The sequence below is a fragment of the Mustelus asterias genome, chromosome 2 (assembly GCF_964213995.1).
Source record: "Mustelus asterias chromosome 2, sMusAst1.hap1.1, whole genome shotgun sequence".
NCBI classification, from domain to species: Eukaryota; Metazoa; Chordata; class Chondrichthyes; order Carcharhiniformes; family Triakidae; genus Mustelus; species Mustelus asterias.
Genome location: NC_135802.1, coordinates 144798005 through 145057715, shown reverse-complemented (window position 1 = coordinate 145057715; position 259711 = coordinate 144798005). Strand labels below are relative to the sequence as shown.

Sequence of the window (259711 nt, the reverse complement as noted above, 5' to 3'; positions counted from 1 at the left end):
AACACCTTTTATAATTTTCAACCTTGAAAGTAAAAGCAGTGCTCCAACCTTTTCCATATAAACAAAGAGATTGAATGGCTATTCTTCAATCTGAGGGTATTTTAATGTTTGCTGAACTGGAATTTGATTAGCAGTGGCCTGGTTTTCTCTGGAGTGGTTCGAATGTGGTGTAGTGGAGATGATAGATGCACTTAAGAGGAATCTTGGCAAACGCCAAACTAAATCTGGTTCCATGGTCTTGAAGCCCTATGTAAGAAGTGACTGACTTGTGTCAAAAATCATTGGAAGCTTGTGAGGTCCCACATGAAAAACATCTTATTTTAATATTCAAAGGAGAATGGTAAAGTTTGCAATCTAGTTTGTACCGAATACTGTTCATTAAGTGGTTTGTTTACCTGTGCAATGTTTAATAAATTCACTGTGGGTTTATTATGTTTACCTCGGTTTGATAGAAGCCCACCTACTTGGAGGCAAACTATCTACAGAGGCATTTGAAACAGCATGTGATATATTCCAGTAAACTGAGATATGAATAGGGAACGGTTCTTTATTTGACCCCTGAATTTGTTACCTCCAGACTTGATAATTCCAGTGTTTCCTACTTTGCACCCTCCATAAGATTGAGCTATTATTTAATACTCTGCAGGCTGTATCTTAACTAGCACTGCCCCATTCACCCATCACCTGTACACTCGCTCAACTATATTAGTTCTGACCTGGCCATGACTCAGTTTTAAAATTCTGACCATTGCTTTTGGATTAGTTCATGGTTTCGCCTCAGCTCATCTCTGTCACCTCCTTTATCTCTGAAACCCTTGGATTTCTGCAATTCTCCAATTTTGACCATTGTTGCACCCTTGGTGACCATGCTTTCAGCTGCCTAGCCCCTAAGCTCTGGAATTCCTCCCTAAATCTCTCCTTCCTTGACCTGAGGTCACGTACCAACTGACTCGAGAACAGTTTCTTCCCTGCTGTCATCAGACTTTTGAATGGACCTACCTTATATTAAGTTGATCTTTCTCTACATCCTAGAATCATAAAATCACAGAATCCCTACAGTACAGAAGGAGGCCATTCAGCCCATCAAGTCTGTACCGACCACATCCCACCTAGCCCTCTTCCCGTAACCACACATATTTACCCTGCTAATCCGCCTGACACTAAGATCAGTTTAGCATGGCCACTCAACTTAACCCGCACACCTTTGGACTTGTGGGAGGAAACCGGAGCATCCGGAGGAAACCCACGCAGACGCGGGGAGAATGTGCAAACTTCACACGGACAGTGACCCGAAACCGGAGTTGAATCTGGGTCCCTGGCGCTGTGAGGCAGCAGTGTTACCACTGTGCGACCGTGCTGCCAAATTTTCTGAACAAAATCTATCAAAATTGCATTTGAATGAATCAACACAACTACTTCCATTATTTTGCTGGGATGCCTGATCCATAGATTGAACAGTCGTCCACTGAAATTTGGGAGTATGATTTGTGGTTCTCATTGAAATATCACTATTATTGCAAAGTACAAATGACAAAGCTATGTTTCAAATTCTATAATAATCGGGTTAGGTTGAATCAGGCATTGTGCACTCGTGGCCCTTCTTGAGGAACTGGCAGAGTGTGACCCTTATAATACCAATAAATGTCTTGCAATAAAATGTAATTTGTTTTACTGAGTCAGTCACCTGTTCAGATTGCCTATTGGGGCCTGCTTGCAGTTTATTTTTGAGTGCTACTCTAACAAGAACATGACTAATTTAATCATTTGAATCTTAGTTTTGTTCTGAGGAAACTTATTCTATTGAGATATGAATACGGAGGCATTGTGTATAGTTTTTGGTTGTCATTCAGCTGGCCCCACTTGGCATTGGAGACCACTGGGAGTTAAATGCCTGATAACAGTGCTGTTCATTGATTAATTACTTCACAGCTGGGAGCTTTGCAAATAACTGTGAATGCAATCATTTATCAATGGACATCATTGTCCTTGTCACAGGATTGTTCTCAGTTGAACACTCTTCACTCACAGCAACAAATATGACTCAATTCTCACTGAAATCTTTGAACTAAGGCTGATTTTCTGTTGGTAAATGTGAAGTTGCCATAGTCCCAGATGACCATAGGCTGCTCTCCCCTTTTGAGGGGGAGAGCTGACTGGTGGTGATTTAACCTGAGGATCACCACACTTCAGGTGGAAGGCAAGGTTGAGAAGGCAGTGCCTTCATGAATAACCTCAGCTGGAACAGGAATCGAACCCATGCTGTTGGTGTCGCTCCGCATCACCAACCAGCTGTCCAGCCAACTGAGCTAAACCGACAGCCATAAACATTAGTGGATTGTCGTCAGGAGTTCGGGAAGCACTTCAGTTACCTGTTTCTGTGTTGTAGGTTTTCTCTCTGTCTGCTGTTCTAACCTCTCTCCCTTTCCATTCTCTTCTATTTCTGTGCTCTTTAATTGTCAGCCTGTAGCATTGTCAGTTGGTAGCATTCTTATCTCTGAATCAGTATTTAATGCCCATTCCAGAGACCTGAGCTCATCATCCACACTGACAAGTCAATGCAGTGCTGAGGGAATGCTGCTGCACTTTAAGAGAGACCGTCTTTTGGATGTGATGTTAAACTGGGATCCCGTTTGTTATCTCCAGGTGGATTTTTTAAAAAAGAGTCCTTTGGCCCTATTTTGAAGTAGAGGAGCTCTCCCCAGTGTTCAGGCCGATATTTATTGCTCAACCAACATCACAAAAAAAACAGTCTATCCAGTCAATATGTCCTCATTCTTTGTGGAATTTTGTTATGGTGTGTATTCAACATTACAACAGTTAAAAGAGGCCAGAGGCTGGAAATTCTGTGGAGAGTAATTCACCTCTTGACTCTCCAAAGCATGTGCACCATCTACAAGGCATAAGTCAGGAGTGCAATGGAATACACTCTACTTGCTTGGATGAGTGCAACTCCAAAAAAAGGACTTGAGGAACTCAACACCATCCAGGACAAAGCAGCCCACTTAATTGGCGCTGCATCCACCACCTTAAATATTCACTTCCTCCACCACTGGCATACAGTACCAGCAGCGTGTACCATATACACTGCACTGACAGCACCTTCCAAATCATCTAGAGGGACAAGGGTAGCAGATACATGGGAACACTATTGCCTGCAAGTTTCCGTCCAAGTTCATCACCATCCTGATTTGGAACTATATTGCCAATCCTTCACTGCCACTGGGTCAAAATCCTGGAACTCCCTCCCTAACAATAGTGTAGGTGAGAAGGATAATTGTAGGTCTGCCAACGCCACATGGACTGCGGCGGTTAAAAAAGATAGCTCACCACCACTTTCTCCAGGTCAGTTAGGGATGGAGAATAAATGCTGACCTAGCCAGCGATGCCCACATCCCATGAATGAGTATTTAAAAACAATACTTAATTGGACCATACTTGGATCATGAATAGTTCTATAAAAATGCAAGTCCTTTCTTTTCATTCCTTTAATTTTGTATCCCTCCTTCCATCTTTCTCTGAATGATGTGTGGCAGTGAATTCTGTACTCTGACTGCCCAAATGAAACCGATAACCCAAATTGACATGAATTTTGATAGTTGTGAGTTTCTTCCTAAAGTTAATGATCTTCCTAAAGTTAAGAGATGGATAAGCTCCAATGTGTTAATAAGTGGGACAGTTGCTCTCATCCACCGTAGTTATAATTTTAGAGAGAGATGTCTGGATGAATTATAGTGAATTCACCATTTATATTTGTCTTCACTTATTACAGGCAGCCACATATATCAGCAAATTACAACTTACCAGCACCATAGTCAGTAACAAAGGTGCCACACGTAATACATTATATGTCAACTAAGCCTTTGAGCAGTTCAATAAGTTCTTGCCTCATTAAGTTCTTACTGATTTAATGGGTTCTGCTGCTTTTGGGTAAAGTCAGGTTCTTCTGTACTTTCAAAAATAGCTGTTTGCACTTAGTTACTTTACTGATGAGATTCTGGATGCAACTGCTAACGAGTAGGTGAGGCAGTTACAAGGAAAAGATGACCTGATTGTAACAATTGCCTTCCTATTTTTCCGCATATAGTGGAGAAGTAGTGTTAACACCAATGTTTCCACTATAAATGGAGGAGGGGGCTGTACTCCTGATGTAAATTGAAGTAGGGATTCACTCTGCCCTGCTCTTGTCTTGCGTTAGTGTTCATTGTTTACTGCGGACTGAAACTTGTACCCCTCTTTTTTAAGTATTAAAATAGTTTACTGCTGCTGTTTTGTTTTGTGTGTGACCAGATCTGTTGTTTGTCTTACAGGAAGCCCGGCAGAAGTTTCGAACTGTTTTAGTCGAAGCTACTGTTAAACTCGATGAAGCCGGTAAGAAGGTGGGAAAAGCTGTAGATGATTCCAAGCCTTATTGGGAAGCCAGGCGAGTTACACGACTGGTAAGGAGATGAACTTTATATTATTCTCCCCGTTCAATAATGATGTTTCTCCAGAGATATGCTTGGATAGTAAGAAGAAACAATAAATTTGCAATGTAAGCATGACTTAGGAGCCATTATGAGACCAAAGTAGGCCATTTGACCCTTCTAGTGCATGCTGACTCTGTAGAGCAGTGCAGTCAGTTCCATTTCCACCCGTCCCCCAATCTCTTTGCTAGTTTGATGTAACATCACACTTCGGAATGTTTGATCCAAAGGTTACTGAAGAAGAACAGTGGAGTTTTCCTTTGTGTTCTGACCAATAGTTACCCTTCAACTAATATCACAAAACCAATTATCCAGTCATTATCATTTTCCTGTTTGTAAGATCTTGCTGTGCGTAGATTCGCTGCCACGGTTCCTACATTACAACAGTGACAGCAACTGAAAAGTTCTTAATTTGCCGGAAGCACTCTGTGCATCCTTAGTTTTTGTATGGAGCTACCCCTGCCTAATTGCATGAGCAGGAGTCCTGAACCATTTGCATTGTTACGAACACTCATCCTTCACCTGACCTCACAAAAAATCAGCACAGTAGGTTTTTGTTGATCTTTCCCAAGTTTCCTGCATCATTCTGTTCAAAATCCACTGGTTCAGACACTTGTGCTGGAATTCTACCACCCCGCCTGCCATGGAATCGGAGCTGGTGAGGGACGGACAACGGAAATGTCCGTTGACCTCGGGCAGGAATTTCCAGTCTCACTTGAGCGAGACTGTAAAATCCTGCCCCTTGATGTTCAGTTGTGCTGGGACCCTACAAATTGCATATGACCCCCAGCTTATTAAAACTTTCACTCATTCCATTGATTGAAAAATGCTTTAGAATGTCCTAACATCAAGAAAAGTGTTTTAAAAATGATTTTTTAATTTCATAGTTAGTCTTGATCCATGTTTTCAATATGCCATGGGAGAGCAGCTAGTATTTTACATGTATAAATATACATGTTTTACTTGGAGAGGGCGGCACAGTGGTTAGCACTGCTGCCTCACAGTGCCAGGGACCGGGTTCGATTCCTGGCTTGGGTCACTGTCTGTGTGGAGTTTGCACATTCTCCCTGTATCTCTGGGTTTCCTCCAGGTGCTCCAGTTTCCTCCCATAGTCCAAAGATGTGCAGGTTAGGTGGATTGGCCATGCTCAATTGCCCTCAGTGTCAGAGGATTAGCAGGGTAAATATGAGGGGTTGCAGGAATAGGGCCTGGGTGGGATTGTGTTGGGTGCAGACCCAATGGACCGAATGGCCGCCTCCTGCACTGTAGGATTCTATGAAATTACCAATCCAATTCCAGGACCTGAACACAAAATCAAGACTGTCACTCCAATGCAATAGTGAGGGAATACTATACTGCCAGAGATGATACCTTTCCCTATTTGAGTGAAGGTAAAGCATCTCAAGGCACCATTTTGAAGAACAGATGAGTTATCCCGGTGTCTTGGTCAATGTTTCTCCCTCAATCGACATCGCAAAATCAGATTGTGTGCCTATTATAATGTTGCTGTTTGTCGGGGTTTGTTGTACACAAATTGGTTGCTGCATTTCCTACATTACAACAATGAGCACGTTTCTCCGCTTCATTGATACTTTGACATGTCTAGTGATCATGAGAAGTTCTATATAAATGTAAGAGCTCGATCTTACCTGCCATTCACACTATGGTCCCGCTGCAGTGAGGTCAGAGAATTTGGCAAATCTCCGTTCACTGCAGTGGGTTGGGAAAATCCGGCTGGCGTGAACGGTAGTAAGATTCTGACCTAAGTCTTTTTGTTAGAACAATAAGTACACAAATATATTCCTAATATGCAAAATTCCAACTTCATTCATAAATAGTTGGAATTGGATGCAAAGGAAGAGCATTGTTTGATAAATTATTCCTCTTTGTTTGATGCAAGAAATATAATATACTTCCCAAAATAAATTGAGCACAGAATCTCATTTCAATTAGTCACCTCGTTGTGGTAGATTTATTTCCTCGTTTGATTAAAATAATGACCTACTTTTTCGCATTGTTTCCTTTTTATAATTGGAAGAATTAAAATGAAGTATCTGGAATGTGGGAGCTCTGACCTGATTTAACATCTCATTCTGTGCCACATTGCGGAAGACTTTGTGACCTCCTTCACTTGAAATCCGGCAGGGCTGTGGTTGAGAGCAATGTTTGATATTCCAACTGCTCTGATACGGAGTACATTATTAATTCGTTCGTCATGAGATTTAAAAAAATATATTATGAAGGCTTGATTATAGAGCAGAAAATGTTTTATAGAATCATACAATCCCTACAGTGCAGGAGGAGGCCATTTGGTCCATCGAGTAAGCACCGATTCTCCGACAGAGCATCCCACCCAGGCCCTATCCCCGTAACCCTACGTGTTTACCCCACTAATCCCCCTAAACTACGAATCTTGAGACACCATTGGGCAATTTAGCATGGCCAAACCACCTAACCCGCACATCTTTGGCGTGTGGGAGAAAACCGGAGCATCCAGAGGAAATCCATGTAGACACGGGGCGAACATGCAAACTCCACACAGACTGACACCCAAGGCCAGAATTGAACCCAGGTCCCTGACACTGTGGGGCAGCACTGCTAACCACTGTGCTACCGGGATTAGTTTTCCAACAAACTCTAATTCTGGGGCGGAATAGATACCATATTTAACATATAAATAACTGATGTCACAAATGATGGTCAGTATTAGTTTCAGTGGCTGGTGATGTGAAAACATGAACTCAAGAAGGGACCAATTTTAATATTTTGATTCTTAAATGAAGATTAGCATCTGTCGGTGGTAATGGAACAGGTTGTCCATCTCTTTGATCATTTATCAATGTACGACCAATACCAGATAGAAAAAGACTCTCTCGTCCAGCAGTCTGTCATACTCGATTGTGATACTTCATACGTCACAATATCTACAAACTGCACAACACCTGAAACGTGATCTCTTGGGAGAGGGGCAAAAATAGATCAAAGACCCGGGCCAATTAGAGGAAATAGATCTGGTAAATACTTCCCCAACCCCTCCTGCCCGCCCCCTCAATTTACACCTTGCACCCACCAGGTGATCAAACTGAGTCTAGGCGATTACACCGGTCCTGAATTCCTTGTAGTGACTACCGTTTGTCAGGGGTGATCTTCTTCCTAACCAGAAACGGGTCCAATTCACACTGGGAAGAATTCAACAAATCAGTATCCAACACCAAATAAGCCATGGCTGTTTCCAGAGACCCACAATTCACTGAGGAAAGGGTCACTTCCTGACATCGAACCTAGATTTGGCAGTACACAGCTTAAAATTGAACCTTCCTAACCTGTTTAATGAGAAGAACTATCCATTTAAACATAATCCCTTTCCTTCATTGTCTTGTAAGCTTGACCAGATCAGCCCTAAGCAACCTGCTCCTAAATCTTTTGGACCACACAGCCCCATTACATTTTATTTGCTTGGCTGCACATGCACACGCAGAGCAACTGAAATGACATGACTTGTATGCTGTTTGCACAGGGACTTTCTTAGTTACTGTTTGGATGTGCAGTTTAGAACATTTCCCCAAAATCTATGCTTCTCTTCAGTGTAAAGTCCCAACGTTGACCTGAGTGTGAGATTACGGAGTGCTGTACAGAAGAGTGGTACTTAGCAAATGTGAAATGAGACATTTGGCCGTTTCTCAGGGGCTGAACAGTCAGCAACATAGGGCGGGATTTTCTGCAGTGTGTTTCACGGCGACAGAGGCAGCCCGTCATTGGCCGGTGGCGGGATCTTCTGTGGAGTTGAGGCAGCAGATCAATCATGATTGTATTGAATGGCAGAGAAGGCTCAAGGGAGCGTATGGTGCATTCCTGCTCTAATTTGTTATCTACCCATTGATATCCTGCCTAAATCCCACCATCTAGTAATTTAAGCCCGTTCCTGTGGGCAGATGACAAAAGGATAGTTGAGGCCTCCCCTGCTCGCACTTCCTCTAAAACGCTTCCCGCCTACTTCCATCAAACCCAATCCTACTTTTGTTCTTGCAGGCGAGCATCACTTTGGTGCTAATGAATCTCTGTTCCATTGCTGCCTGGCCAACTGTCTCTTCTTGCCTGGGCAGCTGAGACCCAGGTGTTAAAAATCTTAAAGTTGCCTGGGCCTCGCTTTGTCAAGGTCTCGGAGGATATATGGGTTTGGCGCCCGTCCTACAGTCCCCTCACCTGCTAGGGCACTGCTCTGTTCAAATTTCCTCTTTTGTTGTCTTTTGACATGGATTTACGAAACTTGCTGAGGGAGATGGTTGGAGGTACTTGTCCTGTGAAGTTATTAGTAACACAAAATTAAAAGTAAATTTAATGGCCATGTTTCCATGTGCCAATCTCTGCTGGCTGAGAGAACCTGGATTGCAGCTGGGTATGAGCTAAATCCTCCGAGACTGGAATTGATTCTAGAGTTAATGGTCTCAGACCGTCAGCTGAGTGTGAATCTAATAGCAAGTCTATGGCTTGTTATTGATGGGGTTGCTTTTTATAAGCAGGCTGGGGTGGATTGGTCAAATTTGATTTCTCCCCAATGTAAGCTAGGTGGACTGGGAGAAAGCGCTCTTGCTCCTCTTGGCCCAGAAGCAGTGCCAAAAGGCCATTTCTCTTTTCCAGGAAGCTGTCCTTCTTCAGTTGCTCAGCAGGCAAGGGCTAAACCTGGAAGACAGGCTACATATGAAGCATGCAGCCTCAATATGGTATTAGTGATCAACCCGTCTCCTACCTGTGGGTTGGTCCCCCACCCAAATTCCCACCTCTGTTAAAACTGGAAGTGGGTGGAGTGGGCCATTGGGCTCCATTTAAAATTTTAGTCCCACCTGATTCCGACCCACCCATTTTTGTTTTTTGTAGTTAAAATTACCCTCTGTGCGCCTACCCTGCCCCTTCAATCAGCAGCCATTGCAGAGTGGTAAAATGTGTGAACCAATGAGTCTCGGTGCTCCAATCTGTTGCATGGGATTAATTCTGAGGGGCGATGGAAGGAAATTCTTGTTGAGGATCATCTTCAGGCAGCATGGACATCTGGCTGGAGAAACAGAATGGGGAGAGGAGGAATGATAAAATGAACTAAACTGAAACTAAAAATAATGATAAAGTAGAAATAATGTTGTTAGGGACCAGATCAGAAAGTCCAAGGGTATGAAGTTAGCCTAGACCCCAACTTTTCTTTTTGATTTTGGTATTAGGTTGAGCATAAAGTGTTTCACTCCAGGTATGATTCAGTTGACCCACTAGGAAGCTATTATCAAAACAAAATTTACTTAAGAACACGATTAGAATATAACAAAAAAAAGCATAACTTTTTACCAATTAAAATACCTAAACACGACAAAGTAGAATCCTTAATAGCTATCAATCTCTATTGTTCCAAATTAGCAGTATCCCCCACAGACATAAATCCCTTCTTCAGAACCAGTTAGCACCAAAAGCAGATATCTTATTTGGAAGCTAGATTTCCAGCTTTTTACCAGCTCTGGACAGTGATCCAAACAAACACCTGTCTTCTGACTCTCATACAGCAGACTCTCATACAGCAGATTCTCAGAGAAAAGGACTTATTTCCTGACAGATTTCAGTCTCCAACTGAGAGGAAAATGAGGCACTGCTGTCTAACAACTCCAACCAGCATCTGAGCTTGAGTTCCCTGTGTAAGCCTAGCTCCACCCAATCAACAAACATGATTTGTTCCATGTCAGTCATCATCATAATCAAGCCCTACTCTGCAAAACCCCAGAGGAACTCTAAGAACAACAGTACAGCATTAGTCTAGATTAAAACAAACATTGTAGCAATTATGCTGCTGCAGTAACAATACAGGATGCCGGTTACAGTGCGAGCAGCACCAGTGTTAGAACAGAAAATCTTGCACAAGATACATGACTCAAATACATTTCTTAAAGGCACAGTATCACCACACTGAGAAGGAAGGTGAATTATTCAGTTGTAAATGATCCAAAAGGAAACAATTTTATCTCCTTGTTGGATGTTTCTCTTTGAACCCTAATGCAAGTTCCATTATATTGTAGATCTGTTGCGTTTGACCTTTCTGATCTGTAGAATTGTTTAGTGTTTTTAAACTGGTGCGTGCAGGTCCTGCAGTACCAGTGAGCTGAAAGAGATTTTCTCTATCTGCTCCATCAAACCCCCTCATGATTTCCAGCACCTTTATTAAATGCATGTGCGTTTATGCAGAGTGAATTTAATATTGCTAGAATATTTGAACCATATGTAGAGCATTGGTGGCTTTAGGGTTGAGAGCCCAGGTTTCAGACAGGAAGTGGTTGCTAGGTTACTGGCCTATTTTGGAATAAGCCACTTCTGTCCTTCTCTTAATTTTTGAGTGTTTCTGTAGGCAATGACTGCTTGATCTACTGGGGAAATTCCTCCTGAAATAACGGTGATTTATTAAAAACGTGTCTGTCTTTGTACCCGTGGGAGTCCCCTACCCTTGGAGTGCCATTCGTGTGTAGTTCATACTGTCATTCTCTCAGAAGCTAACCAGACTTCTCTTTACATCCGCCTATTATTTATGTTACTTTTAAGGGTGGGTTGGGTATGTTTTGTTTTTGAAGTTTAGTTTGTGGGAGCACTTTTTCCCTCAATCCTAATGGGTTTGATCTTGTGGAGATTAAATGGCAGCACCGACCTGCTGAGCCCATTTCTTGTGCTGTACCTTCAGTGCTGCAATAGCTTTTGTACTGATATTGCACATTATCACATCAGCGCACTTCATGCAACATATTACCTTTTGAAGCGCAGAGAGTGCTGTGTGGTGAAATGAGAAGAGATATGAAGTATCGCAGGGCAAAGGCTCAAACAACTAATTCATAATTTGCATTTGCTACTCAGTTGTGTAGGAATGATGTGTCTTGCTGCTTCAGGCTCTTCTGCAGGATTTACTGTTCCCTTGTGAACAGAGTTTGCTCAGCTGACCAACAATGGAGGCGATTTGCCCATTCATTCACAGGAATATGACGTGACCCGGAAGTTTGTTGTGAACTGAATTGACTTTTATCAGTCCAGCCATTCATTCCGACCACTCATAATTCACGCGCACTTGCGGGCAAGTGTTGCTAATCTTTTTATTCAGAAAACAATCCTCTGCTGTGACAGAAGGTAGCAGAGCTTCAGCAGCAACTAAGTTGTTTAACCATTCAGTGTGGTCATTGCAACACTGGCACTTTGTTTAGAACACGAGGGAGGACTCTGGGATCAAGCAAAATATGCTTAGGCCAAGGGAAAAATGGGAGCGAAGGTCAGATGGAGGACTGGTTAGCTAATAGGAAACGGAGTAAACGTAAATGAATGATTTTTCAGTTGGCGAGATATAACCAGTGAAGTGCCACAGGGATCAATGTTGGGGCCTCAATTACTCACAATTTATAACAATGACTCGGTTGAAGGAATCAAATTTACTGATGGTACAAAGGTCGGAAAATAAATTGTGAAAAGAGCATGAGGAATCTACAAAGGATATAGATTCAGGGAGTGGGCGAAAATGTGAAATTTTCCAATTTGGCAGGAAGAATAGAAAAGCAGAATATCAAATGGAGAGAGATTACAGAGCTCTTGAGATACAGAAGGATCTGGGTGTCCTGTGACATGAATCACAAAAGGTTAATATGCAGGTACAGCAAGTAATTAAAGTTTATTTATTGGTGTCACAAGTAGGCTTACATTAACACTGCAAAGACGTTACTGTGAAAATTCCCTAGTCACCACACTCCGGCGTTTGTTCGGGTACACTGAGGGAGAATTTAGCATGGACAATGTACCTAACCAGTCTTTCGGACTGTGGGAGAAACCGGAGCACCCAAAGGAAACCCAAGCAAACAAGGGGAGAATGTGCAGATTCCGCACAGTCACCCAAGCTGGTAATTGAACCAGGGTCCCTGGCGCTGTGAGGCAGCAATGCTAACCACTGTGCCATTGTGCCTCCCCAGGTAGGAAGGTTAGGAAGGTAAATAGACTATTGTTGTTTATCGCAAGGGCAATGAACTATAAAACTAGGGATGTTTTGCTACAGTTGTACAGGGCATTGGTGAGATCACATCTGGAGTACTGTTCTGTTTTTGTCTCCTTATTAAGAAAGGATATAAATGCATTCGAAGTAGATAAGAGAAAGTTCACTTGACCGATACCTGGGATGGAGGGGGCGGGGTTACCTTATGAGGAAAGGTTGGACAGATTTGGCCTGTATCCATTGGAGTTTAGAAGATTGACAGGTGATCTTATTGAAACCTATAAGATCCTGAGTGGATTAACAGGGTGGTTGCTTAATGGATGTTTCCCCTTGTGGGGGAGACTGGAACTCAGGGACACAGCATAAGAAATAAAGTGTCCCTGGGCCCTACTTCCTAGCTCCTCAGTATTGCACTTGGGGAGTTACCCAATGATGCACTAGGGAATCCCTTTTGGAATTTCCCATGTAAGGGTTTATTTGGCAATTGTTTAGAAGTACTAACTTCCCCCTGGAGAATTGTACTGGGCTTGAAACCATCCAAGAAAACAAATTAGTTTGGTCCTACATGTATTCAGCTGATCTATCTCTTCACCTGCCCTGTAACACTGTATTCTGCAGCCTGTCCTTTCCTTCTCCCCTATGTACTTTACCAATGGTATGTTTTGCCTGTATGCGTACAAGAAACAATACTTTTTACTGTATTCCAGTAAGTGACAAGTCAAATTCAATTGCTAACTTTGGATGGTCCTGCCAATTTGTACGCTCATAATTACTCTGAAAGAGTTAGAAGGAAAGAAAGCACTTCCAACTTCAGGGTAGCAATTTTAAAGACCCAAACTGAACATTGTATGGGGTTAACCCACCCCCCCACACCCCCCGCGCGCTCTGGAGCTGCTTCGCTGTTCCTGTCTCACACCAAGCCTGAGTCAGGAAGGCCAGGTAGACGGGGACTTTGGAATTCCAGCAAAGGCAAGTGGCTGTGAAATGGCAATCTGCTGGTGATTGTCACTCCGAGGAAGTTGCATTTTAAGATGGAAATGAAATTTTTTTTTCTCTCGGAGGTTCACGTGTCTTTGTAACTCTCTTCCACAGAGTGCGGTGAAAGCAGGATCTTTGAATATTTTCAAGGCAGGATTTGTGCCTTAATATACTGCCCTAGATAAAAGAAAAACTTACATTTATATAATTGACTTTTGTAACCACACCACGTTCCAGAGTGCAGCCAATTAAGTTCTTCTGAAGTACAGTCACTGTTGAATGCAGGAAACGACACAACTCGGCACGCTCCCACAAACAGCAGTTTTACAGGTTGGCTGAGGAATAAATGTTAGTTAGGAAATTGCCTAACTCTTCCTCAAATGTGGTCTTCCAATTCCACTCGAGGGAAGATAGGGCTTCAGTTTAATATCCGATCAAAAAGACAGTGCAAAAGGAGTGGGCACTGGAGTAGCAGCCTAAATTATGTACTTCAGTCTCAGGTGTTGGACTTGAGCCCCTGACCTTTGGGTCAGATCATTGGTAGCTATTTCCTTGTTTTCATGAGAAACATTACAAAGTTTAAAAGGAATTTAAAAATAAATCCCCACAATGTGGCTAGTGCTTTGTCCAATACCTTGGTGGTCTTTTCCATAAAAATGACAATGGACCATTGTTTAGTCATGGTTCTTGGTGACTCTCTTTATTCTACTCCCACTCCCACACTCTGTTTCATGCCCATCACGTTCTTGCTTCATTCTTTGAATATATGTGTTCTTGGGATATGAGTATTGCTGGGAAGGTAAACATTCATTGCTCCTGGCTAGTTTCTTTGAGAAGGTGGTGTGTCTTCATGAACTGTTGCAATCCTTATGGTGATGGTGCTCCCAGGGTTAGATGGCAAATTCAAGATTTTAACCCAATGACAATGAAGGAAAATGACACATGTCCAAGCCAGGATGATGTGTGACTTGGACTAAAATTTGGAAGTGATGACATTTACTTTTCTTCACTTCTTTGGTAGTAGAATTCATGGGCTTGGGAGGTGCAGTTGAAGTAACCTTTATGAGTTACTGTAGTGCGTCCTATCAATTGTATACACAGTGCACCAATGATAGAAGGAATGGAAATTGAATCCCATCAACTGTCCTGAATCAAACTTTGTCAAAGACTTTTGGTTTCGCATATTCTTATTTCTTCTAATTGTCCTGTTTATTTTCTTTCCCCAAAGGCACAGCTGGAGGCCCAGAAAGCTACTCAGGATTTTCAAAGAGCCACTGAGGTGTTGCGGGCAGCCAAGGAGACTATTGCTCTAGCTGAACAGAGGCTGCTGGAAGATGAGGAACGGCAGTTTGATTCAGCATGGCAAGAGATGCTTAATCACGCAACACAGCGGGTATGTTGAACCCTAATCTGATCCCACAGGTTATATATCCTCTACCACTCTCCTTGGGGCCTTCTGTAGGATGCTTTTCTGAGATTCTGGACTCATACTGAGATTAGGGTGCAAAGAAAAATTTGGTCTTCCTTGGAATGTTCACCTGGTTTTGGCTCCCACATTTCCTTCTGTTGGGAACCTGAACCAAGGGATATTATGAAGCCAACAATTTTTCTATTTTGGCATAAATGTGAGGATCGGATGCTTTGCTCCAGGAGTAGTTCTACTGACAAATTAGGGATCTTTTGTCCTGTATACCTAAACCCACCTTCCATTCCTATAAACCAAAAAATCCAGGGGACCTTTTCATCTATAAACAAAAATCCATTATTTCTTTCCTAAATAAACACCTCATGGCTAAAATGAGTAAATATCCTGCTTTCCCAGCATCTGAGCTGCCTGTTTTCCAGACACAGCGACTGCCTGTAGAACAAAACTGAACTCTAAAACATTCCCCTTAAACTTACGCTAGAACTGTATACAACACTAGTGAGATGGCAGCTTGAGCATGCATACAGTTGTGGTCACTGCCTTATAAGGAGGATGTAGTTGTACTAGGGAGAGTACAGAGGAGATTTACGAGGATGTTACCATGCAGTCATGGAGAATTATAGACATAAGAAAAGGTTGTGGATGGTTGAGGTGTTTACTTTGTAAAAGAAGAGGTTGACCGAAGGCTTAATTGAGGGATATAGAATTGAGCGACCTTGATAAATTGGATAAGAAGGATCTATTTCTATTAGCAGAGAGGTTAATAGCCAGGGGACATGTAGGTTTAAAATAATTGGTGATAGATTAGCGGAAAGTTGAGGAGTAATTGTTTCACCCCAAGGGTTATGAAAGTCTGGAAGTCTCTGCCTGGAATGCTGGTGGTGGCAGCAACTCTCATCATATTTAACAAAACGTTTGGTGTTACACTTGAGATGCAGTAATCTACAGGGCTATGGACAAAGGAGCTGAATAACACTCTCCTTCGGTGCTGTAAATTTCCCTAAAGTGCTTTTTGATAAAGATCCTACTTGCCAACTTCAGTGGCTTTGTGAAATATAGCACTTCCTCAGTTGAGCCTGGAATTATTGCTCTGTTCATTGTAGAAGCAACTTCTGCTGAGACACCATTATGTTAGCATTACAGATGGTAAAATCAGAGCCAGACCACCCGATCACTGGTCTAACCCCAAGACTGCTGCCCAAATTCAATTATTGTAGAATCTTACAGTATGGGCTGAATGGCCTTGTTCTATCATGCCTGTACCTACTCTTTTTACAAAAGGTATCCAATGGGTTCCTCTGCTCCTTCCTTGTAGCCCGGCAAATCTTTTCTTTTCCAGTATTTTCCCAATTCCCTTTTGAAATTACAGTTGAATCTGTCTCCAGCAACCTTTCAGTTATTGCATTCCAGATGGTAGCAATTTGCTGTGTTTTTTTTCAAAAAAATCTTCCCTCTGATTGTCTTGAATCATTGCTCTCTGACTATAATGACTTCTCTGCCTTTGGAAACAATTTCTCCTTATTTATTCTATCAAAACACTTAATAAATTTGAACACGCCTGTTAAATTTCTCCATAGCCTCTTCTGCACTGAGGAGAACAAACTCCTTTTGCTAGGTTCCTTTCACTGCCATATCACTACACTTCCTCATTTAGGACTGCAGTCGAAGCTGGAAACCTCTCATTGGCTGCAGCTGTCAACAGGAAGTTACGTTTTCCTCCCTGCAGACTGATTAATCTGGAATTTGCATTTGCCCAATCTATTACTGTAACTATCTGGAAATCTTTGCACTCTGAGGCAAGGATGAGGAGTCATGCAGTCAGTGCCAGGCACGTGTCAAAGCTGCAGCACCTGCTCCTTCCTAATTGTGAAAATAAGAAATAGTGACGTTCTCAAATTCCTCTGGGCACTGCAGTGTTTTGTTTGTTACTGGGCCTGTGATGACAAAACAGGAAAGTCCCATTTTGTAATTATAATTACTCCAACCACGGTTGTTGTTGGGAGGGATTTCATCCCCTTAGTTTTGTTTCACATTTACAGTTGCTACTTGTAGGCATTAGACTCCAAGGGAGGAGTTTTCCCATCCCGCCCACTGGGAATTGTTGCTGGCGGGACATGGACCTTGCAAAAGGTCAGCTGACCTCTGGCGGGATTTTCTAGTCTTGGGGTGAGCGTGGCTGGAAAATCCTGCCCCTAGAGGCAAGTGATAAACTATTGAAACTCTGAACATTATGGTTCAAAAGTATTATTTATTCTTATTAGTGTGACAAGCAGGCTTACATCAACACTGCAATGAAGTTACTGTGAAAATCCCCTAGTCGCCCCAGTTTGGGTACACTGGGGGAGAATTTAGCATGGGTAGTGCACCTAACCAGCACATCTTTCAGACTGTGGGAGGAAACCCACGCAGACACGGGGAGAACGTGCCGACTCCGCACAGACAATGGCCCAAGCCGCGTACTGAACTCAGGTCCCTGGCGCTGTGAGGCAGCAGTGCTAGCCACCGTGCCGCCTATTTCATTGTTGCGCCTGTACTTTAGATAATTCTGTATCATTTCCTGCCAATGTGGAATGGAAAAACAGACACCAGTTGCATATCATTTAAGTGACTCATTTTGGTTATTTCTCATTATTGCTGTTGAATTCTGATTCAATCTGATGCTTTTGTGAAGTGTTTGAATGGCAATCCACACAGTGAAGAGTGGCAGATGAATTTGTTTCTGCATAAATTCAGCCACATTCTATTGGGGCAGTGATCTCTTCTTGACCTGTGCAATCAAAAATGATATCTGTTATTGTTGGAGCTTCCTAATTGGTCAATTTCCTTATCATATCTGTTAACATTGACCATAATTGTGGATATGTATAACTTGAAAATGTAGGCCAATTAAAAGGCGGAAGTGACTGCTGGTGCTCCATATGTGTTTTCAAAATCCAATCTAACGGGGAGGGGCGGAGGTTGGGTAAAGAGTCAAAGTGGCATCAGGTTGGTCATCTGACAAGACCCCCACCCACTTCTGGATTTAAACTGGGCAGGTTTGCAAGTGACTAGGGAAGCCCCATGGAGTATTGAGGTAAGTAATTACATTTTAAGAGGCAAATAACAATAGATTTAATCCAACATTCTGGCTTTAACAGTCAGTGCACAGGTTTCCCAAGTTTTCCAGGGTGATTGACGTGAGGTAGAACACATTGGGAATTCTTCTTCAAGCGAAACTGGCAGGCTGAGAAGCTTTCAAACATTGAAAGTGAAGAGCTGCAGCCATGGCCAGATGAGTGGTTGGTTCTTGCAGCTCTTCTCCTGAAAGTAGGTTTTCACTGTGAGGGAGGTGATTTCTAAGTTCCTGGAAGTCGTTTCACCTTAACTAACCATGAGCGGCACTGCGCTGCTGTCAGCTTTCACCATGGCCTGGGGAGCACCTCTGACAAGGAACAGAAGGAGCAGCACCAACGGCCTTGCAGCCAACATAACTGTTCCACAGGACAGAGGAGATGGATACAGGTTTCTATATCTGGATATTGAAATTGATGATCAGCCATGATCAAAATGAATGGCGGAGCAGGCTTGAAGGGCTGAATGGCCAACTCCTCCTTCTATTTTCTATGTATCCAGCTGCAAGGAAGCGATACCCCAACGCAGAGGATCTGCTTTTCTGGTGTGTGAATATCTACCTCATGAGGCTCAGGTTTTCAGGGCAAGTAATTGGTGACATTTGCAGCTTCCAGGAGCAAATATCCTTCCCAGAGGTGCAGGGGGTACCATTTGCCAGTGACCTTCTGGTTGGCTATCATTGGAACCATTGCACCCCTCCACATCCCAGTTCTTGCCTGTCCCTACAGTTCTTTGCTCGCTTCTCCTCCAAAGAAAGAAAACAGAGTTACATGAGAAATGCTTGTGTGGAGAGGAGGGAAGAACAACATTTGTGAAGGGCATGTCTGATGGATGTCACAAAGGTAAGGGCGGATGTGAGAGCTGGCTGTTCAGCTGAGGTTTTTAAATGCCCGGAGGGAGTGTTTTGAGTGGCACTGCAATGTATGTTGGTTTGAGGAGTGTGGCGCTTGAGAATACAGGATAGATCAACATGCGACATCCAAAAGTGTTACACCACTTGCCTTTCCCACCCTTCTGAGGTCCTTGAACCTATTGAGAGGTTATTATATCTGAGGTTTGAGGGATCATCCTGCTGCTGAAGCCTTTGGCCATTTCCATTCATACCTGTTTGGTTTGAGAGGCAGACCTTTTTCCCCCTCCTCCCCATCTTTAGGAACCTTCACCTCACCTCCATTCCTCAGATCACACAATAGGACCTCTAGGTAAAAACCTGAGACTCTGGAACATCCTTTCCAAGTCTCCTCTCCATTCCCGTGATTGTTGGTTCCTGAGGGAACCAACTTCGATGTACAATTCAGCCATTCGGACCCCTGTCGGGGTCCCTTGAACTGGAAATCCTTTGACAGATTAAATTTAAACAAACCATAAATGGACCATTAGTAGTCCTGGCTGTGTGTGCATTTTTTGTAAGTTAATTTTTTAAAAGGCCATTACTACGTGTTTATGAGTAGAGCTCACACCTCTGATTCTTTCCCTGCCCCAGGTCATGGAAGCAGAGCAGACCAAGACGAGAAGTGAGCTGTTACACAAAGACACAGCGATGAAGTACAACGCAGCGATGAGCAGGATGAAGCAGTTGGAGAAAAAACTGAAAAGAGCCATTAATAAAAGCAAGTGAGTGATCTCCACCCAAACCCTGCATCCTGCACTCTGCTCCCTTCCTTTCAAACCTACTCCAGGTTATCCTGAGGTTGTAATAGGCACTATATCAATGAAAGTTCGGTCTTTTGTATCTCTTGCCATATTGAGAAGAAACATTAGCAGCACAGCCTGCTAATGTTATCTTTGGTTTCAACCATGCACCATCGCCTTGTGGTATAACTCCTGATAGCCAGTTGGCGAAGGATAAAACTGGAACTAATCTTTGCTCAGTTTAGATTTATTCACACTGTGAGACATTACAGGCTTATCTTTCTTAACTCGAGAACAGCATAGTATCAGTCAGTGTTTCTTTACATTTTCCCAACTAACAACCCAATCAATGCCCTCCACCTGTTTCTCATTATACACAGTTTATTTGCAATTAAACCATATAACTCATTGTAATATGTGCATTTTCTCTCTTGTGCAGACCTTATTTTGAACTCAAAGGAAAATACTACCTGCAGCTAGAGGTAAGCATTTTCTTGACATTCTCTATGCTATCCATTGCTTGTATTACTGTGGACATGGGGAAATATCCAGTATGAATTGTTGACCAACCATAGATGATACAGGTATATTTTGGTTGAGAATGCCTTGCATAAACCCAGTACAGGTAAATGTGTTCACACATGTATATTCAGTAACCAAGCAAGTGGCAATAACAATCAAAAAGCACTTGGACACTGTTTTCCATCCCGGAATTTAAGCAGTAATTGCATCAAAAGATAACATTTCACATGAATCGACCATGTAAATATCAATGCTGAAACCACATGGCCAATGATGATGCCTATTATCATGTTTTTTTACCAATCAGCAATGCAGTTAGCTACATCTGGATTCCCAACTAGCCTTGTGACCAGTAACTAATATGTTGGACAACCCCGGACTAGCCTAACGCTAATGAAAAATCAGTTATTTTGTCACACCGATTGCTAGTTTATTTATCACTGCTGGTTGCCCTGCAAGCAGGCTTGGTAATGATGAGAAAGCAAGTGAGAGTTTCTGTGCTGAGGCTAGTACTGAGTGGTCATGCGCACTTAACAGTGTCCAACCACTGCAATCGGGTGGGTTTTTTTGGCTGTGGGGAGGTTAGGTTTTCCTCTTGAACCCCACTCTGTGCTCCACTAAGAACTCCAGGGTTCTCATTTCAGATCAGCAGCTAACTATTTCTCCTGGAGGTGGACAGTAGGTGAGGATGCAGCCTGGGGGGTGCTGATTCTATCAAAAGGAAGTCGATTGAACTGGATCTGAACAAGCAGTCAAATTGTAGAACGGAGCCAAAGTAAAGGGAATTGATGGAAAGACAAAAATAAGTTGCCCTATTTTAATGCATCTCCCTCATCCATTCCAATGGGTTTGCTGTTGGTGTTTCTGAACACTGACCTGAAGTTACAGATTTAAGTATATCATCCTTACTCCTGCAGTTCCTCATTAAATAAAAATTTAAATCCCAGCCCACAAACTACTAAAGCAATGTTCACATCCGCAGAATGATAAAATACGGAATGGGTTATCTGCACTTGGGATAACTTGATAAATTGATATTGTAGATAAAAGCAAATTACTGCGAATGCTGGAATCTGAAACCAAAAGAGAAAATGCTGGAAAATCTCAGCAGGTCTGGCAGCATCTGCAAGGAGAGAAAAGAGCTGACGTTTCAAGTCCAGATGACCCTTTGTCAAAGCTCAACGCTTCAAGTCCAGATGATGACAAAGGGTCATCTGAGCTCGAAATGTCAGCTCTTTTCTCTCCTTGCAGATGCTGCCAGATCTGCTGAGATTTTCCAGCATTTTTTCTTTTGGAAATTGATATTCTATTTGATTTTAAATTAGCTTGGCTGTTTCGTGTTTTTTGTTTGTTACGGATCCTGCAAGTCTTTTGTTTGTTGTGCATTTTACAGTGTGCTAAATGCTTTGATCCGTACTGGCTGCTGAGTTTGTTATACTGGTTCACCCATCAGTGTATGCAACCCATTGAGGATTGATAGTGGGAAGCATTCCTTCACAGAAAGGATAGAGAGATTCTGGAACTCTCTTCTCCAAAAAGCATGCTGGCAGTCAGTTTGACCTTTTCAAGGCTGAGGTAGATTTTTCTTTGGTAAGGGTATCGAGGGATTATAGAGCAAAGATGTGAAAATGAAGCTGAGATCAGCATCAGCTGTGAGCTGATTGAAAAGCAGGACAGGCTTACTGTGTCCTTTTCCCGATTCTATGTAAAATGGCAGGATCTGCAATTTCTCTATCAAAGGTGGATAGAACAAAAGAAAACTGGGCTACCGCAGTGACATGTTAGAACCCTCAAATTCCTTCATGAACGTAGGGTGATGAGAATGTGGAAACTGCTGCCACGTTGAAACAGATAATATTGGTACATTTAAGGAGAGGATCGGTGCAAATGTGAGGGAGAAAGGAATAGAGGGATAAGGTATCTGGTGGGAAGAGATAATCAGAGCCAGAGAAGGTTCGCAAGGAGTGTAAGCCAAGTTGGGTTGAATGATCTGTTTCTGTGTTGTTTATGTTATGTGGTTTTTAAAAAAAATTAGTCTTTGGAATAAATTTCATTCATTTACCTCCAATACTGTGGTCTAACAGATTGGGAGCTTTTGACAGAAAGTGAACCTAGCCCTGTAACCACTCGACAAATTGGAATTTGATGCTGATACAGCATTTAACAGGTTAGATGGATTTTCCATGGTAAATGTGTGGGGTTACGGGGATACGACAGTGGAGAGGGCCTGGGTAAGATACTCTGTCAGAGAGTCGGTGTGGACTCGATGGGCTAAATGGCCTTCTGCAGTGCAGGGATTCTATGATTAACTAAACCTTTATCAAATTGTACACAAGTTTGGAAAGTGTGGCTGTATTTTAAATTCTCTGCTTTTGATTTGTTAGCAACTGAAGAAAAATGTAGATGAACTACAAGCCAAGCTGTCAGCAGCCAAAGGGCAGTACAAAGCTGCCTTGAAGAACCTAGAGATGATCTCTGATGAGATTCATGAAAGGAGACGCTCTAATATGATGGGACCCAGGGGAAGAGGAGTTGGTGCTGAAGGAAATGAAACTTCCCTGGAAGATCTATCTAGTTTGAAGACTGAACCTGATGAATTGTCCAGTAAGTGTTCCATGTGGATACCATTGTGCCATTATTTATTTGGAAGCGTTTTATTAGTGACTTGTAACGATTGTCCACATGTCTCTTCTGCTTGTGCAACCCCTGCCTTTCAGGCTGCCAATATGGAAATTTCCAACCAATTTTCCAATTTAGTTTCTTGTGATCCTTATCCTTGTCCAGTTGTCCATGTTATTAACAAACTAGGAGCTGCAGCTTCTTCCCTGTTACCATAATAGTCCAACTGGACAAACTAAATGCATATAGTATACACTCAACTTTATTGACCACATTTCTTCCTCCTAACTATTCCAAGAATAGATCGTGCGCTGCATGTACTTTGTGGCTTCTTCAAAGTAGGTAGCATTTCCCCGTACCCTGCCACATCTTGTCGGTTTTGTTTATTATAGAACTACAACGATTTTCCAGTTATTAGCAGAGATTGCAGCAAACCACAGCTGCCACAGATTTGCTAACTGGGCCTGCAGGCATAATCATAATACTGAACACATTCCGAACATACAAATTGGGAGCAGGAGTAATTCATTCAGCCTCTTGAACCTGTTCTGTCATTCAGTGTGATCACGGCTGATATGATTGTGGCCTCGGGGCCACTTTATGAACTGCATTCTTCTTAACTGACTATCAGCAGTGATGCCATTAGTTCACATGTATTAGCAGAACAGGACCAGTTGCAGTGTAATTATTGAACTTGAGGAGGCAAATACAAGGGAAACGAAGGCAGCCTGAAGTGTCTTTCAAGGTTTAGCACCAGCACTCTCACTGCTTTGTGTTTAAGCCCCACTAGGCTTCAGTGCAGCACTAAGTGTCGCAATGTCAGAGTTGAATTGAATCAATTCAATTTAATTCTGAATTGTTATTGTCAAGTGTATTAGGATACAGTGAAAAGTATTGTTTCTTGCGAGCTGTTACGGACAAAACATGCTGTTCATAGAGTACATAGGGGAGAAGGAAAGAATAGGATGCAGAATATAGTGGTGCAGTTACAGATAGAGTGAAGAGAAAGATCAGCTTAATGTGTGATAGGACCATTCAAACATCTGATGGCAGCAGGGAAGAGGCTGTTCTTGACTTGATTGGTATGTGTTTTCAGACTCCTGTATCTTTTTCCCGACGGAAGAAGTTGGAAGAGAGAATGTCCAGGGTGCGTGGGATCCTTGATTATGCAGAGGTTCTGTCTTTTGAATGGGATGATGTACTGAGGCCCCCTTCTGCTCTCCTACCTGGTGGAAAAGATCCTGTGATGCTCTTTAAACATCCTGGGCAACATTTATCCCTCGGCTAACATCACTGAATCAGATTATCAGGTTATTTAACTCGTTGATGTTTGTGGGACTTTGCTGTGCTATATATAATTCGCTATATAGCCGCAGTAAATATAGTTTGAAAGTACTTCTCTGGCTGAAGCTTGTGAAAAGTGCCGTAGAGATTGGAATATTTTACATCCGTGAGAAGACAAATGGGACCTCAGTTTAACATTTTGTCTGAAAGATAGCAGGGGCGATTCTCCCAAAAAAATTCTAAGTGTCGAATTTGCATGAAAATTGCAGTAAATCGCGTTGGTTTTTTCAGCGGGATTTTAAAAGTGAATCTCCCACACTCTGTGCACTGCTGAGTGCAACAGCGTAAATCACTCTTAAAAAGCTGTGGATGGGACCTCTCCCTGCTGGCAGCATAGCGCTGAGCGGGCCACTGCGCATACCCCAATCTGTCTTGGTGGAGATCAGAGCATGTGTAGTGGTCCCTCACTGCTGGCCTCCTGACAGGCTGGCCAGTCCCGATCGCTGGCCTCCCTCCCTCCTCCACCGATCCTGACTGCAGAGTGTCAGCGGGACCCCCCACCTCCACTGATCGCCCCATCAGCACCGCCCTCCCCCCCCCCCCCCCTTGCAGTGGGATGGGAGAATCGCCCCTGCCATCTCTGACAATGCAGCACTCTCAAAATGAGCATTCTTTTTAAACACCGATGCTGAACTTCTGATAACGATTTTCAAAGTTTATCCTAATTGTCATTTTGGAGGTTCGAGTTTTAATTTCAGTGTGAAAAAAGGGAGAAAATTTTAAAGTAAATAGAAAATACTGAGAAAATCATATATTTTAAAGATCTGTTTTTATGTTGGATGTTGCTAAAAAACAAAGCAGAGGATTTACAAAAAAAGGAAAATATAACTGATGCCACATAACTACTTTGAGTTCATGGACAGCACTTTATGGGGTTCACCGACCGATCCAATTAATCCCTCGATCCCTATATTTAGCAGAGGTTTTGAGTACTTGGCTAATCCCGGGCGGCACGGTGGCACAGTGGTTAGCACTGCTGCCTCACGGTGCCGGGGACCCAGGTTCAATTCCGGCCTTGGGTGACTGTGTGGAGTTTGCATGCTCTCCCCGTGTCTGCTTGGTTTCCTCTGGGTGCTCCGGTTTCCTCCCACAGGTGTTAGGTGGATTGGCCATGCTAAATTGACCCTAGTGTCAGGGGGATTAGCACGGTAAATGTGTGGGGTTATGGGAATAGGGCCTGGGTGGGATTGTGGTCGGTGCAAACTTGATGGGCCAAATGGCCTCCTTCTGCACTGTAGAGATTCTATGAATCCCAACTTTCACCTATCGCTGTGGTGAAGGACAATAAAAACAGCTGGGGATATGCATAGGAAAAGAGTGATAAATAAAGCCTTAGTGTGAGACACGGGTCAGTTACCACCCTGATAGCCTTCTGAATATTTAAACACTAAGTGCATTACTGATCTTGATCGTAAAACAAATGCAACAGTTTGTATTTATGTAGAGTCTTTAACATGGAGAATCATTCCATTGAGATTAATCGAGTGGGCACTGTGCCACAGGAGATATTATGAGGAGTGACTAATTGGATACAATAATGTGTTTTTAATCTTAATGTTAAAACAAAGAGGATTACTTGTGACTTCATTCATGTGACTGTAGATAAATGCGGAGTATTGTGACTTGCTTTGAATTAGCTTCTGTAGTACCAGCTTTATCAACACAGCTTCACAGATCATCTTTATCCATGCTTTCACTTCTCATTTGTCTATATAAAATGGCATCCGTCATCATTCCTTGTAAATGCCCATTTAAAGGTCTTATAGAAGGTAATTTGATGTGTAATGTGCTGTATTGTATGAAGCTACTCATAGGGAAACAGTGTATTGAGTAATCTTGAATATCTTGGTAATAAATTCATCTTTGCCTTAAACATAGAGCAATGGCTTGTTAGTGGTTGCACACTCCCCTGTCAATCAGAAGCTGTGCTCTGGACCTGAGTGCCTAATCTATGCTGACAATCCCAATGCGGTACTTAAGGGAGTGCTGCACTGTCAGAGGTGTTATCATTCAGAAGGGACGTTAAATCTAGGCCAGATCTGCTCTTTCGGATGAATGTCAAGAGATCTTGGCACCATCCAAGGAAGATCAGGGCTTCCCAGCATTGCGGACAATATTTATCCCCCAATTTGAAGAAAAATAGACTAGTTGAACAGTGCTGACATAAGCAGAAAAGTTTGTAGATTGCGCAGAAAATATTTTGGGACGTGTTAATCAAAATTAGCAGCAAGACATTTTTATTTTCCACTTCAGAATTTTTCGACTGGCCTCTAAAGACAAGATGGCCAATGTTGATCCACTGGTTCTACCTGTATTCCCTGCAGAATGTAGACCAGAGTGCCATATTCATCACTGAATATTTCAATTGGTCAGCATAAGGGCTAAAGTTTGATCCCAGTACAATGCAATGTCTTATAGGTGAGTGAGAGCGGGGAAATTCACTAAAAGCAAGAGAAGAAAATTATTTCAACACCGTTTTAGATTAAATCATTCAGTTAGAATAGAATGATCATATTTGATTTATATAGTTGAACTCGATTATTAAGTACTTTTTGTCTCCTTTTACTCTTGCTTTGTGAGTTCTGTCTCTTGTATTCATGGTTTGAGGGAAAAAGCCATTAATTTTGCATATTATCAAAAAGATTTTCCTATTAAATATACTGTTATTGTTAATTAGGTGGTCTCTCCCAAAGTAGATCTCTGGTAAATTCTAGTCATTTTAATTGGAAGGTTAGTGCACAATTTATTTGTTGAGAGCGTCTCTCGAATAACTAATAAATGTAATGAAATAAGCTCCTGCGATTTTCTTTCAAAGCCCAATGAGCAGGTTGCAATTGGCAAAGAGAGCAAAAGACCATAAGTAAAAGGAATAGCAGTAGGCTGTTTGGCCCCTCGAGCCTGCTCTGCCATTCGGTAGGATCATGGCTATTCTGATATTCCTCGCGTCCACTTTCTCGCCCTTTTGCCATACCCTTGATTCCTTTACTGATCAAAAATCTAAGATGGCCTTAAATATACACAAGGACTCTGCCCCACAGCTCTCTTAGGGCGGCATGGTCGCACAGTGGTTAGCACTGCTGCCTCAGAGTGCCAGGGACCCGGATTCGATTCCCGGCTTGGATCACTGTCTGTGTGGCGTTTGCACGTTTTCTCTGTATCTGCATGGGTTTTCTCCGGGTGCTCCGGTTTCCTCCCACAGTCCAAAGATGTATGGGTTAGGTTGATTGGCCATGCTAAATTGACCCTAGTTTCAGGGGGATTAGCAGGGTAAATATGTGGGGCTACTGGGATAGGGTGGGATTGTTGCTATTGCAGGCTCGATAGGTTGAATGGCCTCCTTCTGTACTGTAGGGATTCTAGATCCTATTCTATGATCTGTGGCAAGGAGTTCTGAAGACTCACCCTCTGAGAGAAGAAATTCTTCCTCTTCTCAGTCTTAAATTGACGTTCATTTAATCTGAGACTATGCCCTCTAGTTCTAGATTCTCCCATGAGGGCAAACATCCTCTCAGCATTCACCCTGTCAAACTCCTTAAGAATCTTATATGGTTTAATGAGGTCACTTCTCATTTTTCTCAATTCCATTGAGTAGGGTCCCAATCTGTTTTACCTTTCCTCATGAGACAATCCCTCCATACAGGGGATCATCCTAATGAACCTTCTCTGAACTGCCTCCAATGAAATAAATTATTTCCTTTAAATAAAGGGACCAAAAGTGCTTGCAGTATTCCAGATGTGGTCTTACCAGTTCCTTGTACAGTTGCAGCAAGACTTCCCTACTCTTATACTCCAACCCCTTGTTATAAGGGCCAACATTCCATTAGCCTTCCTGATTACCTGCTACATCTTATGCTAGCTTTCTGTGTTTTGTGCACAAGGATTCCAAGTCCTTTTGTGTTGCAACTTTCTGCAGTTTTTCTCCATTTAAATAATACTCTTCTTTTGTTATCCCTTCAAAAGTGAACAACTTCACATTTTCCCACATTGTACCTCCAATTGCCAACTCGTTGCCCTCTTACTTAACCTATCAATATCTCTTTGTAAACTGTTTTTACCCCTCTTGTACCTTGCTTTTCCACCTATTTCGGTGTTATCTGCAAATTTGGCTACAGTTCATTCTCTCTCTTCCTCCACGTCATTAATATATACTGTAAACAGTTGCAGTCCTAGCACTGATCCCTGTGGAACACCAGTGGTTACAGGTTCCCAACCTGAAAAAGAGCCCCTTATCCCCACTCGCTGTTTCTTGTCCATTAGCCAATTCTCTATCCATGCCAATATACTACTTCCAACACCATGGACTCTTATCTTGTGCCTTAATCTTTTGTAAGGTACCTTGTTGAATGCCTTCTGGAAGTCCAAATAGAACACATCTACTGGTCCCCCTCTATCCACTCTGGTTGAGACTTCCTCAAAAAACTAATATATTAATCAGACACTATTTCCCTTTTATGAGGCCGTGCTGCCTCTGCTTGATTCGATTATGATTTTCCAAATGTGCTGCTATTACTTCCTTAATAATTGATTCAACATTTTTCCAACAATAGATGTTAGGCTAATCAACCTATGGTTACCTGCATTTTGCCTCCTTCCCTTTTTGAATAGGGGTATCACATTGCCGGTTTTTCAATCCTCCAGTACTTCTCCAGAATCCAAGGATTTTTGGAAAATTACAGCCAATGCATCCACTATTTCTGTAGTTTTTTTTAGGATCCTGGGATACAAGCCATCAGGGCCTGTGGACTTATCTGACTTTAGCCCCTTGATTTGTTTAATACTATTTCTCCAGTGATGGCGATGGCACCTAAATCCTTCCAATATTCTTTAGTATTAATTGGATGTTTGAAGTATCTTTTGCTGTAAATACTGATGCAGAAATATCTGTTTAACTCCTCTGCCATTTTCTTGTTCCCCATAACTGTCACCCCAGATTCATTTTCTAAGGGGTCTGTGTTCACTTTGACCTCTCTCTTCCTTTTTTATATATTTAAAGAAGATCTTATTGTCAGTTTTTATACTCCTTGCTAGTTTGCCCTTTTAGTGTATTTTCTCTCTCTTCATTATCTTTTTAGTCCTCCTTTACTGGATTCTGAATTTAACCTGATCAGAAGAAATGGCGAGACGGCCTGCTTTAAATAAACAATAAGTTTTGCAGCATTTGAGAACTCGGGGAATGTTTGTCCGATTTCTGCATTTTGTGCAAAATATGTCACGGAAACTTCCTTAAAACTTGAGCCGTTTAGCTGCTTTCAGTCTGAAAATGTCATATATCGCGGCAACATATTTTTTTCATGTAGCCAAATTTATCCTGGATTATGTGAGGAAGATTGGCTCCATGAATCAGGCCTGCTTTATAATATGAGGCTTGGTGCCTCGAGAAAGCTGTTTGCAAATTACCTCACCATCATGTGATGATAACCACTCCCCGTTGAGTGGAATATATCCGAGCTGCGTTTGCTGCCAGCGCATTGCAGGCACAGTTGTGCTGTTTTACTCCATACTGTCATTGCGACCAATTCAATTCCTTGATACTGATGGGCCTAAGATTTTTAGTTGTAATGGGAAATAAGTGAATGTCATGTATTTTTAAATTAAAGAAATAATGGTCATCCATCTCATCATTTTCTGAATGTTAAAGCATCAACGTACCTTCATATGAAACAATTCAACAACACTGACAAATCAATTTGAAAGCCTTCAGACATTGGCGATCCAATCTTCAGATCCAGCATATAATATTGAGTTGGCTGAACTCTGGTTTATCTGGAAGGTTTGCACATAACCAGATGGTAAAAAACCTAATATGACAGATTTTTAAAGGCAGAATCTAAAATTCAGGTTTCTAAAGCTTTGACTAGAATTATAATATTTGGATTCAAATTGTTTAGTTTGAAGACCTCTACAGAAGTTATTTTAAAGACAAGTTTTGCTGGCAGTGTGTCTCCTGCCCATTAGTTTTCTGCTCCTGTGCGGACGGGTATTGGCAGCCACCTTGCGTTGGCAGGAGACAGTGTGATATTTCCTCATGAAGGCATATTAATTGAATTATTTCTGTTCTCAATACTCCACCCCTGCTCTTTCACAGGTCAATGAATCATTGAAAATAAAACTTTTCACTTCTCAAGGATATAGGCTTATACTTTAATCTCTTCAAAGTCATGTGTAGAAGGTGTTGTGAGCTAAAGTCGCCTGAGCTCCAGCTTTTGGAGTTTGAGCAACAGCTGGTGTCACTGCAGTGCGTCTGTGTGGCTTTAAACAATGTGGATGGCATTCAACAAGAGTGTTCAGGCAGAGAGGCAATGACTGATCACCAGACTGATGAGGAAGGCACTGTGTCACCATTGTTAACAGTTGTTAGCACTGCTGCCTCACAGTGCCAGGGACCCGGGTTCAATTCCGGCCTTGGGTCACTGTCTGTGTGGAGTTTGCACATTCTCCCCTTGTCTGCGTGGGGTTCCTCTGGGTGCTCCGGTTTCCTCCCACTATCCAAAGATGTGCAGGTTAGGTGGATTGGCCATGCTAAATTGCCCCTTAGTGTCAGGGAATTAGCAGGGTAAATAGGTGGGGTTACACAGAGTTAGGACTCATCGGGAAGCTTGCTCGTGCTGCTGGGGAGGATCTAAACTAGTTTTACAAAGGGATGAGAACCTTGGGAGAGAAGCAAAACTGGAACTAGAAGGCAAAACAATTAGCAAATGAATGTGGAAAGCAAGGGAAGCAAAGACTAGAAAATAATCAACAGAAGAGTTCAGCAACGCTTAGTGGGGTATATTTCAAAGCATGGAGTTGTTACTGAAACATCTTGAGGAACGGTAGAAATGGCAGCTCAGCATTCTTACTTTTCTGGTGTGATAGACAGGAGAGAAATAAAGAGGGACGCATTGCAATATTAGTTAAAGAGGGATGTTGATGAGAGAGATCATCAAACGTGTCCATATGGGTTGAATTGAAGAACAAAAAATGGGGCAGCCATACTGCTGGGAATATGCTTTGATATCCGCTCCCCCACCCCCCCCCCCCCACCCCCCGCTCTCCCCACCAAATCAGACATGCGGAGATAGAAGAGAAAATATGTATTTAAGATGCTGAGATAAACAGCAGAGCAGTAATATATTTTAACACTCCAACAATTAGCTGGGATAAGATCAGCATAACCCTAAAGAGGATGGCAAAATTTTAAAATGCATTCAAGATGTTTTCTTTTTAGCCAGCACATAGCAAGCCTGGAACCAACAAGACAGCAGGTTACATCAGACATGGTAATGTGTAATGTGACAGGATTAATTCATGTTCTCAGATTAAATGTAGCAGCAACCACAATACTATTGAATTTACATCCAGCTTGAAAGGGAGAAGAGTGGGTCTAAGACTAATATTTTAAACATAAATAAGGGCAACTATATGGGCATGAAAGCTGAGCTTTGGGATAATGGGCTGGGGGTTAGATTAATAGAGAAACAGTGGTGGACATTTAAGGGGATATTTCAGAATAATACTTCTGTTATAAAGAAAAATTCTAAAGGAAGGACCTAACATCTGTGGTTAACTAGAGAAGTTAGAGAAAGTATCAAACTTAAAGAAAAACATATTACTGCACAAAGGTGAGTGGCAGGTCAGATGATTGGTCAGAATATAAAGAATGGCAGGGAATGACTAAAAGGTTATTCAGGAGAAATAAATTAGAGTATGAAAGGAAGATAACTAGAAATGTAAAAACAAAGAGCAAGAGTTTCTACAGGTGTTTAAAAAGGAAAAGAGTAAGTCAAGTGAGTGTTGGTCCTCTGGAGAGTGAGAATGGGGAGTTAATAGTAGATGACAAGGAAATGGTGGATGAAGTGAACAAAAATTTTCCTTCTGTGTTCACAGAAGATGCACAAAAAAATCCAGTAAGAGCTGTAAATCAGGAGGTGGAAGGGAGAGAGGAACTTGTAATTATCAAGGAGGAGCTATTGAGTAAACTGATGGAGATGTGGGCTGACAAGTCTCCTAAGTTCTGATAGACTTCATCCTAGGCACTTAAAAGAGATGGCTAATAGGGTAATAGATGCTAATTTTCCAAAATTCTCTACATTCTGGAAAGGTTCCATCAGATTGGAAAGTAGCAAATATAATCCCTCTATTCAAGAAGGGAGCGAGGCAGAAAACGGGCCAGTTCGGTTGACGTCCGTCATGGGGAAGTACTGGAATCAGTCATTAAGGAAGTTGCAGCTGAGCACTTGGAAAAATTCAAGGTAATCAGGAAGGGTCAGCATGGTTTTGTGAGAGGGAAATCATGCTTAACCAATTTATTAGAGTTCTTTGGAGGCGTAACATGTGCTGTGAATAAAGGGGAACCTACAGTCATACTGCACTTGCATTTCCAAAAGGCATTTAATAAGGTGTCAGCCACATCAATGTTACTGCCGAAAATAAATGTTTATAGTGTTACAGGTAATATATTAGCTTGGATAGGACATTGGCTGACTGGCAGGAAACATAGAGTATGCATAAATGTTTGTCTGATTGGCAGGATGTGATGAATGGAGTTCCTCGGGTCTGTGATGGAGTCTCAACTTTTTTACAATTTACATCAATGACTAAGATCGGGGGAGTGAAGGCATGGTAGCTAAATTTGCGGACGGCACCAAAAGACATAGGAGCAGAATTAGGCCACTTGGCCCTCAAGTCTGCTCTGCCATTCAATCGTGGCTGATATTTTTCTCATCCCAAATCTCCTGCCTTTTCCCCATAACCCCTGATCCCCTAATTAATCAAGAACCTATCTATCTCTGTCTTAAAGACACTCAATGACCTGCTTCCACAGCCTTCTGTGGCAAAGAGTTCCACAGATTCACCACTCTCTGGCTGAAGAAATTCCTCCTCATCTCTGTTTTAATGGATCGTCCCTTTAGCCTGAGGTTGTGCCTTCCGGTTCTAGTTTTTCCTACTAGTGGAAACATCCTCTCCACGTCCACTCTATCCACGCCTCGCAGTATCCTGTAAGTTTCAATAAGATCCCTCCTCATCCTTCTAAACTCCAAGGAGTACCGACCCAGAGACACACAGATAGGTAGGAAAATATAGGTTGAGTGACTGGGCAGAAATCTGGCAGATGGAGTATAATTTGGGAAAATGTGAAGCTGTTTATTTTGGCAGGAAGAATAAAAAAAGCAGAGTATTGCTTAAATGAAGAATGACTGCAGAATTCCACAAGGCAGAGAGATCTATGTCCTTTAGTGCATGAGTCACAAACAAGTTAATTTGTAGATTCAGCACATAGTTGAGAAGACTAATGGAATGCTATCCTTTATTATTAGAGGAACATAAAATAAGGGTGCTATGCCTCAGTTATACAGGGCATTGGTGAGCCCACATCTCAAATACTATGTGCAGTTTTGGTCTCTTTTATTTAAGGAAGGTTGTAAATGCATTGGAGGTTGTTCAGTGGAGCTTCCTGGAATGAGTAAGTTGTCTTGTAGGTTGGGCTTCTAAACTCCACTGGAGTTTAGAAGAGTGAGGGGTGAATTGATTGAAGTGTGTAAGATCCTGAATGGTCTTGACAAAGTGTGGGGCCGAATGGCCTGCTTCCGCTCCTATTTTGTATGTTCGCAAATCCAACGAGGGAGATTTCTGGATTTTGTTTCAGGGAATGAAACTGGGCAGGCGGGGAAAGTAGGGGAAAAGTAATTCGGTTAGATTTAGCATAGTTATTAGAAAGAAAAGTAGACCAGAAATAAAAGTTCTCAGTTGGGGAAAGGTTTATTTTACTAAGTTGAGATGTGATTTGGCAAAAATAGACAGGAACGAACAATTTGCAGGTAATCTAGTATCTGAGCCATGGGAGCTGTCCAAGCAGAAAATATATTCCCAAAAGGATGAAAATTCAAATCCTGAGACCCTAAATGTCTGGCAGCATACGAAGTGGGATAACGCAAAATCAGAATGCTTATATTAGATAGCAAGTGCTAAATACTACAAAAAGCCTGGAGGAGTATAAAAAGTGTAGGGGTAAAATAAAATAGTAAATTAGGAAAGCGAAGACAGGGCATGAAAAATGTTGCTAAGTAAAATGAAGGCAAATCCAAAAATATTTTGTAAATAAGAAGATAACTAAAGAAAGAGCAGAACTTGTTAGAGACCAAAAAGATAACCTCAAGGTGGAGATGGATAACGTTGGCATGTTATTAATGAATACTCCACGATTGTCTTCATAAGAGTTTGACAAGGCAGGCATGCCGAATATCGGATAGAATAAACATAGTGAGAGAGGAAATACTAAGAGGTTTAACATCTTTGAAAGTGGACAAATAGCATTGTCCGATTAAAATCTTCAAGGTTGTTAAGAGATGCAAGGGAGGAAATAGCAAAGGCACTAACCATCATTTTCTAATACCGTCTGGTTACAATACTGCTAATGTTGTACCATTGTTTAAAAAGTGAAAAAGAGATCAGGTTGCTACAGGCCTGTCAGTCTAAGCTCCGATGTGGGCAAATTGCTGGAGAAGATTTTGAGTGTCAGTATAAATGATCAGTTAGTAAGGCACAGATTTGTCAAGGACAATCAGCATGGTTCGTTTGACTAACTTGATTGAATTTTTTTGAGGAGATAGCAAGGTCGATAAGGGCACTATATTTGATGTGATATGCACAGAATATTGTCATGGTTCCACATAGCAAACTGCTCAGCAAAATAAAAGTGCAAGGAAAAGTGGCAAGTTGGATCCAAAATTGGCTCAGTGGCAGGAATTAAAGGATTGTGGTCGAGAAATGATTTTGTGACTAAACTACTGTTTTCAGTGGGGTTCCACGGGGTGGTATTACGTCCCTTGTTTTTTTTTTGCAGTATATATCAATCATTTAGACTATAGATGTAGTGAGTAGAGGTCAGAAGTTTGCAGATGATACAACAAATTGTTGTGTGATTGATAATGAGGAAGAAAGCTGCAGACTAGACAAAGATATCAATAAATTGGTGAAGTGAGCAGAAAAGTGGCAAATGAAATTCAATCCAGAGAAATGAGGGGGAGGCCAGACAAGGCAATGTGCAATAAATGGCAGGAACTGAGAGGTACAGAGAAATCTGGATGTACTTGCCTACGTAATGTCTGAGGGTAGCAGCACTGATAGATACGGCGATTAGGAAGGCTACTTTAGTTTATTAACCGAGGTAGAGACTTTAAAAGGAAGGAGGTTATGCTAAAACAATATTAAACACTAGTAAGGCTGCGGCTAGAGTACTGTGTACAGTTCTGATCATCATATTACAGGAAGTATGTCATCACACTGGAGAAGATATTGGGATATACGAAGGTGTTGCCGGGAGTGAAATTGAGCTATGAAGAAAGCATGGTAAGGTTGGGGTTGATTCCTCTGGAACCTGAGGGATGATTTAATTCAGGTGTATAACATTTTGTGGGGCCCAGACACTGGATTGGAAGTTCTATTTCCTTTAGCAGCGAGGTCAATAACCAGGGGGCACAGTTTTATTGTAATTGGTAGAAGGATTAGTGGGGAGTTGAGGAGAAATCTTTTCACCCAGATGGTGCTGTGCCTCTGGAATTTGCTGCTGGAAGGGCAGCAGGGGCAAAAGCCCTCATTGTATTGAAAGAAAATGGATATGCAGTGACGGCGCAGTAACCTACAGAGCTACCAAGTGTGCTTTAGGCTAGATAGATATTTGTCAGTCATCACAGATTTAATGGATTAAATGAGCTCCCACTGTTGTAAATTTTGATGATTCTGGTTTGTTGCTGCACAACAGCACTATCTCAATGGATTTGCATGTTAAATAGTTCAAATGGCATTTGAGAATACCTAATGAAATCATTAGATTGTTTAGTGGCAACATACTATAATCAGAAGCAGTGACGCAGATATCAAACCCACTGAAGGTTTTTATGCATAATCTCCGATAATGCCAGGTACACAATGTTGTCATTTTAAATTAGAAATGTCTCTTTAATTTTGTTGAATAAATTGTCTAATCTAATGAGGCTGAACGCAACATGATGATGGATTTCTTAATAAATTCCAGCTGATGATTATTCCATAACATCTTTCTTATTTGCAGTGACATCTGAAATATTCGAAGACGATAACTGCAGCAGCCCTGTCTCTGAAGATTCGGAGAGCCAGTCTGAGTTCTGTTTGAGCTCCTGTCCAACCAGTCCGTTTGATCTCCCGACCTCTTTCCCTCCAGGAAACCGGCCCCCCAGCTTGGAACTGTTGAGTCCTGCGTCTGAATGTGCCATGGGCTCTCCCATTCTGGGGCCTCGCAGTGAGTGCAGTGGAGCCTCATCTCCAGAATGTGAGGCTGAGAAAGGTCAGTGACGTTTCAGGTTAACCATGGAAGGAAAGTATTGTAGCAGATGAAATGTAATGAGTCCTTATTTCAATCCAAAATCTCCTTTACTAAATATGATAGGAGGGTGAAAGGGATGATGAGTATAGAGACTCTACAGTAGGTCATTGGTCCTGAGACTCCTGTGGTTATGCTGTGCCAGTGTAATGGTGATGATGTAGAATTTTTTAGTTGGCCATGCCATTTTGTGGATCCAGTCCTAATTTATGGCAGTAGGATCATTTGCATAGCTAGGGTGGGCATGATGTGTGTCTCAATGAAGGACTCAAATACATTCTCTACTTTACATCTTCTACACCCAGTGGAGCAAGCAGGCCTGTTTGAGGATGGTGCCATTCCCCCAATTTAAGGTTCAGACTGCTGTATTCCACCTAGCAGAATGCGTGCCACGTAGGAACAAAACAACATAGGACTTTGGAGCAGGCATAGACTATTTGGCCCTTTAAGTGTGCTCTGCCATTCAATGAGACCACAATTGGATTAGACATGATCTTAATTCCATCTTTCCCCAACCTCTCTCCCCCCCCCCCCCCCCCCCCCAATAATGTTCGACTCCCTTGTCAATCAAAAATGTAACTCAACCTTGAATAAATTCAGTGATCTAGTATGAGTTCTGTGGAGAACTATCAAGGGCTTAAAAGGCAGCATTTCTTAAGAGTAGCCAGGAAATTCCTTTTGAAAAGGAGGGGGATTGATGGAGTGGAGAGATCTACCCCAGTTTTCTTTCCCTCTTTCCCCATTCTAGAATCATCATAGAATTCCTACAGCGAAGGAGGCCATTCACCCCATCGAGCCTGCACCGACTCTGACAGAGTATCTTTACCAGGCCCTTTTCTCCCACCCTATTCCCACACATTTACCATGGCTAATACATCTAACCTGCACATCTTGGGACACTAAGGGACAATTTAGCATGGCCAATCCACCTAACCTGCACATCTTTGGGAGGAAACCAGAGCACCTGAAGGAAACCCACACAGACATGGGGAGAACGTGCAATCTGCACACAGACAAGTCACCCAAGGCCAGAATTGAACCTGGGGTCCCTGGCGCTGTAATTTTGAGCAAGGACGAATGGGACAAAATTCTGACATGGGTTCCACTGAAAGCTCAGGCACTCTCCATGCCCAGGAACTCTTGAGGTCAGTGTATCAATGGAATACGCTGGAAAAAGTAAATTTTAAGAGTAACCACTTCACTGTGATATTCATCATGCTTGGGTGAGGGTGTCAGTAAGCCCATCGTAAAATTCTGCAATGTTTTCTTCTTTCCCAGTGATCTACTGGTTTCTCTCTGTGCTGTGAACGGAAAATGATTTTGTAGGATGTTTGTTCAGTGCTCATCTCAATGAACAGAGTTATCAATTTAATTTTGTTGTTTGGACAGGGGACAGGGCTGAAGGTGTTGAACATGAAAAGGACAAACTGATTACCCAGCAGTCCATTGATGAAGCAACCCTGGAGATCAAAGTAACTCAAATTTCAGACAAGTGCACAGAGCCAAAGGAGAAGAGAATTTCTGAAATAGAATTCTGTGAATTGTCACAATCACCAACCTGTTAAATATTGTGAAGCGACATCCTCAATGTGCCAGGAAACATTGCGTCACCGACTTATTCGCTCGCAGACACTGTCTTGGCCTTTTAATTGCTGTCTAACTGCTGTGCTGAAAGGCTTCCCTAAGGAGTGGCTGGTTTACCTGACTGGGAAAAAGAAACTACAGTAGTTCTGGGTTGAAAATTAATGGGATATCTGCAAAGTCTGTAGTTAGCAGTCTAATTTCAGACTGGAGGCAAAGTAGCAGTAACCAATTTTGTGCTGTTCAACTGGATGTGAAGTAAGATCCTTGTCTGCTTTGTTCCCCAACTGATGACCTGCTTACATGTGGCAGAGATGGAGCTCCGATCAGCAGCAAGTCCTGCTTTGCTCCACTTGTACTTTGTGCTGTATCCATGTGCACTACTCCATCGTGTCCTCTTCAGTGTTGACCCTGCCATATCCCGAGGGTTAGATCTCTTTGTGGCAGGCTTAAGAACCTATGTTTCCTGTTATTCGGAAGGACTTTCAACAACAAAAAAAGACAAAGGAAATTGCCAAGTGTCCTTCACTTCCTGTGCTCAGTGTTATTATTAGTGAAACAACACAGTTTAGTGGCTGGAATAAAGGGGCCAGGCTGGCTGGCACAGTTGGACTCCATCACTTTTCCTTCACGTCCTCTTGACTACACAGAAGGAAACAGATTTGGGGAAATGTGCAGCCAGCCTTTGCTACGGAATGGGATGTTCCCTTATGAGGTGGAAGAATTTTCGCTGTTTTTTTTCTCCCTTTTTATAGACACCTGTTTGTGCCAATCCAAATGCACTACATGAATGGACAGGTTTTGCTGCTGTGCATTTTTCACCTGTGCAGGCCACGAATAGTGCCCTGAACAGGGGGAGTACAGTGGAAACCCAAATCATCAAACCAGTTCCTGTAGCTTAGCACAGGAAATACACAACCTCATTTGCCAAGCCTGTTTCTGACCTGAGTCAGGCAAATAAAATGAACAATGGCAAAGCCTGCATGCCTTATGTTTTAAACATTATCAATCATATGTTGTAGATTTAGACCTTGTTTTCAGTGTTACATTTTGTACATTTTTGTTATTGTAATATTAAGAGTTGTCTATGATGCATTTAACTATTTTATAGATTGTCATTTATGAACTTGGCTTGTATGTCTGTACATTATGAATACATATACAGCTCATCATTGTGATTGTGTTTTTGTATCTTGTACATAATGATATTGAACAACACTGATCAATCTGTCTAAAGGACAATGTCAAGCCCAAACCAATTCTAGTTACAAATGAACATCTTACAGATGCTCATGGTTCAAGTCGATGTTTGTTCTCAGAGGGTCATCAACTTAATGTTAATGTTGTTTTTCTCCCTCAAAGATACTGCCTAAACTCCTGAGAATTTCCAGAAATTGAAGTTGTTTTTTATTCAGTTCATTCTTCAGTCTTTTGCATAAGAGTAGGTAAATAGCAAAATGCTTCAAGATTTCAGGAAGATCTTGATTTAAATATTGCATAGGTTTAATTTGAGAAAACACACTTTTTCTGACTGAAGAACACTGGCGGCAGAGTTCCAAGTAAGCCACCTGAGCCCACTCTGCCATTTAATAAGATCATGGCTGATCTGATTGTAACCTGATCTTGGGAAATACTTATTGATTCCTAATGCCACATTGTCAATGAGTGCTGATAGGAGCAAACAGCAAAGTTTCCATACTTGGGTGGTCTTGAACCAGCAACCCTGACCACACTGACCAATTAAGCCACAGAGACTGACTTGGGAGCAAAATCCAGGTCTTTTTTCTTTGTCAAGATCCCTCGGGGATCAAATCGCCATTTACTCTTCCAAACATCAGTCGATACAAGCCATCTCATCCATTCCTTGTTCCCATCTAGTAAATCTTCAACTGCCAAGTAGCCAATTCAGTATTCCAAATGTGTCCATACCTGTGTAATCAATTCCTCTCCCACACAAACATTGTCAGCAAATTTAGCAACCATACTTTGGATCCCTTCATCCAAATTGTTTATATAAACTGTAAAAAAAAAGTAGAGGTTCCAGTACTGATTCCTGTGGCACACCACTCATTAAATCTCGGCAACCAGCAATAGACCCATTTGTGGCTACCCCATTTCCTGTTAGCTAGCCAATCGTGCATCCATGCCAATATATTGCACCCTACACCATGAATTTTTATTTCCTGCAATAACCTTTGATTAGAGAGCTTACTGTGTGCAAATTGGCTGCAGCATTCCATACATTAATACAGTGATTACTCCTAGTGTTTTGGAATGTCCTGAGGCTGTGAATGGATCATCTTTTTCTTGGGGGAGGAAAATAGGCTCAGACTATGGAGTCAGCACGTCTGCAGTTGAGCTGTAGCGAAAACAGTCCCAATCATTAGAAGACAACATGGACTGAACTGGCCAATTAACTCCTTAACTCTATAACCTTTACACAAAAGCACATGAATGATAGAAACATTGTTTTAAAAATTCATAATCCAAGATGTCACACATACTTGAATAGATGAGGTCCTAAGTTTCCTGTCTTGAAATAAAAGTGGTTTAGTATCTTAATGAAAATTCAGCTTTCCCACAACCAGTGTGTGGATGCATAATTTTAATTCTTATGCATGCGAGATACTAAAAGAAAATGGATAAAAATATATAATCTGTAATAGAAATACATACAGCTGAATTCAGAATTAACAGACCAGTATCCACCCTTAAAAATTTGATTTATGATTACAAATATTGACTGGTCTTTACATTATACATTGCACATGTCCCTAAGTTGCAGAGTTAATCCAGTAAACATCGACAGCTGCTTTTTACAGATTTAAAAATGTTCGAAAAACATTTCCACTCCTGTGTCATCACGCGAAAGGTCGGCAACACAAGTTTGCAACTGAGCACTTGTGAAAATACTCCAATCTAATTCTAGCCTGTATTTAGTTAACTGATTGCAATGCTGAAGGAGAACAGCCACGAATTAAGACTCCCAGCTATAGTCTATATTCAAAATATGCACATTATTTACTTCTGTAAAGATTATACAAGTTCCTTCATTTGTGAACCAAACAAGTTTAGTTCCTTCCTTATAGATGTGACTTTGCTTAATGGGTGAACTGCAGTGGAAGTATACCTTGTCCACCAGTTAGCACCTCAGAGTCTCAAATAAATCCTCTACGATGAATAAATTGGAGCTGGTGCCTGAGAAAATGTCCCCTTTTTAAAAAAAATTGCCTTAACAGGCATGTACGTGATTGAAGATTAAAGATGCTCATTACAGTTCCTCAGTTCACTGTAACGGAGTGATCTTGAGTGGGATGACACTGTGGAAATCTAAGAAGAAAGGGCCTTCCTGAGCAGGGAGGAAGGTTGTGGGGATGATATTGTAAACTCCTGCAGGAACCCGCTCAACTTCCAAATAGCAGAATCCACATCTGCAACAGAAGAAATGCACACATTAACTAACTGCCAAATGTCCATGTATAATTAGGTCAAACACTGACTGTACAGATCAGGAACCAGCACATCAGGAGGTCAGTGAAGATTATGGGAGCATTGAAGAAAGTAGCCAAGAGGAAATGTGATGAGGTGAGTGATGGAGATGGGACAGCCAGAAGGAGGAGGAGGAGGAAGGCGGCTCAAGACCAGATGGAAAGATGTAGCAGCGAGAGACATCAATGCAATGGGATTGGAAGAAGAATGGATAGCCGACGGGGGGAGATGGAGAAGACTGAACAATCAGCATTGTAGTGACCCGAGTAAAATGGGAGAAGCTGGAAGACTATACAAATGGATGATCACTAGAAAAAAAAAGACTTGAATTTATGTAGCACCTTTCATGACCACATGACAGCCCAGTGCACATACTTTTGCAGTGTAGGCACTGTTGTAATATAGAAAACACGAAGGTCAATTCGCATACAAAATCCCACAAATGGCAATGTGATAATGCCCAATTAACCTGTTTTTGGGATGTTGAGGGATAAATATTGACCAGAACACCAGAGACAACTCCCATGCTCTTCATAAAAAAAACACCATACAATCTTTTAAACTGACGAGAGGACTGGGGACGGCATATGCAACTCTGTGGCACACTCTCAGTACTGCAATGGGACTGCCAACCTGGATAATGGGTTCAAATCTCAGTAGTGGAGTTGAAGCCACAACCTGGATGAGAATGCTCCAACTGAGCTGAAGGACAAAATTCAAATGGGAGGGGGAAAAAAAATAAGTGGACGTGTTTCTCATGTCAAAAATCTGCTGCATGTTTTTAAATTGTTCACTTCTACAGGTTTTCTGTTTAAGATCTCAAAGATGACAAAAAACAGACATTTTATACAAGGCTGCAACACAGTCTGTAGTGCTCGTGACATATAGAGACACGTGCCAGAGCAAGTTACTGGACTGTGTATTGAACAAAATGGAGCAAAGTCAAAAAGGAACTTTAATGAAGCGACTGGCTTGTAGACTAACTTCAAAGGCTGATTAAACTGACTAATGCTGGTGTAGACAGGGAGCCAGAGTTCACTGGTGTCAGGAGAGTGGAGTGAGAGAGGCAGGTACAGCCTGTGGTTTTTGGCAAGGGTAGGGCGGAACAAGACCACAGGGAGCTGGCACAAGAGAAAGCAACAGCCACGATAATTTTAAAAAAAATAAAGCACTCTCTTTAAAACACATTTGTAGCTTCAAGGAAGACAGATTCCATCAATGGGATGATACAAATAAAGTAAAAACAATACCTGTAATCTCCACTGGGCTTTTTCTGGAACTCAGTGTCTCCTGCTGTTGAGACCATCACCATTTCAAATCCAACACTATATTGCCTGTCAAGAGAGGAAATGTGAGTAAATAAATCAAGAAAATAATGCATTATGATTATAGTAATTTTAGCTGGTTCCTGATGCAGTGCACCCTTAGTGCATATCCTAACTCACACCAAGTCTGATTCATCCACGCCCTTATGTTTGACTCCTAGTTCACCAACACCTAGATTTAAAAATTCTCATGCTTGTTTCAAGTTGCCTCATCCCGTTCTATCACGATAAACTCCTTTAACCCTACAAAATCCTCCGCAAACTCCTAATTCCTCCAATTATGGCTTTTGTGTATCTATCAGTTCCTTTATCCCATTATTGCCAGCATTGTATTTTGTTTGCTGAGCCCCAAGCTCTGCAATTCTTTCCCTAAACCTCTGACTCTTTGCCCTCTTCTATTAAGATGTACCTTAAAACCTACCTTCGATCATGCTTTTTGTCGTGTCAATACATTCCATGGTTCAATGTCAAATATTCTAATAATGCTCCGGTAAAGCACGGTGGGATATTTTACTATTTTAAAGATGCAATATAAATGCAAGTTGCTGTTATCACACAGTAAGCTCCTCAACTTGCCACTACTACTTGGGATTGGGAGGGAGGGGCTTCCACAAACATGGGTAGAGGGAAATGGCATGGTGGCACAGTGGTTAGCACTGCTTCCTCAGCACCAGGGATCCAGGTTCAATTCCAGCGTTGGGTGACTGTGGACTTTGAACGTTCTCCCCTTGTTTGCGTGGCTTTCCTCCGGGTGCTCCGGTTTCCTCCCACAGTCCAAAGATGTGCAGGTTAGGTGGATTGCTAAATTGCCCCTTTGTATCCCTTAGGGGGATTAGTGGGGTAAATGCATGGGGCTATGGGGATGGGCCTGGGTAAGCCAGTGCAGACTCAATGGGCTGAATGGCCTCCTTTTGCACTGTAATTGTTTGATTTTATGGTGGAATTTGAAAGCAGTTTGGAAAAAAAAAATGTTACTCAATATATGGCATTAGGTCATGGAGGAATATAAGATAGTTAAGGGAATAAAAAAGGTTAAGCCAGGATGAATTCTAGTGTGGGTGCAAGGCATTGGGACAAATTTGGTAAAGTGCAATTTTGAGGCTGATGCTGACAAGAGTCACCACTTTGAATGGATTCCCAGATACAGCAGCAAAATAAATAATTTGACAGACTAGAGCAATGGGAGACCGTAGGGTCTTCCTGGATTCAGTAAGATAGGCCAAATGGCCATCCTCATCGATTTTGATCTTGTCACACAGCTAGAATGCACAAAGTCTTGCACGTGGAGAATAGCTTCTCAACTTCCCAAATTGCAGCTACATAACATGAGACCAATGTACCTGATGGGACATGCTCCTCTCCTAACTTTATTTAGAACATAGAACAGTACAGCACAGAACAGGCCCTTCGGCCCACGATGTTGTGCCGACCTTCATCTGAAACCAAGATCAAGCTATCCCACTCCCTACCATCCTGGTGTGCTCCATGTGCCTATCCAATAACCGCTTAAATGTTCCTAAAGTGTCTGACTCCACTATCACTGCAGGCAGTCCATTCCACACCCCAACCACTCTCTGCGTGAAGAACCTACCTCTGATATCCTTCCTATATCTCCCACCATGAACCCTATAGTTATGCCCCCTTGTAATAGCTCCATCCACCCGAGGAAATAGTCTTTGAACGTTCACTCGATCTATCCCCTTCATCATTTTATAAACCTCTATTAAGTCTTCCCTCAATCTCCTCCGCTCCAGAGAGAACAGCCCCAGCTCCCTCAACCTTTCCTCATAAGACCGACACTCCAAACCAGGCAGCATCCTGGTAAATCTCCTCTGCACTCTTTCCAGCGCTTCCACATCCTTCTTATAGTGAGGTGACCAGAACTGCACGCAATATTCCAAATGCGGTCTCACCAAGGTCCTGTACAGTTGCAGCATAACCCCACGGCTCTTAAACTCCAACCCCCTGTTAATAAAAGCTAACACACTATATGCCTTCTTCACAGCTCTATCCACTTGAGTGGCAACCTTTAGAGATCTGTGGATATGGACCCCAAGATCTCTCTGTTCCTCCACAGTCTTCAGAACCCTACCTTCGACCCTGTAATCCACATTTAAATTTGTCCTACCAAAATGAATCACCTCACATTTATCAGGGTTAAACTCCATTATTTATATTCCATTATTTATTCCTTGAAATTAAAGAGGTATTAGTGTTTTGAAGAGGTTTACAGAGAGCAAGATGACAAACTGAGGATAACAAGCATAGTCACGCCTCCAAGTGTTTTCCATATGCTTAAGTCACAAGATTTAAAAGTGTAGCCAGGAAATATTTGGTGATGAGAATTTGCTAAGCTTTGTTACAGCAAATAATTCTGTCTGAAAAGGTGCATGGATAATGAAAAAAGTTCCAAATTTATTTTTACACAGCCAAATATCACAAAGATTGAACCGTATGAGGGATCTTTTCTCTGGAAAAGAAAACACTGAAGGATAAGACAAGTGATCCTTAAAACTATGAAGAAGTTCGATAAGTTAGAGACAATGGCTTGACGCTTCCAAACAGTGGTGGCGATGAGGAACGATTGCTGCCGCACTCAAAGGTTCCCCCAACTCGACTGCTGTGCATTTCTTCCAGAATCATAGAATCCCTCCAGTGCAAAAGGAGGCCATATGGCCCATTGAGTCTGCACCAACCACAATCCCACTCAGGGGAGAACGTGCAAGCTCCACACAAACTGTGACCCAAGACCGAAATTGAACCCGGGTCCCTGCACTGTGAGGCAGCAGTGCTAACCACTGTGCCACCCCAGTGAATCAGTGATCCTGGCTGTCACAGAAACAAGAAGTGTGGTGCCCCTCAGGGAACTCCGTCAGACCAGAGTCAGGACAATATAGAACATGTCCTCTTTTAACAGCACTAGTTCCTGCATGGCAAGTTTAAAAGTCCAATATTTGAATATTAGTGAATGGATGAGTGAGTGGGCGGAGTGGGTGGGTGAGCAGACAGGCTGTCTGGTCAGATTGAGGGGATATTCGGATGGTTGGGCGCGAGGGAATGCTTGATAAGTATGTCAGGAAGAAAGGGATAGAAGGATATGCTGGTAGAGTAGACAGTCGTGTGGAAGGAGACTTGTATGGATCAGTTGGTCTAAATGGTCCATCTCTAGGCTGTAATTTGTGTAGGATATATTACAATATTTCATATTTTTAACCTTGAAAATAAAAGTAGAGCGTTCTGATCTTTTATAAAGATATCAAAAAGGAACAGCTCCTAATGTGAGCTAAAATAAACAAGGAAATCAAACACCATTATTCCTGAACCCAAGGTAATTTCTATTCTTGACCGACCTGGGCCCACGCAGTTCCACCAGTAATGGCCCGATTTTGTCAACGGTGATCTGATACACAGGATTCTTCTTGTAGCTATCTCTGTAATTTCCACATCCTCCTGCAGTCTGGCCTTTCCACTGACCATTTACCTGGCATGATCACACACACAGAAAAGTTTATGGTACCGCAAGTCATGGAAATACATTTCAGTTTTTGCCACTCTTGTAACAGGTAATGAAAATCAATTCAACAAAACCCTTTCCTCTCTGATAGTCCGCTAGATCAAGGACTCTTCCATTTTAGAATGCAGGACTGAGTGAACAGATAGAAATATCACCTGAAGTTGTTTAACTATCAGCAGTGAACCATGTGCAATGGCAGTCTAGATTACAGCAGTATGGAAATACACAGAGCCTTGCATCAATTGTTGGCATTTACTCTCTAAGCTAACAGTCCTTATCACGTTTACTCACCCTGTTACCATATCCCTTCATTCCATTTTACATCATCCACCTATACAATCTAATCTTGAATGTTGACAATTTTTGCCTCAAACGCCAACCCTGTAAAGTAAACTCCATAGCCTCAGTTTCTCGTGTGAAAAGTTTCTCCCGCTTTCTGATCTAAATCTTGTGTGATCTTTTGTTTTACTGGAAATAGCTTGCTTCCTCTTATTCTTCCGTAATTTTAAATACCTCTATCAGACTACTCAATGTGTTCAAATAAAAAAAAACAGAATGGTGTGCCCAATTAGTGAAAAGTCACAGTCTTGGTGGTTCAAGGTGACTACCATTAATTATAACCAACAGAATTACATTTCTGACGTTTCAGTTGTACTGTAAACACACTTGGGATACGCAGAATTTACGGGATGTCATTCTAAGGATAAAGTCACAAAACATTTCCCCCAGGATCAGACTGTGAATTCTTAATATTACGATTGCCAAGTGCAACTTCCACGGCAGTAAATGCAATCAGGCTAGTGAACTCATCCATAGCACAGAGTCAAGATGGTAATGTGACAATGATGGTTATTTACTAAGAATTATATGCTGCCTTTCATAAACTTAATGAGAGTAGGTGTATTTGATCAAAGCATTACACCCGAAACAGTCATCCGTGTTTGTCTTCTGGATGTCAGTGATCTGCTAAAATTCTATGGGGGGGGTGGTAGGGAGTAGGACCGAGATGAAAAGCTCCTTCGAAGAGCTTGAAGAACTGGCACAGGCACAATGGGCTGAATGGCCTCATTGTGCAGCAAGAAGATTCCGTGCTGTGAAATCCAAGTGTTTTCACAGAATCACAAAAAGATTCTCATTTTAATCACGGACAACATTGTTCTCTATTCCCTTTTCAGAATCTCAAACTGTTTTGACTGACTCAACAGAGGCTATTCAGCAACTTTAAAGGAAAAACTTATCTAATGGAACAAGAACAAATGGAAAACATTCGTCACTGTTTAGGGAGGCACACTGCACCTAGCTGCAGGCAATGAATTCATGGGACCCTTCAGAGGGTTGAAAATTGAGTACCAGGTTGTATTGAGTTAGATTGGTGACTTTGGGTTAGGCTGCCAGATGTGATTTCTCTGCCTCAGGTTTCTTTTAGTTGATTGCAGATTTATTGACACCTATCTCACTCATTCCAGACCACAGTGCATTTAAAAAGACATCAACACTTTACTCCTAGTCCCAACAACCACGTGAAAATATTGACAGGTACACATAAAATTTTAAATTTGATATTTGTGAACCAGAAACACTCACCCTCTTATAGTGTGTGTATGGAAATGGGATCTTTGCAAATGCGTACTTGCACATGGAGTAAACCTGTTAAAAAGAAAAAAAACAAGCCTAATGAATTATCAACATTATTTCTATGTAAATCCTGGTTATTTGGTGCCTGGAGATCAGAGTCGAGAAAAAGAAAGTTACTCCACATCTGAATGAGGTACTCAATATACCAGAGATAACCGTCTAACAAACTATAACTTAAGGAAACAATTCAGCAGCATTTTTTCACTTTTAGTCACTTATTTTTTTTAAATCATATTCTTTCCTCAATTTGATTCTCTTCTCTCCGGAAAGTATGGAATCCTTGTTAGATCCAGTCACTTCCTGGGACCTTACATTATTGACATGCGAGTCCTGACAGTGAGTGGGAATGGGCTATCCAAATTGCTTACCAAGCAACCCTTTCACCCATGCACAGCTTTCCCCTTTCTTTGGACATGCAGGGTTACCTTGTGTCCATTGTCTGCTGTTCCAAACCACAACTTTGACGCTATCAGTGCCTGCATAGCACTGTTAACTCAGTCAAAAGATTGTGGGTTCAAGTATCACTCCACCGACTTCAACATATGATCTTGGCTGACATCTCAATGCATTACTGAGGGAGAGCTGCGCTGCTGGAAGGTGCTGGGCTGTCTTTCGGATGAGACATTAACCAAAGCCCTGTCCGTCTATTCAGGTGGACTTAAAAGTTTTTGTTATTTATGAAAAGTAGGGAGTTTACTCCGATGTCTTAACCAATATCACACAAACAGATTATTTGATCATTATCACATTGCCGTTTTCTAATTGGGTGCTGTGCTTGTTACATCACAACAGTGACTACACGTCAAAGTACCTAATTGGCTGCAAAGCACCTTGGGATGTCGAGGTCATGAATGTTACCACAAATACGCAAGTATTCTTTTCTTGGTTTCCAGCCCCTTATCACCAGCCTTTCCAGTTATGGGCATTTTTTCTCATTATTCCTCTGCCCTACAATATCCATCAGATTGCACTGACCCAGTGAACAGCTCTCATACTTCCATTTTTGACTGAACTCATTCCCTACCGGGTCCTAGGGTCGGTCAGCTATACTGTAGGGGCCAAACAACCAACCTGTTAGGCAGGAAGAAATTGCATTGTTTAGGACTTCAACTTGTCTTTCAGGAACTCTGAAAATAATTTCACACAACAAACTGCTTTGAAGTGCAGCGACTTGGGTGGGAGCCAGTCTGAACATTATGGCTAGAGTATAAAATTTGAATGAAATAATTGTTATTAACTGAAGATTAAAGCTACGAGGAAGCAAAAGTGATGCAATACCCGACATACCCTGAGCGTGTAATGGATGGTGTTCTGCTTCTCATACTGAGACACCACTAAGGTGAACGTGTGCGTCCCTGGTGAGCTCAACTTGATCTTTGTCAGGTAATGAGGACTGTTTATTCGAATTCCATCAATGTATGGTGCAGGGTCACCTACAATTAAACAGAAGATTTGAAAATAAATCTATCAAACTAGGCTAAGAATTCAGCATATGCATTCCAAGAATCGGTCTGAATTTTCCTTGGACAGGCTCGTAAGTGATTATAGTTTTACTCTTCAAATCAGTAACACCATAGACATAATCCAAATTTAGTAAACACCATTCAGAAAATAACAGTTATATCTGCCTGGAGTATGTAGGGCATTGTACTAGGTGGTAATCTAGCTCTAATACAGAAACACTTTAGGGCAGCACGGTGGCACACTGGTTAGCACTGCTGCCTCACAGCGCCAGGGACTGGGTTCAATTCTCGGCTTGGGTCACTGTCTGTGTGGAGTCTGCATGTTCTCCCCGTGTCTGCGTTGATTTCCTCTGGGTGCTCCGGTTTCCTCCCACAGTCCAAAAGACATGCTGGTTAAGTACATTGGCCATGCTGTTGAGTTGTCGAGATAGTGTGGGACTGCGCTGTTCAGGCACAAGGGAAATGTTTCATCTGACGGGTCTATTTAACTGTAGCAAAATTGAAGCCTTTTGGTCAATGGTGAATTACTATTGGATTATATCTTGCTGGTTATGCAGCATATCTATGGTTAGAATAGTTACTGCTGTCTGCTTCTCCCAGCAGCACTGTGACACACATCCCCAGACAGGATTATTCATTGCCCCTCAAGGCAAGGCAAAGAAGATCAAAGTTCAAGGAGGTCGGGATATGCACCTTGTTTTCTGAATCGAGACAGTCTCACTGATCAAAGTCTTTGAAAATGACCATGGCTTGGGGACTGTGTGCGGAGTCTGCATGTTCTCCCCCGTGTCTGCGTGGGCTTCCTTCGGGTGCTCCGGTTTCCTCCCACAGTCCAAAAGACGTGCTGGTTAGTTGCACTGGCCATGCTAAATTCTCCCTCAATGTACCCTAACAGGCGCCAGAGCATGGCGACCAGGGGAATTTCACAGTAACTTTATTGCACTGTTAATGTAAGCCTACTTGTGACACTAATAAAATAAACTTTAACAAATATATATCTTTGGTGCAGTTATCTTGAAGGAGACACAGAACGAAGGACAAATTTAATGTTCAATCAGAAAAGGTGACAAGGAGTCAATCTAGATTAGCTATTTGCTACTTAGATAGTTAGCCCAGAATATTAAAACCTCATTACATTTTTAAAACTCTCAGGGGTGTGACATAGATTTATTACAATGATTAAGATGCGTGCAGATCCAAGATTTTCATACACCAGAACTTCTGGTTCAAACATGCACTTGCTCAGTTAGTATTGGATTTCTGGCACCTGTACAGCACTTGGATTCCTCTAAGCCATTATTAATCATTCCATTGCCTTTCTTTAGCTACAGAATGTTGTGAACAAACTGGCCATAACGCTAAATGCAGTTACTGTGCACCAACATTAGTTTTCTGCAAAATCTTTTGACGTTCACCAGTCCAAAAAACACTGTTGAACAACAGACTATTGTGTGACCGCTCTACATACTGCAAGAAAACATGCCACATAAAGGTCTGAAATCACCAATTTTACCAAAACCTGAACTGACAAGTAGTGAACAATAAGATCCATACAGCAATCAGGAAATAACAGTTAACTGGTACCAGCAACATTTCACGATATCCGATTTATTTGTTAGATAACACGGTAAAGAGACATCATTCTGGAGGTAGGTGGAACTGCCACAAAGCCTGTTTCTGAGGCACTAATTCCATGCCCTTCCCTGGCCATTATCTCAGCCATAAGAATCTGATACCCTAAACAGATCCTGAACCAATGTTCTTTCCATCAAAAATTCTGTTGAGTTCGACCTCCATTGCAGCATGTGTCTCAAGCCTGCTTTTGTTACCCCCAAGACTCGACCAGCCCAATGCTCTCCTGAATGGTTTACCATCTTGTTCCCTCCATGAACCTGAACTCATCCAAAACTCTACTGCAAATATCTGAACTTGTGTCAAGTTCCATTCATTCAGTCTCTGTGCTGCTGATCTGCACTGGGTCTTGAATCATGATGACCTTCATTTCAAAATTGTCGCTTGTCTTCACATCCCTCTACTCTCACTTCTCCATAATTCTGTCACCTCTACAAAGATTGGATACATTTGTATTTTTCTAATTCTGGTCTCTTGTGCATCTGTACTTTCTCTGCACCATTACCAGGGGTTACACCTTCAGCAGCTTTCTAGAATTTTATAGAATCTTAGAGTCCTACAGCGCAGAAAGAGGCCATACAGCCTATCGAGTGTGCAATGACCACAATCCCACCCAGGTCCTATCCCTATAACCCCATGCATTTACCCTAGCTAGTCCTCCTGACACCTAAGGGGCAATTTAGCATGGCCAATCCACCTAACCCACACATCTTTGGAGCGTGGGAGGTAAACGGAGCACCCGGAGGGAAACCCACACAGACATGGGGAGAATATGCAAACTCCACACAGACAGTGACCCAAGCCAGGAACTGAACCCAGGTCCCGAGCACTGCGAGGCAGCAGTGCTAACCACTGTGCCACCGTTCCTTCCTAAACCAGTTTGCCTCTTTACCTTCCTTTAAGATGCTCCTTAAAAAAACTACCTCTTTGACCAAGCAGTTAATCATAGAACATAGAACATAGAACATTACAGCGCAGAACAGGCCCTTCGGCCCACGATGTTGCACCGACCAGTTAAAAAAAAACTGTGACCCTCCAACCTAAACCAATTTCTTTTCGTCCATGAACCTATCTACGGATCTCTTAAACGCCCCCAAACTAGGCGCATTTACTACTGATGCTGGCAGGGCATTCCAATCCCTCACCACCCTCTGGGTAAAGAACCTACCCCTGACATCGGTTCTATAACTACCCCCCCTCAATTTAAAGCCATGCCCCCTCGTGCTGGATTTCTCCATCAGAGGAAAAAGGCTATCACTATCCACCCTATCTAAACCTCTAATCATCTTATATGTTTCAATAAGATCCCCTCTTAGCCGCCGCCTTTCCAGCGAAAACAATCAACTGTCCTAACATCGTCTTTGGCTAGGCGTCAAATTTTGTTTGCTATTGTCCCTGTGAAACATTTTGGGACATTTTACTATGTTGAAGGGTAATATATAAATTCAGGCTTTGTAGCAAAGATTTCAATTCAGGTTACCTGGTCTTTTGTGGAATCTGGCTGTGCATTTGCCTACAATACTGTGATCAACTTTAAATTCATCTCTACTTCCAGCTTTCAATTTAATCGCTAACCCAAAAAAGGCCTATTTAAAAAAAAGTAAAATGTATTCATTGATTTGCCATTAAACTGATGTACCAAAATATCTAATTCACATTTCTATGAACCTGTGGAATAATTTCTTTTTAATCTCAAGTTTTCCAGAGGCTTGTTGATTTTATGATGTCGAGATGCTGGCGTTGGACTGGGTGGGCGCAGTAGAAGTCTCACAACACCAGGTTAAAGTCCAGCAGGTTTATTTGGAATCACGAGCTTTCGGAGTGCTGCTCCTTCATCAGGTGAATGGAGGCGCAGGTTTCACAAACATTTATAGACAAACGCACAATTGCAGGATAATGCTTGGAATGCGAGTCTTGTGTTTGTGAAACCTACCTCTCCACTCACCTGATGAAGGAGCAGCGCTCCGAAAGCTTGTGATTCTATATAAACCTGTTGGACTTTAACCTGATGTTGTGAGACTTCTTACTATAATTCTATACTCTGCAAGTTAAACAAACCCAATTGCAGCTCCACTATTCATTTGCAATCCCACTTACTCAGAAGATGACACTTGGTCTTTGATCCTCTGGGATGACACCATGAGAGATCAACCAACAAGCAAACAAAGATCCCTGGGATCCTTTTCACTCTTATCTACAATCCATCGTTCTGTTCTCCTTGTCCATCATTCACTGGTCTTATCTACTCACTTCTGTACAAACCACATTCCTTTTTCAGTTTACTTTGCTGAACCTGAAAACATTTCTGCTTTGGCTTGAAGTTATTTTGAGATCCCAAGTCTTGGACCTGTTGTATTACTTTCTGGAGTGACTTATCCTCTTTCTACATCTCTTTCAACACCCACCTCCCCCACGCATACACCCTTAAGTTTTATGCACTGGTTTCACTTTTACGCTCCTTCAAAATCTTACAGTTCTGCCACTTCCACGAGGATCATACTTACTTGGATAGTAAACCTTCTTTCCTCCAGTCTGGTAAACTACCAATGTTATAAATTCACGATTGTGGGCAAAATCATCCTGTAATAAGAACATAAACTTAGCAGTTAGGTTAGTGCGCGAGCAAGCTTCATGGAATTCTTGTAAACCTGACAGCGTAGGGGAAAGCATTCAGCCGTACATCCACGCCAGGTCTCAGAGCTATTACCTCTGTTGCACTTCCCTACCCTTTCCCACAGCCTTTGAAGAAATTCAGTTACATGTTCAATTGTGCTTCCACCAGCTTTCTATCCTAATAACCATCCGAATTTAAAAAAAACTGCTCCCTTCATTCTTCTGATGACCTTAAATCTATCCCTTCTAGTTACTGACAATTGGAAACAATTTTTTCTCCCCTCAGTAAGCACATCAAAACCTTTCTGAAAATTCACTACCTCTCATCAGAATTGCTCTGCAGCCTTCCTTGTTATGTTGAAAAGAGCCCCATTTTTTCTGGTCTGCCCTCATAAGCACCCTCATGCTTGACATCATCTTTAAAGATCTTTCCTGTACCCTCACCAATGTATTGACATTCTTCCTAAATTTATGTGAAGGCAGGACCAAGAAAATTTCATACAAACGTCAAAATATTTACAGCACAGAAAGAGGCCATTCGACCCAGTTTAACTGTGCTAGCCGAAAGAGAGCTATCCTGTCTAATTCCAGCACTTGGTCCCTAACCCTGCAGTTTACAACACCTCAAATGCAGATCCATTTTGTTTTTAAGTGTGGTGAAGGTTTCAGCTTTTACTATCCTTTCAGGCAGCGAGTTCCAGATTTCTCAACTTTTTAGTTCTTCTACCAATTATCAAGTCTATACCACCTGGTTGTTGAATTCTTGTATAAGAATTGTTGTATAAAACACTAATTGAACTGCAACCAGAGAACTAGTCACAGCACCACATGAAGGATATGATTGCATTACAGAGGAGATTTATCAAGACGGAGCCAGGATGGAGAATTTTAGCCATGAAGAAAGATTAAATAGGCTAGATTTGTTTTCTTTGGAACGGAAGAGGCTGAGGGGTTTTATGAGGGGTGTGGATAGAGTGGACCTATTTGTTATTAAATGTGCAAGTGTAGCATGGACTGATTTAGCCTCTTTAATTCTCTATGTTGCCAGACAGTCCACACCACAATATTCCAGCTGAAAACAAAGTCTTGCCACATGTAGAAGCACAAATACAGCTCCTACCTATTTTGTGGGACACAGTGATTTAGAAGGTCAGGAAGGATCACAGAATCCTACAGGGCAGAAGAGGCCCTTCGGCCCATCGAGTCTGCACCGACACATGAACGACACCTGCCCACTAATCCCACTTGCCCAGCACTTGGCCCAAAGCCTTGAATGTTATGGCGTGCCAAGTACTTATCCAGGTGCTTTTTAAAGGATGTGAGGCATCCCGCCTCCACTACCCTCCCAGGCAGCACATTCCAGACCATAATCACACTCTGAATAAAAAGGTTTTTCTTTAAATCCCTCCTAAACCTCCCTCCCCTCACTTTTAACTTGTGCTCCCTCGTAACAGACTCCTCAACTAAGGGGAACAGCTGCTCCCTATCCACCCTGTCCATGCCCTTCAATCTTGAACACCTCAATGAGGGCGCCCCTCAGTGTTCTCGCTCCAGAGAAAACAACCCAAGCCTATCCAACTTCTCTTCATAACTTAAATGTTCCATCCCAGGCAGCATCCTAGTGAATCTCCTCTGCACCCTCTCCAGTGCAATCACATCCTTCCTATAATGTGGCGACCAGAACTGCACACAGTACTCCAACTGTGGCCTCACCAAAGTTCTATACAACTCCATCATGACCTCTCTGCTTTTTTAATCTATACCCCAACCGATAAAGGCGAGTGTGCCATATGCCTTTTTCACCACCCTATTAACCTGCCTTTCCACCTTCAGAGATCTAGGGACAAACATGCCATGGCCCCTTCTTTCTTCATAACTTCTCAGTGTCAGACCTTTCATAGTATACTTACTTGTTAAATTCTCCTTCCAAAGTGCATCACCTCACACTTTTCAGGGTTAAATTCCATCTGCCACTCATCCGCCCATTTGACCATCTTGTCTATATCTTCTAGTAACCCAAGACACTCAACCTCACTGTTAACCACCCAGCCAATCTTTGTGTCATTGGCAAACTTACTGATCCTACCTTGGCTGCTTTCTTCTCAAATAGATTACCTCCCCTTGCCTTTTCTGTTCAGTATTTAAATCCATGTCAGTAAAACAGCTTTGCTGCACCAGTCCACAACTTAGGAAATTTTCAAATTACTCTTGGTAATAAGCTGAGAAAACAATTGCATATTATTTATGGGTTGGTAATCCAGGCTGAATACAGAAGAAAGATCCCTTTGCATTAGATTGATGGCCAATTGTGACAAAATGTTTTGCATACCACAGAATGCAATATACATATCTCCTCTCGCCAATCTTCTCTCTGAAAACATTTTGGGAAGGATGCAAATGTCCTTGAGAGAGTGCCAAGGAGAATTACCAGAGTGGTGCCAGGGACGAGGAATTTTAGCTACAAGGTTTGCTTTTTCTTTTTGGAACAAAGGAGACTGAGGGGAGACTCAAAAGAGGTGCAGAAGATTGACAGGTTAGATAAGGTGGTCAAAGAAAAGCTGTTCCCATTAGCTGATGATACAAGGACTAGGGGACGCAAGTTTGGGTAAAAGACGTACTGGGGCAGAGGATGAGGGGAAGAGGTTTTAGCAGAGCGATAATGAACCTGGAACTCGCTGCCAGAAACGGCAGTGGAAGCAGAGACAATGAATGGTTTCAAAAGGAAACTGGATGAACGTTTGAGGAACAAACATGCAGGGTTTAAGGGGATGGGGTGGGGTGATGGTACTAACTGGACTACGCAACAGATGGCTGGCATGGATTCAGTGGGCTGTTTAGCCTCTTTCTTTGTCATTATGACAATGTGCGGTGTAGCACTAATTGCCTTTATCCAGAACAGCTCTTAACAGCTCAAAGCTAGGCAGACGTGAGACATTGTGGGCCATCAGAACTGTGGGCATCAGAATTGTATTCCATCACAATGTGATGTTGTGGCACAGGGTATTCCTCACTCTGCCATTACTATCCAACCAGGGGATCAACCCTAAATCAAAGAGCAGCATTGAAAACCAGGGCAGCACCAGGCACACGCAAACTTGGTGAAGCTACAATACAGGACTGACAGTGAGATAATCAGTGAAAGCAGCATGCTACATGGAACTAAATGAGCCCACAATCAACCGATCAGATCAAAGCTCTGTATTTCTGCCACATCTAGCCATAAATGGTGGTGGAAGGTTAAACAAACAACGGGAGGGACAGCTCTACAAACATCACTTATTCTTAATGATGGGGAAGCCCAGGACATCGGTTTAAAAGACAAGGCTGGAACATTTGTAACCATCTTCAACCAAAAGTAGAATGAATGATCCCTCTCAACCTCCTTCCGAGGTCCCCATCACCACTGGAGCTACTTTTCAGCCAATTTGATTCACTCGACCTGATATAAGCTATGTTGCATGTATTGCACCGAGTCCCAACAATCTGTACTTCCCAACTGCAGTGGTGAGATCCTGTGCTCCAGAACTAGCCATGCCCCCGGTCAAGCTGCTTTAATAAAGCACTACCATCTACTCAAAGTGGAAAATTGCTGAGTCCTCAAAAAAAGTTGAACAAACCCAATCCAGCCAATTATCACCCCATAGGCTGATATCAATCAGCAGCAAACGATGGAAAGTTTGGTCGATAGTGTTATCAAGGTCAGCAATAAGCTGCTTACCAGTACTCAGTCTGGATTCCACCAGAACCAGCTTCAGACCTCAAAGCAGCATTCGTCCAAACATGGGCAAAGCTGAAATTCAAAGGTAAGGAGCAAGTGATTGCGCCTGGCATCAAGGCAGACTTTAACTCAGGGTGGCATCAAGGTGCCAGAGTAAAATCTAAGTCCAGGAGAACCAGGAGGAAAACCTTTTACAGGCTGGCATTATACCGAGCACAGAGGAATTTGATCGCGATTGTCGGAGGTAATCAGCTCATCCCTGGGACATCACTGCATGAGTTCCTCAGGACAACATCCCAGACCCAACCTTTTTCAGTTGCTCCATCAATGACTTTCCCTCAATCATAAGTGGAGATGTCCATTGATGATTGCACAATACCCAGTTCGATTTACAACTTCTCTGACATTGGAGCAGTCTGTGCTCAGCAAGACAACATTCAGGCTTGGGATGAAAAGTGACAAGATAAAAATCCTGCCACAGAGGTTCCAGGCAGTGACCATCTCCACCAAGTGAATCTAACCATCTCCCCATGACATTCAATGGCATTATCATCTCTGAATGTCCCACCATCAATATCCTCGGGGTTGCAGTTTGCTCAGAAACAAAACTGAACCCATCACATAAAAACTGTGGCTGCAAGGGAAGCTCATAGCCGGGCATTCTGTGGCAAATTATTCACCTTCTGTCTCCCCAAAACTTTCCCAATTATCAACTCAGGAGTGGGGTGGAATACTTTTCAGGATACGTGCATCTCTAACACTCGAGGAGCTCAACACTATCTTGATAGGAACCCGTCCACTATCTTAAACATTCACTCCTTCTATCATCCGTGTGTGTATCATCTACAAGATGCACTGCAGCAACTTGCCAAGATTCCTTCAACAGCACCTTCTGAATCCACGATTTCTACTACCTAGAAGGATGAGGCAGCAGGTACATGGGAACATGAACACTTGAAACTTCCTGTCCAAGTGTCACACCACCCTGACTTGGAAATACATCACTGCTCCTTCATCGTTGCTGGGTCAAAATCCTGGAACTCCCTATCCAACAGCACAGTGGGTGTACCTACTGCTTAACTTTCCATCAGACTAGATGCACACCAGTACAGACATAATGGGCTGAATGGCCTCTTTCTGGATTGTCACCAATGATTCTATATAAAGGCTTGCAAATGACATTCTAATGTGACAGTAAACAGAGAGATCAAGACAGAGAGACAATACGTACAGAACACATACTGCTCTTACAGTCAGAGTCACTGCACAAGATTGGATTCCAGAGATTCAAATCAGCATTTGAATTAAGGTGTAAAAGAAGTTAGGATTGTAACTAAGCCAGGCAAGCCAAGCAATTGCCTCAACATCCTCTGCTGCCTGCTTACCTTGTCAGTAATATGCCTCGTCAGTAGAACCCAGACTACAGCACCACCTTGTGGACACTGCACCTCCAGTTTATACTGAGGGTTGTTAGCCAGGCTGTATACATCTTTCACAGGCCCTTGCTTTGCATCCCAAGTACTGTGCAAAAAAAGGAGAGAAGATAATTTTTCCTCAGCTTCTCAATGTAAACAAAGTCTTATATATGTTAAAAACATGCAGTCAAGTATTTGTTCAACTTCTAGTTTTTCCACTTTGCAATACACCTCTTTAGCTGGAGAAAATTCTCGATCCAGGCAGCAAGCAGGTAATCGTGGAGCAGCTCCAATGACTCATTTGGTTCTCTCTTCCCATGAGGGGAACATTCGAAGCGCCATCGTCACACCATGGCTACACTTTGCACCATCCACAAGATGCACACAGCAAGGTGCCAAGGTTTTTTTCAATACTAGCTTGCTAACAACAATGGTTCAAGCCTGTGGCTTACCACACCTTTGCAAGGGCAATTGGGCGTGGACAATAAATAAAGTAAAACATTTATTTATTAGTGTCACAAGTAGGCTTACAGTAACACTGCAATGAAGTTGCTGTGAAAGTTCCCTAGTCACCATACTCCAGCGCCAGTTCAGGTACACTGAGGGAGAAATTTAGCACGGCCAATGCACCTAAACAGCAAGTCTTTTGCACTGTGGGAGGAAACCAGAGCATCCGGAGGAAACCCACACAGACAAACGGAGAACGTGCAGATTCCGCATAGACAGTTACCCAAGGCCGGGAATTGAACTTGGGTCCCTGGCGCTGTGAGGCAGCAGTGCTAACCACTGTGCCACCCTTGTCCTTGCCAGCGATTGGCCATATCCCACAAACGAATAAAGAACAGTTTACCAGACTGTGAAGGTGAAAATAAGCAAATTTTAATGCAATACTGCACTGAACAGGCACCCCCCCTCCCTCCAATGTTATTCCAATCAATATTTCTCTCACTATTTCAGCTATGCCAGATTATTTTTGATTCAAGGCCAAAGAATATGAAAGAAATAGGCAGCAGTTTTAGATCTCTCAGGCCGGTGATAAATAGTACCAACAGCAAAGAATAGATTGTTACCTAATAGACAACATTGATCGCTTGTGACTTTGTCCATCAGCATGCAGGGCATGGCTGGCTGGTTGGGTGAGGAAAGAAAAATGAGGCAGGGGAAGATGCAGCACAGCGTGCTGGCTAAGGGGACCTGGAACCACAATGGCATACTCAAAAGGCAAGAGAGATGTGGGTTGGTGCGGGGGGCAAAATTACTTTTTAAAAATAGGATTTTAAACAAAATTTTTAAAAAACCTTCCTCGGATCTAACTGGCCCAGCACATCATAAAACAACTCTAATCAATCAGCAAGATTTCAGGGTCACGACAATATTAATCAATATCACTCAAATAGGAAAATCTACTCTGAAGGGTCAAAAGCAATTTTCTCATTTGTCAGATTGCCAGAGATGTGCTTTTAAATGTCATATTAAATATAAAACTTAAAACAAATTTATTGGCTGGAATAATTCAATCCAAAAGCTGAAGAATATCTCAGCAAATATACTTCACTATGAAACCAAGAACAGGGAAGAATATTAATTAGATGGAGACAATCCTTGCAAAACAAACAGATTATTAAGGGGAAATTACTTTGTCTGGATAGTGCAGCCACAATGTAAATAGAATAGTGACTGACAAATTACTGAAGATGATCTGATTTCAGTAAGTGAAGGAATTTATATAATGGTTATTATATCTCAAATTTAAAAAAAACACGGCTATGAAGCTGTCACATTGTAGTTTATAGACTCCAAATGTTCACCAATGTCATTTGAGGAAAGCAATCTGCTATTCCCTCCCCTGTCTGGCCTACTTGTGGTTACAATCATATAGCAAAATGGCTGACTCTTAACTGCTTCTGGAGCAAGCCACTTAATTGTATCAAATCATTATACAGATTCATTGCATGGACTATAATGGTTCAAGAAAGCCCACCACCTTCTCAGTGCAACTAGAGACAAACAACAAATGCCAGCCTTGCCAAGGTAATTTGCATTTTAGCAAATTACATTTTAAGCATATCCACTTTTGTGTGGGCAAAACTACCACAACTTGTATATAACAACATCCCACAATCAGTAAGCAAGTGGAATTGGTCAGATTTGATGGAGTTGGGTTGAATGTTGGCCAGGCTGCCAAGAGAACTCTTAGCTCTGCTGTAAAGAAAAACCATAAGATTTTTGATACGCACTTGAATTGGCAGGTGAGGTCTTAGTTTAACACTGCATCCTCTGACAGTGCGGGACTCGGTCTATGAAGGTCGCAAACTGCCCACTGAAATGGAAGAAATTAAGTATTGCACAGCACCATGTTAACCAACCTGTGAATATAGGTTGACTCTTTGAACAGTGCAGGATTCCAACTCAAATAAATTACATCATAATGCCGGCAAAGATCCTCCCAGTTAATCCAGAAAATTCCTGTAATGGGCAAGAATTCACAAAATTAGCTAAGCAACTTTCAGCTTGACACATTAAGTAAAATAACTTTTTACTGCACTGTTGGCAACTTGCAAAGCTTCAAGTCCTTGGACTTTGTAAAGTTACCAGAGTTGATTATCTGCTAAGGTACTAGGGTATAAAGGAAGGTGTGGCAGGAGCAGTGGGAGGAAAAATAAGGCAGGAAATATCGGGCACCTAGAAAAAGCCAATTCTAAATTTCTGCCCACTAGGTTAATGGGCATGTAATCTTTGCATGATTTTCCTCTACACACTCCATCTAGGGAACCTTCAACGTCTCGGTGCTACAAGAGGAAACCTGCACTCGTTAAGATACATGTGAGGGCCCAGAAAAAAGTGACATAATAAAACTGTTGGTTTTACCCTTGTTTCTGGCACTAATACTTGCATGAAAAGGGTCCCCTATCCTAAACCACGGGAGCTTACCATTGTCTATTTTCTGTGCTGTTTTGGGATCAAAGTTCAAATATTTTTGGAGAGCTGGTACCCAGCTTTTCTCATCCTTGTCACTGTACCGTCCTTTCCATCGCAAATGACTCCAGGGATTTTTAAGCTGAAGAAATTTAAGGCCCTAAAGGACAGCAAAACAAAAAATAAATCAAATCCAATAACTCAAGAAGCAATACAGACAAATTCTGAGAATTGTTTAAAATAATTACACCTCCCTAAAAGGATATGCAGAACAATCCAATGATGGCTACGAATGAAACACATGTGTTAAAAGCAAACTTGTGTTTTTAAAAATTATTTTCAAGCTTATACTTTGGTTACCGGGCTTAGCTTCAGATCAGATCAATAATTTAGGAAAGTTAAATTATATTTAAATATAGTTAGCATCTTTCTGCATGGTACAAGGATGAATCAAGTAAATCTACAACATTTGGCTCTTTGCACCTGCTTTGCTTAAAGCTTAAAGGTTTCCTTTTGATGCTGAACATCAGAAATCCAAAATCGGCACAGTGGCCAACACTGCTGCCTCACGGTGGCACAGTGGCCAACACTGCTGCCTCACGGTGGCACAGTGGCCAACACTGCTGCCTCACGGTGGCACAGTGGCCAACACTGCTGCCTCACGGTGGCACAGTGGCCAACACTGCTGCCTCACGGTGGCACAGTGGCCAACACTGCTGCCTCACGGTGGCACAGTGGCCAACACTGCTGCCTCACGGTGGCACAGTGGCCAACACTGCTGCCTCACGGTGGCACAGTGGCCAACACTGCTGCCTCACGGTGGCACAGTGGCCAACACTGCTGCCTCACGGTGGCACAGTGGCCAACACTGCTGCCTCACGGTGGCACAGTGGCCAACACTGCTGCCTCACGGTGGCACAGTGGCCAACACTGCTGCCTCACGGTGGCACAGTGGCCAACACTGCTGCCTCACGGTGGCACAGTGGCCAACACTGCTGCCTCACGGTGGCACAGTGGCCAACACTGCTGCCTCACGGTGGCACAGTGGCTAACACTGCTGCCTCACGGTGGCACAGTGGCCAACACTGCTGCCTCACGGTGGCACAGTGGCCAACACTGCTGCCTCACGGTGGCACAGTGGCCAACACTGCTGCCTCACGGTGGCACAGTGGCCAACACTGCTGCCTCACGGTGGCACAGTGGCTAACACTGCTGCCTCACGGTGGCACAGTGGCCAACACTGCTGCCTCACGGTGGCACAGTGGCCAACACTGCTGCCTCACGGTGGCACAGTGGCTAACACTGCTGCCTCACGGTGGCACAGTGGCCAACACTGCTGCCTCACGGTGGCACAGTGGCCAACACTGCTGCCTCACGGTGGCACAGTGGCCAACACTGCTGCCTCACGGTGGCACAGTGGCCAACACTGCTGCCTCACGGTGGCACAGTGGCTAACACTGCTGCCTCACGGTGGCACAGTGGCCAACACTGCTGCCTCACGGTGGCACAGTGGCCAACACTGCTGCCTCACGGTGGCACAGTGGCCAACACTGCTGCCTCACGGTGGCACAGTGGCCAACACTGCTGCCTCACGGTGGCACAGTGGCCAACACTGCTGCCTCACGGTGGCACAGTGGCTAACACTGCTGCCTCACGGTGGCACAGTGGCTAACACTGCTGCCTCACGGTGGCACAGTGGCTAACACTGCTGCCTCACGGTGGCACAGTGGCTAACACTGCTGCCTCACGGTGGCACAGTGGCTAACACTGCTGCCTCACGGTGGCACAGTGGCTAACACTGCTGCCTCACGGTGGCACAGTGGCTAACACTGCTGCCTCACGGTGGCACAGTGGCTAACACTGCTGCCTCACGGTGGCACAGTGGCTAACACTGCTGCCTCACGGTGGCACAGTGGCTAACACTGCTGCCTCACGGTGGCACAGTGGCTAACACTGCTGCCTCACGGTGGCACAGTGGCTAACACTGCTGCCTCACGGTGGCACAGTGGCTAACACTGCTGCCTCACGGTGGCACAGTGGCTAACACTGCTGCCTCACGGTGGCACAGTGGCTAACACTGCTGCCTCACGGTGGCACAGTGGTTAACACTGCTGCCTCACGGTGTCAGGGACCCCGGTTCGATTCCAGTCATAGAATCATATAATCCTAGAGTGCAGAAGGAGGCCATTCGGTCCATTGAGTCTGCACCGACCACAATCCCACCCAGGCCCTATCCCCACAACCCCATGTATTTACCCTAGCTAGTCCCCCTGGCACTAAGGGGCAATTTAGCACGGCCAATCCACCTAACCATCTTGGGTGACTATTCGTCTGTGTGGAGTTCGCACGTTCTCCCTGCGTCAGTGTGGGTTTCCTCCAGGTGCTCCAGTTTCCTTTGTCCAAAGATGTGCAGGTTAGGTGGGTTAACCATGGTAAATGCACGGGATTATGGGAGGGCCTGGGTGGGATGCTCTTTTGGAAAGTCAGTGCAGACTCATTGGGCCGATGGCCTCTTTCTGCACTGTAGGGATTCTACTGATCTATGAACAGTAGTTTTCCTGACTAAACAGGATTGGAAGTGAAAGGAGAATTGGATCAGGCCATGAAAACACAATTCAGTTTCCATTTTAAAGAACTATCTTTATGTTTAAATTCCACAGAATTGAACACAAACATCTGGGATACCACTCCAGTGCAGCACTGGGGAAAACTGCACTGGTAGTGGTGCTGTCTTTCGGATGAGATATCAAACAGAGGCATAATGTTCCCACGGACAACATTATCCCTCAATCAAACATCAGTCAAGAGAATACCTAGTCATTATCATATTGCTGATTGCGGGGGCGGACCTTGCTGTGCACAAATCAGATGTCACATTTTCTATATTACAATAGTGACTATCATTCAAAAAAATTCTTCATTGGCTATAAATGTAAGTGTTGCTTTTTAGAATATATTTCTTTTAGAAATTCCTATGTGCACAGCTGGGTGGGAGTTTGCCTACCTAAACGCATCATGCTGTAATTATACCCTCCTGCCAGGGGTGGTACTGCAGCACCTTCATGGAGGGCTGGGGGGAGAAGAGGAAAAGAGTGTGATGCTGTATGGCAAGTTTATACCAGCAGTTTCCATTACTATCCAATCATAGGAATCAATAATGAAAAAAGTTACCAACAAACGTTCATAATTACAAGATATTAATTAATAGATATAGACGTGTTAAGATCAGATGCCATTACTAGGTGAAAGCACAATGAAAAGCTGATACCAACCCACCCACCTATTTAGTTATGGGCAATGGAACAAAGACCTAGATACTTCAATAGATCAGGCTGCCTCAGCACTAAAACCCAATACCATCTACTGGAATCACCCTCTTTTGCCATTTACATCACTATCCAAGCAAGGTTCACACCGTCCCAGTCATTACATATCTGACCGGTATTAAACCGCATTGTGTTTACTTCACCACTAAGCTATGAATCTAACACCTTTTCCTCTGTATAACTTTTAAAAATCTCTCATTAACTATGCAATCATTAAACAATAAGAGATTTTAAAAGAATTCTGTTTTTCTTGCATATTAGGGTAAGCGACAACCAGCGTTGTGACTAAGTGTAGTTCTAGCCTTTCATTAATGATAACTTAAAAACGATAATAAATCACCTGAATAATTTGTTAATTTCAACGTAAAGCCAAAAGTTAATGCTATATTCATTGTGGGTATGAAATCTCCAGAGAGATTTAACCTAGGATATTTGATTTAGAAGGTGAACCATATGTGCTGTGTCCTCTGAAATAATTTGGGTGAGGTATAGCTCGAACTCAGATGGCATAGAAATCACTTACCTACATGGATACATTCCTGGTGCTAATTTAGAAGGGAGGAAGAGAGTATTATAGTCTACTGATAATCAATACCCAAATCTGCTTTTAGGACTCCCATTGGGGATATGATTGTACCTGGAAATGGGCTGTCCCATTGTCTGCGACACATGGAAACATTTTGTTACCTTGTATTCCCGGATATCGAGAACTGCATACGCGTGCGTCGGTACGAGCCCCCATCGTTCTCCCTCTTCCTCACTCATTATGCCCGTCGCTGTGGTAATTAGAACATCTCCCTTATGAAACCTATTTGATTTGGACATATACAGAAAAAAGACTTCTCAAAACACTGACTAAAACCCCCTGAAAACTTTTACTGATGCTTCAACACTGGTCTAAGATTACCTTTGATATAGCATTCTGAAAGTGCCCTCATAATCAAACTTCTGATTGTCCGAATGCATCGCAATTCGCTCTGGAATCCAGCCAGTCAAAGCATGAAGATCAATGTTCTGCAAAACACACAATTTTATAGATTAGGTTGTGGGGCCAGAGGTGGAACAGTCAAATACACCGAGGGTCAAATATTTCAAACCTGACACCATTCATTAAGTCACATGTAGTCCCAAATATAATTACGTTTTCATCTGATCTCTTAAATTACATCATCCCTGGATACAAAATAAAGTATTACAGTCACTAAAAACATCAGAACGTTTGCAGCTAGAAATGTATGGCACGTTCTCTTCCTGTGGGGGAGCACTTCAGCAGTCACGGGCATTCAGCCTTGGATCTTCAGGTAAGCGTTCTCCAAGGCGGCCTTCATGACACACGACAGCGCAGAGTCGCTGAGCAGAAACTGATAGCCAAGTTCCGCACACATGAGGACGGCCTAAACCGGGATGTTGGATTTATGTCACATTATCAGTAACCCCCACAGCTTTCCCCCTGATCTTGCAGAATCTTACTAGATGTGGAGACAAAACACATCTCTTTAACTTGTGTTTAATGTTCCCTCCACCCACATTATCTGTACCTTTAAGACCTGGCTGGCTGTAGAGATTTGCATTCTAATTAGTATTCTGTAACTTGATGTTGTGTCTCTGTGCACTGTTGGAGAACAGATTTTCACTCCATCTGACGAAGGGGCAGCGCTCCGAAAGCTTATGGTATTTGCTACCAAATAAACCTGGTGGACTTTAACCTGGTGTTGTGAGACTTCTTACTTCACTTTAAGTGGCAGAGCACTGTTCTAGAAGTATTATTTACACCCTTAAATTAAGCGACATGTGAGTTTAGTCACAGTCTCACCAGCAGGTGAGAAAGATTAGCAAATTTAATTGTTCTAATCTTTGACAAATTGCAACCTTATAAAATAACCGAAAAGTCAAGAGTAAATTAAAATGACTACGTCATGATTTCCTGCCATGCTGTTAGTGCCATTTAATTCAAAAACTGATCTTCATTCTTGGATAAAAATAAATTTCTCTCCCTGTCATAGGTGCCTAGCTACTGGATTCCGACTCTTCTTGTTATACATCTCCTCTCCCTTTCTCTGGCTCTTGCACTCTGTTTGCCATTCCCTTTCCACAATTTCCTCCTCATTAGTTTCCTCTCCAATCTCGGTGTATACTTTCTAGACAATTCCCTACCCAGCCTCTCTCTTTTTGCAGACCTCACACAGATTCTTGTCGTCTTTCTTTGCACACTCCATTCCCACTGACTTTCAGCAAAACGCATCTGTTCCACAGCACGTGTGAAGGAAGTTACTGGCTAGTCTCACGTTCAGCACACCCTCCGCTCCAGTCACAGGGAGCAGTTCAATTTAGAGTCTACATTTAGGTATCGTTGAGTAGAAAGGACTAAGTGCTGCTGGTTAGAGAATCAACGGCTACCTTTTACCACAATCAGGAGGTTTTGTTCCTGACATTACAGCAGTGTCTATGCTTCAAAAGTGCTCTTTAGTTTGTGAAGCACTGATGGACATCCTGAAGCCATGAAAGGTTCCATATCAATGGAGGTTGTTTCTTCCCTTTGAAGCAAACTATCGGCACCCTCGCACCGATTAGTGATTAAAACACAAAGTGTTGTGGTGAGCTGGGAAACAGCTCCAGGCTGAGAAACACATTGCACAAAAAGGTGTTAAATTTACAATAACTTTTTCTCAATTTGCACGTGTGGGCTTTTGAAATTAGTCTATTTTGGAGCATCGCTTCAGCAATGAAGAAATCACTGATTCGCAACAGCGCCAATAGTTATATTGGAGGATAATTAAATCAAGATATAAACCACATGATTAATACTTACAGAGTTAGAGCCTGGAAAATCATATCCTCCCATAACCTTCATGTAGGCCTTTTCAATCAAGGAGACCCAAAGCTCGTTCTTGTTGTTGGAGTATGAACAGAGCAGCTCACCATTGTGGTCTACGGGCAAATAGTCATCAATCACCACCTGTTCGGAGGTAGAATTGGGAAAAATTAAATTTCAGCACAATATTTGTGGTAGACCAATCATTTTAACCATGCCAGGGGAGGTGATGGCCTAGTGGTATTATCGCTAGACTATTCATTCAGAAACTCCGCTAATGTTCTGGGGACCTGGGTTCGAATCCCGCCATGGCAGATGGTGGAATTTGAATTCAATAAAAAAATTCTGTAATAAATATCTACTGATGACCATGAAACCATTGTCGATTGTCAGAAAAAAAACAATCTGGTTCACTAATGTCCTTTAGGGAAGGAAATTTGCTGCCTTTACCTGGTCTGGCCTACATGTGACTTCAGGACCACAGCAATGTGGTTGACTCTCAACTGCCCTTGGGCAATTAGGGATGGGCAATAAATGCTGACCAGCCAGTGATGCCCATGTCCCATGAATATATTTTAAAAATTCAACAGGATGCACACTGGTTGTAAACAGGTGGAAGAAACGCAAGAAGAAATATTTGGCCACAAAGAAAAGGAATACCTCCCAGATCACCTGACCTCAATCGAGAAACAAAAATCAGCGAACTCGCAATCTCCAACCCAAATCAGATTCATTGACGGATAAATCCAGGTAAGGTAAAGTTGCCATAGTCCCAGATGACTCAAAGGGGACAGCTGACTGGTGGTGATTTAACTGGAGGATCACCTCAGGCGAGGGCTCCATGATATCCAGATAAAGATAATATATGAATTACCCTTAATGGGTTATCTACTTAATGCAGAGAAACATTGAAAGTACCACTTTGTTGCTGATTAACACTGTAAATTAGAGAAATCCAATAAGGAATTCAGGAGAAATTTCTGTACCTAAAGTAGTCAGAATGTGGAACCTGTTACCAAATTACAGAATTGAAGTGAACAGCGTTAATACAATTAAGGGAAAGCGAGGGAAAAAAAAGGAATAGGATGGTCTGCTGTTAGACGAAAAGAGGTATAGAGCATAAGCACCATCATGGACAGTTAGGCCGACTGGTCTGTTTCTGTGGTGTAAATTCTTCTGAGGTGCCAAGGGGCCCTGGCTGTCGCCATAGTCTTTTCTCTAGATACATTTCTCAGAACAATATCCAAGGACTTCTTTCCCTGCAATCTTAAGTTTGCAGTGTTGTTGAGTGATGGAAAGGAGAGAACACGTGACAAAATCAAAGAAAACATGGATCGCGTAAAACTAAATTAGGGTAAATTAGGACAAGTAAAACAACATAGTAAGGTAAAAAGGACTGTTCTTATTAACTAGAAATATTTTTCATTGAGAATTCTTTCCACGCTGAACCTTCACTAGTAAATCAATTTTTCTTTTATTCATTCGTGGGACATGGGCGTCACTGGCTGGCCAGCATTTATTGCCCATCCCTAGTTGCCCATGAGGTGGTGGTGGTGAGCTGCCTTCTTGAATCGCTGCAGTCCATGTGCTGTGAGTTGACCCACAATGCCGTTAGGGAGGAAATTCCAGGATTTTGACCCAGTGTCGGCAAAGGAACGGCGATATATTTCCAAGTCAGGATGGTGAGTGGCTTGGAGGGGAACTTGCAGGTGGTGTTGTTCCCATGTATCTGCTGCCCTTGTCCTTCTAGATGGAAGTGGTTGTGGATTTGGAAGGTGCCAAGGGTCTTTAGTGAATTACTGCAGTGCATCTTGTAGATAGTACACACTGCTGCTACTGAGCGTTGGTGGTGGAGGGATTGAATATTTGTAGATGTGGTGCCAATCAAGTGGACTGCTTTGTCCTGGATGGTGTCAAGCTTCTTGAGTATTGATATTTTGCTTTTAAAATCTTTAATACATTTTATGATTACACAACAGTTATAAACTATATCCACAGGTTAATGCATCTATTACTAATATACTACACATCTAACATAAAAAGCCTACTCCCCTCGGTGACTTGGCTTGTTAAGTCATACAGAGAAAGGAAGATATCAGTTTTGATCCCTGGTCTGTGTTGAGCTAGTTGGTTTTTACCTGACATTGGACAGTAGTTAGGTTGTGGGGCTGGGGGTTAGGATTTGGTTAACCAAGCTTGTAATTCCTGATCACTGACCAATGACTCAGTCAAACAGTGCGAGTCTATGTTTACATAAGAGGACTAGACGCAAGGACAATACACTGAGGCATGCAAGTGGAACCAGAGTCAATACCTTCCAAATATGAGAAAGGGAGGAAAACTGAAAAGAAAAAGGGAGCAAAGACAATTGCCCATGTGATTTGGCTTAATGGTCAAGAGTTTGAAGACAGGCTTACCTTTCTGGGAACACCATTGATATGAAGCTTTACCATGTATTTCCCACAGGGATTATATTCTGGCTCACCTCTCCTATTCTGAGGATAAATAATGCTGCAAATCAAAATATAAAGAAAGGTAAACACAGATATCGAATGTAAAATGTCAAGATTACATTTGTTCAGCTCCACTGTTGTCGTCCTTTTTCTTTTTGATAGAATCCCTACAGTGCAGGAGGCAGTCATTTCATTGATCGAATCTTCATCGACTCTCTGACAGAGTATCTTACCCAGGCCTTATCCCCACAACGTGACATGTTTATTCAGCCAGTCCCCCTAACCTACACATCTTAAAGTTTATTTATTAGTATCACAAGTAAACTTACATTAACACTGCAATGAAGTGTTTCACTGCTGTGAAAATCCCCAATTGCCAGACTCTGGCACCTATTCGGGTACACTGAGGGAGAATTTGGCACGGCCAATGCATCTAACCAGCACGTCTTTCAGACTGTGGGAAGAAACTGGAGCACCCGGAGGAAACCTACGCAGACACAGGGAAGAATGTGCAAACTCCACAGAGTCACCCAAGGCCGGAATTGAACCTGGCTCGCTGGCACTGTGAGGCAGCAGTTCCACTAACTGTGCCACACCTTTTTGAATATACCCAATCTCTGCTCAGCACTTCCTGTGAATCCCAAAGCTGAAATCAGAAACTGGGTAAGTGCAGAACAAAAGGTACAAATCAACACAGTAACCCTGAGTGACACCACTGGCTGTTGTATCATGTCACTAATATCCTACAAATCATTACGTTTTCCACCTTGGTCTGTCACACACAGCTGTTGTTGCGTGGACAGCAAGAGATGAAGTTCAAAATATCCCTGCTTTTCTATGTATACAATTACAACATCAGCTTCATCCTATAGCCTCTTGAACATAGTAGAACTCCCGAAGGTGTTTAACAGGAAAATTGGCAGACAAAAAACTGACATTGAGCCACATAAGGAGATACCAGGTAACCATTTACTAGAGATCCGTATGAATTATGCACGATTTTTAAAAAATGCTTTTACCACACCGAGAGACAAAGGTTGGCTACCTTGTGATTAACTTTTTATTGTAACGTCTTTCATATGCGGCACCGATGGCTAGAGAGGCCACAAAAGAGCAGTCCGATACCACTGTCTGAAAATGAGAGTGTTTGAAAGATTAAACAACATCCACATACATACTTTGGATTGGCACATAGCCAGTCAGCTGCTCTCTCATTTAAACCTTTAGATCAAAATAGAAACTTTCCTTATAGCTGCAGGGTGTGCTTTCCCAAACACCTCCTGCAGGGGGCAGCGATTTAATACTGCGGTGTGTGAACTCTGGTATCTACCGTTGCAGAAATGTGATTAAAGCTGCAAAAGACATTTAGACCAGAGGAACTGTCCATTTGTAACACATCATTTACGGAGGCAAGTAGGCAAAACTACATTGGCATTTTTCAAAAACAGTTAGTTTTTCTGGGCGTAGGAACAAGGGTGAGTCATTCTGTCCTTTCTGTCATTCAATTGGATCATGGCTGATCTTGATCCTAAACCCATTTCTCTGCCTCAGTTGCAAATCCCTTAACATATTTTCTTGCCAACGACCTATTAATCATAGATTGAAAATTTCCATTCACCCCCGCCCCAACATTTTGGGAGGAGAGAATTTCCAGCATTGATAGAAACATAAAACTAAATGGAATTGGATGACAAAGGTCCTTTTGAACTAAAATTGACATTTTAAACGAGTAAAAGTGAACAGACAAAGCTGACTTTAAAAGACTGACCTGCTTTATACTAAAACTAGAGACTGTGTAGATCATTGTAGGGTTGTTGCTGAGGTCATCTGGTCGAACCCACCGGGAAAATAATGCTTTCTGCTTTGGTGACAATACCAGTTTGCCAGCTCTGTCCCTGTAAAAACAATAGGAGACTTTGTAAAGCAGCAGGCATCCCTGACCAGCAGCTGGGCTGCGGAGAAGGTCTTATCGTGGGGACAGAGTTTAGGACGGAGCGAAAGACCCATGACTCAGGATGAAGGTTAATGCCCAGCCAAGGCTTTGCAGACACAGAGGCTGGATACTGAGTTTGTGGTTTGATTTACGGAGGAATTCAGATTTTTTAAAAAAGGTTAAACGCAGACGGGCCTGGGACAGGAGCGCAGACAAAGCTGAATGTGAGCTTCCCAAATTGCATCCTAAACTTGTGGTGGCTTGTGCCTGCCCTCATCAAGATACTGAGAGCAATTTGCAGGATTTTGCAAATAATCATTGCCACTGTTTTCCTAATCATAAAATAAATGTTGTTAAATAACTATATACCCATACCCTCAGGTCAACATATTTGACGAGGGTGCTGTGCGGTTTGGAAAATCCTGGTTGCAGATTGCCACTTAAGTGACTGGTTTTATATCTCTTAAAAACAAACATCATTTTGCAGCAGTAACAAAGTCTGGTCTTTAATACCTGGGGGTGGAGACAAAACAAACACTCCCTCATTTTCTATAAATATGAATCTCCCATGACATTACTCGTAAGTCAGATAATAAGCTGTTTTGAAGCACAAGTGCGACAAAAAAAATGTCAGCCTTGGCTCAATGGTAGCATCCTCACCCGAGTTAGGATTGTAGGTTCAAGTCCCACTCCATAGACTTTAGCGCTTACCCTAAATTGACACTTTAGTCCAGTACTGAGGGAATGATGCAATGTCAGAGGGGGCATCTCCCAGATGAGATGTTAAACTCACGATTCAATGTAAACAATTCCATGGCATCATTTGAATACGAGCAGGGCCAGCGTCCTCTCCACCCCCAATCAATAGTTACCCATTAACCAACAGATTATCTGGTTATTATTGTCAGCTCTGTTGTAGGATCTTGCTGTGTGTAAATTGGCTGTTGTATTTCTTACATGACAACAGTGGCTACACTGCAAACATGGCGGTGGGGAGTTCTGTGGTTAAAGCACTATGTAAATGCAAGCATTTCCTTTGCACCATGAATTATTTCTGCTAAGGTAGACTGCATACCGCCCATGGCAGGAATGCAAATTAGATTAAATACTCAGCAGAGCAGCTGTCAAATGCTGTAAAAAGCCAAGGTTCCCTCTATCTTCCATCATAGGAATGGCAAAAGAAAATCAATTATTCCTGAAATGCAATTCTTTTGGCACTCATCTGCCAAACACTTCATTGTCCTGTGAAAAGCTGCTGGAACAGTTACTCATTAATACATTACAAAATTTCAGTTACCTGATCTATTTCTTTAAATAAACTACTTTCCCATTTTATCGTCAAAGGATTGGTGACCTTCCTGACAAGTCAGCGGATTCCAAAACTTCAACACAAACTCTTCATGTCAAAGTTGAAGAGCATGATGATCTTTAACTACAGTCTAATACATTTAATTAGACACACATACACATTGTCACAAAGCCTTGTACTTAGATGGCCAAGTATAAAAGTACTTGGCCATCTTCTCTCTTCCCAATTCCCACTTTGTAATGTTGCAGCAAGAATTCAAAAAAAGGTTAGTTCCCTCATACACACTGATAATGTTGCAAAATTCACAAGCTGTGTTAAGAACTCTTCGATTTCATCATGCAAGTTTTACATTAAAAACAGCTTACGAGAATGGCATGGGAAATGCAAATCGCTCTTTGAGATCCACACTCATGAAAGGCACATATTCAATTCCATTGATCTTGGAGGTTTTCCTGAAAGACAAATCAACTGATTTAAAGGAAAAGGTTTGAATAAGAGAGGTTCAACACTACCTTCTCTCCAAAAGCTACATTAACAAGTACATCCAAGAACGAACTCACTTCCCAAAATTAAAGATCGAAGCAATTGGTAAAATTAATTACACCATTTTACCGCAAGAGTAAGTGGGACTCAATTTAATACATTGTGAATCAAAAAATTCGACTTGTGGGTGTCTGGACCCATTCAACAGGCCCCTCCTGGGCTGAAGATTCTGTCCAACCCCTCACTGACTGATTGAAGACAAACCTGCAAATCAACCCAACCCCTCCTCTCCACCTGACTTGGGGCACCCATCCATCTTGTACCCACCCATCATCCTCCTCTTGTACCTCCCTCTCTTCCCTCATCTAACACCTGGGGAAGAGCTTTTTGCATCTTACTCTCTTCCCCCATCATTAATATAAAAGAAAATACACCCATTCAAGACAGAAAAACTTAAAATAAGACCACATATAGCTAAGATCAAATTGGGCTGGGTGGGTTTCCTAAATTACAATAGCAGCCACCCCTCAAAAGCTCTTCAATGGTTCTTCAGCGTTTTGGGGTGCCCTGAGACTATGAAAGGTGCTACATAAATGCAATCTTCTTCATTCTAATCACCCATCTGTGTGAAGTATTTCCAGATATCAGTGTGCGGCTGATTTTAAGATATTCTCACCGTAGCACCTCAATTTCCTCTGAGGAGTAAAGCTGGCCATGGGTTGAATGTTCACTGCCCTGAACTCTAGATAATTGTGGTTTATCATTCAGCGAAAAGTCCGGTCCCAGGGGCTGGAAGGTTCGCACTGGCTGACTCTGTTTCCCTGTAAAATGCTTCCTTTCTGCAGACATTTTGGATACAGAGTCTTTTAACGCTTCAGCTCTAGGTGAGAAATAAACGTTAAACAAAAAGGAGACAAAAGTTATAAAGCAGCGTTCAACCCATGACCTCTAACTCTGAGAAGATGGTGTTAGTTGGGAGCGAAGGCCACATATGTGCATGGAAACACTATCTCAAAGTTCCCCTTCAAGCCACACGCAACTCAACTTGAACAAATATTGTTGTTCATTTATGATCGTTGAGTTAAAATTCTGGAACTCCTAACCTAACAGCACTGCAACACCATCCTCACCTTGCAGTTGCTGTTAAAGATGGCACCGAGAAGGCAATTTTAGGTGGGTAATAATAGCCAACAGTGCCAATATTCCAAGAATGAATAAGTGTATAAGCAATGGCTCAGTTGATTGCAGTCCTGACTCTGAGTCAGAAGGTTGTGGGTTCAAGTCCCTGGAGCAGAGCACAAAAATCTAGGATGACACTCTGAGGGAGGGCTACACTAGTGGTAGAGGTTCTGTCTTCCCAATGAGACGTTAAACTGCGACCCCATATACCCTTCCAGGTAAAAAATTTCACAGTACTATTTTTAAGGCTGATCTTGGGCTTAAGAGTACAATTTCACACTTCCTCCAAACGTCCCTCGATTCCCTGAGACCTCAAAAATCTGTCCATCCCAGCCTTAAACACATTCAATGATACAGCATCCATAACCCTCTGGGTTATGAGTGATCTCTTGAGTAATCTCTCATCAGTCCTAAATGATTGGCCCTGATTCTGTCCCCATGTTTTAGATGTCCTGACCAGCAGAAACAATCACTCAGCATCTACCCTAACAGGCCCCTTCAGAATCTTGTAGGTTTCAATGAAATTGCCTCCCCTTCTAAACTCCAGGGAATACAGACCCAATTTACTTAGCCTAAGTGAAAAGGCTCAACTGCAATATTCAATCATGGCTTATAAAAGATAAACAGGCCTCACCTCCCAAAACTTCTCCTCACAGAACCCTACATTCCAAATTTGCGTTCTCAGATACTAGTATCATCTTAAAAGTGAATAGAGAAATCAGATTTTCAATAAAGCAGCTAGAAATCGGCAAACTGATTTGCAAAAGTTATTGAAACCAAAAGCAAAATCATACAGCCTTAACAGACTGGAGGAAGATTGTGGCCTAACGGCAATGTTACTGGACTAGTAATCCAGAGGTCCCAAGCTAATGATCCGGGGGTATGGGTTCAAATCCCACCATGACAGCTGGTAAAAGTCAAATTCAGTTCATAAAAACTGGAATTGAAAGCTTGATTTTCAGTGGCGGCAACCATGAAATTATCACCGATTGTTGTAAAAACCCTTAATCACCAAGGGAAGGAAACCTGCCATCCTTACCTGGTCGGGCCCACATGGGACTCCAGACCCACAGCAATGTGGTTGACTCTTAAATGCCGTCAAGGGCAAGTAGCAATGAGCAAATGCTGGCCCAGCTAGCGACATCCACATCCCATCAACAAATAGGAAAAAAAGGTTTCTACAAAAAAGAAACCTTTTTTTCCTGCAGCAAAGCATCTCAATAAGGTGTTTCTCAATTATTTTTAAATTAAGGGCATTGATACTATAGAAGTTCAAGCATCAGGTAATGCCATCTCCTGTAGTCAAAATACACCACCTACAAGAGTATGGTACACAAGGACACTTGTTCACGTCAGTATGAAATGAAAAACTAACTAGCATGGTCCCTTGGGTAAGGAAGAAGGGGGCTACTGGGACACAATAGATCAACGCATCATACTTTCACTTCTGGGTTTACATCTGGATAAAAACAACAACAAACTCAGGCATCGACAAGTAGGTTGCAGCAGTCCAGGTTGAAACCAACTTAAGTAGTCCAAACCCCATTCCTAGCAAAACAAGGGGGGTGGATTTTCCAGCCGTGATAGCCAGCAGGATCTTCCGATCTTGCAGACAGTGAATACCCTACCGCTCCCACGGGTTCCCTGGTAGTGGGGGTGGATTCAATGGGAAATCCCATTGACAGTGGGAGGACCAGAAAATTCCACTGCCACTCAATGGTGGGCCAGCTCTCACCATAGAGAAAGACTCGATGGGAAATTCCTCCCACCCACCACCTTGCCTCAATAGCACTCAATACAGCTATATTTCAGCAACAGGCCACATCTCACTCAGAAGTAAGATAGCAAATGTAACAGAGATGCTCTTTTGAGTGTGGGATTAATAGACACCATCAAGACGTAGGAGGGAATTTTGATCTGCAGATGGTCATGCTGTACATGAGATGGTACTGTACGCAAGGTTCACACAGATACCTGAATGGGAAATGTTCTTTGTCTCAACATGTATAGAAGTTCAGAAGGAGGTCTGCCAGAGAACAAAATAAAATGACTCACCTGTCAAGCGCTTGTCGAGCTAACTGTTTCAATTTGCCCTGCAGTGTTTGGTCTGAGGTTTCATTAGCCTAGGATGAAAAATACAGTATATAGGATTAGTTCTGTATTGCATTTGGTCCTTCACCTTAAATTTGGTCACAGCATACACAACATAATGTATCGAACCTCGTGTTCCAGTTTGTTTTTGATTCTATTGCTTACTCACTGTTTTCAGGCACAATTCGACACCTTCAGTGTACAATTCTACAGCCTCGTCTGCATTGCCCTTCTCATCTTCGTCGAATGCTTGTGTGACCAGGAAGTGAGCACGTTCCAGATCCATCTGCTGTTTTGTCTTCAGAGGGTCTCCTGTGGTGCTCTGCGCTTGAACTTGAAATTTGCAAAGATGTCAACATTTTAGAGTTGTGAGCATTCTTTCCAATTTTATTTTGAATACATAAATGTTCAAACCGCATAACATTACACAAATGGGTGATTAGAAATAAAACGCTAAAACACTTTTTAAGCTTCACTGTGCACAATTCTACTTATTTTGGTTACAGTGCTGTGACACAATGAGGTATAAGAGGGTCATGGGTTATTCATACTCTCAATGTAAATTGCAAACCTGCAGAGTAAAGAGCCTGCACTCGATCCAGGTACTCATTTATTTTTTCCTGAATACCATCCAACTTTGATCCAGCCATACGAGCACATATTAATGCTTGAGCAGCTTCCTACAAAATAAATAATTGTTTTAATATCACAGACAGAGATTAACTCTTTTAGCCGCAAACTGCCAAAAGGATACAAAAGAAGGACTTTCAATTGTACAAGGCTTTCCACAGATGTAGGATGTGCCAAAGTACTATGCAATCAAATACTACACAAAGTTCTACTTTTGAGGTGTAAAGTAGGGAGATGCAGCAGCCAACGTTCACAGAACAAGTTCCCAAAAACAGCAAAGAGATAATGACCAGGAAACCTCTTCTGGGTAACCTCTTCTGCTTCGAATAGCGTCATGGTACCTTTTACATCTGACAACTGAAAGGTAGCACTGAATTTATTTTTACATGTGTTCAATGGATGCGGACATCTGTGACAAAGCCAGCAATTATTACCCATCTCCAATTGTCTTCAATAAAAAGGTGGTGGTGAGCTGCGTTCTTGAATTGCTGGAGTCTGTGTGATGAAGGTACACACAGTAAGAAGTTTAACAACACCAGGTTAAAGTCCAACAGGTTTATTTGGTAGCAAAAGCCACACAAGCTTTCGAAGCTCTAAGCCCCTTCTTCAGGTGAGTGGGAATTCTGTTCACAAACAGAGCTTATAAAGACACAGACTCAATTTACATGAATAATGGTTGGAATGCGAATACTTACAACTAATCAAGTCTTTAAGAAACAAAACAATGGGAGTGGAGAGAGCATCAAGACAGGCTAAAAAGATGTGTATTGTCTCCAGACAAGACAGCCAGTGAAATTCTGCAGGTCCACGCAACTGTGGGAGTTACAAATAGTGTGACATGAACCCAATATCCCGGTTGAGGTACTCCTCAACCTGATGAAGGTACTCCCATAGTTGTGAGGTAGGCATTCTGGTATTTTGACTGAGGGACAAAGGAAATGACGATATATGTCCAACTCAGAATGGTGCGCAACCTGGGAGGGGAAATTGCAGGTGGTGGTGCTCCCATGCCTGCTGCTCCTCACAGGTGGTAAGGTTGTATGCTTGGGAGTTGCAGTTGAATAAGAGTTGGCTTGTTGTTGCAGTGCACCGCACAGATGATACACACTGCAGTCACAGTGGTGGAGGGGTTGAATATTTAAGTTGGTGGATGAGGTGACAAGCAAGTTGGCTGCTTTGTCCTGGATGGTGTTGAGCTTTGCATGTTCTTCCATGAGCATTAGTTTGAAAAAGAGACTGGAGCCTTGTAGATGAGGGAAAGGCTCGAGAGCAAGGAGGTAAGCCACTTGCTATAGAATTCCCAGCCTCTGACCTGTTCATGCAGCCACAATATTTATGCAGCTGGTCCAGTTACGTTTCTGGTCAACATTTAACCTCAGGATGTTGATGGTGGCAGGTTCGATTTAATGAATTGAATTTAACTTCCTCAACTGCTGTGTTGAGATCTGAACTCAAGTTTCTAGATGATGAGTCTAGTAACATGAGCTCTTTGCTGTAGCATCCGGTTATGCCTTTAGGACTCTGTAGTGGGACATGAACCCTTAAATTTTGGACTCAGTTGAGTCCAAGCTAAAAGACTGATTTTTGTCAAACCATGGGAACAGAAATGGAATCTGTGCCATTGTTAATCTTTCCAAGATACTGGATGACAGATGCAGTTATACTTTGTCAGTTAGATGGTGAGAAGTACCCAGTGGTATCATTTTTAAAAATTCATTCATGGGATGTGGGAGTCGCTGGCAAGGCCAGCATTCATTTCAGAGGACATTTAAGAGTCAACCACATTGCTGTGGATCTGGAGTCACAATCATGCTAGACCAGGTAAGGATTACAGACTTCCTGTCCTACAGGACATTAATGAATGAGACGGGTTTTTACGACAATCGACAATGGTTGCATGGTCATCAGTAGACTTTTAATCCCAGATCTTTATTGAATTCAAATTTCACTATCTGCTGTGGTGGGATTTGAACCTAGGTCATTACTCTGGGTCTCTAGATTACTTGGATTATTATAGATTCCAATAAAGAGGAGCTGGGGCTGTAGGCCATCAAGAAACCAAAACACTCAGTACATAGGTCTGCCAGTAGCTATAGAGAAGACATTTTAGGAATAGACCCTTCAACAGAAGTGGAAAGCAAAAGATAAGAAGGGGAACTACCGCAGGTACAAATCACCAGTCAGAAACACTGACTGGAAGGGCCCTCCACACTCAGCAATGCTGACTCTGATTGAAGCTGGCACTTGTTTATCTTCCAGTTCTGATAAGGGCCTACAACCCAAGGGACTTACCCTGCACACCCCAGACCTCTCCACCTGACCACCAATCCTATTCGCTTGTCTGAGAAACCTACATTCTCCCTGGCTTCTAAATGTGGCTTTAAACGTACTCGCTTTACGTCAGCCAGTATTGTAAATGAGGGAACGTGGCTTCCTTACCTCTGATATTACAGCAGTTGACTGAAGATCTGAGAAGTGTGCAGCCCTATACACTTCTTATCCTGATTCGGAAGGTCAGGTGAGAAAAAAGCGGCTGGAATGCCAATGAAGAAACTAGAAGCGGAATGGCAATCCGGCTCCGATTGCCACTCTGTGGACGTTCAGGCCCAATGTCAACAGAAACACTTTCCTTACTCAACTGCAAATTGGACACCAGCCTTAACCTGACCCACGCACCCCAAAATGACCCTCTCTTCGGCACGTCCCAACGACTCTCCTACTCACAACCCCGCCCAAACAGCTCTCAGCCCCCCCGCCAAACTGACCCTCACACCTCCCCCAAACTGACCCTCCCGCTCAGATTCCCCCCCAGCTCAGAACCCCCCCACCGCTCAGACACGCCCCCCCTGCTCACTGACACCTCCCTGCCCCCCTGCTCACTGACACCCCCCCGCTCACTGACGCCCCCCCGCTCACTGACACCACCGCCCCCCCGCTCACTGACACCACCGCCCCCCCGCTCACTGACACCACCGCCCCCCCGCTCACTGACACCACCGCCCCCCGCTCACTGACACCACCGCCCCCCGCTCACTGACGCCACCCCCCCTGCTCACTGACACCACCGCCCCCCGCTCACTGACACCACCGCCCCCCGCTCACTGACACCACCGCCCCCCGCTCACTGACGCCACCCCCCCTGCTCACTGACACCACCGCCCCCCGCTCACTGACACCACCGCCCCCCGCTCACTGACACCACCGCCCCCCGCTCACTGACGCCACCCCCCCTGCTCACTGACGCCACCCCCCCGCTCACTGACGCCACCCCCCCGCTCACTGACGCCTCCCCCCCGCTCACTGACGCCTCCCCCCCGCTCACTGACGCCACCCCCCGCTCACTGACGCCACCCCCCTGCTCACTGATGCCACCCCCCTGCTCACTGACGCCACCCCCCTGCTCACTGACGCCACCCCCCCGCTCACTGACGCCACCCCTCCGCTCACTGACGCCACCCCCCCGCTCACTGACGCCACCGCCCCCGCTCACTGACTCCACCCCCCGCTCACTGACACCACCCCCCCCGCTCACTGACACCACCCCCCCCGCTCACTGACACCACCCCCCCCCGCTCACTGACACCACCCCCCCTGCTCACTGACACCACCCCCCCGCTCACTGACACCACCCCCCCGCTCACTGACACCACCCCCCACTCACTGACCCCCCCAAACTGACCCTCCCGCTCACAGCCTGCGCCCCCCAAAAGTAACCCTCCCACTCCATACTGACCCACACACCTACACATTAGCAGCAAGATCAATGCACAGTCAGCTCTTTGACAACTCAGGCCTGGAGCTGATCAGTCCCCAGTTCCATCCATTCCCGCAGCCCCGGGTCACCCTGACCAACCACTCCCCCCTAAGGCCATCAAAGCCTCCCCCACCCCCTCCAGGGGGCCCGCCTTCCCCCCGGGGGGGGGGGGGGGGGGTGGGGTGGCACCCCCCTCCCCCCAGACTCACCTTGTAGTAAAACACGGCCTCAGTGAAGCGGCCGCTCTGGTCGCTTCTCACCGCCACCTGGGCGAATTTGACGGCGTCCTGCTCCAGGGCGCTGGGGTCCATCCTGCCGCTGCCGCCTTCCCCTCTCCCCCCGGGACACTGAGACTGAGTGAAGGAGAGAGGGAACCTGCCACCTCCCCAATCAGCCGGGATCACACCAAACACTTCCGCTTCCGGTTGACCCTGGGGGGGGGGGGGCGGGGGGCGGGGGGCAGGGCAGAGTCAAAGCCTCTCCTGATTGGATGAATAAAGATGTCACTCGAAGTGGCCAGGTTGCTTCCAGATTGGGAATGGGAGGGTTGAGTGAAGTGTCTATGTTGGTTTCTAGAGTGTTAGTCTTTGTTCTGAGTCAGATGTTACTCCAAAGTCGTAATCATATCATCCAGGTTGATACCAATGCAGTGCCGAGGGAGTGCTGCACTGTCAGAGGTGCCATCCCATAATAACTCCAGGAGTGGGCTGTGAAGGCACCGTGTTTTATAACACAAAATGAAAATAAGCACAAAGCCTGTGGTGAACACAACAGGTCCCAACCAGGAGTAAAAGGCTTAATGGACCCTCTCAGGGTCTTGCTTTACACAGGGCTCGGTATACAAGCTCTACCCCAAATGGTTGTGAATCTGTGGAATTTGCCACCCCCAAAGTGCAGTGGATGCTGGGACAGTGAGTAAATTTAAGGAGGAGTTAGACAGATTTTTAATTTGTAATGGGTTGAAGGGTTATGGGGAGAAGGCAGGAAAATGGGGATGAGAAGCATATTAGCTATGATCAAATGGCGGAGCAGACTCAATGGGCGGAATGGCCTAATTCTATCTGCTATATCTTATGAACTATAACTACCAATCTTCAGGGAGCTCGTATTCAATGAGGTCAACTGGGAGGTCAATTAGTGATTCCCCATGCAGATCATAGGAGTTATCACACATCCATTGTATAAGACACCACACCAAAGCCCTGCCCACCCTATAGTTATTAACTCAGCTTGGATTCAATGGGTTTCCTCCGGGTGCTCTGGTTTCCTCCCCTCGTCCAAAGATGTGGTTAGGTGGATTGGTCATGCTAAATTGCCCTCAAGTGTCCAAAGATGTGTAGATTAGGTGGGTTCGCCATGGTAAATGTATGGGATACTCTTTTGGTTTTTTCGTATGGTGTTTGGCCATGTGTTACATGGTCGTGACATCTCATCATGTGACTTCTTTGGATGTACTTGTGCTTACTTCACAACAGCTGGATCGCCTGTTGCGACTTTGCTCTTGTAGCTGATGTACAAGGATGTCTCAAAAATGGGATGCCACTCATGAGAAAATGATGAAAAGATGCTGAAGGTGGAAAGCCAGAGGTGCAGTCATAGAATCTCCACAGTGCAGAAAAAATCCATCCAGCCCATCGAGTCTAGACTGACTCTCCAAAAGAGTATCCCACTCAGGCCTTCCCCTCCGCCCTATCCCCGTAACCCTGCTCATTTACCATGGCCAATCCACCTAATCTACACATCTTTGGAAACTAAGGCTGGAATTTTACCGACACGCCCGGGGGCGGGCGAGGCTTGGAGAACGGCATTCTCCGTTGGCCTCGGGCAGGATCATACGAACCTCGGGCGGATGTGCCGGCAAAATTGCCCTAGGGGGCAATTTAACATGGCCAATCCACCTGAATTAGAATCAAAGAATCATAGAATCCCTACACTGCAGAAAGAGGCCATTTGGCCCATCGAGTCTGCACCGACCACAATCCCACCCAGGCCCTACCCCCTTATCCCTACATATTTACCCACTAATCCTCTAACCTACACATCTCAGGACCCTAAGGGGCAATTTTTAGCATAGCCAATTAACCTAACGCGCACATCTTTGGACTGTGGGAGGAAACCGGAGCACCCGGAGGAAACCCACGCAGACACGAGGAGAATGTGCAAACTCCACACAGACAGTGACCCAAGCGGGGAATCGAACCCAGGTCCCTGGAGCTGTGAGGCAGCAGTGCTAACCACTGTGGTACCGTGCCGCCCAAATTCTGGCCAAAAGCACCAACTTGACCTGAAAATCACCAGAAGACACGATCTGTCCATCATTCTTCACACCCACGCCTATCACAATGCAGACCGGAAGCATTTGTGACAGGTATTGGTAAGAGTATTTTCAGACTGGTTTCCACATTTGGAAAGGTTGCCTGCAAATGACCACATAGAAGTCTATACAAATCAGCTGGTGATCTCAAAGCGCAGAGGTCATCATCGGTGAAATGAATGAATTCCTTCACTTCATCTTCAAAAAGGTTTGTGCCTATGTCCTTCCGGTTCGAATTCAGTTAATTTCTTACTGCAGTTGCTCTTAGCATTCTCATCCAAACCCCTGTCGAAAAGCACGGAAAATACTGTACTGATCACTCACTTGTCAGTAGCAAGGTGAAAATACACAAATCCGAACATAATGGCATTCCACACTTCAACGTTCCATACATAGGGGATGACAACAAATATCAGAAGTTCACAGAAGCTCTCGGACAGTCCATTCACACTGAGGACTCACCAAATAACATTGATGAAGCCCAGAAATCTCTGTGGTGAATCATCAATAAAGCTGTAGTTACCAAATTTGGCAAAGGAAGATAAAGGAACAAATATTGATTTGAGACTCACCGAAAAATCTGCAGCAATTTGGGTGGCACGGTGGCACAGAGGTTAGCACTGCTGCCTCACAGCGCCAGGGACCCAGATTCAATTCCGGCCTCGGGTCACTGTCTGTGTGGAGTTTGTATGTTCTCCCCCTGACTGCGTGGGTTTCCTTCGGGTGCTCCGGTTTCCTTCCACACTCCAAAGATGTGCAGGTTAGATTGATTGACCATGATAAATTGCCACCTAAGTGCCAGGGGGACTTAGAAGGGTAAAGATGTGGTGTTACAGGGATAGGACCTGGATGGGATTGTTGTTAGCGCAGGCTCGATGGGCCAAATGGCCTCCTTCTGCACTGTAGATTCTATGATTCTAACAGAAATGACTCCAGTCACTAAATCAACCCGTCTTGCTTACCCTGTCTCCCAACTCTAAAGCAGACAATCTACTGCTAGTTAAGGTAGTTGTGCAGAGGACAGCAAGGTATTGTGCCAAAAAGTATTGTATCAACCTATGCAAAATGGCAGTTTTTACCATTGCGCTATGTGACTGTATCAAAAGAGCACTCATCCCCACCATCACCAAAGTTGCTCCTTTCAAATCCACAGATGGGGAAGCAAATGTGATGTGAGAAGAAACCTTTGCACACAGTGAGGGGTTCGGGTCTGGAATGCATTGCTGGAAGTGTGGTGGAGGCAGGTTTTATTGAGGCATTCAAGAGGGCATTAGATGATTATTGAATAGGAACAATGTGCAGGGGTACGGGGAAAAGGCAAGAGAAAGCTGGTGCAGACAAGATGGGTCAAATGGCCTCCTTCTGCATCTAATAATCCTGTGATTCTAAGATACTCTGACTAGAGCAAGCAAATGGCCTGCTGTGTAGGGCACCACTCTGAGCTATATTTATATGACACAGGTATCTCTCTGCTTGTGTTTGGTGATCTTCTGCAGCAACCTGTCATGTATGAAGAACCCTCAGTACTTGAGCTCAAAAAGGCCATTGATTCCCTAACAGTAAGGAAGGCACCTGGATAGGACAGAATACCAGATGAATGATTCAAGTATGGAAAGCCCACATGCTGCCAAACCTCCATGACCTCCTGCTCCTCTGCTGGAGAGAAGGCTCTGTCCCACAAAAGTTGCGTGACACAAACATCATCATGTTATACAAGAAAAAAGGCGGTAGAAGGAATTTCAGCAACTAGCAGGGCATTTCAATCCTCTGAGTCAATGGGAAGGCTTTTCCCAAATTCATTCTTGTGAGGCTTCATCACCAGAATATATACAGGGGCATTCCGTAGCTTCAGACAAGACAGGTGCATGGTGGACATGACCTTCTCTCTATTTGAGCTTGAAGAGAAGTGCAATGGGCAAACACCGCTCCATCTTGCTTTTGTAGACCTCTGTAACGGTGACTGCACTTCAATATTTTGTACAATGTAAAGTGCTTTGGGATATTCTGAAGTTGTAAAAGGTGCAACATGAATGGAAATACCTTCTTATATTGAAACTGCCCAAATATTTGGGTAGCATTTGTGAGCTATAGGAGCGGTGGACCTCCATGGTTTGCATTTCCTCCATTGAGCCAAAATCAATGTCACTGGGTTGCTCCCCTTTTGTGCCAGTCCAAAAGAAGCCCATGCTTGATGATGCTGCAAACTGTTGTTGCAATTCAAATTTGCTAAAGTTTTGTGGTAACAGATTGTACCCGCAAATTTCCTGATGCCAAAGCCCAAAGTTCTTAGTGTGGAAGATGAAGATAGAAAGATAATGAGGAAAGTGGACCTTTACATTCAAGACATCCAACTAGTGAATAATGTTATCTCCACCAGTTGCATGACATTCAAAGGAGGATGTGAGAAAGATATGAACTGACACATTGCTGTGGTTGGAAATGTTTTCGCAAACTATGAAAATCAATCGCTCGAAGGAGAGTGTGGGATATCTGTGGGAAGAATAGCATGTGCAAGGAATAATGAAAGGTAGATAAGTAAACCCCAGATTACGACTTCAAAGTAGGACACAAAAGGGCCAGAGGATATAACTATAAAGTAATGAAAAGTAAATTCAGAACAGAACATGAGGAAAAACTTTATACATTCGCAATAAACCAAGAGAAATAACTAATAAAATAGCATTGGGATTAGTCCAAGTATAAATTACAATTAGGTACAACGGAAAGAATATTTATAGATGCATGGTGATTTTTACACCCTTTTCTTTATGTTTCAATTTTCTTCTCCATTCTCTTCAACTTTATCCAGCTCAGAAGTTGATTCTCTTGGGAAATAGAATTAAATCCCATCTTCATAAAAGGGAGTTATGCTAGATTAAAGTGGTGGAGTTTTGAGACACTTCAGTATGATTTATTGATAACAAGGGACATGATTCTGGAATGCTGCTCATTTATTCAGAACATTTATTTTTAGTTGTTTGTTTTTGTGCTGCTTTCGTTTTTATTAATTTCAAATGATAGTGAAAGTGGTGTAGAATCTTTGAAGTGCAATGTAGAAGGAGGCCATTTGGCCCATTGTGTCTGTGTCAGCTCTTTGAAAGAGCCATTCAATTTGTCTCACTCTCCCACTCATTCCCCATTGCCCTGTGAATATTCCCACTTTAATCCAATTCCCTTCATTTGCTCCCGTCACGTTTTCAGATCATAACAAGCCACCGTGGTAAAAAAACAAACTTCTCCTTACCTTCCCTCCTGTTCTTTTGGCAATCATCTTAAATGTGTGTCACTTGATTATTGAACCTCCAGCACTGAAATCAGCATCTCCCTATTTACTCTATCAAACCCCTTTCTATTCGACAGGTTAAACTCTATTAAATCTCCCCTTAGCCTTCTCTGTTCTGAGGAAAACAATCTTAGATTCTCTCATTTATCCAACTGAATATTTATGCAACTGAAGTCCCTCATTCACGGTATTGTTCCAGTAAATCTCCTCTACACCCTCTCCATGGTGCGTAATGCAGGCTTAGCACTCTCAATGTGATACTTAAACGTGTTTTCTCCAATTATTTGAGGAGGAATGCAATGTTATCACACAATGATTCCAATTCTCTTCCCACACCTCATGGTGCACTAAAGTAGACATTCATCCATTTCGATACCTTGTAATTCCCAAAACAGATCGCGAGTCTGTCACCAAAGGCTTGAGTGACGCCACTCCATATCAAGCATGGCTGACCAGGAGTCTCTCCTGCCCTTACCACCAGCAATTGGCATGTTTTGAGGCATTTGTCGGTTGACACACTCAGCCCATTTGACTGATTTCCTTGGCCATCAAGTTCTGGGTGGGACTTGAACTCAGAGCTTCTGGCCCAGAGGCAGGGACACTACTCATTGTGCACAAGATCTACTTATCACACTATGATGGTGCTAATTAACGTGGCAAGTATCATGAACCACTGTTGCATTTGTATATTTTTCATATTGTGTTATCCCATCAAAACACAAAAAGAATCAAATAAGGGGTACTAGTTTAAAACGAAATAAAACATACAATATAATGAATTAAAGACAATCAAATAGAACTTATTTGTATCACTCATGATCACATCTCACAGATATATGGGCAGCATGGTGGCACAGTGGTTAGCACTGCTGCCTCACAGTACCAGGGACCCGGGTTCAATTCCCAGCTTGGGTCACTGTCTGTGTGGAGTTTGCACATTCTCCCCGTGTCTGTGTGGGTTTCCTCAGGGTGCTTGGTTTCCTCCCACACTCCAAAGATGTGTGGGTTAGGTGAATTGGCCGTGTTAAATTGCCCCTTAGTGTCAGGGGGACGAACTAGGGTAAATGCATGGGGTTATGGGAATAGGGGCTGGGTGGGATTGTGGTCGCTGCAGACTCGATGGGCCGAATGGCTTCCTTCTGCACTGTAGGATTCTATATATCTCAAAGTATATTAACACAGGCTGGAATTTTTAGCATTGCATCCCCATCAACTCCAGCAGATGTGATGCCATTTCAAAGAACAAAGAACAAAAAATTACAGCACAGGAACAGGCTGCCTGACTTAACTAAAACCCCCTACCCTTCTGGGGACCATATCCCTCTATTCCCATCCTATTCATGTATTTGTCCAGACACCCCTTAAAAGTTACTATCGTATTTTCTTCCACTACTTCCCCCGGCAACGAGTTCCAGGCACCCACCACCCTCTGTGTACAAAATCTGCCTCATACATCTCCTTTAAACCTTGCCCCTCGCACCTTAAACCTGTGCCCCCCAGTAATTGACTCTTCCACTCTGGGAAAAAGCTTCTGACTATCCACTCTGTCCATGCCTCTCATAATCTTGTAGACTTCTATCAGGTCACCCCTCAACCTCCGTCGTTCCAGTGAGAACAAACTAAGTTTCTCCAACCTCTCCTCATAGCCAATGCCCTCCATACCAGGCAACATCCTGATAAATCTTTTCTGTACCCTCTCCAAAGCCTCCACATCCTTCTGGTAGTGTGGCGACCAGAATTGAACACTATATTCCAAGTGCGGCCTAAGTAAGGTTCTATAAAGCTGCAACATGACTTGCCAATTTTTAAACTCAATGCCCCGGCCGATGAAGGCAAGCATGCCATATGCCTTCTTGACTACCTTCTTCACCGTGCATTGCCACTTTCAGTGACTTGTGTACCTATATACCCAGATCCCTTTGCCTATCAATACTCTTAAGGGTTCTGCCATTTGCTGTATATTTCCTATTGCATTAGACCTTCCAAAATGCATTACCTCACATTTGTCCAGATTAAACTCCATCTGCCATCTCTCCACCCAAGTCTCCAACCGATCTATATCTTGCTGTATCCTCATCGCTATCTGCAAATCCACCAACCTTTGTGTCATCCGCAAACTTACTAATCAAACCAGTTAAATTTTCCTCCAAATCATTTATATATATTACAAACAACAAAGGTCCCAGGACTGATCCCTGAGGAACGCCACTTGTCACAGCCGTCCATTCAGAAACATACCCTTCCACTGCTACCTTCTGTCTTCTTTGACGGAGCCAATTTTGTATCCACCTTGCCAGCTCACCTCTGATCCCATGCGACTTCACCTTCTGCACCAGTCTGCCATGAGGGACTTTGTCAAAGGCCTTACTGAAGCCCATGCAGACAACATCCACTGCCCTATCCTCATCAATCCTCTTTGTCATTTCCTCGAAAACTCGATCAATTTAGTGAGACATTTCGTATTCTAACGAGCGTTGATTAGCAGAAGGTGGGACTACGTACTGCCTGTCACCAATCAGATTGCCCACCATCTGTCCATTCATTCCGGAAACAGAACTGGAGGAAAGGTAAGTGGCAGCAGTCGGGGGGAAAGGAGGGATTGGAAGGCTGAGGGGGTTGCGAGGAGGGACAGGTCGGAGGGGCAAGAGAGGTCCAGAGATTTCTGGGCCCTGATGTGAGAGTGTTCCCAGTCAGAAGGGGCTTCTGAGGGAGGTGCCCGACATCAAACTTCCTTTAATTTTGGGTTTCTCCCCTATCTATCATCTGCCTGCCAGCCTAAATATTGGGATTGGGTGGGAAAAGACCATTATGTAGCTATTAAGTGGGCAATTAAGGGCCTTTATTGTGTCAAGAGCAGCTTCCCGTCTGAGGGTGTAAAATCCTGACCGTTGGGATGGGTGGGATCTTGTAGAGAATCTCATCCATGCAATTAAATGCTGCCTCCACCTCAGGATGCACTGGGGGAAGCATATAATTCTGGCCATTAAATAAATGATTTTGCAATGAGTGACTAACGATATGTAGCAATACTTTTATGCTAGGGTTCATTGGTTCTATACTGATTTCATGGTGGCTGAATGGAAATGGCCGTGCCATAGCTTGATATGGTTCATATGAGGGGCAGCGGCGATTGGTTAGGAGATATATCTTGGCATGGAAGGTATTAGGAGCCATGGTGGTGTATTTGGGATGTGAGTATGAGGTAGCATGAGTTGGCATGGATAGGGCATGGGGAGTGAGGGAGGATGAATGGGTGTGAGGGAAGAGGACCTTACTATTTTTACTACAATGGAAACATTCCCAGAGCATCAAGGAAGGTCTTTTAAACAGCCCAGTTTGGCACTGCAGGGCGGCATGGTGGCACAGTGGTTAGCACTTCTGCCTCAAAGCGCCAGGATCCTGGGTTCAATTCCCGGCTTGGGTCACTGTCTGTGTGGAGTTTGCACATTCTCCCCGAGTCATGGGTTTGTGCTCCAGTTTCCTCCCACAGTCCAAAGATGTGCGGGTTAGGTTGATTGACCATGCTAAATTGACCCTAATGTCAGGGGGATTAGCAGGATAGATGTGTGGGGTTATGGGAATAGTCCCTGGGTGGAATTGTGGACTCGATGGGCCGAATGGCCTCCTTCTGCACTGTAGGGATTCTCTGATTGTTTGATTTGATTTGTTTTCAGGGCTGGTGGGTCGACTCCAGCATTCACCCATTCTTCCTGGAATGAAAATCCTATCTTTGCTGGCACCCTCGCCCCAGCCGGACGCCCCAAACCTGGAAATTTTCCAACTCCAGCTATCTGTCTCGAAGATGAAAATCCAACCGGTATGACTTTGTAATTATTTTTAAATGCAGTGAGAGCTGAAGAATGCTTCCAATACAACTGACATTCACCTTTAATGATGTGGAGATACTGGCGTTGGACTGGGGTAAACACAGTAAGAGTTTTAACAACACCAGGTTAAAGTCCAACAGGTTTATTTGGTAGCAAATACCATTAGGTTTCGGAGCGCTACTCCTTCGTCAGATGGAGTGGAAATCTGCTCTCAAACAGGGCACAGAGACACCTATCTTTGCTATGACACTTGTCCCTGTGCCCTGTTTGAGAGCAGATTTCCACTCCATCTGATGAAGGAGCAGCGCTCCGAAAGCTAATGGTATTTGCTACCAAATAAACCGGTTGGACTTTAACCTGGTATTGTTAAAACTCTTACTGTATTCACCTTTAACACAGCAGTTCAAGGAGGACAAGTGACTGTTTAAGGTGGTTATTCCATTGGGCCTGATTGAGGCGAAATGGTAAAAAAAACAAACTCCGAAAGTCAGAAATAGGAACATGCAGGGTGGTCCCTGAGAATCTGAAAAGAGATATTAGGTTTAGGGTTAGTGTCCATTTTTTCATGTATCCCTGATAAGTTGCCAAGGTCTTTGCTGAGATTCATTGAGGAGGTGCGGTTTGGAGTCAGCTGTCCCAGGTTTAAAATGAGTTTCAGAGCTCAGTGTCTCAGCTCAGACATCAGTGAGGGACCGTCCAGTAAGTAAATCCTTTTATCTCACAGACTTGTGCTGACAAATCCATTGGGATTTAAAACGCGAAGGATGTATTTTTTTTAAATGTATGTTTCCCACCTTTATGAAGTGCAAATATCATCTTGTACCTGCAGTTTACATGAAGATATATAATGGGAACAGTTTAGGAAGTAGATGTTTAATTCAATGTCTTGGACAAAGGGTGTGGTAATGCAGAGAACTTCCATTCTGAAACATAATTAGCTACATTAATGTCATTGTATGGGGGTCATTTGCACATTGTTTATGCAATCTGAAGAGTTTCAGAATGCATTTACTCAGATGCAATGATAGCGTTAGGTTTGATTAGAACTTCAAATTGAGATTCTTATCTGCAATCTTTGCTTCCTTTATAGTGCAGAGAGAGTCAACTGAAGGACGAAAAGCGCATCCATATCAGTTGGGAAGGGAGCTGGGATTGTAAATTGACTTTAAAATATTTTTTCATTTTCAGGTGTGACTGGCGAAAGGCGTGAGGACAGCGTAGCCCCCATGTAGAGTCAAACAGGTGAGAAAAATTAACATTTCGCTCTGAATGTATATTCTGGAGAAACTTCTCAGCCTTTTATTCTGTCAGTGTGAACGGGCTTTTTTCCACTAATAAAATAACCTAGGCTGTGCTTGCAACTTCTAGTTGTGTAGATTACACTGTGAAACTGCTCTTAAAAAAGTTCAGTTTGAGAACTTTTAGAATTCTTTTTTGAGACCCCCCCCCCCCCCTCCCAGGTTAAACTTGCATGTTGTGTGTTTCACTTATAACAGAGCTGCACAATAATTTTGCACGCGTGTTTATATGAGAATGCAATACAGATATTGCTGGAAGATGACAAGGATGGTCTGATTGTCGTAACCTCCGAACTGGATTCCGAGTATTCAGCTTCTGCAGTTTAAATACAAAATTTCCTTGAGTTGTCTAACCATAGTTTCAACAAATTCTCCACTAAAGTTTTTGTTCCTGACGTTTAGCAGCCCCACCAGTGTTGTGCAGGTCATTAATTCGTCAGGAAGCTGTCATTTAAGTTTATTTATTAGTGTCACAAGTAGGTTTACGTAAACACTGCAATGAAGTACTGTGAAAATTCCCTAGTCGCCACGTTCTGGCGCCTGTTCGGGCACACTTAGGGGGAATTTAGCACGGCCAATGTACCTAACCAGCACGTCTTTTGAACTGTGGTAGAAAACCGGAGCACCCGGAGGAAACCTACGCAGACATGGGGAGAATGTGCAGACTCGACACAGACAATGACCCAAGCCGGGAATCGAACACTGGCACTGTTAGGCAGCAGTACTAACCATTGTGCCACCGTGCCACCCCTAGTTCTTGAGGAGACATGTTACTTCACCAAGTATTCTCAGGATTTAACTTTTATCTGTTGTCTCAGAAGCCCAGTATGCCAGTATGTTGGGATCCAACAGCTTGAGAAAGAAAGCTTCCAAGGAATTGCATGTGATATATTCATTGGCGGTGGAGGTGCTCGGAAGCAACTCTCTTAATAAAAAGCAACAGCTTGTTTTAACGTCCATACTTAGAATTTAGTTGACTGACTGAGGCCTACTTAATTAGGTGGCCACTGATTTCAAGTAGAGATTTACATTAGCTCTCCTAATCCAGAATGGAAACAACTTTCAACAGGTTTCCAACAAGGGATATTGTATGATGATCTGTTGAAAAGTGTGAGGGCTAAAATCCAATATGACAATGCACCCTGAAATTATAGAATTAAAAAATACAAAAAAATAGTATAAAGACAATTAAAAATCATCCAATCGGCAATGTATTATTAGCAAACAAGCACAATGGAAATCCCAGATTGACAGATTTATTTTGCAGTCTAACTTCTAGACAGTAATAAAGGAATGCAATGCATAGTTTATAAATTATATTGTCTTTCTTCCTGAAGTAGTTCATGCAATTAATAGTAACTGGAAAACATTTGTGAGAATGTGAATTTATGTGAAATACTTCAGCAATCAGTAAACACCGAGATTTAAGTAATAATTGCAGATAAAACCTGACTGTCTTAAAATTATAATATTTTTACCGTATTGTGCATGACTGATACTTTTATTCTCACTAATATAAACATGGAGGTCCAAACTTTCCTGATCTTTGGGAGGTTGAGATTCCTACCTGCCCCTTAGTCATGTCCCTAACATTTCCCATTTCCCAGTATCAGGGACTTTCAAATGTTTTGAGAGGATGTTGAGACTATTTGTGGGATTGGGATGTGTCGCTTAGTTGAGGGATGGGGAATGGTGTCATTTGCGGTGGTTCCAAGAATCACTTGAATGATTTGGACATGCCCTGATCTTTATTGTATCAATTTTGTTAATGCAATTACTTTCTCTGTGATCAGTTGGATTAGGAAAACTGACCATTTAAAATTTGACCCATACCTCCACCCTTGGCAGCATCGGATGTGCAGGAATTTCTTGCATCTATTGCTGTTAATGACATGAAATGTATCATTTGATGTATTTCCCTCATTTGTTTCTGGACATAATGTATTCATTCATATTAAGCACTTGCAGTGCCTTTGAGCAAGTAGGAAGCAGGAATCAGTGCAATGGGTGCTCATCCTGTTTTGCACCCTGGTCTGTCAGGCCCGCACTGCTTTCCTGGTGCAACAGCACAAGAAATCCAGGGGACAGGAAATATAAGGGGCAATTTTAACTTTTAGAAATGCTGTAAAACAGACTACACTGGATTGCATACCCCATTGGAGACCCATCCGATTGAAGTCAATGGCTGGATTCGTCTGAGGTGTGGCAATTACTGTTGGATTGCCACTCCATACCTACTTTTCCCCACAATGCCAAAATTCCACATTTCTGGCTAGGGCGCCTGACCCTGGCTTCTCCAGTAATCCCTCGAAGAGCTTCATCCTATCACTGGGACATCAGCGGAAGACATGCTGGACACCTTTATGTTGCAGCACTTGCTGCTGTTTTCTGGTAAGTAAAGAATTTAAATGTGCAAAACAGCTTTGAAAACATGCAGTGAGAAGGTAAGTATGTAAGGGATAGGGCAGGTGAGGTAAATGGGTAAGGGGGTAGGGTGTCAGGGGTGTCAGGTGGGTAGAGTGGATGTGTGTAGGGTGGCAGATGGGTAGGGTGGCAGATTGGAATGTGGATAGGGTGGCAGGTCGACAGGGCGGGAGTGCATAGGGTGGCATGTGGCTAGAGTGGCAGTGGGTAGGGCAGCAGAGTGGAAGGTATGTAGGGTGGCTGGTGGGCGGGGTGGAAGTTGGGTAGCATGGCAGGGCTGGTAGGGTGGCTGGTGTGGTTGGGTGGGCAGGTGGGTAGTGCCCGCTTTGCAACTTTCCCCAATGTTGAAGCTTTTGCTCTTTGATAAAATAACACAGCTTTAAAATACACTTCATTTCATTCTTATCATTGACCTTTTTGTTGTTAAGTTTCACTGCCACTGTTTTCTAAAGTCTCACCAATTTTCATTCTCAATGTGTATTTATTGTCTTACGCGCAGTATCTCTCTGTATGCACTCTCTCCCCCTTTATATACACACACACACAACTTAAGTTACTGCTCATTTCTGAGTCCTCTGCACTTAACAAATTACTATGTAATGTTGTGAATCAAACAATTTGAGCACTAATGATCTGTTTTGATGATAATTATTATATTGTCTAAATCCTTCTGGCTTATGGTTAGATCTCTATAATATATCACATTAAATTACAAAGAATTTACAGCACAGAAATGGATCATTTGGCCCAACAGGTGCATACTGTTTTTTAAGCTTCACACAATCCTCCTCCCACCCCATTTACTGCTGTAGTATCAGAGAAATCACTGAGATTCTCTGTTCAAAGAAACCTAACCATATTTCTTTCTCTCTTGTCAGAGACCAGCAGGCAGAGTAAACGTTGCAGCTTCAGTAGGATTATAGTCTTCTCCCTGGTGCACACTTTCATCGACCACACTTATGTTGCTTTTTCCACAGATCAGCTCTGAAGCTAAAAGGGATTCCACTCTTTCAGCATCCAAATGGTGTGGGCCATATATAGCGCATAATGCAGTTTAATGTCTGGTATCCTGGCAGCAGTCATGATACCTTCCGCAGCAGTCTGTTATGCCAGCTACATTTGAATCACCATGGCAAACTAAAGGGTGGCTATTGGTCACCATATTATAGGAAGGACGGCATTGCCCTGGAGAGAGTGCAGAGGAGGTTCACAAGAAGGTTGCCAGGGTTAGAAAAGTGTGGCTATGTGGAGAGACTGGATAGATTGGGGTTATTTTCCTTGGAACAAAGAAAGCTGAGGTGTGACTTGATAGCTGTGTATAAAATTATGAGGGCAAGAGATAGAGTAGACAGGATAAAATTGTTTCCCTCAGTGGAGAATTCTAGAACAGGGGGACATGGCTTCAAGATAAATGGCAGTTGATGTAGAGGGGACATGAGGAAGAACTTTTTATGCAGAGGGTAGTGGGTGTCTGGAATCTGCTGCCCTAGTTGGTGGTGGAGGCAGAGACCCTAAACTCTTTTAAAAAGTATCTGCACTTTAGGTGCTGTAAACTACAGGGGCTATGGGCCGGGTGCAGGAAGGTGGGATTAGAAAGGGCACCTAGGTGTCCTTGGGCTGGCATGGACAAGATGGGCTGAATGGCCTCCTTCTGTGCTGTAACTTTCTATAGTTCTATGGTACTGAGCAATAAGGTCTATCCGGTGACAATATGACCGATATGCAACACACGCACGCAGAATGGAGACAATAAAAACCATACAGAGTAGACCATTGATGTGCTGAAATAAGACTTGCTTTGCCTGGACCACTCTGGAGCAGTTTTTCAGTATTTGGCAGTGAGTGTTACCAGTTGTGGTGACCTGTTACAATCTCACTATCGATTCTAATATGTCAGTGCAGCAAATTTGCTGAAAGGGTCATTGTCAATCCTGTGGGGCACTAATCCACTTGCTCTATACATGAGTTGAACAAGAGTTCAATTCTTTGGAGGGGCAGGTCTCTCTGCCTAAACATTGTTGGGAGAAAGCTTCAGTTGTAACAGTTGCAAGCAAATCACTGCAACAGATATAGAGACACCGATCTTTGGGAAAGCTGGGATAGGAATTTGCTTCACTGTTACTTATGGGGAAATCACTTTGAACGGCACGGTAGCACAGTGGTTAGCATTGATACCTCACAGTACCAGGGACCCGGGTTCGATTCCCGGCTTGGTTAACGTCTGTGTGGAGTTTGCACATTCTCCCCTTGTCGGCGTGGGTTTCCTCCGGGTGCTCCATTTCCTCCCACAGTCTAAAGGTGTGTGGGATCGGTGGATTGGCCATGCTAAATTGTCCCTTAGTGTCAGCAGGACTAGCTAGGGTAAATGCATGGGGTTGTGGGGATAGTACCAGGGCAGGACTGCGATCAGTACAGACTCGTTGGGCTGAATGGCCTCCTTCTGCACGGTAAGGATTCCATGGATTCTATTCTATGAACCTTTGGGAGTTAGCCAAAAAAAGCAGAAGGGGACGAATCTGCTGAGTTGCATGTCTCTGAAAGGACTTTTGGGTGATACTGTTGTCAAAATGTCATGCACGTTCCCCCCAATCATAACAACCTGTACTTTGGAGATTTGGTTAAATTTAATATGGTCATTTGGATGCATTGTTGGATGCCTCCAGTGTTCAGTGCTGCTTAGGGCTCTTTCAGTATTTACTGTAGCCTGGGGATCAGCAGAAATTAATTTCCTGCTTCTGTACATTTCCAAGAATTACCATGTTCCAATTGTCATGAACGTGATGTGGTTCAGAATAGAGTTCATATTGATGATTTCATATCTGGACTTAACACAAACCATACTTTCAATGTTTCTCATCTGTGCGGTGCTAAAATCTCCCGCTGGAAAAATAGGGAGCTTAGATTTTCCACTGAAACAATGCCAGGGGAATGTTCCGGAAATTTCTTTGGGAACTGATGTGCCAAGTCTTTGGTGCACCTGCCATGTCTAGGATTTTACTTTTGCCGTAAGTGATGCAAATGTCAATGATGTTTGCCCAGCCATGGGCAGGGATATCCAAATGACTGTAAATGACAAAATAATAAGACTAATGTCATATACAGCCTGGCTGCATTGGACAGAAAGAATTGCTTACAAGGATGATAATAGAAACAAGTAGTTTAAATGATCAAATAATATTGAACAGAATGTGGCTCTTTAAGAGAAGGCCAAAGGGCAAACGGGACCAAAGGTTATGGGGAGAAAACAGGATTAAGCTATTGAGTTGGACAATCAGCCATGATCGTGATGAATGGCAGAGAAGGGCTGAATGGCCTCCTCCTGGTCCTATCTTCTACATTTCTATGTGACCAAACAAAGGTCTGTAAAATTATGAAGACATTTCTCTCTACTTCATTTTCCTCCTTTAAGATTCTCTTTAAAGCCTACCTCTTTGACCAAACTTTTGCTCATCTGCCGTACAACCTTAAGGAAGTGTTTAAAATTTCATTAGCCACGTTGGGAAGCAGCAGTTAATATTCGTGCAACTGCCATCAACTCAATATCCAGATAGATTCAATTGAGGGATACAAGCAGCATCAGGAACCAGTGCTTCATCACTGACACAACAGTGGAGATCACTGGCTTCAACGTCTCTTGAAGACAGTGGACTGCGCTCAATTAAAATGGCACAGGGCACGGACGATGCGGCCACCCGCTCCATAAGTGTAAGATCAGGGCTAACTCAAAGTGCAGTTGTGGCCATGAATCCCAGACCCATAGAACACATCATGTCAACTTGCCTACTAAGACCTAATGCCGGAGGCACCTCCTTGCTCCACACAGCATCACAGGAAGCCATCAAATGGATATGCAAACAGGACATCCCATTATAAACTTTTCCCATCATATGAACGTGATAGTATCTGATACAATATCTCCTTGAGTGGCTCAATGTCAAATTTTGCTTTATGATGCTCCTACAAAGTGCCCAGGGACATTCAATTGTATTAACATAAGACAAACAGCTGTTTTTTTCAAAACAATTGCCTGGTGAGAGTACGATTTCATATTTGCTAGCTTTTTCTGTGTGTTTTCTGTTCTGCTGAAATCTTGGAAATAGTTCAGTTTTAGTCAAATTCCTTTTTCCGAGTGCAACAATTTAGGCTCCTCCTCCAATGCAGTAGTGAGGAAGAGTTGGGGTCTTTCTGATGGGACATTAAACGATTACGGTGCAGGCTTAATGGGCTGAATGGCCTCCTTATGCACTGTAGGGATTCTATGATTTACTAGGCTGTTGTGGCGGGGCTGGCCGCAACAAATAGCGTGCACACACCCCTTTCAGTTGTTCTGTATCACCCTAACAATATAAATATGTATCACTATAGCCTATCCAACAGCATAACCTCTGTCTCATATGCAATCAATGTGTAATACTTATAAAAGGACTACATTCACAATATGAGAAGAATTGGCTCTGAGTGGATGTAAAAGATCTTGTTGCACTATTCGAGGAAGCAGGGGAGTTCTCCCAACGTTCTTCTGCCTGAGCATACATCTTAGTCCTCACCTGGCATCACTAAAACACATTATTTGATCATTTATCTTGTTACTGTTAGTGGGACCTCATAGTGAACAAACTGGCCACTGTGTTTCCTACATTTCAAAATTGACAACACTTCTGAAGTACTTCACAGTAAGAAGTCTCACAACACCAGGTTAAAGTCCAACAGGTTTATTTGGTATCATGAGCTTGGATTCACAAACGAGGCATATATAGACACAGACTCAATTGCAAGATTATCTTGCAATTGAGTCTGTGTCTATATATGCCCTGTTTGTGAACCCAAGTCTCCACTCCCCTGATGAAGGAGCAGCGCTCTGAAAGCTCGTGATACCAAATAAACCTTTGGACTTTAACCTGTTGTTCTGAGACTTCTGACTGTGCCTATCCCAGTCCAACACTGGCATCTCCACGTCAGAAGTACTTTATAGGTTGTAAAGCACTTTAAGATGCTGTGCGATTATGAAAGGTATAAACGCATGTCGTTTTACAATATTTGATTATGATTAATTCCATACAAACATTAGAACCTATGAGGATGGGGGAAAGGTCGCCACAGAATTTAAATAAACACAAAGAACCATTTTCCATTAAAGTGCCAACAAAAGTAAATAGGAGAAGGCAGTATTGAGGAGAGATTGGAGAACTAGAATAGGGATCAATCATTCATGGAGCATCACAAACTCACTCTAAATGTACGCAGGGAATGTCTATTGTAAATCTGTTCTAAGCAGACGGATGATCATACTTCATTTAAATGCAATATTATAATTCAATTAAGTTGTGGTTCATTTTTGGTGGGTCACCTTAGGCCTGTCTTAAAGACCTACTGGAAAATCCCACTCAGAATCACCAACACATATCTGTACATGTAACATCCACTCAAGCCCATTCTTCTCATATTGTGAATGTAGTGCTTTTATACATTTTACACATTGATTGCATATGAGACAGAGGTTATGCTGTTGGATAGGCTATGGTGATACATATTTATATTGTTAGGGTAATACCGAACAACTGAAAGGGGTGTGTGCACATATTATTTGTTGCGGCCATCCCCGCCACAACAACCTAGCAAATCATAGAATCCCTACAGTTGCAAGGAGGCCGTTCAAGCCCATTGAGCCTGCACAGACAACAATCTCACCCGGGCCCTACCCCGTAACCCCACGTATTTACCCTGCTAATCCCCTTGACACTAAGGGGCAATTTACCATGGCCAATTAACCTAACCCGCACATTAGGGTGGCACGGTGGCACAGTGGTTAGCACTGCTACCTCACTGCGCTAGGGACCCGGATTCGATTACCGGCTTGGGTCACTGTCAATGTGGAGTTTGCACATTCTCCCCGTGTCTGCGTGGGTTTCCTCCGGGTGCTCCGGTTTCCTCCCATGGTCCAAAGATGTGCGGGTTAGGTTGATTGGCCATGCTAAATTGCCCCTTAGTGTCCCAGGATGCGTAGGTTAGATATATTAGCAAGGAAAATATGTGGGGTTGTGGGATAGGGCTTGGCTGGGATTGTGGTCGGTGCAGACTCAATGGGCTGAATGTCCTCCTTCTGCACTATAGGGATTCTATGGATTCTAATCTACCTTTGGATTGTGGGTGGAAACCTAAGCATCCGGAGGAAACCCACACAGACATGGAGAGATTGTGCAAACTCCACACAGACAGTCACCCGAGGCTGGAATTGAACCTGGGTCCTGATGCTGTGAGGCAGCAGTGCTAACCACTGTGCCACCGTGCCATCCTAGGCCATGACTAGGTTGCTTCATGCAAGCGTGTGAGTGAAGCTACAGAGTGAAAACCTAGCTTAAAGAAACATTCATTGTGTGTTTAATGGACGATTCTTCTTTGGGATTGAATTACCCGTCTACCTCACCATCAGCATTGTGGAAAGCTGAGGTCTGGATCATTGCACAGAATTGCCAGATCATCAACAGGTCCAGTTGCAATAGAGAGCCAGAGGTCCAGGCCGCAATTCTGCGACCTCGCCCGTGATCCCGGTGGCCCCGCAGCCGTTGAGCACCAAATTCTCCATTCCCGTTGGCAGCAGCAGTAGGGCAATGCGAGACCAGAGACTCCCAGCTCCCCAGTTTCAAATTAGATAGTGGTGCCAACATCTGACAAATTCATGTAACCACTTTGTGTTTTGTTTCTGCTTCTGCAGGGAGATCATCAGAATTTCAGTCAACATGGCTCAGTTCGAAGTTATACTGATCGGCATCCTTTTCGCAACATGTTTGCCCTCCACGGACACTCAGCAGACTGGTACCGTGCTCTTTAATTACAATATTGACCCTGTTTACCTATGGAATATCAAGGGAGAATCTCCTCGGTGTCTAGCCAGCTGCAGACCGAGGAAAGTCCCCCGCGCTCTCCTCATTAGTACCCAACATGCCAAAATTATTCTTTACAAAGACAACATAGTTTAAATACTCCACTGTCTTATTCTTATTATGTGACAAATTGAAAATATTACCCATGACTTGCTGCAAAACGGACTCTTATGGGGTTAAGGCTTCAGTGAGGCGTTAGGGGTAGTTCCCGCTTAGAGCACAATCAGTGGCTCTGGTGCAATCTGCACCCAAAATGGTGGAGAATTCTCTCCCTGTAACTGGCCCAATTTATATCATCGTTTATCCTTTTATTGGAGTTTTTCACCAAATATCTGCGGCAAATCAGTTGCAAATGGCCAAACACTAAGGGGGCGATCTTACCAGCGTTGAAAGCTGGTAAGATCGTGAGAGAGGCGAAAACCAATTTCTCACCTCTCCTGATATTACTAGCCTTGTTAAACCGGCATAATCAGTGCAGTGGAAGATCCGGGTGCATGCGCAATAGCGCCCTCTAGCAGGCCGGCTTCCTGGTGTGAACAGACTCCGTCCAATCCCCTTACTGGTGAGAATCACATTTTGCCTCATTTATTTTCTCAGTGTCATAAGATTAGATTTTTTTCTCTCACTGAAAAAACGGGTCTGAAACTCTCCTGTTTTCATGCTTATTTGGCACTTCGAATTTTTTTGGTAAGATTGCCCCTAAATCTGCATTAAAAAATATATTGCAGAAAATTGTGTTTTATAAAAAATGTCTTTTGATATATTTAAGGGTGGTAAGCTGATAAGGTTTGACTAATATAACTGAAAAATCGGTTTAGCACAAAAGAAAAGCATTTTGAATCACGGTGCCATCCCCCATCAGTAAGTAACCTGGACCTGGAATTTAACTTCAGGGTATTGTGAGTGGATGTTGCAGTGGGCATATCTTCCATTCCTGCTTAGTCCCATGGCCCCTTTGTGATTTAATGTCTGTTGGGACATTTATTACCTTGAAGCAAAACAGCCTCCTCGCCCCCATCTGTAGATGAAATCCATCCCTCCAAGAGCTACTGGTCAATCAGAGGCGCCCCTAAGCTCAAGCAGGATGACCTGGTGGTCTTCTGATCTGTCACTAGCCTTAACCCACTGTGGGAAGTGGCCCCTAAGTGACCATTAATTGATAATAACTGGAGTGCACCTCGAGGATATTATAAATTGAACAAGTTGAGTTTAATCTTGTATAGATCATTGGTAGATCTATTGCTGTCCTATTCCTGTAACTCCACACATTAACCCCGCTAATCCCCTAACCTACGCGTCTAGGTGCACTGAGGGGCAATTTAGCATGGCCAATCCACCTACCCTGCACATCTTTGTGATTGTGGGAGGAAACCCACACAGACACAGGGAAAATGTGTCACACGCCTCGGGCACAGTCACTCAAGGCTGGCATTGACCCCTGGTCCCTGGAGCTGTTAGGCAGCAGTGCTAACCACTGTGCCACCGTGCTGCCCAAACAAAATAGCATTGGGAAGGGTCACAGTAGAACAACCAGGTGAATGCATTGAATGTGGAAGGAATGACAGCAGGAGATGGATAAAACAGCCGTGTATCCATCAGCAAGGATATTTTATCCCCATTCCTTCCCACTCCGCATTTCTCCCGCACACATCAACACTATCATTCAATGTAATTGTGGGGGAAACATGGATTTGAACTATGGGACAAATCTCAATTTCTGCCAACTAACAGTTCAATCAGGTTTAATTCAATTTCAAAACTTGCTTTGGCTCTCACCCACATCATGTCGCTGTCCTTTCCTGGGTACTTTATCTTCTGTATTGGAAACATCTATCACCATTCAGACGGAAGCATGCCAATCATATGTGTTACATAAGATTGCCGGGTCATTGGAGGACACCCCTCATTCCCAGTATTCCAACATTGGAGCTGATCTTTGCTTGGAATGACTTGCAGCTGCTCTCACTGCATTTTGTATAACTTTGTTGGATTTCCACTGGAACACCAGCTAGGTTGTGGTAGCTGGTTAGGTGTTCAAGCAAGGACATTCTCAAGCTATATTTCTCAGACTCCCTGCCGTCACACCAGTAGCAATTAAACAGATGATATACACAGGTCTCAGTTTTACAATTTGCAACAGGGAAGAATGGTAATGAGCTTAATGAATATTAATGAATACTGTACTGATTGTCACAGTAATTGTTGCTCCTTTTACTTTTGAAGCCTGCAGGGAATCCTCAGTTGCGGACATTGTATTCCTGGTGGATGGATCCTGGAGTATTGGGGTGCAAAACTTTAAAAAGGTTCAAGAGTTTCTCTACACGCTGGTGAATGGATTTGACGTTGGACAGGACAAAGTCCGGATAGGCCTCATCCAGTACAGTGGAAGTCCTCGCACTGAGTTTTTCTTGAATACCTATAACATTAAGGATGAGATCCTGCAGTACCTGCAGCAACTGCCATACAAAGGAGGGGGGACAAGAACTGGGATGGGCATGAGGTTCATGCTCAACAAGCACTTTGTGGAGTCAGCGGGGAGCAGGGCGTCGATGGGGGTGCCGCAGGTGGCCATTGTCATCACGGACGGGCAATCTCAGGACACCGTTGGACCACCGGCAAAAGCACTGAGAGACCGAGGCGTCATCATATACGCCATTGGCATCAAGGATGCTGTGGAGAAAGAGCTGGAGGAAATCGCCAGCAAGCCGGTTGCAAAGTATGTATACAACGTGGCAGACTTTGCCGCCCTGAGGGGGATCTCGCAGGCTGTCATCCAACTCGTTTGTACCAGTGTGGAAGAGGTGGCTCGTCAAGTATCTCAGGTCTCACAAGTCTCGGCAGGTATTGTAGCTCAGAAGTCATCCCTAAGATTCTAATGATTACAAATTATTTGAGTCATGTATCTTGTGCAGGATCAGTTTTAGCAGTTTGTTTTATTGTCAGTGCCGCCTTGTCAGCATCCAGCAGCCCCATTGCTACTTACAGCAGCAAAATTGATTATAAGTGCTAAAACGTTTGTTTTAACCTGAACTAATGCTGTTCATCATTTTAGTGATTTCCCTGGGGTTTTGCAGAGTAGGGTTTGATTAGGTTGATTGGGCTCTTTGCTTTTTATTCTTTCAACTTGATTTCCATCAGTATCTGAATAAGTTCATCCCCTTTGCAAGATGTATTTCCAACTCCTCTCTTTGCATGCTCACCCTAATCCACTTTCTCAGCTGGATCCCTGTAACAGATACATTTGTGTGATACATTTGTGCCACACAAGTGCTAGTCAATGACCATCCCCCAATGAGAGAGAATGCAACCATTGTCCCTTAACGTTCAATGGCATTGCCATCGCTAAATCCCCAACTATCAACATTCCAGGGTGACCACTGACCAGAAAATGAACTGCACCAGCCAAGTAAATGCTGTGGCCACAAGAGCAAGTCTGAGGCTAGGATTTCTGTGATGGGTAACTCATCTCCTGACACCCCAAGGCCTGTCCACTGCCCACAAGGCACAAGTCAGGAGTTGTGATGGAATTCTCTCCACTTGCCAGGATGTGTGCAGCTCCAAAAACACATTTGAAGCTCGACATCATCCAGGACTAAGCACTTGATTGGCAACCCATCCACCACCTTCAACATTCACTCCTTCCACCACAGTCGCACAGTGCCAGCAGTGTGTACCAACAACAAGGTGCGCAGTATCAGCTCACCAAGGCTGCTTTGAGGGCACCTTCCACACCTGCCACCTCTACCACATAGAAGGACAAGGGCAGCAAATGCATGGGAACACCACCGACTGCAAGTTCCCCTCCAAGTAACACGCCACCCTTAGAAATATATGGCCATTCCTTCACTGTCACTGGGTCAAAATGCTGGAACTCCCTCCCAAACAGCATTGTTGGTGTACCTACACCATAGGGACTGCAGTGGTTCAAGAAGGCAGTTCACCGCCACCTTCTCAAGGGTAATTAGGGACGGGCTATGAATGCCTAGCCAGCGACTCCCAGATCCCGTGAACGAATAATTAAAAAAAACACATGGCAGTTACTGAACTCCCCTGAAAGTAGTTCAGTTGCAGGAGACGCCAAAAGGAGTTCCCCCTGACTTGCCTGACTGTCTGCCTGTCTTGCAGCCTGGTGAGAGGAACTCAGCAACAGGGGACCAGTGAGCCCTACAAGCCTATTCCACCATTCAATTAGATCGTGGCTGATCCTAATTCCATTGATCCACTATTTACTTCCTGTAAAACCCCCAGCAAACAAAAATCTACAGATCGCAGTTTTGAAGTTTTCAATTGACCCCAGGATGCAGCGGCTTTTTGTGAGAGAGAGAGAGTTCCCGATTTCCATCATGTTTTGTGCAAAGAGGTTTGCCATTCCTGAATGGCCAAGCTTTAATCTTCATGTTGTTTTGAATTCTTCTGGCAGAGGAAGTTGTTTCCTTTCACCTACCTTATTAAAGCCTGAAATCACTTTAATCTCCTCGATTATCCCTTGATCTTCCGCACCCAAGGGAATACAAGGCATATTTGTACAATCTGTCATCATAATTTAAAACTTAAGTTCTGTTATCATTCTGGTTAAATCTATACCCCCTCCTAGGAATATATCCTCCCTGTAGAATGGTGCCTAAAATTGTATTCCAGTCCCTTTGACCTCAGAGCTACCTTTATCCTGTTTAAATTATTTTTATTGCTGACAACTAGGTTTTTGAGTTAATTGAATATAGATCTCTAAACATCTCTGATCCTTCACAGTTCCTAACTCCTTACCATCTTGAATTTAGTTGGTAAGAACAAAGAGAATAGAGCATCCACGTGGCACATTCCCCTGGATCTGACTCCCATTGGAATCTGAACTGAGTAGGGAGTTGAAACTTGTTCTTGTTTTTTTTCATTCATTCGTGGGGCATGAGTGTCACTGGCTGGCCAGCACTCATTGCCCCATCCCTAGTTCCACTTGAGAAGGTGGCCGTGAGCTGCCTTCTTGAAGTGCTGATACAACTGAATGGCTTGCTGGGCTATTTCAGAGGACAGTTGAGAGTCAACCACATTGCTGTGGCTCTGGAGTCACATGTAGGCCAGACCAGGTAAGGATGGCAGATTTCCTTCCCTAAAGGAAATTAGTGAACCAGATAGGTTTTCCTGACAATCGACCATGGTTTCATGGTCATCAGCAGATTCTTAATTCCAACTTTGAGCTTCATCACCTTATAATTTGGCCAGTTCTGCTTTAACACTCACCCGAATCTCATTAATACTCGAGGCTAAGCTTATTCACATTTTCCAGGTGCAAACTCAGAGGTGGGATGGTGGAGGAAGACAAGGGAAGACAAGAAGGGTAGAGAAGAACAGTGCATGCATATAACCTAATGGGATGGGGTCAATTTGGGGCGGCACGGTGGCACAGTGGTTAGCACTGCTGCCTCACAGTGCCAGGGACTCGGGTTCGATTCCTAGCTTGGGCCACTGTCTGTGTGGAGTTTGCACATTCTCCCAGTGTCTGCGTGGGTTTCCGGGTGCTCCGGTTTCCTCCCATAGTCCAAAAGAGTGCAGGTTAGGTTGATTGGCCATGGTAAATTGCCCCTTAGTGTCAGGGGACTAGCAGAGTAAATATGTGGGGCTACAGGGATAGGGGTTGGGTGGGATTATGGAGGGTGTAGACTTGATGGGATGAATAGCCTCCCCTGCACTGTAGGGATTCTATGACTCTACTTGAGAAGGTTCATTGAAAGGAGAGGGACAAAGCTTCTGGTGGACTTTAAAAGGCTGAGATTGTTGGATCAGAGACAGATATATATCTGTCTTTCTGTGTCAATATCTATCTTTCTGTGTCAGGCTCCTTTATTTGCGGGTTGGGTTGATTAGCCATGATGGATTGTGGGGTGAATACGTTGGGTTGGGCGGGTGGAGCCTGGGTGGGATTGTGGTCAGTGTGGGCTCGATGGGCCGGGTGGCTTCCTTCTGCACTGTCGGGATTCTATGATTCTATGAGATTAAGAGTGGCCAAGATGAAGGGAGAAGGATCCCTCAGTGAAAGAATGAGTCTGCATCCAGGGAGATGCAGCTCAGCACTTGGCTTCTTCGTTGATGCCTGTTGAAACCGGGGCATAATAAGATTAAGATGCTTGTGAGGAGGGTTTTCGCCTGTGCTGATTCAAAATATACCATCACATGGTTCATCTCCGAAACGTGAGGAACGCCACAGCTGAGCGCTAGTTACTCTCATGTGCTTCATAGTGGCTGCAGATGTCCTAGATGTAGATAGCACAACTCTGCGGCTGCTCCTTTACTGATCACACTCCCAGGAGTTCATCATGTTCACTCCCAAGTAAGTTTAGTGAGCCCTGCAGTAATGTTCGGTGGCTCCTTATCGGCCTATCGCACCATCTTTCATACAGGGCCATGAAAAATAGGGGATGCTGTCCTTTGAATGGTCGTTAAGGAACTTCAGTCAAATCGTTGGTCAGACATTCGGACCCTAACACACTGCGGTGCGACCTGCCATTGCACCCTGTTATGGTGGAATTAAAGTGATGGACACAAAATGGTTACCTGGCACACAAAATGGTTACCTGGGAAGGGACATTAAAAGGCACTGGCTTTTGGCACAGACAGTTACACAAAAAGCTAAAACCTGCAGGATCTGAATTGCTGCAGGAAGCTGGTCAGAGCTTGAGGCACTTTAGATAAGAGCAGACCCAGAACAATGACTCTGATAATAAGGTCAGCCACAGATGGGGACATAAACACATAAATGTAACAAGATCAGCCACTGAATGTATAGATCGAAACCAGTCATTGATAGAGGATGTAACTGCATAAATGTATCCATTCTGTGAACAATGATATGTTAACTGTCCATGTCCGTACCTGTCTGCTTGTAACAATGTGTTAACTGTTGATGTCGGTATCTGTCTACTCAACTTGTAATGATGTGTTAACGGCTAATGTCTGTACTGCCTATTGTTTGAAAGGTATAAAAATGATCATTGGCCCTTGTGTAGTTGAGAAGGTAGCTGCCAAGTACTGCGGAATACCAGTGCTTTCTCCCAAAGCTTTGTCCGAAATAAAACTGTATTATTGAAACCTCCAAGTCTGACACCGAAGTGGTAAATTTCCCACAACAATTGGCGTAGTCGGCAAGGATCTCATTGCTGGTAAGTTTGATCGATTGGCCACGATCGGAAAGCCGGGGTAGAGATCACTGCATCTGTGGGAGTCAGACAGGATCAACAATACAGTTTAAAAGGGGTTAAAAAATAAGGGGTATTTCTAGTGATAAGTATTGATTGTATATGGTACAGTGATAAGTACTAACTGCTGATAGTGATAAGTAACTGTTACTTGTGCTGACCGACGAGAGTACAAGGAAGTGCCTGTCTCAAACGCACAGCCTTAGACTGGTTGTTAAGAGGGGAAATCCCCCACGTGAAGGTCAGGACCCTGAAGTGGGCGTAGAGGCACCAAGGCACTTAGGATTGTGAAGCACAAGTGGCAAAGGTCGGTTAACATCAAACTCTGTAGTGGCGAACAAATGCAGAGTTGCCACCTGTTTGCATGAAAGTTTGTATAGTTGGGTACTGGACTGTCAATGTTGTAAAAGTGGTGCGGAAAAGGAGCTGATCAACTCTGACCTAGGGCCGGACTCCGGTGGAGAAACGCATTGCCGAGGCAGTAATAGTAGAGTTGTGAGTATAAATTGAACCCTGAGATGGTAGTGAAACACGGTGCTAGAGTAGTAATAGTGCCCGGGGTTAGTGAAGTCCCTACGGTAGAGAGCACACTTTACTCGGGAGTAATCGTGGCCGTACGGTGCCTAAAACACGTTGCTAAGGAGGCAATAGTGACCGGGGGTAGTGAAGTCTGCGAGATGGCAGATAAAGAAGTTAAGAGAGGACCTGCAGGATCTCTTATTGAAGTGTACATGACAGACAGACACGCGTTAATAAAGAGGATGCAAAGGGATGGCTGGGATGCTTCTCAGACCTTAGAACAGCAGAGAAAGTGGATAGATAGGGAAAAGAGAAACAAGACAAAGAAGACAGGGGTATTATTAGTACATCAGTTAGCTGGACTAATTGAGCAAGTAGTCGCCTCTACTAAAAAGTGGAGTGAAGATAAAGAAAAGATTAGAGAGTTAGAATCCAGAGTAAGGGAACTGGAGAAACAAAACCAGGTATTAGAAGAGAATCAATGGAGAGGGGAAACTGTTCCTCTACTTCCTTATGAGTCCACACAACAGGGACCAACTGCTCCTCCAGAGGAGTGGGAAGCGCTAGAACACAACTTAGTGCCAGTAACCCGAGGGGGAACAGATGCGTAGCCAAAAGCGAATTATAACCCATTCACCCCAGGTGAGAGGCAGCAGATAATGGCTTCCCTGGGTAAATTACAACCTAGAAGCGTAAACACTAAATTCTGGGAAGAATTAGATACAATTTGGGTAGGATACCAATTACACCTGGGAGACATACACCAACTGGTCAGGGCAGCCTGTCCAGCGGATAAGTGGAGGCAGGTAGCAGGTGGACCCGCCGCACCTCCAGCACAGGATTATAATGGGGGACGGTGGACACATGTAATCACCCTAACATCAGAAATAGATGCCTAACAGGCACCCTTCACCCAGTTTAAGACAGAAATTCAGAGAGTTTTAGGGAATGCTCCTACTAACTGGAGCAGAATTACCACAACCAAGCAGCTAAAGGGGGAAGGAGCTTCTGAATACGGGGAACGGTCATTCCAAGTATAGCAGGAATGCTCAGGGCAAGGAACCCCAGGTCGTGGGGATCGAGCGTTCATCTAGGCTTTCAAGGATGGACTCTCTAGTGCTCACCAAACCATCCTAAAAATGGGAGTGATTATGTCCCAAGATTACGATGAATTGGTAGAATGGGCTAGTGGTGTACCGGGAGGCGGAGAGGAGAAATCCCAGACAAGAGCAAGGCTAGAAAGAGTAGCCGCTTACAGTAACGGGAACGGAACTAAGTCCAAACTGACTTGTCACAATTGTGGCCAACAGGGGCACTTTGCGAGGGATTGCGGGGTCCCAAGGAAAGGAAACAGATTTGGGAGCAGTGGGAAACATTGTAGCCACTGTAATAAACATGGACACACAGAAGCAGTGTGTTGGGATAAACATGGGAGATCCCTGACCCGATCCATGACCACAGCAGAACCGGAGGAACCAAGGAACCTCCGAGGTCAGCAAGATTGACGGTCTGCAGCCCCCATTCACAAGGGTAAGAAGGAGGGAAGGATTTATGTGTCTGCACTAGTAGGGGGCAGGCAATGTGAGATGCTGGTGGACACAGGAGCATCCATATCTGTCACTGACCTTCCCTTACCCACTACAAGTAAAATGATTTACCTAAATAAAACATGTAGTTACACAGACTCGATGGACAAGAGCAGATGCAAAGAGGGATAGCAGCAAGGAGGGAACAAAACACCCACCTACCTGAGCGAGACCACGTTAGTAGAAATAAATAATTTGTATATACCGATGAGGTTTTATGTGTGTAAAAATAACGAGGGTACAATAATGGGAAATGATTTAATGAAAGAATATGAGATTTTGATAGACTGTGGAAAGGGAGAATTAATCTGGCCAAGACAGGACGGTCGGAAAACTAGAATAGGGAAACTCACAAGTCACCTTGAAACTATTAAGGTGGCCACAGCCACCACCAGAAATTGGGAATTAGAGACAGGAGGGTTCGGAGCCATCTGTGCCTGGAGTATGGGCTAAAACAAAGTTAGATACCGGATTAACTAAAACGGACCCAATAAAGGTACCTGGACCAGAGCATAAGCTCCACCGACAACACCCAATAAAACCAGAAGCAGAGGCAGCTGTAGTGGAGATAGTTAAAGGTTTAGTGGAAAAAGGAAATCTGAGAGAAACCACAAGCACCACTAACTCCCCAACCTGGCCAGTGAGTAAACCTGACGGAAGCTATAGGCTCACGATAGATTACACCGGACTCAATAAAGTCACGTCCAAGTTGCACCCCATTGTAGCAAGCCCCTCGACAATCCTGAATGGACTGTCACAGGAGCACAAAATATTCACAGTATTGGATATAGCCAACGGATTCTGGTCCCTACCCTTGGATCCCGAATCCCAAAACAAATTCGCCTTTACAGTGGAAGACAAACAGTACACTTGGACTCGCCTACCGCAGGGATTCCACAACAGCCCCGCTATCTTCCATCGAGTAATGAGTGACATCCTGAACAGGGTGGAACTGCCAGAGGGTAGAAGATTCTACAATATGTAGATTATATCTTAATAGCTTCAGAATCCAAGTCAGGACATCAAGAAGCACTATATCTAGTATTAAATGAACTAAAAACCACAGGGTTAAAGGTGAGCCCCAAAAAGGCACAAATCGGAAAAACACAGGTCCTATACCTAGGACACCTTATATCCCAAGGGCTTAAAGAAATGCCAACAGACCGAAAGAAGGCGATACAACAAATGCCGCGACCCGTCACCGTAAGAGGGGTCAGAAAGGTGCTAGGACTGTTTAACTATAGCCGAAGTTTTATCCCGGGATTCGCAAAATTGGCAGAACCCATACAAAGACTAGTCAAAGGGGGAAAACCAGCTTTAAATCCCATAGAATGGGGACCCGAGCAGGAAGAGGCTTACAACAAACTAAAAACAGAACTGATATCAGCCCCTGGACTAGGATTACCCGATTCTAATAAGGACTTCCATGTCCATTGTAGCAATGAGGGAGGGTTCTATTCCGCAGCGACAAAAGGAGACCCATAGGTTATTATTCAACTGCAGAAGGGCTGGTAGTCACTGGACTGCCAAGGTGCATAGCCGCCTTGGATTGCGCTGCCTGGGCCGTAAAGGTTAGCGAGCCAATAATAATGACAGGGAATATAATCCTTCACACCAAACACACCTTGGTGGAAATGTTGAACACGGGAAAGCTAAGGTCCGTCTCAAACATGAGAAGAGCTAAATGGGAAGCTGTCCTACTACCTCCAAGCAAATCCGTAATAATAATAAGGGACACAGGAAATAACCCAGCTGAACGGATTTTAGACACAGGAGAGCCACACAATTGTGGGGATGTAGATATGGACGTAGAAGAAGGTAGGATAAAGGATATACCTTTAACAACAGCTGAGGAGACCCTTTTTGTAGATGGTTCACGCAAATATGTGGAAGGATCACCCCGGACAGGGTGGGCAGTAGTAAATGACAAACTAGAGACAGTAAGGTCAGAAAGGGACTGATAACCTTATCTTCTCGTCTCCAAATGTTATCAGTCCCTTTGATCGCTCCCTGTGCTTCCCACTTCTCCTTTTCCTCTTTCGAGGTATCCTCATGTAAGTCCCGAATATCTATTTAGTCTCCTGTCTGTTCTGTTACTGCTATTGGCAGCTCGCCAACTGTCTCCTGTTCTAAGGCTAACTGTGCTGCTCTATCTGCGGCTTGGTTCCCTTTGAAATTTAACCAGTCCGGGTTATCTCTTCCTGGTTCTTTCTGGTGCGCTTTAATTTTGATTACTGCAGCTTCTCGAGGTTTCTCGCTAGCTTTTAACAATGCCTCAAGTCTTTGTTGGTGTTTAATAGGAGTTCCTCCCGTGGTTATGAACCCCCTTCTACCCCATGCTGTCATATAGTCATGTATTACCCCGAACGCGTACCGACTATCTGTATAGATGTTCACCGTTTTGCCTTCAGATAACTCTAGTGCCTGTGTGAATGCCACTAGTTCTACCACTTGCACGGATAGACCTCCGTCAACCCATAAAAATTAAGATAGGACACCAGCCCCGACTAAAGGGACACTGGGAACATCCGCAAATAGATTTCACGGCCACTACCACAATCCCATGGCAAAACCTATTGTCTGGTTATTATAGACCAGTTCACCAGGTGGGTAGAAGCGTTCCCTACTACAAATTGTACTGCTACCACGGTGGCTAGAATATTGGCAGAAGAGGTAATCCCTAGATGGGGAGTACCCCTACAAATCGATTCGGACCAAGGGACGCACTTCACTGGAATGGTGGTAAAAACAGTATGCCAATTGATGGGGATAAAACAAAAATTCCACATCTCTTATCACCCACAGAGTTCTGGAATGGTGGAACGTATGAATAGAACACTTAAGAATGCACTGGCTAAAGCCATACAAACATCGGGGAAAATGTGGACAGAAGTATTGCCCACTATATTAATGAGGCTAAGAGCTACCACAAACCGGACAACTGGATTAACCCCTTATGAATTAATGACAGGACGGGGAATGCAATTACCCAAAAGCATCATAACAGGTGGGACCGATGTAGGTCCACTAAAAGATAAAATCAGAAGATACGTTTTGGAACTAAGCGCCCAACTAAAAGGGATGTGCAAATTGGTAAAAGATAATCAAGAAGAAAGAGACGCAGACAGAGAGCTTGAAATGCTCCCTGACGTCCCAACAGCGGGAAGTCGTGTCCTAGTAAAAACATTACCTGACAAACCAGGGTTTGCACCAAAATGGAATGGGCCATATGAAGTTATAATTAGTGGAGACACCTGTGCCTGTCTAGACATAAGAGGGAAAGGTATATGGAAACATTGGACCCAGCTGAAATTACACAAAGGAATGAATGAATTAATTAAAGTGACCAGATTGCTTTCCCCAAAACAGGTGAAGACTGCAAGGAAGAGTAACTGGCGCGTTCGGGTTGACAGTATAACTTTTGAAAATTGTATAACTTACAGTATTAGGATTGTTACTTGCTCGTTGCGGACATGTATGAAGTCGTGTATGTAACTGTATTACTTTGCGTTGTCGCGACTGTAAACTTGACTGGGCCAGAGGATAACCCATTTTACAAGGCTTATATACACTTACACAGGAATCGAACTGTATGTTACCCGTTAGCCCAATCGATAGAAGCCCTATTTGTGGCCACCCCTGGGTGGACCCCTCATGACTTATATACAGTAGATAGATCAGACGCACCCTGTGAGGGACAAATTGGCAAATGTAAAAGAGGTATACAGGGAAGATGTGTGAGACTTGTAAATCCCACAGATCCTGTGTGCAGGGGGCTCCAACAGGTGGGAGGAAAAGCTTGTTCAGATACTGCAAGCTATTCGCTTTGTTTTTCGGGGCAGGGATGGGGATGTGCATATGCCTTGGTCCCCAAGAATGATTCCTGCGTACAGACGCAGTGTGTCCGTCAACATTGTCGGGTAAATAGGGGTCAGTTTACTTGCACCTGTGATGAACAGAAATGCCTGAATGTAACTGTGGGGAGGCAGCTCATTTGTGGACAGTGTAATGGGACTCATGTCAGCTCAGCCGAATGGACATACCCATTTGATACTTACCAGGTGGTGGGATCAAACGGGGAGTCAAGTAAACCGGGCAATTGGCGGTATACACAAACCAATAATCAGGACACTAAATGCTACCAGGCTAAGAAGGGATTTGTATTCCTCTTCAATGGTACCTACACGACAGAAACACTAACCCTCCTGATTCTTTTTGCAGTAGGAACACTAGGGCCACTCACTGTTCCATGCCCTCAGAAGGGGCATACCCGGAGAAAGATAGTAACCCGGGCTATCAGCAAAGAATTCTGCGCTGATTGGGAAACCCCGGGAACAATGGGATCATCACTGGGATACGGGTTCCTCGGAGCCCTATCTCTGGGGTGGGGGGGGGGGGGTGGGCAGCAGGAGTAATTAGTGCAAAAAATAGGAATCATATTGCCTGTGGACCAACAGTCCTGGGAAACAGCACTTCAAAAGCACTGGAGGCTGTCAACTAAGAAATGGCTGAATTGAGATTGTACGCACAGCAGACACGATATGCAGTGGACTACCAGTTAGCACAACAAGGGGGAGTATGTACAATCATAGGAAACAAATGAATAACCCATGTCACAGACGAATCCTATAACATAACCCAAGTCATTAATAAAATCAGACAACAGCTTGATGATTTCAGACAGGGACCCAAGAAAGGAAGTAGCTGGCTGGAATGGCTAGTGGGGGGATCCTGGGGATCCTATTTAATGCATGGACTCATCATATTCATCGCAATTGTAATTGTCCGTTGCCTAATTGTTGGATGCCTTAATGTCTGTTGCAAAGCAAATGTGACATGAATTGTGCCAGGAGCCAGTGTAACCATCGAGGAAGAATACATGATGGGAACACCTGAAGATGTCGAAAGCTACAAAGAAGGAAAGAAGAAGCTGGACATCTACCAGTGAAGATGCAGTTGTTGGTCTGGGGATTATTAAATAATAATCCTGACCAAAAAGGGGGAGTGTTATGGTGGAATTAAAGTGATGGACACAAAATGGTTACCTGGCACACAAAATGGGTTCCTGGGAAGGGACATTAAAAGGCACTGGCTTTTGGCACATACAGTTACACAAAAAGTTAAAACCTGCAGTATCTGAATTGCTGCAGGAAGCTGGTCAGAGCTTGAGGCACTTTAGATAAGAGCAAACCCAGAACAATGAGTCTGATAATAAGGTCAGCCACAGATGGGGACATAAACACATAAATGTAACAAGATCAGCCACTGAATGTATAGATCGAAACCAGTCATTGATAGAGGATGTAACTGCATAAATGTATCCATTCTGTGAACAATGATATGTTAACTGTCCATGTCCGTACCTGTCTGCTTGTAACAATGTGTTAACTGTCGATGTCGGTATCTGTCTACTCAACTTGTAACGATGTGTTAACGGTTAATGTCCGTACTGCCTATTGTCTAAAAGGTATAAAAATGATCAACTACCATTGTGTAGTTGAGAAGGTAGCTGCCAAGTACTGCGGAGTACCAGTGCTTTCTCCCAAAGCTTTGTCCGAAGTAAAACTATATTATTGAAACCTCCAAGTCTGACTCCGAAGTGGTAAATTTCCCACAACAACCCCCTCCCGCCAAAGATTCAACATAAGCCTGTTTAACGCCTTTGAACCAATTTCTTCCTATCACCATGGCGCAATGGTGAGCACTGCTGCCTCACAGCGCCAGGGACCCGGGTTCAATTCTGGCCTCGGGTCACTGTCTGTGTGGAGTTTGCACATTCTCCCCATGTCTGCGTGGGTTTCCTCCGGGTGCTTTGGGTTTCCTTCCAGAGTCCAAAGATGTGCTGGTTAGGTTGATTGGCCATAATAAATTGACCCTAGTGTCAGGGGGATTAGGAGGGCAAATATGTGGGGTTGTGGTGATAGGGCTTGGGTGGGATTGTGGTCGGTGCAGATTCGATGGGCTGAATAGCCTCCTTCTGCACTGTGGGGATTCTATGATGATTTGGACATAGGCGCACCATGAAGATAACACTGTAACCTGCTTCAGACAACAATAAAACTGTTTGAAGGGCCAATTTGGCCTGAAATCAGGGTGGACGGGGTGAGGATTTAATGGGCTGCCTGAAATAGCCAGCACAATTAATATATCATTGCCTTTGCATTTGACTTCATGGCGTTTCCATTTGCCCGATGCAAAGGATTATCTGAGATAAGGAGGGATGGTATAAATGTTGGGAATTTTCTCTTCAAAAGAAGTAAATGTTCACCAAATGTGATGTTTAATTACAAAACTGGTATGGGAGTGGGAGTGGAGGCACAAATAACAGTGTCAGCTCTGCTGTCCATGTGGAGGTGACCAAAACTGTTTCAGAGAAAGTGTTACTTTTTGTATGTTTCAGCTTGCAGGAAAGCCGCAGTTGCTGATATTGTCCTTGTGGTGGATGGTTCGACCAGCATCAGTGACGAGAACTTCGAAGAAGTGAGAGAATTTCTGTACACCTTCGTTAGCGGCCTGGATATTGCGGGAAACAAAGTAAGGATTGGCCTGGTTCAGTACAGCGATGACCCAAAGACGGAGTTCTTGCTGAATCAATATTCGTCCAAGGGCGACGTCTTGAATTACCTCCAGAACGTGCAGCAGAAGGGAGGCGGGACTGATACCAGAAGGGCCCTGGAATTCCTGAGGAGCCAACATTTTATTGCGTCAGCTGGGAGCAGAGCAACAGAAAACGTGCAACAGATTGCCCTTCTGGTCACCGACGGGGAGTCCAGCACGGAGGTAGATGAAGCGGCCAACCAACTGAGAAACAGCGGAGTCACAATTTACGTCGTTGGAGTTAATATCCAAGGAAAGAAGGAACTTCAAGATATTTCCAGCAGACCAGTCCGGAGATTTGCTTACGATGTTGCAAATTTTAAAATGCTGAAAGAAAATTCAGATAAAATCTTGGAGTCGGTGTGCAGCACTGTCGAAGCCCATATCGAAGGTAGGTGCGATTAGCGATGCCTTTGTTCCATTTTAAAACATTTTGATGACAATTGTCAACTTTGGGTTCTCAATAGCACTCTCAGTCAGACGGTAGTGGGTTCAGGTTCGACTCCAAAGACTTGATTTCAGCTGACGCAGGTGTCAATCATGAGGGGGTATCGTTTTAGGGTAAGGGGTAGGAGATTCAGAGAGGATTCGGGAAAAAATTTTTTCACTCAGAGGGTGGTAGGAATTACACTGCCTGGGAAGGTAGTCGAAGCCGGAAATCTTACAACTTTTAAAAAAAGTTAAAGTTAAAGTTCATTTGTTAGTCACAAGTAGCACAGCAATGAGACATTGATAGGATGCAAGACTGGGCGGAGAAGTGGCAGATGGAGTTTAACCCCGATAAGTGTGAGATGGTTCATTTTGGCAGGTCAAATAGGATGGCGGAATATAATATTAATGGTAGGACTCTTGGCAGTGTGGAAGATCAGGAGGATCTTGGGGTCCGAGTTCATAGGACGCTCAAAGCAGCTGTGCAGATTGAGGCTGTGGTTAAGAAGGTGTATGGTGTACTGGCCTTCATCAATCGAGGAATTGAGTTTAGGAGTCGTGAGATAATGTTGCAGCTATATAGGACCCTGGTCAGACCCCACGTGGAGTACTGTGCTCAGCTCTGGTCGCCTCATTACAGGAAGGATATGGAAGCCATAGAAAGGGTGCAGAGGAGATTTACAAGCATGTTGCCTGGGTGGGGGGCATGACTTATGAGGATAGGTTGAGTAAGCTCGGCCTTTTCTCCTTGGAGAGACAAAGGATGAGGTGTGACCTGATAGAGGTGTATAAGATGTTGAGCGGTATTGATCAAGTGGACAGTCAGAGGCTTTTTCCTAGGGCTGCAATGGCTGCCACAAGAGGACACAGGTTTAAGGTGCTGGGGAGTAGGTACAGAGGAGATGTCAGGGGTAAGTTTTTCACTCAGAGGGTGATGGGTGCATGGAATGGGCTGCCAGCAACAATGGTGGAGGTGGATTCGATAGGGTCTTTTAAGAGAGTTTTAGATAAGTACATGGAACTTAGTAAGATAGAGGGTTATAGGTAAGCCTAGTAATCACTAAGGTAGGGACATGTTCGGCACAACTTTGTGGGCTGAAGGGCCTGCATTGTGCTGCAGTTTTTCTATGTTTCTTCTATGTTTCTAATGAAGTTACTGTGAAAATTCCCTAGTCACCACACTCCGGCGCCTGTTCGGGTACACTGAGGGAGAATTTAGCACAGCCTATGCACCTAAGCAGCACATCTTTCTCATTGTGGGAGGAAACCGGAGCACCTAGAGGAAACCTGCTCAGACAGTGGGAAAACGTGCAGACTCCGCCGGGAATCAAGGGCGGCACGGTGGCACAGTGGTTAGGACTGCTACCTCACAGTGCCAGGGACCCGGGTTCAATTCCGACCTCGGGTCACTGTCCGTGTGGAGTTTGCATTTTCTCCCCTTGTCTGCGTGGGTTTCCTCCGGGTGCTCCGGTTTCCTCCCACACTCCAAAGATGTGCGGGTTAGGTTGATTGGCCATGCTAAATTGACCCTTAGTGTCAGGGCAATTTGGAGGGTAAATATGAGGGGTTATGGGAATCGGGCCTGGGTGGGATTGTGGTTGGTATAGACTCGATGGGCCAAATGGCCTCCTTCTGCACTGTAGGGTTTCCATGATTCTATGAATCGAACCCAGGTCCCTGATGAGCACTTAAGATATCATAATATCATAATATTCAAGGATATGGGACAAGCGCAGGACAATGGGATTAGCACGCCTTTAGTGGGAGATATTGTTGGGGCAGCCTTGATGGGCTGAAGGGCTTTTTCTGCACTGTATGACTCTATGCCTCTCTCTATGACCAGTGCGGTACTGAGGGAGTGCTGCACAACTGGAGGTGCTGACTTTTAAATGAAAGATCAAACTGAGGTCCTGTCTGCTTTAGCAGGTGGACATAAAACAACCCATGGCACCATGTAGCAGAAGAAATTAAAGCTGATTATCTGATCTTTGCTTGTTGCTGTTTGTATTATCTTGCTGTGCCCAGATTGGCACCTGCCTTTCCTACATTATAGCAATAATTAATGCCAAAGTACTTAATTGGTGGTAAAGCGCTTTGGGACATCCAGACATCATGAACGGTGCTTTATGAATGTGAGTTCTTTCTTTCTATTTTGTTTAAAATAAATTTGCAGAGGTTAATATCTTCATGCAGAAGATTTATATGGAAGGGAATCTCCATACAAAATCAATGATGACCATTTATGACTATTTTGAAAGCAAACAAATGCCTCCTTTGTTATTGCGCATGGAAAGTAGAGTTCATTGCTGGGAAACTCCACACAACCACTCCTGCCCTTTTGCCATGACCTTGCTGTGGATCTTTGCTGGCAAAATAACAGGGGCGGGAGCAGCTACGAGGAATTTCTCAGCCGACTGGAGTTAGAGGGAGCAGTCGGGATAATTAGAATAGGCCACACACATGGAATTCAATCCCCAATTTTAAAGTCACACATTTTGGCCTTTTTGGTACATTCCTATTGGTCACCAGAGGGATGTTCCGATCCCGCCAAGGTCTATGGTGTTTTGCATTGCTTGCCCATCCTGTACCCGGGTTGGCAGCCATGCGGTGTCGCCTTTGCTGGTTCTGGAATATTCCGCCGGCAGGAAAATCCCACCTCTACCATGATATAACCTGCCTCCTCTGATTAATTCCATGCTGCCGCCCTTCTCCCACCCGCTCCCCCCTCCTCCCCAATTCATCCTCTCCTTCAACTGAAAATGTGAAGAGATCTGTGCAGGTCAGTGGGACTAGGCATAAAATGGTTCGGCACAGACAAGAAGGGCCAAAAGGCCTGTTTCTGAGCTGTAATTTTCTATGGTTCTATGGTTCTATCTCACATCTTTTCATGATGAAGACTAGCTGATTGATTGACTCAGCTTCTTTTCTTGCCTCTACTCTCTTCCAGATTTTCCCTTACCCCAATTATGAATATCTCCCTTTCACTTAGCCTTCATTAAGCTCACCCCCTCTATGGCACCTGCCCGTTGCGCCCTTAACACCATCTCAACCCAATTTCTAACCATAGAATTACCTTTCCTTAGGCCAGTGCTCGCTGACACCATCCATAGCTTCTCTCCTAAAGTCCCTCCCATCAAAGCAACTAGCACCAACTCAAGAAGACCATCCTCAACCATTCCATCCTTTCCACTCCCTACCCATCTCTAATAACCTATTTTCTCTCTAATGTCATTCAGGTTTAGCTCTCCCCCCCCCCCCCCCCCCCCCCCTGTACTAACCTAATGCATTACTGTCTGGATGAATGCCTTCAGACTTACGTACAAGACTGAGACTACCCTGATCAAAATTCTTAAATACATCCCCTGTGATTGCTGTGTGCTATCCCTCTTTGTAGCCATTAACCTTCACCAGATCATTTATCTCCACCATCCATTCACTACCACCATTCAAACTCCATTACTATCTGTGGTCCAGCTCCATAGAATTCCCTTGTCTTCATCCAACTCCTATCTGTCCCAAAGTAGCTAGTCGTAGGATCATAGAATCCCTGCAATGCAGAAGGAGGCCTTTTGGCCCATTGAGTCTGCACCGACAACAATCCCACTCAGGCCCTATCCCCGTAACCCCACATATTTACCCTGCTAATCCCCCTGACACTAAACAACAATTTAGTATGGCCAATCAATCTAACCCGTATATCTTTGGGCTGCGGGAGGAAACTGGAGCACCCAGAGGAAACTCATGCTGACACACAGAGAGAACATGCAAACTTTACACAGACAGTCACCTGAGGCTAGAATTGAACCTGGGTCCCTGGCACTGTGAGGCAGCGGTGCTAACCATTGTGCCACCATGCCCCCACAGTAGTCCATCTGCTATACAGCACTCTCATTATTCAGGGAAGCATTGGGAAGGGTGGGGAACATTTGATATTGGTTTCCTGTTCTAATCCGCCATTTTATCTTCTGCTTTACAGCTTTTGCAATGCGTTATGCTGACATCGTTTTCCTAGTCGATGGTTCTCAGAACATGGGGGCCGCAGGATTCCAGCAGATCAGAAGCTTTATCTTCAGGATCGTCTCTCAACTTGACGTCGGGGCGGATAGGTTCCGTGTTGGCCTTGCCCAGTACAGCACTGATGCACAGACTGAATTTTTACTGAACACCTACATCACAAAGATTCAGGTGGCCAATTACATAAGGAGCGAGCGCAGCTTTGCATTTCGGGGAGGACCGGGTTTAAGGATGGGCCGCGCTATCGAATACCTGCGCAGCACCTTCTTCAGAAAGGCCGCTGGAAGTCGGAAAGGTGAAGGTGTTCCTCAGATTGCAATAGTAATCACCTCAGCAGCTTCCCAGGATGATGTTACTCTATCTGCCAGAGCCTTAAAGAAGGAAGGAGTGAAAGTTATCTCCATCGGTGTCAGACAGTCCGTCTTGAGTGAGCTGCAGAATGTGGCCTTTCTGCCGAATTTCTCATTTGTTTTCCAGATTAGCACTTTTGATGCCCTTATTCAGACATCTGAACAAGTATCCAGTGCAATCAAAATGATAGTACGAAAAGAGTTCCTTTACAGAGAGCTCAGAAGACCATCAGGTAATGTTTGATTCCTTGGCCCATATCCATTGTGTTCCTGCATTGTGTCACTTGCCCATTTAAAGATTTTTTTACATCAGTCAGGCTTGAAGTGTTCAGCATGAACCCTGCCTGCTGTAAACAGGAAGGCAGCAATCTGTAAATGAAGGTGGGTCACTTGGCATCTTGTCTACTCATGCCATAACCATTGGGTAGGCTCCTGAGTTGGGTGGCTGGAGCACCTTCCCCTTTGGATGAGATATGCAAAAATGGGATCCTATGACATACAATCATACAGTGCAGAAGGAGGCCTTTTGGCCCATTGAGTCTGCACCAACCACAATCCCACTCAGGCCCTATCCCCATAACCCCATGCATTTACCCTAGCTCGTCCCCCTAACACTAAGGGGCAATTTTAGCATGGCCAATCCACCTAACCTGCACATCTTTGGACTGTGGGAGGAAACCGGAGCACCTGGGGGAAGCCCACACAGACACGGGGAGAATGTGCAAACTCCACACAGACAGTGACCCAAGCCGGGAATTGAATCCAGGTCCCTGGTGTTGTGAGGCAGCAGTGCTAACCACTGTGCCACCGTGTCGCCCCAATTGATTGTCTACTGTGCACCCAAAGTAAAAATTGACCCCGCTCACTCTAGCCTCCTTGAGTAATTATTCAGTTCCAGCTATTATTTACAGAGAAAGGAAAATGATGGTATATTGATGATTGCTGTTTACGTATCTTCTGTGCTGCTCTGGCCTCGAGATCTTGATTTCATCATTGTTGGAAATGAGAGAGTTTACAATGCAGAGTTGGTGTTCCTTGATAAAACAATCTGGTTTACAACAGTCTAGCTTGTGCATTTTTAATTTGGAATCCCCCTCCTCCAACAAGGCCTTTAGAGCAGCAGAAAGATAAAGTCAAAGATAGGTTTCTAACAGCAATCCGTGCTATCTCCTAACTGAAGGTTGCCAGATGAAATCATAAAAAAGAGAGGCAACAAAGTCAAATATTGGGAAAGAATGGATTTCAGCAAGGGGCAACAGGTTGGGGTCGACTTTAAGGTGACATGAACACAGCCATATCGGCCTTTTGGCTAGGATCAAGTATAGTTTTGCTGTCCTGCACTTGATAGAAGTCAATAAGGTTACACTGAGGCTTCATTTGAAACAATTTTTAAAAACGGCATCTCGGCCTTTGGCTAAGATGCAAATAAGATCAAACACTGAAGGGAGTGCAATGCCTGCTCCAATCAGCTTGGATCATGTAGATCAAGCCCAAGACAGGAAGAGGCTTGCCTGTCTTGTCAGCTTGGATCTGGAATGTCTCACTTGTTGAGACTTTGAATTGGACTTTGATTGGATTGAATTGGATTTAAAAAAATCTTATTCACCATGGCTGGTCATCCTTTCCATGAAATCATAGAAATCATAGAGACCCTACAGTGCAGAAGGAGGCTATTCGGCCCATCGAGTCTGCACCGACCACAATCCCACCCAGGCCCTACCCCCACATATTTACCCGCTAATCCCTCTAACCTACGCATTTTAGGATTCTAAGGGGCAATTTTTAACCTGGTCAATCAACCTAACCCGCACATCTTTGGACATGGGGCAGATGTGACTTGTGACTTTGACAAAAGCCGCTTTGGGATTCTAGCAGGATTGCAAACCTTATTGGAGGTATACAAACATTCCGTTCCAGGAAAGATGGGTACGTATTTAGGAGATGGTATTACATTTAAAGATTTTGAAGAGGAAAGGATGTTTGGAGATGGTGGGAGGAGAAGGGTACTGGAGGTAGATTCGAAGGAAGTGAGGGGTGGGGTGGGAATACCCGGGGAGAGAAAACTGTTCACAATATCAGCTAACATGGAAGGCGGACAGGGGAATTGGGTGGTCAACAGTTCGTAAAAACAGGATCAAGAAAACAAGAGGTCAGTCTCATGGACAAGATGAGCTTGGAGGAAACATGCAACAAACATTTGGCAGATGAGAGCAAGTCATAATTATGTTTTATGTGATCCAACCAGATCTGGCAGTAAATGTCCAAATCAGTTGTCCTCCATTCTGTTCAAGTCTGTGCCCCTTGGAGCTAAGGGAGCAGAGATGAGGGCTGCACCAGGGGCTAGAACAGTAAGAAGTCTCACAACACCAGGTTAACTTCTTACTGTGCTTACCTCAGTCCAATGTCGGCGTCTCCACACCAGAGGCTAGAGCCAGGGTGAGAGCGAGTAATGATTTTAATGGGCATTGAAGGTGGTGGTCAGGGTATGGTTGAGCAGATCAACAGTTGCAGAAATGTTGTGATGGACAGTTGGAGTGCAGTTGTAGCTGTCTGTGTAATTTTGAGCTGAACATTATAGTTATGTGCTTTTGGTTTTTGTTTTCCAGTGTGTCAGTCTGCTTCAGTCGCCGATGTTGTTTTCTTGGTCGATGAATCGGACAGCATTGGGCCAGTAAACTTCCAACTCCTTCGCGTTTTCCTCTACAATATGATCTATGCCCTAGAAGTGAACGCTGAAAGTGTCCGCATTGGTTTAGCTCAGTACAACACGATTGCGTCAGAAGATTTCAACCTCAGAATGTATTACCGAAAGTCCGACATCCTGGACCACATCAAGTCAACGCCATACAGGGGAGGGGGCAGGAATGTAGGCACCGCCATTGATTTCGTACGGAAGAACTACTTCACGGAACGCGCAGGCAGCCGCGCCCGGAAAGGGATCCCTCAGATCTTGATAGTGATCACCAGCGGTAAATCCCAGGATGCAGTGGGGGACAGTGCGGCCTCTCTGCGTCGTCTGGGCGTCACCGTGTACGCCTTAGGAGTCCAAAATGCCACCGAGAGTGAGCTGAGGAAAATCGCGTCGCATCCTTCGACAAGTTACATCACAAGAGTGGAGGATTTCATGCAACTGTCGACCATTGAAAGGGCTCTTCAGAAGAAGATCTGCAATGAGATGATCAAACAAACCTCAGTACAATCGGTCCAAATAGAAACCCTCAAACAAGGTTAGGAGAATCAAGTTAAATATCTTCCATGAATTGTGGGTGTAATTCCTGATCCTTTGTTTTTATTTAAGTTCATTCAGCAGTGAGTTACTTTTTAGAAAAGAGTTTCTTGACATAGTACAAGATGGTTACACTTGTTGTTAGACATTAATGCTCAGTAATAGTGTCAAGCTGTTTAATTGTTCAATACATCTCATTTATCCTTCTTGCCCTGTTTATATGTTAGCTTTCAACAAAATGGAAGAATAATGCTTCAGATTCTCCGATTTGCAATGCTCCTAATTATTGGACTTTGACCTTAACTCTTAATACTTCAGTTAAAATAGTCCACATCTCATACAAATCTTATAAACATTGCAACAAGGCTTTTATATACAACCACTTTACAGTGTAAGTAGCTCCCTTTACTTACTATTCAAGTTTGGAAATATGAGGGATACAGGGATACAGGGATACAACATATAAATCTTTTTCATATGCGACATCAATCAAGAGGTCCAATAAAATGTCAACTATAAAGATCTTACAACTCCCAGAGATAAAACCCCTCTCCCGTATAACAGGACAATAATTATTGATGGGTACAAACGTAGAGGACGCCTTTCCAGTTAATTATGATCCCCAGTCACATTGATTCATGCTGTCTTATTCAAAATGCTTCACTTTGGGAATTTCATTTTTCTATAGCCTTGGAAAAAAATCTGATGTTATTTCTCGTTCTGTGAGTTCCATTCCCTTTTCTAACACATTGACATCTGGAATTTGGACAGAAAGATCATCTCGGAATAGAATAGAATAGAATCCCTACAGTGCAGAAGGAGGCCATTCGGCCCATCGCATCTGCACTGACCACAATCCCACCCAGACCCTATTCCCGTAACCCCACGTATTTACCCTGCTAATCCCCTGACACTAGGGTCAATCAACCTAACCCGCACATCTTTGGACTGTGGGAGGAAACCGGAGCACCCGGAGGAAACCCACGCAGACACGAGGAGAATGTGCAAACTCCACACAGACAGTGACCCGAGGCCGGAATTGAACCCAGGTCCCTGGTGCTGTGAGGCAGCAGTGCTAACCACTGTGCCACCGTGCCACCCACCAATCACCAATTGGGGATGAGTATGAATGAGAGTTAAATTTAATGAATTCTTGAATTGGACTGTGACCTGGCTTTAATGTGTCCACACCTGAATGTAATGGAGGTGTGTTTGGATACTGGTGAGAAATCTGCGCTGAGCTTGGGAATTTCATCTTTGCATCTAGGTGGGTAGTTACAGTTGTAATTAATTTCCTTAGGAGATGTTAATGAGATCTTTGCCAATTCATTTTAACTTTGCTCTAAATTTAGCGAGTGCAGTACAGATTCCCCAGGTTTTGATAAACATACCAGTGATATGGAAGCCAGATTGAGTATTTGAACCCGTCATTTGTCCTGTCTGAATAAAAGCTCACTTATTGCAGCTGCTGCCTCGGTTTTCTCTGCTAAATGTTTGGCTGAGGGTTTTTGCGTAGACACAGCTTTTTTCAATCTCGAAAGCTTTCAAATTGACAAACTCAGGATGGTGGGCACAGTGGACATCGAAACATAGAAACATAGGAGCTGGAAGAGGCCAGTCGGTCCTTCGAGCCTGCTCCGCCGTTCATTACGATCATGGCTGATCATCCAACTCAATAGCCTAATCCTGCTTTCTTCCCATAACCTTTGATCCCATTCACCCCAAGTGCTATATCTAGCCGCCTCTTGAATACATTTAATGTTTTGGCATCAACTATTTCCTGTGGTAATGAATTCCACAGGCTCACCGCTCTTTGGGTGAAGAAATGTCTCCTCATCTCAAATCCTCAGACTGTGACCCCTGGTTTTGGACTCCCCCACCATCGGGAATATCCTCCCTGCATCTACTCTGTCTAGTCCTGTTAGAATTTTATAAATCTCTATCAGATCCCCCTTCATTCGTCTGAACTCCAGCGAAAACAATCCTAACCTAATCAATCTCTCCTCATACAACAGTCCCGTTATCCCCGGAATCAGCCTGGTAAACCTTCGCTGCACTCCCTCGAGAGCAAGAACATCCTTCCTCAGAATTGATAATACATCATTAACAGTGGCTGGGACAATGCGCTGCAGTGGGATCCGTACATGCACAGGTGTGAGGTGTGTAGGAAGCAGATCACAGGGTTTGGATATGATAGTATAGTTTGTGGGTACGCTAGCAGAATGATTAAGTTCCTGAGCTAGTAGTAATGTTAAGGATGACCAACTATCAGGTGGTCATGTCCTTTAGGGAAGGAAATCTGCCATTCTTACCCTCTCTGGTCTATATGAAAGTTCAGACACACAGCAATATGGTCCTCTGCAATGGCCGAGCAAACCACTCAGTTTGTTTCAACCTATTATAGAAAGGTATAATGAGAATAATACTCTAAGGACCAACTGATATCAGCCAAGGCACTGGATGCGACAAAGGCACATCAGGCCCAGTCATTCCCACAAAGTCTTCCTCGCTAATATCTGGGTACTTACCTAAAAATTCAGAAAACTGTCCCACAAACTAGTCAAGCGTCAGACTGATATGGTTATACCCAGAATCATATGTATCAGCCAATGTCCCAGACTTCTCCATCACCATCCCTGGTTGTGTCCTGTCCCACTAGGAAAGTCTCACCAGAGGCAGTGTCACAGTGGTGTACAGATGGAATGGCCCTGAGAGTCTTCAACACTGAGTCCAAACTTCACGATGTCTTATGGCATCAGTCCAAACATGGGCAAGGAAACCTCCTGCTAATTACCACACATCACCCTTCCTCAGCTGATGAATTAGTATTTCTCCATGTTAAAAACCAATTGCAATGAACACTGAAGGTAGTGAGTGCTCAGCATGTATTCTTGGTGGGGAACTTCCATGTCCATCACCAAGAGTAGCTCAGATACACAATTACTGACTGAAATAGACAAGTCCTGAAGGCCATGGTTGTCAGACTAGGCCTATGGCAGGTGGTGAGAGAACTAACAAGGTGGAAAAGCCTACTTGATTTCACCCTCACCCATCTACATGCAACAGATGCATCTGTCCATGTTAGTACTGGTAGGAGTGACCACAACACATTCCTTGTGGATATGAACTCCAGTTTTCACACTGGGGTTTGCTGTATGGCACAATCTCACTATGCTAAATGTTTATCACTGAGGACATACCTGATCTTTGCCTGGTGTCTTGCCCAAGTGAAGATTTTTCTCTTGGAGAATCTAATTGCACAGCTGCACAATGGGGGCACCACGGCACATTGGTTAGCGTTGTTGCCTCACAGTGCCAGGGACCCGGGTTCAGTTCTGGCCTTGGGGCTTTCTGTGTGGAGTTTGCAAGTTCTTCCCGTGTCTGCGTGGGTTTCCTCCCACAGACCAAAAATGTGCAGGTTAGGTGGATTGGCCACGCTAAATTGCCCCCTAGTGTCCCAAGATGGACAGGTTAGCAGAATTAGTGGGGTAAATATGTGGGGTTACGGGGATAGGGCCTGGGTGAGATGCTCTGTTGGAGAGTTGGTGCAGACTTCGAATGCCCTCCTTCTGCATTGTAGAACTCAGTGGGTTAGAAACCCACAGGACCCACATCCTGTCCAATATTAATGTCCTCCGACTTGAATGGAGAGTACAATTGGGAAGGGTTTATAGCCAGCATTGCACCTGATCCCACTAGTTTTCTCATGGGTAGGTTAGGATAAAATATGTCCTGTGTCACACATCCTTATTCAAACTCTACAGTAGATCTATGTGAAGTGAAAGAAGAAGCAACTAAAACATTGGTGGAGGTGAAATTATTCTCTGCCTGTGGTGTCAAACATGCTCATAGCGAATTGGAGTCTGGTTTCTCATAGCACTTAATCTCCTTTTAACAGCGATTCACAGAACAATTGTTGAAACTCTTTTCTGAAGACTTATTTCCTCATCTCAATGTTGTTTTTACTTGGATTGAAACGAAAAATGTTGGCAATATTTTTTAGGTCGATGGAAAATAAAAATTGGCACGGCACATAATCGATTTGCTTTGAGCCATTTTGTGCTGCTGGCATGAACTAATTCCATCCTGGTAGCTCCGATTAGCATCAAACTCCCCTTTCCGGTGTGTTCTCATTGTTGTTCAGGAACTAAATCAGTGCACTCTTCGCTTTTCAGGCTGTGTTGAAACTGAAGAAGCTGACATCTATTTCCTAGTCGATGGGTCAGGCAGTATATTCCCTGAGAACTTTAAGGACATGAAAAAATTCCTGGTAGAGGTGGTGAAGGTATTCAGTATCGGTGCAAACCTGGTTCGTGTTGGGATTGTCCAGTACTCAGATAATCCACAAATTGAATTTGGAATCGCTCAGTATACCAGCAAAACAGGATTGGAGGCAGCCATTAAGCAAATTGCTCAAATTGGAGGAGGCACCGCGACGGGCCGTGCGTTAACCTACATGAGGAATCTCTTCAGTAATGCACAGAGAAGCCGTGGACAGACAGTGCAGCAAATCCTGATCACCATCACAGACGGACAGTCGAATGATGCTGTGACAAGCCCTGCTGCAGAGCTGAGGCAACAGGGTGTCCACACGTATGCAATAGGAGTGGGAGATACGGATGAATCTGAACTTCTGCAGATTGGAGGAGTCAAAGAAAGAGTCTTTTATGTCACTAACTTTGATGCTTTGGTAGATGTGAAGAATAAAATTGTGCGGGAACTCTGTTCAGAACAAGGTAAGCTTTTAATTAATGAGTGGGTATCCCTCCATGGGCTACACGTGTTTCTGGGATGTCCTCTTTCAGTTAAGTGTAATAAATGGTGCAATGAATTAAATAAATAAATTCTCAGCCTTTTGACTAAGGTCAAGCCCAAGATGGTGCAATGCCTTATCTTGTCAACTTGGATCTTGTTTGTCTCTCTTGTGAGGACCTAGGATTAGATTCAATTCAAGAAGTCTCACAACACCAGGTTAAGGTCCAACAGGTTTATTTAGAATCACGAGCTTTCGGAGCGCTGTTCCTTCATCAGCTGACTCACCTAATGAAGGAGCAGCACTCCAAAAACTCGTGATTCCAAATAAACCTGTAGGACTTTAGCCTGGTGTTGTGAGGCTTCTTACTGTGCCCACCCCAGTCCAACGCCGGCACCTCCACATCATAGATACAATTTGAATTTGGTTTTTGGAGCAAGCAAGGAATGGATTTGGGTTTGCCTGGTCCACTCTGAGCATTGGCTTTGTAACTTTAAAGGTGGAATAAAATGAATAAATAGCTGTTAAAGTGTATAATTGGGCAGTAACGAAGAACTGGCTATTTGTGAACTGAAGATTTTACAGTAGATCCTGTCATGTGGCAAAATAGAACAGTAACCAAAACATCTCATCCTATTAAACTCGATCAGTGCTCACATTACCTGGCTTGTGTTTGTGTTACATTCTCTCAATTACGATCTGATAAAAGAGAAAAACAAAAATTTAAAGCAAAAATGAAAGAGCGCTTGACTTGATATGATTGTCTAAATTGGGTGTTATTAAATTGGCTATTTGTTTTACATCTCACCTGACTTGTATTTCCGCTGAACTCCATAGCAGGACAGGCATAACATGGTTAATAATTTCTTTAATGTCAATGGCCAAGATTCTCCAACCTTGGATTCTCCAGTCCCGCTGCTGTGAATGGAGATTTGGCTGAGCACCAAGTTCTCCGTTCTCGCTGGCAGCAGGGCGGGGTGTATGAGATCGGAGAATTCCGGTCAATGCTTTTTAGAGAACGGGTGTGGCTTGCTGGGAGGATGGTGGTAGGGGGGAATTTATTGGACCTAATTGAAGAACTGTTGCCAACCTTGAGATGGAAGGTTATGGGGAGAAAGCAGGATTAGGCTATTGAGTTGGATGATCAGCCATGATCGTAATGAATGGCAGAGGAGGTTTGAAGGGCCAAATGGCCTCCCCCCGCTCCTATCTGCTATGTTTCTATGTAAATCCCCCTAGGCAGGATTGCTGATACATGCAGGAATGCGCACTATTAAATTGCACACTTCATGCTCAGGAGTTTCTATCTCCTAACATTAAAAGATGCAAAATCATGGGCTATGACTTTGCTACATTGTGACTTCCCCATAGTACCACAGAACAATTCCTACTCAAATGTTTATTTAGGTTAGATGGAATTTTTCAAATGGTTTTTGGGTTACAGCATATAAGTAATTTGAGACATAGGCCGGAATTCTCCGGCCGTTCACGCCTCGCCGCCGCTGCCAGCGAGAACGGAGAATTTGGTGCTCAGCCAAACCACTGTTCACTGCAGCGGGACTGGAAAATCCCAGCTGCGGGCGAGGTTGGAGATTCTGGCCCTTGACGTGTGGCAAGTGCTTTGGGGGAAAAGGTGAGTTTGGAAGTATGACTTCCGAGGCTGTCCACCAGTGCTATTTTCCTCATCTCATGTTAGGATCTGTCATTGATTAAATGATAGCGATTGATTGACATGATTAGTCAACAACTCCATTATCATTGTTTTGTACAGCCACCAGGACGCTGAACTGCACGAATCTTGGTCTTTTTTGGATTAGCAATTCCTATGTTACTTCTAATCTGACCCTTAACCAGGCTGCAGGGGAAAAAGGGGCTTTATCCTAACCTAGTTTGAATTTCCCTGTTCAAAAGTATGAGTGGCAAAATTTCATGCAATTTCTTTCTGCTCAGCCTGCAGGAAGCTGGACATGGCTGATATCGTCTTCCTAATCGACGGATCAGGAAGCATCAATCCTGAAGATTTCAGGAAAGTTAAGATGTTCATGGATGTCATCGTGAACAAGACCACCGCTGATGCAGAGACTGTGCATGTAGGTCTGATACAGTTTGGCTCAAACCCCAAGCTAGAGTTCCAACTTGGTGCATATTCAGCAAAAGCCGACCTTCGCGGAGCGATTGGCAACATGCAGCAGCTGGGAGGGGGCACTCGCACAGGTCAAGCGCTGAGCTATGCAGTGGACTACTTTGACGAAGCTAGAGGGGGTCGGCCTGGTATCCCACAATACCTCATAGTGATAACCGATGGAGAGGCGCAGGATGAAGTCCTTCAGCCCGCCAAAGCCATGAGGGATAAAGGAATCACCGTGTTCGCTGTGGGTGTTTTCAATGCCAACAGCACCCAGCTTCTGGAAATTGGAGGATCTTGGGATAAAGTTCACTATGTCGAAAGCTTTGATCTGCTGGAGGATCCAGAAAAACAAATTTCTTGGGAGATCTGCAGCCAGCCTGACGGTAAGTGTAGTGGGATAATTACTGTAAACTGCTAAACAAAAGGATTAACTTTAAGATACAACCACTCACTTGGCGACTGATGTTCAGCTGATTATTGGGTCTGTGAGGTCAAAGTTAGAAGTCTCACAACACCAGGTTAAAGTCCAACAGATTTATTTGGGAGCAAAAGCCACTCGCTTTCGGAGCGCTGCTCCTTCATCAGGCGAGTGGGATTTCAGTTCACAAACAGAGCATATAAAGACACAAACTCAATTTACAAAATAATGGCTGGAATGCGAATCCCCACAGGCAATCAAGTCTCAAAGGTACAGACAATGTGAGTGGAGAGAAGGTTAAACACAGGTTAAAGTGATGTGTATTGTCTCCAGACAGGACAGTTAGTGAGATTTTGCAAGCCCAGGCAAGTCGTGGGGGTTACGGATAGTGTGACATGAACCCAAGACCCCGGTTGAGGACGTCCTCATGTGTGCGGAACTTGGCTATCAGTCTCTGCTCAGCGACTCTGCGTTGTCGTGTGTCGTGAAGGCTGCCTTGGAGAATGCTTACCCGAAGATCAGAGGCCGAATGCCTGTGACCGCTGAAGTGTTCCCCAACAGGAAGAGAACAGTCTTGCCTGGTGATTGTCGAACGGTGTTCATTCATCCGTTGCCGTAGCATCTGCATGGTCTCCCCAATGTACCATGCCTCGGGACATCCTTTCCTGCAGCGTATCAGGTAGACAATGTTGGCCGAGTTGCAAGTGTATGTACCGTGTACCTGGTGGATGGAGTTCTCACGTGAGATGATGGCATCCATGTCAATGATCCGGCAAGTCTTGCAGAGGTTGCTGTGGCAGGGTTGTGTAGTGTTGTGGTCACTATTCTCCTGAAGGCTGGGTAGTTTACTGCGGACAATGGTCTGTTTGAGATTGTGCGGTTGTTTGAAGGCAAGAAGTGGGGGTGTGGGGATGGCCTTGGCGAGATGTTCGGCTTCATCAATGACATGTTGAAGGCTCCGGAGAAGATGTCGTAGCTTCTCTGCTCTGGGGAAGTACTGGATGACGAGTGCATGGTACATTGGGGAGACCATGCAGACGCTACGACAATGGATGAATGAACACCGCTCGACAATCACCAGGCAAGAGTCTTCTCTTCCTGTTGGGGAACACTTCAGTGGTCATGGGCATTCGGCCTCTGACCTTTGGGTAAGCGTTCTTCAAGGTGGCCTTCACGACACACGACAATGCAGAGTCGCTGAGCAGAGACTGATAGCCAAGTTCCACACACATGAGGACGGCCTCAACCAGGATGTCGGGTTCATGTCACACTATCTGTAACCCCCACGACTTGCCTGGGCTTGCAAAATCTCACTAACTGTCCTGGCTGGAGACAATACACATCACTTTAACCTGTGTTTAACCCTCTCTCCACTCACATTGTCTGTACCTTTGAGACTTGATTGCCTGTGGGGACTTGCATTCCAGCCATTATTTTGTAAATTGAGTTTGTGTCTTTATATGCTCTGTTTGTGAACTGAAATCCCACTCACCTGATGAAGGAGCAGCGCTCCGAAAGCGAGTGGCTTTTGCTCCCAAATAAATCTGTTGGACTTTAACCTGGTGTTGTGAAACTTCTAACTGTGTTTACCCCAGTCCAACGCTGGCATCTCCACATCAGGTCAAAGTTCCTCAGGCCTGCTGTTCCACTCCCATCCCTACTTGGATTGAAAGGGCCAGAAGATAGGACAGGAGTTTTAGATTCCTGTATGCTATGTTTGGAGCAGGGGTTCTGTTCCTCATGGTTGCTTTTACACTCCCATTCCTACTTGGATAAAAAGGGCCAGAAGATAGGGCAGGACCTTTAGATTCCTGCATGCCTTGTTTGGAGCAGATATCTGTCTGTTGCTAACAAATCTATGGATGGAGTGGGGCCGAGAATGAGTTCAAAACCCCCTTACAATGAGAGATTCTGAGTCTTTGACCTGTCAGAGGCCTAGTGTTTCTATGCATTAATGTGGACCAAAAGGATAAGGCATAATGCCCTTTTCCATAGGGTCCATTGGGTGGGCTGTCAAACCAAGGACCAGTGATGAATAGCTACTTTTTTTGTTGCATCTCACTCTTTCTCCGGCATTCTAATGCTAAACTCTCATGACCAGAGGAAAATAGTTTGTTGTTGATTTGATTTAATTTGATTTGATTTATTATTGTCACATGTACTGGTGTCATGGTTGACTTAACCTGAGACTCTACTCATCCCTGAAGCAATAACACAACACCAACGCTTATTAACCTTACAATACTTTTTATTACATTAATGCAATAGGACCACCTCTGCAGGGTCAGTAGACTCCTAGTCAGAGAGGCCCCGATGGCTTGTTACAGGGCTTTTTATATACAAGTTTTTGAGATTTTGCCGTACCAGTAGTTCCACCCAAAACTAGGTGGGTTCCTGCTAGGATTGGTTCTATTTTCATTTCATGCACCGTGTTAGCCACTGATTAGTTACCCTCCTTTGGACATGCATGCGCCAGATGCACCATGAGCTGTGCATGTACACAGGATGGTTCGAAAGTGGGAGGGAGATAACAGTTTGTTCTTTCTTAGGCGTTCTGTTTTCTGTGGTCTAGTGGCCTTCACCAACAGATTTCACCAAGGTTGTTTTTCACATAAAAGCATTAGCTGTATGTGATTACAGAACTAAGCAGACACTTTTGAAAGAGACAGTTTGAGTAGCAACAGTCATTATGAGCAACTTTAACTATTTAACTTCTCATTCCCTCCTTTTGTCATTCCATGACAACCATAGTAGATTAAATGGGGGCATTGCGCGAGAAGCTAGACAAGCAGGTCACAAAACATCGGAATACACACCAGAGGATCCCCACTACCATGATAATGATACCTAGATGAGTTCTCACACCCTTCCAGTTCCCAAGAATGTCCCCAAAAGGCCACCAGCCAGGAGGATTAAAATTCTGAAACTTTTCTCCTTGTCGGTTGCATCCTGGACGTGCTTAGCAAGGTCTGTTATGTTATTTGAGGAGTCAGGGATATAGGTACAACATTTGGTCCCTACGAGGGCACAGGTACCTCCCGACTCTGCCAGCAGATAATCTAGGGCCATTCGATTTTGGAGGGCAACCGTCCGAATGGCTACAGCCTCAGCCGATACCTCCGAGATTGCTGTGCTTAATTTGTCTAGGCCATCAGCAGTGTCATTTGCAATCTTTTCCAAGGCTGAGGCCACATTGATCATCTCACAAGCAGTCTTTCCTGTCCCGTACCAAGGAAAGGCTATCATCCAAAATCGCTCCCCCTCGGAAATGGCCCGCCGCCCCCTTTGCCGCCCTTTTAATAGGCGTATTCTAGGATGTTGTTTCAGGGAATTATAATGACGAACATGGGGAACCACATACGCCAAATAGCACGATCCAGACCAATTCTGGGGAAGCCACGGATAGGCCTTATTTCCGCATATCAAGTATGTTCCATTATATGCAATAGGGTGTTGTACTGACCATGGCCCGGTGGCATTAATAGACTTTCCTGAGCAGTTGTGAGGAGTATCAGTTGGTTGGACATGGTAGGTGTGGTAATATTCAGAATCTGGGTACAATTACTCCAGCCCACTGACTTAGTACCACTCCTAGTAATGCATATAGATCCTTTCTGGTAGTTTCTGAGAACAAAGTGGGGTGGGGGTTTTGATTGATTATAAAAAGATTGGTAACTACTGGAGAAGGAAGTTAGATTACAACTATCAAGGCCTTGATCTTTCTCTATCTTGGTAATATTAAATGTGTTTTGACGTGAACTTCCTGACGAGACTACGCGTCCGTTACTATTAGCCTCCCTTATGGTGTTATACGTATAAGTTTCATCACCTCTAACCCCCCCCTCATCCATCCCGTTTTGCTTTAACAACCATTTAACTGTTTCTTTTTCATTCATCGGGATAGGGGACAAGGGAACTCCCCCTTGCGCATGACAAGGGACTTGGGAACATATCCAACAGTTACTCAAATTGAATTGCAACGCATACATATATGACATATACAAAAAGACATTAACGTGCAACCGTCCATTAATTGGTTTGTCATTAATCAGTCCGTCACTTTCTATTCTTCTCTTCTTGGGTATGGGCCATCCATTCACCCCTGACAGGACCGTCAGACTGAGGATAACGATGAGGACCTTCATGTTGTCTTGACAGAGGATGAAGTCCACCGTTTGCAATCACTCAAATGTATCCACCGAGGCTGTCCTTCGACTTTAACTGCAGTTGGAGTTTGGAGGAGAACCTGGAATGGTCCCTTCCACCTTGGCCCAAGTTTGAGGCGGTCCCAGTTTCTTATCAGCACCAGATCTCCCACCTGGGGTCCAGTAAAGTCAATCTGCGAGTCGGGATCTAGATCTGGCTCTGTTTGTTCGTTCGGTCCAAAGGCACACTGAACCTGTGAATGCAGAAACTTTAAAGACGATGTTAGTTGGCGGAAATACTTCTGCATTTCGTCACCCAAAACATGCAAATCGATCTGCGTGGGTGGGTTCGTCGTTGCATCCCAGGGCGTTCTACTTGGCCTACCATAGATTATTTCGGCGGTTGTCAATCCAGTGGTGGAGTGGGGAGTTATTCTCATCTGCTAGAGGGCCAAGGGCAGGACCTTCAACCAATTTAGACCAGTTTCAGACCTTAATTTGGCCAGCTTGGCTTTAAGGGCCCCATTAGCCCTTTCCACTATTCCCGCTGCCTGGGAGTGGTAGGCACAGTGAAACTGTTGCTCGATTTGTAATGCATCACACAGTTCCTTGTTAATTTTTCCAACAAAATGAGGGCCATTGTCTGAGCTAATCTGTTGAGGTATACCAAATCTGGGCATAATTTCTGTCAATAATAATTTCACTCCTGTTGAGGCTTTGTTATTGGTGGCGGGAAATGCCTCGATCCAACGGCTGGACACATCAACAATCACAAGACAGTATTTGTAGCAATGTAAACGCGGCAATTCTATAAAATCTAACTGGGTGCAATCGAACGGGCCCCCCGGCAAGGGCGTGCCCCCCTGCGGACACCTGATACCCTGGCCGACATTATTCTGTTGACATATTAAACATGACGTAACACGGGACTGGGCGGCCTCACTTAATCGTGGGTGCCACCAGGTGTGGAGCGGTATTCCGCACATTCCCTCCCTTGCCGAGCTGCGTAGCCAAGTGCAGGCAATCAATCAATAAAGGCAATAATGTATCAGGTACACAAACGTGGCCGGCTGGTGTGACCCATAGGCCTGTGGACGCTAAGTGCGAACACCCGTGCGTCTTCCAAAGGTTTGTTTCGGAAACAGGGGTGTCCCCCTGTAAGCGTGCAACAGTGGCCACATCTGGCACGCCCGGCGTGTTCAAAGGAGGCGAGCGATTTATCGCCAGCTTGTTCATAGAAGGCACAACCAGAGTGCCAGAAGCTGCAGCAGCCTTCGCGGCATGATCAGCTCGAGAGTTTCCCTCAGTAACTGATGAGGGATCCGCCTGGTGGGCAGCACACTTTATCATAGCAAGCTTAGCGAGGAGAAGGATCGCCCTGAGGAGATTTTGGACAAAGGGGGAGTTTTGAATGGGAGAGCCGGATGAGGTGAGGAAACCCCTTTGGGCCCAAAGCTGGCCGAAATCGTGAGCAACCCCAAAGGCATACTGTTCGATTAGGGAACTGCCTCTGGCGGTTCGGGGCTCGGTCAGGGGCTGGCGATAGGGAAGGACTTACAACCGCGAGACCTAGTAGATCCATGGCGTAAGTTAAGGGGTTGACTGGGTTATCATCATCACCAGTAGTTGTGGAAGTATCATCGGAGGTTCCAATGTCCGAGCTCTCAGTACTGGATGACTCCCTTTTCCTTTGTCTCATCTGAAAGGGTTGATGCCCCGGCCCTTTACCTCTCTTTCTCTTGGTTTGGTCTTTTCACTCCCTCCCTTTCTTGTTTGGGACCCAGTGCAGAGAGCTGGGGGATCGTGATAACCAGAGTTTGGTGAGGGAGGGGAGGGAGTCACTACTGGGGCTGGGTTAGCACCAGGGATTGGAGGAAGAGGGGGAGGTGGAGCTGGCGCAGGTAGTGCAGGTATGGCAGCATTATAGGGCGGTGGGGGAGGTGGCACGGGAGGGACCACCGGAGGTGGTGGTGGTAATGGACCCGGAGGGGCGGTAGGGCGGGTATTCCAATCATCCTCTCGATCATCAGTATCGCCAGTTTCGAACAATATCGGTAAGCCAAATGGGTCTTGAGGGCCATCGCTCTTATCGGCACCACGCTATTCCTTTTGTCTAGCTAAAGCCTCACGCCTATCCTTTTCCCCTTTTTTCTCGTTCCTCTCTCTCTCTCTTATCCCTCTCATGTTTTTCACACTCTCGTCTCAAAACTTCCCAAGTCTTGAGATTTCCACTATCATCACAATCATCTATCCCTCTACGATGTGCATTGTCTCTCCAACTGGCCAGTTTTGACTTCTCATTCTTCTCATCAGCTGACTTTTTCCACAAAGACATCAAAACCTTCCATTTGCTGCCTGCATTTTGTTTCCAAACAGCCTCTTCAGCCTTAAGGCATTTTTCTAAATCCCATGTTCCCCCTCACGGCCAATTTTCACTTCCCAATTTGTTGTTAAGGCATCCGGACAACCTCCTCAGCCTTTTTTCCTCAGCGGGATTCTGAAGACACATAGTATACAGGGGGGTACCATCCCCTGATTTATCTAGCGTTTGACCCATTTCCTTGACCTCTCAGGTCATTGCAATTCTAGTAAATTCCCTATATAAACCCAACGGGGGACTCGAACCACCCGTTCCTCGTTGTTAGCGGCCTTCTACTGGACGTGTTCCCGACACTTATCAACAATGAAGGCCTGTCTAACTACGGTTTGTTGACTTGGGGACTCGAACCACCAGGGACCTTTACCAACGGGGGACTCGAACCACCCGTTTGATTTACTAGTTGGTGTACAAGGGTTTAGAATACCTCTGAGTTCCGTCAATACAGGCCCTTGGGGGATGAGGGGTCGACTGAGTATGAAGTTAGTGAGAGACCAAGGTTAATCTTACTTTGTGGGCCCGTCCGTCTCACAACACCGACACCTAGGCGATCGCTTATTTAGTCCATCCCAAAGGATTCTGTATATGTCGGAACCCTGCTCGCAAGCGCCAAATGTCATGGTTGACTTAACCTGAGACTCTACGCACCCCTGAAGCAAAAACACAACACCAACACTTATTAACCTTATAATACTTTTTATTACATTAATGCAATAGGACCACCTCTGCAGGGTCAGTAGATGCCTAGTCAGAGAGGCCCTGATGGTTTGTTACAGGGCTTTTTATATACAAGTTTTTGAGATTTTGCCAGACCAGTAGCTCCACCCAAAACTAGGTGGGTTCCTGCTAGGATTGGTTCTATTTTCATTTCATGCACCGTGTTAGCCACTGATTAGTTACCCTCCTTTGGACATGCATGTGCCAGATGCACTATGAGCTGTGCACGTACACAGGATGGTTCGAAAGTGGGAGGGAGATAACAGTTTGTTCTTTCTTAGGCGTTCTGTTTTCTGTGGTCCAGTGGCCTTCACCAACAGATTTCGCCAAGGTTGTTTTTCACGTAAGAGCATCAGCTATATGTGATTACAGAACTAAGCAGACACTTTTGAAAGTGACAGTTTGAGTAGCAACAGTCATTATGAGCAACTTTAACTGTTCAACTTCTCACTGGGATACAATGAAAAGTATTGTTTCTTGCACGCTATACAGGTAAAACATACCGTTCATAGAATACATAAGGGAGAAGGAAAAGAGGGGGTGCAGAATATTGTGTTACACTCATCATAGAATCTCTACAGTGCAGAAGGAGGCCATTCAGCCCATCGAGTCTGCACAACAGACAACAATGTTGTCTGCACAACATGACAACAATCCCACCCAGCCTTATCCCCATAGCCCCACATATTGCCCCACTAATCCCTCTAACCTACGCATCCCAGGACACTAAGGGGCAATTTATCATGACCAATCAACCTAACCGCACATCTTTGGACTGTGGAAGGAAACCGGAGCACCTGGAGGAAACCCATGCAGACACGGGGAGAATGTGCAAACTTCACACAGACAGTCATCCAAGCTGGGAATCGAACATGGGCCCCTGGCATGGTGAGGCAGCAGTGCTAACCATTATGCCACTGTGCCACTCATAATTAGGGTGCAGTGAAAGTTCAGCTTAATAGATGGTAGGTCCATTCAAAAGTCTGATGGCAGCTGTAGGACCTTGACCAATTGGGCCAGTGGACTCACGAATGGCAGATGGAGTTTAATTTAGATAAATGCGAGGTGATGCATTTTGGTAGATCGAACCAGGGCAGGACTTACTCAGTTAATGGTAGGGCGTTGGGGAGAGTTATAGAACAAAGAGATCGAGGGGTACATATTCATAGCTCCTTGAAAGTGGAGTCACAGGTGGACAGAGTGGTGAAGAAGGCATTCGGCATACTTGGTTTCATTGGTCAAAACATTGAATACAGGAGTTGGGATGTCGTGTTGAAGTTATACAAGACTTTGGTAAGGCCACACTTGGAATACTATGTACAGTTCTGGTCACCCTATTATAGAAAGGATATTATTAAATGAGAAAGAGTGCAGAAGAAATTTACTAGGATGCTACCGGGACTTGAGGTTTGCACTATAAGGAGAGGCTGAATAGACTGGGACTTTTTTCTCTGGACCGTAGGAGGCTTAGGGGTAATCCTATAGAGGTCTATAAAATAATGAGGGGCATAGATCAGCTAGATAGTCAATATTTTTTCCCAAAGGTAGGGGAGTCTAAAACTAGAGGGCATAGGTTTAAGGTGAGAGAGGTGAGACACAAAAGGGTCTAGAGGGGCAATTCTTTCACACAGAGGGTGATGAGTGTCTGGAACAAGCTGCCAGAGGCAGTAGTAGAGGCGGGTACAATTTTGTCTTTTAAAAAGTGTTTAGACTGTTACATAGGTAAGATAGCTACAGAGGGATATTGGTCAAATGCAGGCAATTGGGACTAGCTTAGTTATTAAACGTGTTTGACGAATCTACTGGACTTTTATGAAGATGTCACTAGTGCGGTTGACAGAGGGGAACCGGTGGATGTGGTGTTTTTAGATTTCCAGAAGGCGTTCGATAAGGTGCCTCACAAAAGGTTGCTGCAGAAGATTGGGGTACACGGAGTTAGGGGTAAGGTGTTGGCGTGGATTGGGGATTGGCTATCTAACAGGAAGCAGAGAGTTGGGATAAATGGGTGCTTTTCTGGTTGGCAGTTGGTGACCAGTGGCGTGCCGCAGGGATCGGTGCTGGGGCCTCAATTGTTTACCATTTACATAGATGAGCTGGAGGAGGGGACTGAATCTAGGGTATTCAAGTTTGCTGATGACACGAAGGTGAGTGGGAAAGCGAATTGCGTGGAGGACGCGGAAAGTCTGCAGAGAGATTTGGATAGGCTGAGCGAGTGGGCGAGGATCTGGCAGATGGAATATAACATTAGCAAATGCGAGGTTATCCACTTTGGAAGAAATAATAGTAAATTGGAATATTATTTAAATGGAGAAAAATTACATCGTGCGACTGTGCAGAGGGACCTGGGGGTCCTTGTGCACGAATCGCAAAAACTCAGTCTGCAGGTGCAGCAGGTGATCAAGAAGGCAAATGGAATGTTGGCCTTTATCGCGAGGGGGATAGAATATAAAAGCAGGGAGGTCTTGCTGCAACTGTACAGGGCACTGGTGAGGCCGCAACTGGAGTACTGTGTGCAGTTTTGGTCCCCTTATTTGCAAAAGGATATATTGGCCTTGGAGGGAGTGCAGAGAAGGTTCACCAGGTTGATACCGGAGATGAGGGGTGTGGCTTATGAGGAGAGATTGAACAGATTGGGTCTGTACTCGTTGGAGTTTAGAAGGATGAGGGGTGATCTTATAGAGACATATAAGATAATGAAGGGGCTGGATAGGGTAGAGGTGGAGAGATTCTTTCCACTTAGAAGGGAAACCAGAACTAGAGGGCACAGCCTCAAAATAAGGGGGGGCCGGTTCAGAACAGAGTTGAGGGGGAACTTCTTCTCTCAGAGGGTAGTGAATCTCTGGAATTCTCTGCCTATTGAAGTGGTGGAGGCTTCCTCGTTGAATATGTTTAAATCACGGGTAGATAGTTTTGTGATCGATAAGGGAATTAGGGGTTATGGGGAGCAGGCGGGTAAGTGGAACTGATTCGCTTCAGATCAGCCATGATCTTGTTGAATGGCGGGGCAGGCTCGAAGGGCCAGATGGCCTACTCCTGCTCCTATTTCTTATGTTCTTATGTTCTAAACAAAAGGGCGGCATGGACAAGTTGGGCCGAAGGGCCTGTTTCCATGCTATGAACCTCTATGACTCTAGATATTCCATGTTATGTAAAGATAGAACAATAATTCTACTGCTGTTCTCTCTCCCTCTAGTCTGCTTGAGAACACAATTGGCAGATATTGTTTTTGTCATCGATGGATCAGGCAGCATTCAGCCGTATGATTTTGAGAGTATGAAAAAGTTCATGATGACAATGGTGAACAGCTCCGCTGTGTCCCCCAACAAAGTTCGGTTTGGAGCCGTACTGTACGACAGTGTGCCTGTCGTCCAATTCCAGCTGGATCAATTCGGGAGTAAAAGCGAGGTCCATGAAGCTATTACTCGACTGCGGATGAAGGGAGGAAGTACCTACACTGCCCGCGCTCTTGAGCAGGCTAAAGAGCTCTTAGCGCCGGAGAAAGGGGGTCGGCGGACAGTGGGGGTATCACAGTTTGTCATCGTTATCACTGATGGGGAAGCCACGGACTCAGCAGAGGTACCAGGGGCAGCGGATGACATCAGAGAGGATGGAGTGACTATATTTGCCGTGGGGATAGCTGGAGCTAATGAAAATGAACTCGAGGCAATCGGAGGCACAAAAGAAAATTACTTTTATGTTCAAGACTTTGATGCCTTGAAAAACATAACTAAGGATATCTCGCAGATGGTTTGTACAAAGACAAATCCAGGTAAAGGCATATTTGTGATCTTACAATGAGGCAAATTCACAAAAGTGAGTTAGTAGAATGAAGTTAAAAGCCTGATGGAGCTTTGCGGTTTGTATTGGTTGAGGATGGGTACAGCCTCACTCCATTTTGGCTCCTGCCAGGTTGTATTTTGACTATCACCCAGTCAGAAGTGAAGTTTAAACAGGAGTAGATCATCTTTGGGCAGGGCAGCATTTCATAGAATCATAGAATCCCTACAGTGCAGAATGAGACCGATCGGCCCATCGAGTCCGCACTGACTCTCTAACAGAGTATCTTACCCAGGCCCCCTCCCTTGCCCTATCCCCATAACCCATATATTTACCCCGCTAAACCCCCTGACCTACATATCTTGGAACACTAAGGAGCAATTTAGCATGGCCAGTCCACCTAACCTGCACACCTTTGGACTGTGGGAGGAAACCAGAGTGCCCAGGGGAAACCCATGCAGATGCGGGGAGAATGTGCAAACTCCACACAGACAGTGAACCGAGGCTGGAATCGAACCCGGGTCCCTAGCGCCGTGAGGCAACAGTGTTAACCACTGTGCCACCGTGCCACCTCATGGGGGATTGGGGTTGTCAGCAGAGCACCAGATACCGTGCTTGAATCAGCCAACATCCATTGCAAATAGGCATCCTGCATTACGGTGATTATCTGATTTAGAAGAGAATTGATGGGAGTGGGAATGAGGTCTGATGAGCTTTATCATTGTTCCCGGGCGCCCTTTACCCTTCTGGCACTTGCATTCCACTTCGGGGTGTGCAGGGAACACAGGCACATTGTGGGCCTCAGGGCATCTATCCAGTATTACAGAGAGTGAGCCAAATGTGGTTGACCACACTGACCCCAATGCCAAACGGTTATCTCCCTTAGCTTCATAACTGAAGTGTTAGGACACAAAATCCAGCATTAAAAATATGTAAATTTAAAAAAATTTGATTTTGATTTGATTTATTATTGTCACATGTATTCGTATACAGTGAAAAGTATTGTTTCTTGCATGCTATACAGACAAAGCATACCGTTCATAGAGAAGGAAAGGAGGGGGTGCAGAATGTAGTGTTACTGTCATAGCTAGGGTGCAGAGAAAGATCAACTGAGAGCGAGATTGGTCCATTCAAAAGGATACAATTTCAAACTGCAATAAAGCCCCCTTAATAAGTGGTGAGTATACTATCTGACATAGTCAGGAAAGTACCAAGTTCAATCCTGTTTTAATAAAACCCATCACCCTACTGAGGGAGAGCCGCATTGGACTCAAAACGTAAACTCTGTTTCTCTCTCTTCACAGATGCTGCCAGACCAGCTGAGTTTTTCCAGCACCTTTTGGCTTTTATTTCAGCCCCTTGGCTGAGATCACGTGGACTGTCACAATAAACACACAGTGGGAAAGCATTACTCAAAGACACAGTTGCTGATTACTTTGCAAGCAAATGTGCTGCGGGGTGTCCAGTCAGGGCAGCATCAGGCATGAACAGTTATGCCATCCATGGGTGGCTAATATCTGTCAGTTCTGTCGTTTAGTCTGAATGGTGAATAGTTGATTGAGTGACACAGATATCACTTCCACGCTTTTCCCATGCAGTCACCCAGTGGCACCGTAGCACAGCGGTTAGCACTGCTGCCTCACAGCGCCAGGGACCCAGATTCAATTCCGGCCTCAGGTGACTGTCTGTGCGGAGTCTGCACGTTCTCCCCTGCGTCTGCGTGGATTTCCTCCGGGTGCCCCAGTTTCCTCCCACAGTCCGAAGATGTGCAGGTTAGATGGATTGGCCATGGCAAATTGCCCCTCAGTGTCAGGGGGATTGGTGGGGTAAATACATGGGGTTAGGGGGATAGGGCCTGGGTGGGATTGTTGTTGGTGCAGGTTTGATGGGCCGAATGGCCTCCTTCTGCACAGTAGAGATTCTATGATTTTATAGCAGCCACATGTGGGCAGTTCATGCAGTTGCTTGCATTTCTTGAATGCAACTTGTTAATTAAGTCCTTTCAGATAGCCTTGCCACCTTCATTCACAAACCGTAGCACAACATTTATCTGCTGTGTTGGCAAAACTGATGGATTGTTGTCTATTTCAGGATTGTTCAGCTTTAACTGTCTGTTACAATCAGGCAGGTGCTGGTCATCTTCTGTGAGTCATGGCACTGGAGCATTTAATCAGAGTAGAAGATGGAGAGATGGAGAATGAATATTCCCTCTAAGCATTTAAATAAATGTCTTGGTTACACCAAGCATCAAAGAATCATAGAATCTCCAGTGCAGAAGGAGGCCATTTGGCCCATCAAGCCTGCATCAACAACAATGTATGTTGCCCATGTATCATGCCTAAATTGTGTTGACACCAACACGCCCAATGTGAGTGGTAGAAACTGTATTCTAAAAGGTGGCAGTGGCCATGAGGCTTACTCCAAACAAAAGTTGGGCACCTACACAGGGCAGAAGATTGAGGGAAGAAATAAGTATGCTGACTGATTTATTTTTTCTTTTGTTAGAATGTGAACTTCGAAAAGCAGACATTGTTTTCCTCGTAGACGGTTCTGAGAGCATCATGGTCGAAGACTTTAGCTACACAAAGTCTTTCATGAAAAATATGGTTGACTTTTTCACTGTCGCCCCGAGTAGCTTCCAGTTTGGTCTGGCCCAGTTCAGTACATCTTTTCAAAAAGTATTCGACCTGAAGGATTTCTCAGTGAAGAAACCATTGGTGGCCGAGATTGAAAATATGGTCCAACTGAACGAAGGAACCGATATTGGATCAGCGCTGACGAAAGTGGCCAGCCTGTTTGTGAGTGAGGCAGGTAGTCGGAAAGCCTCTGGCGTGCGCCAGTTCCTGCTGGTGATAACTGATGGGAAATCGACGGGGAATGTGGTTCTCCCAGCTGATAGACTGAGAGACATGAACATTCATATCTCGGCTGTGGGAGTAGGGCATGTGGATCTGAACCACCTTCTGCAAATCTCAGGCTCACAAGACAGAATCTATTTTGTTGAAAGCTTTCGAGACTTGGTCAAGATTAAACAAAGGATTGTCCGCAGCATCTGTAAGGATGAGCCAGACACAGGTGAGTGAAGAGTCTCTTCAGATGGTCAGTGCTTATTACTGGACTCTGTAACGATCTTCAGAATTACAAAAATATGTCTCCCCCATGGTATGATAGTGTCATGGTTACTGGACTATTAATACTGGGAGCCCGAGTTTGAATGGTATAATTGTAGTATGCATTCAATTTCAAAAATGTAAGGATGGTCTTGGTAAAAGTGACATATTGAAGCTGTTGGGCTGTTGTATGCTCCCAAATGGCTATTAATGTTCTTTAGGGAAGGAAACTTATCATCCTTACCCAGTTTGGCCTATATATTAGCATTTAGTTCTCCCATATCAATGTGGTTGATTCTTAGATGCCATATGACCGGAATCTCCTGCTGCAGTATATTTCTGGAAGATTATAGTCGGAATTTTACAACTCTCTCATGGCAGAAGATCCTGCCAGTGGGAAGGACTAGACAGTTCTGCCCTGTTTGTATTTTCATCCTTGTTTTCGAATGTCTCCATGGCCTCGCCCCGTTCTCCCTGTGTCTGGAATCTCCTCCAGCCCCATAATTGTCCGAGATATCTGTGCTGCTCTAATTCTGGCCCCTGGTGTATCCCTGATTGTAATCATTTCGTGTTACCAAACCTGTTGGACTTTAACCTGGTGTTGTTAAACTTCTTACTGTAATCATTTCACCATTGGTGCCCATGCTTCAGGTGCCTGCAGCTTAAGGTTTGGATTTACCTATCTAAACTTCTCCGCCTCTCTACTTTACTTTCCGCCTTTTAAGACGCGCCTTAAAATCTATCTTTCTAACCATGCTTTTGGATATCGTTCCTAATGTGGCTTAGTGTCATATTTTGTTTAATAATGCCTCTATGAAGCACCTTGGGACTTTTAACTACATTAAAGCGCCTCATAAATACAAATTGTTGGTGCTGTTGTATGTCACTGTGATCTCAGCAGCCCACATCGTGCCATCAGCGATAAGCAATCCCACTCTGCGATTCCAGAAGGTGAGTTGAAAGAGCGGGTGCAGGAAAGGTGGGGATGAGCATTGTTGGGATGGGGGAGGGAGGGGAGTGAACATTGGCTTGAGTGCAAGGCGGGAGGCAAACATTGTTGGGATTGGGGATGAATATTGTTGGGAAAAGCCCCTGGCTCCTGTCCAATCAATGTCGGAAGACTCAGTATTTTTTTAATTCATTTGTGGAACATGCGTGTTTCTGGCTGGCCAATACTTGTTGCCCATTCCTAGTTGCCCTTGAAACTGAGTGGTTTGCTAGGCCATTTCAGAGGGAACTTGAGAGCCAACCACATTGCTGTGGCTCTGGAGTCACATGTAGACCAGACCAGGTAAGGATGGCAGATTTCCTTCCCTAAAGGAGATTAGTGAACCAAATGGGTTTTTCTGATAATTGACAAAGGTTTCATGGTCATCAGCAGACTCTTAATTCCAGATATTTTTATTGAATTCAAATTCCACCAACTGCCATTGTGGGATTCGAACCCTGCATTCGCCACTCCCTATGCCAGAAGATTCAAACCAATAAAATAAACTGCTGGCTTTGCCAGAAATGCCACTGCCTGTGGAGGAATTAAAATAAAATCACATTGTCTGCTTTATAACCCATCACCTTATAGATAATTTTTGAGGAATAGAAATATATGTTAACATGGGGAATAATTGCAGAATTGCTACAGGGCAGTAGAGGCCATTCGGCCCATTAAGTCCGCACCGACTTTCTGACCTCACTTGTCCCGAAACCGTAAAATCCTGCCCGAGGTCAACGGACCTTTCCATGCTCTGCTCCTTGCCCGCTCTGATTCTCGTGGCGGGCAGAATGGTAAAATTCCAGCCAATATTTTACCCAGGTCCTATTGCCTGCCATATCCCTGTAACCACACACATTTATCATGGCTAATCCATCTAACCTATACATTGTGAGCCACTAAGGGGTGATTTGGCATGGCCAATCCACCTAACCTGCACATCTTTGGGCTGTGGGAGGAAACCAGAGCACCCGGAGGAAACCTGCACAGACACGGGGAGAACGTGCAAACTCCACACAGACAGTGACCCAAGCCAGGAATTGAACTCGGGGCCCCTGGCACTGTGAGGCAGCAGTGCTAACCACTGTGCCACCGTGCTGCTCTGGAAATGGTGAAATAGTTGTGACAGTTCGAGTCTAAACCCCGCCAAATTGCAGATGTTGGACCTGGAGGGGACAATCTCACAGCTTGCCTGTGGTAATGATACTAAAGAACATTGTGCAGCGATTGGTAATACAGTATCCTTGTAATGTAAGACCTACTCAGCATTATTCTCGAAGTGGGAGCAAAGGTGGTTTAGAGAGCTTTTGATGGTACTGTCACAATTCGACAAGTTTCTTCTTTCTTCCAGGATGTACTATTGATGTTGCTGTCGGAGTGGATCTCCCCAGTCAGATACGCTTCCCCAATGCACTGGCTGGTCAGCTGAAACTGCAGACGCACCTGGACATGATAATCCAGAGAATGGTGGCTTTGCACAACATCAGCTGCATGGCAAGCCGCAATCCCAACATCAGGGTGGGATTCCACACCTTCAACAGAGTTGGAAGTATTCCCTTTGAGTCCAGTTTTGAAACCTACAATCCGGACGTTGTGAGGAAATTGAAATCATTTTTGTTGCGGGCGGCGGACCAGATCAGTTTGACTGCCGATTATCTGTTGTCATTTTCAAGAAGATTTGAGGAGGAATCGGGCAAAAATCTGAAGGTAAAATTTGAAAGGTCAGCAGAATGGGTGGACAACTACATGACATTACCTTTTGCTGAGAAGGTTGTCAGTCACTGACATGAGAACCATAGAAAGTTACAGTGTAGAAACAGGCCATTCAGCCCAATGTGTCTGTGTTGGCCAAAACTAGCAGTTCATTTTAATCCCATTTTCCAGCACCTAGCCTGCAGCCTTGCAGATTGCAGCACATCAGATGCAGATCCATGTACCTCTTAAATGAATTGAACAGTTCAGCCTCAGTCACAATTTAAACAGTGAATTTCAAATGTCCACCGCCCTCTGGGTGAAAAAGTTTTTCCTCAAATCCCCTGTAATCCTACCAATGGCAGAGGAACTGAATAGTTACTTTGTATCAGTCTTCACGGTGGAAGACACCAATGGGATGCCAGAGCTCCAGGAGAGCCAGGGGGCACAGGTGAGTGTCGTGGCCATCACTAAGGAGAAGGTCCTGGGGAGACTGAAAAGTCTGAAGGTGGATAATTCACTTGGACCGGATGGACTACATCCCAAGGTTCTGAAAGAGATAGCTGAGGAAATTGTGGAGGCATTGGTTGCGATCTTTCAGGAATCACTGGAGACAGGGAGGGTACCAGAGGACTGGAAAGTAGCTAATGTAACATCGCTGTCTAAGAAGGGAGGGAGGCAGAAGATGGGAAATTATAGGCCGGTTAGTCTGACTTTGGTCATTGGCAAGATTTTAGAGTCCATTATTAAAACTGAGATCGCAGAGTACTTGGAAGTGCATGATAAAGTAGGACTGAGTCAGCACGGCTTTGTCAAGGGGAGGTCATGTCTGACAAATCTGTTAGAGTTTTTTGAGGAGGTAACAAGGAAGTTAGAGAAAGGAGAACCACTGGACGTGATTTATTTAGATTTCCAGAAGGCCTTTGACAAAGTGCCGCACAGGAGACTGTTAAATAAGTTAAGTGCCCATGGTGTTAAGGGTAAGATCCTGGTATGGATAGAGGATTGGCTGACTGGCAGAAGGCAGAGAGTGGGGATAAAAGGGTCTTTTTCAGGATGGCAGCCGGTGACTAGAGGTGTGCCTCAGGGGTCAGTGCTAGGACCACAACTTTTCACAATATACACTAACGATTTGGAGGAAGGAACTGAAGGCACAGTTTCTAAGTTTGCAGATGATACAAAGATATGTAGAGGGACAGGTAGCGTTAAGGAAGCAGGGGGCTGCAGAAGGACTTGGACAGGTTCGGAGAGTGGGCAAAGAAGTGGCAGATGGAATACAATGTGGAAAAGTGTGAGGTTATGCACTTTGGAAGGAGGAATAGAGGCATAGACTATTTTCTAAATAGGAAAATGCTCAGGAAATCAGAAACACAAAGGGACTTGGGAGTCCTTGTTCAAGATTCTCTTAAGGTTAATGTGTAGGTTCAGTCGGCAGTTAGGAAGGCAAATGCAAAGTTAGCATTCATGTCAAGAGGGCTAGAATACAAGAGCAGGAATGTACTTCTGAGGTTGTATAAGGCTCTGGTCAGACCCCATTTGGAGTATTGTGAGCAGTTTTGGGCTCCATATCTAAGGAAGGATGTGCTGGCCTTGGAAAGGGTCCAGAGGAGGTTCACAAGAATGATCCCTGGAATGAAGAGCTTGACATATGAGGAATGGTTGAGACTCTGGGTCTGTATTCGTTGGAGTTTAGAAGGTTGAGGGGGGATCTTATTGAAACTTACAGGATACCGCGAGGCCTGGATAGAGTGGACGTGGAGAGGATGTTTCCACTAGTAGGAAAACTAGAACCAGAGGGCACAACCTCAGGCTGAAGGGACGATCCTTTAAAACAGAGATGAGGAGGAATTTCTTCAGGCAGAGAGTGGTGAGCCTGTGGCACTCTTTGCCGCAGAAGGCTGTGAAGGCCAGGTCATTGAGTGTCTTTAAGATAGAGATAGATAGGTTCTTGATTAATAATGGGATCACGGGTTATGGGGAAAAGGCAGGAGAACGGGGATGAGAAAAATAGCAGCCATGATTGAATGATGGAGCAGACTCGATGGGCCAAGTGGCCTAATTCTGCTCCTATGTCTTATGTTCTAACCACTTAAATATATTCTCTTTGAATCCTCAACTAGGGGAAACAAGTCTTTATTGTCTACTCTGTTTAGACCCCCCATAGTTTTGTACACATCAATTGGGTTACCCCTTAGCCTCCTCTGTTCTAAGGAAAGCACAGTAAGAAGTTTAACAACACCAGGTTAAAGTCCAACAGGTTTATTTGGTAGCAAAAGCCACACAAGCTTTCGAGGCTCTGAGCCCCTTCTTCAGGTGAGTGGGAATTCTGTTCACAAACAGAACTTATAAAGACACAGACTCAATTTACATGAATAATGGTTGGAATGCGAATACTTACAACTAATCCAGTCTTTAAGAAACAAAACAATGGGAGTGGAGAGAGCATCAAGACAGGCTAAAAAGATGTGTATTGTCTCCAGACAAGACAACCAGTGAAACTCTGCAGGTCCACGCAACTGTGGGAGTTACAAATAGTGTGACATAAACCCAATATCCCGGTTGAGGCCGTCCTTGTGTGTGCGGAACTTGGCTATCAGTTTCTGCTCAGCGACTCTGCCCTGTCGTGTGTCGCGAAGGCCGCCTTGGAGAACGCTTACCCGAATATCAGAGTCCGAATGCCCGTGACCGCTGAAGTGCTCCCCAACAGGATGAGTGCTAAGGAAAGCAAGCATAGCCTATCCAATCTCTCCTCATAGCCGCAATTTTCAAGCCCTGGTAATATTGGGCCCGATTTTACTATTTTCATTCTAAGTGCTGAATCTGGGCGTAATAGTCCTATTTTCTATGCTTGCTATGTTTCTATGACAAGGAGGGGAGAAAATCATCTGTGCAATTTTAAGACAGTTTATTTTTCTTTTCTTTCTGATTCTTATCATCTGATAGAATTCATACTTGTTTAACACTCTGAGAAATATGAGTCTTTGTTGCAGGAATACAATAATATCCTGTCTAGGTAAACAGCAGATCAAATTATTTTCCAAAAATAATTGCCTTAACAAGTTCCGTGTCGAGAGATATTTGTTCCTTTTTCATTGATAGTTTGCTGAATAGCATAGGTATCTCACTAGTGAATACATGAGTGCTTATAAAATCGTTTAATCTAGCCATTTTACATGGAATTCCAACACCCTCGTGACCTCAATGTGCTGATATCACCAAACATCAAGCAAGTAGTCCTTTTGTACTCCTTATCCTTGTGCCAATTCTTACAACTTAATGAATCAAGATGACATTTCGAACATTGTGTTCAAAATATTTTTGAAGCAGAAGTAACATCTAGTACTGCACAGTTCAAAGAGTCCATGACTAACATACGCATCGCAGGATTGAACATCTGTGACCAAGATAATTTGTTTGGATTCATCATTATCTTCATCCTCTTCCTTATCCTTCTCATCATTTTGAGGACTCTGCCTTTTCACTTCAGGCAGTTCACCGCATAATGATGCTTCAAATCACAACTGAAGTGCCTATTAACTCTTCCTTGAGTATTCAAGGTGTGATAAGAATTGTTTTTCTGTTTTCTAGACTAATCTGTTGTTTGTGATATAGGCAACTCTCTGTGGTCTTTATTTCATTGTCTACTCTGTTCAAGCTACGGTCTCTTCTTACACTTTCACAACAGTAGGGACTATGACAGCATAGTTGCCCTTTTACACCAATGGAAGTTCTTTCTCCAGTATGTGATTGTTAGCTGATGTAAGAGCCAGTTTTGGACTCACTACCAGTAACTGCACTGAGCTTTATTTTCACTTTTTCACCCCTTCTTCCAGTCCATATACTTGGTAATCATTGTAGAGATTCAACCAATATTTAAACACGCTTGCAGCTTTCCCCGCATATTCCACAGTTAGAAGCATCGAATCCAACAGTGCAGAAGGAGGCCATTCAGCCCATGGAGTCTGCACCAATCACAATCCCGCCCCTGTGTGTAACCTCTATCCCCATAACCCCATGCATTTATGCTAGCTAGTCCCCCTGACACTAAGGGGCAATTTAGCATGGCCAATCCACCTAACCCGCACATCTTTGGACTGTGGGAGGAAACCGGAGCACCCGGAGGAAACCCACGCAGACACGGGGAGAATGTGCAAACTCCGCACAGACAGTGACCCAAGCTAGGAATTAAACCTGGATCACTGGTGCTGTGAGACAGCAATGCTAACTACTGTGCCACAGTGCTACCCTGTTGTTGCATTCCCTCCATTCACTGGACCTCCCTGCAATATATGTCACCCCAAGAACCCACATTGGGCATTTGATCAGTAGATGGGATAGCTCTGTTAAGTCATGATCACTCACGTTACCACAATCCACCCCTTGATTAGCTGCACTCTGTTTCTCAGGAATTCACCATTATACGTGAGTATTTGTGGTATAGAGTACCTTGTTTACTTCTGTCAACTGCTCAGAGTCCTTACTTTTGTAATTAATTCTGATTAATCATGAGGAAGGAGCCCTAACAGTTTGGTTACCATGCTACTATATTATGGCTTATCCCAGGGTCTTTCTATTCCCATTGACTCTGTCTTTTATAACAGACTAAACATCCTGAATTGAATTCTGACTCAATAGTTTTGCATGATGCCTCAGTATTCTCTGAATTTTTTTTTTGAAGCTTGATGAACTCCCATCACCCTACATGTAAAACACTCAAAGGTGCAGAAAAACTGAACTAATTGTTGTATCTTCTGGAGCAGGATGACTATTGCACATTAAAGCAATTTGGGACTTTGCCTGTGGACTCATCGATAGAGGCTATATCCTCCAACCATCTGGAGTGAATTCTCTGCATGAACTGTACATGCCAGGGCAAGTTGTCAGCTTGTAATCTGGTTTATCAGCTAACAATCCAAAATGCCATTTCACCAATTGCTGCCTGATTCTTTCAACAATCAGTTGCTGTAAAGAATTTCAACTGTGATATTCATAATGGTCGAAGACCGGGAGACAAGCAGAGCAAGGGCAGGATCGGGCATTGCCTTGACCTTGGTAACAGGTCACTGAGGAGAGGGAGCTTGTGACCCCCATCCACTGTTTCTGTGATCCCAATGATGGTCACATCCCACAGTTTTCTATCTTCAATATAATTCTATCTTTGTCCCATATCTTTAGATCAATGGCAACCCATGAAAGTCATATGACAATGGAAAGCTTACAATAGGACGTAGCATCATCTTTTTTGTAAATGTCATAATTCTTATTCCAATTCCTCCTATTAACCTTGTATACCTCAACTACACTGCATCTTTTAGTAGGGACTTCAATCATTGACAAATGATTTGGATAAATGTGAGGTTATTCACTTTGGAAACAAAAACAAGAAGGCAGATTACTACCTGAATGGTTGTAAATTGGGAGAGGGGAGTGTGCAGTGGGACCTGGGTGTCCTTGTGCACCAGTCACTGAAGGTAAGCATGCAGGTGCAGCAGGCGGTAAAGAAGGCAAATGGTATGATGGCCTTCATTGTGAGAGGTTTCGAGTACAGGAGCAGGGGTGTGTTGTTGCAACTATACACGGCCTTGGTAAGGCCACACCGAGAGTATTGTGTGCAGTTTTGGTCTCCTTTTCTGAGGAAGGATGTTCTTGCTCTCGAGGGAGTGCAGCGAAAGTTTACCAGGCTGATTCCGGGGATGACAGGACTGATGTACGAGGAGAGATTGACTAGGTTAGGATTGTTTTTGCTAGAGTTCAGACGAATGAGGGGAGATCTCATAGAGACTTATAAAATTTTAACAGGACTAGACAGGGTAGATGCAGGGAGGATATTCCCGATGGTGGGGGAGTCCAGAACCGGGGGATTCAAGGTAGACCATTTAGGACGGAGGTGAGGAGACATTTCTTCACCCAAAGAGTGGTGAGCCTGTGAAATTCATTACCACAGGGAGTAGTTGATGCCAAAACATTGAATGTGTTCAAGAGGTGGCTAGATATAGCACTTAGGGCAAATGGGATCAAAGGTTATGGGGGAAAAAGCAGGATTAGGCTATTAAGTTGAATGACCAGCCATGATCATAATGAATGGCGGAGCAGGCTCAATGGGCCAAATGGCCTCCTCCTGGTCCTATTTTCCATGCTTCCTATGTTTCTATGACAAGGAGGAGAGAAAATCATCTGTGCAATTTTAAGACAGTTTATTTTTCTTTTCTTTCTGATTCTTATCATCTGATAGAATTCATACTTGTCTAACACTCTGAGAAATATCAGTCTTTGTTGCAAGAATACAATAATATCCTGTCTAGGTAAACAGCAGATCAAATTACTTTCCAAAAATATTTGCCTTAACAAGTTCCGTGTCGAGAGATATTTGTTCCTTTTTCATTGATAGTTTGCTGAATAGCATAGGTATCTCACTAGTGACTACACGAGTACTCATAAAATCGTTTAATCCAGCCATGTTACATGGAATTCCAACACTCTTGTGACCTCAATGTGCTGATATCACCAAACCTCAAGCAAGTAGTCCTTTTATACTCCTTATCCTTGTGCCAATTCTTACAACTTAATGAATCAAGATGACATTTCGAACATTGTGTTCAAAATATTTTTGAAGCAGAAGTAACATCTAGTACTGCACAGTTCAAAGAGTCCATGACTAACATGCGCATTGCAGGATTGAACATCTGTGACCAAGATAATTTGTTTGGATCCATCATTATCTTCATCCTCTTCCTTATCCTTCTCATCATTTTGAGGACTCTTGCCTTTTCACTTCAGGCAGTTCACCGCATAATGATGCTTCAAATCACAACTGAAGTGCCTATTAACTCTTCCTTGACTATTCCTGGTATTTGTTTGTCCATTATTTGTGTTCTAATTTTGCCATCTGATGTAATAGCCAAATCTGCTAAAGGCGTTTTCACCCTTCTTCTGCCTGTTTTTAATCCTTCCGTTATATTGACACATATGCCCGGTATCTGGACCATTTGGAAATCTGCCAATTGTTGAGTCTTCTATTCTTTATGTAACTGCAAAATGTTTCATTTATTGCATGAGGCTGGAAATAAGTTTTCCTCGGTCTGCTATTGCTTGTGGTGTAAGAAGATTCTACCACAATGTAAATGCACCTAAAAAGAATGAATTCTGCAGCACTCTGCTATCACAGAACTATCTCCATTGAAAGCAATGGAACTTTCCAATCTGTCCCTTCTAATGGTTCTTTTAACTCTCTCTTTCCAGATGATAGTGATGTTTACGAATGGAGCAGAGGACAGCATGGACAGACTCAAAGACGCATCGAAAAGACTTCGGCTTAGTGGTAACTAACTGGGGTTTATCTGTAGTCATGTTTTGAAGACATGGGGAATACTGATAGCAATGAAAGTTGGCACTGAGCAGTAGCATTTAAGGATAAACATTTGGGGATTAATTTGTCTTTGGTTTAGGTATGATATCGGACATCCTCCCTCAGTTTTACAAAAAACCTTAGGACATTTAGAACAAAGAGATTCCACCGCAATAATAGAAACAAAGTTATGAGAAACACTTATGTCCGTCATCATGACAAGAATTTAACAGAGCGGTTTGCGGGATACGCTGAGATCTTAAGTCTTTCATGTCTGTCTTATGCTGTGCTGTTCGCTCCATGATGGTGAAAAGCTTGACGTTTTAATGATGAGCTTATAAAATCATAGAATCTACAGTGCAGAAGGAGGCCATTTGGCCCTTCGAGTCTGCACCGATAACAATCCCACCCAGGTCCCATCCCCATAACCTCACATATTTACAGTCCTAATCCCCCTGACACTAAGGGGCAATTTAGCATGGCCAATCAACCTACATGTTTGGACTGTGGGAGGAAACTGGAGCACCTGGAGGAAACCCACACAGACACGGGGAGAATGTGCTAACTCCGCACAGTCATCCGAGGCCGGAATTGAACCTGGGTTCCTGCTGCTGTGTGGCAGCAGTGCTAACCATTGTGCCACCATGCCGCCATTAGCTTCTTGAAGCATTCATATTCTGGAATGTTTGTGTTCATGGTTCCTTTAGTCTTGTCCACATTCCACATGAAAAGTTATTTTTAAAAGAAGTTACAGAGTGGAAGAGAACTAATGCTTGTTTCTTTCTATTCTCACCCCAAGTATAATTCAGTGACTGCATGCCAGTCACACTGTCTGTGTGGAGTTTGCACATTCTCCCCATGTTTGCGTGGGTTTCCTCCAGGTGCTCCGGTTTCCTCCCACAGCCCAAAGATGTGTAGGTTAGGTTGATTGGTCATGTTAAAAGGATGTGTGGGTTATGGTGTAAGCTATTGGGAAGGCACATGTGGAGCGAGGGAAGGAGAAAGATGGAAAGAGGTGGAACTCAGTTAAAATTCTGTTGTCGAAATCATAATTAAGAATGAGGGAACCGAAGAAAAATCTGCCAGGAGAATACATTTGCCAAGGGATAGACAAAGCTCAGCCAATCAGTCTTTTAATGCAGTTTTGTCGACAGTGCGTTCAAATGGTATAATTATCATTGTGATGTGAGTTCTGCAATTGAGGACAAACTCATTTTTGCTCCATTAAAGTTATGAAAGTGCATGCTATATGGTTCATATCACATGTTCATCAACTGCTGGGACCCCAAATGAAAATGAATGTATCATGAATAGTTTAGTTGTTTTCTAAATGGGAAAATGCTTAGGAAATCAGAAACACAAAGGGACTTGGGAGTCATTGTTCAAGATTCTCCTAAGGTTAATGTGCAGGTTCAGTCGGCAGTTAGGAAGGCAAATGCAATGTTAGCATTCATGTCGAGAGGGCTAGAATACACGAGCAGGAATGTACTTCTGAGGTTGTATAAGGCTCTGGTCAGACCCCATTTGGAGTATTGTGAGCAGTTTTGGGCTCCATATCTAAGGAAGGATGTGCTGGCCTTGGAAAGAGTCCAGAGGAGGTTCACAAGAATGATCCCTGGAATGAAGAGCTTGACATATGAGGAATGGTTGAGGACTCTGGGTCTGTACTCGTTGGAGTTTAGAAGGATGAGGGGGGATCTTATTGAAACTTACAGGATACCGCGAGGCCTGGATAGAGTGGACATGGAGAGGATGTTTCTACTAGTAGGAAAAACTAGAACCAGAGGGCACAATCTCAAGCTAAAGGGACGATCATTTAAAACAGCGATGAGGAGGAATTTCTTCAGCCAGAGAGTGGTGAATCTATGGAACTCTTTGCCGCAGAGGGCTGTGGAGGCCAGGTAATTGAGTGTCTTTAAGACAGAGATAGATAGGTTCTTGATTAATAAGGGGATCAGGGATTTTGGGGAAAAGGCAGGAGAATAGGGATGAGAAAAATATCAGCCATGATTGAATGGCGGAGCAGACTCAATGGGCCGAGTGGCCTAATTTTGCTCCTATGTCTTATGGTCTTATGGACCACACAACGGATAAGCTGCCGAGGGGGGAACACACTGGTTAATGACATCTGTTTAACAGCAAGCAGTCAATGTTTAATTTTCCAAACAGGTATCAATGCACTAATCATGGTTGCTCTGGAAAACACTGCCAACATTGAGAAGCTTCATGAACTGGAGTTTGGCAGAGGATTTGGCTACAGACAGCCACTGGCCATTGAAATGCATGATATTGGAGGTGCCATTCTCAGAGAGATTGTAAGTGACTCTGAAAGTCAGCCGAACATGAGTATGATGTTTTAGGAAATGTCATTGATTTAGTCATTTTGTTTTGTTCTAAATCGACGTACTTTAGACTTTTGAAGGACGATTGGGGAATTAACTGACTGAAAGTATTGGTTACCTAGGTCTTTTTGCTGAGAGGCCGAGTCTGCGGTCATGGATCTAAGCTCTGTGATCCTCTCCCTAGAACTCTCAATCTCTCCATTCTCTTTCCTCCTTTAAGACCCTGTTTTAAAAATTACCTTCTGACCAAGGACATGGTCACCTGTGCTCATGTCTCTTTATCTGGTCCAGTGTCACTTTTTGTAACCTGGTGAGGTACATGCAAAGTGCCTTGGAACATTTTAAGGTGTTCAGTGTGCTATATAAATCCAAGTTGTTGTTGGAACGTTGCCTTTTACCAGTGTGAGCTGATATCCCTTTGATCTATTCAGACAGTTTCAAATACCATTTTGGATTTGTATCAAATGTCCTCACAGAATACTCAGGGCAGCAATTCAACTTGAGCTAGGATATATGATATATGCCCCACCTCTGAAATTTGGTTCTATTGAAATCAAGGAAACTGAAGATTGGATGGCACATGTAACAGCAGAAAACACAAAAACGCTTGTTTTGTTTCCCTTCCCAAGTCAAATTTCACCTTCTCTCCACCCTCCTCTCAAGGCTGACCAGCTCACATCTCTTTATTCTTCCCTCATTATTCAGACTCCTGACACTGGGAATGAGTATCAAGGCTTTTCTATGCACTGCCTCCCATTTCTTGAACATTTTTATGATCGTGGTGGAGGCCAGTACCTTCTAAAAAGAGAATTATGTTTACAGTTATTAACTGAAAGAATCGCCACATGGTTTCATGCTTTAAGCAACAGCTTATACTATACAAGAATTAAATAAAGCAAGTATTACTAACTTAACATTATATTTCATCAACACTAATTCTTTAAGACTGAAAATACCAACAGCACACTGCCTATTCCACTTTTATTTCCACGCAAGAGCTTTCCTACACTTTACAGGATCTTGAGGGTTCCTCATCCTTCCCCGGGAAGTTTGTTAATTTCCCAAGGTGCGCCACAGCTCTGAGGAATTTGCTCTCTTGAGAGTTCTTGCCATTCCCCAAGTATGTAATTCCTTCCACTAACATTCAGCTAGGTAACTCTCCAACTCTCCTTATGTACATCACAATTGGATACCTCAATTCCAGCATGGGCCTCACTGCTTTCTTGCTCATTGACTCCAAAATCAGAAAACATCTTGATTTCTGATGGCCTCCGTAGCATCTGGCAGATATCTCACTCTGCTTGTTTCAAAGGTGCTCATAGGCCCTGACTGACTGCTTCTATAAGAAAGCACACAGATAAAACTCAACAAAAACAAAACTCCCTGCTATCTATTCCCATAGCATAGTGTCACACTTGGGATGTCCCAGGTAGATCCTTTATCCTCCATTCATAAATCTTGCCCTTTTTCCTGGGAAACCACATGATAAATAATCTTACGAAGCCAACGATAGACATCCAGTCTCCATCAAGAAACTCAGAAAGGGGTCATCCATGGTTTAATGTTCTCCCACTTTGAACTCTGACCTTAATAAATGAACGCAGGCCATCCTTGGAACTTTAATCACATTAAGTCTGTTGGACCAGTCTCCCAAACCAGGTGCTTCCAATAGTTTACGTTTAAATCTTCAATTCCCAAACAAGCCATATTCCTAAAACGTATGAATCATGAAATTAGACATTTTTGCAGCAGCATCTCCCCTTCTCTCCTGGAGACCAGAGCTGGACACAATATTCAATGTCCATTTTGAAGAGAGGACAAGAGTTCGATTCAGACTCCCTCATTGTAGTGCTGCGTGAGGCTAACTGTCCCCCCAGTGTGGACACAAAAATAAGACAGAGTATTATACGTTAATCATTAAAGTTGCTGCTGTACCATGGATTAACATTCTTAAAATTACATCTTGTTGCAGGACACAGTCGCAGAACGAGAATGTTGTTGTTTAATTTGCAAGTGTCTCGGACAACCGGGTAAACGTGGACCTCCAGGAAATCAAGGAGATAAAGTAAGGCAAAATATGATTGTTGCAGATAGAAATGAGGCTTATTGAAATGATGCAGGTTGAGTAGTGATTCTGTTACTAGATTAGTAAACTAGAAAATACCAGTTCAAATCCCACGAATAAATTCAGTTTAAAAGAAATATATAAGTCAGTGAAAGTGATGATGAATCTGTCAGATTGTTGCAAAAACACAGTTGGTTCATCATTTGGGGAGGAGACCTGCCGATAGAAGTCTGGACTATAGGCGACTCTTCATAGGTTGTCCTATGAAGTGAAGTCATTCAGTTGTGCAAGGACGACAAGAGGTGGACAATTTTCTTTTTGATTCATTCATGGGATGTGGGTTTTGTCGGCTGGGACAGCATTTGTTGCCCCCCCTGATTGCCCTTGAACTGAGTGGCTTGCTAGGCCATTTCAGAGGGCATTTAAAAATCAACCTGTGGATCTGGAATCACATGTAGGCCAGACCATGTAAGGATGGCAGATTTCCTTCCCTAAAAACAAACTGGATTTTTTCTTTTTTTAACGACAATTATTGCATGGTTGTCATTAGCCACTGCCTCACCCGGCCACATCCCAAGAACAAATTCAAAAAAAGCTTTCCATTCAAAATAGCTGCAACATTTTATATTATTTTAATACTTTGAGTATTGAGGAGGAAATGAAAGTCTCTGCAGTGATTTTCTACAATTTTAAGTATTTATGTTAAAAACAATCTAAACAAATTAAGCTGTGGGAATGCCGCAATGGTCTCCTACTGTAACTCAACTGGGAATCTAAAGAACTCCCTCTCCAACTGTGGGGCAAATGTTTTAATGGAATCCTGTGGTAATTTCTGGGAATATAATGGAGTGGTGGGGGCAGGGGGGAATACAATTGGCCAGGACCTGGACATTCCAGCTTTCAGCCTACTGACGGTGTTTCCCAATTGTCTCGCAATGGCCGCAACCTCTATTCAATCCAGCCAAGGACCACTTGCATGGGAGAGAGCTGCAGATGAGTACACAGAAAATCATAGAATCCCTACAATACAGAAGGAGGCCATTCGGCCCATGGAGTCTGCACCCACAACACTCCCATCCTATCCCCGTAACTCCACATATTTACCCTACTAATCCTCCTGAAACTATGGTCAATTTCGCATGGCCAATCAACCTAACCCGCACATCTTTGGACTGTGAGAGGAAACCGGAGCACCCGGAGGAAACCCACACACACATGGGAGAATGTGCAAACTCCACACAGACAGTGACCCAAGCCGGGAATCAAACCCGGGTCTCTGGTGCTGTGAGGCAGCAGTGCTAACCACTCAGCCTGAGTCTTCCTCTCTCTCTTTTGTTTACCAGGCACCAGGTGGATGAATAGTGAGAAAAACCAGACGGTTGAATGGTAGGAAGTGGGAAGCACTTGAAATTCAGACCTGGATCATTGCCTGAGTATTCAAATAAGACATTTTGGACCACGTGCAAATAGGGATGAAGGGATGCTACTTTATTGGGGGCAGTGGGGGCAGGTGATGAGGTGTGGTGGTGGGAGATGGAATTCCAGCTCTGTTCTGGATCATTGTAGCCTATTTACAGCTTCTGAATGGGGAAGGAGCTAATTGAAGGGGCCACCTCTCTGACACCATTAACTTTGGCTGGTCCAATACCAGAGGTTCTAAATGGGTGTCTTGCAGTGCCGATGTGAATGAAGTCATGGTTGAGGTTGGTTCTCACCCTCCTTGTGGTAAAATGGTGCCTCAGCTCCGACTGACTAACAGCGTCCTTGAGGAGGTCTCAGAAGATGGCTGATGCTTATGGAACTGCACACTCGCAAGCAATCGTCAGAGTCAACAGCTTCATGGGGGCACGGGTGAGAAAATTGATGAGAAAGAGAGATATGGCACTGGATTTAATGACCCTGCTGCCCGGCATGTTTGGGGGGAGGGGAGGGGGGGGTTGGGCCTGTAAAATATGAGGGGGTAGCAAGCCCACCCACTCCTGACCTGTTCCCCATGATACAGTGGGTGGCTGGGGGCTCAAATCGGCAGACCACTCGCCATTTAAAAATAATTAACGAGCAATTGAGCTTGTTACCAAGCCAACTGACCTGTATTTTATATTGTGCATGCTATCAAATGTTGCACGGGCTGGCGGGTGTGCATGGGGAGCTCGTTTTTGAAAAGGTATTTTGGAAAGGGAATAGCATTGGGGGGTGGTGGGGTGTTGGGGGAGGGGTGGATGGGTGTGGGGGGCCTGCCCTTTCTGCATCGGAGGCACCACTACACAAGATGGTACCTCCCATTTTTTTATTCCCCATCCGGCCTCCAAAATCCACCCTCACCCCGTCCCTAGGCTGCCCGATCCCTCGCTGCCCTGAAGCCTGGGGCTTTCCTGGCTCCACAGTCCATCAAAATTATTTGTGGGGTTGCTTGCAGTACCAGCAGCGGCCACTACATACTTCTGGCACTGCTGGGGATGCTAGACGTGCCGGTGAATCAGATTGTTTGACAGCTCTTTGAGGACAGGACTTCCTCCCACTGAGGTATGGGAGTCCCATCCTCAGCCTATGTAGCCCACCGGCAGCATGGTATCACTGCCAGGTGGGCTTTTTTTTAGATCTGTCAGCTGCCACCTGACTCTTGCAATGGATCGGGAGGTTGGGGGGGGGGGGTGGGGTGGGGAGGCAAGTAGAGCTGTGAAATTCAGCCTATGAATTTCAAAACAAACTGTCTCCAACTTTCTCCCACTCTTTCCCTTACGTTGCAGACCCAAAAAGAGGTAAGGACCAGTGAGTGTGACAAGGCCCTCAGTCCCCACTCAACAGACCTTTCTCCATGTTGACCTGCAGTGAAGATTATAACTCAACAGACCTTCTTCCCCTGACCTATAGTCATTCACCAGGAGTCACTGCTCCTTACTCCTTCACCCCCGCCAAAATATTAGCAATCATTCTGATAATCTGAATGTTACTGGTGGACACTAACACATCTGGGGGATTATGGGAGGTTAGAAATTAAATGTCCCCGAATTGGCTATTTTTGTTTTCCTTTCTATTGACAGTTTCTGAAGGGCCCACTTTGTGAATGGGCCGATCTTTCGCCTCTATTGCAGCTTTTCTTTGGGGAGTTGTGAGAATTGAGTAGTTTATTCCAGGCCAAAACTGGGTGGGGGCGGCTAGTACACTTCATTGTGCTTTGTGTACAGGCCTCCTGTTGTAGCTGTGGCTACGAATGAATAAATTGCCACCTGCTGGCCCTCGCCCCTCTGAAGTCAGTGGGGCAAACGCCGGGTCCATCTCAAGAGGGTTGTCATGGAAACAACCTACCAAGGCAAAGATCTGGGTCCTTGCTGACTTTTCGGTCTGTCCATCACACTCCTGATGGAATTGCATCGGGTGTATCACTGACAGAATAGAAATGTGGCTCCAGAGTGTCTGAGATAATGTGATATGGAAGAATTTGCTGGATAGAGTGGTGGAACAGACACCCTGGCTACTTTGCTTTGCTAACCTGGGGCCAATTGCAGGGTGTCTTCTGTCAGCTAGGTAAGGGTAACACTATTCAGAGTAAGAAGTCTCACAACACCAGGTTAAAGTCCAACAGGCTTATTTGAAATCACAAGCTTTCAGAGCACTGCTCCTTTATCAGGTGAGCTCCCTGCAATTGACCCCAGGTTAGCAAAGCAGAAGAAAGTAGCCAGGGTGTCTGTTCCACCACTCTGTGCCCACCCCAGTCCAACGCCGGCATCTCCACATCAACATTATTCAGACCATTGAACCTGTGTCCTTTCGGGTCTCTGAGGTTTTTGATCATTACAATGAGTTCACATACCCAATTGAAAAATTAATGCAACAAAATAATGAAACCTTCCTCACCTAATCTGTGCTTGTTTGCTAACTATTTACACTGTTGATGTTATTTAAGGGAGTACCAGGATCACAGGGAACATTAGGCTATGCAGGAGAAGATGGAGTTATGGTAAGTTAACAAGCTGAAAATGTTTGTTGAAAAGAGTAATGTCTTGTACAGAAACTAGGAAGAGTTAAGCTTTGATGGCATGTCTCCTATCTCAGCAATACTCAGGAACTTAAGGATTGTTTACTTTAGCATTGTTGATTGAATAAACAAAATATTGGAATCTGGGCAAAATGAGTGTAAAGCCTTATCCCTAAAAGACTTGAGGTTGCCTACTGTTTGGTACAAGCTGGCAAGTCCCATGCAGAAAAGAGACACATTGGGCAGAGTTTATTTCCAGTGATATGGGGCCCCCATCAGTTGGAGAACCGGTAGCAGTCCCAAGTTGCCACAGTGCAGGACACCCGATGCAATTTAAGCGCATTCAGGCCTCCCACTCCACTTAGGTCTCCAGAGAGCAGAAATGCCAATCCCCAAGACCTAAGACCAATCAGGGGGAGCAGTGGTTGCTGCCAATCCTGCTCCGAGGCCTGCCCGAGGATTGATGTTGGAGACAGGGCTGTGTGGAAGGATGGTTTCGCAGGGAGGGGTCACTGGTGAAGAGGGAAGTGGTAATGGATGCAAAGCCAAGAGCATGGCTTTCAGCCCCTCCACCTTCCTGATAATGTGCTCCTCAACTGGGCATTGAATGCCTTTCAACAAAGGACCCACCTTACAAGGCAAACCCAACATGCCTTGCTGAGTGGACTTCAGGAGCCACGGGAGACCCGTGTGAATCACGCTAATTCCTGCACCGCCACTAAGTTCTGTTGGACTAAGGGATAAGTATTGCAAGTGGCTCATTAATGAACTTAATTGGGATGCCACTGCCAGTGGGTGGGATGCCCAGGTCAAACATAGGAACATGGGAACTAGGAGCAGAAGTAGGCAAATTCAACCCTTTGAGCCTGCTCCGCCATTCAATCAGGTCATGGCTGATCTCTCCCTGGTTTCAAATCCACAACCTTTTCTGCCCCCAACTAAATGGGGCACAGTTTTCCCAAGGCTGGGAATTGGATGTGGATGCACCCAGCCAATCCTCCTGGCATCTCCTAATATCATGCTCGCTCTGTCAATCTCCATTAAATTAGCCCATTGTGGGAGGATGGGAATCTGACACTGGAGGTGTTTTTCAAGTTCTTAAGTGTAAAAGATGAAGGGATGAACTTGCTGAGATGTTTAAGATGATTTTAAAGGATTCAAATGGACATTTCATCTGGGGATTGGCAAATCCAGAAAAAAAATGACTTAACCTTAAAATTATAGCTCGGCTGTTCAGGGGCCAGCACTTATTCACAAAAAGGATAGTGGAAATCTGGAATCCTACAAAAGCTATTGGCCGGATTCTCCCAAAAGATTCTAAGTGTCAAATTCATGTGAAAACTGGGGTGACTCCCGCTGGTCTTTTAGCGTGATTTTCAGAATGAATCTCCAACACTCTGAGTACTGCAGAGTGCCCAAGTGTGATTCACTCTGAAGATCTGGGGGTGGGACATATTCCCGCTCGGGAGGCCGGCAGCAGAGTGCTGAGCGGGCAAATTCTGCGCAGGTACCGATCTGTCAGAGCAGAGTTTGCCCGCTCAGCACTATGCTGCTGGCCTCTCGGGTGGGATAGGCCCCATCCCCAGATTTTCAGAGTGAATCACATTTGGGCACTTTACAGTGCTCAGACCGTTGGAGATTCATTCTGAAAATCACGCTAAAAAAACCAACCTGATCGCTGGCCATCCCAACAAACCTGCATTGCTGCTCCTCTGACCTCCCACCCTCCAGTTGTTGGCCTCCCGGATGTCTTCAGGCCAGCCTTGATGTCTCCCCCGGCCCCCCCCCCCCCCACCCCCCGGCCAGCTCCGATCTCCGCAGCCCCGACCCACCCGGCAATCCTGACTCCCCACCCAACCCCCCCTTTCTGATGGCCAGCCCCGATCATCCCCTTCCCTCTCTCTCCCAATGGTCTTCTGGCAAAGCGGCAGCCGGACCCCCACCCCCACCGAGTGGCCCCCCAATAGGCCCCACCCCCTTGGCATTGCCCTTGGCAGTCTGCTCTGACAGACAATGCCCTTTGGGCAGTGCCAGTTTGCCCCTTGGGCAGTGCCATGGGGCTAGGCTGGCACTGCCAAGCTGGCACTGCCCAGGGAACATCCTCCCCCTTAACCCCGACCTCCTGGGAGGGGCCTCAATGGGCCCTGTTCCTTCCAGTGGGGTCGGGTCACCTGTTCTCTGTTAGTGGGAGGCTGTTGTAAACCCTGCTGGAGGGAACCACTCCTGGTAGTGGGAAGATGCTAGCGGCCCCTGAGACTTCAGTCCTGGGTTTGCTAATGAAATGGAAATCCTCAGTTAAATATTGTAATCAGCTCCGCGCCAGGTTGGGTCGGGTCTCATGGACAGTGAGGTTCGGTGTTATCGACTATAACTGGGCAGGTCATTTTCAACAACACAGCGGAGCTGATGACTCCAAAAATCCTAGCCCCGGAGGTGCATGGAGGCCATGGTGCCCAGCGGGAAGCCCGCTGCAGCAGACTGGAAGAATCGCCCCCATTGAAATTGAAACCTTCAAAAGTAAAACGAACATGTTTTTGTTAGGAAAGAGTATTAAGGGTCATGAAATTGAGTCAGACAGATGGGTTAAGACGCAGATCAGCCAAGATCTTATCAGATTGGTAGAATAGGCTCAAGAGGCTAAATGAGCATCATTGTATATATATATTCATCCATTGGAAGTTGTACAAGGGATGAACCAAACTATTGCCCAGCAAGTGGTGTTGAAAATGACCTGCCCAATTGCAGTAGAGTACACCCAACCTCACTGTCCATGAGACCCGACCCTTGATCATGACACACAAGAGGGAATGTCCCTTCCCAGTAATGATGCTCACAATGTATCCAAAATCAGTAAAATCCACATCTCTATGGAAATTGCCCATGACCTTCACTGACCAAAGGACAATGACAGCTCCTCTCGTCTCTCCACCTAACTGACGTTCCTCAATATCATTAGGGAAAAGTAGATGGAATCAACAAAATAAAACATTCAATGAAAGCAACAGCTTTGTCAACTCCTGGAAATATGCATCTTTTAAAAAGATTCAGTTATGGCTAGCATTTCTTGCCCATCCCTGATTACGCTTGAGAAGGTGGTGTGAACTGTCCACTTGAACCTCAGCAGTCCCTGTAGGTACTCCCATCGTGCTGCCAGGGAGGGAGTTCCAGGATTCTGATCCAGCGACAATGAAGGAATGGTGATATATTTCCAAGTCAGGATGATGAGTGGCTTGGAGGGAAACTTCCAGATAGTGGTATTCCCATGTGTCTGCTGCCCTTGTCCTAATAGATGGTGGCAGTCAAGGTTTGGAAGGTGCTGCCTAAGGGACCTTGGCAAGTTCCTGCATTACATCTTGTAAATAGTACATACACACTGCTGTAAACCAATAGCTTGCTTTTTAAATCAGGCTTTCTTCACACATTGTTTGCTGGGAGGTAAACAGCTATTCCTGCCTTTGGCTGAGATAAAAAAAAAGCTCCCTTGCATAGGTTTCAGTATCTCCTTAAATACGTTTTCTCTTTGATCTCTCCCTTATCTGACCTAATTACTTTAGAATTACCCTCTGCCAGACTTAATTACCTTCATTTCTCACATAAAGTCACTTAATCCACCTTTCCTATGATACTTATCATTCACACCTTTTACCTCTTCCTTTGAATCCCTAACAACATATTCAAGTTCTGTATCCATTGTTACTACATTGCTTTAAGTAATCATCTGTTTGCAGTGTTGCTCGGCTCATTAACCTATCAAATACTAGTTGCATTCACACAGTCTCTCTGTCCCGGCCTTTATTATCTCACTTGCATACTCCCACTATTTAAAATACATGCCCGGAACATAACCCACAAAACCTATTCCAATTTGCTGGATTTCCCTAATATTTTCATGACAGTATAAGGAGATATTACTTCAGCATGTTGGAAGTACCTCATTTATCAGCCAGATGGTAAACTTGGCGAAGTGTTTGGCATACAAAAAAACAGATCGGTTCAAACAAATGGTTGTTATTTTAATAATTTCATCGTGTTCAGATTCTTCTTTGAGTTTTACTTTACAGAAGGGGGCAAATGACAATAGTTGAGGAAAAGTACAAGGGAAAATTCATGTTAGCACTGGATGCTTCTGGAAGCAACTTTAATGTTCATATCACCTCACGAGCCCCTTTCAACTAATCACCAAGCAAATTATTCTTCGTTTTTCTTAGGGTGACAGGGGTCCACCAGGTCTTCCTGGAGTTCGAGGATCTAAAGGATGCCAAGGCTCCAGGGGCTTCAAGGTTTGTATTTATTGAGTGAACTTTAACAGCAGATCAATTAATGATGTACAATTCCATTTTTAACTCAATAATCTTTGTCATTCAGGGTGAAAGAGGATATCGAGGAGAGAAGGTAAATAAGCTTGACTAAAATTCTAATATTTCATTTCAAAAACTATAACGATTTTGCAATGACAGTAAACTTTTTGTTATCTTATTGGAATTCGCTACTAACTCAAATTTTTGATGTTCTCCTAATACGAATCATCCCATTACCAACCAGAAACAATCACGAAGTTACCCGGAACCTGTACTGTATGCTGCATTATTTTATACTTTAATTTCTGTTTTAACCTACTTTTGAAGATTTAGGAGTAAAAAGAATGCTCTCTTTTACTCCCTGCGTAATTGTATATAAGTTCATGCTGGAAGTATTACGCTGTGTTTCATCGATAAATTGACCAGCACCATCCATTCCCCATGCATGCAGGATGATACAGATTTTGCTGTGTACTGAAAAATATATTGATTGTTCTGAGACTGGTTTACTGATGGGTTAATATTTCCGTGGCAGGGCCAAACAGCTCAGGATGGTGCCCCAGGGACAGATGGAGAACAGGTACCTTCATATTTAAGCTCGGTCTAGGGAGGCTGTACCTGACAATTCATCACTGCTGGGTTGTGTGGGTTTGGACAGTGGGTGTTTACCAGTACTACATAGGCCAAAACTGAGATGTGAGGTGCCAGTCTATCCTACTTATATATTTATATTTTTTCCTTCAAAACCAGAAGGATTGACAGGAGGATGTAACCATTTGAAACTTTCCCGCATGCTATTATTTTCACTGGGCTCGGTGGAAAGTGAGAGACCCGTACTTGAGTTTTACCTTTGCTGTCAGTACTCCGCCCCCCTCCCCTGTTGATGGTGTCAAGGTACAGTTCCATAGACGCCAGTCATCCATTATTCTCCTTACTCAAGTAACTCAAGTATGCTCCAAGTATAAACCTAGGTAATGAACGTTGGAAAGTCAAGCACCCACAATAGAACATCATATACAAGCGCAGTTTTGTCCTAACCTAATCTCTGTAAATGCACTCTAGAGTTGGAGAGCCATTGAGAGTGGTATCTACAGCTAATTTTCCTGAACTCCAAGATGTAGTCCAACTCAGAGCTTCTTTGAGTGTAGCTCCCCACAGGGAACATATATTCACACATACCTCTCGGCAGTCAATTGTCTCTCATCCATATCCAGTGAGGGTACATACTTATTCTTCGTTAAGGTATCATCAGTGGCTCAGTAAATGTTGCCTCAGAATCAGCAAGTTGTGGGTTCAAGTCCCACATGAACACATAATCCAGACTGATACCCGGCCTGGATTCTCTCAAAAGGATTCTAAGTGCCGAATTTGCGTAAAAACTGGAGTAAATCCCGCTGGTTTTTTTAGCGGGATTTTCAAAATGAATCTCCCACGCTCTGTGCATCACAGAATGCCTCAGCGTGAATCATGATAAAAATCTGTGGGCGGGGCTTATTCCCACCCAAGAGGCCGGCAGCATAGCGCTGAGTGGGCCACTGCGCATGTGCCGATCTGTCAGCACCCCCGACAGTCCCAACACCCCCTGCCACCGATAGAGTCCCAACACCCCCTACCCCGCAGTCCCGACCCCCCTGGCAGGCTGGTGCCACGCCGCCCCCCCCCCACCCAACCCCACCCACCCCCACCTACCCCATTGGCCAGCCCCAAATGCTGTCCTCGCTCCCTCTGTCACTAACCTCAAAGTAAGAAGTTTAACAACACCAGGTTAAAGTCCAACAGGTTTATTTGGTAGCAAAAGCCACACAAGCTTTCGGAGCTGCAAGCCCCTTCTTCAGGCCTGAAGAAGGGGCTTGCAGCTCCGAAAGCTTGTGTGGCTTTTGCTACCAAATAAACCTGTTGGACCTTAACCTGGTGTTGTTAAACTTCTTACTGTGTTTACCCCAGTCCAACGCCGGCATCTCCACATCATGACTAATCTCAAATGCAGAGTGGCAGCAGGACACCCCACCCCCACCGATTCCCCCCCCCTTAGGCCCTGCTCCCAATAGGCCCTGCCCCCTTGGCACTGCCTGATAACTGCTGGGCAGTGCCAAGGTGCCTCCTGGGCATTCCCTTGGGCAGTACCAGGGGACCAGGCTGGCACTGCCAAGCTGGAAATAGCCAGGGGGCATCCTCCCTTACCTCGACCTCCTGGTGGGCCTCCATGGCCCCCCTTCACCCCAGCGGGTTCGGGCCACCAACTTCCCCTTAGTGGGGAGTTGTCGTAAACCCCGCCTGAGTAAAACACATCTGGCAGGGGAGGAGAGGCTAGTGGGCCTGGAGACTTCAGTCCCAGGCCTGCTAATGGGATATAAAATTGAATTTACACATTTTAATGGCGCTGAGCTAACAATGCCGGAATTCCGGCGGCTGGAGACACATGGAGGCCGGGGCGCCCAGCGGGGAGCCGCTAAATGGCCTCCGCTTATGTCTCCTGGCCAGCTGCGCTGTTGGAGCAGTGCAACGGACTGGGAGAATTGCACCCCCCACCCCGAACAGTGTAGAAGTGAGAATGTGCTGCACTGTTAGAGGCGCTGTTAGACATAGGATCCCTCGGCAACTTTGACAGATGTATGTAAAAGGGTTGAAAAGGGAGATTTCTTTCTCTAAGACAAGGGCAGTAGAACTAAATGGATGCAAAGGATCATGTGGTACAATTTGAAGAGCAAAGAAATACTCCCTCGTGAATATTTATCCCTCAAAGAATATCACAAGAAACATGTTAACCTGTTGTGAAGACATTATTATTTGTGGGATCTTGCTGTGCGGAAGTTGGCTTCCAAATTTCTTACATTACAACAGTGACTTCATTTCAAAAGTAATTTATTTGCTGTAAAGTGCTAGGTGAGATTCTAAGGTTGTGAAAGGTATTATATAAATGCAAGCCTTTTTTTTCACTTTGATTTTTCTTTTATTTGCTTGTACATTAAATAGTACTTGACAAATGAATCTTAAATGTTGTCTTCTTACAGGGAAATCCTGGAATTCCTGGAGTCGCTGGAGAAAAAGGGGATTATGGAAATACTGTAAAAAAAAATCTTTTTTGAATTAAATATTGTTGATTTTTAATTGTATGCGCTGCACATAATAAAAATCACACAGTCTGTAATTAAGCAATGTCAGGCATAGAATTTGAATATTATTTCACCCTTTAATTATGATAAACAAACAGCCAATGCACAACCTATTCAAAATCCTTCTGACTTTCCAGCTCTGTATTCCCCTGTTCCTGATATAAAATTGATTTGAATTTAGAATACTGACTGCATTACTGTGAGTGCTTGTGGAAGCAGAGATGACCACAACATTTCGGTGAAAAGCAAAATGCTGCAGGTGCTGGAATCTGAAACAAAAATCAGAAAATGCTGGAAAATCTCGGCAGGTCTGACGGCATCTGTGGAGAAAGAATAGAGCCAACATTTCAAATCAGGATAACCCTTTGTCAGAACTCTTGACTCGAAATGTTGGCTCTATTCTCTCTCCACAGGTGCTGTCAGACCTGCCGAGGTGTTCCAGCATTTTCTGCTTTTGTTTCAACATTTCAGTCGCAAGTTGGTAACCACTCGAAGATAAAAAGTAGAAGGAAAGAGCCGCAAAACCAAATTGAAGCGAGTTGTCCTGAGGTTCAACTGCTGCAGCACAGGAATGATGGGCTGAATGGTTCCCAGCCACAATAATAGAATCATACATCACAGGAGGAGGCTATTCAGCCCATCATGCCTTTGCCAGCTGTTTGATAAGAGTTATTCAATAAGTTCTAGTCCCTCATTCTTTCTCCATAGCACTTCATTTTCTTGCTTTCCAGGTACATATCCTATTCCTCTTTGAAAGTCGCTAATCTGCTTTCAGGCAGTGAATTCCAAATCATAACAAATACTTGGATGCTAAAAAAAGCTTCTGCTCCCTCTTCTTGTCCTTTTGTCAATTATCTTAATTCTTTACACTCTGGTTACTGACCCTCCTGCCAGTTGAAAGAGTTTTCCCTTACTCTACTTCCCTTTATTTTTAACATTTCTATTAAATCTCCCCTTGTCCTCCTTGAAGCAGAGAAGGTTACACCCATGTTCTCTCCTCTGAAGTCCCTTATTCCTGGCACCATTCTGATCAATCTCCTTTTCATCCTGTCTAAGTCCTCTGAGTGGGTTGTTTGGAATTGGACACAATGCTCCAACTGAGAGCTGAGCAGTTATTTATAAAGATTTACTGTCAATTGTTTGTGTTTTCACTTTTACACCTTTCTTTGTACAGCTTTATGCCTTCTTAACAGCTTTATCAACTTCATTGCCATTTCAAAGTTCTGAATATGTTGGGACCAGCACTCCAATCTCAAGTGTTGACCAATAATAGATATATATTTTTGTTCATTTTGTCATAATAATAAGGACACCAACAACATACTTAAAGACCCATTTAGGTATCCGTTTCCAATAATTTCCAAATCTCCCTCATTTAATATTTGGTAATGCTGAATTATTGAATATGACTTATAGCACCACAGTTTTAAATGACCCATCTCACTTTAACCTGTCACATTAACTCCTCAGGGAAGTAAAGGCCCACCTGGATACAGAGGTGAACGTGGAGATCCTGGTATACCAGGAGACCCTGTAAGTGGAAAAGCATAATTACATTCCTGCGACGATAGTAGTGGTTTTGATATGGGATATATGTATATATTTTTTGTGCCAAGGGGGAATGTTTAAAAATTCAGCTTTATGCTACAGGATGCCAGTATGTTTGGAGGGAATGCAATTCAGATGCTGGGAGAGCAGGATATTTTAGCCTTGCAAGTGGTTATGTTAAGTAGAGTTAATGGTCTTCTGTTTATTTAAATTCCCCTGGGATTTCTGATCAGAGTGATTGATAGGATTATGTGATGTAATGGTTTATGTTCAGAAAGCAACAAGCTTTTGCAGAAAGCAGTTTAGTTTGCAGCTGAAACCTGGTTGAAGTTAGAAGGATTTTGCAGGCTTCTGGAATTCTATTTCTCTCTGAAAACTTCAAGCCTCTCTACACTCATTATAGCAAGTATATTTATGGTTGCTAACTGTATTTAAAGTGTATTTTAAATCTGTAAGAGGAATGTTACTTATTTGGAACTGAAAAAATGATAAGTTAGAAACTAAAGTGGTTTCCTTCTCATTTCTAAATATTACTCAACTGTTAATAGTTAATTTGCTTCATTTTTTAGAGTTATATAAGCTGAGTTATTAAATAAAGTTTGTTTCACTATAAAAGATCTCTACTTTTTCAGAGGAATCATTCCTGGAAGGAAGTATCTTTTCCTCACATTTTTGCCAAAATAAAATAATAGTTGGAGTCTAGTCTGGCTTCCTAATGTAACTTGTGGTGGGATTTTCCGGCCGTGCTTGCCCCAAGACTGGCAAATCCCACCCGAGGTCAACGGACCTTTTCAATGGTCCTGTCCCACCCGCTACAATCCTATGGCGAGCGGGATGGGAAAATTCCGCCCTTGGGGTTCTGATCCATGAAGGCAATACTTCACCATACTGCTGAGCAGTAGCCATGTTCTTCCCAGTAACATGCAGAGGGGCCTCATTTCAATTACAAACAAGGAGAATGCCTGCTCTTTCTCACTCGTATGAGGTGCTTCTATGGGGCGGCACAATGCAGGGGAGCTGCTGCAAAGGGTGCAGGAGGGTGGGAAGTCAGCCGGCTTCTGTGCTGAAGCCTGGGGGGAGGTGGGGATGATGGAGTGTGGAAGGCAATCTTAGGGGCGGTGTGGTAGATAAGTAGGTATGGGCCAATTGATAGCAGATCAGAGCTTTTTTATAGGAGCACGAAGCAGCTGTTTACTGAAAGGCCTTGGATAGTTCCATTACCATTGCTTGGCTATGAAGAGAGATTGAGTGAACTGGGATTGTTCTCCGTGGAAAGACAGAGGCTGAGGGGTAACCTGATAGATGTTTATAAAATTATGAGGGGTGTAGATAAGGTGAACAGTTGGAAGTTTTTTTCCAGGGCAGAAATGACAATCACAAGGGGGCACAAGTTCAAGGTAAGGGGTGAAAAGGTTCAGTCGAGATGTGCGGGGAATATTTTTTACACAGTGGGTGGTGGGGGCCTGGAATGCATTGCCAAGTGAGGTATTTGAGACAGACACGTTTGCAACATTCAAGACTTACCTGGACAGACACATGAACAGGCAGGGTATAGAGGGATACGGGCAGTTGGTCTAGATAGGACAACTTAATCAGTGCAGGCTTGGTGGGTCGAAGGGCCTGTTCCTGTGCTGTACTGTTCTTTGTTCATGCTGTTCACTACCCAGAGTACAACTGGATGGAGCCTGCTATCAGGACCCTATCCATGTTTCATGCAGGAACCCAATTTGCATTTTGTAAGTGGCTTCCTAGAACAAGGCAAGCCAGTCACCCATCTCATGACCCAACTCAAGATGGAAGAGAGTCAATGTAAACAGGACAGAATATGACCGATGTCCTTTTTGGCGGCTATTGCCCCATTTACATCAGAAGGAGTTAAAATCAGCTTTTCCGTGTTTTGTTCTTGCCCAGTTTGATAATGATCAGTTTTAGGTCGATGTTTTCTTTAAATCGTGAAAATTGGGTGATGACAAAAGCCATTTTCTTCTGAAATCTGAAACATTGTTCAGCAAATTCCACCCAAGATTTTGTGAAGCAAATTTGGAAATATCTTTAGTGGATTTTGTATTAATTGTACCTGTTCTTTATTGCAGGGTGTCCCTGGTATAGATAATTATGTTAGAGGATATCAAGGTGAAAAAGGATACCCAGGTGCACAGGTAAGCTCTTTACAATCAATATCTTGATGTGTAAAGTATTTTGTTTGTGTTTTTGACAGTTGTAATCCCTTCACTCCTTGCAGTTTCTTTTAGCCACTCGCTGTCCCTCAGGGGCGATGCTAAACCAAGGCCCTGTTGACCCTCTCAGGTGAAGGTCCTTTCATGCTGTTCTGAGGAATAGCACGGGAGATTTCCCCAGTGTCCTGCTCAGTACTTACCACTCAGTCAACATTAATAAAACAGATTATTCAGTCATTGGCCGGAATTGTCTGGCCATTCACGTCCCATTGTCGTTGCCAGCGAGGACGGAGGATTTGGCGCTCAGCCAAATCTCCATTCACCGCAGCGGGACAGGAGAATCCTGCTGATGTAAACTGCTGGAGAATCCCGCTCATTATCTTATTTCTGTTTGTGGAAGCTTTATGTGTGCAAATTGACTGCTGCATTTCCTACATTATAGCAGTGACGGCACTTTAAAAAAAAGTATTCAATGGGCTGCTAATTACATCTGGGACATCCTGACATTATGAACATACTTGCAAGGTCTTTCTTTCCTTTTGTCAGTTTTAAGTATCATGGTGGTAATTTTGCCAGGTTCTGTTGCTAGTATACAGCCTCATAAGAGATAACCATGTATTGGAGAATTGGGGCTGTGATGTTATGGCATCTTTGTCTCGTAAAGTGCCCCCAAAATTCCATCCCTGTTTGAATCTTTCCTTTGGGAAATGAGAGAAATGTAGAAGATCACATGTTTAGTAGAAATCTTCTCGCCCTTCATATTGCATCAATTGATTTAAGGATATAGGAACAGGAGTAGGCCATTCAGCCACATAGGCCTGTTCTGTCATTCATTTAGGGCAGATCTGTGTCTTAGTCCAATTTGAACAACTTTGCACATTACTCTCTAATACATATACACAACAAAAAAAATAGCAATTTCAATTTTGAAATGTTTAATTGGCCTAATCTCAATATTTTCCTGTGGGTTAGCATTCCAGATTTCCACGCCACTTTGGGTGGGATTTTATGGCCTCGCTCAAGCGAGACCGGAAATTCTTGCCCGAGGTCAGCAGAGATTTCCATTGTTGGACCCTCACCCGCTCCGATTCTGTGGCAACGTGGTAGAGTTTCGGCCATTGTGTGAAGATGTGTTTCCCGACATCAACACTGGATGGCTTTGCACTGATTTTAAGATTTTGTCTTCTTGCTGTGGACTGTCCCATCAGAGGATAAGCTTTCTCCTTATCTAGCCTATCAAATCCTTTAATTATCATAAACATCTCTATTAGATCATTCCAGAATCTTGTCTACGCAAGGGAATAAAAGCCTCATTGTCTTCTTTATTCCATGAACAAAGGCACACGCTAGGTGATTATTTGTCGCACCACAGCAAAGCTTTGTGATTGTTTTTACTATGCACAGGGTGAGGCCCAAGAGTACCCCAGTTAGAATTGGGATCATACCCTATGCTTATGGCATTAATCTGATTCACACACTAGCCACCTAACCAACTGAGCTAATCGCAGCATCACCACTACTGCCGCATCAACACCCCCTCCCACCCTCACTCTCCATCCTTGTCTCCAGGTTAGCAAGCTCTTATCATGGACGGCAGAGTTTGTTTGTTCGGTTTCCCCAGCCGGAGGAAGAATATATTGCGATGACCAACTCTGATACCAGGAAGAGAAAATAACAAAAAAGAGGTTGCCAAAATTAGTCAAATTAGGTTTGTGTACTGCATCGACAGAGGAAATGCCTTTGCATGAAACTTTGGTCCCTTTTGAAATAGGCTGCAATTATAATGAGACTAATGGGAACTGCAGCGTCAGCAAAAAAGCTTGAATAACACTGAAATCTTTTTGTACTTTTCCATCCACAGGGTGACCTTGGAATAAGTGGTACGCCGGGCCTGCGTGGTAATATTGGAAAAAATGTGAGGTTACCTTCTGTATTCAACCAGCTGCACTAACTGCGCATCAACCCCTTTATTTTCTTCCTCACTAATCCACATTTATACTTGCGTCTGCGTAATCTTTCAAATGCTGCTTTTCATCTGAGCTAAACACTAGAACCATTATACCTTGTGCGCCTGTAATGAGTTTGACTATGTTGGGTCCAGGGCTAGTTCCGATTGTCAGTTCTTGATTTCCACAAGAGATTCATAAATAGGTTCAGTGATCTGAGAGATTGGATGCCTGTGAGCTTGGCTAGCTGGAGATGGACTATTCATTACAGTAGAATAAAGTAGAAATATAACAAACTTCTCTCTAAGAACTCTGCAACAAGACCAAGAAGCTCAGACATTTCCTTATTTGTCCTTGAACTTTGAGATAACTCAGAGATATTGTTGAGTTATTGAGAATCTTTGCTGCTTTCTATTTGGAAAACTTCCAAAAATAATAACAGCTCAAATTAGCCTCAAATTGATGTGAACATTTGGTCTGGCCCACTTCCTTACAGGAACTACTTGAACAGTGATCTTAATTGGCCAGGGCAGTGTTGGCAGTAAAATGCTAAAATGACAAGACCCTGAGTGGTGCGGCACGGTGACACAGTGATTAGCACCGCTGCCTCACAGCGTCAGGGACCCGGGTTCAATTCCAGCCTTGGGTGACTGTCTGTGTGGAGTTTGCACATTCTCCCTGTGTCCGTATGGGTTTCCTCTGGGTGCTCCGGTTTCCTCCCACACTCCAAAGATGTGCGGGTTAGGTTGATTGGCCATGCTAAATTGTCCCTTAGTGTCAGAGGGATTAGCAGAGTAAATACATGGTTTATATGCATAGGGAATAGGACCTGGGTGGGATTGTTGTCAGTGCAGGCTCGATGTGCCAAATGGCCTCCTTCTGCATTGCAGGGATTCTATGATGATTATGCAACAGACTTACACCTGTTTAATGTTCTTTATAATTGCAAGATGGTCCTAAATGTCATTTTTTTAAAAAATGGATGTAATGAGATGACTAATAGGATAGATAATTAAGAGGAAAGATACAGTTGTCTTCAAATTGGACAGGTCGGGGATACGTTATGCTTCTGAGTTTTGATAAACTGCTGTATTGGAGCATTTTTATTATTCATTCATTTCCAATATGTGATTACTCAGACTATTAGAAATTGGTTACTAGCTAAAAACAAATCTACTTTTACTTTCTTCAAGGGGCGAACTGGGCGGAGAGGACTTATTGGTAAAACGGTGAGTTGATTGCTTATTTTAGCTGAAGAATTTTGAATAAGGTGCATGAGAAGGTTTGTCATCTGAAGTTTGGTCTAGATCCAAGATGGTGGACGACTGTTGCTAATATCATGGTCCAAATCTTCACTCTATTTCTGGCTCCTTGACCCCAAACTTTAAAATTAGCTGCCCAGACGTTGGATTTTCAGATTAGTAGTCGGGGCAGGTGACCCAGGAAGGATTGAGGAGAATGCTGGGTAGACTGGGGGAAGGTGTGTCGCGGGGCATCAGCACTGTGTCCAAAGTTTAAAAATGAAGATTAAAACATGAAACACCGGTCAACCCCTCATCCCCCTCAACCCCTCACCATGCCACCTGATCCACATGGCCCTTTATAACCCTATGCCAACTATGTCTCTCCAGCTGCTCCATGGCTCTTTATAACCCTTATGCAAACTTAGTGCTAACCCATGCCCCTCACCCACCACCTGTTGCCCTTACACATATCCTGCCAACTCACCCAGTATCCACCATGGCAGATCTCAGAACCCATGCAGATAAGAAATAAAATAACATTCTATAAAATAAAGTTCTGAGTGTCAATTTCAGACTTCACTTGAAAAAAACACTACCATTCATAAAAGCCCATTTACTATATTTACATTCTTTCAACTAAATAGAGCCTTATAACATCAAACAATTCATTCACATGCATAAACTCTTATAGCATCAAGCATTGGAATTCATACTCCCGCATCAAATTGTCTATTAGCACTAGTAGCTGTCAATCAAACTGTGAGATTGCAGGCACCCCACTGTGATAATGGATGGTTGTGAAATCAGTCATGCTGTGCTAATGGAAATCCTCAAGCCTATGTCAACAGACAGCATGAAATAGTAAGCAATTATTTATTTTAGCACAGGAAACAATTTTTTCAAAGATTTAAAGAGCAGAGCTTTCAATGCCTTGACAGCTTGACAGGCCCCTTTGACAGGTGCTTCCGACAATTTTGACTGACCTTTTGACAGTTCCAACAAGCTTGACATTAATGAGTTTATGCACTTTTTACACATCTTTATGCTTACTGCTAACCATTCCAAAGGGCAGCTGACCTCCAGTTAATGGCACCTGACCTCCCAGGACCATATCCAAAGAGGTACCTTACCTCTCCAAGGAAGTACTCTGGCTGTCCAAATTAATCCACCAAGTTCAGATCTGCACTTACGTAGTCCACAAGCTGCCTTCATGTTGATTAGAGTTTAGTGGGACTGATGAAGTCTATGGAGTTATACACAGGTTAACTGTAAGTCATTATTAACTGTTCAGAACTATTTACAAATATATAGTAAATGGTAACAGTTAGGAACTGTTTCCATGCTTGTTGGTACACACAGCTCTGTCCAACACTAGACTGACCCTGGTTGCAGGTCATGTGTTGCTTTACATCATGGTGTGGGTGGTACTGTATTTACCCCACGTTAATCCTATATGTGCTAGATCCTTATACTACACCCATTGACTTTGTTTACTTTATAATAGACAATAATACCAATAGCCTGTAATCAATTGCTCAGGTAGAGGGCTCAAATCCAGAATCACTCCCACTATAATCACTATAAATAAAGAAATTGACACCATCACTGGTATTTTACGACCTCGCCCGCCCAAGGCTCGTAAGATCCCACCCGAGGCCAACGGAAAATGCCGTTCTGCAAGCCTTGGGGTGGGCGAGGCGGTATAATTCCGGCCCATGTCTGCTCAGCTTCAAATGTTATCTTTATGGTAGGACATGATGATATTTTAACTATGCTGCTTACATATTGGGAATGTTACTAATTTCTCACACAAAGCTGGTTAAGGATAACATGGCAGAATTGAGTTTTTTGATGTAGGTTAATGCAATAATTGCTCTTAACTTCAATTCCTAACGTAGCAGTGAGATAACGTTGTACAAGTTGCCCTTACAATTGTCCCTCTTCTAAGCCAGGCAAGTCATGGGATCCACCCTCCAGTGACTGTTGTCAGTCCGATTTTAACTCACTATTTTCTCTAAATTAATCAGCATAGCTGACAAGAAACATACTTGCGCGACTGTGTAGGAAGGTGTTCGATTGCATTTAAAGCAATATTTTATTCTTGCATTAATATTAAAATCTTCCTCCTACAGGGTGTCCGAGGGCAGCCTGGCTACCCAGGATCCATTGGGCCTCCTGGAATCCCCGGTCCACAGGTGAATTCCAGTATTTATGATGGGGTTTCACTGTATCTTATGGTAACTCTTTCTACCTGTTTGGTCTGATTTTGCATGAATTGAGCAAATCACTTATGATTTTAAATCTGCGTGAGGAGTTCTTTCAGCTAATGAAGATTAATGAGAGCTGGTCAGGAAGCAGTCCTCCTACATTTGAGTCCTATTTTGCTTTGTTTGTTGGTATGGTCCTTGCTATAAGCCGATCGGTTGAGTATGGGAAGAAGTCTAGAACTGGCATGGCTACAAAAATTTCAATTTTTGATGTTTAAAGAATTTTCGTAGTTCCTATAACAAATTTTAAAATCTTTAATCTGGGGACCAGTGCTAAGACCCCAGCTATTCACAAAGTATCTTAATGATTTAGATGAGGGAACTAAATGTAGTACCTTCAAATTTGCAGATGACACAAAGCTGGGTGGGAGGGTGAGCTCTGATGATGATGCAGAGATGCTTCAGTGTGATTTGGACAACATGAGTGAGTGGGCGAATGCATGGCAGATGCATAGAATGTGGATAAATGTGAGATTATCCACTTTGGTAGCAAAAACAGGAAGGCAGATTATTTTCCGAATGGCTATAGATTGAGAGAGGGGAATGCGCAATGAGACCTGAGTGTCCTTGTACACCAGTCGCCGAAAGTAAGCATGCAGACAAAGCAGGTGATGAAAAAGGCAAATGGTATGTTGGCCCTCATAGCGAGTGGATTCAAGTACAGGAGTGGGGATGTCTTGCTGCAGTTATACAGGGCCTTAGTGAGACCACACCTGGAATATCGTGCGCAGTTTTGACCTCTTTATCTAAGGAAGGTTATCTTTTCTGATTTACAAATTGGAGATATTGTAAGCATGCGCCTCTTGCTTTCCTTGCTTCCCTCATGCCAACCTTACCTTTGTCCCTTTCTCCGTTCAGATGTCCAAGGACTGCCACCATAAATGCTGGTCTCACCAGCAACACCCACATCCCATGAATGAATAAACAAAAAGCAAAAACCACTCAACATCTGGATGCTATAATGAATGCTCAGCCTTCTGATTTGCAAGATCAGCTCGCTGTCATACAAGGCCAGAGTGCTACCATCACAGCTGAGGGGATTACATGTGTCCTAGCAGTCCAGCAATCTGTCCTTCAACACTTTACTATTTTCTAAGGCACTGGCCCAGTGAAGGGGAAGTGGCTTTCTGGTGCAGGAACATACTGACCTCTCTCCCAGTGATAGTATTCATCTTTCCAGCCTTGTCACCCTGCCAGTGTTCTTACTGCTGTCTGTCAGCCAGCCAGCCCAGGCCGCAGCCCTCTTGCCAAGAGGGTTACAGCCCAAAGCCAGCCCTTCTGGCCATCCTCCAAGGCCATTTGCAGTCAGCAGCCTTCCAGCAGCCATTGGATCGCACCGTGTAGGAACAGTAGGTCAGGCAAAAGCATGTAGAAGGCAGGCGCAAAGGGAATACACAAGAATAATTCTTCAAAATGACATGCTTACTTCATGATGGTTTTGCATTGGGACCAAGTGGGCCCTGTGGTGCAATGGCCACAAAGTGATGAGTGTACAGTCAAAGGCACACTGGGCAGTCTGCAATCCTTGCGACGTCACACACACTCTGTTTGCTGCTCTCTGGTAAGATGTAGTCAGCTGTCTTTCAGTGGAGCAGTTGCCTTACACAACACTAGATGGCAAACTGAGTTGTTGCCAATACTTCCAGTTCCATCCTAACAGGAGACAGCCACATAGAATCATAGAATCCTACAGTGCAGAAGGAGGCCATTCGGCCCATCGAGTCTGCACCGACAACAATCCCACCCAGGCCCTATCCCGGTAACCCCACATATTTACCCAGCTAATTCCTCTAACCTATGCATCCCGGAACACTAAGGGACAATTTAGCATGGCCCATTAACCAAACTCGCACATCTTTGGACTGTGGGAGGAAACCGGTACGCCTGGAGGAAACCCACGCAGACACGGGGAGAATGTGGAAACTCCACACAGGCAGTGACCCAACTGGAAATTGAATCTGGGCCCCTGGAGCTGTGAGGCAGCAGTGCTAACCACTGTGCTACCACACCATCCTAAAAGTTCATGGTTACGAACAAATCTACTGGCAATGTGGCCTCACTCTAATGAGGTTGTAATTGTGTCTGTGGCAAGTGGCAAACCTCAGTGATAACATCCTTCATGAAGTGGATGTTGTCCCTTGCTGAGATTCAGATGGAGAAGTTGCTCCCTGAATACCCTGATGGATATGTCCTGATCAGAGCCCTTCTCCTTCTTTCCGTCTTTCAGGACCTTGCCTTGGCCTACAGTCTCTGCTTATTTTCCCAGTCATGCTAGAAGATGCCGCACTACGGCACCCGTGTCTGAGAGCAACAGGTTTATGCAGAAGCCTCGAAACTGAGGGCAAAGTCCTTCAGTGCTTCTGCAGTGTCACATCACTTCCTATACACTGTAGCAACTTTAAAGAACTCTAGAAATCTTTTCAATCACAGTGGCGGCATTTACGAATCAATCAGCAACTAACCTGGAAGCAGTTGATGGTTCCTTTAACCATCTCTGGTGCGGAGTTCCTTTGTGTCACAGTCACTTGTTTGAATTTTGACTGGGGCACTCCCTTTACTGACATGGAGACAGGTTCCCTGTCTAATTTACGGTGAAGGACAGGGCCATGAAGCTGGATGGTCAATCAGAGGCCTTCCAGCATGAGAAGAGCAGCTGGCTGCAATGCATGGTAAGTGACTGCGAAAGCCCTTCAAGGTGCCCTAGACAATTAAAAAAAATATACAATTTAAAAATAGAGAAGGCAGTCAGGACCCCATTATGGGTGGGGACTGAGGGGTTGGGGGCATGTGGTGGTACCCCTTTGTTGGTTGGCCTTTAGATGTAGCTGCACTCAGGCAGGTAAGGGACACTGCTTGACCAGCTGGGAGCAATGGAAACTTGCTGGGTGTCTGCCCCCAGGCAGTTAAAGTCTGCCCACCCCCCTCCCCCTTCAGCATTGGGAAACTGGAGGCTGACACGAAAATCCCTATCAGCCTCTATTTCCTACCTTTAACAAGGCTCTTAACAAACTTAACTGGTTGCCTGCCACATTGGGGTGGGCAACCCTGTCAGCCCCGCTCCTGGCTTGGCCAAAGTGACCAACACTGGGAATGGGGTTGGGAAGCTGACTACATTGGCCCATGCAAATATTTTCAGATCCTGTCCACCTTCATTCCTGATCTCGGTGGAGGGGGGGGGAGTGGGGGGAGGGGGTGGTGGTGGGGAGGTGCAGGGTGCGTTGCCTGGAGATGTGGCCCTATGCCTCTGTTTATAAAGTTGATGTTTCCATATGACGTTTTTTAACAGCTTTATGAACTTGTCCTGCCACCTTCAATGATTTATCTCTCTGTACCTGCAACCCATTTACAATTGTACCATTTAGTTTATAAAGCTGCAAATTAAGACAAGTTGTTTCCTGATCAAAATCTTGACAACATCCATAAATATAAAATAAAAATACCCAAATTGGCAATGGAAAATGTTCAATGCAGCTTCCATTTATCACGGGTGGCACAGGGGCACAGTGGTTAGCACTGCTGCCTCACAGCGTCAGGGACCCGGGTTCGATTCCCAGCTTGGATCACTATCTGTATAGAGTTTGCACGTGCTCCCCGTGTCTGTGAGGGTTTCCTCCGGGTGCTCCACTTTCCTCCCACAGTCCTAAGATGTGCGGGTTAGGTGCATTGACCATGCTAAATTGCCCCTTAGTGTCAGGGGGACTAGCTAGGGTAAATGTATGGGGTTATGGAGTTAGGGCCCGGGTGGGATTGTGGTCGGTGCAGACTCGATGAGCTGAATGGCCTCCTTCTGCACTGTAGGATTCTATGGATTCTATAACTCATTTGTTTCTTCTGATCTTGACATATTTCAGTCAGCGATTTTCTTTTTCTTTTTAGCCAGGAATACAGTGGAAGGCAATTTAAATTTTTTACGATAATGGATGAATTTGGATCCAAGAAAAATTGGGAGAGTGAAGATTTGACATTGTCTATTTTCTAATGCTGCCAAAAGTTAAAATTGCCCCATCGGAGCCATTGCCTGCGAGTTGGATTTTGACCCCATTTCTAATGTTAAATAACTTAAGTTCTTTCCCCCCCACATTTTACAGGGTTCTACAGGAATTGTTGGATTGAAAGGAGTGAAAGGAGAACAAGGATTACCAGGAGTTCCGGTTAGTAAGAGTTTCAATGTTGCAACAATTTACTGAATCATCCCATGGCTCTAGACTCACAGTAATGCTTCACAGAGCTCCAGGACTAATTCCTGGGACATTTCAAGTTAAAGAGAGCTAGTTGTGGGATAGCTGGGCATTAGGGGATATGTGAGTTACTGAGGACTTGCTGCTAGCAAGGGCTGGCAAGGAATTTTCTTCTGCTTTTCGTCGATTAGTTCCAGTATTTTTTTCCTTGGGGCAGCAGGGTGGCACAGTGGATAGCACTGCTGCCTCACACTGCCAGGGACCCAGGTTTAATTCTGGCTTTGAGTGACTCCTGTGTGGAGTTTGCACATTCTCTTCATGTATGCGTGGGGTTTCTCCCAGTGCTCTGGTCTCCTCCCACAATCCAAAGATGTACGTGCCGGTTAGGTGGATTGGCCATGCTAAATTGCCTCTTAGTTTTCAAAGATGTTTAGGTTATGGGGATTAGCAGAGTAAATATGTGGGGTTATGGGGATATGGTGGGATTGTTGTCGGAGAGTCGGTGCAGACTTGATGGGCTGAATGGTCTCCTTCTGCACTGTTGTAAGGATTCTATGAAATTCCTTTGAGGCTGTATGACTGAGAGTGTGAGTGCGAAGCTGCATAGTGCTGAATGATAGGCTAAATGGTCAGCTGTAGAAAGAAAAGAAGGAACAGACTTGCTTCTTTCACTGCCTCAGGATATCACAAAGCACTTTGCAACCAAGGAAGTACAGTTGCAGCAACCAGTTTGCACCCAGCAAGCTCACAGAAAGAGCACTGATATAAATGGCCAATAACCTGATTCAGTCATCTTGGCTGAGGGATATTGGCCAAGACACCATCTTCTTTGAATAGTGTGTGAGATCATTAACACCTGAGAAGGCAAATGGGGCACCTTCAACAGGGACTGCCCTCCTTCATTACTGCTTGGATTGTCAGCCTAGATTTTGTGCTCAAGTTTCTGGAGTGGGGCATGAACCCATAGCCTTCTGACTCAGAGGCAAGAGTGCTACCCAATAAACCACAGTTGACTAAAAGAGTTAAAGATAGTATTCGACTTAAAGAAAAAGCACATATAATTGTGCAAAGGTGGATGGCAGGTCAGAAGACTGGACAGAATATAAAGAACAGCAAAGAAAGACTAAATGATTAATAAGGAGGGAAAAAATAGAGCACGAGAGAAAGTTAGTTAGAAATATAAAAATGGATATTAAGCATTAGTATAATTCTTTAAATAAGAATTAATAAAATGACCATTGGTTCTAGAGAAAGTGACTCTGAGGAACTAATAATGGAATATAAGGAGATGGCAGATGAATTGAACAGGTATTTTGCATTGGTCTTCATTATAGAAGATACAAGTCCAAAGATGTGCGGGTTAGGTTGATTGGCCATGCTAAAAATTGCCCCTTAGTGTCCTGAGATATGTAGGTTAGGGGGATTAGCGGGTAAATATGTAGGGATATGGGGGTAGGGCCTGGGTGGGATTGTGGTCGGTGCAGACTCGATGGGCCGAATGGCCTCCTTCTGCATTGTAGGGTTTCTATGATTCTATGACAAGTAACATCCCATTAATAACCATAGATCAGAAAATGGAAGGGGAGTGGAGGGAATGCAGGAAAGTTACAATCACTAGGGAAGTACTAAGTAAATTGCTGGAGCTCTGGGATGTTGAGTTCCCTGGGTCATGATTAACTTCATCTTTAGGTTTTAATAGAAGTGGCTAATGCTTTGTTTTAAATTTACAAAATTCACTAAATTCAGGGAAAATTAGATTGGAAAATCTTGAATGTAAATCCTTTATTCAAAAAAGGAGGGAGACAGAAACAGGAAACGTTAAGCCAGTTAGCTTAACATCTGTCATAAGGAAAATGCTGGAAGCTATTATTTAAGATGTCATAGCAGGGCACTTAGAAAAATTCAAGGCAATTAGGCAGAGTCAATAAGGTTTTGTGAAAGGGAAATCATATTTAACCAATTTATTGGAGTACTTTGAGGAAGTAACATGTACAGTAAAGTAAAGTTTATTTATTAGTCACCAGTAAGGCTCACATTGACACTGCAATGAAGTTACTGTGAAATTCCCCTAGTTGCCACAGTCCGGCGCCTGTTCGCGTCAATGCACCTAACCAGCATGTCTTTCAGATTGTGGGAGGAAACCGGAGCACCCGGAGGAAACCCATGCAGATACGGGGAGAACATGCAAACTCCACACAGATAGTGACCCAAACCAGGAACTGAACCCGGGTCCCTGGCGCTGTGAAGCAGCAGTGCTAGCCACTGTGTATCGTGCCGCCCATAACATGTGCAGTGGATAAAGGGGAACTAGAGGATGTACTGTACTTAGATTTCCAGCAGACATTTGATAAGGTGCCGCATCAAAGGTTATTGCGGAAGGTAAAAGCGTATGATGTAGGGGGTAACATATTGGCATGAATAGAAGATTCTGGTTGGCAAGATCTAATAAGTGGTGTGCCACAGGGATCAGTGCCAAGGCTTGTTTTTCACAACTTATTTAATATGACTTGGATGATGGGACCAAAGATATAGTTCCTATATTTAATGAAGACACAGAGATACATTGGAAAGCAAGTTGTGAAGAAAACATAAGGAAGTTACAAGGGGCTATAGATAGGCTAAGTGAGGGAGCAAAGATCTGACGAATGAAGTATAATGTGGGAAAATTTGAAATTGCCCGTTTTGGAAGGAAGAATAAATTATCATATAATCTAAACAGTGAGAGGTTGCAAATGCAAAAGGATCTGGGGATCCTGATGCATGAATCGCAAAAGCTTAGAGTGTAGGTACAGCAAGTAATTAGGAAAGCTAATAGAATGTTATAACTTATTGTGAGGGGAATTGAATACAAAAGTAGGGAAGTTATGTTTCAGTTACATTGGGCACTAATGAGACCACATCTGGAGTGCTGTGTATAATATTGGTCTCCTTATTTAAGGAAGGATATAAATGCGTTAGAAGCAGTTTCGAGAATGTTTACTAGACGAATACCAGGAATGGACAGATTGCCTTATGAGGAAAGGATGGTGAGGCTAAGCTTGTATCAGCTGAGGTGACTTGATTGAAACATATATGATCCTGAGAGGTCTTGACAGGATGAATATAGAGAAGATGTTTCACCTTATTGGAGAATCTAAAACTAGGTGTCGTGGTTTAAAAATATTGGGGTCACTAATTTAAAACAGAGATGAAGAGAATTTTTCCTTTCAGAGGGTCGTGAGTTTTTTGAACTGTCTTCCTCAGAAGATAGTGGAAGCAGAGACTTTGAATATTTTTAAGGCAGATGTAGATGAATTCTTGATCAGTTTAGGGGTGAAGTGTTATTATGGGTAGGTGGGGAATGTGAAGTTGAAGTTGCAAGCAGATCAGCCGTGATCTTTTTGAATGGTGGAGCAGGCTCGGGGGGACGTGTGGCCTACTCCTCCTAATCCATAGATCATAGAAGGTCATATCATCCTTACACTGCAGAAGAGACCATTCGGCCCATCTAGTCTGCACAGACTCACCAACAGAGCATCTTATCCAGGTCCTATCCCGATAACCCCACGTATTAACCCCACGTATTTGCCCCACTAATTGCCCTCACCTACACATCTTGGGACTCTCAGGAGCAATTTAGCATGGCCAAATCACCTAACCTACTTCTCTTTGGAGTGTGGGAGGAAACTGGAGCACCGGGAGGAATCCCACGCAAACAGGGAGAACATGTAAACTTCACACAGTCAGCCAAAGAATTGAATCCAGTCCCCGTTGTTGTGAGGCAGCAGTGCTAACCAATGTGTCACCGTGCCGTATCTACATGTGTGTGTATGTAAGTAACATAGCTTGAGGCTATAAAGGGAAAAGGTTTGCATAACCTGGGGCTCGGCAGGAATGTGGGGAAAAGTATAATTGTGACCTGGTGATTTTGATTCAAGCAGTCTTTTTATGCCTTTACCCCCATTAAAAAGGCCAGTCGCATTCATTAGCCACTTAAGGGTCTCAGTAGGCCTAAGGCTAGTGGGTGCCCTACCCACCCCCTGTATTATGGTAACCTGACCGGTAAAGCCATGGGCTCCCATCCATCAAATTGTGCATGCCCGCCCACCCCTTGGTGAAAACATGTCCAGTGCAGGGGCCGTAAATCCATCCCTCAGTTTCCATTGGCTTCATTGGAGGGTAAAACCAGGCTGGGGAGGGAAGTAGTCATCTGATCCATGCCTGCTAAATTGGAATAACAACTTTCTTTTCATCAGCAGTAAATCATCACATTTGGAACTACTATTTCTTCTGGAGATTGTTAGTGAAGTGGGCTGTCAGTGGTGGTGGAAAAACAAACAGATGATATTCATACTGTTAAAAATGAAAATGCCTGGCTGACTCTAGGTTGACCTCCGAGGAACTAATGGGTCCCAAAGGGCGGAGATGTATTCCTTTTGGACAAGTATTTGTTGATATATTAGCAGTTGACAGCCCCTTTTGAAAAGCTCTGCCAACAGATCATGCTATCTGTCATGCTAATGTGAAAACTTACTGTCTCATCCTGTAACATTTAAATTTCTGCTATGTAGCCAGTGGTGGGAAAATGACAGCGGCTCTGAGTAAACTGCTTTTTTCACTGCTCCCTTCGATACTATTAGGGCACTAGCCGCATGTTACAAGCCACATTATGAAACCAACAGGCCCCAGGTCGAAAACGTAACTACAGTTTATACCGATATTTCAATAGCGTAAATGATGGAAAATCTATGCAATAACAACAACTTGCATTGATATAGCCCCTTTGTCATGGTAAAACTTCTTGAGGCACTTCCCGGGTGCATAATGAGGCAGAACTTGAGTCACATAAGGAGGTAACTGGGCAGGTGAGCAATAACTGGGTCAGAGGTTGTACATTTTTTAAGGAGCATCTTAAAGGAGGAGAGTGAGACGTGGAGAGGTTTCGGGAGTGAACTCCAGGTCTCAGAGCCAAAATACAAGGCTGAGAGCCAGTGTAGGTCAGCAAGCGCAGGGTTGATGGGTGAATGGAACTTGGTGTGAGTTGAAGTACGGACAGTATTTCTGTTACTTCCTTAACAGTAGAATATGCCTGTCTAGGTATGGATCAATGCTTTAACATCTCCTTTCACTGCTGGTGAAACATTCTGGAAATGGCAAAAGTGCGTAAGAGGGCAGAAGAAAGGTTCCTGAGCAAGTTCTGCTTCTATCTGTCAAGGAGGAGGTGGAGACAGGGCAACTCGGGCCTCATTAATTGATGTCTGTTAGAACAAAAGACTAGATTGCAGACACCAATGTACGCTTGCACGGTGGCACAGTGGTCAGCACTGCTGCCTCACAGCGCCAGGGACCCAGGTTTGATTCCCGGCTTGGGTCTCTGTCTGTGTGGAGTCTGCACGCTCTCCCTGTATCTGTGTGGATTTCTTCCAGGTCCTCTGGTTTCCTCCCACAGATCAAAAGACTGCAGGTTAGGTGCATTGGCCAAGCTAAATTCTCCCCCAGTGTACCTGAACAGGCGCTGCAGTGTGGCGACGAAAGGATTTTCACAGTAACTTCATTACAGTGTAACTTGTGACACTGATAAATAAATGTTTTCTCTTTGAGATGAAGAAAGGGGAGGAATAGTTGACCAATACACTTGATACAATGCACCTTTATCGTTGTTTGATTAAATTTCTGGAACTGCCTACTCAACAGAAACCACAGGATGGAGCAGTTCGAGAGAGACCCACTATCCCTATTCTGAAGGGGGTCAGGGGTGGATAATGAGTGCTAGTTTTAACAGCAATGTCCATTTCCTAAGATTAAGTTTCTTATTCATAAACTCTTGGTGAACCAATTGCAATAAAAGTTGTTCTTGTTATGTTTTGAATGTTTTATTCCAACTCTTGGCTAACACTTCAGCTGCAGAGGTTGGATTTTCTGAAGCTTTTCCACCCAGGCCATTCAAATCAGAAGAGCAGTAAGGCAGATATTCAAACAGAAGATACAAAAGTATTTATGCTGGGAGTACAAAGCAATTTGAGTGATCATCTAATTGGTATCAGTATTACAAGTTCTATCCAAATCGAGCAACAAGAAACTTAGCTGAAGAATTAGATTATGGAACAGGGAATGAATGTACCTGACCATTAGGCCATAAATATAGGAGCAGAATTAGGCCATTTGCCCATAAAGTCTGCTCCACCATTCGATCATGGCTGATACGTTTCTCAACCCCATTCACCCACCTTTTCCCCATAACCTTTGATCTCCTCACCAATGAAGAACCTAGCTATCGCTGTCTTAAATACACTCAATGACCTGACCTCCACAGCCTTCTGTGGCAACGCATTCCACAGATTCACCACCCTCTGGCTGAAGAAATTCCTCCTCACCTTGGTTCTAAAGGGTTGTCCCTTTATTCTGAGGCTGTGCCCTCAGATCCTAGTCTCTCCTACTAATGTAAACATCTGACTGTAAAACTCTGCCCGGCAAAACTTTGTGACAAGAAGTGGATAACTTCAAGGAAGGAGAATCACTCAATCTATAAAAAGCTCCTTTGTAAATGGTATGGTGCTTCCCTCCCTCTAGCCCATCAGGCCAAAGTTCTCCTACAATTCCATACTGCATAGGCGTCTTTTTCTGGATGCTAACTATCTCCTGTCTTGCTCTCTTTAGGCTTATGACCCATGACCTTTTGTTCCTGAAATTCCATATTTGAGTTGCTCCCATCAAGATTCCAGCCCTGCCATAATTTGAAATGACACTTATGAAGTCTCCATAACTGATTGTGATAGACCATCCCTTCCCACCTATCTCTACCTGTCTTTGACACAATTGACCACACAATCCTGTTCCAATGCTCTGCTTCATCGTCCAGCTGGAACTGCCCTCGGTTCCATTCTTCGAGAATCACCTGCTGGATAATCACCTGCAATGCCTTTCTTTCCCACTCTTGCACCCTTACCTGTGGAGGGCCAGAAGAATCTACCCTTGGCCCCCTCCTAATTCTTATCAACATGTTGCCTATCATCTGAAAACGTAGCATTGGTTTCCACATGTATGTAGCACTACCGCATCACCACCTTTCCCCTGCACTGTTGCTATATGGTCAGACAGCTAATCAGACATCCAGTACTGGGTGAGCAGAAATTTCCTCCAACTAAAATATTGGGAGAACTGAATCTCATTGTCTTAGGTGCCCTCCACAAACTCCGTTTCTTAGACGCTGCCTCCATCATTCTCCCTGGTAGCTGCTTCATAGCACAATTGTGCTATGACCTCTGCCATCACTTTACTGATTGAGAGTAGGTTAATAGTTTGGCTATTGGCCAGGTTGCATTTTAATTGATCCACGATTCTATCCTGCATCTTCAGCTGCCCAAGGCCCTCAGCACTGGAATTCTTTCCCTGATCCTCTCTGCCTCTCTTCTTGTGCCTCACGGTGTTAGGAATCCGGGTTCGATTCCTGGTTTGGGTCACTGTCTGTGCGCAGTCTGCACGTTCTCCCCGTGTCTGCGTGGGTTTCCTCCCACAGTCTGAAAGACGTGCTGGTTTAGGTGCATTGGCCATGCTAAATTCTCCCTCAGTGTACCCGAACAGGCACTGGAGTGTGGTGACTAGTGGATTTTCACAGTAACTTCATTGCAGTGTTAATGTAAGCCTACTTGTGACACTGATAAGTAAACTTTAAAACTTTAAACTTTCTCCTTTAAGACCTACCCTTTTGACCAAGCTTTTCATCATCTGCCCTAATATCTCTTTCAAAGGTTCGGTGTCAATTTTTTATTTGATAATGCCGTTGTGAAGCACTTAGGGATACTTTGTCATATTGGAGGTATCATGAATACAAGTTGCTGTTGTGGTATTGTCCTCCAGCAGTTGAGTTATTTTTAACATTATTTCTTTGTGTTTCAGGGTGCGTCAGGATTGTATGGCTACCAGGGGTCCAAAGGCAGCCAAGGACTCCAAGGGAAAAAGGTTTGTGAAACAATCTCTTATATTCGCTGGAATTTTACCGCCCTGCCCGCCATGGGATCTGAAGCGGGCGAGGGGCAGAACGTGGAAAGGTCCATTGACCTCAGGATGAACGAGGCCACAAAATCCCACCCATTGTCTTTCTTCTGTCTATAGTTACATAGAACAAAGAAAATTACAGCACAGGAACAGGCCCTTTGGCCCTCCAAGCCTGCACCGACCATTCTGCCTGACTGAACTAAAACTCCCTACTTTTCCGGGGACCATATCCCTCTATTCCCATCCTATTCATGTATTTGTCAAGACATCCCTGAAAAGTCACTATCGGCTCTGCTTCCATTACCTCCCCCAGCAGCGAGTTCCAGGCACCTACCACCCTCTGTGTAAAAATACTTGCCTCGTACATCTCCTTTAAACCTTGCCCTTCGCACCTTAAACCTATGTCCCCTAGTAATTGACTCTTCCACCCCAGGAAAAAGCTTCTGACTATCCACTCTGTCCATGCCCCTCATAATCTTGAAGACTTCTATCAGATCGCCCCCTCAACCTCCGTCGTTCCAGTGAGAACAAACCAAGTTTCTCAAACCTCTCCGCATAGCTAATGCCCTCCCATTTCAGGCAACATCCTGGTAAATCTTTTCTGCACATCTTAAAAAAAATAATTTCTGAATAGGTCAAGCGAAACACTTGGAAAAGCCAATTGCCCTGAAGCAGAACTCAAGCCTTTCATCGTCTGACACTGAACCAAAATTATGGCAAAGTTTGACTGGGAGTGCTGCCTGAATTTACAAAGTCATTAGTACATCTGATTCAAAGTTGAATTCATTTCAACTCTGGATCAATATAATGGAAATCCCGTTGTTTCTACAGCCCCTCTATTGTTATAAGCATGTTAAAAACCAAAGTTGGAACTTTTCATGCTTTAATATAAAAGCATTTTGGAGCAAAGTTCGAGAACATGTATCCATGACATATACAGAACTATTACATATTTTATTGGCACATTGACCTCACTTTTTGAACCACAATTTATGTTCAACATTTCATTCCAGAGCAACTCAAATAGTCCACTTCTGTGTTCCAAAGAAGAGTCATATTGGACTCTCCACAGATGCTGTCAAACTTGTTTATCCAGCACTTTCTGTTTAAATTTTAAGATTTACAGCATCTGCAGTGTTTTGCTTTTATTTTATGGTCCACTTGTAAAAATTTATGAGGGGGAGCTCCTGCTGTTGCTTATGGAATGGCACCATAAACAAATGAGAGATTTCCTCTGGTTAGTTTTGGCTCTGTCAGTGTCACTCTCTCCTCTGAGTCAGAAATTCAAGTCCTACTCAGGCACCTGAGTACATAATTAATACTGAGGGGAGTCAGAAGTGAAACCGAGACTCTGTCTGCCTGGTCAGATGGATGATAATGGGACTCTTTGAAAGAGATCAGGGAGTTCGCCCAGCATTCCTCTGTCTGGAGATATTAACAGCAAAAACTAACCGATCATCTCATTGCTATTCCTGATATCTTGCTGATTTTGGCTGCCATTATTACATACAAAACAACATATTTCTGCACAGCTGAATTGTTGTGAAACACTTTGATTTGATTCTACGAGACATAAAATGCTTTAGGGAAGCAAGTGATTTGTTTAGTTTCTGATGTTACTGTAAACTTGTTCAACAAAATGCAGGAAGTGCCAGTTACTGGAAGTGCCGGCGAGTAATCTCAATGCTAGTTTACGGTAACAAAGAAAAGTCACCGCCACAAATTATACCAATCTCACTAATTTGGAGCTTTGACAAAAGGTCGTCTGGACTCAAAACGTCAGCTCTTTTCTCTCCTTACAGATGCTGCCAGACCTGCTGAGATTTTCCAGCGTTTTCTCTTTTGACCACTAATTTTTCCTTTTTCTCAAAATCACTCTATTTAATTGTCGAGACTTGAACACATAATCTGGGCAGCCATTTTAAGTGCAATACTCAAGGAGTGCAGGGTGAGATGTTAAAACAAAACCCCACCTGCCCGCTGAGTAGAAGTAAAGGATCTCATGGCATTATTTGAAGATGTGGAAATGCCGGCGTTGGACTGGGGTAAACACAGTAAGAAATCTCACAACACCAGGTTAAAGTCCAACAGGTTTATTTGTAGCAAACGCCACTAGCTTTCGGAACTAGCTGTTCCTTCGTCAGGTAGGTGGGAGTTCTGATCACAAACAGGGCATACAAAGACACAAACTCAATTTACATGAATAATGATTGGAATGTGAGTCTTTACAGCTAATGAAGTCTTAAAGGTACAGACAATGTGAGTGGAGAGCGCATTAAGCGCATTAAGGTTAAAGAGATGTGTATTGTTTCCAGACAGGAAAGTTAGTGAGATTTTGCAAGTCCAGGCAAGCCATGGGGTTTCCAGATAGTGTGACATGAACCCAAGATCCCGGTTGAGGCCGTCCTCATGTGTGTGGAACTTGGCTATCAGTCTCTGCTCAGCGACTCTGCGCTGTCGTGTGTCGTGAAGGCCGCCTTGGAGAACGCTTACCTGAAGATCAGAGGCCGAATGCCCGTGACCGCTGAAGTGTTCCCCAACAGGAAGAGAACAGTCTTGCTTGGTGATTGTCGAGTGGTGTTCATTCATCCGTTGTCGTAGTGTCTCCATGGTCTCCCCAATGTACCATGTCTCGGGACATCCTTTCCTGCAGCGTATCAGGTAGACAACGTTGGCCGAGTTGCAAGAGTATGTACCGTGTACCTGGTGGATGGTATTCTCACGTGAGATGATGGCATCCGTGTCGATGATCCGGCACGTCTTGCAGAGATTGCTGTGGCAGGGTTGTGTGGTGCCGTGGTCACTGTTCTCCTGAAGGCTGGGTAGTTTGCTGCGGACAATGATCTGTTTGAGGTTGTGCGGTTGTTTGAAGGCAAGAAGTGGGGGTGTGGGGATGGCCTTGGCGAGATGTTCGTCTTCATCAATGACATGTTGAAGGCTCCGGAGAAGATGTCGTAGCCTCTCCACTTTCCTGTCTGGAGACAATACACATCTCTTTAACCTGTGCTTAATGCGCTCTCCACTCACATTGTCTGTACCTTGAAGACTTGATTAGCTGTAAAGACTCACATTCCAATCATTATTCATGTAAATTGAGTTTGTGTCTTTGTATGCCCTGTTGTGATCAGAACTCCCACCCACCTGACGAAGGAACAGCCAGTTCCGAAAGCTAGTGGCGTTTGTACAAATAAACCTGTTGACTTTAACTTGGTGTTGTGAGATTTCTTACATTATTTGAAGAGCCAGAGATGTTCTGAACAATATTTATCCCTCATCCAACATCACTAAATGAGTTTATCTGATCATTCACAAGGAGGCGATGGCCTAGTGGTATTATCACTAGACTATTAATCCAGAAACTCAGCTAGTGTTCTGGGGACCTGGGTTCGAATCCCGCCATGGCAGATGGTGGAATTTGAATTCAATAAAAAAAATTCTTGGATTAAGGAATTAATGATCATGAAACCATTGTTGATTGTCGGAAAAACCCATCTGGTTCACTAATGTCCTGTTGGGAAGGAAATCTGCCGTCCTTACCTGGTCTGGCCTACATGTGATTCCAGAGCCACAGCAATGTGGTTGACTCTCAACTGCCCTCTGAAATAGCCTAGCAAGCTACACAGTTCACCACCTTCTCAAGGGTAACAAAGGATGGGCAATAAATGCTGATGTGGAGATGCCGGCGTTGGACTGGGGTAAACACAGTAAGAAGTTTAACAACACCAGGTTAAAGTCCAACAGGTTTATTTGGTAGCAAAAGCCACACAAGCTTTCGAGGCTCTGAGCCCCTTCTTCAGGAAGAAGGGGCTCAGAGCCTCGAAAGCTTGTGTGGCTTTTGCTACCAAATAAACCTGTTGGACTTTAACCTGGTGTTGTTAAACTTCTTACAATAAATGCTGGCCAGCCAGCGACATTCATGTCTTATGAATGAATAATTTTTTTTTAGCATATTGTTATTTGTGGGGAATTGCCGTCCACAAGTTGGCTGTTGTGTTTCCTACTTTATAACAGTGACTGCAGTTCAAAAGTACTTCATTAATTGAACACATTGTGGGCAGCAAAGGAGTCTGGGAAGGGTTTTTTAAGCGCGTGAAGTATAAAAGGTAGGCTGCAGTATACAGCAGGCAGCGTCGGGAGCGGGCAGTGGAGTGTGTGGGAAGCAGAGTGTGAGCTATAAGACTTTGGCTCACAGGGCTTAGGCTGAAAGGGCGAGCAGGGGTGAGTTGAATTCATTTTTGCACTTTCTACCTGGTACTGGCAAGGTATCTAGAGGGGATGGGTGTGCAGGCAGTGCAATGTTCCTCTTGCACTATGTTTGAGGTGAGGGACGACGACAGTGTCCCTACTGATTACACCTGTGGGAAGTGCACCCATCTGCAGCTCCTCCAAAACCGTGTTAGGGAACTGGAGCTGGAGTTGGATGAACTTAGGATCATCAGGGACGCAGAGATGGCCATAGACACAAGCTTTAGGAATACAGTTACTCCGAGGATTGAAAACAGATGGGTGACGGTGAGAGGGGCTGGGAGGAAGCAGTCCGTGCAGGGATCCCCGGTGGTCGTTCCCCTTAGCAACAAGTATTCCGCTTTGGATACGGTTGAGGGGGATGACATACCAGTGGGGAGCCGCAGTGAGAGGATCTCCAGCACTGTGTCCGTCTCTGTGGCTCGGGAGGGTAAGGGGGAGAGCGGGAGGGCGATAGTTATTGGGGACTCGTTAGTTAGAGGGATAGATAGGAGGTTCTGTGGCAGCAAAAGAGACTCACGGATGGTATGTTGCCTACCGGATGCCAAGGTCCGTGATGTCTCAGACCGTGTTTTCCAGATTCTGAAGGGGGAGGGGAAACAGTCACAAGTCGTGGTGCACATTGGTACCAATGACATAGGTAAGAGAAGGGACGGGGATTTAAAGCAGGAATTTCTGGAGCTGGGCTGGAAGCTGAGAGCCAAGACGAAACATGTGGTCATCTCTGGTACGTTGCCGGTACCACGTGATAGCGAGTTGAGGAACAGGGAGAGAGTGCAGTTAAATATGTGGTTGCAGGGATGGTGTAGGAGGGAGGGTTTCAGATACGTGGATAATTGGAACACGTTCTGGGGAAGGTGGGACCTGTACAAACAGGACGGGGTGCACCTGAACCAGAGGGGCACCAATATCCTCGGAGGGAAATTTGTTACGGCTCTTCAGGGGGGTTTAAACTAATTTGTCAGGGGAGTGGGAAAGGGAGTTGTAGTCCAGAAGTCAGTGAGGGTGGTGAGGTATTGGGGAAGGTATCAGGGTCAAGGGTGGGTACTGGTAGACAGGAAGGTGGGTTGAAGTGTGTCTACTTCAATGCAAGGAGCATCCGGAACAAGGTAGATAAACTTGGGGCGTGGATTGGTACTTGGGACTACGATGTTGTGGCCATTACGGAGACGTGGGTAGAACAAGGACAGGAATGGTTGTTGGACGTTCCGGGGTATAGATGTTTCACTAAGTGTAGGGAAGCTGGTAAAAGAGGTGGAGGAGTGGCATTGTTAATCAAGGATAGTTTAACGGCTGCGGAAAGGCACTTCGTGGGGGATCTGCACACTGAGGTAATATGGGCTGAAGTTAGAAATAGGAAAGGAGCGGTCACGTTGCTAGGAGTTTACTATAGGCCCCCAAATAGTAATAGAGATGTGGAGGAAGAAATTGCTAAGCAGATTATGGATATGTGTGGGGGTCACAGGGTAGTTGTCATGGGGGACTTTAACTTTCCAAATATTGATTGGAACCTTTGTAGGTCAAATAGTTTGGATGGGGCAGTTTTTGTGCAGTGTGTGCGGGAGGGTTTCCTGACACAATATGTGGATGGGCCGACTAGAGGTGAGGCCACATTGGATTTGGTACTGGGAAATGAACCGGGCCAAGTGTTAGATTTGGTTGTGGGAGAGCAATTTGGAGATAGTGACCACAATTCGGTGTCTTTTGTTATTGCAATGGAGAGGGATAGGGCCGTACGGCAGGGCAAGGTTTACAATTGGGGGAGGGGTAATTATGAGGCGATTAGGCAAGAATTAGGGGGCATAAGTTGGGAACAGAAACTGTCAGAGAAAGGAACTAATGAAAAGTGGAACTTTTTCAAGGAACAAATACTGGATGTCCTTGATAGGTATGTTCCTGTCAGGCAGGGAGGAAATGGCCGAGTGAGGGAACCATGGTTCACAAAAGAGGTGGAATGTCTTGTGAAAAGGAAGAGGGAAGCTTATGTAGGGATGAGGAAACAAGGTTCAGATGGCTCGATTGAGGGTTACAAGTTAGCAAGGAATGAGCTGAAAAAGGGGCTTAGGAGAGCTAGGAGGGGACATGAGAAGTCCTTGGCGGGTCGGATCAAGGAAAACCCCAAGGCTTTTTACTCTTATGTGAGGAATAAAAGAATGACCAGGGTGAGGTTAGGGCCGGTCAAGGACAGTAGTGGGAACTTGTGTATGGAGTCAGTAGAGATAGGCGAGGTGATGAATGAATACTTTTCTTCAGTGTTCACCAAGGAGAGGGGCCATGTTTTTGAGGAAGAGAAGGTGTTACAGGCTAATAGGCTGGAGGAAATAGATGTTCGGAGGGAGGATATCTTGGCAGTTTTGAATAAACTGAAGGTCGATAAGTCCCCTGGGCCTGATGAAATGTATCCTAGGATTCTGTGGGAGGCAAGGGATGAGATTGCAGAGCCTTTGGCGTTGATCTTTGGGTCCTCGCTGTCCACGGGGATGGTGCCAGAGGACTGGAGAATGGCGAATGTTGTTCCTCTGTTTAAGAAAGGGAATAGAAATGACCCTGGTAATTATAGACCGGTTAGTCTTACTTCGGTGGTTGGTAAATTGATGGAAAGGGTCCTTGGGGATGGGATTTACGACCATTTAGAAAGATGCGGATTAATCCGAGATAGCACGGATTCGTGAAGGGCAAGTCGTGCCTCACAAATTTGATAGAATTTTTTGAGGAGGTAACTAAGTGTGTTGATGAAGGTAGGGCAGTTGATGTCATATACATGGATTTTAGTAAGGCGTTTGATAAGGTCCCCCATGGTCGGCTTATGATGAAAGTGAGGAGGTGTGGGATAGAGGGAAAGTTGGCCGATTGGATAGGTAACTGGCTGTCTGACCGAAGACAGAGGGTGGTGGTCGATGGAAAATTTTCGGATTGGAGGCAGGTTGCTAGCGGTGTGCCGCAGGGATCAGTGCTTGGTCCTCTGCTCTTTGTGATTTTTATTAATGACTTAGAGGAGGGGGCTGAAGGGTGGATCAGTAAATTTGCTGATGACACCAAGATTGGTGGAGTAGTGGATGAGGTGGAGGGCTGTTGTAGGCTGCAAAGAGACATAGATAGGATGCAAAGCTGGGCTGAAAAATGGCAAATGGAGTTTAACCCTGATAAATGTGAGGTGATTCATTTTGGTAGGACAAATTTAAATGTGGATTACAGGGTCAAAGGTAGGGTTCTGAAGACTGTGGAGGAACAGAGAGATCTTGGGGTCCATATCCACAGATCTCTAAAGGTTGCCAGTCAAGTGGATAGAGCTGTGAAGAAGGCCTATAGTGTGTTAGCTTTTATTAACAGGGGGTTGGAGTTTAAGAGCCGTGGGGTTATGCTGCAACTGTACAGGACCTTGGTGAGACCACATTTGGAATATTGCGTGCAGTTCTGGTCACCTCACTATAAGAAGGATGTGGAAGCGCTGGAAAGAGTGCAGAGGAGATTTACCAGGATGCTGCCTGGTTTGGAGGGTAGGTCATATGAGGAAAGGTTGAGGGAGCTAGGGCTGTTCTCTCTGGAGCGGAGGAGGCTGAGGGGAGACTTAATAGAGGTGTATAAAATGATGAAGGGGATAGATAGAGTGAACGTTCAAAGACTATTTCCTCGGGTGGATGGAGCTATTACAAGGGGGCATAACTATAGGGTTCGTGGTGGGAGATACAGGACGGATATCAGAGGTAGGTTCTTTACGCAGAGAGTGGTTGGGGTGTGGAATGGACTGCCTGCAGTGATAGTGGAGTCAGACACTTTAGGAACATTTAAGCGGTTATTGGATAGGCACATGGAGCACACCAGGATGATAGGGAGTGGGATAGCTTGATCTTGGTTTCAGATAAAGCTCGGCACAACATCGTGGGCCGAAGGGCCTGTTCTGTGCTGTACTGTTCTATGTTCTATGTACATTGAGGTCTTGAAAAATGCTATATAAATGCCTGTCTTCCTATCATTGTAAGTGGAACTTCAATTAATCTAACGATGTTCAAGAATATAAATTATTTGCTGCACATACAGCACTAAATGATAATAGCAAGTAAAAAGTATGTTGATTAAAGTTCTGTTGTTTACCATGTTATAACTCACTTCAAAATTATCTGAAGGGTGAAACTGGAGACCCTGGTGGGAAAGGAGAACCGGGAACAGTTGGAGTTCGTGGACCACAGGTAAGTCTGGTTCCTCCTCAGCAATGTTAGCTTTGCATGTATACTGGGGTTTAATGTTGATAAAATGATGTTCTGCAAAGACAGAACTGGTTGAACAAGGGTCAAAGTAACAGATGGAGATGCCCTGCGATTTTGGAGCCTCTACGAATGTACCAAGGAAAGCAAGTGATCTGTCTTGATTGTGGGTTTAACCTGGTGTGTATGGTTTGAGTTTGGGACATTGTTAACCTGTGCCAGGTGGAGAGTCGCAGTTGTGGATTGTGGACGGTTTGCACGTTACCCTGAGTTTCTGAAGGAGGGCAGCTGCTGAATGAGGTTGATGAAAGATTAATGGTCATGATCTTACCGATGTCTGTGCCATGCTCCCACTGCAGCGAAGTCAGAGAATTTGGCATCTAGCCAAATCTCTGTTCACTGCAGAGGGATGGGAAAATCCTGCTGGCGTGAACGGCCGTATCATCCCAGCCTTAGTGTTGTCTCAGCAGATTCAACGTTGCCACTGCTAGCGATAGCCGCTGCTGGGATTGGCTGGAAGAAGAGGATGCCGCAATGTAAATGCACCCTTAAAATAAAGTAATTGAGGTATAGGATGTTACTGGGGTCAGTAACGAGGGGGAGGGAGTGGTCTCTGATTGCAGGTGATGTCAATTCCATGAGGGTGCCACTGCTGTCAGGGTTCTCTCCATGATGCCAAAGACTGGCCATAACTGAAGCCTCCTGTCCCTTGAAGCCTGCTGGGAAGCTGCCATTTTGACCTTGTGGTCCTGCCACCTGGTGAAGGTACCCCCTGCTGGTGGTAAAATGCCACTGGAAACAGCTAAAGTCTCTGAACTGGCATCTTAAGTGGCTCAATTGTGTTCCACCAGACAGTCATCTGCCAACTTTCCTGTGGCAAAGTGGTGGAAGGCATCGAGCATGCCACCTGACTGTTTCCAGCACTGTTTTGCCAGACTTCCTGGGCGGAATTCTCCGGCCGCGCTAGTCTAAAAGCCGGATATTCCTGCCCGACTGTCAATGGGGTTTCACATTGTCCGCACCCCGCCCACTAAAATTGCAATGGCGGGCGGGATGGGAGAATTCTGGCCCCTATTTCCGAGTTCATCCCCCAAAAGCTCTGTAACATTCCAGCCCTTTGTTCCTGCCGATAGCTTTTATGGATCTTAGATATATTAGAGGCAAATTTGATATTGTATGTTAATGTAACTCAACTGAAATCAAAAAGGTGCAAAGGTGATTCACTACCCTCCATTTTAGATTACTGTACAAAACCAAAATTACCATCAGTAAGTGTGTGCACCTCATTAAATTCTTCAGAATTGGCAAACTCACTTAGAGAACAGGCAAGGCAGAGGATGAGAATGATGGGGGTATGGTTACTTGTGTGCCAGTTATGAGTGTGTATGTGCGTCTATCTGTGTGCTGAGTCGAGAAGGTTGTGCTCCCAGTGCTAAGTCATATTTGACTGGAAGGGGGGATCTAATGGAGCTTGACACATCCGATCACAATGGTCCTGATTTTGCCATCCTGTAAGATGAGGACTTCTGAACCTGACTTGCAATCTAAAGATCGTGCACTTTGGTGCTTTCCGTATAGAATGAACTAACTTTGCAAACTGTGGATTCTCTGCAATGCGCATAACCAAAACATTGTACAAATCAATGTGTTTGTTTCATTAATCTCTTGCGACTGGTGCACCAAGGGGTTTAAAGATGTGTATTCTATTTCACATTACACAGGGTTTGGATGGAAGTGAAGGTCCAGGAATGCCAGGGTCAAAAGGACAAAAGGTGAAGACACAAATTTAATAATTGCATGTTTTCATCTTTTTAGTATTTTCACAGTAATCGCGAGGTTTATTTTTGTTTCCAGTGCAGAGATTGGAGTAAAAATCAGAAATTTAAGCACATGCCTATGCATATTCTTAAAACCTGTATCTTTAAACAAACCATTGGTTACCTATTCTCATATCTCCCAATGTGACTTGTTGTCAAATTCTATCTAATTCCCCTCCTATGAAGTGCCGTGTGACACTTTACTGTTAAAGGTGCTATAGAAATGCACGTTGCTACCATTCTGTCCAATTAATTTAACAGCTGCTTGTATGCCCTGGTTTGACACAAAGAGAACCATTCTCACATACAATTTCTTTTAATCAAAAAAACATTAGGCTGGTTATGTGCCAGTAGAACTGAGAGGAATTTTCCTGTTCTGTCTGCCACGGGAATCGTAGCGGGTGTTGGGTGGGGGGGGGGGGGGAACGAAACATGCAAAAATCCGTTGATCTTGGGCGGGATTTTCCAGTTTTGGGGTGAGTGTGGCTGAAAAATCCCACCCATCAACTCTATTGATCCAGCAGTGAATGTTGCTGAGTTTAAAAAATAATAATTTTGTCTCTTTTTAATGTGTTTTTATGTAACTTGCATAATACTACAGCAATTATTGTGAGTAATATTTTTGTAATATTAAGCTACAAATACACATAGAGAGAGAAAGAAACCAGGCTCTTCAATGGTTGAGGAAAGGAATAAGGTCACCGTGGACCCACCCTCAACTGATGTCTTGAATCAGGTCGATAATTCCTCTGAAATCACCGTCTGGCCAGATATGTTTTAAATCGTGTTTATCTCTCTGGTGTCCTTTGGAGTGTTAACCAGTTGAAGCTGTTGGGTAATTTACCCCTAGATCTCCACCTTGCTGCTCCCAATGGGCACCTTAGAGGAGTCCTAGAGTACCCCAAAAATGAGATGGCTTTTGACCTTCCCTCTTTCTCCAGTCAATGGAAAATGCTTGATCTTCTATTCAACACCAGCCTCAAGTAATGTAACACTGAGAAAGCAGCAGAGTGGGCACCTGAATCAGTGTGCGCCTAGTTTTTGGTGTTTCAAAGTACAGTGTCACCTCTATGTATGAGTCAGTCATGGCTGAGTGGTAGTATTTGCCTCTATGTCAGAAGATAATGGGTTCAAGTCCCACTCTGGAGACATGAACACCTAATCTAGATTGGCAATTCCACTACAGTACTGAGGGAGTGCTTGCTGTCTTGTTGGAGCTGGTGTCTCTCACCTGAACAAAGCCACCATCTTCCCATTCAGGAGATTTCATGGCACCGTTGGAAGAAGACGGAATTCATAGGAGTAGAAATGGGCCATTCAGCCCATTGAATCTGCTCCACCATTCAATGAGATCATGGCTGATCTGATATAATCCTCAACTCTACAGCAGGCTAAAGGGAGAAAAGAAGAGGGGAGCTATCAATAATTATCTCATTTGAATTTAAGCACCACAGTTTTAAAAGTATGCATCGCTTGTAGAGATGAACTTTAGTAACATTAATTCTTCTCAGATTTGTGGCTTTTATCAAAATGAACCTTTATTCCCTTATTGATTAAAAATCTCAGCCTTGAACATAGGTAATGACCTCTGTGGTAAAGAATTCCACAGATTCATTATCCTTTGAGAGAAGAAATTCCTCCTAATCTCTGTCTTAATTGGGTGACCTCTTACCCTGAGATTATGTCCTCTGCTCCTAGCCTCCCCCACGCAGGGAAATGATCACTCAGAGTAGAGCAGCTCTCCCCGATTCATGTCTCAACCAATATTGCATTCCGATTATCTGGTCGTTATTTCATTGCTGTTTGCGGGATCTTGTGCAGAAATTGGCCGTCAGCTTTCCTACAACAGTAACCACTCTTTGAAAGAACTTTGTGACATCCTAAGTTGTGGAAGCTGCTTTTAAAATGCATTAAAAAATATATATCCTAACACCTGATGTGTACAGGAAGTGCGTACGCGTATTGTGCGATGTTCTACCTTTAAAGGAGAAATTCTTAATGGACCATGAGATAATTTTTCATCCATGACACTTGTGAATGATTGCACAGGGGACATACAACATGATTGCTCTGACCAGCAATTATAAAATGGAAGAATAGGTGACTACTGAGCCACTAATACATGGGCAGCTACTTACCATGCCTGTGGCCACAGGAAAAACATTTAAAGGGGGGCCTCACACTTAAACAAATTGCCCATGCATTCCACAGAAAAAGTTTGGGAGTGTTGTTTAAGTTCCTTTTCCGAACTTGAGGGCATAACTTAGGTCAGCTCTCCAGGACAGCATTGCTGTATTACTGGAAATGCTTTCCTTCAGCTAACATGCAGAATGTAACCCACTCTGCCCATTCACGCAACTTGAGTGAAGGCAAAAAATGTTTTGTCTCTATTTGAAGGAGAGCAGAGATTTTTTTCCCCCTCTTTTCCTGATCAATTTTCCAGCTCACGCTGCCCCACCCCCCATTACCAAAACTGTCTGTCTCTGTATGTGGAATCTTGCTTTGTGCAAAGTATCTGCCATGTTGTCTACATATAAACAGTCACTGAGGTAATATTGACTTTGTGTGTCTCATGTCCTTTAGGGAAGGAAATCTGCTGTCCTTACCTGGTCTGGCCTACATGTGACTCTAGATCCACAGCAATGTGGTTGACTCTCAACTGCCCTCAAGGGCAACTGGGGATGGGCAATAAATGCTGGACAGTCAGCGATGCCCATGTCCCATGAATGAATTTAAAAAATGTAAAATGGGTGATGGCAGGTTGGCAGCCCCTTTCACATCTCTCATAGTGGTTAGCACTGCCGCCTCACAGCGCCAACGACCCGGGTTCAAATCTGGCCTTGGGTGACTGTATGGAGTTTGCACATTCTCCCCATGTCTGTGTGGGTTTCCTCCATGTGCTCTGGTTTCCTCTCACAGTCCAAAGATGTGGAGGTTAGGTGGATTGACCGTGCTAAATTCCCCTTAGTGTCCCAAGATGTGTAAGTTAGATGGATTAGCCATGGTAACTATGTGGGGTTACGGGCATAGGATGGGGGAAAGGGCCTGAGTAAGATACACTGTCCGAGAGAGTCAGTGCAGACTCGATGGACTGAATGGCCTCTTTCTGCACTGTAGGGATTCTATGAACTCTCTAGATTTTAATTTCCATCAGCTTCAACTTGCGTAAAGTATAACATCGACCCAACTGCATTTCAAAGTGATTGTGCATGGAAAGAGAAAGGTGAAAAGTTGTTGTATAAATGATTTTCTTTCTTGATAAACACTTCCATTTTAGTAAGAGCAATGTTGCGATGATAAGTGTGTCAATAGCTGAACAATGATATCTAATCTAGCCTCTCTTTTTTCCAATTCCAGGGAATACAGGGGCCTCCTGGTTATCCGGGTCAGCAGGTACTGGTTACGTTTGTAAAAACATGCCAACTTTTTCATGATTTTTCTAAGCTAAAAGACCTGAGCAGTTATTCCTGTGTATTGTGTTCTGAACCTTTAGGGAGTGGACGGTATCCCTGGAACTGTTGGCGGGGGAGGACCTAAAGGAACAAGAGGACGTAGGGTATGATACCTATTGTGTTCATTTTAAAGTTTGAACCTTTATAACCCCCACACCTAACTAGAATCAAAAAGCTAAATTGGTCCTTCTGGCTAAAGATAGATTTTAGAAATTCCTCCCTTTGTCACAGTGGTTAGCACTGCTGCCTCACAGCGCCAGGGACCCAGGTTCGATTCCCGGCTTGGGTCACTGTCTGTGTGGAGTTTGCACATTCTCTCTGTGTCTGCGTGGGTTTCCATCCAGCTGCTCCGGTTTTCTCCCACACTCCAAAGATGTGCGGGTTAGCTGGATTGGCCATGCTAAACTGCCCTTAGTGTCAGGGGGACTAGCAGGGTAAATGCATGGGGTTATGGGGATAGGGCCTGGGTGGGACTGTGGTTGGTGCAGACTTGATGGGCTGAATGGCCTCCTTCTGCACTGTAGGATTCTATTCTATGATTCTATTCTACAACATTTGAAAGCGCCATTACTATAGCGGTCCACAGTTACAAGATGCCTGGAATCTCATAGGGAGCTGCATTCGCCATGTTAGTAGATGCATTCCATGGTGGGTTGGCATATGAGGAACTGCAGTGCATTATTGAGACTGGTAATAATAATGGCTCAAATTTTGCAGCAACTAGTGAAGGACTGGCACTCACTCTCACAACAGAGGAAACTGCCCACCAGGTTTTAGTAGCCTCTGGAACACACTTTGGTGGCGGTCTTCCTGGCTTGTCACATTGGTCGATGTCCGGGTGGGTGGAGTGACAGATCTCCCAGTGCACTGTTTACACTTGTACACAGTGCACTGTGAGATTGGGGCGCCTGCGCAATTGTGCCCCCAGAGCACACCAGCTGGCTTCCCGGCATGATTAGGCTCTGCTCACTCTCCCTCCTGGTGAGAATCTCACTTTGCCTCATTTTCTTTTCTAAGTGCTGTACGATTGTGTCTGGGAGCTCAGACACAATAATGGGCGTGATTCTCTCCCGTTTTCACACTTGTTCGGCATTTCGAATTTGTTTTGGTGAGATCATCCCCTTTTTTTCCATGTCGGTTTGAATTCAGTGCCTTCTACAGTTATTGCTTACTGTCTATGAACAGGAAAAGCAGCAGGGAGGCGGATTAGCCAATCAGATTGAGGAATTCTCACAGATGACTATGTCGGAAACTAAAAAGCAGGAAATACAAAGTATATTTAAATCATTGCACAGAAAGCGAAACAAAGATTGGGACATAGATATAGGATCGAGGGAGAAACTTAAATAGAAAAACACAAAACTTTTGAAAACAAAGTTCACCTATCTGCAATATTAATTTTTCTCTGGTGGAATGGGACTCCACATTTGTATAATTAATTTTTCAAGGCAAGAGAGGTTGCTTAGGAGTCAATATGACTTACTCTGATGGATGGTCATCCAGACTCGAAACGCTGGCTCTATTCTCTCTCCGCAGATGCTGTCAGACCTGCTGAGATTTTCCAGCATTTTCTGTTTTTGTTTCCAATTCCAGCATCTGCAGCAATTTGCTATTATCATATGACTTACTACACTGTTCACAGATCAGTTACCGCCTCATGGAAGAGGGTTTAAGTTTTTCATAGATCTCTAATGTGATAATATTCAGTAGTTAGTTTAATTTCACGCTTTAGCAGCGATTACTGTGCAGATTCCATCAATGAAATGTCTCACAACACCAGGTTAAAGTTCAACAGGTTTATTAGGAATCACGAGCTTTTGGAGTGCTGCTCCTTCAAAAGGTGAGTTGTTGTCAATATTGATCATGGCCAGATAATTTAAGGCCCTTCTTACAGTGAAAATTGAGTCTGTTTGAACTCAGTGCTGAGTACCATGGCTAGGTCAGTGGCTTGTATGTTAGTGTACCTTTAAGAGATTCTTTTTTAAATCATGTTCTCTGCAGCTCTCCCAGCCTCAGCTGATGTCATTGTTGCTGAGTTGGCTGGAGAAGTCCTTTTATTGCTCCTTAAGTGGTTTAAATGGGGGTTGTTTGTTTTCACTCTGGGATGTTTTATGACTCTGCATTGTTAGGAGGAAGGTTGTGTGTTCTGGACAGTTTTTTTCCTTCCTGGGGAATTTAAGGTTTCATTTTCTGTTTTGGCTAGCTGCAGTTTGAGTTTTGAGTTTTAGAAGGGACATTAAGCTGAAAAGAAGTGTTTTTCTCTCTCTCCCTGGTTTTGGAAATTCTGTTGGTTAACTGAAAGCAAGGTTTCTTGCCTTCCTGGAGTAGAAATTCTGCTATTAGTGGCTTGACCAGAGTCTCTCCCTGGTGTTCTGGGAAGCTGTTTTGACTCCAAACTGTTCTGGGTGTGTCCAGAGGGCTGCTAGAAGTTACAAGGCTGAGAAGTCAGGATTTTCAATTCTCCAACTAGAGGACTCAATTCCAGTATCACGTGAGCATTAGTCTTTGCTGTGTTGAACCTGTGAAAAGGGTTTTTTGTCTATTGGAAGTTTTATTTGATTGGAACATTTTAGATGTATTTATTAAGGGTTATACATTATCGTGGTTGTTTTGTTTTTGTTTGTAATTGATAAAAGGTATTGCTAATCTTCTTACTATACATGTTAACTATAATCTTAAATAAACTTTGTTTGATAAAAGCTCCCCAGTGGGTCATTTGAAACATACCTGAAGTGAGCCATATCATGTTTATCCTAGCCAAATTCAAGGTGCAAAACTTATGATCCATGCAGACTTCATGAAACACTGTGGAGTTTCTGACTTTCATCCATAAGAGGCTGTTTTTTTGCAGTGAGTAACTCCCCTCTTGACTCCCTAAGCCTGTCCATCATCATAAATGATGGAATATTCTCCTCCTTCCTGGATGGCCACAGCTCTAACAACTTTTGAGAAGCTCAACAACATTCAGGACAAAGCAGTCTGCTTTTCCGCCACCTCATTTAACATCTTAAACATGAAGTCCCTCAAGCAGTGATGTCCCTTTTTAAAAATTAACTTATGGGATGTGAGTGTCACTGAACCAGCATTTATTGTCCATCCATCCCTAACTACCCTCCATTTACAGAAGGCATTTGAGACTCCCACATTGCTGTGGATCTGGAGTCACATGTAGGCCAGACCAGGTAAGGATGACAGATTTCCTTCTCTGAAGGACTTTAGTGAACCAGATGACTTTTACAACAATCGACAATGGTTTCATGCCAAGGTGGGATTCGAACCCAGGTCGGCAGATCTTGCCCTGGGCCTGTGGATTACTAGTCCAGTGACAATGTGCCGCTGCCTCCCCATCTCTACAAGATTGCAGAAACTCACCAAAGCTCATTCTGCTCCACCTTCTAAACACAGGATCTCTATCACTTGGAAGAACAAGGGGAGCAGACTCATGTGAGTACCACGACCTGCAAGTTCCCCTCCAAATCACAATTCATATTAATTCATGCAAGTATATTGCTGTTGCTTCACCATCTCTGGGTTAAAATACTGGAACTCCCAATGAACAGCACTGAGGGTGTACCGACACCACACAGACTGCAGTGGTTCAGAAAGGTTAATCACAACCACCTTCTTGAGGGCAAAAAGGGAGATTGGCAATAAATGTTTGTCTTGCCAGTGACACCACATCCTGTGCATGAATAAAGCAATGTTTGCAATTGCTCTCAGACTGGCCTCAACAGCTTCTAAATACGATCATCTGGCGTTTTCATGGCAACGGCTGTGACCTTAAAGGAACAGGCCGCCAAGGAAGGAGCAGCTCACAATCATAATGGTTCCCGCACTACTCGTCAACAACTTCACTTGAGATCTGAAAAAAAAAGGCATAATCAGTTGAACTCCCGTTAAGGGCGCCTCACTAAGCAATGAATTTAAGTAATTTAAGTAATTGCATTTGGTAACCAATGTAAGCAGGGCTATTTTAAAGAAAATGAGAGTTTCTGAGCATTTTAAATGACTATCACTTCATCTTTGTGTTTGAGGGGGACTCTGGCCGTTCTGGAGACCCAGGAACCCCAGGCGACGCAGGAGATCCAGGAGCAAGGGTAAGGTGCCCAGTTAACTCGGAATGTAGAGAATTACAAACCCTGTTTGCTGAATTATCTTCGGCGATTGATTGCGCCACTGTCATGTATATTATGCATGTAGGGTGAATTTTAAACTAAAGAAGAAATGGGTTTAGGTCAGGTGGGGGCTTAAAGTCTGAAAAAGTCTGTTTCCTGAACCAATCCCGTTTCCAGCTCGTACGTCTCTGACTTTAGCTGAGGCTGGAAGGAGACAGATCAGAAATTTCAGTGTAACAATGAGGCTGTGGGCATCATTATCCTGCAGGTTTTCAATTTTAACTGCTGTCGACTGGGTCTCCAGAGCACTGGGAGACCCGCCAGCTTCACTGGGATGAGGATTTAATGGGTTCCTGAGATTTCACACTTACCTTCTGAGCCTCGCTGCCTGTCTGAGAAAGCTATCTGCCAATCTCCCACTGATCTTCCCTCACCCCCCCCCCCTCTCCACCACCAGGCCTCTGATCTCCTCCACCGCAAGGCCTCTGACTGTTATACTGTCCATCTCAGGCACCCCCTTGCCCATTCCCCTTTTTTCAGCACTGTACATCTTACCTATTTCCACAAACCCAAGAAATATGGGCAGTGTCAAAGCCCATTTATTAAAAAGCAAACAGTAGTGTTAGTGATATCTGCGAATGTTACATTTGGGTGACAGAATGGAGAGTAAGCACTCCAGAATAGCAAATGTAACGAGGTAGGAACATTGGAGCATTTATCTCCTTGAGCCAGTTCCACCATTCCATTAGATCATGGGTGATATGTACTTCAACTCAATTTACCAACCTTGATTGCATATCTGTTAATACTCTGATCTAACAAAACTATCTGTACAAAACCTGTGACATCTGACTCATCATATGAAATAGCACGGTAGAGCATTCCGCAAAATAATAAGCATTTTATGATAATACCCTGATCTTTTTAAAATGTTTTTTTTCAATGCCTGTGTGTTTATTTGCTCAAGAATAAGAGGTGTGGCAATCTGAATGGCAGTGATTGAGTAACAGCTTTATGAGAAGGTAAGAGGGGCAATGTTGAACAAATGTCGATAAGGCAAAGCAGAATCCAAAGAGCTTCTACAAATACATAAAGGGCAAAAGAGTAACAAGGGAGAGAGTAGGGCCTCTTAAGGATCAACAAGGTAATCTATGTGCGGATCCACAAGAGATGGGTGAGATCCTAAATGAATATTTCTCTACAGTATTTACTATTGAGAAAAGCATGGATGTTAGGGAACTTGGGGAAATAAATAGTGATGTCTTGAGGAATGTACATATAACAGAGGAGGAGGTGCTGGAGGGCTTAAAGCGCAACAAGGTAGATAAATCCCCGGGACCTGATGAAGTGTATCCCAGGACATTGTGGGAGGCTAGAGAGGAAATTGCGGGTCCCCTAGCCAAGATATTTGAATAATCGATACTCACGGGCAGTGCCGGCTTTAGGCATAAGCTAAACAAGCTACAGCTTAGGGCCTCACAATCCGCAGGGGCCTCACAAAATTTCAGAAGGTTTACAATGAAGAGAACATTTAAGAGTGGATACCAGAAACGAAAAAGAAAGCACCAGCTTGAAGAGCAACTCAAAAATTTACCAAAATCACCAAAATCTATGAGAGAGATCAAGCCAGCCAAATGATAAATATGTAATCAGTAAATGCATTCATTTGAAAATAATTTGTATTTTTCACTTTAAATACCTTGCTATTAAATAATTAAAAGGCATAATTATGTTTTCAATTTTTTTGTGGCGACCCAAGGTCCTGTTTTGGTTCGCACCTTTGTGAGACCTTTTGGTGTAACTTTTTAACAAGGGGCCTCCAAGCTTTATATAGCTTAGGGCCTCACCAAGTCTAAATCCGGCACTGCTCACGGGTGAGGTGCCTGAAGATTGGAGAGTGGCAAATATTGTGCCTTTGTTTAAAAAGGGCTGCAGGGAAAAGCCTGGGAACTACAGGCCAGTGAGCCTGTAGTTCCCAGGCTTTGGGGATGGGTAAATTGTTGGAAGGTATTTTGAGAGACAGGATCTATAGGCATTTAGAGACGCAAGGACTGATTAGGGACAGTCAGCATGGCTTTGTGAGTGGAAAATCATGTCTCACAAATTTGATTTAGTTTTTTGAAGGGGTAACCAAGAAGGTAGATGAGGGCAGTACAGTTGATGTTGTCTACATGGACTTTAGCAAGGCCTTTGACAAGATACCGCATGGTGGGTTGTTGCATAAGGTTAAATCTCACGGGATCCAGGGTGAGGTATCTAAATGGATACAAAATTGGCCTCTTGACAGAAGCTAGAGGGTGGTTGTAGAAGGTTGTTTTTCAAAGTGAAGGCCTGTGACCAGCGGTGTGCCTCAGGAATCAGTGCTGGGCTCACTGTTATTTGTTATTTATATTAATGATTTGGATGAGAATATAGGAGGCATAGTTCGTAAGTTTGCAGATGACACCAAGATTGGTGGCATAGTGGACAGTGAAGAAAGTTATCTCCGATTGCAATGGGATCTTGATCAATTGGGCCTGTGGGCTGATGAATGGCAGTTTAATTTGGACAAATGCGAGGTGATGCATTTTGGTAGATTGAACCAGGGCAGGACTAACTCAGTAGGGCGTTGGGGTACATGTTCATAGCTCCTTGAAATTTGGGTCACCGGTGGACAGAGTGGTGAAGAAGGCATTCAGCATGCTTGCTTTCATCGGTCAGAACATTGAATACAGGAGTTGGGATGTCTTGTTGAAGTTGTACAAGACATTGGTAAGGCCACACTTGGAATACTGTGTGCAGTTATGGTCACCGTATTATAGAAAGGATATTATTAAACTAGAAAGAGTGCAGAAAAGATTTACGAGGATGCTACCGGGGCTTGATGGTTTGGGTTATATGAGGGGGGAGTTGGAGATTCCCACCCTACCATGCTACCTGCACCCTATTCTGCACTGGCAAAAATTGCCTGAAACAGGAATGGGGGCAGGAATGTCCAATTGGGGTCCTGCCTGCCACTTTTAAAAGCCTCCTGACTCCACAAATATCTGGGCCATTGCATTCAATGTATAAGGATCAGCCTTGCACTGAGTGAGTTATGACTGAAACATCAACTGTAGTGGTATATAGCTCTAACTCTCAACCATGCTATCCTTGAGTAAGGTTTCCTCACTCAGAGTGCAAGAGTACCTCTCAATCCCAATTGCCCATGTACAAACATAATTGGCAAAGCTGCTAAAGTTCTTCCTATTTCCCTTTCATTTCAGGGCCTCAAAGGGCCACCAGGGATCATACCAATGAAAGTAAGTGATTTTTGTGCACATGGAAATTTCATATCAAAACAGAAATTTACACCAGTTACCAGATCTCGAATTCTCAATTTTTCTTTTGCAGCCTTGTGAACTTGTGTCATATGTTCGAGATAAATGTCGTAAGTAGTTTAATTTTTTATTATGTTATAACATTTTTCAGATGAAGTGGTTAGTTTCACGAGGTTCTGAGTTGTACATTATGATATTACATGACTTGATGTCGATGGAATGCTACATGACAATGAGTACATTCGAGTTTGTGAGATTGCAAAACTTTAACTTGGACTTGTGACCAATTTCCTAGGTGATCAAGTTCCCAAATGACCTATGTTTCCAAGGAGCAGTCTTACAAATGCTCAAATTCACGGATGACAAATCTGTCAGTTGACTAATTTTCCCACTGACCTATGCCCCTGAGAAGCAATGTTTCAAATGACCAAACTCCCAGATCATAGAATCATAAAATCCCTACAGTGCAGGGGAAGATCATTCAGCCTGTTGAAAATTCACTGTCAACAATCCCACCCAGGCCCTATCCCCCATTACCCCACGTATTTACCCTGCTAGTCTCCCTGACACCAAGGAGCAATTTAACATGGCCAATCCACCTAACCTGCACATCTTTGGACTGTGGGCGGAAACTGCAGCACCCGGAGGCAACCCACGCAGTCACGGGGAGAATGTGCAAACTGCACATCATCACCCGAGGCTGGAATTGAACCCTGGTCCCTGGTGCTGTGAGGCAGCAGTGCTAACCATTGTGTCGCCATGTCACTTATATCAAATTACACAGACAACCAAAATCTCTCAAAGACCAAATTCTCAGTGATCCCCACATTTAATTTTTGTTTGATTGTTTGGAAAAGATTCTTCGGACCATTCTAGTACATATATCTCACAGTAAGAACAAACCTTACTTTTGTGGACCCCCTACCTCACATAAGATTTGCTTTGTGAGCTGTACCGAGAGCTGCTGTACTGGATAATATGAGGCAATCATTTTGATAAAAGCCACAAATCTGAGAAGAATTAATGTTACTAAAGTTCATCTCTACAAGCGATGCATACCTTTTAAACTGTGGTGCTTAAATTCAAATGAGATAATTATTGATAGCTCCCCTCTTCTTTTCTCCCTTTAGCCTGCTGTTCATCAGGTTAGTGTTCTTCCTTATTTTCTTTATTTCACAGGGTGTCAGCTGTCCTCCAGTGGTGACACTCTCACTCTGAGTCAGAAGGTTGTGGGTTCCAATCCCATTCTTGAGATGAAAGCACAAAGCTCACTTCAGCGCAGCACTGAGGGTGTGCTGCGTTGCCAGAGGTGATATCATTTGGCTAAGACATTAAACCAAGACCCCATGTGCCCTCGCAAGTGGATGTAAAAAGCCGCATATACTGGAGGAGATTTTGAGCCCGCGCTCCCCACCTGCAGGAATGGTGGCGTGCGCTCAAAATCCAGAAAGCGTGATTCGTGCCAGCAACTTTCCGAGTTCCGATCTTCCCAGCCCCTCACCAGTGGTGTGGCGTAAAACACGCCATGGGACCACAGAAAGCTCATTTTAATGCATTAGCATGTCATTAGTGAGCACTCTCTCCGGGACCTCCCACCTCACCGGATATTCAGTGGGCGCCAGTGTGACTTCACACCAGTGCCATTTACAACAGCTCGACATAAGAGTGAACCTGGCGCCTTTACCCCTGAGGGGGATTTCAGAGGTGAACACTCCGGCAGCCAGCACCCTCCGCAGTGTGTACTGCTCAGGGGGCACTGGAGAGAACTCGAGGGACAGAGATAGGTTCAACTCGGGGCTGGGGTTGAGGGTCCCAGAATTGTCATTTCAGGGAGAGGGGTTGGGAGGGGTCAGTTGCAGGCCTTACCTTCCCTTCATATCAGGGTGCCCCTTGCTTTAAAGGGGTTGTGAAGGCTGGTATGCAGGCAGCACTTCCCATGTCCTCCTTCCTGGGTTCCTGTCCATGTTGCAGCTGAGGGAGTGCTCTTCCTTAGTGGGGGCTGGCCAGACGGTGGTAGGAACATAGCGTTGCCATTCTCACACTCCGCAGGGATGAGGCACGGGATGGGTGCGATGGCTCCCCCAAGCTTGGTGACATGAAAAGACAGGATAGAGGCTCTGTGGGTGAACAAAGTGAGATTTATTGCCAAACATCCAAAACAAAATAGTGACCTATCTACAGTAGTGCCTATATTCACCCATGGCCACTAAGTGCCTAAGGTTTCTTAATCTTCCTGACCTCCCACTATGTCTAGGTGTATTCCCAGGATTCACAGTTGACTGCTGACTTCCACATCCTTTTGCCAGAGATGATCTCAGTGGGCATCTCCCGGAGGGCTGGGACCTTGAGTCATTATGGGGTGGACAAATCAGAGGGAACATGCCTCAGGAGCAGCATAATACTCGTGGGCATAAAAATGATTACCAATGAGGCATAAGATTGGGCCTGAAAGCGTGCCGTCGGTAGGAAACACACCATTTTTTTGTGCCAAAACCAACACTCTGCCCTTTTTTTGGTAGGATTTCGCTCACTATTTCAAAAAACAGGGGAGTTTTCTCTGGTGTCCTGACCAACATTTGTCATTGGTATCACAAAAACAGGTTACCTGGTCATCACATTGTTGCTTGTTGGAATTTGTTTGGAGCAAATTGACTGCTGTTCTTCCTACATTACAACAGTGACAACACTTCCAAAGGACATAATTGACTGCAAAGGCACCTTGGAAAGCCTTGAGTCACGAAAGGTGCCATGCAGATGCAAAATCTTTCCTTTTTCTATCTTTATATTAATTTGCTAATTGTTTAACCTCATGTTTCAGAAAGAACAGCGTGTCCTGTGTACCCCACCGAGCTGGTGTTCGCTCTGGACATGTCCGCAGATATCACACCAATCATATTTAATAGGATGAAGACAATGGTCATTAATTTTGTGCAGGATCTTAAAATCACTGAAAGTACCTGCCCAACAGGAGCCCGTGTAGCTGTTCTTACTTATAGTTCCATGGCAAAAACATTCATCCAATTCTCAGACTTCAGGAGTAGGCAGAAGCTTCTGGAAGGACTGCAGAACCTAGGTTACGAGCGATCGAGCAACAGGCGGAATATTGGAGCAGCAATGAAGTTTGTTGCAAAAAATACTTTCAAGCGTGTTCGTAGTGGCGTTCTTGTCAGGAAAGTAGTGGTATTTATTACTAACGGCCCATCTCGTGAGATATCAGAGATCGCAACAGCCGCCCTGGAGTTCACGGCCTTGGACATCACTCCGGTTGTCATTTCTTTTGATAATGTCCCTGAAATTCAACGCGCCTTTGAGGTAAGAGCACCAAACATGTGTGATATATTGAAAACATTACACCTATTTGCACTCCTATCAACTTTTCCTGTGGTGAATTTTTATATCTGCATTGTAATTGTGAGCACCTACTATTGGAGGCTCTACAGCACCACAACTGGTGGGAGGGTATAATTACAGCATTACGTTGTTGACATAGGCCGTTTCAATTATAAATTTGGATGTAACAATGTATCACCATACAAAACTAATGGCAGATTCTATAGATGGGATTTTACCATCTCGCTCGACCTGAGATGGGGAAATCCCAGCCGAGGTAACAGACCTTCCCATTGTCCGCCCCTTTCCCACTCTGATTCCTGTGGCGGCCAGGGCAGTAGAATTCTGGCATATGACTTCAAAACAGGGACGAAATCACAGAATTCAATTTTTAGCAAGCCCCTGCTACACATGAAGACTACACTTGTTTGACTCCCTGCGTATGATGCCACTGGTAACTGATATTTTTATATTCTTTGCCAGTTAAAATATAAAAAGTACATCTAAAAGGGTGGGACCGTCCATCGATATTCCTTGTTCATTCCACACTGAAAAATAAACAGAAGTTTAATATTACAATTTGAATTTTAATGGTGCCTATTTTCCAGTGTAATTGTCACACTCTATTGGGTCATTCTGTGATGACATTGAAAGAGACAAACTCAAACACTTTGTTCTGGAGCAAATCCATTGTTAATTGAATGAATTGCCCATCAAAAACTGTGTCATATTATATATATATATTTAATTATATATTGTGCTGCTGGCAAATACAGAGCAGCCTAGCAGGAAACAAAACAATCCTGTCCTGGGGTGCCCTCATGTAGGAAAAAGTTCATTCAATGCTGCGTTCTCTCTTGTTTTGTGAATGAGAAACTGGTTAAGAGGAGGAAAGTCAGGAAGTACTCAATGTGGAATGTCATCAGACCGATGGGAGGTTTTAATAGTTCAATGTGGAATGCTGCATTGTCAGAAGTATCTATGAGAGGTTAAACTGAACCCCTACCTGTTTAGCAGGATGTATAAGATCCCATGGCACTATCTCAGCATAATCAGATATTCCAAAGCAGTTCACGGGTGCGTTTTCAGAGAAAATGTTGCACCAGCCAAAGAAGGAGACATTAGGACAGGCGACTGAAATTGTGTTCAGAGAGGTAAGTTTTAAGAGTGTAAGGCGGAAAGGAATAGAACTTAGGGTCTAGACAGCTGAAAGCATAGCCACCAGTGGGCGAAAAGGCTAAATTCTGAAGAATTGGAGGAATAGAGAATTCTTGGAGAGTTGTTGGGCTGCAGGAAGTTACAGAGATAGGGATGGACAAGGCCACAGAGGGATTTAAAATCGCTGGATCAAGAGTCAATCTAGGTAAGCGAGTATAGGGCTGATGAATGAGCAGGATATGGTGTGTATTATTTATTGAATGCAATGACAGTGGTTATTTGGGAATGACCATTTAACCAGACTTTGGAGGTGTTGGTGTTGAAAGACTGTTGCTCAGAATTTCCTTTGTACTGCCTTAGGGTATCAGCCTGGTGGCACAGTGGTTAGCACTGCCGCCTCACAGTGCCAGGGACCTGGGTTCAATTCCTGGCTTGGGTCACTGCCTGTGTGGAGTCTGCACGTTCTCCCCGTGTCTGCGTGGGTTTCCTCCGGGTGCTTCGGTTTCCTCCCACAGTCCAAAGATGTGCGGGTTAGGTGGATTGGCCATGCTAAATTGACCCTTAGTATCAGGGGGACTAGCAGGGTAAATAGGTGGGACTATGGGGATAGGGCCTGGGTGGGATTGTGGTCGGTGCAGACTCGATGGGTTGAATGGCCTCCTTCTGCATTGTAGGGATTCTTTGATTTTAGTTTCACTGAACTCCTGGAGTGAATCTTCACATCTTTTTTATTCAGACATAAACTCATTGCCTGCTGAGTCAATCTGGCACTTCTATGAATGGGTAATCTGAGAAAGGCACTGAATTGGTCTGCTGGATGAGTGGAGTATGATCAAATGGAGATCATGTTAAAGCTGTCTTGTAACTTGGTATTAGCTCAAGTATAAGATCCAGTTCTGTTTGCCAAGACACAAGGATCTATTTAAGTTCGTAGAGACAGAGCCAAGAGCAACCATAAATCTCACTCCAGCATCTGGGGATATGTGAGAAACACATGTTCAGTGTCGACAGTTAAGTCATCGCCCCCACTCTAGTTAGCATCAGTGTGGACATTGCTTTTGGTGCTTGTTGATTATTCAAACAATCTTGAGAATGATTAAAAAAATAAAGGATTTCCTCAGCTCAATGTTTACTATGTTTGTGATCGCAAGAAGCCCAAAGGCCTTTGATAATCGTGTCAGCGTAGTCCTGGTGCAACATTCACCACCAGATTAGCTGCCCAGATCTGGCTAGAAGCCAGTCAACCTGAATTTTGGGTTCTGGAACAATGACAGCAAAAGCACGATGAAGAGATTTGCCAGGTGAGTGTCCAAGCACCTTGGGTGACTGTAGAGTTTGCACGTTCCCCCCCAGTGTCTGTGTGGCTTTCCTCCGGGTGCTCCGGTTTCCTCCCACAGTCCAAAGATGTGCGGGCTAGGTTGATTGGCCATGCTAAATTGCCCCTCAATGTCCCAAGATGTGTAGGGGGAATTAGTGAGGTAAATATGTGGGGTTACAGGGATAGGACCTGGGTCAGATGCACTGTCAGAGTTGGTGCAGACTCGATGGGCCAAACGGTCTCTTTCTGCAGTGTAGAATTCTATGATTCTATAAATGTTGTCCAACTGTGAGCTGACCCTGGAATGGATGGACCATCATGGTTTTTCCCTATGGCAGAATTAACATTGGTGCTGTCTAATCAAAGTGTTCTCTGCAGAGCCGCTGAAATCATGGAGTGTCATGTAGTTAGCTGTCAAGACTCAGTGGATAGATTAATGGTGAATGATACCTGGCTCATTATCCCATACCCCTGCACTCTTGAAACCCAAGGGCCCACACTCTTGGCCATCGACCAGGTCACCCACATTACAATGGGCAGGAACATGAAGCTTCAGAGTAAACTTTTAGAGAACCAGCAACATATGGATGGACATCTGGCAGAGTTCCTTGACATGGTGGGAGCTCCTGGACTCTGAACAGCGGATTCTATCACCATCATGAGCTCCACATGCTCCCAGGGGCTCAACCGCATGAACTCTGACCCTGAGAGATTGGCCACTGTCATGGAGAGAAACGTACAGCAACATTCGGAGTGGATAGAAGAGCGTCTCGGCCAGGAAGGGTTGGAAACCTCCCGAGATAGCTTGGATCATCCCACTGAGAGTATGAACTCTGACATTTATGGAATACAGGAGTTGCGTGACCTTAGCAGAATGGTCACACTAATGGCACAATGGTTGGTAGAATGGATGATTTCTGTGCACTAGTAGCCCACTCCTTCAATCCCACCTGAAGGCTAACCCAGGTCACTGATGAGAGTGAAGCTATCGAGAGCTCCTCAGCACCCTCTACCATCTTCCTCCATATCCACAGCCCCTCCACTAGAGCCTTCATGTGTTCCACAGGTGCCAGTGACCATGGCTGTCCATGCAGAGACTGCAGTCTGAGGGAGATCCCTAATGGGCACCTGCATCGCCAGACAGGTCACCATGCTGCTTATTGCCATTCAGAGAAGTGAGCAGCCTGCCTCTGCCTGCTCTGAAGCAGCACGGGGAGGGGAACTTCGTAGGAGTGTGTGTAAGGGCAAGTTGCCATCTCACTTAGATTACTAATGGGTTCACTGTGTTCATACCTTTCACATTGTACATTGCAGATTTAAGCAATATATTTGCTTAATATATTTATTTACACTTCTACATCATACAGTGCACATCAAAAAGAATAGTAAAGTTTAGAAGTTAATCCTCACCAGTAATAATGAGGGCAGCGTTCTGAGGTCCATCTCAACATGCCTTCAACAGGATTACATTTGTCGCCTGATGTATGAGGCCTTCTTCCTTCTCTGCTGTATCGTAAGATTCCAGAGTTCAAAGGTTAAAGGACTGAGATGCTCCTTGTATCTTTGTTGTCCATCCAAGCTTGACTTTAAGGGAAACTCAATGATCAGACTCCACAAGCAGATTCTGGGCAGAGGCTGCATCTCCAGCATGAGTATTGGGTGCAAAGCATTTATCTGCAGTGCAGTGTTATCCACTGGCCTAGACATAGGAATTGCAGATTGAGAGGCCATGTGTCTTTCAGGTAGTGTTGGTCATCTGCTATGTCCACTACTGTGGTTGCAAAGGTGTCACAAGGTGTGCTTTGTGCTGTAAGCAGAGATATATGGAGGTCAGGAATGTTGCATGTGGCACCCACATCAAAACCTGGACCAGTATGAATGGTGAGCTATTTATTTCAAAGAGCTAATATTGCACAACTATGGGCTTCTCATGCATGAGATGCCTTATCTACATGTATGCAACAACATACAATCCTATCGGCATGGAAAGGGCTTGAATTCTGATGTTGTGTCACTCTCAGCATTAAGGGCACGATTTGATTATGAACAATTTGGCAAGATGGGCCCTTCATTTGCAGGCATTTGCGTATGAATGTGACCGAGCCCAATTCATTGATGATTCTTGTCTCTCAGGTGGGGAATGGTCAGTCCCTTGAGAAATTGTGGAGTCAACGTACATTAGATGTCAACACAGACTGGCTGATGGCGATTGTGATATCGGAAGGCCTAACGAGAATCTTTAGCACAAGGACGCATCTGGATTCCCTCCTGTACAGAGTCAGCCAAGGCTACGTGGCCGTGCCTCCCAAGTGCTCCTCATCCACTTCAGAATCTTTCGAATGGACAGGGGCTTCCTCGTCCTTCATATCTTCCTCCTCCTCAGAGGTTGGAGATCTGTCCATGGAGCCATTGTCATTGTGCAGCAGAGAGGCATACAAATCAATGTTGCACAGCAAGCAGCACACCACTATTATTCTTGATACCCTTGCTGGGGAATATTGCAGAGCCCACCTGAGCGATCGAGGCATCTGAACGGCAAAATGGCTTGATGGTGATGACATGACTGCTGTTGTAGTTATGCTTTGCCTCTGTCTGTGGGCTCCTAAATGGGCGGGGGGTCATTACCCAAATCCCTTGTCCCCTGGAAATTCACCATGGATCTACACTGGTGGCTGAAATAGTTGAGCGAGTTGGGAACTTCTTTGTATGAAGGCATCATGGCAGCAGCCAGGGAACCTTGTACACACATGAAGGAAGACCTTGTGGTAGTCACAAGCCACCGATACATCGATTGAATGGAAGGATTTGCTGTTGACAAAGGTGTCCACATGTTGGGATGGGGCCTTTATGGCAACATGGGTGCAATCATTAACACCTTGCCACTGAAGGAAGTCTGTATTTATTGCTTTGTAGTGAAAAGGTGCTCCATCAGAGTTTATTGTGGAAAAAGGTGTAGGGTGGCAATATATTGCCATGGAAGGTAGATTGGCTGACTAACAGGAAACAGAGTAGGCATAAATGGGTTGTTTTCTGGTTGGTAAGGTGTAACGAGTGGTGTGTCACAGGGACCAGTGCTGTGGTCACAACTTTTTACAATTTAGATAAATGACTTGAATGAAGGGAACAAAGGTATGGGTGCTAAATTTGTTGGTGACACATGATAGATGGAAAAGTAAGTTGTAAAAAGGGCATAGGGAGACTATAAAGGGATATCGATGGGTTAAATTAATGGGCAAAGATCTGACAAATGGAGTATAATGTGGGAAAATGAAAAGTTGTCCATTTTTCAAAGAAGAATAAAAAAGAAGCACCTTCTCCAAATGGTGAGAAATTGCAGAGGGATCTTGGTGTCCTAATGCATGAAGTGCAAAAGGTTAGAATGCAGGTACAGCAGGTAATTGGGAAAACTGATATAAGGTTATTGTTTAATGTGAGGGGAATCAAATCCAAAAGTAGGGAGGTAACGCTTCAACTATGCAGGGCATTGGTGAGACCATGAACAAGGACAGAGGTTTTTGGCATTAGAATTTGTTTTGTGCCACTTCTGGGCTGTGATAAAATCTTAGAGTAAATCCCATCAGGAATTCCACCTCTCCAGCATTTCTGAGCGTTTCTGCTCTTTTTGCCATGAAGGGGAAACAGTCCATTGCGGCAAAAATTTGGGCCCAAGTGTCTTCCTCTTCCTTCTCTTGGCCCATTTCATTACCTGATCCACTGGGTCAATAGTCAATAGTCTCTAACCTATCCAGCTTGACAGCTAGGAAGTAATTTTTTCACCAATGTTCACTGCATTTTAAAATCTATCAACAAACCTTTGTAATTGAAATTTGATCTTTTTTTCCTTTTTCCACTGAAAAAGGTTGATGATACAAGAATGTTTCAAGTGGTCGTGCTATCAAGACAGCAGCAGGAAGCACAGGAACAATTACGCAAAGTCCGATTGTGTACTTTCTGCTTTGGTATGAGTTTTAATTGTTTTCACTTAACAAAATATACTTAAGGAAGTAGTATTGTCCAGCATAGTTAAAATGAAATGATAGCAAAATGGTTATAATTAGACATGAAATTAAAGATGCACGTTGCATAATGGATTTCTTGAAAACAGTATGGTGTCACAGTGGTTAGCACTGCTGCCTCACCGCGCCAGGGGCCCGTTCAATTCTGGCCTCAGGTCACTGTCTGTGTGGGGTTTGCACTTTCTCCCCGTGTCTGCATGGGTTTCCTCCGGGTACTCCGGTTTCCTTCCACAGTCCAAAGATGAGTGGGTTAGGTTGATTGGCCATGCTAAATTGACCCTAGTGTCAGGGTTACGGGAATAGAGCCTGTGTGCGACTGTGGTTGGTACAGACTCGATGGGCCGAATGGCCTCCTGCTGTACAGTAACAATTCTATGATTCTAACTTCAGACTTTAATGTTCCTTCACAGATATGTGTGAACCAAACGTCCAGTGTCGACAAGTCATCTCCCCACCGCAAATCCCAATTAGCATGGACATTGCTTTTGTTGTTGATGGCTCACGCAACCTGAGAATGGCGGACTTTCAAAGAGTGAAGGACTTCCTCAGCTCAATGCTTGATGTGTTTGTGATCTCAAGAAACCCAAGGACCTCGGATAATCGTGCCAGAGTAGCTCTGGTGCAACACTCACCACCAGGTTACCTACCCAGGTCTGGCCAGAGGCCAGTCAACCTGGAGTTTGGGTTCTTGAACTATGGCAGCAAAAGCATGATGAAGAGCCACATCGAGAACTCATTTAAGAAGTTAGAAGGTTCTTCTTGGGCTGGCCATGCTATCGAATGGACTATGAATAATGTTTTCTTAAGTTCTCCAAACCCTCGACGCCATAAGGTCATCTTTTTAATACTTGCAGGAGAAACTAATGTCTTTGACGAAGAGAAGTTGAGGGCTGCGTCATTGCAAGCTAAATGTAAAGGTTTTGCAATATTTACACTCTTCCTCGGAAAGGATGCTGCCAGAATGGACCTGGAGGAGATTGTTAGCATTCCATATGATCAGCACTTGATTCACTTGGGCCGTGTACTGGATCATGAAATGACATATGCCCAAAGGTTTGCACGCGCCTTTCTGAAAAGTCTCACACGTAAGTTGTGGTTGATTTAACAGGAGGAGATTTATGAGAAATATAACTGCATGTATATTCTTTACAGAGAATATTCCCCAGAGATTGGTTTGCTGGCACGTGCTAGATAAAAAAGAAAGATTGGCAATTTTCAAGTGTCTTTCGTAACTTCAGGATGTCCAACAATGAGTTATAGATCATCATTATTGTGTGTTTTTGGTATCTTTCAAATTGCTGGTATTTTCAGTTTTTCCCTTCCCTTTAAATCCAGAGTAGAGGCCATCTCTTAAAATGGATGGGGAAACCCAACATTCAAATGACTTCCTTGTGCCAGTCTTGGCTCAGTTAGTAGCATTCTCACCCCTGAGTCAGAAGGTTTCAGTCCCACTCCAGAGCCGTGAGCGCAGACGTAGGGTGATTCTCCAGTGGAATGCAGAGGGAATGCTGTCCAGTCAGAGGTGCTGTCTTTAAGATTTTAAACCACCCTGTCAGGTTGACGTGAAATATTTCATGACACTCTTTTGCCAGAGAGTTCTCCTGATGCCCTGGCTGCTATTTATCCCTTATCCAGTACCACTAAAGCAGATGACCTGGTTGTTAACATGTTGCTCTGATTTCGACCTAGGGTGACTGTATGTGTAGAGTTTGCACATTCTCCCTATGTCTGCGTGGGTTTCCTTTGGGTGCTTTGGTTTCCTCCCACACCCCAAAGATGTGCACGTTAGGAGGATTGGCCATGCTAAATTGCCCCTTAGTGTCCAACGATGTGTGGGTTAGGGGGATTAATGATTTATTGATAGGGCCTGGGTAAGATGCTCCATTGCAGAGTCGATGCAGACACAATGGGTTAAATGGCCTCCTTCTGCACTGTAGGGCGGCACGGTAGCACAGTGGTTAGCACTGCTGCTTCACAGCTCCAGGGTCCTGGGTTCGATTCCCGGCTCGGGTCACTGTCTGTGTGGAGTTTGCACATTCTCCTCGTGTCTGCGTGGGTTTCCTCCGGGTGCTCCGGTTTCCTCCCACAGTCCAAAGATGTGCGGGTTAGGTTGATTGGCCAGGTTAAAAATTGCCCCTTAGAGTCCTGGGATGTGTAGGTTAGAGGGATTAGCGGGTAAAATATGTGGGGGTAGGGCCTGGGTGGGATTGGGGTCGGTGCAGACTCGATGGGCCGAATGGCCTCCTTCTGCACTGTAGGGTTTCTATGATTTCTATGATTTCTAGGGATTCTATGACTCTATGACCCTGAGATTGTGAAAGATGCCATCGAAGTGTAAATACTTTCTTTCAACAATGATCCATTTCTTAGTACTTGGGTGGTTTTTCTAAGCGTTCCCCGACAGCAGTTACAGGCAATTAAAAGATTCATTATGTTTTACACGTTGAAGGGATTGTGGGAGGAGCAAAATGATCTTCCAGTATCGGTCCTTATCTTTATAAAGAGTAACAAGGTCTACAAGCTTCTTTTAAAGGGACATTATTATGACACATTTACTTCATTCTCTTCTGAAGAATATTGATATGTCTTGAAGAGATGTCAGGTGCCTGTCATGCGTGAGCCATTTAGTGGGACCAGTAAATCCCGTCATTGCCCAACAGCGAACTGCCTCCACTGCTGAAAAAAGCGACACGGGGGTGGGTGGTGTGGAAAATCCAGGCCATAGTTTCTCCTCAGAAATACTTTCTCTCTATCCACCCTATCAGTTCTCTCGATATTTTAAAAGCTTCAATCAAATCACATCTTAGTGTTCTAAATTCCAGGGAATACCACCCTGGTTTATGTAATCGCTCCTCGTAATTTAACTCTTGGAGTCCAGGTAGTGCCCAGAAGGTGTCTAAGTTGTGGTGCCCAGAACTAAACTCAGTACTCCAGGTGTGGTATAACCAGTGCTTTGTAAAGCGGTGGCAGAACTTCCATCTTTTTCTGTTCTCATCCCCTAGATACAAAGCCATTATTATTATTCCATTATCCATTTTGATTATTTGCTGCAGATGTCCATGACATTAAATGACCCATTTACATGGACCCTGAAGTCTCTTTGGACCTCTGTGGGGAGGAGAGGTGATCTAATTGAGATGTTTAAGACAATTAAAGGATTCAATACTCTAGAAAGTGAGAGACCATATCCTTTGGTGGAAAAGTCCAGAACAAAAAATTAGAGTGTGTCCAATATTGATTGATTATCTTGTGCAGCAACATTATAATTGTGTCCACAGAATTTTCCTCTGGCCAAAATCTGTGGTGGAAACATGGGTGCATTTCCAGCCCATTCAATTAAATCAAGGTGTCCTGCTTCATGATGCCATCTACCTACCATCGATTTCTGAATCGCTTAATACACTTCACTAACAAAAGCCAATCCCAGTTTTGAAATTTTCAACTGACTAGCTTTTGCAGCATTCTGAGAAAGTTCTAGATTTTCACATCCCTTTTGTGCAGAAGTGTTTTTTCTTTAATGGGAGGCACGGTGACATAGTGGTTAGCACTGCTGCCTCACAGTGCTAGGGACCCGGGTTCAATTCTGGCCTTGGGGGACTGTATGGAATTTGTACATTCTCCCCGTGTCTGAGTGGATTTCCTCCAGGTGTTCTGGTTTCCTCCCACAGTTCAAGGATGTGCAGGTTAGGTGGATTGGCCATGCTAAATTGCCCCTAGTGTCAGTGACATTAGTAGGGTAAATACCTGGGGTTATAGGGATAAGGCCTGAGTAGGATTGTTGTCGTGCAGGCTTGATGGGTTGAATGGCCTCCTTCTAATCTGTAGGGATTCTAGGATTCTAGGACATCATCTCTAAATAGTCTAGCTCTAATTTTTTGTTCTGGACTTTTCCACCAAAGGATATGTTCTCTCACTTTCTAGAGTATTGAATCCTTTAATTGTCTTAAACATCTCAATTAGATCACCACCTAATCTTCAATTCTGAACTGATCACTTTCAGTCCAAGTTTGCGACAATGCAGGTAACACTGCACTCACCTTGGCTGTGCCAGTATTCTGCCGACCTGTGGAATTAAATCGCCCTCCTACTACTGCACTGCTACTTTGAATGACTTTGCAAGTCTGTTATTCTGAGGTATATGCAGATGTTCCTGTAAGATCATGTATAAATGCTCAGGAAGAATGTTTCACAAACTCCATGGAGTCTTTTGGTTTCACTGTCAATGACATTCAAAAACGAAAAGAAAATTAGCGGATGAAATTTAGTGAGGTTATGAAATTATCACTGCTTGCTTTTGACACATGCAGAAATAATTATTGACATCTTTGAAGTGTGTGGTGTGTTACTTAGTGTTTTAACAGCAATTTCCTTCTTACAGTTAGAATCAACAGATACCCAAATCCAGTTTTACAGAGGGAATGTCGGAGAGCTGCATTCGCACCGTCTGGGCTGGAAGCAGCACCTCCGTCTCCAGGAGTGTATGTTTTCAAAGGCAATGCCTTTTTTGGACACACCTGATTATGTTTTGAATATATATTTTGTTGATTTGCATGCAGATGCCTTTAACTTGCACTTCTTTACAGACCGAATATAGAGGTACCAGAAACCAAAGAATTTGAAGAGCAGGAAGAATTTGAAGAGGTGGAGGAGGAGGAGGAGGAGGAAGAAGAAGAAGAAGAAGAATTTGAAGAAGAGGCGATCTTCACAGGGGAAACAAATCTCGAGAGTACAACAGTTATGAACAGTGGTAGGCTCAATGTGACATTTCTTAGTCACTTTCCTGAAAGAGTTTAACCCATTTCCTAAATCTAAGCAAGTTCTGATATTAGAAACATGCTATTGATGTAGCTTCACTTACACAAACGTCCCAAATACTGTAAACTAACACTGAAGACTTTGCTATACTGGCATGTGTCATTGAATCATAGAATCCCTACAGTGCAGAAGAGGCCATTCGACCCATCGAATCTACACTCACTCTCTGACAGAGTTTTTTACCCGGGCCCTGTTTCCCACCCTATCTTTGTGACTCTACATATTTATCATGACTAATCCATCTAACTTACACATCTTGGGACACTAAGGGGCCATTTGCATGGCCAATCCACCGAACTTGCATATTTTTGGAAACCCGCTCAGAAATGGTGAGAATGTGTGAAATCCACACAGTCACCCAAGACCGGAATTGAACCCGGGTCCCTGGCACTGTGAGGCAGCAGTGCTAACCACTGTGCTATCTTGACGCCAGTGGCACCCCCAGTGTTGCAGCGTCAGTGATGTTGGAAACACATTGCATGCATGTATGTGTGGGATAAGCTGGCCAGACCCAGAAGGGATTTCATGTCATCAGGAAAAACTGTCCAAGGCTTTGCGGAGCCTCCCTCACAAAGAGTGTCCAAGTGACTCCCTTCGGACTATCGTTAATTTATTTTCTCAGGGATTCCTCCAATATTTTGACGAAAATCAGATTTGATTTGTAAACAGTAGTTCTCTTTAGCTTTGAGTCAGAAAGATCAGAAAGATAGGGCGGCACGGTAGCACAGTGGTTAGCACTGCTGCTTCACAGCTCCAGGGTCCCGGGTTCGATTCCCGGCTCGAGTCACTGTCTGTGTGGAGTTTGCGCATTCTCCTCGTGTCTGCGTGGGTTTCCTCCGGGTGCTCCAGTTTCCTCCCACAGTCCAAAGATGTGCGAGTTAGGTTGATTGGCCAGGTTACAAATTGCCCCTTAGAGTCCTGAGATGTGTAGGTTAGAGGGATTAGCGGGTAAATATGTGGGGGTAGGGCCTGGGTGGGATTGTGGTCGGTGCAGACTCGATGGGCTGAATGGGCTCCTTCTGCACTGTAGGGTTTCTATGATTTCTATGATCTGAAATCAAGACCTACTCCAAAGACCTGAGAACAACATATAGATTGAGATGACAGTGCTGAGGGAGTGCTAATCTGTTGTCTTTTGAATGAGATGTTAAATATGGGCCCGATTTTACCATTTTAATTCTAAGTGCTGAATCTGGGTGCAATTCAGATCCGACTTGGAACCTGCTTTCAGGCGCCCCCATACGCATTTAGTCTGAAAAAAAAATTGCGAGTCTGAATTACGCTGTGGGCGGGGCTTATCACACCCGAAACGCTGCAGCTCCGATTGGAGCTTTGAACTGCGCATGCGCAGTGAAAACAAAATTGATAAACGCGCCCCTGTCACATCGCTCCCGGGCCACAAAAAGCGGATAAAGTGCCCCAGGAACAAAAAGCGGGAGCGCTGACCCCCACAAATATCGCCCCACCCCCACAACATAACTGTCTCCCTTATCCACTCAGTCCTTCTCCGCTACCCAGACCGATTGCGACTCCCTGCCCCCCTTCCCCCCCACTGATCGCCCACAGAGGAGCAGCGGTCTCCCTTGCCCCATCCCTCCGCCTCGCCCCCCACCAGAGATCCATCTGGCCTCCCCCCCCCCGGCCAGAAAACCATCTGGCCCCCCGCGCCTCCCCCTCCCCCAACCAGAGAGCGATCTGGCCTCCATTCCCTCCCCCCCGCCCCCCCCCCCCCCACCAGAGAATGATCGGGCCTCCCTCCCTCCCCTCCTCTAGAGAACGATCGGGCCTCCCTCCTACCTACCCCCCCAGCCAGAGGACGATCAAGCCTCCCCTCCACCCCCCTCCCCCTCCCCCCCCCACCCACCTGATCCGCCTCCTCCTCCCTCCCCCCCCTCACCAGAGAATGATCTGGCCCGCCTCCCTCCCCCCTCCACCACCGATCTGAGTCAGAGAGCCATTGGAAACTCTGAACCTACCTCTTCAGAAGCTGGAGCGCCCGAAACAGACCTTTGCCGAGCATGGCTGTTTCGTGCCAAATCTGGACGGGCGAACGCGATGGTAAAGGGGGAAACGCTGGTAAAGTTGGGCGGGCAGCCCATTAATTTAATTTAAATGCATGCAAATGCATTTAAATCGCCATTGCGCCCGTTTTCGGTCCTTGGCAAAGTGGGTATCGACATGGACGTGGGCGCGGATCGCGTTAATCGCCTCATGCCCGACTCTACCAAGTTTTCGCGCCCGAATGGTAAAATCGGGCCCTATGTCTACCCTTTTATGTGGACGTAGAATATCCAATAACAGCATTTTGATGAGGTGCTGGGGAGTTTTCCCTGGTGTCCTGGCCAGTATTTATCCTTCAAATAACACTGAAAACAGAATATTTGTTTATTTGTTGCTTTGTTTCTTGTGGGAGCTTGCTGTGTGCAAATTGACTGCCACGTTTCCTATATTACAATAGTCACTACACCATCCTGACTTGGAAATATATTGCTGTTCCTTCACTGTCACTGAGTCAAAATCTTGGAAATCCCTCCCTAACAGCACTGTGGGTGTGCCTACACCATGTGGATTGCAGTAGTTCAAGAAGGTAGCTCAGCACCACCTTAAGGGGAGGCGGTGACATAGTGGTACTGTCACTGGGCTAGTAATCCACAGACCCAGGGTAATTCTCTGGGGACCTGGATTTGAATCCCATGATGGCCAGTGGTGAAATTCAAACTCAATAAAAACCTGGAACTGATAGTCTCATGTTGATCATAATGCCACTGTTGTAAGAAAGTCTACCTGGTTCACCAATGTCTTTTAGGGAAGGAAATCTGCCATCCTTACCTGGTCTGGCCTACATGTGACCCCAGAGCCGCAGCAATGTGGTTGACTCTTAAAATGTCCTCTGAAATGGCCTGAACACGCATTCAATTGGGGTGGGCAATGCCTGCTGGAGCAGCCAGCGATGCTCACATTTCCTCTGGGTGCTTTGGTTTCCTCCCACAGTCCAAAGATGTGCGGGTTAGGTGGATTGGCCTTTAGTGTCAGGGGGATTAGTTAGGATAAATGCATGGGGTTATGGGGATAGGGCCTGAGTGGGATTGTGGTCGGTGCAGACTCGATGGGCCGAATGGTCTCCTGCTGCACTATAGGATTCTATGATTATTAATTGCATTCAAACTCTATCAGGCAACATGGAGGATTTGGATCTTATTTCCCAGGCCAAGGGCCTGGGCCTCTGGATTAATAGTCCAGTAATGTTACCACTATGCCACATTCTTCCCAATGAACGTTGGAGATTAAGAAAAAGTACATACTTTTTAGCTTTTTCCTTTGTTTTAATCTTTTATTTTCACTTATCTCTAATCCCACCTTTATTGCCTCTTTACTTCACTTTCTGTTCATGATTTGTTATTGAATTAAATATTCTAACTTGCACTCCCTAGTTAAGTAAGGATTCTTCAATCGAGTTAACATGGGTCCCAGATCCCTTGCAGAAATCAGTTTTAGATTTCTTAGTTACTGCACATTTCCAAATGGACAAAAAGCCACAAAACATTTGTGATCAAGTTTAAATTGACCGTATAATCCAAACCATTATGAATTTGGTAATTCATCTGACATTAAAAAATTATTTAATTTGATTCCTTATTTGCTTCCAGCTGTGTGCTCGCTCAGTCGGGATGGAGGAACGTGCCAGAATTACGTTGTGAAATGGTACTTTGACCAAGTACAGCGGGGCTGCTTACGCTTCTGGTACAGCGGATGCGGAGGAAACGAGAATCGGTTTGACACCCAGGAGGAATGTGAAGTCTCATGCCTCAAATCGCGCTAGGAAAGGCTCCTGTTCTAACGTACATATAATAGGTTTTAAGATTGACATTTGGGAGACGACTGCATGAGAATGAATAGGTCTAAGGGATCTGTGGTTCTGGACAATGAGCGGCTGAGCCAGACGATCTCAAATCTGGACTGCAAGCATTCCATTTGTAGCTCAGACTTTGGTAGAGGTTTGCCTCCCCTTAGAAACATATATAGAAATATACTTGGAAAATAGAAGCAGGAGTAGGCCATTCGGCCGTTTAGGTCTGCTCCACCATTCATTATGATCGTGGCTGATCATCGAATTTAATATCCTGATCCTGCCTCCCCCCACCAAATCCCTTGATTCCTTTAGCCCCAAGAGTTATATCTAATTCCTTCTTGAAATCACACAACATTTTGGCCTCAACTACTTTCTGTGATAGTGAATCTCACAGATTCACCACTCTCTGAGTGAAGATATTTCTTCTCACCTCAGTCCTAAAAGGTTTATTCCTTATCCTCAAACTATGACCTCTGGTTCTGGACTCTGCCACCATTGGGAACATTCTTTCTGAATCTACCCTGTCTAACCCTGTCAGAATTTTATAAGTTTCAATGAGATCCCCTCTCACTCTTCCAAAGTCCAATATGAACAGTCCTAACATCCCAGGAATCAGGCCTGTAAACTTTCGCTGTGCTCCCTCAAAGCAAAACATCCTGCCTCAGATAAGGACACCAAAACTGCACATAATACTCCAGGTGTGGCATCATCAATGCCCTATACAATTGCATCAAAACATCCCCATTCTTATACTCAGATTCTCTTGATATGAAGGCCAACATACTATTTGCCTTCTTCATTACGTACATCTCTGACTTCCTGTCTAATGCTATACCCAACATTACCAGTACAGTTTGGTGGCCTGTATACCATACCCACGAATGTTTTTTGCGTCATGTTGTTTCTTAACTCGACCCATACAGATTCCACAGGGTTTGTGCTAATATCTTCCCTCAATCTTGTAACAACATCTTTTTAAATCATCAATGTAACTCCACTACCTTTTCCTTTTTGTCTGTCCTTTCGAAACACTGAATAACCCTCAATGTTTAGTTCTCATTCTTGGTCACGTTGGGGCCAACTATATCATATCCCTTTACATCTATCTGTGCAACTAATTCATTCATTAATTTTGAATGACCCGAGCATTCAGGTACAAAACCTGAAGGCTAGTCCTTTTAATATTCCTTGTCCGGTTCCTACTACTTTTTACTGTGTGTTGCACAGATGGATGGAAAGGGGTATAATATAGTTGGCATTGCGGAGACATGGCTCCAAGGTGGCCAAGGATGGGAGCGAAACATTGAGGGTTATTCAGTGTTTAGGCCCTTGATTTCTTTGCCTTGGAGAGAGAAGTCAGCCAGGAATCCATCCACCATTACGTCAGTGTACCTTTTGTGGAACGTCTGCTTGTGTCGTTATTTGGAGAGGAAAAAAACATACTTAATTGTGAAAACCTCTGTATTGGAATAGCCCGCCACACTGACTGTTGAAGATCAGACCGAAGTAATGGCCACCGGGGTGATTTCCTAACCAGGAGTTAACAACTTCAGGAAAGGAAGGGGAGTGAGGGATGGAGAAGTTGCTGAGGAAAAAGTCAACAATATTTAACCATCTGTATATGTGTTTTCATTTGGGCAGACTAATTGTCTATTTAAAATCATACATATGTTATTACAGTTTTCAGAGTATGAGAGCTGTGCCTTTGGTGCTTGAGGCTTGAACAGCTGCACGTCTAAACATTTATAACTTGACCCATGCTCTTTGTTACAAGTCTTTTGGCAAGTAGACTCTGATTCAGGACAAGAAGAGAGCATCGCAGGTAACAAGGCCAGCCTCATTTAATTGAAACATGATGTATGCAGTATTGTGATGAGGGGACTTGGCTTTCTGTGTCAACATCTGTTTTCTGTCTCAGTTTCTGTTACACATCTGCTCCAGCTGCAATGATGTTGTTCTTTGACTTCAATAAAAAGCTCTGCAACTGCCATTCAGATTGTCTTTTTCTACACATACTTCAACAAAATTAACATAATATGAGGAGCATCTTGAGAAGACATATCTGCCCATGATGTCTAGTTATTCTGCAACTCATGGTGTTGTAGCATCTACTGCTGGCTGCTCAGGTATAATGCAATACCTTGCTGAGCAATGGAAAGGCATTATTTTTAAAATAATTCATAATATTTCCATATTTTGGGGTTACAAATGATAAATAAGTTTAAGTTTGTTTATTAGTTTCACAAGTAGTCTTACATTAACACTGCAATGAAGTTACTGTGAAAATCCCACATTCCGGCACCTGTTCGGGTACACTGAGGGAGAATTTAGTACGGCCAATGCACCGAACCAACACATCTTTCGGACTGTGGGAGGAAACCGGAGCACCCGGAGGAAACCCATGCAGACACGGGGAGAAAATTCAAACGCCACTTAGACAGTGACCCAAGCCGTGAATCGAACCCGAGTCCCTGGCGCTGTGAGGTAGCAGTGCTAACCACTGTGTCACTGTGCCACCCACCATGTTTCATTTGGAATCAGTGAAGAAAGTGGCAGCATTGTGATATGTGAAAACAGTGAACAGGTTTTGCAACCAGGTGACAGCAGAGAGCTCCATGTTTGACAGCTATTGAGGGTGACTATACAAGAAGGGTGGTTCGGTGTGCAATAGTTATTGGAGTATTGGGGGGAAGGGAGTGATGCACAGAATGCATTGGGATATAAAGTGATTCATGCCTTGACTGAGTAGGTTGTTGCACTTCTTTCTGCACTGTACTGAGAGTTAATATGTCAGCATTATTTACTCTTTGTGACATCTTCCTCTGTGGTAGAATCTGTCTCTTTTTCCTCCTATGAGGAACAATCTCTGCCCTGACCGCCTCCAATGTTCCTGTGTCACAGAAAGCAGGGGCCCTTGTAAACTTCAGCCACATTTCACAACCTATCTTGAATAGGAGCTGGGCTGGCTGGATAATCCACCCTGGTTAGGCCAGATTCCTGTCAGAAAGTGTCCCATGGGAGAAAGCGTGGGTAGCTGGCCGATCACAATCAAACGATGGCCAATCATCAAAATATTTTGGCCCTCCACAGGAATTCATTTGCAGGTGGCCAATTGACTTCATTCACCAGATGCTAAAATACAAGTCAAAAATCAATCCCCTGATAGAAACTGCGTTGGCACGAGAGTGTGAACTGGCGTATTCTGAAAGTTAAATATTCCCTGTGGGACGTTTATTGCAGATAGTATAATTGGTATGTTACAAACCTTCCAACTGGGAACTAAATGAATTGTTTAAAGATTAAGGTAACAATGCCAACTGGCCTTTGCGTCTCTGAAGTCATGTCAAGAACTTAATTGGTACCAAACTGTTCAGAAGATTCAGACAGTGCGTGTTATACGCTTGTTAAATTTTATAGTTTGCAATGCTAAACATGGAAATGTTTGAAGAGAGGAACAGCATTCATTACTTCCCACAGACTCATTCTGATTTTTCATGGTGAGTACCAAATGCAAATGTTTTAAAGTTCATACAGAATATTACGTAGGATTACATGGGGTATACAGTACCCGGCCATTCAGCCCAACAAGCCCATGCCAGCATTTATAAACACTCGCACCTCCTCCAATCTTCCCTCATTTACATTCACCATTATCCTCCAGTCTTTTCTCCCTCTATTGCTTGCCAAGCTTTCCCCTAAATGCATCCATACTACTTGCTTTAACCACTTCCTGTGGTAACACTTTCCACGTTCTCACCACTCTTTGGGTAAAGAAGTTCCTTCTGAATTCCCTATAGGGTTTCTTGGGGGCTTTCTCATACTGATGGACTCTGGTTGTGTTCTTCCCTTCCAAGAAACATTCTCTCTATATCCACTCTAAAAATCCCACTCTAAAAGCCTTTAATTTAGGCATTATGTCAACCCCCTCCCCCCCCCTCAGTCTTCTTCTGTTCAGGAGGTAATCGACCCAGCCTGTTTAGAGTTCATTTATTAGTGTCACAAGTAGGCTTACATTAACACTGTAATGAAGTTACTGTGAAAATCCTCTAGTCGCCACACTCCGACACCTGTTCGGGTACACTGAGGGAGAATTTAACATGGTCAATGCACCTAACCGGCACATCTTTCAGACTGTGGGAGGAAACCAGAGCACTCGGAGGAAACCCATGCAGGCAGGGAGAATGTGTAGACTCCTGGCTTGTGTCAGACTGTGACACAAGCCAGGATTCGAACCCGGATCCCTGGCTCTGTGAGACAGAAATGCTAACCACTGTACCACTGCACCTGGTATTCCCAGGCAGTCTTCCATCCAAGTACTAACCAAGTCTGAATCTGCTTAGCCTCTGTGATCAGAAGAGATCAGGTGTTTTCAGACTAATATGGCCATAGGCATAATCCAGTGTGAGTGTTTGAGTGCCACTCCTATGATTCTACTGCTTTTCAATGTGTAAAAAAAATCACAAGCTTTAATCTAAGAATGAAAACTAATTTTTTGCTCAGATATATTTGGCATTTTTAATCATTTGGAAAGGTACCTGCAGGAAGAGCCAAATATTTGATGCTGCACTTTGCTGGGTTTTTAAAGTTCTAACTATGGTGATATTTTTGGGGAGGTTGTGTTTGCAGGTAATGTCACTGGACAGTAATCCAGAGGCCTCAGTTAATGCTCTGGGGACAAGGGTTCAAATTCCAACACCGAAACAGGTGGAATTTAAATATAATGAATAAATTTGAAATTAATTTTTCTTTCATGGAATGTGGGCATTGCTGACAAGGCCAGAATTTGAACTGAGTGGCTTGCTAGGCCATTTCAGAGGACATTTGAGAGTCAACTGCTGTGGATCAGGAATCACATGTAGGCCAGACCATAGAAATCATAGAAACCCTACAGTACAGAAAGAGGCCATTCGGCCCATCGAGTCTGCACCGACCACAATCCCACCCAGGCCCTACCCCCACAGCCCTACGTATTTACCCACTAATCCCCCTAATCTACGCATCTCAGGACACTAAGGGCAATTTTTAGCATAGCCAATCAACCTAACCCGCACATCTTTGGACTGTGGGAGGAAACCAGAGCACCCGGAGGAAACCCACGCAGACACGAGGAGAATGTGCAAACTCCACACAGACAGTGACCCAAGCCAGGAATCGAACCCAGGTCCCTGGAGCTGTGAAGCAGCAGTGCTAACCACTGTGCCACCGTTGTGCCCTTGCCAGGTAAGGATGGCGGATTTCCTTCCTTAACGGGCATTAGTGAACCAGATGGGTTTCTGCAACTCTCAGTATTAGTAATGGTGACCATGAAACTAAGACTAGTTTTCAATTCCAGATTTTTTGTTAATGAATTAAATTTAAATTCCACCAGACCATTAAAGTGGGCCTCTGGATTACTGGTCCAGAAGCATTGCCATTATGCCACCATCTCCCCTAACTAATCTCAGTAACATTGACCATAAAACATAGAAACATAGACACATATAAGATAGGAGCAGGAGGAGGCTTTATGGCCCTTTGAGCCTGGTCCGCCATTCACCACGATCATGGCTGATCATTCAACTCAATAACCTAACCCTGCTTTTTCCCCATATCCTTTGATCCCGTTCACCCCAAGTGCTATATCTAGACACCCCTTGAATACATTCAATGTTTTGGCATCGACTACTTCCTGTGGTAATGAGTTCCACAGGCTCACCACTCTTTGGGTGAAGAAATGTCTCCTCATCTCCATCCCAAATGGTCTACCCATTATCCTTAGACTGTGACCCCTGGTTCTGGACACCCCCACCATTGGGAACATCCTTCCTGCATCTACCATGCCTAGTCTTGTTAGAATTTTATAAGTCTCTATGAGATCCCCCCTCATTTGTTTAAACTCCAGCGAAAACAACCCTAACCTAGTCGATCTCTCCTCATACACCAGTCCCGCCATCCCTGGAATCAGCCTGGTAAACCTTCGCTGTACTCGCTCGAGAACAAAAACATCCTTGTTTAGAAAAGGAGACCAAAACGACACACAATATTCACCAAGGCCCAGTATAATTGCAACAACACATCCTTGTTCCTGTACTCAAAACCTCTCACAATGAAGGTCTACATACCATTTGCCTTCTTTACTGCCTGCTGCACCTACATGCTTACCTTCAGTGACTGGTATACAAGGACACCCAGGTCCTGCTGCATCATTGATTGTAATAAAATCCCATCTGGTTCACCAAAGTCCTTTAGGCCATACCTACCCTGGTCTGGGTACATTTAAGGTGAATGGCAAAAGAACCAAAGATGACATGAGGAAAATCTTTTTTTACACAGGCGATGGTTAGGATCTGGAATGCACTTCCTGAAGAAGTGGTGGCAGCAGATTCAATCATGGGTTTCAAAGGGGAATTGGATAATTACCTAACAAGCAAAGATTTGCAGGACTATGGTAGTGGGGCCAACTGAATAGTTGCTACAGACAGGATGGGTTGAATGGCCTCCTTCTGCGCTATAACCATTCTATGGGCAGAATTTCATGCACCGCGTGAGCGCTCGGCAGGCGGAACCAGTAGTGGCTGTAATTCTGGTCCCACCCGAGATCAATTGAGAACTGCAATATTACACTGGCCGGTCACTTACATGATAGCAAGTGTAAATCATGGCCACATTAGCAGAGCCAGTGGGGGCAGACACCCGGCGGGTGTGTGTCAAATGGCTGTCTGCAGCACAGTTTAAAGTCAGCATAATAATAATTATAAATAAACTAAAAGATGCCACACACCGGAAACAAAACAGCCAAAAATTCATCATTGAGCCTTCAATGTGTTGGCTCAGCCTTTACCCACTGAGGAATAGAATATTAAAGGACCTGGATCTCAAACCTGAGACTAAGATCATGATTTACTGGGCAGCAATGCACAACCCACAACAGACAGTCACCTCAAAGCACTGGAGAGGCACTACCAGCTGTACATTCACAAAATCCTCCAAATTCGATGGCAAGGAAGCCAACCCATCATGCAGCATCCTTTCCCAGCATTCATTGCCCATCCCTATTTGCGCTTGAACTGAACGGCATTTCAGAGGGCATTTTCAAGAGTCAATCACATTGCTGTGGATCAGGAGTCACAAGGTAGGCCAGACCAGGTAAGGATGGCAGATTTCCTTCCCTAAAGGATACTCGTGAACCAGATTTTTTTTTTACAACAATCAACATAATCAATCATGGTTATCATTCAACTTTTAATTCCAGATATTTTATTGAATTCAAATTTCACCACTTGCCATGGTGGAATTTGAACCCAGGTCCCCAGAACATTACCTTGAGTCTCTGGATTACTAGCCAAGTGACATTACTATTATGCCACCACCAGCCCAGCATTAAGGTGCTAATCACTCAAAACCAGTTCTACTGGGAAGGACAAGTTATTCATGTGCTTGATACTAAACCCCTAAAGCAACTGCCCCACATGGATCTTGGTCATGGCAGGGCACTTCCAGGTTGACAACGGAAATGCTTAAAGGATGTCCTCAAAGCATCCCTGAAGAGATCAAAAATCCCTGCCCAAGACCTTGGCTTGCGACCAACTGAAATAGAGAAGGCTCATTTGAGAACTCGCGGAACACGTTGAGAGACTTCATCGGGAATACGTCTAGGTGAAGTCAAGGCATCGGAGGAGTGCACAAACCTCCACACACCTCCTCTGCCGAACCATTCAAGCATCACCTGCCCCGTTATGTGTCTGTGTCTGCTGCTTGCACATTAGAATTATCAGCCATCTCAGAACCCATCAAACTGGGGTGGACACAAGTCACCCTCGATCCGGAGGTACTGTCTAAGACAGGGAAGAGAAGAGTAGATTAGTGGGTTTTTACTTGGGTACAATGTAAATTGTATTTCGTTAGTGGCAGGGGATTGTATTTGGAAGGGGAGATGCGGCACTATATATAATCTTTCAGTGAAGGTTTGTTCTTGAGTTATCACGTGCAGTGGGTTCGTGTGATCTGTGGGTGGTGCTGTAGTTCTGAGTGTCTTGAGAAGGGACGACTGGTGATTTCATGATACATTGGCCCAGAATTTATGGGGATAGGAACTGTCAGCATTCACCATCATTACAAAGAAACAGCCACTTGCCTGCTCAGACTGGTGGTTAAAATAATCCCGGTGGCTTCACTGGAACCTGATTTGCATATTTTAAAAATGCCCTGTCCGTTTCCAGTAGGCGGCCTGCCCAGAAAGATATTTTCCACTCAGATGATGTTGAAAATGCCTGTGGCCAAGGTGGTGTTAACCGTTACATCAATCGCTCTCCCCATTTTCACTCCTTTTGTGTTTTTGTTACTGAAACTACAATTGTTACATTTACAAATCTGAATTATTTTTTAAAATAGTTTCTAAATTTGGATTTTCCTCTCATTCTCTTGCACAAGAACGGTGGTTGGATGCTTTTTTATTCATTCATGGGTGTCACTGGCTGGCAAGCATTTATTGCCCATCCTTAGTCGCCCGAGGGCAGGTAAGGGTCAACCACATTGCTGTGGCTCTGGAGTCACATGTAGGCCAGATCGGGTAAGGATGGCAGATTTCCCTCCCTATAGGACATTAGTGAACCAGATGGGTTTTTCCAACAATGGTGTCACGGTCATCAGTAGCTTCTTAATTCCAGATACATTTTATTGAATTTAAATTCCACCATCCTGTGGCGGGATTCAAACCCAGGTTCCCAGAACATTAGCTGAGCTTCTGGATTCATAGGGCCTTATTTTACCATTTTCATTCTAAGTGTTGGACGGACTTGAAACTGAGAGTGTTTCAGATCCGACTTTTAGACCCGTTCTCAGGCGCCCCCATACACACTCTGGCTGAATCGTGCTGTAGAAGCCTGTGGGTCGGGCTTATTGTGCCCGAAACCCTGCAGCTCCGATACGTGCCTCCAACTGTGCATGCGGAGTAAAAAAAAGATAGAGAAACGCTCCCCTGGCACATCGCTCCCGGGCCGGATAATGCCTCCCCCCCCACCCCCCCGGCCCCCACAGACATTGCCTCACCCCCACAACATAATTGACCCCCTTATCCCTCCACCCCCCTCCACCACCCAGACCGATCGTGAGCCCCTCCCTCCCTTCCCCCCCACCCGATCATACGCAAACTGGCAGCGGACGCCGCTGCCCCCGCCCCACCCGCCCCCCTGCCCCTCCCGATCTTAGTCAGAGAGCCATCTGACCTGCTTCTCTTCCCCTCCACCAGAGAGCCATGTGACCCGCCTCTCTCCTCCACCCGCCCCCCCCCGCCCCCCCCCCCCCGCCCCCCCCCCCCCCCCCCCCACCCCCCCCCCCTACTCCCCCCCCCCCCCCACCTCACTGATTTGAGTCAGAGAGCCGTCGGAAGCTCGGAACTTATCTCCCCAGAAGCTGGAGCGCCCGAATTGGACCTTTGTGGACCACATCTGTTTTGCGCTGAATTTGGATGGGCGACCAAGGTGGTAAAGGGGGAAGTGCTGGTAAGTCTGGGCGTGCAGCCCATTAAGTCAATTTAAATGCATGTGAATGCATTTAAATTGATGTTGTGCCCATTTTGGGCGCAGTTCCGATGGCAGCCATTTTTGGTAAAGGGGGAACCAGCGTGGAGGCGGGTGCAGATCGTGCTACTTGTCTCGTGCCAGACTTTACCAAGTTTGCGGGCTTGAAAACAGGTGCAACTTGATGCTAAAATCAGGCTCATAGTCTAGTGATAAAACCACTAGGCCATTGCCTCCCCTGCTGTCATGACAGCAGTGAACATCTCAAGAACTGTTAGCCAAGTCTATTTAAGCACACTGTGTGATGGCATGATTCCTGATTTATTAATGTGATGTAATAAAATTCTTCCAGCTGCATTGTCTTCCTGGTTACATTATGCATTAAAATTCCCATGCCCAAAATTTTGACATGTGACTGGTTTAACCATCCACAATGGCACAGTGGTTAGCACTGCTGCCTCACAGCACCAGGGACCCGGGTTCAATTACGGCCTCGGGTCACTGTCTGGGTGAAGTTTGCACGTTCTCCCCGTGTCTGCGTGGGTTTCCTCCGGGTGCTCTGGTTTCCTCCCACACTCCAAAGATGTGCAGGTTAGTTTAACTGGCCAGGATAAATTATCCCTTAGTGTCAGGGGGATTAGTAGGGTAAATATGTGGGGTTACGGGGATAGGTGGTATCGTGGTCGGTGTAGGCTCGATGGGCCAAATGGCCTTCTTCTGAACTCTAGGGATTCTATGGAGCAGCAAATTTGGCTGGATCACACAAAAGGATTATCGGGTCCTGTTCTCCAACGCTAAAACTACAAACTGTGTAAAGACCATTCACTGACAGCACCTCATGGACCTTATTGTCATAAAGAACAAGACCATCAGTTCGGCTGCCTCTGCCACTCCCTTCATTTCCCCTAGTCCATGGGGCCAAGCTTGTCCTAATGTTCGCCACAGCCTTATCATCCTGAACCCCATCTTCCTCTGGATTCTGTACCATCTCCTGTCTTGTTCTCTCCGAGCTCATTTTGTTGATGAGACCAATCTCTTGCTTCCTCAATCCTATTCAGTCCAAATTGTTGACCACCCAGCTTCCCCAGCTGGACCTCACGTTAGCTAATGTTGTTAACAGCTCCCTTTTCTCAGGCACTGTTCCCCACTTCCCCTTCAAATCTGCTGTCATTACACCATTCAAAAAACACATCCTTGACTGCTCTCCAGAGGCATCATCTGTTATCTCCCTTTCCATTCTAAAGTCCTTGAATGTACATTCGCCTCCCTAATCTATGCAATTATTTTCCTACAATTCCATGTCTCAAATCAAGTTTCAGAAACTACAGCAATACTAAAAGTCCTTTTCAAAGTCGCAAATTTCATTTTTTGAGACTGTGATCATGATAAGCTATTCCCTTCTGACCTACCTGCAGCCTTTGACACATTGGACCATCCCATCTTCCCCCAAAGCCTCCCCTCCCTCATCCAACTGGGTGAAACTGCTGTCACTTGGTTCCATTCTCAACTATTGAATCGTGGCTAAAGAATAATCTGCAATCCCTTCTCTTATAGGGTCATAGAGGTCTACAGCATGCAAACAGGCCCTTTGGCCCATTTGTCCATGCCGCCCTTTTCTTTTAATCACTAAGCTAGTCCCAATTGCTCGCGTTTAGCCCATATCCCTCTATACCCATCTTACCCATGTAACTGTCTAAATGCTTTTTAAAAAACAAAATTGTACCCACATCTACTACTACCTCTGGCAGCTCGTTCCAGACACTCATCAACATGTGTGTGAAAAAATTGCCCCTCTGGACCTATCCCTCCCCTCTCATCTTAAGCCTATGCCCTCTAGTTTTAGACTCCCCTCCCTTTGGGAAATGATGTTGACTATCTAGCTGATCTCTGCCCCTCATTATTTTATAGACCTCTATTAGACCACCACTAAGTCTTCTACGCTCCAGGGAAAAAAGTCCCAATCTATCCAGCCTCTCCTTAGAATTCTTTCCACGACCTCACTGTCACCTTTAGGCTCCCCAAGGATCTCTCCTGGATCCTTATTTCTTACCTATAACATAATCCCAAATTAATCAGGTTACAGATACATGCTGATAGCATTCAATGCTATCTCACCAGAACCTCACGGGATCTCCACTATCTCTGTTTTGTCACACTGCTTGACCGACATGCAATATTAGATGGGCAGAAATTTCCTCCAACTATACATTAGGATTGCTGAAGCCATTGGCAAAACTGGAAACTGCCTAAAGCTGAGACAGACCTTCGTTGTGATGTTGTGTTTGGCTTCCAAAGGAGATTCTAACCACGTTCTCCTCCATCAGGAATACCGCTTGACCCTGCCTCAGTTACCTTATGCTGAAGTCCTAAAGTAGTTTTACCTCCAGACTTGACTGTTGCAGGGCACTAATGCCTGGCCTCCCGTCTTCCTTCTTCTTTCAAAATGTTAATCTTGTTTGTATGAAAACCCGAAGCTAAAAGCAAAATGACATGCACAAAGTATGTTGTTCTGCAAAAGTAAATGAAGAACTTCTAATCTTCTTCTACAGATGTGTGTGAACCACATGATGACTGTCCAAGAGACACCTCTCCCATTCCTATTCCAGTAAACCTGGACATAGCTTTCATTGTTGATGACTTACAGCAAATGGAATAATAATCTCCACTGCACTGTAGAGATTCTATGATTTTAAACCAAATGTAAAGGTTGCACTATGTTTGCACTGGCTCTTGGGGAGGGAACTTAATGTCACAGTCCTGGAGGAGTTTGTTAGTTTTCCTTTTGATCAACATTTTGTTAATCTGGACAGAGCCGCGGAGGTGGAAATGGACTTTGTACAAATGTTTTGAAAAATCTGGCAAGTTAAGTAAATGTCGCAACATTATAATATAAATTTAACCAGAAGGAATGGCTGGACTATATGTAATGTTTATGCCACTGAAAACAACAAAGGCATAAATTTTGTGCTGGAACTGACAAATTTAGGGGTAAATTATTATCTGCTAATTTCAGCACCAAGGCAACGGTGAGGTTACTGCCTGTTTTATAATAAAGTGTTAGTCTGAAGTTAGTAAATGGAGAATAACATGTACCTTTACATGCAAGGATCTCACTCTCGTGTGTTGTAACAAATCTTTTATAATTTGAGAAAAGGGAATCTAAAGTCCCAGTGACAAATATTTAGCTGCAATGCTTTGATTCAGGAACTTTGTCTACATTGTATCAACAATGAGACGTGGGAAGGAAATAATATTGGCAACAGGCCTCTCGACCCCTGGCAGAAGGGTTTCCGCTGCTTTCCGAGGAAGCTTGCCAAACAGGCACTTAAACTGGACAGAAACAGGCCTTTTCTGGAAACAAGGACCCCGGGAGTGGAGATCTTGCCTGCCGAGAGCTGCTGGTCAGGGCCAGGGCCAAGGAGAGGAATTATAGGCCCTGGTTCGTCTATGGTTTCCCACTCCTTTCTCCATGCTGTCCTCTGGAACCCTCCACCTCGATCGTGCATGTTGTTATGTCCCCTGTCAAAAGTCAATCAATTCACCAAACAATCACAGAAAGGTCCTAGTAAAATGATAATGTCCACTGTTGGGGCGGCACAGTGGCACAGTGGTTAGCACTGCTGCCTCAGAGCGCCCGTGACCCGGGTTCAATTCTCGGCTTGGATCACTGTCTGTGCGGAGTCCACATGTTCTCCTTGTGTCTGCGTGGGTTTCCTCCGGATGCTCCGGTTTCTTCCCACAATCTGAAAGGCGTGCTAGCTAGGTGCATTGGCCATGCTAAATTCTCCCTCCGTGTACCCGAACAAGCGCCGGAGTGTGACGACTAGGGGATTTTCACAGTAACTTCATTGCAGTGTTAGTGTAAGCCTACTTGTAACACTAATAAACAAATTTTAAACTTTTTAAAAGTTTGAACTTAAAATAAATCATCTGATATATATGCAGCAGAGATGATTCATATTAAGAGCAGTAATGATATAATGCAGTGTTGGTTTGTGTGTGCTCTACAGATGTTGCCACCAGCAACTCTTGCATCCTTTCCAAATGATTTTGTAAAATGTGGGCAACATTCGCTCGTTGTCTTTGCGAAGGTATTGTTAAAATGCTGCAGTCTATCTGCTGTAGGTACACCGACAGTGCTGTTAGGAAGGGAGTTCCAGGATTTTGATCCAGTGGCATGAAGGAATATAGTTCTAAGTCAAGATGGTGTGTGACTTGAAGGGGGACCTGAAAGTAGTGATGTTCCCATGCATCTGCTGCCCTTGTCCTTCTAGGTAATAGTGGTTGTGGATTTGGAAGGTGCTGCAAGTTGGCCTTGGTAGGTTGTTGCAGTGGATCTTATAGATGGTACAGATTGTTAACACTGTGTGTCACTGGGGAGGGAGCGAACGTTTAAGGTGATGGATGGTGTGTTGATCAAAGGAGTCACTTTGTGCTGGATGGTGTTGAGCTTCTTGAGTGTTGTTGCTGCTGCACCCATCCAAGCAAGTAGAGAGTATTCCATTGCACTCCTGACTTGTGCCTTGTGGACTGGTTTTGGGGAGTCAGAAGGTGAATTTCCTTCTGCAGGACTCACAGGGTGGAATTTTCTCATCCTGCCCACCACGGGAATTGTCACGGGGAGGACAGGAAATTCTGTGGATCATGCAAAGGTCCATTGACCTCGGGCAGGAATTTCGGGCCTTTGGGTGAGCATGGCCGGAAAATCCCACCCACAGTCTCTGAACTATTCTTGTAGCCACGGTATTTTTATGGCTGGTCCAGTTCAGCTTCTGGTCAATGGTAACTCCCAAGATGTTGATAGTGAAGTATTCAGCAATGCTAATGCCCATTAGATGTCAAAGGAAGATGGTTAGATTCTCCCTTGTTGGAGATGAATATTAGTTAGCCCTTGTGTGGTGTAAAGGCCACTTGCCATTGATCAGTCCAGGCCTGAAGGTTTTCCAGATCTTGCTGCATTTGGACGTGGGCTGCTTCAGTGTCAGAGGAGTTGTGAATGATACTGAACATTGTGCAATCACCAATGAACATCTCCACTTCTGATCTTATGTTGGAAGGAAGGACATGGATGAGGAATCTGAAGATGGTTGGGTTTGTGTTGCTATGCTGTGGAATGCCTAAAGCAGTGTCTTGAAGCTGAGATGATTGTCTCAACAATCACAACTGTCTGCCTTTATGCAGGGTATGACTCCAGCCAGTAGAGTTTTTCCCCTGATTCCCATTGACTTCAAGTTTGCCAGGGCTCCTTGATGCCACGCTCAGTCACGTACTGATTTGATGTCAAGGGCCGTCACTCTTAACTCACATCTGGAATTGAAATCTTTAGGGCATGTTTGGACTAAGGTTGAATTGCGGTCTGGAGCTCAGTAGTCAGCGTAGAACCCAAACTGTGAGCAGGTTATTGCTAAGTAAGAGGAAGAGACAGCGGTGTCAAAAACACTTTCTATCACTTCATTTAAAATTGGTAATTGTCCAGATTGCAATTTTCCTGTTTTTTTGTGGACTTGGCATACATACAAAGATGCTAGTTTTATTAGCTATCACAGCTTGGCTAAGAGTATGGCTAATTCTAGTCCAGTGTTACAATCAGGATGTTGCCATGCCTGATAAACCCTGCTGTGTCCAGTGGCTATTAATATTTCATGATATCATCTGGGGTGAACTAACTTATCTGAGGACTGGCATCTGTGTTGCTGGGGATCTCAGGTGCAGGCTGAGATCGATCATCCACTTGGCAATTCTGGGTGAAGGTGGTTGCAAATGCTTCAGCCTTGTCTTTTGCACTGACATGCTGGAGACTCCACCATCATTGCGGCTGTTTGTGGAGCCTCCTTCTCTGGTTAGTTGTCCATCACCATTCACGACTGGATGCAGCAAGACTGCAGAGCTATGGTCTGACCTGTTGGTTGTGCTGTATCATAGGGACAAATTGAACATGATGATACCACAACTGACTGCTCTTATACATAGTGAAGATTGAGCTGGCTGGGTTTCTTTTCTTGGGAAAGGAGAAGATTATGGGATGGCCTAACAGAGGTCTTTAATTTTATGGAGTAGCTGATAAGGTAGGCACAGAGAATCATAGAATCCATACAGTCCAAAGGAGGCCATTTGGCCCATCTAGTCTGCGCTGACTCTCTGACAGAGATCTTACCCAGGCCCTCTCCTCATCCTTGTAGCCCCACACATTTACCATGGCTAATCCATCTAACCTACAAGTCTTGGGACACTAGGGTCGATTTTAGCATGGCCAATCCACCTAATCTGCACATCTTTTGACTGTGAGAGGAAACCGGAGCACCCGGAGAAAACCCATGCAGACATGGGGAGAATGTGCAAACTTCACACAGACAGTCACTCAAGGCCGGAATTGAACCCGGGTCCTGGAGCTGTGAGACAGCAGTGTGAACCAGTGTGTGCCACCATTGCACTGCTTTCAGCACATCCGTTATATATTTTTTCTATCTGGAACTATTTTATCACATCTAATGATGTTTCATTGGTGAGCAGGAATAAATATGAAATAGTTACTGTAGCCTGATGGGTATTCATAAAGACATGAGAAAACTGAAGACACCAGTAAAGCCTGATGGTCAAAAGGGCTATCTCTATCAGGCGAAGGACTGTGAGAGCATCAAAGAACAGGATGTGCAGCTATGGAACAAACACGAGAGCAGCTGTTGTTTTGCCTTGAACAGACAGTGATTGAACATAGACCCCTGTGTATCATATTCCTGAGAGGATTACAACCTCCTGACAGAGGAATGACTCTGAAAAAAGTGATTAATTAGCGCCTGTCCTTGGAGTCCGTAACTAGAAGCAGAATCAGCACCAGCAGGATTCTATAAGGAACAGACAAAGAGGTATCAGCAGCAGTAACCCGGGATTAACCACTGTAGAAGCGAGACCCTGAGTCTGGGATTTGGAGACATGAAACAAAACCCATCTGTAGGGAATCTGATCAGTTTACCCACTACGGGCAGTATCTTTAAATTTAAGTCATGAGTTTGGGTATTTTGTGAATCACAGAATCACAGAATCCTACAGTGCAGAAGAGACCCTTCGGCCCATCGAGTCTGCACCGACGCATGAAATGCCTTGACCTGCCCATCTAATCCCACTTGCCAGCACTTGGCCCACAGCCTTGAATGTTATGGCGTGCCAAGTATTCATCCAGGTGCTTTTTAAAGGATGTGAGGCATCCCGCCTCCACCACCCTCCCAGGCAGTGCATCCCAGACCGTCACCACCGTCTGAGTAAAAACGTTTTTTCTCATATCCCCCCTAAACCTCCCACCCCTCACTTTTAACTTGTGTCCCTTCGTAACTGACCTTTCAACTAAGGGGAACAGCTGCTCCCTATCCACCCTGTCCATGCCCTCATAATCTTGAACACCTCAATTAGGTCACCCCTCAGTCTTCGCTGTTCCAACTAAAACAACCCAAGCCTATCCAACCTCTCTTCATAACTTAAATGTTCCATCCCAGGCAGCATCCTGGTGAATCTCCTCTGCACCCCCTCCAGTGCATTTACATCTTCATATAATGTGGTGACCAGAACTACACCCAGTACTCCAGCTGTGGCCTCACCAAAGTTCTATACAACTCCATCATGACCTCTCTGCTTTTGTAATCTATACCCCAATTGGTAAAGGCGAGTGTGCCAGAAGCCTTTCTCACCATCCTATTTACTTGCCTTTCCGCATTTAGAGATCTATGGACAAACATGCCAAGGTCCCTTTGTTTTTCTGAACTTCCCAGTGTCAGACCTTTCATAGTATATTTCCTTGTCAAATTACTCCTTCCAAAGTGCATCATCTCACACTTTTCAGGGTTAAATTCTATCTGCCACTTATCCGCCCATTTGACCATCTCGTCTATACCTTCCTGTAACCCAAGACACTGAACCTCATTGTTAACCACCCAGCCAATCTTTGTGTCATCCGCAAACGTATTGATCCACATAGTCATCTATGTCATTTATATGAATGATGAACAATAGGGGGCCCAACACAGATCCCTGTTATACGCCACTGGTCACTGGCTCCCAGTCACTAAAGCAGCCATCTGTCACCACCCTCTGTCTCCTAACGCTAAGCCAATTGTGAATCCACCTTCTCAGATCACCCTGTATCCCATGTGCATTAGTCTTCTTAATACGACTCCCATGTGGAACTTTGTCAAAGGCTTTGCTGAAATCCATGTAAATTACATCAACTGCACTACCTTCATCCACACACCTGGTTGCATGAAGTTTTGATACCCTTTGAATACTTGTGTGTAGAACGGAGTCGGTCAAAGGTTAGTGACTTTATGTGTAATGAAATTTGATGACTGGTGTAATTTTGTGGTAACTTGTTACAGCACAACAAAGGAGATTTGTTGTACAATAACTCGAGAGCTTGAGTCTTTGTCCATGGTGACCCGAGGGCAACATCACCACAAAACCCAATTGGGATTTCAGCAGAAACAGCAGAGAATGGCTAGAATGTGGAATTCGCCAGCACAGTATTAGTTGAGGTGCAGTTAAGGAGCAGCTGGATGAACACTTGAGAAAGGAATTAAGACAGATGGCATTAGAGGAAGAGCCTGAATAGAGATTCGTGTGAAACATAAACACTGGCATAGATCTGTGAGGCCAAATGGTCTGCTTCTGTCCTGTATACTTAACATAATTCTATTTGAAGCCTTTAATTAGTCTCCATACAGAATATCATGCACATTTCTATTTGTTTCAAAGAACAGCTACTGACACCCCAAGAACTGGAGTACATTCCAAAACACATGACATTTGATGACCTTGCCTGGGAAACTATCATCTTATGATATGAGTTAAACTGGAGGTCAAAAACTGTCCAGAAAAATATGAATTTAATGTGAAATCTGACAACTGAGGTGAATTATGACAATTAATTAATTGCAGCAAATCTATAACTCGGACATTTAGAAACAGGCTGATGCTTTCACTATAAATGATCAAAAGCTATCTCAAAATAGAAACATGCTTTGTGGCTTGGTCAGGAATAAGATTTACATTTCTTAGAATCTGTGGGTGAAAAAGTCTAAATATTGAGAATTTCCAGAATATGTAGGATGTCTGCGGCTGTGTAATATATCAGATATTTTCACAGAATCGCAGAATCACACAGTGCAGAAGAGGCCCTTCGGCCCATCAAGTCTGCCCTGACATCTATCCTACCTACCCAATTTCATTTACCAGCACTTGGCCCATAGCTTTGAATGTTATGACGTGCCAAGTGCTCATCCAGGTACTTTTGAAAGGATGTGAGACAATCCACCTCCACCACTCTCTCAGACAGCGCATTCCAGACTGTCACCAACCTCTGGGTAAAAATGTTTTTCCTCATATCCCCCCTAAACCTCCTGTCCCTAACTTTGAAGCTATGTCCCCTCGTGACTGACCCTTCAACTCAGGAGAACAGTTGCTCCTTATCCACTCTGCCCATGCCCCTCATAACCTTGTACACCTCAATCAGGTCACCTCTCAGTCTTCTCTGCTCCAACGAAATCAACCCAAGTCTACCCAACCTCTCTTCATAACTTAAATGTTCCAACCCAGGCAGCATCAAAGAACAAAGAACAAAGAACAATACAGCACAGGAACAGGCCCTTCGGCCCTCCAAGCCCGCGCCGCTCCCCGGTCCAGGATTGAATCCTGAATCCAGGATCCCCGCCCAATTTTCCAGCCTATCTACATACCAATATCCTATCCACCGAGCTGTCCCTCACAGCTACGATGCTTTGTTCATTACAACCTATTAACTCACCCCCACCCCCCCATTCCAGACCATGTGATCTCCAGGGAGAGGCGAAAACCCAGAGTGAAAAACCCCAGGGCCAATATGGGGAAAAAAAAAATCTGGGAAATTCCTCTCCGACCCCCTGAGGCGATCGAAACGAGTCCAGGAGATCACAATGGCCCTGATCGGAAAATGCTTCCCAACCCTAGTCATTTCCACTTCCACGAACACCATATGAATTCCCTGCCCCCGAGACAGGTTCCCAACTATCCGCAGTCTCGCTCTGTACTGGCACCAGCAAGATGATCATAGAATGAAGCCTTGAAACGAGAAACAAGGAACAATTAGCCCGCGCCGCTCCCTGGTCCAAACTAGACCACTCTTTTGTATCCCTCCATTCCCACTCCGTTCATATAGCTGTCTAGATAAGTCTTAAACGTTCCCAGTGTGTCCGCCTCCACCACCTTGCCCGGCAACACATTCCAGGCCCCCACGACCCTCTGTGTGAAATATGTCCTTCTGATATCTGTGTTAAACCTCCCCCCCTTCACCTTGAACCTATGACCCCTCGTGAACGTCACCACCGACCCGGGGAAAAGCTTCCCACCGTTCACCCTATCCATGCCTTTCATAATTTTATACACCTCTATTAAGTCCCCCCTCATCCTCCGTCTTTCCAAGGAGAACAACCCCAGTTTCCCCAATCTCTCCTCATAACCAAGCCCCTCCATACCAGGCAACATCCTGGTAAACCTCCTCTGTACTCTCTCCAAAGCCTCCACGTCCTTCTGGTAGTGTGGCGACCAGAACTGGACGCAGTATTCCAAATGCGGCCGAACCAACGTTCTATACATCTGCAACATCAGACCCCAACTTTTATACTCTATGCCCCGTCCTATAAAGGCAAGCATGCCATATGCCTTCTTCACCACCTTCTCCACCTGTGACGTCACCTTCAAAGATCTGTGGACTTGCACACCCAGGTCCCTCTGCGTGTCTACACCCTTTATGGTTCTTCCATTTATCGTGTAGCTCCTCCCTACATTATTCCCTGGTGAATCTTCTCTGCACCCACTCCAGTGCAATCATATCCGTCCTATAATGTGGCCATCAAAATAGCACACAGTACTCTTGCTGTGGCCTCACCAAAGTTTTATACAACGCCAACATGACTTCCCTACTTTTGTAATGTATGCCTCATATGCCTTTTTCACCACCTTACTAACATGCCCTTCCACCTTCAGAGATCTATGGACAAACACCCCAAGGTCCCTTTGTTCCTTAGAATTTCCTAGTGTCATGCCATTCATTGAATACTTTGTCAAATTACTCCTTCCATAGAGTATCACCTCACACTTTTAAGGGTTAAATTCCATCTGCCACATATCTGTCCATTTGATCATCCCATCTATACCTTCTCGTAGCCCAAGACACAATACCGATATACTTTGGCTCCACCCTTGGTCCCTAATAGGCCTTACCTTTTCCCTAGTTATCCGTGTCCCTTTGATGTACTTATAGAATATCTTGGGATTTTCCCTACTTTTACCAGCCAGAGCTTTCTCATATCCCCTTTGCATTCCTAATTACTTTATTAAGATCCACCCTGCATTTTCTGTACTTCACTAATGCCTCTGTTCATTCACTCCCCTTGTAGTTGCTGAAAACCTCTCTTTTCCTTCTCATCATATCTTGAATATCTCTGGTCATCCATGGTTCTCTGGATTTGTTACTCCTTCCTAGCACCCTAGAAGGAATATGTTGGCCCTGTACCCTCCCCATTTGCTTTTTGAAGCCCAGCCGCCCCACCACTGCTCTTCTGTAGATTTCCCCACAAGTAGCTTTTCCCAGTCTACCTTGGCCAGATCCTGCCTTGTTTTCCTAATATCAGCTCTCCCCCAATCCAAAATTTTTTTTTGCAACTTGTCTATTTCTTTGTCCATAACAAGTTTATCTTGTACCATGTTGTGATCGCTATCACTAAAATGCTCCCCCATCACCACCTCAACCACCTGTCCAGCTTCATTCCCCAGAATTAGGTTCAGCACTGTGTTGGCCCTTTTTGGACCGTCTACCTAAAATGTTCTCCTGTACACATTTCAAGAACTCTACTCCATCCAAGTCCTTAATATCGGGCCCTATTTTACCATTTTGATTCTAAGTGCTGAGCGAACTTGAAACTGGGAATGTTTCAGATCTGACTTTTAGACCCAGAGGTGCCCCCATACACACTCTGCCTGCAAAAATATCAGCGAGTCCGAATCGCGCTGCACAAAGCCTGTGGGCGGGGCTTAACCCGCCCGAAACCCTGCAGTTCTGATCGGCACCTCCAACTGCACATGCGCAGAAACAAATGATAGAATGCCGTTCCCCTGCCACGGCTCCTCCTGGGCCAGATAATGCCTCCCCTGGCCCCCACAGACATTGCCCCACCCCCACAACATTTGCCGACTTAGCCCCCCACTCCCCCGCCACTCAGATCAATCGCAGGCCCCTCCTCCCCTTTCCCCCTTTGATCTCAGGCAGAGTAATCCACCCTCCCCCTTCCCCCCCACCCATCTCAGGCAGAGTGGCAGCGGACCCCCTTTCACTCCCCCACTGATCTCTGCAAGTGGCAGTGGACCCCCCTCTCCCCCCCCCCCCCCCCCCCCCCCCCCGCCCATCAGATTTTAAGCAGAGAGCTGTCGGATGCTAGGCACTTACCTGCTCACTAACCGTCACTGATGGAGCGCCCGAATCGGACTTCTATGGAGCATGTCTGTTTCGCGCTGATTCCAGATGGACGAACGCGGTGGTAAAGGGGGAAGTACCGGTGAAGTTGGGCATGCAACCCATTAAGTCAATTTAAATGCATGCAAATATGTCTTGGGCGTGGTCCCGATCGTGGTCATTTTCGGGCCTTGGTAAACGGGGAACCACTGCAGAGGCGGGCGCGGATCCTGCTACTCGCCCCACGCATGACTTCACCAAGTTTTTGCGCCCGAAAACGGGCACAAAGTGATGATAAAATCGGGCCCAATGTCTGTCTCAGTTAGTGTTGGAACACCTCCGCGAATTGTGCATGTATTTGTCCTCAATTCCCTGCTGACTATCTGTTGATCTATGATAAATGTCTAGCAATGTGGCTGCCCCTTTTTTTATTCTTAAGCTCCACCCACAAAGCTTCATTCAATGCCCCCTGCAGCAATTTTCCCCCAAAAAACTAAGGGGTGAATTTTCCTCAAATACGCTGGTGAGCCTGGCTGCAAAGAGATTGGGCGCCATTTTGAAAGGGTCACACAGTGCTCTGGGGGATCCCTTTCTCCCACGGACATCAGGACCCCCCCCCCCATCCACCTCATCAGCAGCGGCATGTTTCCCCACCCCTCCCTGACACAGATTGCTGGCATCGGGGCATTGGGGTGCTCTAAATGGGTCCCCCTTCATGACCCTCGACATATCTCCCCTTCATGACCCCTAACATGCCCCCATCATGCTCCACCCTATCCATGACCTCCTTATCATACTCTGCACAACACCCCCATGCATGACCCGCTGCATAACCCCCTGCATAGCCCCCCTCTCTATCATAGACCCCACTCAGGCCCCACTTGCACTCAGGGCCCTATTCTCTTAGCACTACCCCTGGCACACTGTGCCGGGGGACACTGCCAGTGTGCCAGGTAGGCGCTACTAGGTGGGCACCACCAGATGGGCACTGCCCAGCCATGTCCCGATTACTGAGGGCTTCAGTGTTCCCTTAAACCGCTGACATGGGCATCGTGTCTGGTCTCTGCTCCTGAAGAGCAGTAGTGACTCTTACCAGTCTCGCGCCGCACCTGAAGGTTGGAAGATCCCAGGAGCTGGGAGATCTGGTGTTGAACTGGCTATGCATAGTTAAATGCTGCTTTAAAATATGTTAATCAGCCTCATGCCCTTTCTTGGCATGATCCTGTTTGTGCCATTAGAAAGGGAACGGGACGATTGCAAATGCTTTGGCGCCTGGCGTGGATTTTTAGGCCCTCACACTATTTTCCGGGATTAGTGTAATCTGCACCAAGTGTGATGAGTTGGAAAATTGCCCCCATCATCTCTCCTTACTGCAATAACTGACTCCTTAACTAATGCAATACAATGGGGCTGATTTTACCAAATCGGGTCTAAGTGCCGGGTCCGGTCATCAAACGGATCCGCGCCCGGCAGCTGCGCTCCAGTGCGCCCATACGCCTTTTTTGGCGCCGGTCTATTGGGCGGGGCTTAGCGCTGTTGGAGTGACCGGAGCCTCTAACTGCGCATGCGCAGTTCGGAACAGACCGCAGGCAGCGCGCCCGGGCGCGAAAGGCAAAGCAGCACAGACAGCAGAGAGGGTGAAAGGAATTCCTTTGGAGGATAATGTCCCCGTTATAATCACAGGAACTAAAACCTGACAGTCCAAAATCTGGGATAATATTACAGGACAGGGATGGGGGGATATACATTTTGAAATATTATCCCAGATTTTGGACTGTCAGGTTTTTAGCTCCTGTGATTATAACGTGGACATTATCCTCCAAAGGGAATTCCTTTCATCCTCTCTGCTGTCTGTGCTGCTTTGCCTTTCCCTGGGGGAGGAGGGGGGTGGGGTGGAGAAGGGGAGTGACGTGTCTGCCCCTGGGGGGGGTGGGGGGGGAGGGATCGGCCGCAGACTGGCAGCACCCCCACCCCCACCCCCAGGGGCAGACACATCACTCCCCTTCTCCATCCTGCCCCCCCCCCCCAGGGAAAGGCAGAGCAAGGCCAGGAACGTGCAGGAGGCTGTCGACGGACTGCAGATAGGAAGGATGGTGGAGGGAGAGCAGCGATCAAGCTAGGTCGGGGGTGTGCCTCCAGGGGGGTCTGATCCCGGGGGTGGGGGGGTCTGCTGGTGGGGTGGTTCGTGGGGTGGGGGGGTCCACGAAGGATGGTCAGGGGGATTGGCTTCGGCGGTTCCCCTGCTGAATTGGAGTCCCATTCGGACTTTTATTTAGCAGGTCGTTTAATGCGCGGACGCGAATGGACCGCAACCTGGTAAAGTCAGATTCGTCGGTAATGTAGGGCGCGAGCTTCGTTAAGTCGATTTAAAATGCATGCAAATGCATTTAATCGTCGCACCGGCTGATTCGGGCGCGCGCCAGACCCGTGCCAGGATCGGGGCTCGGTAAAGACGCGATCTGCCATGAGTCGGGTGCAGATCGCGTTTTAGGCCCGACGCCCACTTTACCGTGATTTTGCGCCCGAAAACGGGCGCGAAACTTTGGTAAAATCGGGCCCAATGCTTCCTCCTCTCTTGCCCCTCCCCTGTAACTCCTGAAATTCTGTATACCCGGAATATTGAACTGCTCATCCTGTCTCTCCCTTAACCACATCTGTGTGATGGCTACTATATCATAATTCCACGTGTCAATTCTTGCCCTTAACTCATCCGTTTTATCTGTAATACTCCTGGAATTAAAATAGAGGTCATCCAGCCTTGCCTTATTCCCTTGAAATGTAATAGAGCTGTACTCCCTCTGACTTGATTGTTTTACTGTAATATGCTGTGTCCCCCATGCTGCTAACAGTCTGTGTGTTCCACCACCGCTCCCCCCCCACCCCCCCCCACCCCCCCCCCCCACCCCCCGCCCCCCCCACCCCCCCCCACCCCCCCACCCCCCCGCCCCCCCCACCCCCCCCACCCCCCCACCCCCCCCACTCCCCCCCCACTCCCCCCCCCCCACCCCCACTCCCCCCCCCACTCCCCCCCCACCCCCCCCCACTCCCCCCCCACTCCCCCCCCCATCCCACCCCCCCCACTCCCCCCCCACCCACCCCCCCCACTCCCCCCCCCACCCACCCCCCCCCACCCACCCCCCCCTCCCCCCCCCACCCACCCCCCCCCCACCCACCCCGCCCCACCACCCCCCCCCCCCCACCCACCCACCCCCCCCACCCACCCACCCCCCCCACCCACCCCCCCCCCCCCCACCCACCCACCCCCCCCCCACCCACCCACCCCCCCACCCCACTCCACTGCTGAATGGTTGGTTATTGAAGGTTGGTTATTGGAATGGTGGTTATTGGAGGCCAATTATCTCAGTGCTGAACAACACAGCAGGAGCTTGTCAAGGAAATGTCCTGGACCTAACCATCTTCAGCTGCTTCATCACTGACCATCCCTTCATCATATAATCAGAAGAGGCAATGTTCATTGATGATTGCACATTGTTCAGTACCACTTGTGACTCCTCAGATACTGGAGCAGCCCATATCCATGGGTAGTGAGACCTGAAGAACATTCAGGCTTGGGCTGATAAGTGGCATGTCCCATTTGTGCCACTGAAGTGTCTGGTTATGGCCATCCCTAATAAAAGAGAATTTAGCCATCTCCTCTGATTTTTAATGTCATTACAGGACGCATGGTGGCACAGCTGCCTCACAGCAGCTGCCTCACAGCGCCAAGGACCCGGGTTCAATTTGGGCTTCGGGTCACTGTCTGTGTGGAGTTTGCACATTCTCCATCTGTCTGCATGGGTTTCCTCTGGGTGCTCCGGTTTCCTCCCACAGTTCAAAGATGTGTGGGTTAGGTGGATTGGCTATGCTAAATTGACCTTATTGTCAGGGTGATTAGCAGGGTAAATATGTGGGATTATGGGAATAG

General features: G+C 44.5%; 3 protein-coding genes and 1 pseudogene across 3 annotated transcripts; 2 read left to right on the top strand and 2 right to left on the bottom strand.

Moving 5' to 3' along the window:
* The first annotated feature begins 4310 nt into the window (after nt 1-4310).
* Nucleotides 4311-40560, top strand: sh3bp5b (SH3-domain binding protein 5b (BTK-associated)). The gene is made up of 7 exons (XM_078242387.1): nt 4311-4436; nt 14657-14821; nt 19449-19579; nt 20037-20079; nt 22504-22723; nt 36132-36383; nt 37809-40560. Exons 2-7 carry the CDS (start codon nt 14798-14800, stop codon nt 37982-37984), a joined length of 846 nt encoding a protein of 281 aa, XP_078098513.1. The 5' UTR covers nt 4311-4436; nt 14657-14797; the 3' UTR covers nt 37985-40560.
* An 83-nt stretch (nt 40561-40643) lies between these two features.
* capn7 (calpain 7) lies at nt 40644-82117 on the bottom strand. The gene is made up of 21 exons (XM_078242376.1): nt 81900-82117; nt 77878-77986; nt 77476-77639; nt 77271-77338; nt 74713-74916; nt 73919-74005; nt 72080-72206; nt 71357-71442; nt 70276-70369; nt 67856-68002; nt 65954-66060; nt 65734-65854; nt 61736-61880; nt 61171-61270; nt 58775-58910; nt 53563-53638; nt 49251-49396; nt 47913-47975; nt 46165-46295; nt 42740-42823; nt 40644-41431 (listed from the first exon to the last, which is right to left on the bottom strand). The coding sequence occupies exons 1-21, from the start codon at nt 81999-82001 to the stop codon at nt 41287-41289; spliced, it is 2442 nt and encodes an 813-aa protein (XP_078098502.1). The 5' UTR covers nt 82002-82117; the 3' UTR covers nt 40644-41286.
* A 2952-nt stretch (nt 82118-85069) lies between these two features.
* Nucleotides 85070-233790, top strand: LOC144481149 (collagen alpha-6(VI) chain-like). The gene is made up of 37 exons (XM_078200727.1): nt 85070-85176; nt 90962-91104; nt 94689-94803; nt 101549-101649; nt 103941-104558; nt 117410-117997; nt 122012-122632; nt 125006-125626; nt 129801-130361; nt 132329-132889; nt 143357-143932; nt 146446-147015; nt 149390-149745; nt 156970-157052; nt 159243-159390; nt 161390-161482; nt 165387-165440; nt 169667-169738; nt 169824-169850; nt 172768-172821; nt 174340-174402; nt 176511-176576; nt 178456-178509; nt 179680-179769; nt 181917-181979; nt 186140-186202; nt 194105-194167; nt 202573-202635; nt 207961-208023; nt 215280-215315; nt 215407-215443; nt 218152-218664; nt 225024-225098; nt 225566-226240; nt 229534-229633; nt 229739-229902; nt 233618-233790. Exons 1-37 carry the CDS (start codon nt 85070-85072, stop codon nt 233788-233790), a joined length of 8430 nt encoding a protein of 2809 aa, XP_078056853.1.
* A 4302-nt stretch (nt 233791-238092) lies between these two features.
* Nucleotides 238093-238211, bottom strand: LOC144482028 (5S ribosomal RNA; annotated as a pseudogene).
* Between the last annotated feature and the right edge of the window lie 21500 nt (nt 238212-259711).

Excerpts from the sequence above, each read along its gene's own strand:
- capn7 (XM_078242376.1), bottom strand. The coding sequence starts at position 82,001 with ATGGACCCCAGCGCCCTGGAGCAGGACGCCGTCAAATTCGCCCAGGTG. Across the intron at positions 77,339-77,475 it reads TCGAATTGTGCCTGAAAACA|GCTAATGAAACCTCAGACCA; the intron begins GTGAGTAAGCAA and ends TTTTCATCCTAG. Across the intron at positions 65,855-65,953 it reads TTCAGAATGCTATATCAAAG|GTTTCATAAGGGAGATGTTC; the intron begins GTAATCTTAGAC and ends CAAATCAAATAG.
- LOC144481149 (XM_078200727.1), top strand. The coding sequence starts at position 85,070 with ATGGCAGTTTTTACCATTGCGCTATGTGACTGTATCAAAAGAGCACTC. Across the intron at positions 132,890-143,356 it reads GATCTGCAGCCAGCCTGACG|TCTGCTTGAGAACACAATTG; the intron begins GTAAGTGTAGTG and ends CTCTCCCTCTAG. Across the intron at positions 178,510-179,679 it reads GTGGTAATATTGGAAAAAAT|ACTATTAGAAATTGGTTACT; the intron begins GTGAGGTTACCT and ends GTGATTACTCAG.
- sh3bp5b (XM_078242387.1), top strand. The coding sequence starts at position 14,798 with ATGCTTAATCACGCAACACAGCGG. Across the intron at positions 14,822-19,448 it reads TTAATCACGCAACACAGCGG|GTCATGGAAGCAGAGCAGAC; the intron begins GTATGTTGAACC and ends TCCCTGCCCCAG. Across the intron at positions 22,724-36,131 it reads TGAACCTGATGAATTGTCCA|TGACATCTGAAATATTCGAA; the intron begins GTAAGTGTTCCA and ends TCTTATTTGCAG.